The sequence below is a fragment of the Copadichromis virginalis genome, linkage group LG5 (genome assembly GCF_057382275.1).
Source record: "Copadichromis virginalis isolate Kocher_CV1m ecotype Utaka linkage group LG5, C_Virginalis_male_GT1.1, whole genome shotgun sequence".
In the NCBI taxonomy this organism is placed as follows: domain Eukaryota; kingdom Metazoa; phylum Chordata; class Actinopteri; order Cichliformes; family Cichlidae; genus Copadichromis; species Copadichromis virginalis.
Genome location: NC_140622.1, coordinates 18,777,956 through 19,009,715, shown reverse-complemented (window position 1 = coordinate 19,009,715; position 231,760 = coordinate 18,777,956). Strand labels below are relative to the sequence as shown.

At 39.9% G+C, this 231,760-nt stretch overlaps 23 protein-coding genes, 1 long non-coding RNA gene and 1 other non-coding gene across 49 annotated transcripts in view; 14 read left to right on the top strand and 11 right to left on the bottom strand.

Annotated features, from left to right (window-relative positions):
• The first annotated feature begins 4,969 nt into the window (after positions 1-4,969).
• On the top strand, positions 4,970-25,257 carry inavab (innate immunity activator b). Of its 8 annotated transcripts, none has more exons than XM_085456424.1 (11): positions 4,970-5,267; positions 11,429-11,529; positions 13,834-13,911; positions 18,252-18,385; positions 20,311-20,433; positions 20,521-20,752; positions 20,838-20,891; positions 21,135-21,435; positions 22,092-22,247; positions 22,414-23,113; positions 23,416-25,257. In XM_085456424.1, the coding sequence occupies exons 3-11, from the start codon at positions 13,857-13,859 to the stop codon at positions 23,506-23,508; spliced, it is 1,848 nt and encodes a 615-aa protein (XP_085312550.1). In that variant the 5' UTR covers positions 4,970-5,267; positions 11,429-11,529; positions 13,834-13,856; the 3' UTR covers positions 23,509-25,257. The 8 variants fall into 8 exon arrangements, with proteins under 8 accessions (XP_085312550.1, XP_085312549.1, XP_085312545.1 ...); XM_085456423.1 differs by having other exon boundaries at positions 13,829-13,911; XM_085456419.1 differs by lacking the exon at positions 11,429-11,529 and having other exon boundaries at positions 22,095-22,247.
• Positions 25,258-26,981: 1,724 nt separating this feature from the next.
• adipor1a (adiponectin receptor 1a) lies at positions 26,982-33,850 on the top strand. Its single transcript, XM_085456417.1, has 8 exons — positions 26,982-27,054; positions 28,880-29,095; positions 29,177-29,290; positions 29,756-29,927; positions 30,034-30,220; positions 31,511-31,698; positions 31,849-32,042; positions 32,260-33,850. The coding sequence occupies exons 2-8, from the start codon at positions 28,949-28,951 to the stop codon at positions 32,386-32,388; spliced, it is 1,131 nt and encodes a 376-aa protein (XP_085312543.1). The 5' UTR covers positions 26,982-27,054; positions 28,880-28,948; the 3' UTR covers positions 32,389-33,850.
• A 2,486-nt stretch (positions 33,851-36,336) lies between these two features.
• On the top strand, positions 36,337-40,153 carry rabif (RAB interacting factor). Its single transcript, XM_085456416.1, has 3 exons — positions 36,337-36,453; positions 36,812-37,054; positions 39,670-40,153. Exons 2-3 carry the CDS (start codon positions 36,917-36,919, stop codon positions 39,916-39,918), a joined length of 387 nt encoding a protein of 128 aa, XP_085312542.1. The 5' UTR covers positions 36,337-36,453; positions 36,812-36,916; the 3' UTR covers positions 39,919-40,153.
• A 5,864-nt stretch (positions 40,154-46,017) lies between these two features.
• Positions 46,018-64,268, top strand: kdm5ba (lysine demethylase 5Ba). The gene is made up of 27 exons (XM_085456415.1): positions 46,018-46,663; positions 50,665-50,742; positions 51,105-51,227; positions 52,082-52,252; positions 53,475-53,600; positions 54,271-54,364; positions 54,491-54,597; positions 54,710-54,868; positions 55,007-55,126; positions 56,224-56,382; positions 56,712-56,893; positions 57,176-57,338; positions 57,519-57,638; positions 57,818-58,012; positions 58,252-58,433; positions 58,794-58,918; positions 59,019-59,169; positions 59,496-59,616; positions 59,811-60,166; positions 60,610-60,748; positions 60,831-61,010; positions 61,157-61,315; positions 61,786-62,205; positions 62,369-62,459; positions 62,550-62,734; positions 62,822-63,085; positions 63,204-64,268. Exons 1-27 carry the CDS (start codon positions 46,511-46,513, stop codon positions 63,339-63,341), a joined length of 4,461 nt encoding a protein of 1,486 aa, XP_085312541.1. The 5' UTR covers positions 46,018-46,510; the 3' UTR covers positions 63,342-64,268.
• A 2,296-nt stretch (positions 64,269-66,564) lies between these two features.
• On the top strand, positions 66,565-73,213 carry nelfcd (negative elongation factor complex member C/D). Its single transcript, XM_085456413.1, has 15 exons — positions 66,565-66,779; positions 68,300-68,412; positions 68,497-68,606; positions 68,707-68,816; positions 68,905-69,012; positions 69,892-70,044; positions 70,184-70,314; positions 70,435-70,600; positions 70,691-70,825; positions 70,908-71,047; positions 71,799-71,913; positions 71,999-72,094; positions 72,199-72,339; positions 72,625-72,754; positions 72,870-73,213. The coding sequence occupies exons 1-15, from the start codon at positions 66,723-66,725 to the stop codon at positions 72,902-72,904; spliced, it is 1,740 nt and encodes a 579-aa protein (XP_085312539.1). The 5' UTR covers positions 66,565-66,722; the 3' UTR covers positions 72,905-73,213.
• A 1,540-nt stretch (positions 73,214-74,753) lies between these two features.
• On the bottom strand, positions 74,754-83,577 carry LOC146709468 (cathepsin Z-like). The gene is made up of 6 exons (XM_085456414.1): positions 83,293-83,577; positions 81,546-81,709; positions 81,226-81,405; positions 80,666-80,816; positions 78,622-78,784; positions 74,754-78,426 (listed from the first exon to the last, which is right to left on the bottom strand). The coding sequence occupies exons 1-6, from the start codon at positions 83,418-83,420 to the stop codon at positions 78,301-78,303; spliced, it is 912 nt and encodes a 303-aa protein (XP_085312540.1). The 5' UTR covers positions 83,421-83,577; the 3' UTR covers positions 74,754-78,300.
• Positions 83,578-84,257: 680 nt separating this feature from the next.
• LOC146709467 (cathepsin Z-like) lies at positions 84,258-88,748 on the bottom strand. Its single transcript, XM_085456412.1, has 6 exons — positions 88,571-88,748; positions 87,377-87,540; positions 87,057-87,236; positions 86,195-86,345; positions 85,233-85,395; positions 84,258-85,037 (listed from the first exon to the last, which is right to left on the bottom strand). Exons 1-6 carry the CDS (start codon positions 88,696-88,698, stop codon positions 84,912-84,914), a joined length of 912 nt encoding a protein of 303 aa, XP_085312538.1. The 5' UTR covers positions 88,699-88,748; the 3' UTR covers positions 84,258-84,911.
• Positions 88,749-90,898: 2,150 nt separating this feature from the next.
• Positions 90,899-99,778, bottom strand: npepl1 (aminopeptidase like 1). Its single transcript, XM_085456411.1, has 12 exons — positions 99,562-99,778; positions 98,246-98,431; positions 97,873-98,043; positions 97,672-97,761; positions 97,219-97,300; positions 96,458-96,600; positions 95,789-95,866; positions 95,387-95,487; positions 95,042-95,165; positions 94,756-94,932; positions 93,828-93,938; positions 90,899-91,886 (listed from the first exon to the last, which is right to left on the bottom strand). The coding sequence occupies exons 1-12, from the start codon at positions 99,709-99,711 to the stop codon at positions 91,728-91,730; spliced, it is 1,572 nt and encodes a 523-aa protein (XP_085312537.1). The 5' UTR covers positions 99,712-99,778; the 3' UTR covers positions 90,899-91,727.
• A 723-nt stretch (positions 99,779-100,501) lies between these two features.
• Positions 100,502-115,925, bottom strand: ankrd52b (ankyrin repeat domain 52b). Its single transcript, XM_085456410.1, has 28 exons — positions 115,776-115,925; positions 114,646-114,729; positions 114,445-114,523; positions 114,227-114,297; positions 113,935-114,135; positions 113,568-113,655; positions 112,796-112,938; positions 111,222-111,434; positions 111,050-111,128; positions 110,823-110,937; positions 110,584-110,666; positions 110,370-110,481; positions 109,886-109,954; positions 109,671-109,811; positions 109,132-109,188; positions 108,725-108,836; positions 108,559-108,630; positions 108,256-108,457; positions 107,977-108,064; positions 105,254-105,371; positions 104,906-105,125; positions 104,630-104,717; positions 104,448-104,531; positions 103,920-104,065; positions 103,602-103,684; positions 103,195-103,277; positions 102,626-102,717; positions 100,502-102,524 (listed from the first exon to the last, which is right to left on the bottom strand). The coding sequence occupies exons 1-28, from the start codon at positions 115,800-115,802 to the stop codon at positions 102,334-102,336; spliced, it is 3,141 nt and encodes a 1,046-aa protein (XP_085312536.1). The 5' UTR covers positions 115,803-115,925; the 3' UTR covers positions 100,502-102,333.
• A 428-nt stretch (positions 115,926-116,353) lies between these two features.
• slc11a2 (solute carrier family 11 member 2) lies at positions 116,354-133,733 on the top strand. Of its 3 annotated transcripts, none has more exons than XM_085456407.1 (17): positions 116,354-116,507; positions 120,825-120,909; positions 122,781-122,917; positions 123,035-123,154; positions 123,884-124,003; positions 124,091-124,197; positions 124,275-124,345; positions 124,428-124,495; positions 124,576-124,731; positions 124,892-125,050; positions 125,169-125,255; positions 125,702-125,821; positions 125,926-126,075; positions 126,176-126,249; positions 126,957-127,110; positions 128,034-128,087; positions 131,346-133,733. In XM_085456407.1, the coding sequence occupies exons 2-17, from the start codon at positions 120,876-120,878 to the stop codon at positions 131,421-131,423; spliced, it is 1,689 nt and encodes a 562-aa protein (XP_085312533.1). In that variant the 5' UTR covers positions 116,354-116,507; positions 120,825-120,875; the 3' UTR covers positions 131,424-133,733. The 3 variants fall into 3 exon arrangements, with proteins under 3 accessions (XP_085312533.1, XP_085312532.1, XP_085312534.1); XM_085456406.1 differs by having other exon boundaries at positions 116,354-116,511; XM_085456408.1 differs by lacking the exons at positions 116,354-116,507; positions 120,825-120,909 and adding an exon at positions 121,749-121,824.
• A 708-nt stretch (positions 133,734-134,441) lies between these two features.
• On the top strand, positions 134,442-136,893 carry LOC146709463 (uncharacterized). Its single transcript, XM_085458037.1, has 2 exons — positions 134,442-134,579; positions 135,329-136,893. The coding sequence occupies exons 1-2, from the start codon at positions 134,458-134,460 to the stop codon at positions 136,557-136,559; spliced, it is 1,353 nt and encodes a 450-aa protein (XP_085314163.1). The 5' UTR covers positions 134,442-134,457; the 3' UTR covers positions 136,560-136,893.
• Positions 136,894-139,140: 2,247 nt separating this feature from the next.
• cnpy2 (canopy FGF signaling regulator 2) lies at positions 139,141-142,083 on the top strand. 2 transcript variants are annotated; one of them, XM_085456405.1, is made up of 6 exons: positions 139,141-139,243; positions 139,420-139,526; positions 139,628-139,743; positions 139,953-140,150; positions 140,250-140,346; positions 140,457-142,083. In XM_085456405.1, exons 2-6 carry the CDS (start codon positions 139,427-139,429, stop codon positions 140,498-140,500), a joined length of 555 nt encoding a protein of 184 aa, XP_085312531.1. In that variant the 5' UTR covers positions 139,141-139,243; positions 139,420-139,426; the 3' UTR covers positions 140,501-142,083. The 2 variants fall into 2 exon arrangements, with proteins under 2 accessions (XP_085312531.1, XP_085312530.1); XM_085456404.1 differs by lacking the exon at positions 139,141-139,243 and having other exon boundaries at positions 139,253-139,526.
• A 1,014-nt stretch (positions 142,084-143,097) lies between these two features.
• Positions 143,098-147,672, bottom strand: LOC146709461 (uncharacterized). Its single transcript, XM_085458036.1, has 2 exons — positions 147,572-147,672; positions 143,098-147,232 (listed from the first exon to the last, which is right to left on the bottom strand). The coding sequence occupies exons 1-2, from the start codon at positions 147,655-147,657 to the stop codon at positions 143,098-143,100; spliced, it is 4,221 nt and encodes a 1,406-aa protein (XP_085314162.1). The 5' UTR covers positions 147,658-147,672.
• Positions 147,673-150,013: 2,341 nt separating this feature from the next.
• Positions 150,014-152,371, bottom strand: LOC146709459 (EEF1A lysine methyltransferase 3-like). The gene is made up of 3 exons (XM_085456403.1): positions 152,135-152,371; positions 151,924-152,035; positions 150,014-150,621 (listed from the first exon to the last, which is right to left on the bottom strand). The coding sequence occupies exons 1-3, from the start codon at positions 152,294-152,296 to the stop codon at positions 150,224-150,226; spliced, it is 672 nt and encodes a 223-aa protein (XP_085312529.1). The 5' UTR covers positions 152,297-152,371; the 3' UTR covers positions 150,014-150,223.
• Positions 151,583-151,655, bottom strand: trnaf-gaa (transfer RNA phenylalanine (anticodon GAA)). The gene has a single exon. It is a non-coding gene; the product is annotated as a tRNA-Phe (tRNA).
• Positions 152,029-155,427, top strand: LOC146709458 (uncharacterized). Its single transcript, XR_014920445.1, has 2 exons — positions 152,029-152,326; positions 153,045-155,427. It is a non-coding gene; the product is annotated as an uncharacterized LOC146709458 (long non-coding RNA).
• Positions 154,457-164,240, bottom strand: stx16 (syntaxin 16). Of its 4 annotated transcripts, none has more exons than XM_085456398.1 (9): positions 163,749-164,240; positions 159,814-159,825; positions 159,614-159,721; positions 159,383-159,523; positions 159,011-159,173; positions 158,809-158,897; positions 157,689-157,832; positions 157,290-157,370; positions 154,457-155,735 (listed from the first exon to the last, which is right to left on the bottom strand). In XM_085456398.1, the coding sequence occupies exons 1-9, from the start codon at positions 163,872-163,874 to the stop codon at positions 155,634-155,636; spliced, it is 966 nt and encodes a 321-aa protein (XP_085312524.1). In that variant the 5' UTR covers positions 163,875-164,240; the 3' UTR covers positions 154,457-155,633. The 4 variants fall into 4 exon arrangements, with proteins under 4 accessions (XP_085312524.1, XP_085312527.1, XP_085312525.1 ...); XM_085456401.1 differs by having other exon boundaries at positions 163,794-164,239; XM_085456399.1 differs by lacking the exon at positions 159,814-159,825 and having other exon boundaries at positions 163,749-164,239.
• Positions 164,241-166,279: 2,039 nt separating this feature from the next.
• On the top strand, positions 166,280-176,227 carry dgkab (diacylglycerol kinase, alpha b). The gene is made up of 24 exons (XM_085456397.1): positions 166,280-166,660; positions 167,361-167,446; positions 168,710-168,786; positions 169,080-169,224; positions 169,617-169,691; positions 169,846-169,895; positions 170,224-170,298; positions 170,455-170,571; positions 170,678-170,795; positions 170,975-171,063; positions 171,987-172,097; positions 172,405-172,503; positions 172,589-172,639; positions 172,786-172,859; positions 173,005-173,079; positions 173,179-173,264; positions 173,346-173,435; positions 173,522-173,682; positions 173,797-173,861; positions 173,999-174,089; positions 174,194-174,374; positions 174,490-174,610; positions 174,720-174,780; positions 175,726-176,227. The coding sequence occupies exons 1-24, from the start codon at positions 166,584-166,586 to the stop codon at positions 175,804-175,806; spliced, it is 2,256 nt and encodes a 751-aa protein (XP_085312523.1). The 5' UTR covers positions 166,280-166,583; the 3' UTR covers positions 175,807-176,227.
• Positions 176,228-179,643: 3,416 nt separating this feature from the next.
• On the top strand, positions 179,644-185,605 carry LOC146709455 (putative nuclear hormone receptor HR38). Its single transcript, XM_085456396.1, has 7 exons — positions 179,644-179,827; positions 181,206-182,047; positions 182,684-182,813; positions 183,055-183,218; positions 183,355-183,557; positions 183,670-183,848; positions 183,943-185,605. The coding sequence occupies exons 2-7, from the start codon at positions 181,208-181,210 to the stop codon at positions 184,203-184,205; spliced, it is 1,779 nt and encodes a 592-aa protein (XP_085312522.1). The 5' UTR covers positions 179,644-179,827; positions 181,206-181,207; the 3' UTR covers positions 184,206-185,605.
• An 11,049-nt stretch (positions 185,606-196,654) lies between these two features.
• LOC146709454 (uncharacterized) lies at positions 196,655-200,877 on the top strand. 3 transcript variants are annotated; one of them, XM_085456395.1, is made up of 5 exons: positions 196,655-196,732; positions 197,396-197,487; positions 198,483-198,649; positions 198,859-199,100; positions 199,189-200,877. In XM_085456395.1, the coding sequence occupies exons 3-5, from the start codon at positions 198,538-198,540 to the stop codon at positions 199,363-199,365; spliced, it is 531 nt and encodes a 176-aa protein (XP_085312521.1). In that variant the 5' UTR covers positions 196,655-196,732; positions 197,396-197,487; positions 198,483-198,537; the 3' UTR covers positions 199,366-200,877. The 3 variants fall into 3 exon arrangements, with proteins under 3 accessions (XP_085312521.1, XP_085312519.1, XP_085312520.1); XM_085456393.1 differs by having other exon boundaries at positions 198,733-199,100; XM_085456394.1 differs by having other exon boundaries at positions 197,370-197,487; positions 198,733-199,100.
• Positions 200,878-202,839: 1,962 nt separating this feature from the next.
• nab2 (NGFI-A binding protein 2 (EGR1 binding protein 2)) lies at positions 202,840-211,011 on the bottom strand. 7 transcript variants are annotated; one of them, XM_085456390.1, is made up of 8 exons: positions 210,921-211,011; positions 209,675-209,779; positions 208,487-209,446; positions 208,209-208,342; positions 207,387-207,438; positions 207,190-207,304; positions 206,831-207,028; positions 202,840-204,427 (listed from the first exon to the last, which is right to left on the bottom strand). In XM_085456390.1, the coding sequence occupies exons 3-8, from the start codon at positions 209,396-209,398 to the stop codon at positions 204,330-204,332; spliced, it is 1,509 nt and encodes a 502-aa protein (XP_085312516.1). In that variant the 5' UTR covers positions 209,399-209,446; positions 209,675-209,779; positions 210,921-211,011; the 3' UTR covers positions 202,840-204,329. The 7 variants fall into 7 exon arrangements, with proteins under 7 accessions (XP_085312516.1, XP_085312514.1, XP_085312511.1 ...); XM_085456388.1 differs by lacking the exon at positions 210,921-211,011 and adding an exon at positions 209,971-210,866; XM_085456385.1 differs by lacking the exon at positions 210,921-211,011 and adding an exon at positions 209,979-210,866.
• A 97-nt stretch (positions 211,012-211,108) lies between these two features.
• Positions 211,109-216,126, top strand: dnajc14 (DnaJ (Hsp40) homolog, subfamily C, member 14). Of its 2 annotated transcripts, XM_085456382.1 has the most exons (8): positions 211,109-211,199; positions 212,262-213,626; positions 213,733-213,839; positions 214,080-214,199; positions 214,319-214,479; positions 214,664-214,766; positions 215,487-215,774; positions 215,873-216,126. In XM_085456382.1, the coding sequence occupies exons 2-8, from the start codon at positions 212,460-212,462 to the stop codon at positions 215,952-215,954; spliced, it is 2,028 nt and encodes a 675-aa protein (XP_085312508.1). In that variant the 5' UTR covers positions 211,109-211,199; positions 212,262-212,459; the 3' UTR covers positions 215,955-216,126. The 2 variants fall into 2 exon arrangements, with proteins under 2 accessions (XP_085312508.1, XP_085312509.1); XM_085456383.1 differs by having other exon boundaries at positions 211,110-211,199; positions 215,487-215,940.
• A 2,056-nt stretch (positions 216,127-218,182) lies between these two features.
• Positions 218,183-224,887, bottom strand: inpp1 (inositol polyphosphate-1-phosphatase). Its single transcript, XM_085456392.1, has 6 exons — positions 224,686-224,887; positions 223,778-223,983; positions 223,638-223,698; positions 222,762-222,962; positions 222,480-222,654; positions 218,183-220,389 (listed from the first exon to the last, which is right to left on the bottom strand). The coding sequence occupies exons 2-6, from the start codon at positions 223,979-223,981 to the stop codon at positions 219,897-219,899; spliced, it is 1,134 nt and encodes a 377-aa protein (XP_085312518.1). The 5' UTR covers positions 223,982-223,983; positions 224,686-224,887; the 3' UTR covers positions 218,183-219,896.
• Positions 224,888-226,759: 1,872 nt separating this feature from the next.
• On the top strand, positions 226,760-228,883 carry LOC146709450 (protein S100-B-like). Its single transcript, XM_085456381.1, has 3 exons — positions 226,760-226,913; positions 227,108-227,251; positions 227,666-228,883. Exons 1-3 carry the CDS (start codon positions 226,908-226,910, stop codon positions 227,813-227,815), a joined length of 300 nt encoding a protein of 99 aa, XP_085312507.1. The 5' UTR covers positions 226,760-226,907; the 3' UTR covers positions 227,816-228,883.
• Positions 228,390-231,760, bottom strand: part of LOC146709449 (peroxisomal succinyl-coenzyme A thioesterase-like) — a 5,874-nt gene continuing 2,503 nt past the window's right edge. For 2 of the 3 annotated variants that reach the window (XM_085456379.1, XM_085456378.1), the window contains 3 exons: positions 230,264-230,357; positions 230,066-230,146; positions 228,390-229,844 (listed from right to left, as the gene is read on the bottom strand). In XM_085456379.1, coding sequence (XP_085312505.1) covers positions 229,521-229,844; positions 230,066-230,146; positions 230,264-230,357 — 499 coding nt within the window. In that variant the 3' untranslated portion in view covers positions 228,390-229,520. The remainder of the gene's footprint in view (positions 229,845-230,065; positions 230,147-230,263; positions 230,358-231,760) is intronic. The other variant, XM_085456380.1, reaches the window with a different exon arrangement.

Sequence of the window (231,760 nt, the reverse complement as noted above, 5' to 3'; positions counted from 1 at the left end):
TTTTTTTCTTTCTTTTTTTGTTTTTGCCCCACTTCAAGCAGTACTGCAAAATAACGGTGAGCAGCTAAAAAATGTTTACACCCCCTTTCGACCACAAACACATACAACATTTGCAATGAGATCATGCCAGCATTGTAAGCCTCAGATGAGACGACTGGCTGTGGTTTTTATAATCTCATAAACGAAGCCTGCATGAGCAACATTTGATAAACAAGGCGTCTCAAATAAACACTGAAAGATTTAAAATCATGCACCTGCACAGATATGCCTTTGAGACTTTCCTGTAAGGAACCCTGATTAAGATTTAGCAACTTTCTTTCCTTTGCTAACAGGAATAGATCATTTGGCTTGTACTGAAAGTTTTCATAATAATTCTACATGAACTGTGTTTCTGAATAATGTGTATACTATGTTTTTAAAGATAGCTGCTGTTAGAATAAAAAAAGAAAAGAAAAACAAAGGGTAGATGTTTCAGATTTTTTCTGTCTACCTGAAAAATGAAACAACACCTCAACTGATGTGGTTACATGTTGTTGATTACAAGAAGCAAGGAAGTGCTGAGGAAAAAAGAAAAAAAAGACAGACAGACGTTGTTTACTATTAAAAACTGGCTATATCCTCTTTCAATAACACATCCAGATGAAAACATCATCTGCTTTACACTGACTTACAACTCAGGATTTTATTATGATTATGTCACTCAGTGTTCAGGGCACATAATGGCTTGATGTTTGGGATTAAAAACCACCTGCAAAATCTGAACAAAAACTTAAAAAAAAACTATAAAAAATCGACTGGTTACATCAGTTAATATTCAGAATTATGTTATTTAGCAGCGCAGTGGTTAGCACTGTCACCACGAAGCAAGAAGGTCCTGGTTTTGAAACCACTCACTTGTGTAGTTTGCATGTTCTTCCCACGCCTGAGTGGGTGCTCTGTTGAAACTCCAGCTTCTTCACAATACAAAGACACACACGTTAGTTTACCTGATGATTCTAAACTGGCTACAAGTGTGAGTGTTTCTGTGCGATGACCCGACAATAGACTGATGGCCTGTCCAGCATGTACTGCCTCTTGATCTGTGACACTGATGACCCTGAATTTAAAATGTAGTGGATATTCAGCTGGAGATTTTTATTGTGGTTGTCCTAAACTGTCATGGTCCGGGGTCGGTGACCCAGCGCTTTTAGTTTATTATCATTTTCTAGTTTATGATGATGATGATGATTATTATTGTTTGAGTTCTATGTATTATATTTGGTCTGCCTTTGAGTCTGCGTCTGTGTCTCTGTCTGTCTATGGTGTCAACCCGTCTATTTGTGAAGCTGTCTGTTTAGTTCTGTGTCTTGTTTGGTTCCCCGTGTTTGAGTTTCCTGCTTTATTGTGAAGGTCTCTGTCTGATGTGAATGTGTTCAGTTTACGTTTCCCCTGTCCCGTCAGCTCCGATTCCTCCCAGCTGTGTTGCCCTCCTGTCTCTCATCCCCTGATTACTGGTGTGTGTATTTAAGCCCTGTGTGTTCTCCTGCCTGTTACTCGGTGTCAGTCTGTGTTACTCGGTGTCCTGCTCGACGTCTGCCTCTCTGCCTCTCTGCCTCTCTGCCTCTCTGCCTCTCTGCCTCTCTGCCTCTCTGCCTCTCTGCCTCTCTGCCTCTCTGCCTCTCTGCCTCTCTGCCTCTCTGCCTCTCTGCCTCTCTGCCTCTCTGCCTCTCTGCCTCTCTGCCTCTCTGCCTCTCTGCCTCTCATCCCTTTGTCGTATGCTCCCAGGTCTGTTATTTTAGTTCTCCCAGTTTAGATGTTTTCAGTTATTTGTCATGCCCCCAGTGCTTGTTTGCCACTACACCTTGTAAATAAACTTCACTAGCGTTTTCATCCACTGCTTGCATCTTGGGTCCTCCTTCCTCCACACCACACGGCTCGCCTTCCCAGCCGTGACAGTAACATTTATTAGACTTACCGGAAAATTGTCTTCTTCGAATCATTCCTTTTTTTAAATAAACCTCATTTGTTGGCCTTTGTTAGTTTTGAAACCTGCTACGCAGGCATAATATTTTCTCCTACACGGAGGGACTCATAAGAGGAAATATGTCATGAGTGTAATGTAGAGTGATAAGAAAAAGAAAGCTTTCACAGGACTCTATGCGGTCTATACAGTACAGGACTCTGTGAAAATCGACGTTGCCTTATCATACAGTAATAACTTGACGCAACGTGAAGTTTCTGTATGACTTGAACAGTCTCTCACATCATTGTGAAGGAATTTTGTTCCACTATTCTTTGAACGTTGCTTCAGTTCCTTGAGGTTTGTGGGTATTTTTCTATGCACAACTCTCTTAACACACCACAGCATCTAAACAGGCTTGAGGTCTCGACTTTGAATGGGCAACTCCAACATCTTCTTTTCCGCAATTCTGTTGTAGATTTGCTTGTAGCACAAAGCTGTAGCTGTTGCACAGCTCACATTGGATTCTAGAATACTTTGGTATGCAGAGAAGTCCACGCTTTACTCAATGATTGCAAGCTGCCAAGGTGCTGTGGTTGCAAACAAGCCTAAATCATCACCCCACCACCATTGTGCTTGACACTTGGTATGAGGTGTTTGTGCTTATGTGCTTTTGCTCTCCCCAAATGTACCACTTTGCATTATGGCCAAACATCTCCAGCTTGTTTGTGGATCCAGATGAAACTTTGCAAACGTAAGACATGCTGCCAGGTTGTGTTTTTTTTTTTCTTCCAAACAAACCATATTTGTTCAGTCTCATTTTCTTATCAACATGCTGAGTCCTGCAGTGTCTTAGAAATAACTCTTGCGTTTTTGCAATTTCTCTGAGTATTTCAAGGTGTCATCTTCCAGTGAATTTGCTCAACATCTATTCCTGGAAAGACTGTGGCATTGCGTTAACACAAGCCTGAATGCTTCAGGCCAGCAAACTGACAGAACTTCTGCAGTTATAGAGGTGGTCACACTTACTGTTGATCAATGAATGAAGTGCATTTAATTAGCAGCGGCCACTTACCTTCTTAACCCTAGAACACTATCACTATAAATAGTAACACAATCACTAATGCCAGGTGATTTTTACCCGATATAATATGACCAATAAAAAGTACTTGTCATCAAAATATATCAAAATATGACAACACATGACAAGTTAGAGTTGTCTTCTTTTACTTTCAACTGTACCATGTCTAACAAAATGAAAAAGTGTCATGGGTGGACCCTAAAATAATGCTCCAAAATTACAGAAAGATTAGGAATTCAAGAATAAAAAAAAAATTCCTAAAAAAAATAATGAGACTGGAAAGTTGGTCTTTGGTCCACCCATTAGTGGGGATATTTGAGACTTCCCTGGTGAAGGCACAGTCTCTTTGACACGCTAACACCTGTGGGAGAGAGAAATCATGTAAATGTATTTGCTCGGGTGAAAATCACCCAGCGATAGTGTTCTATCGTAAGTACACTCTCTTAAATGAGAGCGTACTTAGTTTTTCACAGGACTGCATTGTTTACAGGGAACTCAGAGTAAGGTGCGGGTGACCTCTAGTGGACGTTTCGATAGAATTCTAATGTATGTGTATCCTACCTCTTATTAGTCATCCTAATAAAGATTCACAGTGAGAGTTTTGTTGTTGTTTGGTTTTTGCTTTTTGCTTTTGTTTCTTTGTTTGTGACTTTAAAAAAAATATTTTGATGACCAATACATGATTCTTTATGAGGACTCATGCATTGGTCATCTGTAGCTCACTACCCGTAAGTGGTGCTGCCTTCACAATCCTATCTAACATTCGGAATTTCTTACATCCGAGTGGCTGACACAGCGTGTAGGCCCTTTATTTTTATTTTATTTTAGAACATGTAAATACTGTGTTTCAAAGAAACATTTTGCATCATCTTAAAATTTTTATTATATATTTCTTATCTTCTGTCCCTTTAAGTGGACATCAGGTCTTGGTTGATCACTGGATGAAAAAAGGCAGAAGAATGTTTTATTTTAGTATCGTATAAGTTTGGGCTCTGGCGTTGTGAGATTTGGTTTCTCAGCTGCCGCACAGGACACTAACCTGTGAAGGGAATCCGTATATGTGAGCCTTGTTTCATTATATTTGAGAGAGTTCTCACTTTCCAGATGACACTACATTCATTTGATTTTTGTTGTTGTTGTTGTTGTTGTTGTTGTTGTTGTTGTTGTTGTTGTTGTTGTTGTTGTTGTTGTTGTTGTTTTGGGGGGGGAGGGGGGGAGGCGTTACTTAACTTTCCTTGCAGCCACAAAATATGGAAGCTGTAATTTCCATCATTTTGAAAAACTCTGTGTGCTATATTAGCCCAGTCCCTACACATTTGGCATCAATAGGAAGCCCAGGATGTCCCCGTGACAACACAGCAGGAGTCATGTAAACTGCAGAAGTGTTGCTGGACATCTCAGACTTAATTAACTGCTGGTGAAGGATTGCTCAACACTGCGGCTTTTTTTTCTTGCTATATTGTTTCATGTAAGAAACACCAAACCAGCAGGGCTGAAACCACGAGTAGTTCGTGGCTCGAAAACAACACGTAAATGTATGTGAATCATTGGTAACCATATTACCAATGATTTCCGGTATTTGCCAAAAAGCCATTGTCTGTATTTAAAGTGGTATAAATAACTTGTTTGGCAATAATATGTAAAACAAATGTTAAACGTATCCATCATGAATGATATCGAATCATCTTGAGCCACAAACAACATTTCTGTTGCAAGGTAGAAGCCGAAATCAGTTTTTGGCAAAGTGACTGTAATATATCCTTTATTTAAAAGCCACGTAGTAAATCCTGTTTATTTAGTCTATTTACCAATATAAGTAAAGACATTGCATATAAAAAAAACACAAATGGAAACACTGGAAATCAGTTTTTAGAAGATGATCACTTTTTGGCACAACGCGGTTACCATGGTATTTACTTGTTGTTGGCTCGTGTGCTAACTGTTTCCGACGGTACCTGAAGGCAGCTCGGCGTTCCTTTGCCTCAGTGAGCGCTCGGTGTATGCTTTCCAACAAAGTTAGCGGTTTGAGAACTCAGCTTCAGCTTAATGGTTGTTTTCCTGTTAATTCAAGCGGCTAGACTACACTGACGTAACGCTGGGACTCGATTCTGTTTTCTTCCACTCCTTTTTTTTTCACTGTAGCTAAAGTAAACTTCCAGCTCAAATCTGGGAGGCTGCGAGCCAATGGAGCGCAGATTGTATGGATGTAGATGAGGCATGCTGCTAGCAGGCTAACTAGCTACGAAGGTAAGAGCAAGAAAGCTAAGAATTATTATCTTACTTTAACTAGTTTTGTGAAGCATGTTGTTTATTTAGAACTGCTGAACCTAACTTAATGCTGGGTAACAGTGAGCCGAGGGTGAAAGTATTTTTGGGGAAGAGCTGACCACTGAAGCGAAGAAGTTCCTAAACTTTGAGAAACTCTAAAGATGAGGCCCAGCAAACTCAGTGCATCTGACTGAGCGAGTGGATGATACAGTCACACTCTCCTTTCTCAGTTAGATTTACTTTTATTTGTTTTTGTATTCAGTGTGTGTGTGTGTGTGTGTGTGTGTGTGTGTGTGTGTGTGTGTGTATAAACCAGTGATCCTGAAACACTAAGTATCACGGAGTCTGTTTATCTTCTTTTTTAAAATGTGAATTATTTTTTTATGTGATACTTATTTACTTTAAAAAGCTGTTTAAAAAAATATTGGTGTGTCAATTGTTTGCAAACGAGAAGTCAAGCTTGAAGGTGAACCATAAACTGTCTACAGATCCCTGACTGTACACAGAAGTTGTCGGATTGCAACATCCTCTTTGACTGGAAGAGTAAACATGTCTGATCATAAAATGCAAGCCTAATGAAGTACTTTTGCAAGCTTTTTGAAATGTGCACACAGTTTACAGAATTGTTAATACTAGGCATACTCCCAAGTTTGATGCTATTATGCTCCGATCCATGCAAAGGTTATCTCCTGTGCAGTCGTCCCATTGGTTAGTTTCTCATTTCACTTGATTGAAATTTTACCGCAGTCACACATTCCTCAGCATTGACCCAAGGGCAAAAGACAGAAGTGGCTTAACCCCTACTACTTCACTGACCCTCCAGTGCAGCAGTAATTACAAACTCATGCTGTGCCGCCCAGCATTGTTTAAACCCACATAAAACCTTAAAGTTTCCTGATGTGTCAGTCACCCCTAGTTGAGTGTTAGAGAATGAGTGTAAAATTTACTAAATGTGTGAGGCCATAAAAAACGTGTTTGGTATTTGGTGTAAATATAATATAACACTGGGATTTAAGAGATAAAGAAAACTGAAACAGAATATACTGTCATGGTAAAACCACCTTTACCAGAAGAAACACCTTTAATAGTGATAACTTGAAGTAACTTCAGGTTTCTGTATGACTCGCACCATTGAGGTTAGCAATGATCCATTTATATACAGCTCTCTTGTATCCCGCCACAGCGGTTCAATTGAGTTGAAGTCTGGACTTTGACTTTCACAAACACCTCCACAAACACCTCCACTAGACATTAGCTGTCAAGCACAGTGGCGGAGGGGTGATGATTTGGGCTTGTTTTGCCAAATAACTCCAAATAATCAAGGCGTCTAGCAGTCACCAAGTTGACCATGAACTCCTCTCTATACCAAAGTATTCTAGAGTAAATTATGAGCCCACCTGTCTGACAGCTGAAGCATGGTGAGCATTGCAGCAACACAGCAGCAAATCTATGTTAGAATGTTTGAAAAAGAAAAGAATCAAGGTTTTGCAGTGGTCCAATCAAAGTCCAGACTTCAAACCAATTTAATTAATCTAGCAGGACCTGGAGTGAGGAGAGCTGTACATAAGTGTGGGGGGGGGACTCAATGAACGGAAGCCACGTTGTAAAGATTGCAAAGAAAAGTGGGCTAAAATTCCTCCGCAACGATGTGAGAGACTGATAGTCATAAAGAAACTAAAAGTAATTTCAGGTTACTGCTACTAAAGGTGCTTCTGCCAGCTACTGAATCGTGGGTTGAACTTCGTTTTTCCACACATTGCTTCTCAATTTTGATTTGGTTTTTGTTAAATAAATAATGACACTGTGTAATATGTCATTTGTTGCTGGTTGTTTTTACCTGCTAAGGGTATACGTTTTTCCCTCTTTAACCATAACTGTATACTCATCTTTTTAATTGTAGTTTTTAATGTGTTAGGCTTGTTCCCTCTCGGCCACAATTTTAATGCTTGGTTTGCATGTGATAAACAAATTGTTCAGTGATCAAATCAGGGACTTTTCTTCTGCCAAAGTGTGCATGTAGTGTTTTGTTTAGGGTTTTTTTTTTTGTTTTTTTTTTTCTCACATGTACATTAGTTTGTTGGAGTTTGAACCAACATGAAGCTTAAGTTGGCTGCAGGCAGTGAGAAGTGTGAAGGTTTGAAACAGGATTCTCTTCCTGTGCGTTTTATTTTTTTGATTTTCTTTTTTTTTTAGGGTTTGTGGTTTATTAGTGCAGCTTAAAAAGTGTTTCACTGGCACACATTTGTCTTAAGTTTTAAAGTATTGAGGACTGGCACTTAATAATTCTGCATTGGCAGCGGCGGTCTAGCCCATGCACTTATAAAAAGGACTCAAGAATATTTAAAGAATTTGTTTTGCCAGCTGCTATGTTTCCTTTACAAAGCCTGCTCTCTGTCTCTCTGGGACTTCTGGTTTATATAAACTACCCATGATGACATCCACCAACTGGCTACCATAACTCTGGATGCTGTGTGTTTGGTATCTTTGTGGGAAACAGTTTTACTAGTCATCACATCAAGCATGATGGACTTAAACACACTGTTGGTGGACAGCTGCGATGTGACTAATGCGCTTCTGACTGTGAAATGTTACACTATAATTGCATCTTTGACTAGTTGTTAAAATGTGGCTAAACATTTCTCATTTACAGCTTTCTCTCAGTTCCTCTTAACTGTAGTTTCCCAGATCAGTGCGGGGTATTATATGGGCTCAGACGGTCTTGGAAAACCTGTGAGAATCCTAGAATTTAACAGTAGCGTTTTACACGAGTACTTAAAAAAATATGAATTAATTTCTTGTATATGATTTGATGCTGTTTTGTTGTTGTTTTGTTTTTGTATAATGTGCTGCTGTATTGTACTAACAGGCGCTGGTAATAGGTAGGGATGCTTCATCACTACTAATTTGATCATTATTCTCATGGCATTATTTACTCATTAACTATGGATGCATTCATTTAACTTTATAACTGATCTTTGATTTTCCTTGAGCCTTAAATATTGTGTATTTTCAGTTGTTAAGTGAGTAAATCTTAACTAAACATGCAATAGGGAAAAAGCCATTTCTATAAAGAAATGAGGTGCACACATATAAAGTAAAAGATGGGCGTACCCACTGTAGGTTTGACCAAAAAAAAAAAAAAATCTAAAGCCTCATATTAATAGATACTAAAATTAATATCCAATTAAGATCGCCATTTGCAGCTGTACAATTTCACCTCACTGCTGCTGGATGACAGACACAGGAATTTCAGTGATCAGTAAAGCTTCTGTTTCAACAACAGTGAAGTATTAAACTGTTATTAGAAATGTTAACCTGGCCTGTGCACACTTTATCCATTTAACTGTTAGCAATTGCCCGATAGCGACATTATCATCATGTTGTCATTGGGAACCTGGAGGGTTGCTTGCTGTGCAGAGCAGCGAGGAAATCAAAGTAGAAATAAAGAGTGAAATCCAGAGCAGAACAGCAGAATCAGACAGGTTTCATGCCTGAAGAGCGGAGCTGAGGATGTAAAAAGATGCAGACTGAGACAGAGCAATGTGAACGGTGGATGACAGGCTGCAGGCACATGTGGACAAGATGATTAACTTTGACTTTTTTTCCTTTACAATAATTTATTAAAATGTTTGTTATTTTGTTGTAGCCAGCTGTGAGGTCAGTTTTAAAATGCAGGCAGTGGCCGGTGGTTCAGTCTTTCACAGTGAACATAACACAACTAACACCACACTTTAAATGTTAGGTGTTGTGTTGTTTTCTGTACCTTTTTTTTCTAAGTAGGTTCTAAAATATATTTAACTTCATGATCTCTAATGAAGTTTTCCAATTTTAAAATGTAATCTTAAATACTAATTTTGTTCAATCTAACTTATAATTTGGATAATTAAACATTAAAAAATGAACACTTTCTAAATATCAGTTCATTCCTTCTGTTTTTGCTTAAGGGGAACAAAATCTTTGTCGTGATATTGAAAATGCTGTTGAGTGTCGAGTGTTTTCCTGTGTATCGGTATCGAGTTTGTAATTCTAGTATTGTGAAAACGCTAACCCTCTATGACATCAACCAGTGGTTTCTGAAGCCCTGTTTTAAAGCCTCGAGATGATGATGTCACTATTTTGGTGTTTTGAAAGCCGATTCGATGAGAAACCACACACTTATTGGCTTCTCAGTAAGTAAATAGCCAGGGGGTTATTTATCCAAACTAAACTTCGTGCTTTATTCAGTATGACATGAAATTAGTGACTTAACCCATAAACTCATATGTTTACTGATGTTGGGGTGATGTTTTCCCATAGATGTCTATAGGAGTCAAGGTCACTGGTGGAAGTTAAAATGAATACATATTTAAGGGAATTCCATGTTGCCTTTACTTTGCAGACCTGGAAGCTATGCCCATGTTTAATACTGTTTATGAGTGCGCTTTGAAAAAGACAAAATCTCAGCTGACTGAAGTAGGTGGTAAGCACTGTTCCCAACTACAACCTTTATTTGCATTATTATTAGGTCAAACTAATGCATCTAATATAGCTTAATATAGTCATACAACTAATACATCTAGTGCTATAATAAACCATAAAAAAGGCTGTTGAACTCATATTTATTTAGCCTTAAAATAAATGGGATGGGCAAACTGTCAGAAAGACCTGTCTGATCAGTTGAGCCACATGAGAAACTAGATTTCCTGAAATTCCCATTTAGAAAACATTTGAAGTCTATTAGGCTGCATTACCTAATAGGCTTAAACCTTTTGATACTGCAGAAGAATTGTGTTTTAAAAATCATTTAGCTTTTGTTTTTGAAGGAGACACCAAATATCGTCTGTTTGTGTATGCAGTTTTCCACGTGAAAGGATAATTACCACTTATTTCTTAAACAGAAATCTATGCATTTTCCTGTTATTTCTGATCATTTGATATACAAAAATGTAGGTTATACTTGATTAAATGAATCCTAAATGAGCAAAAGCATTTAAATGGGAGGAGGGTATTTTTCCTGGTTCTGAGGTGCTCAGAAATCTTCAGTGCAGAAAAACCCACCTAGTCAAAGGCAAACTTGAAAGTCTGACATGGCTTAGTATCTGTGAAATGTGTTGAGTAGTGCTCACAGTGTGAAGTCTTAAGTGTAGAAGTCACTGAACCAAAACCTTGCTGCTTTCTCGGTGCCATGTCATTTAAGATCTGATCCCCGAGTGTCTGGGAATTGCTGGACCTTTTTGCGGGTGTCTGAGCACCAACATTCCTGGAAAGCCAAACTGAATATTGAGATTCAGAATGAATGTGAACCATGCAAAGCAGGTGCTCTGTAAATCACGTGAACTATGCCAGTACCATTTGTTTCCCTCTTTTCAGTGCAGGAGGAAAGAGGTGGATGCAAAAAAGCCTCTGTATGGGTAGACCGGAAGTAGGTAGACAGGTGGGGGAAGTTTAAGGGGACACACGAAAATCTATGCTAGTAAAGTTTTAAATTCATGATTGCGTGTTGTTGTTGTTTTTCTCTGCTTTTAATCAACCAGGAGATGGCAGTAAACATGCACTGACTCTGGTGTTCTCATCTTTGGTCTGTACTACCTCAAACTCTCACAGTTATTAGGAATAGTTTATAATGATCATAGTGAGAAAATAGAAGCCCAACTCTGTGAGCGAGTCATTTAAATGCAGTTATGAAGTCATAGAGTCATTTAAACCAGATATGAGCTCTGTCCCACAAACAAATTTCCAGCCCTTAAACAAATCACAGTGAACCAGGATCTTTGACTGCTGCAATCCAGCTGCTGATAAGGATAAACTTACTAATAAATAATGAGCTCATGATTAATCTCTTGAATGACTTTGGTGCTAATTAATCTTTTGGTCTATAAAATGTGAGAACAGAAATTTGCAATTTTTTGAGCATGAAAATAGTATGTTTTTACTTTTTTGTTTTGGCTAATAACAAAAAAAGTCTACCGTCTATTTTTTTTTTTTTTAACAATTTGTTTATCAATGAATTAAAGTGTTATTGTCAGGGGGCCAATCGATATTGCATTTGTCATGAGACGCACGTTTCAGTCAAAGATGGCCCCACCCATCTGTAAGTGGACTGATAAGAGCATGAAGTGACTTGTAATTTCTCGGTGTGTTGGTCATTGTTGTTGACACAGTTTCAAGCTCACACAGGAGTCGAGTTATGTGATACCATCTCAAGTGTTCAGCCCTCGCTGTCCGAGGCCACACCTCTTCAGCAAGCAGCGCTTTCTTAGCGGTGAGTCTCTCGCTCCTGCCCAGATTCTGTGCGGCTCAGGTTTTGTGTATCGCCGTTCAAGTTGGGAATTCTGTTGGACACTTTTCACTGGTTGGATTTTTGAGTTTTCCATGAAGTAAAGTAAGTTTGTTTGTTTTTTGTTTTTTTGTCCTAATGACATTCTTCATAAAACCTACAAACGTCCATGTGCGTTAACTTGGATTAATGTAGAATATCTGTAATTGTACTATTAATGTGAATGCTTATACACAATGAAATTCTTTTACTGAAACTGTTAATTAGTTGTCCTCAAGGATGTAAAGTTGTTCAAAAAATATTACAAACAAGAAAAATGTGTTTTACCGGCAGGTAAATCACACCAAACCAAATGCCTACCTGTAAACACTTGACAAGTTTCAGTTCGCTTGCAACTGAGAATGCAACTTCATCCATGCGTGGAGGATAGATGAGTGCAGATTATTTCCTGGGGATTTTAACTTGACTTCAACTTGCCAAGTGGGAAACGGAAAACTCAAAAATGCTCCAAGGCATATAACTGGACTCCCCAGATTTTAATGTAAAGGATATGCTTTGGTGTATTGTTGGAAATGAAAATCAACGTTGAATAATCATACCGTTGATTAAAATGTCTCAGAATAAAGCAGACTAATTGTTTCAGTAACTGAATTGTTTGTACTGACATTATTTGGGCTAATAGAATTAGTGGTGGCTGTTAAGGCTTCATTGAAAGAACATTGATTGATCAGTCCAGTGGTTCTGAAAGGGGCGTCTTTGGCATACTTTGCTATAAATCTTAAAGTTTTGCTGCATCATTTAAGTCCATTTCCACAGATTTGGACCATTAATGTGTATAAAATGAGAATGCTGTGTTCGTTGCTCCCTCCTTGGTTATCTCTGGGCTAGAAACTGATAAGATTGTGACACATCGCTTTAGTCTCGTTCACTTCTCTCAGGGTTGTAACGAGCTGTTCCTGCTGCTGTGCAGCGTTGTTTATTAGTCAAACAGCTAAATCAGTGTTAGGATTATGGAGATATCCTTGGCAAATCTTCTTCCCAGTAAGGGGTCTGTTTTGAGGCCCAATTAGAAGTGGGTTTATTTATCATTTTGACTTGCATGTACTTTAACAGTATGCAAGTGTAGTTAAAAACAAAAAACTGTTGTGTACTGTGTATGATTATGTTGGTCCAGACAGTCGCATGAAATTTGGTGGCACTCCTGACCTATGGATTTTAAAGATTGTGTCGGTGTATCTGCCAAAGATGTGTGGCTGCGTCTATTTATTTATTTATTTTAATTGCTTGGTTTGAGATGTCAGTGCTCAGTGATGAGGTGGCTTTTTACTGTTTTGCTGTAACTGTGCAAAAACACCTGGCAGTTATCTGTGATTCAGAGGTGTGGAGGTAACAGTCACAGGTTTGTGGATGTATGTCATGGTTATGTCATTTTTAGAATAGGATAAGATAATGGGATACTTTTATTTTTATTTAATTATTTTTGAAGATCTCTGCATGTTTCCTGGTGTTTACCCAATAGATCGACTAACATTAAACTGGTTCTTGTATGACATAGCTGACTTTACCTTGGGTAGTTGTTCCTTTGCTTTCTAGTCTTAGCTGAAGTTAACCAAGCCTGTGTGCTGGAATGCAACCACAGTGGCATTCCTCTGTTCACTCAGTTAATTATTAAACTTCCCAGTTTTTATTTGCCACCAGATGGATTTATAACTCATGCATTGTGAGCCAGCTATGACACGGAGTGAGTTAGTGGCAATCATGACATCAGAGCTTAACAAACAGGCCGTCACAGGAAACACCCTAGACTTGACAACACATATGTGTACTCATGCTACACAAACGTGTGCTGTGGAAGACTGTGACTACACCTGTCTAAGAGTTCAAAGAGGCAAGTCACACCTGAATCACTTAAGTAACAGGTCACAGATTACGTAATGGGCGGTCTTTGCGAAGCTTGTGTGTTAATGATGTTTTCCTTGGTTTTAGGTTTTTTGTTTGTTTTTAATTACGCTATTGGTTTTATTTGAAGCATAATGTCTAGTTATTTAGGATTATTCTCAGTTTTTTCTCCTTGCTGTTGGATTATCTTAGGTCGCAGGCTTTGTGAATAAACTCCCAAATTCTGTATCAAATTTGCCAACACTTGCTTTGTCCAATTCAGGGCTATGACACTAAAAAGAAAAAGAAAAAAAGAGGCTGTCACTTTAAATTAAATGAAAATGAAATTCTTACTTACGTAACAGAAGGACATGGTATGTGACATTATCTTTTGCCTCCACTGAAGAACAGGAACAGGAAGACCATCTACTGACATGGAGGGGAACGGGGAGATCAGCGACACTGACAGCGGCATCATTCTTCATTCAGGTAAAAACAAACAAAAAATCAGTGTTTCAGCATTTATTTATTTTTAAATGTCATAGCACGCTTAGTAAAAAAAACTATGCACTCTAATCATTGCACATTGCAATATGATCATTACATTTGATATAGAGTTGAGATTTCAAACTGTTCCCCTGAGTCTGTGTCAGTATAGAACAGCTACAGGCAGGAGGAACAAACTGGGCAACTTTAACAACCTCAAATGCTTTCATTAATGTGAAAGTAGGAAGTAGAGTTAAGTGCTAGACAGAGATGACAGTTGTAACTCAGCATGAAAAAGCCATGTGAAAGACCACTTTTAATTTCTTCACCTTTTTTTTTGTTTCCTCGCATTTCAAAACAACTAACATACAAAGAAACTAATTTCAGTAATGACTCTTTGTTGTTCTGTCTTTTAGTTTTTCACTTGTTTTTTTTTTTTTTTTTTTTACTTGAAGATGTCAAACCGTGTCCATTCTTTGAAATATTGTGGTTTAGTAACAATGCGAATACTTAAAACTATACAAAACTGTCAGTCAATTACAATCCACACAGCTTTATTTCCACAGGCTGAAGACTGAAAAGTCATCGGCCTCACTAACTGACTAACTAGTCCAGGGGTGTCAAACTCAAATACACAGTGGGCCAAAACTCAAAACTGGAACAAAGTCGCGGGCTAACGTTAATATTTATTGAAATATATTTATTCCTCCAGATATAAGAATGAATCTTTTCTTATGGACTCAAACACGTTTTGCTGAAAAACTGAATATGGAACAAGCAAAGCTTAATACTAAACAATATATATATATATATATATATTAGCTGTATAATACCAGTAGGCCAGCTCTAATAGTAATTTGGTTTGGCTTCACGGGCCAAATGTAATTAGGCTGCGGGCAGTTTGCTGGGCGAGGACCTGTAACACAAGAGTGCTTCGTTTGCAATTTATACGGCAGTAAACTACTTTTTTTTGGGGGGGGGGGTGTATTGAGAAATGCAAAAAGAATCATCTGATTTCAAAGGTAATGGACCTTTGCAGTAAGATGGAGTAAACTTTGTTTGACATACGGTACAAGGTCAGGATCTATGTCAATCTATGTCCATGCAAACTCCATGAATCCCCTCTTTTTAACGGTGTGTTTCGATCATTACCAGTGAACGGATGCAGAATTAAAGCACTTTGGAAGATTCTTTTGATACACCCTGTATTGCAGACAGTTAAAATAAGATCAACACTGTAACTACTGGAAAGTACGGTTGTTCTTGATTGCATCATTGCAATGATTCTCATCTGCGTCTTTGCTTGGTTTTTCCCATGCAGTGTGTCAATTATCAAAATGGTAATAGACTATTTCGACTTGAAACAGGCGTTGAAACCCACATCTGACCTGTAAAGCATAAAGTCATTTTTCCCAGTAAAGCCTTGCTTTTGCCGTAAACGAGTGCTGAAACTGAGCAAACACATCAAACCAGATAAATTTATTACAGCACATGCTTTCAAGTCACTCTTAGTAAAACCTAAAGTATATTGTATTTTTAAGCAACAGTGTCGATGATTTCTTGAGATCACTGCTGACTTAGCAAAACAGTATCCTTTTAGAAAATAACAGAATTCATCCAAACATGGACTTATACCCTGGTAGCAGAAAAATCAGTTATGTTCTCGATAAAATAATCTCCACTAACTTTTCACTTTTAAGAAGTCATTCCTTCCCATTCAAGGTCAGGTAGATGTTATCTACCAAGTTAAACAAACAACAGGATGAAATCAGTGCAGCAGAGACCATAGTTTTCATTCTTCCCATTCATGGAAACCTTTTGCTGCCTACAACCTACACAATGCAACTGCTGCTGACACTTGGGTCAGAAATTTGGACGGTATGCTTGTAGTAGCCATTGTATTCAGAGATGTAAACAGAGATGAGGAATAGCTAAAAGAGGTTATGTCTGCCTAACTCTATAACCACTTTTTTGTTTTATTTACACATGAAAGCATCTTATTTCAGTTGTTACAGTTCCATAACTTTAGGGTCAATTCAAACAACTTTGTGAGTTTTGAAATATGAGTAATGCCCCTTAGGAGGACATAATGATATGTAAAAACATTTTCACTTGTCAAGATCTAATAATATCTTGTAACAGTGAGTAAATAGACATTTTTGTTATTGAACAACTTTAATAAATATCCAGCTACAGCTTTCATGAATTTGGTGCAGTAGGAATGAAGTCCAACAATGCAGCGCACATACTGATCATAGCAGAGCAGGGCGAGTTGCTTGTTGGTCACAAATGCAGGGTGGAAGAGGTTAAACAATTTGCCTGCCCAAAGGCGCAACTGGGCATTTTAAGTTCAGCCCTGGTAAACATGCGGGTCTTTGTATTCTGTCATTTTTGGGGGAAGGATTGCCACAGTTTACTTCAGGGTGTCAGTAAAGTTGCCTCTCCACTTTGGTTATCTTCCTCACAGTATCATATAATTAACGGCAAACATTAGCTGTTTTGTTTTTGCACACACATTAGTTTCTGCTGATTTGCTGTGGCCCCTCTGAAATTCCTCACGCCCTAATTGAGCCGCATGATCTTTGTTCTATACAATGAAAAAATGTCACACCAGAAAGAATAGGGTGATTATGACTGTGAGGAAGAGGAATTTCTCAGCCTATTGTAGTGCTGTCACTCTTTTTTTCTTTTTTTTTTCTCCTGTCGCGCCTCATATGTTTGTCAGTACCTGCAGGGATTCTGTTAATAATCTCTGAAGGTATGTGGTGCTTAATGGATGATGCCTGAAACCACTCCCATAAGCCGGAGACCTAATGGCATTAGTCACCAAGGCTACAGACAGCACCAGTCGAACGCTCGCGTTGTTTATAGTTACAGAGAAGCTGACGGTTATTTTTCTTCAGTGTTACTAATTAAAACAGCAGATAAAACAAAGGATTCGTTCTTCTGTCCACTGTTATTGTTGCTTTTAGTTTCAGTGGCCTCCATTGTTAATCTGCTTCAATGATATGACTGAATAGATTTACAGACATAAAAGTATACATCATAAACAACCCTTTTATATACACACCAGGAAAAAAACTAGATTTAAACGGCACAGTACAGATAAAATATGTGAGTACAATTGAATTTGTATCTCCATAGTAGTCTGACTTCTCTGTAAGTATGACATTGAATGATTTTTAGTGTCTTTAATCAGTTTCTTGTTTTTGTGGTGAATTTCTTTTAAGATCCAGGCATTTTTGTGCACACAGAGTTGTCACTTTAGCACAACACATTTCAGAAGCAAAATGAGGATGGTGCTGAAACCACACATCTGCAACACAATGTCAACAGAAACTGGGCATGTTAAGCTTCACAAAGGCGGGAGTTGTTGCAGGACTCTTCTTTGGAATCGAATCAAATTTGTCTTGGTTCAGCCAATGAACCAGCAACGTGTATGTGCTTTGGTATCTTTAAGAAGAGCTGACTGTTTTTTGTATTTACCTTTATGAGTGATGTCAAATATCAGGTGAAAATAATTAAATATTGTGTGTTTTAGACGATTCACTGCTTTTCATCTATTTTCCTTTAGTTTATTTGGACAGGTTTATTTGAGTTCTTTAGCCATCCATCCATCCATCCATTCATTTTCTGCTGTTATTCCGTTTTGGGGTCACAGGCCCACCACATTTTATGAAATTAAATTCAAGATGTTTTAAAAGTTGGAGGCTGACTCATCAGGCTGTGAATCTTATGGCTGTCCCTGTTTGACCTCCATTGGAGTTGGACAGTAGCATGCTTAGATGTTTCTTTAGCTCTGAAGTTTACTATTCCTCTCCCTGCATATGTGTGTAATTATTGTACATGTTGTGTAACCGCTGTTAAGATTTCAAATCTCGGTCTAAGATTTCAAATCTCATTTTTCTCGGGTGTTCTTGGTAGTGTTTCTGTCATCTTGCTGATACACAATGACAATCATCACTGAGTTTCTGCTTAAGTTACAGTTGTCACAGGTGCTTTTAATTACTTTTTTTTCTTTTGGATTTAAGTGTCATTGGAGATTTAAGCTTTTGCTTTACCTTGTAAAGTCTTAACCATCAAGTAACTGACAGAAAATTATTTTTCTTTGAAAGTGGAGTGTTTATTGAACCTTTTAACACATTTTTCTAAAAAAAAAGAAAAAAAGAAATTAAATATATCTCAGATTTTTCTGGGGGGGAAAAATCACATCGATGATGCTGAGGTCCCAAAAATACATGCATTAAATATAATATATTTTGTATTTATTATGTATTTAAATAAAGAAATACATGAATGTCACATCATCTCAGATTTGTTCATATGCTCCTTTGCTATTGCAGGGTCTGACAGCCCAACAACCCACACAAAGGATGTGACCACACACACACGGGCCATAAAGATCAAACACCAGGAGCTCCAAGAGAAGTTAGAGATGTGCATACATGAGCTGAGGAAACTGTGCATCCGAGAAGCTGTAAGTAACGCTTACTCCACTGGTCATCCACAGATCAACCGTTTAAAACCTGGCGAGGCTGCATATCACAATGAAACATGTCACAGAACAAATGAGTCACATCTAATTCATCTCTTCATTAAAGTCTTAATGGTTTAAGTAGATCTACACAAAGTAAAGACAATTGTTAGGAAATTAAGCAAGCTGTCACAAGTACAGCTTTTGCTCACACTGGAAGCACACTGCAGATGATTCAGCCTCCGTTTATGAAGGATTAAAGTGGTGGGGCAGTTTTCTTGTTATGTTTTCGTGTTAAGTGACCTGCAGGAGGGACATTTCGTGTTTGTTTAATGACAATATTGGTAGCACAAGTGGATGCACAAATATGTATGAATGCAAAGTGACTGAGGATGGGACGCTAATGCGAAATCACAGGACAGTCATAGGTTGCAGTTTTTACATGCTCCATTTCCAAATCAACCCTTCCATCCTTTTTAATCACTTATCTAATACATGGTTGCAGATGAGCTGGAACTGATCAACAATCACCTCTGGTTTTAAAACCAGAGCGACGGGCAGTTAGGAGACCCTGGTTAGAGGATCACAGCTAGTTTTTGTTAGCAGCCTAGCTGCTATATTTTGCACCAGTTGGAAATAATCTATGAAGGACTGAGAGATGCAAAATTGAAAAGTGAATTGCAATAATCAAGGCAGGAGAATATTAAAGTGTGAACTAAAAGTTCCAGGAGATTGAATGACAGTAAAGGTTTGATTTTTTTTTTTTTTTTTTTTTTTGTGAGTTGAAGTAAACAAGATCTGGTACACTCTGGTCAGGTCTCCAGTCCATCACAGAGAATTTTCAAATCACAGGAAAAGATATGAAATTTTAGCCGATTTCAAAAGTGAGTCATTCAAAATAGTTCAGTGCCGCAGTGAGACTGAGACGTCATCTCAGCTATTCTCTCTTTTCCTTTTAGGCCATTTAAAAGGAATAAGGCCAACACCAATTCTAACTAATGCATTTTCATGGTTATCTCCGTTATCCATCGTACCTGTTCTGTTATCCCATTTCCTTTCAGATAGACCGTGGAGAGAAATCAGTCCATGTAATGTGGCTGTAGTGTATGAATGCATTATAGCTGTTAAAGACTTTTAAGCAGTTTCAGCCTCAGTTTGGATCCAGCATGAGACTTTTTTTCACGTCGTTATTTTTCATGTTAAGTCTTTTCTCTTTTCTATGAAATGAAATCTAGAAATTTCCCAACTGGACACACAGATTCAGGCATGTTCATGACGTGCATGGGTGCTCCGGGGTAAAATCCCAGGCCAGATCATTCTTTCCTGCTGACACTTGGGCAAGGCAGTCCTGTTGGGACATGCTCTAGGCGAACTAATGAGAGTCATGATACCTCTCCCAGAACTCGGTGACAAAAGAATAAGTAAGCTCATTGGCTACACGTGAGATTTTGTCTGTCTGTAAAGGCGGTTGACTTTGAGTAACTCAAAGTACGAGCCTCTTTTGTCTGATCTTTAATGAAATCGGAAACAGTGCTTTGCTTTTCTCTGGGTTCAGTGAAGACACGGGTACTTAATACAGTGGGAAAGTGAAACCCAAAGAATGTGTTGTGAAAGAAAATCTCTGCAAATGCAAAATTGTGCAACCACGTCTCTGCACCTATAAGTCTGAACATGTAAAGAGATAAGAGGTAGATACTTGTACACCATTTCAGAACTACAACATGGAGATGGTTGAGTAAACTGAATGGGGAAAAAAAACTGCCAGGAACAAAACTGAAGAGATTTATCGGTGTTGATTTTTAAAAGAAGCCTTGTTTTGATTGACCATTTAACCAAGCTTCTGTGTATCCTTATAAAAATAAACTTTCATTCATGCTGAGATGTTGCTTTAGGGACATTTGGATTTTAATTAGTTACATATTGTTTAGGAGCTGACGGGCCGGCTGTCAGAAGATTATCCTCTGCAGCCAGGAGAGAAGGCCCCGCAGGTTCACCGCCGCGTTGGAGCTGCGTTTAAACTTGACGAACTCAAAATCCCTCGAGGAGCAGAGGTATAAGCCAAATTTGGAGACTGCACAATGGAATAGTGTCCTCTTGTTGTTGTCTGTCTCTCTGCTAAACTGCCGTAACCTTTGCAGGATTCAAAATTGAGTTCAGTCGACGCTTCTCTAGCGCTTCAGATGAAGATATATGAAGCTGCACGGAAGCTCTGTGAAGAGGAAAACTTGAGCAAGTCTGTGAGGAAGAGCCGCCTGCAGCAGTGCAAAAGAGAGGAGAAGAAACTCGAGCATCTACAAGAGACGGCCTTCAGCCTTCGACTGGAGCATGGCCGATCATCACCACTCCCTGCCCTCAGTGTTACGCAACAAGGTAAGGTGACAATTCAAATCATAACGGCTCTTCATAGAAATGTTTAATTTTAATACTGAGTGTCTTTCGGTTTTGTTTTTTTTAGATCTTGGCACATCTGATGACAGCTCTCTATCTGATTCTGTTGTGCAAGATGAAGGTAAGGTTTTTGCTTATTTCTTTGAAAGCACTTTTTTCCTTCTTTCATTTTCTTTGGTTTAAAACCCTCACAGAGTTTATTAGATGACTAGTTAACCACAGAAACTTCACGAGAATTCAAATGTTTCCTAAATAGTGTCATTCACAAAGGTAGAGAGTCTGTGGTGACAATAAATGTTATCCATGCAAAATTCTTTACCATGCGCATCATTTGTGGGGGGGGGTTTGTTCTGTTTTTTCCTAGAAGTCACAAGTCAGTCTTCACAGCCTTCTTCAGGACTCCCTTATCCAGCAGAGACGGATCCTCCCCAGCTGCTCCCTCTGTCCACGCAGTCTTGCGTGGATGGCGCCTACATTTCTCCATGTGTGACTCCGCAGTCCCTGCAGCTGAACCTGAGTCACTCTCCCCATCCAAGCGTTGACTTGAGCTTTACCTCGAGGCCAGCGTATGACCTTCCTCCCATCGAGCACTCCCCATGGACCGAGTCAAGTCTTGACCAGCCCTACCAGAAGAGCAAGAAGTCGCACTCGTCCGTCAAGATGAGGTAACCCAGGCTATCCATTATAACTCCTTTCCTGTTTATCAAGTTGTGAGGATTGGAATTGGAAACACAAATTATGATTTGTGATGTTATGTAAACGAACGTTGGATTCTTTGGAAGGAATCCAGTTGGATTTTTTCCAAAGAACCCGACGACCAAATGAGATTTAAAAAAACAAAAAAACATCCTTTCACTTCTAAAATCTAAAAGGAAACTGTTAATTAACACGTTAACAGTGTAAGAAATTCCTTTACTTCAAAACAGGTCATCTTCATCTACTTTAGAGAAGCCATTTTTAAAAAGTAACCTTGTTTTCACTACAACCATTAATGCTCTGAATTAAATAGAACATGTCAATACTGCCATTTGTTTTTGCAGCAGTCAGTGTGCAGAGCCAACTGTAACTCTTTACATAATTATATATAGAAACTCCTGCCCCTGATAATGTGTATTCTTCTATTTGTTTTCATTTCTAAAAGGAACAATTGCTGTTTGCCACAGTATTAAATCACTCAATGTTTGACATGTCAAAATGCATTTATCAAAGTGTGTGTGCGTGTATATGTCCACACTGTCCACCCTTCATGTAGTACCCACATTAACCATTCATAAGATATATTGTTATATTAATTAATTACTCTCCTATGTTGTGTGTTCAGCAGCCCAGCCAAACCTGAGTCTTTGCCACCCTTGGAAGCTTGTTTAGCACAGTTGGCTCTGCCTGTTCAACTTTCCCATCTAAAGCTGAGTCGCACCCAGTCAAACAGTACACCCTCCACCCCAGAGATGCGAGTGCACAGACAGCTCTCCCTCAGGTAGCTATACCTCACACACATCTGCATGTTGAAATTGCACCCTGTGTGGTGCTCCTTTACAGAATGGATTATTTAAGAATATAGTTAAAGTTATTTAAGCCTCACGCAGTTTCTTTGCAAAGTAGCTTTGTTATTGTGTTTGTTATAATTATTGTGGTTTGCACAGGCTGTCCTCTCCTGACTCTGCATTTGAAAAGGAGCGCGGTCGCCCCCGAGGCCCGAGGAGGCGACTGACCGAATACTCAATAACTTTACCAGAGACTCCATCTCCTACACTGAACTACAGAAGCCATGCTAGCTCTGAGGACAGCAACTCTGAAAACTCGTTTCCTTCTTACAATAGCTCCCCGTGTCGGGAATTGACCGGTGATTTGCCCAAACAATTTCCATCTGCATTCCTGCTCCCCAGCCCAGTTGGCAGCTATGGACCTCAAGCTTTCCCGCATGCTGGCTTTTACCGTAATCCCCGGCAGCAGCCCAGTCCTGGTATTCCAAAAGCCTATTACAATGAAGAACTGATCTACAATGAGATGGATATACCACGGAGCTATTTCCCCCAGCAAGCTCCTTGTTCCTCGAATAGATATGATTATAGATATAAAGACACTGCAGTACCTCACCAGCGAGTACAGAGGCCTTTTGCTCCTGATATTAGAATCACCCCGCCAGCAAATTGGGACCATCCACACTGCCACGCTAATGGTCTCCCACGACAAGCAGTGAACGAACAGCTAAAGTCGTGGCACAGACGCAGTCAGCAAAGAGCGCCCAGGTCTCGTTCCCTTGACAGACAGGGAGCAGTGCGGATGAAAAACGTGTTTGTCGGAGAGTCGCCCTGCTACCAAACTCAGCAGTACCATGAGCAGGTAAATGAGCTAAGCTTATTCTTGTTTTCAAAGCATTTCATTCTGCTTTCTTTAATAGAGTCATAAGTAGGTGAGAAATTGAACAATACGTAAATGCTGATATGATACAGACAAAATGTTTGCATTGTGATGATCTGACACAGTAACACTGTTCACCTGTCTCAGTTTTTAAATGCTGGCAGCTGTTTGAAGTGAAAGTGAACAATTACTTTGTGTTGCTGCGACAGGGAGAATACGCTGCTTTTCACTGCTGTACGTACGTCTCAAAATGTTCATCTTTTCTTTCTGTTGATCATTTCCAGGTTATTCAGAGAGGAACTCTCCACAGAGCTGTAGAGGGTGCTCAAGGCCGCTGGTTTGGAGAGGACGCCTCTCACTTTTACAGCCAAGTATAAAGAGAAGAAACTTGGATGCCAAACTTAACTCTGTTAATGTAAAGGCAGCATATTTTCCCATTATACCAAAGTGAGATAGAAAATTGATATAGAGGAATTTTTTATTTCTAAAAGGACTTCTCATGAAAGTTTTTGTTATCCTGGAGTAAAAAATTGGAGCGTCTTACAAAACAATGTTACATGGCACAGCACTAACTATAGTTTCCAGGTTACCATAAATCAGACATCCTCAGAAATGTGAGTGCAGTGTTTGTTTGATTTTCTTTGTTTTTTGGCCATTTTAATATTTATAGGTTAAGCATTGATCTGAATGCCAGTGAATTACTATTAATGAAGCAGCCAGCTAAATTTAGGTCAATCCATTGATTAAACCTTGCAGGTTTCTTATCATTCCTTCACATCTGAAGCAATCGAACAAAATGAAAAATGGAGGAAGAGATGACATGAGATCCTACAAAGAATCAGCTACCAAAATGTGCATAGTGTAGTCAGATGTAAAGTTGTATTAGAAATGAATCTGGGATGAATTGATAATGCCAGATTGGTATTGAACTACCTTAGGTACTTTAGATCCACACTAACATGTTTTTGTTTTAAAACACAATGGATGTGCGTCCTGCATCTATAACATGCAGAATTAAACAGGGTTAAAAAAATAATGCTTTATGGTGCCTTAAATGCAGTAATGTGGACATGATGTATAAATGTATTTAAAACAAGAAAATACACGTGTTAGCACGGCCTTAATGTAACATAGATGTGGTTATCTCTAGCTTAAAACAAACCAAATAATTAATCATTTTGAGAAATGTACCCCCAGACAGAGAAACTAAGTTTCTGCTGTTTGCTAGTTGGAAAACTAATATACTCATTTTCATTCTACCTGTATGAAGGAAAGGAGTCTACCGTCAAAATAATGTAAATTAGCAACACATCCTTTAATTGTGTGTTTGGGTTGTTGTTGTTTTTTTTTTTTATCATGATGCCTGAGATTAATGAAGTCACAGTTTTACTGAACTTGTGCTGCTTTATTTCAAGATCCCAGGTTTGACCTCTTTATCACATACTTATGCAGGCAAATTTGTCTCAGTGTTATACTTGTTACAACTGGCACAGCTACAGAAACATTTGACTTGAATTAACAGACTTAATCAGCTAGTTGAAACTAGACACTAACTCATCCATGTGGGATGGTGGCAAATTGAGCAGAGGCTTGAGGCTTGGCAGCTATTAGTGTGCCAAATTGTAATGTTTTGAACTTATCCGTGCCTTTACCTGCGTCTGAGAGAGCAGCTCACTAACCTTTCTGTTAGCAGCAGTAATAGTTTGACACTGAGGTAGACACAAACACTCCAAGCCCACCACTCTCAACCAAACAAACTTCAAATAATAGATATTTGAGAATCCGAGTCATGTAGAGCGAATTCAGCTACAGATACACACTGACTGGTCTCTCACAGTAATCTATTTATCTTAATTTATTGTGATTTGCACCACTGGACCTGTGAAAAGTCAGACTTGAAATTAAATAAAATATGGACCAGAGTTTGCAAAACGAATCAGGTGTCTAGTTTACAAAAAGAAAAACAGACCACAATCATGTTACCCTTTGTGTCTCTTTTTTTACTGTCTTTTTTATTTATCATTTACAGTAGTTTAAGTGGAGTTATTGTGTTATGTTTCTGTTTTAAAAAGAAATCTGTGAAAGTGTTTTCCCTGTGGAGATAAATAAAGATTATTGTTTGAGTATTGTTGAGTTTAATTAGCTTATATTGTGTGTTGTGACGGAATCTTTGTAATACAAATACTTCCTGAAGACATTCTGACATGTCAAGGTAGAAAAAAAATGATGTAAATGTACGCAATTATGGCCATATCGTTGCTTGAATTATTAATTTTCAAGATGCTGGCTCACTATCACACTCTCTGGTCGTCCTCGGACACAACTGATCATGTGCCTTTTGTGCCATTTACCTTTGAAAGAGCAAGGATGGCATACGATCATACAAAATATGACTGAGAAATAAGAAGAGGAGCTAACAAAATATTAATTATGAAGTTAAGTGTTTTGGTTTTACATTTAGAGTAAATGTGCTGATGCTAGAATTTTTATATAAACTTCACAAATACAGAAAACGATGTGAGATGAAGTAACACACTACTTAGTCATTTATGATTAAAGACATCCTCATTAATGTGAGTGGAATGTTTTTGTTTTTCTTTGTTTTTTGGACACTTTAATATTTACAGGTTAAGCATTGATCTGAATACCAGTTACTATTAATTACTATTAACATTAATTATTATTAACATTGAAGGGAGAAACCCAATTTGATAAACTGTAAATAGAAAATTTTGCATTAATATTTGAGACATTACCCATAACAGCAGGTGTTTTATATCTGAGATGGTAAAAAAAAAATATTACCATGTATATTCTTAGTGTTTCCAAAAAGCTGCACAAGTCTACTTTTAATCCCTCTGTCATAAAAGGCTGATGGGTTATTATCATCACCGCCTGGCAGGCGGCGTGGACACCCACATTTGTGGACATGATAACTGGTAAACGAGGCAACGTTAGGATTTTTAAATTGCTACTGTAGATGCAATAACTGAAAATTACAATTTTGGTTAATTGAAATAAAAATAGATACTGACCAATATTGTACACACAAATTATACAGAAATGTCCTTATATTTAGTGTTTGACACAACACTTCAAAAAGTGTTGTACAAACAATAATAAAATCCTTCCAAAGTGGAATAATTATAAAGAGTTAAATTATTGCTGAAACGAATAAATGGCTAAACTCAAAACAAAAGCTAATTAGAAGAAACGAAAGTGTAATAGTTATACACGATAGTAAATTAATTTTGATATCATTTAGATTTAAGATTAAGATTATTTATTTGTAATTTTTAAAAAATGCAACAAAATCACGTTTGGTGACTGTCAACGGACGACGTGGGATAAAATTAGATTTTAAAAAAGACAAGTATAAAAAATTGCAATAAAAGAGCTATATGCAACAACAGGAGCATATAAAAACATTTTCTTGACTGTTATGGCAGCAGACCGCATCAGGACATCGGGACTTATTTTGTGCAAAAATATCGACAAGTCGATGAACATCATTTACAGATATATTGGGTAAATGCCCAAGACATCTACAGAAATGTAAATCGCCAATGCAAAGATTCCAACACTACGCATTCGCCTATGTATCATATCAGTCCTACCAGTTATTGTGTAATGGGCTGGGGGTCTGCACTATTGTCTGTTTTACATTTGTAAACATTTACATTTAAAAACAATATTTTTACATTGTTTAAGTCATTTTGGAATTGCACTGACTAAAATTAATAATTTAAAAACCTTTTCTGACTTCATGAAGACGTCTGACTTGTTCTCGACATTCGAATGGATGCTTTTATTTTGGAAGGAGAACTGGATTCGGCTTACAAAAGAGATTTCAACTTCCGGAAAGAATTGTGTTTCTCGTCGGTAAATAATTCACCTTCCTGGTTTGAAGGCTACCCTGCCAGGTAACTTTTCTGCTTTAAATGAACTTGTCATAAAGAATCTTGGGACAGTAAAGCTTCTAAATAATACTTCAGACTGATGAATTCGTAAATACTTTTATTATTAAGTTAATTCTCTGAAAATTGTCCCCTCCTCAGCGACAGCTCGGCGCTAGCATAAAGGAAACGTTAGCAACCTGATATTATAGCACCTCAGACCAGCTCATTATAAGCGTTGTCGGAGAAGGTTACAATTAATGCTTTACTCTTTAAAAAGTGTAAGAAAGCGTACTGATACTGAGAATTTGTATCAAATCCTCTGTATTTTGGTGTTGTTTACATTTTGTTGTCCCTGTTTCGTCTGACGCTGTGCTAACGTTAATCAACATCCGTCTGGGAGCCTGGGCTAAACAGTAAAATGGTTAAATGTGTTATGTATGCAGTCAGTATTAGGGTTACATAAATCGTTATCCTGTCTGAAATAAGAATTGCCGTCGTGCTGTACTTGTCCGGAGACGTACAGCTAAACAAGTTTAGCTACTTCTTTTGTTTCCTTGTTGTTATTTTTTTGGTCAGTAACACAGGGGTTTCATGCGAAGCTCACATTAATGTCCTTTGTTTTCTTAGAAGTACTAGACGTATTAATTTCTTCGTGAGTGCTAATTATTGAGCTGTTGAAGCCCTATGAAATGACAAGTAGATGGGTTTATGGCATAGATGAGTTATTGAGAACCTCTTAAGAGGTTTCATTTAGAGTGAAAGTAGGAAATCAGCAGCATTTATCTGTAATAAAGTGATTTTTTTCTAACCAGTTTTGTTAAGCGGGGCTCATTTCCTGAAGCACAGGACATTTTGTTTATCAGAAGTGCAGAAATAACCGTTAAACTTTAATCAAAAAACAAGGCATCACAGACAGATTGCGTTCATTGTTCACTTTGTTTTTCTACAAAGGCTTATTCTCAGTTAGGCATAAACCTGAAGCAAGGCAATGCAGACTATTTATACTAAATGTTTTATAGTAATATAATATAAAAACTTACTAATAGTGACACAGTAACATGGAAAGAGAAACTTCACTTACAAATGAGGTCAATTGAAGCAAATTGGACTGATGGCTTTATTTTACTGCAGGCACACAAAAAAAGAAAAGTGTTTAACATCAGCGTCAGCGTTCATAGGATATACCCTTCATTTGATAAATGTAAACTTAACATGTTACATTCAAATCCTGCTTATTTAAATATGTAGGTTAAAGTCAGTCACCTCTTTTCTCCTTACTGGCAGGCTCTGCTTTTGTGTTCTCAGTTACTTAAAGCTGATCCCCTTTCAGACCAGGTTTTAGGTGACATCCGTGGTCTAGAGCTCCATATTAGTTGACATACTTGTCAGGTTCTAAATACAAAACACAACATATCCTGATTTTCTTTGTTTAGTTCTTTTAAATATTCCGAATTCAAGTCGTGGACAAAGCAGTTCATTTTTATTTCTTCCGGTTGTGCTCTGGGTGCTTCGAAATGAGTCTTTTATCCTGTACAACAGAGATATCAGCCAATAATACTGTTGGCCTCTTGCCTCCACAGTTATCATCTCATAATTAATTCTAGCTCATTTGCATTGTGAGGCATTTTTGTCTGTAGATAACGTAATATCAGTCTTATCATAGATATTCGTTATTTAATTGTGGTTGTTTTTACTTTTCTTTTATTAGTTTATTATTTTTGTTGCAGTCTTTAGTTGTGTAGTTTTAATCACTGAGTGTTTCGAGGACTGAAGAGAACTGGAGTCAGACTACATGAAGGTGTTGACATACTTAGATTGTAAAGCTGATTGCAATTCTGGTGCCCCCCAGGAGGAAATTCAAGTATACCATCTGAAGCAGAATACATCGACTGTGAGTGGATCATCAGGCAGTCTCCCTATGTCAGGCCGAAACGGGTCTGCCAGTGATGCAGACTGCCGGATCTCTGAGGACTGCCAGGTCCCAGATGTTGAGCTGATGGAGCTGGGGCCATTGCTGGAAGAGGGAGGGGCGCGGCAGGGAGTATCCAAAAGTGTCCATTCTGAGGTAGGACTGTTTCAGAATAAGCAACAAAGAAAGAAGCTGTTATTTCTCTGTAACTTCAGTAGTGTCATAACCTCTTTAAAGGGAGCCGCAATGCTTGCTGATGAGGAAGAGGAGGATGATGAGGTGGGTGAGGTTCTGACCTTACCGCTACAGGCTCACCATGCTATGGAGAAGATGGAGGAGTTTGTACATAAGGTAAAACAAAAAAACCAAAATTGTCTTTTAATGCTTAAACAGAACTCGTTGAGGGAAAAAGACTAATGAATTGGCTTATTAAGAATATGTCAGTGTTCTTAATAAATCACAAGAAACTGTGTTCATTAAGTAAGTAGTCCACACAAGAGCAATGATGAGCACTTCTTTTTTTGTACTGAAAAATGTCTTTCATATCTAGGTCACAGTTCTGTAACAACACATTTACAGAGTTTTTGTTTTTTTTTGTTTTTTAATAATATTGGTCTGTTTAATTTTGCCTTCAAACTCTCAGACATGTTTCCATATTTGGTTTTTGGTTTTTTGTTTTTAATTCATACACAATCTTTAACATGCTGAATATAACTCCTGTATTGTTTTTCATTTTTCTGTGTGTTTTATTTGAAGACCCTCACAATAAACTCAGAATTTATGCCTCTCTGAGCAAAAGTTATTCTTGTTTCTCAGGTCTGGGAGGGGCGCTGGAGAGTAATCCCTTTTCATGTCCTGCCAGAGTGGCTGAAGGACAATGATTACCTCCTGCACGGACATCGACCACCCATGCCATCCTTCCGGGCCTGTTTCGGAAGCATCTTCAGAATTCACACTGAAACAGGAAACATCTGGACTCACCTGTTAGGTGAGCGTTACAAACTGATTAGCAGCAGATAAAAATTTTCATTATGGTCAAAAATATTTTCATCTGAGTCATTCTGCATATTTCCCGCCTGTTTTGTCTTTCTCAGGGCTGATCTTATTCCTATGTCTGGGCACATTAACCATGCTGCGGCCCAACATGTATTTTATGGCCCCACTGCAAGAGAAGGTTGTGTTTGGGATGTTCTTCCTGGGTGCTGTGCTTTGCCTCAGCTTCTCCTGGCTTTTTCATACGGTCTACTGCCACTCTGAGAAAGTGTCTCGCACATTCTCCAAGTAAGGCCTCACACTGTCAAATGGTGCTTTGCACATCATGAACGATTAATTTCTGTCAGACTAAATAAAATTTCATTTGTTTATGGAGGCTGTTAAAGTTCAGTCGCATCTTCAAATCACACATGCAACTCGTACTTGTCGCCTTGAGTGTTGTGTAATATTGATTAAATATTTATAACGCTATGCTAAATCCTCTATAGTTTTTGTTTAATCATCAAGTGACTTTAGTATTTATTTTAAAACATGTTTCTGTTTGGATGTTTAACTGATATATATACACACACACACACACACACACACACACATATTACTGTAAGAACAGGGGGAGCTAGTTATTTGATGCCAACCCTTTTTGTCCATGTTCCAAGGGTCATTTAACAAGAACCTGACCCCAGAGTTTGTCAGTGCTTTTATTGATCTGTGGTTAAAGATGCAGAGTATTTATTGTGGCAGACTTGAAGCATCACTATACTTAATATACCCACAGCTCATGTTTACATGGCAGTTATCATATTTCAACAATATGTTTTGAATAGACCTGGAAACAAAGTTCTGTTGTTTTCCTTTTTCAGAAACATGAAAAAGTTTTTAGTTTTTGCTTCTTCTAGATTATGGGTGTTGCAGCTTAAGGCCTGGGGCCCAGAATCAGTCCGCAAAAGACCCCAATCTAGCCCACCTGATGGCTTTGAAAAATGTGAAGCACAGAATGCATTTTAGACTTTTAACTGTATTTTCACAGGTTTTACATCCTTTCCTACTGATAAAGACCTCCACTATATCCATTCATACTACACCAAAGTAACTAAGTAATAGATAAACAATTAAATGACAGAAAGTTCCTGTTTTTTCACTGTCTACTAACAAAATGTATGATTTTGTTTGAGGATTTGTTTGGGGATTTTTTGTTTTTTGTTTTTTTACATTGGGTTCACCGTAAAAGGAAAAAAAGAGGACATTCTCTCAGTTAACAAAAATTATCTGTTTTATTATTGCAGGACAGTCTGCACAGTGAGCTAACAGAACTTCTTCTGTAATTTTACAGATTTATTTGTTACAATTTAAGACCAAAGCAGCATTTCGTTCTCATCTAGAAAAACTTAGAGGCATTTCTGAACTTGCACTTTTTTTTAATATTAAAATATTTCAAAACTTTCTAAACCGACAGAAAGAGGAGTGAAACTGGTGCGTTCCACTTAAGATCAAAGTGGGCTGTATGTGGTCGGCAGTGTAAAATGAGTTTGATATTTCTGTTGTAGGTCTTCTATACAAACACTCATTTTCTCTCCTCAGGCTTGACTACTCGGGGATCGCCCTCCTAATCATGGGCTCCTTCGTGCCCTGGCTGTACTACTCATTCTATTGTTCCCCTCAGCCTCGCCTTATCTACCTCACCATTGTATGTATCCTCGGCATTGCCGCCATCATTGTCGCCCAGTGGGACCGATTCTCTACACCTCGGCACAGACCTACAAGAGCAGGTGGGCGCCAGTAAAAGAACATACACACTGTTTACACTTGCAGCAGTTTGTTTTGGTTGCAGTTTTATCACACCTCCATTTATTCCTCTTCTGAGCAGTGGGGATATTTTCAGGAAACTAATAACACGTAACTGCAATCCATGTTTCTAGGCGTCTTCATGGGTCTCGGACTAAGTGGCATTGTTCCCACCATGCACTTCACCATTGAGGAGGGCTTTGTTAAGGCAACCACAGTCGGCCAGATGGGTTGGTTCTACCTGATGGGGGCCATGTATATCACTGGCGCTGGTCTGTACGCAGCCAGGATCCCTGAACGCTTTTTCCCTGGCAAGTGCGACATCTGGGTAAGTTTTTCCTCCCTCAAACATGCACGCAGTCAGTAGTGGTCTGAGCAAGTTCAAAGCTCAGTATTTACAGTCTATTGTAGGTTTAGAAGGGAGTGAGTGACTAAAGGAACAGTTATACTCAGCAGTAGCCTCTGGATGTATCTTTGGTAGTTTGTTTAAATACCAAGCAAATGATAATAAATGCTGCTAATATGCACATCTTTCTTTCTGTCAGTTCCATTCTCATCAGATTTTTCATGTTCTGGTCGTGGCAGCAGCGTTCATCCATTTCTATGGCGTTTCCAACCTGCAGGAGTTCCGATACGGCCTCGAGGGAGGATGCACAGATGACTCTCTGCTCTGAGAGGCTTGACTGTGACTTAAACTTTTCTCTATAGCCCCCTCTTTCTCTCTCTCACACACACACACAAACACAAAATGCTGCTGGAATTCAAAACAGTCACTTATTCCTCCTTCTATACTTCTGATGTTTTTTAACATCTTGTTTGGGTTTTTTGTGATCTTTCTGCTTTGGCTCCTTTTTGCTTCAATAAAGTAGCATTAACTAGCCAATGTACCATGGTGGAAACAGGCGCTACTTGTTAATAAAATTGTTATTAAGCTTAAAATCTGCATTTTCAGCTAAGATAAAGGTGGGATTTTAGCCCAAAAAAAGTCATGTATTCCTGAAACTGCAGCTTACTAGTACCCCAGCCACTTTGTCATTTATCACCAATTTGTGCTGTAGAAGAAGGCACATACTGTAAACCATTCCTTTCCTATTTTCCATGGAAGCTAGTAGATGAATGTGCTGTCCAGCAAGAGTTTGGTGTAGAGCAACTGAAGACAGCTTAGCTGGTTGGGAGCATCTAGTTTTCGGCATGGTTGTCAGCACTTGTTTTTTGTTTTTGTTTGTCTGTTTTGGTGTGTGTACCGGCACATATTCATTTATCTGTTACATAAGCCCACTCAGCAATAAACCACAAGTTTATCTGAAAGCCCGGTCAAAGCTTAAGTGTTACGTTCTTGTGTGGTTTTAGGGTGACTTTGAACCATATGCCTGGAGGAGGAAAACTGCCTCTTGGCTAACTCCAGCTCATCCACAGCTCATTTGTTCATGTGGAGACTCCCTGCTCAGCAAACGGATAAATAATTTTTGAATAAAGCTTAGAGCTTAGGCCCCATAAATAAGAGCTACGCACAGTAAGTGTCTGAATAACACATGGATTAAAGCTAATCAGATCCACACAGGGTTGGATGTTTCTTTTCTGCTTCTGTTGCGTCGTTTAAATCAAGAAAAATCCCAAATGGATCATTTTCAAATCATTTAATGGCACAGAAAAGCCCTAAGAGTTTGTAGCTGCTGTATAAAAATAAATCAGCTTAGTTCAGGTTAAACTAAGATGCTTGAAACATTGAGGTGACAAGAACTACCCAGTCATTATTTATCAGTCACCCAGCACTTCATGGATTAATTTCTAGAGTTAGTTCCTGGGCTACGCACAATGTACAGATATGGATTGGTTCAATTGCGTTTTTGTCAGAGGTTTTTCTTTTGTGCTAGATCTCAAATGAAATGAGAGGTATAAATATCAAATACACCTTAGCGTACATTATTAAATTAAAAAACTTAGAATCCATATGAGGAAACATGCTCTGTATAAAGTTTTAGTATTCCTGTGCCTTAGGCCAATGGAAATGTTTTTAAATAAAATGGCCTATCTTAAGAGTCAAGGGAGTATCAAGGATTTCCAGATGTTGATTTTTCTTGTTTTTCCTTGCCATATATATATATATATATATATATATATATATATATATATATATATATATATATATATATATATATATAAAAAAATAACAATTTTTGTTTTTCTTCTTCTCCCAATCGAATCATTACTGGATTTGCATTACACTTACACTTCCATTGATAGGTTGTATGAACTTCAATTTAAGACTCCTTTTTCTAGATGAACTTATTCAAGCTTTATTACAAAGACTAAAACAATGTGTATTCTTGACTTTGTGTAATGTCCTGTGTAGAAAGTGATAAATCATACATTTCACAGAAATGTAAACCTAAATATTTATTAATGGTAATCTTGGAAAATTATTGTAATAAATTCTTTTCCACACGTGAAAATGTGGTGTCCAGTTTTCTCCAGTGTACATTTTAAAGGTTCAGGGACTACAAGCAGCTGATTACATTAACATACATTCAGCAGGTTCAGCATCAGTCACAGGAATGTATGACTTGAAAATTCAAATGACACATCACCAGTTTAAAAAATGAAGACAAACGCATTCATGGTCTACTTCTTCTCAGTTATGTCGAGAATATAATCTGTACCATGTTTCAGTGCTTTCCTTTGTGGTTTGATGTTTGTTCAAACATAATTTGATTGTATCATGTCGTCAGTGGTACAAATTAAATGTAAACTGCTGTGTTAGCAAAACTGCACTCCTGAACACACTTAATATTTTTAATTCACAAATGAAGCCTCAAACTTACTGAAGGTGATAAATGTTTAGCTATAAAGTATATGCAGTTTGACATGTTTTGTTTTGTTTTTTGGGGGGGGGGGTGCGGGTGCGATATTGTACTACGCAGGAGCCTAAAATATTAGTTCTTTTTCTCAGGTCAGCTGCATGTCAGCAGGGATACTTAGTAGACGTAATTTGTTTACTTTATAGTACTCCTACAAATATTTTATATGTAACCCTCTTTTTTATTTTATCCATCATTTGCTAGCTATAATTATACTGCAGCACTGACTCAAAGAAAAATACACCTGTAATAACAGAATATTATTTTTGTGTTCTGATTGTATTTTTTAAACCCTGTGGCTTGACTAGTTCAGTTTCTTTTTACAATGTTAACATTTCATGACAATTTTAAACTGCATTTCAAAACACAAGTCAAAACTCCATTGGGATTCCTAAGGTAAATTTGAGAGCCAAAGGATTTTATCCTCATCTGATCTTATAAAATTTATTTCATAAGGATTGTCATTTGATTCAGCATATATGAGTGCATCTTATCCCATAGTTTTTTTTTTTAAAGTTATAGTACTAAGTACTACATAAGATCTACAAAAGTACTACATGAGATGGTAATAATGTGGTAACAAAAAGCATTCATGTTAAGGAGCAGCATGAAACTGCATGTACATCATCGTGACTTAGCTAAAAATAGGCAATATTGCAAAGAGAATTCGAATCATTTGAAGATATTGATCATTAGCTGTGATATTATACACCAGAGAAATGATTGCAGAAAGAGAAGGTGGAGGTGGTTGAAGTCAGTGTCTATTGAGGTTCAGTGTTAAGGTATTCGTAAAGTAGCTCCATCTCAGTCTGTTTGTCCTACCACAGGGCAACACACATGGTGAGAGGGATTTCAGGCAATTGAATTATTTATACAGGAAATTACCTCTGACGGCTCACTTGCAAGATCGCGGCCCACACATTGGAAACAAGGTTATTATAGTTAACTAAAATAAAAACTAAGTGAAATGATTTGGGGAACTTTTGGGGAAAACTAACTTGGGCAAGCAGATACTTGTTAATTTGTTATGATAACTGATGAGGCTTTATTATAATACCTGTACTGATTTTCCTAATATTCAATACTCAAGTAGGCTCTGGTATACATATGAAGGAGTATCATTTTGAAAATAAAGTCAAAATGTGGAGATTACAGTTTTTGTTTTAAGACAAACTGCCACGGCTGTTATACCCTCTACAAAATGCCTTGTGTAGATGGGATAGTGAAATCTTACTTCGGATTCGGTTTTAGTTACAAGGAAATTGTGGCGGTAAGTATAAAGAAACTGAAGAGAGAAAGCAGAAAGCTGCATCTGGTGGCCGGATTTATAGAAAATGAAATGGCTGGCAATGGTCAGATGCAAGGATAGCCATAATCCACCCGCTTTGGACTCGATGATCACGTCCTGTATGTTGTAACACAGGACACGATAAGACAACTTGTCATTTTGTTTCACTAACTCATCTACACGTTTTGTAGAGGGCATAGGAGCCGTGGCAGCTGTTTGGCTTAAAATGACAAATGGAATCTCTACAGTTCGTGTTTGTTTGTTTGCTATTTCGAGTTTAATCTCAAAATCTTGACTTTAATATTTAAAATGGACACTATTTTTTAATGTGGTCCTAATACTTCTTCGTACGGAAAGTAACCTAAACTAAGCTGATTTTGTTTGTTTGTTTGTTTGCTTGGTTGGTTGGTTAGGTAAACAGTGAAGAAAAAAACAACGTAAAATAAAATCTAACTGGGAACCAAGTCACAGCTCCGTGTTTCAACACGGGAGCATTTACTGGTTGGCACACAGAGACCCAGATTGTTTGCCTAGCTTGGGCTAGCTTGCTTGTCTCATGCAGTTTTGTTCAGAGCATCTTCTGCAGCATATAGGTACGCGTTATTTGACTTAATTTAAAATGCATGTGTCTAAAACATATGTCTCTGCTCTGTAGCTTTATGTCTGTCAGTGTCAGATCCGGAGTTAGCGCACATGAAGATACAGGTCATCCCGTTGGACTGCATTAGGTTAAAATTATCTTTTTAAATGTATTTTTTAAGCTGTGGTTTAGGAATATGTGTGACCTGTATTTGGAACGTAAAGAAAAATGAATTAGGATTAGGGACTTCCGCACGCTCGTAATTCCGGTGCACCCTTTCTGTTCGTTCCCTCCCTTTATTCTTTTTTTTTTTTTTTTTTTTTTTGTTTAAGATCGCACTTTAGTTAACATCATCTCCTTAACCGTTACAGTTAACGGAGATCTCTTGGACCAGCCTGGTTTTCTTGGTGGAAGTCTCCCCTGAGCCTCTTTGTGCTCGTTCGTCCGAGTAAACCTGCTCTTCTTTGGGGATCGACATGGATCAGGAATCGAAAGAAAGCACGGACCGATCCAGCCTGGTTTCTGATGACGGCAAAAACAGCAAGTCTGTGCTGTGTCAACGCTGCGGGTCCAAGGTGCTCTGCCCCGGTACGGCCGTGTTAGCGGAGAAGGAGGTATGGCGCATGCATTCAGTCTCTTTTGACATTGATCGTTTTAATATCAGTGAGTTCCTGTGTGCTTCAAAGGATAATAACGCCAAACCAAAGTGCTGCTGAAACAAACCAATCAGAGGCAGATATGCACTCACTGGTCATTTTATTAGGTACAACTTGCTAGGACCAGGTTCGACCAGTTTTTGTCTTTAGGACTGCATTAATTCTTTGTGGCAGAGATTCAACAAGGTGGAAAAATTCCTCATGAGATTTGGGTCCATATTGACATGAAAACATCACACAGTTGCTGCAGATTTGTTGGCTGCAGATCCATGATGTGACTCCTGTTCCACCACATCCCAAAGGTGCTTTTTGGGAGATCCAATGACAGTGGAGATGATTTGAGTACAGCAAATTCATTTTTATGTTTAAGAAATCAGTTTGAGTTCATTTGAGCTGTTACATTGAGTGTTATCCTGCTGTAAGCCACAATCAGAAGATCGGTAGGTGTTGTGCGTTCAGATTCTCTTCTGCATTCTTATGCTCAGTTTAAACTTCAGCAGGTTGTCTGCTGCCAGGTACATGTGATTGGTTGATTAGCTATTTGTATTGATGAGCGATTGAACAGATGTACCTAATAAAAAATGACCAATGATTGTAAACACCAAAGTCATTACGGTACTGTAGTTCTTGCTAATTTTAGACCTGTTTCCAAGCTTCCGTTTCTGTCAAAATTTTTAGAAAGGATTGTATTTGAGCAGCTACAAACCTTTCTAAATAGTCATAATATTTTTGAGAAGTTCCAGTCGGGCTTCAAAACCCACCACAGCACAGAAACTGCCCTCCTAAAAATACTTAATGATATTTTATTAATCACTGACTCAGGAGACCCAGCTGTGCTCCTGCTCCTAGACTTAACTGCAGCCTTTGATACTGTTGACCACATCATTCTGAACTCCCGTTTGGAGCAATGTGGTATCAAAGGTATCCCCTTGGAATGGTTTAGGCCGTACCTCTCCGAGAGGACTTTTTCCGTGAGCCTTGATGATTTTATTTCTTCTCCAGCTCCTTTTACTTGTGGTGTCCCGCAGGGTTCCGTATTAGGCCCAATTCTTTTTTTCAATCTACATGTTGCCCATAGGCCTAATCTTTAGGAAGCATAACATTTGCTTTCACTCATATGCCGACGACACCCAGATTTATCTTCGGTTTAATAGAAACACCTCCACGCCCATGGAATCGCTAGTCAAATGTCTTGACGAAGTTAAAACCTGGATAGCCTCAAATTTTCTTACCTTCAATGAGGATAAAACTGAGGTAATTATTTTTGGACCGAGCTGTTATTTCAATGCCCCAGATCTGGACTTATGCAACCTAACATGTGCTGTTAAAACACATGTAAAAACCCTGGGGGTTTTCTTGGATAGCAAACTTACATTTGAGAAACAAATTAATTCAGTTGTCCAGCGGTCCTTTTTTAAATTAAGGCTCCTATCCAAAGTGAGATCTTTTTTTATCTTTTAGAAATTTGGAACGAGCAATTCATGCGTTTGTTTTATCTCAACTGGATTACTGCAATTCACTATATGTGGGTGTCAGTCAGTCCAGCTTGGCCCGGCTCCAACTTGTACAGAATGCTGCAGCTCGCCTTTTGACTCGTGTGAAGAAACACCAACATATTACTCCGGTGCTTGCTTCCCTTCATTGGCTTCCAGTGCGTTTTAGAATTAAATTCAAAATCTTACTTTTGACTTATAAAGTGCTAATTGGCCAGGCACCAGACTATTTGTCTGACCTATTGCAGCTTTATACGCCCTCTAGAGCCCTTCGATCAAGCGATCACCTGCTCCTTACCTTACATAAGTCTAGGATGGTTCATAGAGGAGATCGGGTATTTGCGGTTGTGGCACCGAAAATGTGGAATGATCTACCTCTCCACATTATAAAGGCCCCAACTGTTACTTTTTAAATCGCATCTTAAAACATATTTTTTTACTCTGACTTTCGAAACTGCATGAGAGTTACCAATTCTTTTATCTTAATTTTCCTTTAATTTTCTTACCTGTCGTTGTTGTCAATGTCATTGTTTACCTGTTACTCTGTACAGCACTTTGGTCAGCTCCCTGTTGTTATTAAACGTGCTTTATAAATAAATAAATTAATGAAATTACTGATTCTTCAGGGTGCTTTTCAGTAAATATACTGCAGGTGCTGCTACTGAATTAAGAAAGGAAACAGATGTATTCTTTAGGCCTTAGTTACTAAAGACAGACTTGGCTCTGCAGATGTGTGAGCAAAAGGCACATGGATATTTAGGATATGCTGACTCTTTGAAGAGCAGAATACAACTGCAGGTGCTGGAGGTTTTTATTAAAAAATTTTCATACTCGGCTAATTCTATGCAAAGAAAAACATCCTATTTACGCTGAAATGCAAAGTAGAAAATAAGGGATTTAACTCTGTTTCTTCAAGATGAGCTGTATTTGTGCTCAACAGATGAGAGAAACTTAAATCTGAGCTGGAGGCTGACACAAACCCCTTCATGCTTACCCTGTTTCACTCCTAATTTTGTGCTGTTTCACAAGTTTTTTTGTTTTGTTTTTTAAATCATCTGTTCCTGTGTTTTCTGCCACCAGCTGTTCCTGCCATCCATGCGGAAAAAGAGTGGCCTCAGCAGCACAGAGGCCTCAGTGGACGGTGACACACTGACTGCCCACTGGTTCGTGGATGACATGTACACTTTTGAGAATGTAGGCTTCACTAACGACGTGGGGAGGATCAAGTACCTCATCTGTGCAGACTGCGAGATTGGACCAATCGGCTGGCACTGTTTGGATGACAAGAAAAGTTTCTACATTGCTTTGGACAGGGTGAACCACGCATAGTTTGAGTGCATATGTAAGTGAGTGCACGAGAACTTGAAAATCATGTGTTGGCAGGCAGAGCATCGGTTCATGGATTTACTCCCAGAGGTGACCCCAACTTCATCCACCACACATGCTTACAGATACTGGTGTGTATGTCTTTAACGGTGACAGGACTGTGTTGTGTTCATTCTCATGTTTCATGTTGACAAGTTTCACCATCTTGTTCTAATAAAAAAGGTTTTTAGGAAATTGATGTTGAATGCAGTCTTTTGCAGCTTCCTCCTGAAAGAAAATTTGGTTTCATCCTTTATTTTAGCATATTCTTTTATAATCAGTTAAAAGATGCCAGTTGAACACTGAAACATTATGGAGCACAAAAATGCAGGTAATCACTCAGTTTATCCTATGACAGTCCTGGGAAAAGTACACTGATGATTCAGTAGCTTGTAGAAGCACCTTTAGCAGCAACAACTTTAAGGAATCTTTTTCGGTCTGACTTTGTCAGTGTCTCACATCGAGGAATTTTGTCCCAATCTTCTTTATAGTGTTAATTCAGTTCATTGTGGTTTACAGGCATTCATTCATGCACAGCTCTCACAGTTCCCATCACAGCATTTAATCAGGTTGAGTTCTGGACTGACTGGACAATCGCAATACCTTGATTCTTTTCTTTTCTTTTTCAGCCATTCTGCTGTAAATTTGCTGTTGTGCTATTGCTCATTGTCGTGTTGCCCCAGTGTCGGCCAAGCTTGAGAATACTTTGGTATACAAAGGAGTTCATGGTCGACTACAAGATGCCTGAGTCCTGTGGTTACAAATCAAGCCCAAATCATGATCCTTCCACCACCATGTCTAACAGTTGATATGAGCTACTTGTGCTGATAGGCTGTGCTTTTGTTTTCTCCAGATGTGGTGCTGGTCATTATGGTCAAATATCTCCACTTTGGTCTTGTCTGTCTAAAGGACATTGTTCACAAATTCTTATGATTTGCTCAGATGAAACTTTGCGAACCTAAGCTGTGCTGCCATGTTTTTGTAGAGAGAATAGGCTCTCACATGGAAGGCCTTTCAAACAAGCCACACTTGCTCAGGCTTTTTCTAATTGTACTATCATGAACCTTAACATTTAACATGATAACTGAGGCCTGTAATGTCTGAGATGTAGCTTTTGGAATTTTAGTTTCTCAGTCTTGACTGAATGCTCCAGAATAGCAAACTGCCAAAACTTCTGCTTTTAAATAAGTGCACACACATTTATTTGGCAGCACCTGACAAATATTTACTCTCTTAACCCTAGAACACTATCGCCGGGTGATTTTCACCCGAGCAAATGTATTTACATAATTTTCAATATGTTGCGTTTGTCTGAGTGTGGTGGGTCTCTGGGTAGCTTCAGCATTGTCTTTGACGTCTTTGAAGGCGTGGGTGTTTCCCTACCCCAAATCCCGCTTTTTCCTACAGGCATGTGTTCGGGTGAATTTCACCCGGCAATAGTGATAGAGGGTAAAGTAGGTTTTGGGTGGATTTCACCCGGTGATAGTGTTAGTGTATAAAATCAGGTGATCTTGCCGCATTTCAAGGGTGACAACATTCAGGCTCACCATATTTACTGTCCCTCTTCAACTACAGCTGTCACCCTGTTGCAGGTTTAGTGTCTTTGGCATCTCAGCTAGTGAGTAACACAGAGGTAAGGTTTGTTTAACTTGGCAATTGTTAGCTGATTAGATTTCTTTTTCTTTTCTTTTTTTTAATCTAAAAGCTATGTTATGTAGCTAGCTGTGGCATGACCTTAGTGGGAACAATAAAAGCAAACAAAAGGCAGATCCCACAAGTGATGAAAGTTAAAGAAAATCACGCGCCAGGCTCCAGTGCATTTCCCTTTACCAAAGAACTAACCTTGGTGTCCTTCCTCCCTGACAAAGCTTCAAAAAAGAAGGTTGTACTGCTCCTGTCATCCATGCATACACAACCAAGCATAGGACCCACTCGTAGGCCCGAAGTGATTGAATTTGACAACAAAACAAAGGGAGGTGTCGATACTTTTGACCAGATGTGCGCTCACTATGGTTGTGGAAGAAAAACCAAGAGATGGCCCCTTTGCGTGTTCTATGGCATGATCAATGCTGATGTGATAAACTCATGGATCATTCACAATGAGAATGCAATGAAAACCAAATGCAGAGGAGGCCTTATATGCAGGCTTTGGCATTGGCACTCATCAAACCATGGGCAGAGCAGAGGCTCCCCTCTTCAAATCTGTCACGTCAACTCAGAGTCCTGATCTGTAGCGTGCTCGACATCCCTACCCCTGGCACTCTTGAAGGTGAGGCACGACCAGTGGCAGCAGAAAGCAGTGGTCCCTTAGTGAGGTGTGCCCCACAGGCTTGGACAGGAAGACGCGATACAGGTGCCATGTCTGCCGTCGACCGGTGTGTCCACGCCATTACTACCCTGTGTGTACTGACTGCATGTAAGGAATAGGTAAGTAAGAGTGGTCCTGGAATTTGCATGTTATCCTTATTTAGTGCAGTGGTTATGAATAAATATCAACAAGTGGTGATTTCCAAGGGAATTCATATGGTAAAAACAAATATTTTAGTCAACTGGTCATTTTTACCCACTCAAAAAATGCCATTTTTTGTTTCTCTCTCCTGCAGCTGTTCGCGTGTCAAGGAGACTGTGCCTTCACCAGGGAAGACTCAAATATCCCAGGAATGGGTGGACCAAAGACCAAGTTTCCAGCATCATTATATTTTTGTTTAGGATTTGTTTTGTTCTCCAACTGCTAATTTTCCAGAAATTTTGGAGCATTTTTTAGGGTCCCCCCATGAAACTTTTTTTTCCATTTTGTTAGATATGGCACAGCTGAAAATAAAAGAAAACCCCTCTAATTTGTCATGTGTTGTCATATATTTTATATATTTTGATGACAAGTACTTTTTGTTGGGTATATTATATTGGGTAAAAATCACCCGGCGTTAGTGATGGTGTTACTATTTTTAGCGATAGTGTTCTAGGGTTAATACATCTGGAAACTGTAAGAGTGTACTTTGCTTTTCATAAGTCAACACAAAGTGCTGCAAATACATTTTTTCCATCACATGACTGCATGTAGGTTTTAGTGTATTTCACAGTTTTGGACTTCTGGTCCCAAAAACAAGTAAAACTGGAAATGCTAAGTTACTTGCCATCTGAAATTCAGTTTTGTACATTATTCATTTAAATCCACAAACGAGGTGTTAATATGTGAGCAAGTCTGCATTATCGATATGGTGTTGGAAGCATTTATTACATTTGCATCCAGTCTGATCCTCCTTGCAAAGCAAAGTTTTAAGTTGTAGATTTTATAGTTCTGAATATAATTTTGTTCAACCCAACTGTCTCCAGTTTCTCTGTAATAATTTATGTTCTGTGGTTCACGCTATGAGAGGTCTACTGTTCATCACTAAGGGTCCTGATTTTATAGCTGCCAGCACATTTTCTTTGTGATGTGGTTCCAGATGCTCACACCTAGTAAGATGAGTCCCACCATGTGAGTTTCAGGGGTGGTATTAGTTGAAATAGCTTGTGTGGTGGATGTGGGTTTGTGAAGAATGAAAAGATTTGTGTTCTGAAGACTACCGCTGTATAAATTATGTATTACTATGTCATTATGAGTTCAAAGGTACCAGAATGACGTAAAGTTCTTCACTTGCTTGGGACAGAAGGGAAGAAAATATCCAGTGCTAACAGCAGTTTTTATTAAGAGTGAGCATACATTAAAAAACACCTGCCAGTTTACCGTCCAACAGGAAGTTTAGGCGAAACAGAAAACAGGGACATTCAAATCAGCTCTATACAGTGCTGAGAAAAACAGTATTTGCCTGCTTCCTGAGTTCTTATTCTTTTTTGCGTATTTGTCACACATGTTTCAGATCATCAAACAAATTTTAATATGAGAGAAAAATAACCGAAATAAAGGCAAAGTCCAGTTTTTAAAATATTTTATTCATTAAGGGGGAAAAGCTATTCAAACATGCCTGGTCCTGTGTGGAAAAGGAACTGCCCCTCTTGTTAAATCATGAATTAACAGTTAATAACCACAATTTTTAGAAAACAGTTCATTTTCACTAGCCTCACCCATGCCTGACTACTCCCTGAAATCGCTTAAATAGAACCTGTCTGACAGAGTGAAGTAGGCTAAATTATCTCAAACAGCAACGAATCATTCCACGATCTAAAGAAGCAACTGAGAAACTAAGTCAGTGACATCTCAGTCTGGAAAGGGTTATAAAGCAATTTCCTAAGGCTTTGGAACTCCAGTGAACTACAATGAAAGCCATTATCCACAAACAGAAGAAAACTTGGGACACTGTTGAACCTTTCCAGGGGTGACCGGCCTACCAAAATTACTCCAAGAGCGCATTAATGACTTCTCCAGGAAGTCACAAGAGAACCCAGAACAACATTTAAAGAACCGCAGGCTTCACTTCCCTCAGCTTTGGTCAGAGTTCATGATTCAACAATAAGAAAGAGACTGGTCAAAAATGGCATCCTCCATTTTTTTTTTTTTTTTTCCTTTTTCAAACACTGCTGAAAATAAACAGGACAAAGTCTTGTCTCATATTTGCCAAAATACCAAGACTTTTGGGATAATATTCTGTGGACTGATGGTTTGAGTCCTGTTACATCTGGTGTAAAACTAACATAGCATTTCATAACAACAGTCAAACATGGTGGTGGTACCGTGACTTAACGGCCTGTTTAAGATCATGACAAAGCATTTCAATCGGCTTCAAGACCTCTTTAACTACCCCAAAACCTTTTTTTTGGGGGGGGGGGTAGTCAAAGAGGTCCAATTCAGAGGTGGACTCGCTGGTGTGTTTCGGATGATTGTCCTGTTGAGTAACTTGAGTTAGTTCGAGTTTCAGGGCTTGACATTCTCCTTTGGGTACAGAGCTTAACCCTTTTGACTGCCTCACCAAGAAAAATACAATGAAAAAATTATTTGTTCATATTTTCTATTCCTTTAGGTCAGGGTTGTCAAACTCAAATACACAGTGGGCCAAAATTCAAATCTGGAACAAAGTCGCAGGCTAACATTAATATTTATTGAAAAAAAAATCTTCCTCCAGATATGAGAATGAATCTCTTCTGATGGACTCGAACACGTTTTGCTGAAAAACTGAATATGGAACAAGCAAAGCTTAATACTAAACAATATATATATTAGCTGTATAATACCAGTAGGCCAGCTCTAATAGTCATTTGGTATGGCTTCGCGGGCCAAATGTAATTAGGCTGCGGGCCAAATTTGGCCCGCGGGCCAGAGTTTGATACCTATGCTTTAGGTCAATAATGATCACAAAAATACAATGAAAAAATTATTTGTTCATATTTTTTTAATCCTGGAAAACCTTCCAATGTGGCTGAAAAGAAGAGTGAGACAAAATGAAAGATTATTGCCAAACCCAATTATTGGGTTTAGAGAGCAATTACTTTTCCACATAGTCCCCCAAGTTAAGATAGCCTTTCTCTCTTAATAAATGAAACAATCATTTAAAAACTACATTTTGTATTTACACAGGTTATCTTTGACTATCACTAAGATTTGTTTTTGTTGATCTGAAGCATGCAAGTGTGACAAATATGCCAAAAACTGAAGAAAAAAAAAACTTTGTTGTTATTGTTTTTTGGGTGGTGGTGGTCAGTTTTTGGCACAAAGAGTAGCCTTTCAGAGCCAAAGGCTACTCTTTGTGAAGTTAGATGTTTAAAGCAATTGTAGCACACCCAACAAGCTATCGATAGCATAAAAATAATATATCGTATAATTATTATTGTTATTATAAATTTGGCGTCAAACAAATGAAAATGTTTATTTTAAAAACACAAACGGCTGAACTATCAACATATGACTCCTCTCTGCCAATCAACGAGCTTCTCTAGACCATTTAAAAACAAAGTGCCGGTCAGCGCGCAAAGATCTTCAAGGTGAGTTCGATTAGTAAGCACCGGGTAATGTCTGCTAGTCTTTCGCCTTAGCCGGGCGGAGTGAGGCTTCTATCTTTATTTGAGAAGGGGAGAACAGGAGCATTGTCTCACCACAGGGTGAGATAACCAAACGCACCAAACAAGGGAGCAATCATCTGTGAGGAAACCACTGAGCCAATAAGCTATATAGTCCTAAACTGTTCGCTACTAAAGTATTAACTACAGTGTATTTTTAAAAACGCTGTGAAAACTGAAATAAAGTTAATCCATCTTACCACAGATTTGCAGCCATGTAAGTCCTTTGTGTTACGAAAGCACACCTTAAATTGGTGTAATAAAATGTCAGTTTAGACACAGTCCGTTTTTTACTTCTATCTCGGTAGCAAAAGTGCATGTTTGCGCACGAAAACGGCGCAAAAATGACGTTAGCCTAAATAATTCGTGGGTGTCTATTTGTCGAAGCGGACGTGTACTTCCCCTCGCTGTCAGAGCTCGTCTCCAACTAGATAATTCGTCTTTGAGTTCAATGAGTGGAGAGTGGACATGAACTGAAAGACTGGACATCAAAGCAAGCACAGACGGCTTGGAACCCCCCTTTTTTTAAAAATATTTCAGCTGGAGTCATAACGAAGATGCAACGATGACTCAGCCGCAGGTGAATGAGTTCATTCCTCCTCCCGAGTGCCCTGTTTTTGAGCCCAGCTGGGAGGAATTTGCCGACCCTTTTGCGTACATCAACAAAATACGACCAATTGCAGAGAAAACTGGTATCTGCAAGATCCGACCACCGCCGGTGAGTAATTCTTTTATTTTTTACAATTATTCGTGGTGTTTGCACGGTGTGCTGGCCTCTGCCGCTGTGGCTAATTTAGAAGGCAAAGTTGTGTTTTTAAGACAGGTTTCAACATGGCGGATTGCGCCTGCGAGTAAGAATAGTGAGCTAGCCCGAGCTGGACTGTGTTGTGTTTGTAACGGCAATGGGAAGCTCTCAGACACATGCCATTCAAGAGGAAACCTGTGTCCTGGTCGGGCTTAGTCGTAAAAACAAACCAGCCTGGATTCATGATAGAGGGTCGCCCAACTTAAAGAGCGCTATAAAAAAATAATTCAAACGCAAAAGTTTGCCTGTACGCAAAATATGATGCAAATTGTTTACGTTAGCGCAGAATGAAGTGCTTCCTGGAGTCTGCGCACGGAAATGGCTCGCCTAGACTTGACCTACTAATAATTTAACAACCATTTCTGCGCACTTGGTTAAATGTAAAGTCCAAGTATCTGAGCAGGATTTGACGGATTTAGACAGGGTGAATTAACCTGACTAGCATCAGTCGGGGCCCGTTTAAAGCCGCAGTTTTCTGACATCTCACGCTGGCTAACGTACGTGCTCGGTGGCCAACTGTTTATGGAGAAAAGGGTCGTAGAAACACGGCACTCAGTGGGGGGACACTGTTTCTCTCTTTCATCGTAGTTTTATCAACTTTATCCACTCAAATTACGGTTATTCTCGACTGCTACTAGCGTTAGTTTATTAACCAGATAGTTTTATACTTGCTGGCTAATCTTTATTTCGCTATTATGGAAGCAAATCCAGGGCTATTTTTTAATAATAATTCTAATTGGACGATTAGCCTGGCGTAATCTACACCTCTCTAACGTCTCAGGGGTCAAATATCAAAGTCTGTAAGGAAATACTGACAATAAAATGGCTTTCCCCCCCCTTAAATATCTTAGAGCTAACATAATGCAAAAATAATGTCCCATTGACCTTATTTCTGAGACATGTGACAGTAGTGGGCATATATTTTATTCAAGGGTGTGTCCATGCGTTAAAAGGGTAGATTGAACTGATTTTTTTTCTTTCTTTTTTTTTTTTTTTTTAAATATGCCTGACGTAATTTTTTCCAGGTATTCTCTATGTCAACTTAAAAAGATAAAATATATATTTATTTTTTGCAAGGTCCTTGACATGGGTGGAAATGTTTTAACATGTGTGCATGCGTCTAAAGCAGAAATCAGGAAGCATGAAAAAAAAAAAGCTTATTTTGCACACTTTAACCCGTTGGGTATGAGTACAAGGGATTGAATTGTCATCAAAAGCGGATGGGTGGGGTGACTGCTTTCAGTGTTTGCTGGGTAAATGGCTGAAATGCACAGCTCATGTAAACAAAAGAAGCCAGTGGGATAAATGTGAGCAAAGATTAGCTGCTGATAGTAGTTGGATTGATATTCGAGATCTATTTGTGCTGTCTAAACTATGATTTACATTTCACAATTATAAGTCAGCACCAGCAGTTTATTCTGGAATGTTTTGATCAAAATGTGGCTCAGGCAGACCAATAAATAATCTTAAATCCTTGAAGTGATGGAAACTGGGCTCTTGAGCTGGGTTTTCTACCAGGACAAATTTATAAGTTTGTAATTTTAATGTGGTTTTTTTTTTTTTTTTTTTTTTTTTTTTTAAACTGTTATTAATGTCTATTTGTGAAGAGAGAGATCCTGGAGTTTTATTTTTTGTCTGCAAATTGTGTGTGCAAATGGTGTATACAATCCAGAGATTATAGATTGGCTCTTATTTGAGAGCCCTGTTTCTTTGTTTCATTATTCTCTTTTAACCCTTTCCCATGTACAAACGGTTCAGACAATGTTTGAAAAAGGAAGTAAACACTGCACCACAACCTGTTTTCGATCAGTGATTTTTATTTGGTGCACGGTATACAGGTAGAGTTTCCTTCAGGGTTTTACATGGATCACATTTTGACTATAGAGGTTAGCGCACATGCAGATGATTTTCGGGGACATTGCCAGGCCTGTTTGTGGTTAATTTCTCACAATTGTATTTGTCATTTTGGATTGAGATTGGAGGGCCTGAGTCATGTAGAGACCAGAATTTGTGCTTGCAGTCTTAACTACCATGGTCAGACTTGTGGAGGATGGTCAGTAAAACAGAGCACATTTCTATTTGTTTTCAAAAATGATTGTTTTGCTTTGGTCCCACAACATTTGTTAGACTAATCCAACAATAAGGTGGTGTTAATGCAGCTGTTGTTATCTCTTCTCTGGCCTTCATTTCAGCATTTCACTCATTGTCCAGGCCCAGTAAATCTTGACTGTGACATTTTAAAGAGCCTCTGGTAACGCTGCACACAGTAGGCAGTCAGCCTTAACAGTAAATGTTTGTGTTCATTTTTAAGAAATGTTGCAATAGTTGAAGATTGAAACACATCAGGAGCGTTAGACTAATTTGCAGGTCTCATTATCAGCCTGTATATGTAAATTTGCCACATTTCCTTCTCATTACAGTACTGTTTCAGTTGGTTTGGCATGTAAATGTAGTCGTCTTAAAAGAGAAAACGGACCTGTTTTGTTTTTTGTTTTTTTAAGTAAAAATGGCTCCCCTTTTTGTATACTTATCACAGGTTAGGATGTTATCACAAATGACTAAAAGTTACAAAATCATAATCTATTGATATTGGATCCTACAGTGCAAACATTGCTGTTTACAGCATCTGTTCATCTATTTTCCATCAGTATTAATAATATTTAGACGATTCAAAAAATGCTAACAATGCCATTGAAACATTAAAGAAAATGTAACCTGCATGTTTTGTTTAGTTTTGAATAACAATGATAATTTTCTACCCGAATGCTTCATGTTCTGACTCTAAGAATCCCACAGACTGAACATTTTGGCCTTTTTGACTCCAGAATAGACAAAACAGTACATTGGAAGACGTCACTTTAGGCACAGAAAGTTTAATGGATACATGTTCACAATGTGGAAACTCTATCGACTAAACATTAGTCAATAATAAAAGGCACAATGCAACAACAAATAACTGAGAGAAGCTGTGGCTGCAGATTTATTGGGAGGTTTCTGTATAGTTGTTTTTATGAGTGCTTGTTATGCTATAGAAGAACAAATGTGAAACCTGAAAAGCTTATCTCCACAATAAACTTTTTTTTTCTTTTTTTTTGTTTGTTTACTGTTCTTTGTTCTTAGGAAACAGTTGAGACTGTCCTTTAACTGTATGACAGCATTTACCATTATCGGTTTGATAATATGTGAGAATAACACAGTTATAATAACACTGTTTTGTATCACACATTGAACTGTACAAAATTGAGATCATTTTCCTGAATCTTGAACTTGCACTTACAACTAGTCGTACAGGAAGTTGTGCAGTATAGCATGGTTAGTGTTTTAGTTTGTAAGACAGTTGTTTTGCTCAGTTGCTTCGCATGCGGTTAGACATCGAAGTGAAGTTTGTGTTTTTAAGTGAAAGTGGGGACAGGTTCTGTTAAATAATAGCTAATTAGCAGAAATAAAGAGAACCTATGTTTGACAAATTTACTACCTTTTTGTCATATTTACACTCATTATATTTAATAGCATTAAAATGTTGACTTTTCTGAAACAATGGCTTACTGTTTCTCATTATGCAATTGTCTTTGCCTCATTCTTATGTGCCAAGCTGCAGTACTCGCATCTTATTTTCAGGTATTGAAATTGAAGTATTTACATGGAGCTCAGATGGGTATAAAGCCTGAAAGACTAAAGCCTAATTAATTTGGTAACATCAGCTTTTTCCTCTATGTTGGTTCATTTGAGTGTAATGATGATGATTACTGCAAGTAGACTTGGAATCTTGCTGTATATGATGATACCGCTGAAACTGAAAAATGTGCAAACAAAAGCATGTTTCAGTGAGTCTAATCGTCACAGCTTTAGTCTAATCTTGCTTAAAATGGTCTGTCTTTTTATTTTGTTTTTTGTTTTTCCTTTACTCATTTCAGGATTGGCAGCCACCGTTTGCTTGTGATGTCGACAGACTTAAATTCACACCGCGAATACAACGGCTCAATGAGCTTGAGGTACATTTGTCATCTTTATATATTTACAAAATCCAGTTTTGCTCATCTCTTGTATTCAGGTATTGCCTCACTCGCTGTGCTTTTGTTCATTGTCCTTCAAAAAAAAAAAAATGGCAGCATCGTCAAAATATCTGATTCACTATCATGTCATGGTGAGCCGTGAAAAGACTGCAGACATATTTCCCTCTTTTAAAAAATGTTAATACTAGTAGGAGAGAATCAAAAAGATAGTAACTCAGTCATTTTATTTCTTTATTTTTTGTACTCTTCTTTTTGGAGCACTTAGTACTTCTCAGGTTATTTTCTTACAACTCCAATGCTTATTGTTTGAGGAGCTAAACAATTTTTCTTTTTTCCTTAAGGCTCAGACCAGAGTTAAACTCAACTTCCTGGATCAAATAGCAAAATTCTGGGAGCTACAAGGATGCAAACTGAAAATTCCACAAGTGGAAAGAAAGATTCTGGATCTGTACCAACTGAATAAGGTGTGAAAATCCCCACTAGTGCTACAGTTATGAATCTAAGAGGGTGATCATGAATACGTTACAACTGAATTACAATTGATTTTTATGACTTGTGAATCAGCAGATGGGTGACAAATTAAAGGAAAAACCTGAACATTTAAGTACTACAGTGAGGAGCTGTGAGGCTAAGTATAAGAGGAGGGGGGGATCATTTAGCTCAGTGGCCTCAAACTAGGGTTTGTGAGCCACAGATTGGGTAATTACATTAACACGTTATGGTACCTGGCATGTAGTGGCACGTAAATGCATCATCTGCAGTTGAGCTAATTAGCACAATGGAAAAATATTTAAGTCAGTTCACATTACTAAGTAATACAAAAGCCAAACCAGCTAAAATTAGAAAGTATGACAACATTTACCTCGATCTTGGCTTTATCGAGAATGGCAATGGAAGACCAAAATGTGTTGTTTGTCTTCGAGTGTTAGTAAATGAAGCCAGCCAACCTAAAGCGGCATCTCATCACAAAGCACCCAGAGTTTTATCAGCATGAGGATTTTAAAGGGGTTCTTAAAATTTTTTTACATCCCTATAAGGGTGCTTAGTTAATCTGATTTAACTAAGATTGTTTGGTTTCACTTGTCCTGGTGAAAGTAACACCCTCAATAGTGGCTTAGACTCCAATCTGAGCTGGGAAAAACCTGCACCCCAGCTGGGAGCAGAGACTTGGAAAATGATTTTCCTACTAAGACAATTCATCTCCATTATTTATTTTTTTATTTTTTTTAATTTGTCACTTGTCAGTACAACAACTTTCTACACCAGTGAACTTGCCTTACTTGATATTTAATTTATTATTTCACTTATTTCACGCAAGTTGGTGAACGAAGAGGGTGGTTTTGATGCAGTCTGCAGAGAACGCCGCTGGACTAAGATTTCCGTCAAGATGGGCTTTGCTCCAGGAAAGGCTATTGGCTCCCATCTGCGGGCACACTATGAGCGAATCCTCTACCCATATAACCTTTTCCAGACTGGAGCCAATCTCCCTGTACGTACTCTCACCTGTTTTCTTTTTACAGAGTAACAGTAGGCAGTCTGGTTCACAGCTGGCTGGATGTTTATTGGAAGACTCTGCAATCCATTAGTTTCTTCCAAGATGTACACAGGAGATGAACTCAGGAGCAATGACCGGGGACTGCTTGTTTGCAGGCTAAATGCACATGAAATTATTGGTTGGAGTATAATGACAGAAAAATAATTATTTTAATGGAATAAATGTGGAATATGATGGAAACAACAGCCTGGTCTTAAGCACTTTAGTGTCTTATTGAGTCTTCTCACCCACAGTGATACTGTGCACAGTTATCAAAGAGTAACGGGGGGTTTATTTTGTGATTTTTATTTTTTTATTTTTTTAATTAATTAATTTATTTTGTGCTTCAGAGGTTAGATCAACCAGAAGCCTGTAGTACAAAGCAGGCATGTGAAAGTAACTCCAGGGTTAACCCTGGGTTTTCAAAATTGCAATAGCAGTTCAATTCTTGCTGGAGTACATCTCCATGGTAACTTATACTGCAGACCTAACTGCCTCCTGAGTAAGCTATGTTCTAGTTTAGAGGTCAGCAGGTGTGAAATCTACACTTAGTGACTGATCAAATCTCTGGAAAATGGCGTCACAATTCCCAGAAGATTCCACACGGAATCAGTGTGGATGGTCTAAAGAACAGGGCACCTATTTGTGCTTGTTGACCTTATATAAAATTTGCAAGTAGAGTAATTCTACATGTGAACGATGTCTCTATATTTAATCCTTACACTCATATTGTCAAATACCACTGCAGCTGATGGATTGAAAAGGAAAACTATCATAAGCACATCTAAACATTAATTTAATGGAACAACAATTATATTAACTATCAGACACTCCCACGTCTTAATAATACAGCTGTGATACTAAGAAGGTTGTTAACTTGCAGTGTCAGCATTTTTGCCAGCTTTCCTTCCTGGTTTTAAATAGGCTAAACTTTATTAATGTAGTAGACCTTTTCCAGTCTCACTGGCCAAAGAGCTTTTCGGTGCTTATCCTGTTACAGACATTCGTACCACTTATTTGTAATATACTTTAAGCTTGTTTTATGTGTTAATTCTCCATATTTTTCTAATAGATTTAGCTTTCTTTGTAAAGCCAGCCATTCAGTTTTTAATCTTTTTTTGGGGGGGGGCAGGGGGTTCTGTGTGTTTAATTTGGTGTCATTCACTTCTTCCTACAGGCAGCCACCTTGACCAATGACACTAAAGATAAGGAGTACACCCCTCACGACCTGCCGCAGCGCCAATCTGTCCAGCCCCAGGAGACCTGCAGCATTGCTCGCCGAGCCAAACGAATGAGATCTGAGGTGAGTCTGTCATCTTTGACATTTCCCTCTGAATCATAACTTCTTTGTGTTATGGATTTTACTCTGAAATTCTTAAAACTCTATTTAATTGTTAGGCTTTGATTAACTCATTTTCACCTATAAGGTCAGGTCAATAATTGTTACTGGCTGCTGGCAGTAGAGTTCGTTCTCCAGATTTGTGGTTACTTTAAACAACGATGGCCTCCTTTAACCATCTGATCTCCAGCGAAGCTAATTGATGCCTTTGAAGCAGGCAAAGGCTATAAAAAGGTAGTTTACACTGACTGTAATGGAGGATAAAGGAACTGTGAAAGTTGCAGCAAAACAGCAGGAACCAGAAAACCACATGTCTGCTGGGCATTTAGGCAAAACACAACTCCCTGTTGACTGCAGAAGAACTGCAGGAAGGCTTAGCTGACGCATGAGTAGTGGGCACTGTTCCAGTGTGCAGCATTCTTAATGACTCTGCTGCATGCGTTTTTTTTGGGTTTTTTTTTATTTATTATTAATTTTTTAAAAATAAAGTGTTGTGCATTTGTCTTGACAGGCTTTTGTTTCAGCTCTAAAACAAGATGTTTCTATGTCTTGTCATTATGACAGCATTTTACTAGTTATATTCCCACATTAGTTTTGAAAGTACAGCTGACTCTGTTTCTGACTCTTGCTGCAGAGGGGCTATGTCAAAAGTGAACCCAGAGAAGTTCGTGAGACTCGTCCCAACCTGAGGAGGAGGATGGGAACATTTGTTGCCAAGCCAGAACCTGGTAAGAAAAAATAAACCTGACCTGTACTGATATATTTATAAATAGAAATAATTGGTTTGTGTAATGGGTCTGAGTGTTATTGGGGACTCCTGAAGCCTCCAATCAATCTTCGTCCTTGTCTTTCAGTGAGAATGGCAGTCACTGAGGTGAAAAAGGAGCCCATTGATCACAAGGATACAACTGAATATGAAGAAACTGTATTAGATAAAATTATCAAACCTCCAGTGAATAAAGTAAATGTTTCCCTATGTACTAAATTTATTGGCCAACTACTTTTTGTTACATGATTCAAACATGGATCTATTTTGTACACAGTACATCCTCATAAGTGTTCTGTCTCATCAGGTGGACCACTACATGTGTCTGGTGTGTGGCAGTGGAAGCGCTGAGGACCGCCTGCTATTATGCGACGGCTGCGATGACAGCTATCACATCTTCTGTCTCATCCCTCCGCTCCACGATGTTCCCAGAGGCGACTGGAGATGCCCCAGGTGCCTGGTTGAGGTGAGCTATACCTCCTGCCCCCTCAGGAAGCTCAAGTCACCGTGAACTGGAGTGTAGTCTCCCATCTGACATGTACAATTATAGTATAATCCCAAGTGGCTTGTTTTAACTTCATATACAATCTTTTGGTTTTGACAGGAATGTGGCAAACCAGCTGTTGCATTTGGCTTTGAGCAGGCCAGCAGGAGCTACACCCTCCAAACTTTTGGAGACATGGCTGACTCCTTCAAGTCTGATTATTTCAATATGCCAGTTCATGTGAGTTTTCATCACACATACACTGAGTAGCCTTTAGTCTGTTTTGTTGATACTTGCAGTTCATTTTAGTCAAAAGTAAAGTCTTTAAGTTCCAGTTTCTTGTTTCTGTTTATTGATGTCAGCAGCTTAATAGTTTAGAAATGTAAGCGTGAAGGTTCTCTATATACAACAAAAACGGGCTAAATGGACACTCTCTGAATAATTCCTCTTTTTCAAACCATTCTCTATAAACAGAGGTGGTTTTGTGGGGAAGATTTCAGCACATGAAATCCTCAAACCAGTCAGACTGGCACCTACAACCACACATGTTCAGTGTCATTTAAATCACCTTTCTTCCTCATTTGCAATACTCATTTGTGATAGCTGCTGCCATGTGATTGGCTAATTAGACACCTGCATTAATAAGCAGTTGACCAGACCTATCTAATGAATTGGCCAATGACTTTATGCTATAATAATGTCTTTTAACCAACGATCAACATAAATGAGAATTTCATCATATTTTTCAGCTCAAACATATGAGCACTAATATGAAACACATACTAGATTAAGTTATTACTAAGTACAATTATGATAAGTTGGGGAAGTGGAAGGAATTTATTTAAATTTATTTCACTATTCAGAAATTTTAAACACACACATACAGGCCATGATAGAAATAGAATAACAACAATCAGAAGTGAAAACAAAACAAATTGAGAAATTCTTTAATATGCTCCAGTTTGCTGCTTTTTTTTTTTTTTTTTTTTAACCACGTTGTAAGCAACTTTGAGTATTTCTTACATTTCTTACCAGAAGTGATGTAAATCTAGTTTTCCCACAACTTTATTTATTTATGCTATTGAATGTCCTCCAAATGTGACAGCTTGCACAATCAAAACAGAGGCTGCACTGGCTCTTACTAACTGCTCTGTGCGCAACACCATAACAATGTACAAAATGAAAGTATTCCAGTGCACGAAAGTGCCGTTTTCATCATAAACCAGTTTTTTTTTGGTTTTTTTAAAAAAAACAAGGAAAACGGCACTGGATTCCATTATGATTATAAATGCTTTAATATAAATCCTTCATTTATTTTTTTTCTTAATTCTATTAAGATGGTGCCTACTGAGCTGGTGGAGAAGGAGTTCTGGCGTCTAGTGAGTACCATCGAGGAGGATGTGACTGTGGAGTATGGAGCAGACATCGCCTCCAAGGAGTTTGGGAGTGGTTTTCCCGTGAGAAACGGCCATTTTGAAGTTTCTCCTGAGGATGAGGTACAAATTGTCTGTCATGGGAATGTATTGTGCCTTCTCTCTGTGAAAATGCTTTGTCTCCTTTTGTTTTCTTTAAAGCATTAAATATCAATAAACAATAGAAAAAAATATATAGTTGTCTATATAAGACTAATATTTTTATGTATATTAATGTTTTTAATTTCTCAAAGCATGGTAACTTTTACAGCTGAATTATCACCAAAAGTGGTGTTAGATTTCTGGCAGGCAACAGTAAAAATAAGCGTGACTGATGTTTGCAGTCGCATATTAAAAGTTTTCTGGGCTATATCTGAGTGAGTGGAGTATTTAGACCTGTGTCTTACCCGCAGCATTACCTGACCAGCGGCTGGAACTTGAACAATATGCCAGTCCTCGATGCCTCGGTGCTGACTCACATTACAGCCGACATCTGTGGCATGAAGTTACCCTGGCTGTACGTGGGCATGTGTTTTTCCTCTTTCTGCTGGCACATCGAGGACCACTGGAGCTACTCCATAAACTATCTTCACTGGTACAGTGGACTTTTTAACTCTATTGTGTAACTGTGATGATGATGATTTTTAATTTGGGAGTTTGGATTTTTTTATTTTTTTTTTTAAACTCTAAAAGCAGTTTTGTGTGTGTGTACATTAGAAACGCATCTCATCTGAACTTCAAAATCAAGGAAAAACCAAACGGACAGGAGCGTGTCACTCCATTGTGAAACTTATTTATAATGCATAAAACTGTGTTACATGCGGGGTTACCGTGATTGGGGTTTTTTTGTTACTAAGAGGTTTGTCCACATGTGCAGGGGTGAGCCTAAGACGTGGTATGGGGCTCCTGGTTATGCTGCAGAGCACCTCGAAGCGGTCATGAAGAAACTAGCTCCTGAGCTGTTTGAGTCTCAGCCAGACCTCCTCCATCAGCTGGTCACCATCATGAATCCCAACACGCTGATGAACAACGGCGTCCCGGTAAATAAAAACAGTGAAGACAAATTTGCGCATACATGATTTTCTCACACAATTATGGAAATCAAATTAAAAAGATTTAAATGTCAACATTGTTTAAACTGTTTTACTCATTTGTTTTGAGATTGAATTCATTTTAAAACGACTTCATGGAACATTTCTTTCTTGTATTTTCACCTGTAGATTTATCGCACCAACCAGTGTGCAGGTGAGTTCGTCATCACTTTCCCCAGAGCTTACCACAGTGGATTCAACCAGGGTTTCAACTTTGCTGAAGCGGTCAACTTCTGCACAATGGACTGGGTAAGAAATGTTTTATTATGTATCACATAATACTATACTTAGTTTTCAGTTTGTTTCACTAAGCTTAATCCAGGATTAGACCCTAAACAGAAGCTTGTTGTTACTAATATTACTGTTTTGGCGCCACATGATTGACTCATTCCTCTTGAACACCCCTTGATCTCCATGTTTTCTGATAGATGCCCTTTGGCCGTGGCTGTGTGGCTCACTATCGTCAGCTGAACAGATACTGCGTCTTCTCCCACGATGAGATGGTTTGCAACATGGCCATTAAAGCTGACACGATAGATGTCAACCTGGCCGCCACTCTGCATGAGGATATGGTTATCATGATCCAACAGGAGAAGGAACTACGAGAGAAAATCACTAAAAAGGTGAGGAGCTTCATCCTCAGTATCCAGTGTTTTTAAACATGCACATTACAACCATCAAAAAAGAAGCACAAAATAACAGATTTCATCTATCAGACTGAAATAAGGGAGAACTTAAAATTTTTAAAGATGTTTGTCACAATATAAGTTTCCACTCGAGAGATCTTGTTTTTTAGGTACACATGTCACATTTGGCTCCTCTGTCTCTTGTGCTGCTCTAACGACTGAATCTGTATCCCCAGGGTGTGATGCAGTCTCGACAGGTTGATTATGAGGTGCTCCCAGACGAGGCGCGGCAGTGTTTCAAGTGTCTGACCACCTGTTACCTGTCTGGCATCACCTGTGCCTGCAGTCCTGACAAGATGGTTTGCCTGTACCACACCCAGAACCTCTGCTCTTGTCCTCCTATCAACCTCACACTTCAGTAAGTAATTAATCAGAGGAACACTGCATACTCATTTTCATATTCATTTCTCTTCTCATGTACTGTCACAGCTGTGTGGCCTACTTTAAATGTTACGTGAGGTAAAAGTTGGAGCAAATTTTCCCTGAAAGCAAAAACATAAAAAATTAAGCACTGTTTCACAAAAAAAGTAACTTATACTTTCACCAACTACTAGTCAACCTACAAATATTAAGCTGTGCAAGGCCAGCCTGCCTTTTTTATAAAGACAAGGTTTGGAGCTTGCAATGTTTGGCAGAGGCGATTATGACTTTCTGCTGAAAACTGACATGGCAGTTATCAGTTTATTCACCAAGTTTTGTTTTTCTTTTTTTCGTCCAGTTACAAGTTTACACTGGATGAGTTGTACCCATTGATGGCATCTGTGAAGCTGCGTGCCAATTCATATAAAGACTGGGTGTCTAATGTCCAGGACATTGTGGAAAACAAAGGAACCAAGAAAAAAGGTGCCACCACAGTGATGCACTTTCTGTAATCTCAGCGAGTTACTCAAATGTTAACGTGTAGTTTGGACTCTTCTAACGAACTCTTGTTTTTCCTGGTTAGGGTTGGAGGATCTTCACATCCTGGTAGAGCAAGCGGAAACAAAGGCGTTTCCTCAAAGCAGCCTCCTGGATCAGCTGCGTACAATTGCCTCAGAGGCCGATAAAGTTTCTGTGACGGCACAGCAGCTTCTCAACGGGAAGAGGCAGACGAGGTACTGAAATCTGATTTGAAATGTTCCACGCTGCTTGTGGCTCCATCTTTAGTTCTGTGAAACGGCCATGTTGATTCAGTTTCATATAAGGTCACACAAGATATTACACAATTATGTCATGTTCTTGTTATTTTCTGGAACAACCCGTTTTGTGGGACAGATTTCCAATTTGTGCTAGTGTGAGCTTACTCACATTTATGCAAATTGCTGTTGTTGAGCTTATCTGCTCGGCCGTTTTCTTTATTTTTTTTCTTCTTTTTTTTTCTTTTTTTTTTGCCAGTCAAAGTGCTAAGTGGTGTGTAAATCAGTTTTAATCTGTGTTTCAGGTACCGCTCTGGGGGAGGCAAGTCCCAAAGCCAGAATGAGTTAACTGTGGAGGAGCTGAGGTCATTTGTCAAACAACTGGACAGCCTGCCATGTAACATCCGACAGGCTCCTTTACTGAAGGTTTGTTTATTTAAAAAGTAAATACAATTTTTAATTGTATAAATTTAATTATTCCAAGCTATTAGTCTCTTGAGAAAATTGCTTCAACTTCAGTCCTTATGTGTCCAAGGTTTGGCAGTATCTCTAGACTTTAGATTTGTAAGGTGTGGCCGAGGTAATATTGCAACGTCATACCTGTTGGATGTGATCTACAGGATCTTTTGACTCGGGTGGATGACTTCCAGCAGCGCAGTGAATGCCTCCTTTCTGATGAGTCACCCAGCGCGCTGGAGCTGCAGGACCTGCTGGATGTGAGTCTGGGCCTGGACGTGGAACTGCCGCAGCTACCCCTTCTCAGAGAGAGACTGGAGCAGGCTCGATGGTTGGAGACCGTTCAGCAAGCCAGCAGTCGGCCGGACAGCTTGTGTCTGGACACGATGAGGAGGCTGATAGACCAGGGTGTGGGCCTGGCCCCTCACAGCTCTGTGGAGAGGGCCATGGCTCGTCTGCAGGAGTTGCTGACAGTGTCAGAGCAGTGGGAGGAGCGAGTGCTCAGTCTCCTGGAGGCCAGGTGAGATATGACGGTTCACATCTTCTTTCATGCTCACATCATGATGACAGAAGGCAGAAATGAAGAAAATCCAAGGTTATTACAACTAATGAACTCTATGAAAATGCAGTAAAATTCACATTTTGTGTTGTGTGAAAGTGTAAAACCAGCTGAAAACTTCAGACGGAGTGAAATGTGCCACATCTGTAGAGCTGGGTCGTGGTGGATAAAAGTGGATTATGGTGCTGTGACAGGCAGGCGAACATTTTTCTTGTAAAACAAAGGGGGGCCTAGCAAAAAAAGTTTGGGAACCACTGGCTTAACCCATTAATAGATAAACATAAACCAAATACTACAAATGAGCTTATGGTCTTTCATTTTTAGAAATGTCTATTTTATTTCTTTATCACTTGTATAAAACCTAAACATCTACACTGTTTTCTAACCCTGACGCCTCTTCACAGGCCATATCAGGGCATAGAAACCCTTGTAGCTGCTCTGCAGGAAGTAGAAAACATCCCTGCTTATCTGCCCAACTGTCTGCAGCTGAAGGATGTCGTCACCAAGGCCAAAAAATGGCTCCATGAAGCTGAAACACTGCAGGTAAAAATCATACTTTATGCTTTCAGCACTTTAGTTTGAGTAATGGGTGAAACTGAATTATTAATCTTGTCTGTGCTTACAGCTTGGGGGACGTATTCCTGTGCTCGACATTCTCTCTGAGCTGGTTCTCAGAGCAGAGGGCATCCCAGTGAAGCTCGACCCGCTCAGTCGACTGGAGGCCCTTGTCAGTGATGTCAAGAGCTGGAAGGAGACGGCCGCAAAGACATTCCTATTGAAAAACTCCCCTTTCTCACTTCTAGAGGTAAATGCGTATGCAAATGTGGCTGACCAATTTAATCATTATGCATCAGTATGAAAATTTAGTGCCAGATATCACAAAACTACAAGTGTGGCAAATTACCTGAACTTGAAAAGCGCCTCTAATAGAATTTGTCATCATGTTTTCAGGTCCTCTGCCCAAGGTGTGACATCGGATCTGCACATCAGAAGTCAAAATCTAAAAAAGTGAAAGAAGCTCCACAGATCATTAAAAAGACTTTAACAAAACTGGACTCTTTGTGTGATGTAGAGAGAGCTCTCTCTGAGAGTAAGGACTCTGCCTCTGCTGTAAGTATGGCTGCATCAAATTTTCTTTTTCTCTGGTAACTTTTTCAGTATAGTTAGGACTAAAAACCAGCTCTTGTATAGTTTCCTTTACTCCAGAATCCTTCTTTGTTAAGAAGTGCTGTTTTTTGTTTTTGGTTTTTTTTGTATTCTTTTTAACTTATAAACAGATAAAAACTCTGTCAGTAAATATTGTCTATGAATGCCATTTCAACCATTTAACCTAGTATTAGAAGCAGTGACTCTGACTCTATCTTGGTCACCTTTAGTAGGTTAACCTAGCATTAAACGAGGTTTAGTAGGCACAAATCTGTGTAACGATGAGTGGAGGGTTCCTCAGAAAATGAATGGGGGGGGAAAAATATGATTTCCTTTATTAGAAGTCTCATCAGGGAAAGTTCATATATTAATAGAGACATTGGCATTAGGCTTCAGATTAGTTTTTAATTTCATCTAATTTTCTCTCCTCACAGATGACCACTCTCGCCGAGGTCCGACAGAGGGAGATGGAGATCTTACTGTCTTTGAGGTCTTCAAACGAGTCAAAGCTCCTTCCTGCTGAAAGCTGTTGTGCACTTAGTGTTTGTGTTTGCCAAAAGGCTCCCTCAGGAGCCATGATGCAGTGCGAGCTCTGTCGAGACATTTTCCACTGCGGGTGTGTTACAACAACCGCAGAACTTGAGTACGGTCAGGCCTGGCTGTGCCCGCTGTGCCAGCGGTCGAGAAAACCACCTCTGGACAAAGTCCTGCCCCTGCTGGCCTCCCTTCAGAGGATTCGGGTCCGCCTGCCAGAGGGCGACGCTCTGCGGTTCCTCATCGAGAGGACTGTGAGATGGCAGCACAGAGTCCAGCAAGCCTGCGCAGATGGAGTACTTGAGAACGTGTCAAAGATGGTCAGTGTCTTTTATTTTGTAAACATTGTTGTTGATTTAAGTTAAGCGTTTGTGGTCTGAATTATTGTGATTCACCATCAGGAGTCCCGTTTTCTAGACACCATCATGGAAACACTAGACACTGAGCATTTACAGTCACTGATGGCGTTTTTAATTGTTTCAGGTGAGAGTTGGACCTAGAGTCTCTTCACATTTGCCTCAGGAAAAAAATGGGTCAGCTTTTTATACAGAGCACAAGTCTGTTCCGCTCCACGGTAAGTGTCAAAGCTTTTTCATTTAAGCACTCTGTGCAGTTTCACTTTTCAGAGCAACTCTGATGCTCATTTTGTTTTAATTTTTCACAGGACTTAGTCCTGAGCTGGAGGAGCTGATGGTGGAGGGATTCCTGCTGCAGGTCACTCTGCCTGAGACGGAGCAGCTGTACAGATATCTACTCTACAAACTGGTCCCCCTGCCCTCACAGAGCCCTCCCTGTGGGAACAGCACAGAACAGGACCAGAAGTCTCCAAAAGGGAGCCCTCAACACAAGGTAACAGCTCCTACTAAGTGTCACACCAAATGCATTATGCCATAATGCTCTTGTTTATTAAGTCCACTTTCCGTATGTTGTGCTTAGAATGGCGTGTCGAGCCTGAAAAAGGAGGCCGTGAACAGTCAGAGCAAGCGGACCAAGCGACGTAAGGACAGCTCCGATTCTCAGCACAGCGAGAAGGCCAAGAAGTGTCGCAAGAAAAAGCCCAAGAGAAGCAAAGAAAGGACCGAAGAATCGAAGAGAAACGGTTCGCCCACGCACACGTCATCTGACCCTGCTCTTTCAGATTCAGAAGAGGACTACTCGCTGTGTGCTGCACCGTGGTGCAGAGAGCCAGAGGGTGATGAGGTGAGTTTCATTAGTCTGCTGCATTTACGCCAACTTATGTAAATACTTATGTGCCTGTATAGCTGAAGTTTAAGTGTACAAAGTGAAAATTTATTGTATCTCGTCTTGTCATTTTTAGGTAAACTGGGTCCAGTGTGACGGCAACTGCAATCAATGGTTTCACCAGATCTGCGTCGGCCTGTCTGCTGAGCGTGCGGAGAAGGAGGATTATGTTTGCATAAGCTGCACACAGCCAGAATACAGCAGAGCAGAATAAAGACCAAAAAGTCATGTTGAAGGATGAGCAGATTTACTGCAGATGCTGCAGCACTTAAGTGCACACCTGAACTCTGTGTGTCCTGCGGCTTCTCCCCTTTACCTTCTGGCTTGCCCTCAGTGAACATGGTGCTACTTCTTTTTCCCCAGAGTTACTAAAGACTTCTGTCACTGTTTTGTTTTGTTTGTCACATGGCTGGATTTTCAGCCAGTCAACTAATCCTTTCTGAAACTTTCCAAGACTCGATGCAGATGTGGTAACGTGTTTCAAGAACCAACAGCGCAGGGATTTTTCAACCAAAAAATGTCAGTTTGGCATTTTAGAACAGTTTGTTTTTCTTTTACATGCATCTGAACAATGTGAAACTTATCTTTTTTTTCTTGTAGATTAAATATTATTTATCTAAGCAATAGCTGAACAGATTAATTGAAGGTTCAGTTTTCACCTGAGCTATATTTGTGCGTAGAAAAACTTTGATAAAATGCCTTCCTAAAGCAAAAACCCTGAAGAATTCACTTTATGACCCTATGATACACAGTTCACTTCAAATTTGTGTACACGTCAAAACCGAAATGGATCAACGATCCTTTCACAAACCACTGACTTTGATATAAAGTCAGGTTTTCCTTCTGTGATGTCTGCAGAGGAAAGTAAAAGTCCTGGATCCCATATTCCTGCTGTTGGGTGAGACTCAATTAAAGCCACAAAGTAAGAATGAACTGTCCGACATCAAAGGAATGTACATGTTGTTTTTTGGGTGGATTTTCCCTTTATGGCTGAGGCTGATATATGTGTTGGACTTAGATTTAACACAGACTGTGTGATTTATTTTGCCACGGGTATATGACCTTTTTCCTGCTCCTTTGGGTAAATAATATAATTCATATGTTGCAGTTTGCATTATAAAATAAAACGTTTGTTCCTGTACGGCTGGACTCCTCAGTACTCGGCGTTGAATACCATGAAAGTTAGTTTGTGGATTTTCAGCTGTTTTTTGTTTGTTTTTTAAAGTGTGTGTGTGTGTGTGTGTGTGTGTGTTCAGTGATCCTCAAGTCGACAGGAAATTAACACAGGTCACAGGTAAACTGATCGCTTCAGAAACAGAGTCACTTCAACCTGTTGGGGAGACTTCAGAATTTATTTCGTCTCCTTTGCTTAATAACTGTGAGCTTGTAGCATACTTCATTCAATAGAAAACACAAACTTGAGTGGGGGGGGGGGCATTTATTTGTGATTGTTTAACAGACACAGGTATTCATTGCCACTAATATAATTCCTCACATGTAAATTCAATTAACTGCAGAAAGAGCTCAGCATACACACACTATCACAGGCTCCAGTGTCTGCTGGCAAGCCAAAAATGAAATTCACTTGTTCTTTCTCAAGCACAACTTTTGACATACTATTCTTTTAAAACCCAATAAAGGGTTGTTTAGTTGGCTATCCTGTTTATTTGAACCGTTCGTAATTTAAAAGTCTATACTGTACTCTGTGGCTCATATGTTTAGATACACTAACTTTGTAAAAATTTATATATAGCCCTAATTTGTGGTCAACGCTAACGTACAGGGAACAGTATGCCACAAGATACAGGTAAGAAGGCTGCTGACCAAAGAGGAGAGGAGTTGTGCATGAGTCCGATGGCTGAGCCAACAGGTATACATCACGGGTGGTCTTACTGAACATTATGTGGATGGAGTCTCCACCAGATTTATTAATTCTATTGAATGAATTATAATAATAAAAAGAGTGATCTATGCACGTTTTCAGCAGAGTCTGAACCAATCTTTCAGAATTAAAAACAAAGTACTAATTTCTGCAATGTAGTATATGACCAATAGAGGGCGTCAAAGTAAAGGCATAAATTACATCGTCCATTTCCCAACTCTCTGTGAATGGTACTCATGGCCTTTCATCAGTGGGCCTTGATCAGTGGTTGTTGATCAATGGTCATGAGAATTTGCATAGTTAGGATGAAGGAACTGACCTCACAAGGATGTTAAACTCGTTTTTTTTTTAGTTTTTTTTTTTTTTTATCAAGGGCCACATACAGCCCACTTTGATCTTAAACCGGCCAGACCACTGAAACCCTCCTTTCTATTGTTGTAAAGACGATTACCTGCACATTTAACCCCTGAAATAGTTTAATATAAGAAAAAGAAGTACTATTCTGACAGTATATCCTACATTTTCCACATGATATAGAAATTCTGCTGGAGGAAATGAAAGAAATCTTTCAGTGCTACACTTTGGGCTTAAATTTTAAGAAATGTGTAAAATTACAGAAGAAATTCTGGTAACTCAGCCCAGACAGTCTGTGTTCTTCTCTAAAGTAGACAAGGCAGGACGTGGATACTCTCAGTTTTGACAGACTCACTTAGTGCACACTTAAAATAGTTTAGGCCTCTGTAATGCATGCATGCAAATCTAAAGAAACTATTTTCACATCCTGTAAAGCTTTACCATCTGCACCTTCTGTAACATATTTTCACTAATCTAAGAGATCATTTTTGTTGGTCTAATGCTATTTTACTCGACAGTCCTGCTGTCGGTTATAATGTGCACAATGTAATATGTGGACTTTTAGTGCCTTCAGAAATGCCTTAAACAGTTGTGCTAATTATATGAACTACTTAGTTTATATTAGTAAGAAGTAAATAGTAAACATTCCTCTGGTTTTTACAAAGGTCTACCTGAAGATAAATTGGTCACATGCAGTACTATGCAAATATTTTAATCACTCCTCATTTCTTTATATTTTGTTTACAAGAAGCCAGAGTTTCTATTGTTTTATTTCTTTTAAGTGCTCTTGAGCAATACTTCGCAAAGCTTTCTGAATGTCTTCTTTTTACCTGACCATTTTCAAAGGAATGGGTTTTTTTTTGTTTGTTAAACCACTTAACCCTGAACCATGCACTTCAAGAAGGCTGCAGAACTATTCCTAAAGACTACTTAAAAAATTATGAGAAAGCTTGCCTAAGACATCTGAGATTCCAGTGATTGTACCAAATAGTGGCTTTCGAGTTCATTAGCATTGCAAAAACTCAGTTTTTCCCTTATATGTTGTTATTTCCATTTATGTTTTTAAAGTTTAAATAAATCACTGCACCCTTTTCCAGTTTTCCTTGCAAAAGTTTACCATTTTAAGTACTAAACAAAGGAAACTCCAATCGGTTTGAGCCTGAAAGTCTAAACTCAGGGAGAAATCCCACGAATGGGGCGTGGCCTACAGCCTCGCCATTTTCCTCCTGTGTTGTTGTTAGCTTGCTGGCTAAGCTGACTGTCAGCCCGGTTTCTGCAGTTAAACGAGTCAGTGCATGATTTAAATACAACAGGTGTGTTATTGCAGCGGTTACCAACGTCCCTGCTTTCCCCGTGACCATGGACGAGGAATATTACAGCGGTTCCGGAGACTGGGAAGGCACGGAGGGTAGCATGGTGAGATCGCGACTTGTTGCTGTTTTGCTCTCGGTTAGCTAGCCAGCATTAGCATCGCTGGAGTCACAGCAGCTGATGATTAATTGTCAGACCCTCGTTATCTTTAATAGAAGAGCTGATGTGCTGAGACAAGTGCTTCCGGTACTCTAAAGATGCATTGTATAGTCTAAACTCTGGCTTTGTTAGCCAGCTGCAGGCTAACTAACGACACAGCTGCTTCATGTTCATGTTACAAACTGGTGATCAACTCGCTATAGGTTCAAGTTTGTTTTATTTCTGACTAAAATATCTGATAAAATAAATTGATAAAACATATTTTATCTCTGATTTGGAACAACAGAAAACAGAATCGACTGTTTTGATAGTGTTCACACAGTCGTGGTTACAAAGGAGAAATCGCACCTGTGTCAATTCTAAGGTTTTGTAAATCAGGACATGATAAAAATTGACCCACTTTGGGCCAAGCTTTAGCTGTTGGACCATTTGACTCTAGAACACTTTGGTATACCGAGGAGCTCATAGTTGACTCAATGTTTACAAGACGCTCAGGTCCTGTGGCTGCAAAACGAGTCCAAATCATCAGCCCTCCACCACGAACTTTAACCTTTAACATGATAACTGAAGTCTGTAGAGTCTGAGATGTAGTTCTTGGGTTTTTGCAGTTTTTCTGAGCATGGCATGCTCTGACTTTGAGGTGAATTTGATGGGATGGGTTCTCTGGGGAACAGAGACACCTGAATGCTCCAGAGCAGCAAACTGCCAGTTAGGGCTGCCACGATTGGTCGACTAGTCACGATTACGTCAACTATCAAGATCGTCGACGACTGATTTAATAGTCGATGCTTGTTTGAAGCTTTGTAAGATCCCAAAAGACGCAAGAATAAGTAGTAGAATTTAAGAGTGTAATAACGGACTGAAATAGAAGATGGTAGCACTGCATGTACAAGGATGCCAGCTGCCATTAAACCCTGAAGAAGAAGAAGAAGCTGTGTGTGTAATCAACATCGTGAGTGAAGTATTGTGATAACGCATCGTGCAGTGTCTGGTGATTGTCACTTCTAGGAACGGATGGTTTTTATTATGTCCTCATATATAAACTATGACTGTAGAAGTTAAGTTTGCCTTCAATATGGCACCTTGTTCCGTTTTTAGTGTGCATGTTTTTCAAACAGTAGTAAATCAGGATAAGGTGATAGTCACATAGACCTGTATTCAACTAGAAGAGACAAGAAAATAAGCTCAAATTGTTAGAGCTGTGTGTTTTAAGCGAAACTTCTGCTTAGTTACTGAACTGAAGCACAAACCTGATGTCTACATATCCGTGTCTTTTAACTTGGATGATTATTAGGAAACCTGCTCAGAGTCTAATAATAACATCTTGTATAGCACCTGTCGATTCTCCTCTACCTTGTAGCTACACCATAATATGTCACTATATGCAAATGAGAACCAGAGTATTACTTATTATTCCCAAGATAGATGAATCACTTTAGAAGCATCTGCATCACTGTGTATTTCAGGAGGATGGTTACGGTGAAGGAGAAAATGATGGGAAAATCCAGGAAGCTTGCCTGGAGAAATTCTCCAGCAGGGATTACATCATGGAGCCTGCTATCTTCAGCACCCTCAAAACGTAAGTGTCTGCACTCTCATGTAAATGTAATATAAGTTTTGTTAAAAAGACATTTATTGATTAACAACCATGTTGTTTCTGCAGGTATTTTCAAGCAGGTGGCTCTCCAGAACATGTCATCCAGCTTCTCTCTGAAAATTACTCTGCCGTGGCTCAGACTGTTAATCTGCTGGCTGAGTGGCTCATCCAGATGGGTACCTGTCAGACTACTCGTCTTACTGTTGTTGTGTCAGAAAGCTATTTTTAGTTTGTCTTACTGATGGCTTTTCATTAATGTGTAATGTAATTATTCAGGTGTGGAGCCTGCACAGGTCCAAGAACGAGTAGAAAATCACCTCAAGAGTCTTCTGATAAAACACTTTGACCCCCAGAAAGCTGATTCCATCTTCACCGTTGAGGGAGAGGTGAGATCTCTAAACACCCGGGGTAATTACATATATGACAAATGAAAGTGGTGAGAAACCTTGAGAAACCAGTCTCCTGCCCTTTTAGACTCCTGCTTGGCTTGAGCAGATGATAGCGCACACAACGTGGAGAGATCTCTTCTATAAGCTGGCGGAGGCTCACCCAGATTGCCTGATGCTCAACTTCACTGTAAAGGTATAGTAGTAGCTGTGGAAACAGTAAGAGCAGCAGGTGCTGAAGATTAGGACATGAACACAAACTAACCAATAGAAAGAGTCAAGTTAAAGATTTTAACTTTAAATTTGTTTCTGATGTTCTGTCATTGTGGTTTACACTCATTGGACACATTATTAGGGACACTTTGCTTGGAGCAGAACTGCCTTAATTCTTCATGCTGGGAAAATTCCTCAGATTTTGGTCCACATTGATCCTGTGCAACGTTCAAAGTCACTTATATCAACTTTCTTTCTCATTCTGATGCTCGTTTAATCTTCAGCAGGTTGCCTTGATCATGTCTACACACACTGATCTGCCATGTGACTGATATGATTTGTATGACCGATTTAAGAATCAGATATTCAGAGACATTTGCATCTAATTTTTTTCAGACACATGAAACACAGACAGATTTATCTGTGTTTTATTTTTTATGTGTAGTTTTTTTTATTTATTTGTATATGCTCTGTCCAACTCTTCTTAGATCAGTTAGATTTTGTTTTAGTGAGATCCCATGTAAGTATTGGCAGCAGGGAAGTTGCAGAGGGCCCTCTGGTGGACAAACTATGCAACAGTTAATGCCAATACCAATAGATCAGCAGAAAAGGTAATGTAGGCCTGCCAGTAAATCAGTCTGGCTCTGCATGGGTTTGACTCATTAGTTATTTTTGTTAATGTGCAGCTAAACAGGTGCACATAAAAACATGGTCAGTAAGTGTATTGTTGTAATTGTAATTCACACGATTATGAAAATTCACCTTAATAGAATCATTTTTCTTATTTTTTTGATACATTTTTGCAGCTTGATGACTTGGACTGTCACTGCTTCTTTTCAGTATTGTGTTTGTGTTTGTTTAGCTCATTTCAGATGCAGGTTACCAGGGCGAGATCACCAGCGTGTCCACAGCCTGCCAACAGCTGGAAGTTTTCTCTCGGGTGTTGAGAACATCTTTGGCCACGCTGCTAGACGGAGGAGAAGAAAACCTGGAGAAGAACCTGCCCGAATTTGCTGTGAGGATTACTTTGCGTGTCTGTTCTGTCAACCATCAAAGATCTGTAAAATATGTATCTTTTTGTCTCTATGTGCCACTTTTTTAAAAGTGCTGTAAGTAATGGTCTCTGATGAGCTGCGCCCGACTCTTTCCAACAGAAAATGGTGTGTCACGGCGAGCACACCTACCTCTTTGCCCAGGCAATGATGTCCATCCTTGCTCAGGAGGAACAGGGAGGTTCAGCTGTCCGCAGGATCGGCCAGGAGGTGCAAAAGTCTGCACATGAGAGGTAACGTTGTCAACGGATGTGGTCAAAGTGATCAAGCGAATGTGATTAACTGTGAGATTAGAGTTTTGTGGATGAGCTTGAGTAATAAAAACGATGCAATAAAGGTGGTTTATATTGCAGAGGTCACGATGCCAGTCAGATAACCCTTGCGCTTGGTACAGCGGCAGCCTACCCTCGAGCCTGCCAGGCTCTCGGCGCCATGTTGTCCAAAGGAGCCCTGAATCCTGCTGATATAACAGTTCTGTTCAAGATGTTTAGCAGCATGGACCCTCCTCCTGTCGAACTGGTGAGTTCAGAACATTCTTCCTGCTGTTTATGTCCAGTGTTTACTAACTAAAGCACTCTGAATTTAAGCACTTGTCTGTCTTGTCTTTAGATCAGAGTGCCAGCCTTTCTCGACCTGTTTATGCAGTCGCTTTTCAAGCCTGGATCGAAGATCAACCAAGACCATAAACACAAATACATCCACATTTTAGCCTATGCTGCCAGTGTGGTGGAGACCTGGAAAAAGGTACAAAAAACAATGATGCTGTGTGCATTGTTAATTTAAATCATATAATAATGAAAATATGCTTATTTTATCCCAATTCCAGAACAAGCGAGTGAACATTAATAAAGATGAGCTGAAGTCAACCTCTAAGGCTATTGAGACCGTGCACAACCTGTGCTGCAATGAGAACAAAGGAGCCACAGAGCTGATTGCTGAGCTCGGCACTTTGTACCAGTGCATCAGGTGAGTGTTTGACAAGAGCTTTCAAATATGAAATATTGGTTAGTTGGTTTCATCGTATCTAATGCGACTCTTCTATCATCTAACACACTAATCTTAACCCCATCATGCAGTGAATCTTTGTAAAGGAGTGTAAGGGTTATTGAGACATGTTGCAATGGTTGTTAAGCACCGTTTACCAGGAAAAGATGCACTTTTAATCAGTGAAAATGAACAAGGTTATTTATTAGAATACAGCTCTTTCAGTGCTCACTGCACCATCGTAGTTACTTTCACCTCTGTTTTTCTTTCTGAAGCAACAAATCTAGTGATGTTACCAGACTGTGCAGTTAATTTTGATATTTTCATAGGCACTGAAAACAGTTCAATATTTTGAAGCAGAACCCGTACAGTCGGATTTGTGTGTCATAATGTTTTCATTGTTGTAGAGTAAGGTCTGTAGTAAGAGTAGGAAGTATATTGTGTTAAAGAAGAAACAAAGGGGAAACTTGAAGCAACAGCATTTTTAATATGTTGATCTTCAGTTAATCATTCAAAGCCTGAATACAGCCCAGCTCGAGCTGATGGGCTTCCAAGATTTACCAGAAGAAATGTGCAAATGAAAAATCTATTTACATGTATGATTATTTAGTTTTATACCATTAGACTCTATTGTGTGTATATACGGTACAGAAGGGTTCAAATATTGGTACTTAAAGTAAAACCGGAGTTTGAGAGCCAGACTTCCACACTGACTGACTGTCTGTGTGTTCAGGTTTCCAGTGGTTGCTATGGGAGTTCTGAAGTGGGTGGACTGGACGGTGTCCGAGCCGCGGTACTTCCAGCTGCAAACAGACCACACCCCCGTCCATTTAGCTTTACTGGATGAGGTGCGACACTGCTGCAAGATGAAAGATTAAATTGTGTTTAATTTGCGGAGCTTAAAGTTCAAACATTAAAATTTTCTCTGCACAGATCTGTACATGTCACCAGCTGCTGCACCCGCAGGTCCTCCAGCTGCTCATCAAGCTCTTTGAGACCGAGCACTCTCAGCTGGACGTCATGGAGCAGGTGGGCGTTGTGTGCCTCGCATGCTTTTAATTCCAGCTTGTTAACAGACGCCTGTGTGTTGTAGCTCTGAGCTGACAGCGTGTTTGTTTTATTTCCCCCTCCAGTTGGAGTTGAAGAAGACTCTGCTGGACCGAATGGTTCACCTGCTGAGTCGTGGCTACGTGCTGCCCGTCGTCAGCTACATCCGCAAATGTCTGGAGAAACTCAACACAGATATCTCCCTCATTAGATATTTTGTCACTGAGGTAACAGCTGCTTATGGAAATCTGGTTTATGTGTGCACTCTTTCCTGTCAGGTCTGTTCTCCTGTTGTTTGTTCAATTTCAGCTTTGCACAGATTAATGTTCACCGTTTCCATTCCTGTTATTGGATAGTGACGTCTTTACCCGAGTAGTTGGTATATTTGATCTAGAATCTTCATAAAACACCTGAAGTTGATGCTCTATAATTGGTAAATGTGGAAATAAGACACTGTTTCAGTACATCAGACCTTTGTGAACAGAGCTCAGTGTGAGATATTTCTCTTAAAGGTGCTGGATGTGATCGCTCCTCCCTATACGTCGGACTTTGTTCAACTCTTCTTGCCGATCCTTGAGAACGACAGCATCGCAGGAACGATCCGCACAGATGGAGAACACGACGCTGTTGCTGAGTTTATCGGTAAGTGGCGAGAAAGGAAAGTTTATAGAAAGTCTATTATTCCTTTAATAAATAAAAGGAAGTCTTTGGGCTCTCATCCGTCTGAAGCACTAACGTGTGGGTGATTGTTTTTCAGCCCACTGCAAGTCAAACTTCATCATGATCAACTGATGTGGAATTGACACCCAAAAAGGGAGACGTAAAGGAGGTGGAAGATCTGTTATCTGATAAGCAGGTGCTTGTGGCTGAAGCACATAGCTTGGAGGTGGATTTTTCATTTTGGCAAAGTGAAGTGGAAATTAGTTTCTGTTAAGGAAACATGAAAGCAGATGTGACTGTCGCTGAGCTGGCTGAGTGGTGTGAAAGTAATGACCCAGATTTATCTGACGATGCAGCTGAACGTTGCTTTTTTTACCTGTATATTTGATTTTCTATATTTTATGTTGGTCTGAGCTCTTTTAAAATAAACTTTAAAATGTTGCTTGTTTCTGTTTTTGTTTTTCATACAGTCTCAGACTGCGTAAATATAATCAGCTCCCTCTCGTGCATTTTATTTGCATGAGAGTTTGTTTTAATATGGAGATCTGTAAACCTCAAAAGCCGCATATTTAATTGAAGCAGGTGATTACACACCACTTTTATTTGAAGTTTTTGTTTTCGGTTTGTTTCCAGGCTGACTTTGACGATTTCAGGTTAGTTCTTATAATTTTCATAGTTTTCTTTCGTCTTTTAATGATACAAGATATTTCTCAGATGCAGATTTAAGAAATTTAAAATACTAATTGCAAGGCAAACAGTACTGGAGGTAGTGAACTCACAATCTCAAAAATACATCACCAAAGCCTTTGAAGCTGGTTGTGTAAGACATTTAAATACATTGTTTTATTTTTCCCATTCGGTGTATTGTGACCTCTCCCTCTTTTTAAAGCTAGGGGTCATTAGCATCAGTGGTCCCCTGCTAAGTCCTAGTGAACCAATGACTGTTTAACGATGCAAATTAGACCTCTTTAAAACATATTGTTTAGTTCAACCTTTCTTTTCTTTTGTGTATGCTGACAGCCTTTCTGCACTCCTTACTGTCTTAAGAATTGTAAAAATGTCACTTCTGTAGTTATCTAAATACTTACCATTGGCTAACAATGACAAATGGTAGAGGAAGTGTTCCTTTAGGAGAAGCAGCACCTGTGTAGTCAGGTGTATTGAAACACCTGACTACACCAGCAGACAGGCAATCACCACTGAGAGAGGATCTGTATCTGTTAATCTTTATCACTAAAAATGTGTTCACAAATGAACATGGGTTCAAAGAGAAGCAACATCTTCCCTGCTGGCGTGTAAGAATGTTGCTCTTCAGATGGCTTGAAGGAAACTGCAACTTCCTGATAAAGGCCATCACCGGGCTGTGCATTTCACCTGCACAGGCTCTTGATTTACAGTTGGTATGTAGTTCATTCTTTGCAGGTCTGTCACATTAATAGAAAATGCAAGATCTGCTTTTCAGTCTGAATTTTCCACTCACTTTAATTTCTGCTCTCAGGTCCTACACTCTCTCTAGCTTTACCCAGGCCGAGCCACCTGACAGTTTTTCCTTCCCACTGTCGCCACGTGCTTCCTCATAAGGAATCACCCGATTGTTTGGCTTTCTCTGTAAACGAGAAAACTCAATCAGGTGATGGTATAAAGGGCCGTGAGGCGACAGTGATTCGATACTATACAAATAAAATGGAACTGATTTGAATTAACTAATAGAAAACTTGTTTTTACCTTTCTGTGCCTTTTCTCCTTTTGTGTATCTGCTGGTATGAAGACTACTTATTTTGCAAAAAGCTTCTTTCAGTAAACTTCAGAAGCCTCTGAAATGTACTGGGCAAACTGCATCTTCCAAAGATCATCACTGTGTATTGGAGGAAATCATCTCCACCTGACTGACATCAATTAATGACGTGTGTATTAAAGTAAAGACAGTGGATGGTAAAATAGAAAAGCCTGAGAGGTTTCTATGAAACATTCTAACTCAAAGGACAGATGAAGTGTTTATTGGTACAGTTTGAAAACAAATTGTCACAATGAAATATTTTGGGTACAAAGTGTTCATCATAAAACAAATTACATGAAGTCGAATGTGGTTTCAAATCCATTAGACCCTTATAGAGACATGATACAATTCTATCAATAGTTTCTGAGTTATAGCTTTTTATAAACAGTTCCATCAAGCGTGTGTTTATCATTGTTACGTTTCTCATCTTCGTGTCGGCATAGTGCCTTAACTGCAGATATCGATAGAGGTCTTCTTTTTCTAATGAAAATGTTTTTCTAAGCATGTCAAAGCTGAACAATTTTCCATCCTTCATTATACTGCACAGGGCTGTTATGCCCTTACCTGTCCAGTCCTTGAATCTAGAATCCAGTTCATTAGGTTTGAACTCTGAGTCGTAAGCACACCATTTAAGAACTGTAATATTGGTCTCGAGTTTATATTCCTTTATAATAGTTCTCCATGTTTTAAGGGTCCTTTTCACCCACATGTTATCAGTATTTTTTATATAGGTTTGTAAGTTATTGTCAGCTAGAGTTGCCTGAATAGGTATAGACAGCATTTGTTCCTCAATGGTTTTCCATTGGGCAGTGTATGATTGGTTACACCAGCATATTATTGCTCTCATCTGCGCTGCAAAATAATAATATCTGAGGTCAGGGAGGCCCCATCCTCCCTTTTGCTTAGCCAGCTGTAGTGTTTTAAGGCGAACCCTTGGTCTTTTACCTTGCCATATATATCTAGATAACATTTTATCCCACTCATTAAATTGACTTTGGTTAATCTCTATTGGTAGGGTTTGAAATAGATACAAAAATCTTGGCAATACATTCATTTTAATAGAATCAATTCTTGAATTAAAACTAAAGAAAGGAATTAAATTCCATCTTACTATATCTTCCTTTATTTTTTTGTATAAGGGTAGGTAGTTCTGTTCGAATAGTTTTGTAAGGTCTTTCGGTAAATTTATGCCTAAATATTTAAAACACTCCGTTTGCCATACCAGAGAGTAGCTACATTTTATTTCTTCTGGTGGGCTGTAGTTATATGAGAGTAGCTGGGTTTTACCTATATTAATTTTATAGCCTGATAATTGGCCGTATTGTTCAAATGACTGCATCAGCTTGGGTAAAGAATATGTTGGGTGTCCAAGGTAAATCAAAATGTCATCCGCGTAGCAAGCCAGTTTATATTGTGTCCCTTTGATAAAAATTCCCTTAATGTCCTTATTTTGCCTGATGGATTGAGCTAGTGGTTCCAAGTATAGTGCAAAAAGTAACGGTGACCATGCACAGCCCTGTCTAGTGCCCCTTTTTAGGGTAAAACTGTTGGATAGACATCCATTAATTTTGATCCTGGCTGTAGGATTATCATATAATGCTTGTATCGTTTTAATAATCATATCATGAAAGCCAAATTTATATAGTACCCTGTAGAGGAACTTCCAATTGACAGAGTCAAAGGCTTTTTCAGCGTCTACACTCATCACAATTGCTTTGATTTTGTGTTTTTGTATATGGTCCATAATGTGTAGTGTCTTTCGTATATTGTCCTGTGTTTGGCGTTGATGTATGAAACCTGTTTGATCATTACATATCAGTGTTGGTAGGAACTCTTCTAGCCGTTTGGCCATGATAGATGTGAAAAGTTTATAGTCCACGTTAAGAACAGAGATTGGCCTGAAAGATCCACATTCCATTTTATCTTTGCCTTCTTTTGGTATAACTGAAATAATTGCCTCCTTCCAACTGGGGGGCATTTGTGCCTTTTTCAAAACCCAATTCAATGTAGGCAGTAAGACAGGTATCAGTTCCTTTTTAAATTCTTTATACCACTCTGCCGTGTAACCATCTGGTCCTGGTGATTTACTTAATTTAAGCCTATTAAGCTTTTAATTCTTCCTCAGTTATATTCATTGTCATTGCTTGATTTTGTTCTTCATCTAGAGTGGGTAAGTCTAGAGAGTTCAGAAAGCTATCCATCTGAGCTTCAGTCCCGCCCAGGGCTTCAGAGTATAGGGTTTTATAAAAGAACAAAATGGGAGAAGGAAGGAGGGATAAAAATATTAGAGGAAGAATGGACGGCAATATGGAGATATCAGTGGATGTGTACCAGCTCACAAAAGTGGAGGGAATTTGGCTGGAAGTGCCTAATTAGATACTTTATAACACCTTCTCAGAAGTCTCATTATGATGATAACCCCCCTGCTTGTTGGAGGAACTGTGGAAATCAAAGTGCAAATCATTACCATATTTTCTGGGACTGCTCAATCTTGAGGGATTATTGGAGAGAAATACATAATGCCTTACAGGATATCTTTAAATGTGAAATATCTCTCAAGAGTAAGACTATGTTCTTTGGATATATACCTCAGGAATGGCCTAAATATGATAAACATTTAATAAATATTTTATTGGTGGCCTGTAAAAAGAATATCACCAGAAAATGGTTATCCCCAGAGAGCCCAAACATAAGTACATGGATGGAAATCACAATGGAAATTTATAACATGGAAAAGATAACAGCTTCTGTTAACCACAAGCTGGAGAAATTTACATCATATTGGGAAAACTGGGTTAAATATATCACGCCTCATAGGCCAGATTTTACTATTACAAACCAATAATTATGATGTATGTATATATATTTATAGGATCACCCCATACCAACACATCCGTGTTTTTTTTTGTTTTTTGTTTCTTTTTTTTGTTTTGTTTTGTTGTTTTTTTTCTCTTTTCTTAGGTTTGTTAGTTTTGTTTTTTGTTTTTTGATTTTCGGATTATGTGATGGTTTCAATTACTTCTATCGTTGTAAGTATTCTTCCCTTATGACTTGGATGTAAATTAAAATACTATTTCAGTATTTAAGGCAGATAACCTAAGTATGAAGAATGCTTACATGATGTACATACTGTGAATGCCTGCTTTTGAAACCTTAATAAAAATATGAATTAAAAAAATAATAATAAAACAAATTACAAGAATCTATATTTGACTCAAACTGCACACAAAGGCACACAAAGTATGTTTATTTCAGTTTTTGCATTCATCCCTGTGTAGTGCAACATTGTCAGTAGCAGTAACGCCACACACTGCAAACATTCGGCATCAGAGCAGTGCAGCAGAAAGTGTGATAGTTGTGTTCTTTGGCTGAATCACTGTGAATTTACAAATTAAAACTAAAAGCTTTCCTATGCTGTCTCAATACTGTAGGTTACAAAAAACCCTCTTTATTTACTGTGATGACTGTTGCATGGCCTGAATTTTTCTGCAGCACAAAAACTTGCATCATTCTTCTTTCTGATAAAACCCTTTAAAAGTTTAAATCTGTAAAACAGCCTGCACACCTCTCTGTGGTAATCAGACAGTTTGAATCGGCATAAACAGTTTGATATTCAGCTGGAAGACCCTGATAATGATTTAGGTTTAAAAAAAGAAAAACCTGAACTTATTCCCTTCTTAACATTAAAACACAAAAAGCTTTTCTTTGGAAGGCATCGGAGTGTCTGCCCACAATCTGACACTGGGCTCCTCTAGAGGTAGTCCTTGGGTACGATTGGGTCTCCGTACATGCAGTCCTCCTCTACTGCCAGGTTGTACTTACTGCCACTTCCTCCCTTGTAGGCACTGGTCACGATCCTGAGCCAGCCCTTTTCACCCTGAAGGCAAAAATAAAGAAGCCAAGACTTAAATAAGAAAGTCATTCTTTTAAGAAATCAGATACAGGATTTCTTTCTCAAATGAAATAATATTCTTGTATTTGTGACCGCGAAAATGCATTTGATTTGATAAAACCAGCTGCAAATTAAACAGCAACGAGAGGACATTTCATTAGCTATCTGGCATCGACTCACCCATGGCTCTCCCCAGGAGTTGCGTACGATCCAGTATTCGACATCGTCTTCCACTCCCCATCCTGCCACTGACACGATGTGGTTGATGAAGGCCTCCTCCTGGTACTCAGAGTAGAGACCTCCAGTGTACGCATCCAGCTTATCTGTGGCCATAATCCCGCAGCTAAGAAATTAAAAATCATTAAATACCACAGGTTACTTCCTCTTTCTGCTTAAAAGTTGCAGCAGTCACTGATGAGTTTAATGCTCTGCTGCACTGACAACATTTCAGCAGCAGATGATCGGATGCTGAAATGATGAAGCCTAGAGAAGCTACTTTAAACCACAGATCTTCTTGACTGCAGATTTAATTTAATGAACATTTATTTCCAAGACAGAAACATGATTCAAAGAAACTACAAAAGCTGCTCAACCCACCACCTTCTAAACAGAGTCAAAATGGGTCAGGGTTGTCAAACTGCCAGGGACAGACAAATACACTTTACTGACATCACACTATAATGATTGTAGCTTATGTATGTACAGTACTTTCCCCATCACCCCCTAGACGAGCAGACCGACCTTGATGAAACTATATCTATATTTCGCATTCAACTATTTTATGCGATTCCCACAATCGTATATATTGGTACATTTGCTAGTAATAAATAATACAAGGCCCACTCTTACAATCAAACCTTCAACAAAAACTCAACTAGCTGCCATCACACAATTCAGTAAGTGAAGCACAAATATATACTTTGCTCACAAAAATCCTTGTGTAAAAGCGAAACACTATGCCTTTCATTGGGTTTTTACACATTTCCAAAAATCTCAACATGACAACTCAATGACTGGGAAATGTCAATAAAATTGGATGCTTATTAAAACCTAAGAACTACAAATACTCTCATCTGTCATTGCAATCACTTTATAATCTGCAAATAATGAGGATTTGCCCTCTGAGGTTTAAGTTTGACATGTGCCTATAATGCCACAAATGACAATTCACTTTCACTGCAATTGAAGGCGGTATATAAAACTACACTTCTGTCCTACTGAAGCTCAACCCAGAGACAAACGGTTTCAGTATAATCTTTATGTAGCTCCAACAGCTTCACACCTCAGATTTCAACTAACAGAAACGAGACAAGAGGAAGTAGGAGTATTCTAGCTGCACCATATTTAGTACCCGATCACACTACAAACTCTCGTGCATCATGTGCTTATTGTCATCACATTCATATACTGTATTTTTAACAAAATGTGAGTACATTTTGTTGAGTGGAAACTGAGTGGATAATGGAACCAAACCTTGAAAGGGAGAAATGTCACATGAGTCATACTTTTGATTCTTTTAAAAATCTGCGGGTGGATCGATCCAAATATAAATTTTTATAGATACCGGTGCTAGTGTTGCTATCAGATCAATACTTGTGTGTTATGATCCATTCAATATGTAGCCCGCTTCATTGTTTTAAATATATATATTTTTGGGAATTGAAAAAATGATACCTCAAACATGTACTTTGTCTCGACTGTCACGTCTATTTATTTATAGCCTGTACCACATTTAAACAAATGAAAGTTGGCCCAAAGAACAAATTAATTATTAAATCAGCGATTTCATGTTTACAGAATTTGTATATCGATGACAATTTTTCTCATAAATCATGACACACTGCTCTCCCCTACATAAGCTGCCTTTATAGTTTGAAAGAATCGGTAACAGTAGTGGCAATACTACACTTCTAGTTACTTGGTATTGGACAGATACCAAAATTTGTAGTACTGCATAGCTTTTTTCAAATCTACATTGTTATAAATATTTTAAAATTCACTTTGCTAGAACAAAATTATTTTTTAGAGATTTCTTTTTGCCTTTTTAGCAATTATTAGAAAGGAAAGTATGGAACGACAGGAAAAGGTTTAGGGTGGAAATCAGGATTCTAACTAGTGTCCTATGTTGGTTTGGGATATCTGCTTTATTATTAAGATTGAATTATCAAGTAAAACAAAGCAACCAGAATGGACTATTTTATAAACGTATGAAAAAGCTGCAAACCTGATCGGCCCATGCGCGTAAATCTCTGCCATCATCTTCTCTCTCCCACTGACGGATCCGTAATCTCCCACCTTCCACAGAGTGTAGTTACTCACAATATTGCACACTCCAAAAGTGGTGCAGGTGCCACATTGGTTGAATTTATTGCAATCTTTAGAGAGAGAGAAACAGAACATACATGGCTCAGCCTCACAGGGACATGCAGCAGCCAGCCAGGGGAACATTTTGACCTTAAAAACACAAATGTATTTTCTTCTAACAAATTCTGATGAAGTCCTTTAAATGTATTTACTAATCTTAGTTGTTGCATATTTGAAAGAGTCTGTCTACTCTTGCACATGTGGTGAAATACAGTAAATCCTGTGCATTTTAGCCTACACTGTGTAAAAACCTTTTAACGTCAATAATCATATTCCCCTAGGTTATCAGAACAGCATTCATCTATCTTGCAGGAGTGTCCTGAGCCAAAACAGGGCCTCTTAGATTAGCACTGAGTAAACATATGATGTTGAAGCATATGATCATCACTCTGGTCACTGTGTACACTGTGAAAGTCTTACCCTGGTCTTTAGCCTGGTAGTTATTACAGGTCTCATCTGGGATCCCGTGATTGTTAGCATATTCCCAAACCCCAGTGTGGTCTCCTCCGTGGCACGAGCCGGCATTACCGCAGTCGATCACATTCTGGACAGACAGGTAGGCAGATGGCCACGCTCCTTTCCGCTTAATGTTGATTCGATCTGATTTAATGCAAATAAGAAATAAGTAGCAGCCATTACTTTCTGTTCATCAATGTCCCTTCTATTGAAAGAAGAAGTGAAAGCACACCTGTGTCATAGTCATGTACAATGTGACATAGTTAAGCTTTGCTGAGTCATACCTGCCATCGCACTGGTGCTGCCATGTGCCCAGCAGGACCCACAGTACTGGGGAATGTGCTGGTTGCGAGTAGTGCTGACGTAGTTGGTGCCATTGATGTTCCTCCAGTCCCACGACTTCGGCAGATCAGAAATGTTCAAATACTCGTGAGGACGAGGTGCGGTCCTGTGAACATACGTGTCATTGCACAGTTACTGGATCAGTCTGATGTTTAAGTTTGATGTCCCCGCTACAACATATAAAGTCTGTTTGAAAATCTTCTTGCTCTTCTGTTTCAGTTCCTCTCTTTAAAAAATAACTTTTAAAGTCTTGATACAAGATGCAAAATAATTGTCCTTCTCACTAGTCTGATGTGCAAAACCTCACATTACAGCTGCAGTATTGAGAAGAATACACAGATATCGTGTGCTCTGTCAGTCCATACCATATAGATTACACATATTACTGGTATTACACAAATGTAATACCGGTAACATACAAAATGAGCCACCCCTCATTTCTTTAGATTTTGCTCAGAAAATGGGAAATTGGTGCAGTACTTTATTGAAATACAGTATATTAAGCAAAAACAGGGTTTGCACAGTTCTAACTTATCTTTCGGGTCTTGTGTCTCAGGTCTTTTTTTCACTATTTCTTAAGGACATTGTTTATCTGCTGCAGAGAGTTTTTTAAGCCCTGCAACATTTTCATTGTTCCTCTATTTTTCCAGTTTCCTTAATTTTTAAGGACACATTACACTACATGCATATGCCAACTTTCCAGCCAATAGCACAGCTTGTTGAAAAAAAAAAATACTATTTTATATCTCTCACTGTGTGTTTCATAGATTTAACAGAAGAAATTGGAACAAATAATTGTACTTATGCTAGGAAAAATGGTTCTTTTTTTGTAGACACAACACTGGTTAATCCCTTGGTCAGGTCAGATACAATGACTAGACTAAAAAGGAGAGAAAAAACAGACAATGTCCAAAGAAAAACCGTGAAAGACCTTTAGAGAGCCTGAAGAACTACTTTAAAGATCACATTAAAAAAATTACAAGGCAAGTCTGGCTCCTTGGAAGCAAAATATAAAGACACGAGGGGAAGTTTGAGAGTTTGCAAAGCACTGCAAATCCTTCTTTAACATACCGAATATCTATTTTTGCACTGGTTTCAGAAATATGGCACAAATCAGTTCAAGTTCAAACTAAATAGCTCTCAATTTTATTGTTTTTATTTCACATAGAAGCGCAGATTGCACATAAAGACGCCTTGTATTTAATATTTGTTCTGACGGAGATTTGGGAACGACACGTTGTTATTTCTGAACTCCTGGCTGTTTAGCAGCTGTTTTTGAATCTAAATGAGTCTTTGGGGGCTGATGGTTGAGCTGCAGGGAACTTCCGCAAAAACGGATCCGCCAAATCCCGTGACTTGTACCGACCGAGAAAACAGGTTTTTTTCTTTTGTTACACATTCCAAAAACAAAGCAAATAAAACAAGGGATTTAAACGGTCTGATTTTGACTTCCAGTACATCTGTGTACGGCTTATTTAATTCTTTTATATTGAATTATTTATTCATATAAATCTATTAAAGAATAAATAACTTCTTAGTTAAGGTTATTTACAATAGCCAGTTTAGCTAACAGACGGCTGTCGCGAGCCTCGGTTAGTTACTTAGATACTTAAACCCGCTTCTCTTTATAGTTTAAACTACTTGCTATGCTTTATGTAAAAAAGCGACATAAGCTTTTGTTGAACTTACCGCAGTCCAAAGCCGCCTCTCTTCGGTGAGGGGACATAGCACGGCTCCTTCTGCTTAAAAAATACTCCAGCCGACACCTCAGACAGCACGGCCGAAAACAGCACAAGAACCGCGGCTTTGAGAGCCATCTCTGACACCGAGCAGTGCTTTAGTTACGGGACCAGGAGATACTCACTTCTAGAGTTTTAGTCCGCTGCATAAATAACCTGAGAGTGAGTTGGGTGGATGCATGCAGTAAAGATTAACCGGTGCCGATACTAGTCACATGACCCCAACTACGAAAGCCCACGTGCTTTACAAGGAAATCACAAGTCATGTTGTGGCATGTGTGAGAATGCTCTTAGTGTCGCACTGTCTGTGAAGCTCAGTTTTAATAATGTTGTAATGACAGTGAAAAACTATCCTAAACTACAAGAGAAGAATTATTAAGCAATGTGACAAGATAAGATGAAATTAAACATATAAGATTCGTTTTTACAATTCTTAAGACAGTAAGGAGTGCAGAAAGGCTGTCAGCATACACAAAAGAATAAAAGAAAGCTAGAACTAAACAATATGTTTTAAAGAGGTAAACTCCAGAAGCCTCTGAAATGTACTGGGCAAACTGCATCTTCCAAAGATCATCACTGTGTATTGGAGGAAATCATCGGGTAGCATAAATATAGTCTGGTTAGCTAACGGGGCCAAAGGTCATCACTAGATTCTGTTTCCTACCTGAGATGCTCTGCCAGCATCTTCATTTGCAGCTTTCTTGAGTGTCTTTCTAACTTATGTCAAAAGCACGCTCTGCTGGGTGAGATCAGGTGATTGTATTGTTATGGAATAATAAAAGATCGCCATGAAACTGACTGTCAGTTCATCTTCACCTGACTGACGTCAATTAATGACGTGTGTATTAAAGTAAAGACAGTGGATGGTAAAATAGAAAAGCCTGAGAGGTTTCTATAAAACATTCTAACTCAAAGGACAGATGAAGTGTTTATTGGTACAGTTTGAAAACAAATTGTCACAATGAAATATTTTGGGTTCAAAGTGTTCATCATAAAACAAATGGCAAATTACAAGAATCTATATTTGACTCAAACTGCACACAAAGGCACACAAAGTATGTTTATTTCAGTTTTTGCATTCATCCCTGTGTAGTGCAACATTGTCAGTAGCAGTAACGCCACACACTGCAAACATTTGGCGTCAGAGCAGTGCAGCAGAAAGTGTGATAGTTGTGTTCTTTGGCTGAATCACTGTGAATTTACAAATTAAAACTAAAAGCTTTCCTATGCTGTCTCAATACTGTAGGTTACAAAAAACCCTCTTTATTTACTGTGATGACTGTTGCATGGCCTGAATTTTTCTGCAGCACAAAAACTTGCATCATTCTTCTTTCTGATAAAACCCTTTAAAAGTTTAAATCTGTAAAACAGCCTGCACACCTCTCTGTGGTAATCAGACAGTTTGAATCGGCATAAACAGTTTGATATTCAGCTGGAAGACCCTGATAATGATTTAGGTTTAAAAAAAAAAGAAAAACCTGAACTTATTCCCTTCTTAACATTAAAACACAAAAAGCTTTTCTTTGGAAGGCATCGGAGTGTCTGCCGACAATCTGACACTGGGCTCCTCTAGAGGTAGTCCTTGGGTACGATTGGGTCTCCGTACATGCAGTCCTCCTCTACTGCCAGGTTGTACTTACTGCCACTTCCTCCCTTGTAGGCACTGGTCACGATCCTGAGCCAGCCCTTTTCACCCTGAAGGCAAAAATAAAGAAGCCAAGACTTAAATAAGAAAGTAATTCTTTTAAGAAATCAGATACAGGATTTCTTTCTCAAATGAAATAATATTCTTGTATTTGTGACCGCGAAAATGCATTTGATTTGATAAAACCGGCTGCAAATTAAACAGCAACGAGAGGACATTTCATTAGCTATCTGGCATCGACTCACCCATGGCTCTCCCCAGGAGTTGCGTACGATCCAGTATTCGACATCGTCTTCCACTCCCCATCCTGCCACTGACACGATGTGGTTGATGAAGGCCTCCTCCTGGTACTCAGAGTAGAGACCTCCAGTGTACGCATCCAGCTTATCTGTGGCCATAATCCCGCAGCTAAGAAATTAAAAATCATTAAATACCACAGGTTACTTCCTCTTTCTGCTTAAAAGTTGCAGCAGTCACTGATGAGTTTAATGCTCTGCTGCACTGACAACATTTCAGCAGCAGATGATCGGATGCTGAAATGATGAAGCCTAGAGAAGCTACTTTAAACCACAGATCTTCTTGACTGCAGATTTAATTTAATGAACATTTATTTCCAAGACAGAAACATGATTCAAAGAAACTACAAAAGCTGCTCAACCCACCACCTTCTAAACAGAGTCAAAATGGGTCATACTTTTGATTCTTTTAAAAATCTGCGGGTGGATCAATCCAAATATTAATTTTTATAGATACCGGTGCTAGTGTTGCTATCACATCAATACTTGTGTGTTATGATCCATTCAATATGTAGCCCGCTTCATTGTTTTAAATATATATATTTTTGGGAATTGAAAAAATTATACCTCAAACATGTACTTTTTGTGTTGACTGTCAGGTCTACTTATTTATAGCCTGTACCACATTTAAACAAATGAAAGTTGGCCCAGAGAACTAATTAATTATTAAATCAGTGATTTCATGTTTACAGAATTTGTATATCGATGACAATTTTTCTCATAAATCATGACACACTGCTCTCCCCTACATAAGTATGGAATGACAGGAAAAGGTTTAGGGTGGAAATCAGGATTCTAACTAGTGTCCTATGTTGGTTTGGGATATCTGCTTTATTATTAAGATTGAATTATCAAGTAAAACAAAGCAACCAGAATGGACTATTTTATAAACGTATGAAAAAGTTGCAAACCTGATCGGCCCATGCGCGTAAATCTCTGCCATCATCTTCTCTCTCCCACTGACGGATCCGTAATCTCCCACCTTCCACAGAGTGTAGTTACTCACAATATTGCACACTCCAAAAGTGGTGCAGGTGCCACATTGGTTGAATTTATTGCAATCTTTAGAGAGCGAGAAACAGAACATACATGGCTCAGCCTCACAGGGACATGCAGCAGCCAGCCAGGGGAACATTTTGACCTTAAAAACACAAATGTATTTTCTTCTAACAAATTCTGATGAAGTCCTTTAACCTCCTAAGACCCAAACTCTTTCACGGCATGCTTTTTTAATTTCTCTTTGATATTTGGGCCGATTGGGACCTGATGAATGTAAAAACAAAGAATTACCAGATCTTTTTTTAACTAATTTTTGTTTCTAAGAAAAATGAAAGCCACATATGAGGATATTCGTTTAAAATTTCGATAGAACAGTGGCAGCATAATGTCCTCGTAAGTGGATATCAGGCCCTTGTAGAGCAAAATTGAGTATTTTGGTCTAAATAACCCAAAATTTGATGTCCACATATGTGGACGCCAGGTCCTAGGAGGTTAAATATATTTACTAATCTTAGTTGTTGCATATTTGAAAGAGTCTGTCTACTCTTGCACATGTGGTGAAATACAGTAAATCCTGTGCATTTTAGCCTACACTGTGTAAAAACCTTTTAACGTCAATAATCATATTCCCCTAGGTTATCAGAACAGCATTCATCTATCTTGCAGGAGTGTCCTGAGCCAAAACAGGGCCTCTTAGATTAGCACTGAGTAAACATATGATGTTGAAGCATATGATCATCACTCTGGTCACTGTGTACACTGTGAAAGTCTTACCCTGGTCTTTAGCCTGGTAGTTATTACAGGTCTCATCTGGGATCCCGTGATTGTTAGCATATTCCCAAACCCCAGTGTGGTCTCCTCCGTGGCACGAGCCGGCATCACCGCAGTCGATCACATTCTGGACAGACAGGTAGGCAGATGGCCACGCTCCTTTCCGCTTAATGTTGATTCGATCTGATTTAATGCAAATAAGAAATAAGTAGCAGCCATTACTTTCTGTTCATCAATGTCCCTTCTATGGAAAGAAGAAGTGAAAGCACACCTGTGTCATAGTCATGTACAATGTGACATAGTTAAGCTTTGCTGAGTCATACCTGTCATCGCACTGGTGCTGCCATGTGCCCAGCAGGACCCACAGTACTGGGGAATGTGCTGGTTGCGAGTAGTGCTGACGTAGTTGGTGCCATTGATGTTCCTCCAGTCCCACGACTTCGGCAGATCAGAAATCTTCAAATACTCGTGAGGACGAGGTGCGGTCCTGTGAACATACGTGTCATTGCACACAGTTACTGGATCAGTCTGATGTTTAAGTTTGATGTCCCCGCTACAACATATAAAGTCTGTTTGAAAATCTTCTTGCTCTTCTGTTTCAGTTCCTCTCTTTAAAAAATAACTTTTAAAGTCTTGATACAAGATGCAAAAGAATTGTCCTTCTCACTAGTCTGATGTGCAAAACCTCACATTACAGCTGCAGTATTGAGAAGAATACACAGATATCGTGTGCTCTGTCAGTCCATACCATATAGATTACACATATTACTGGTATTACACAAATGTAATACCAGTAACATACAAAATGAGTCTTGAGCCACCCCTCATTTCTTTAGATTTTGCTCAGAAAATGGGAAATTGGTGCAGTACTTTATTGAAATACAGTATATTAAGCAAAAACAGGGTTTGCACAGTTCTAACTTATCTTTCGGGTCTTGTGTCTCAGGTCTTTTTTTCACTATTTTAAGGACATTGTTTATCTGCTGCAGAAAGTTTTTTAAGCCCTGCAACATTTTCATTGTTCCTCTATTTTTCCAGTTTCCTTAATTTTTAAGGACACATTACACTACATGCTGTCATATGCCAACTTTCCAGCCAATAGCACAGCTTGTTGAAAAAAAAAAATACTATTTTATATCTCTCACTGTGTGTTTCATAGATTTAACAGAAGAAATTGGAACAAATAATTGTACTTATGCTAGGAAAAATGGTTCTTTTTTTGTAGACACAACACTGGTTAATCCCTTGGTCAGGTCAGATACAATGACTAGACTAAAAAGGAGAGAAAAAACAGACAATGTCCAAAGAAAAACCGTGAAAGACCTTCAGAGAGCCTGAAGAACTACTTTAAAGATCACATTAAAAAAATTACAAGGCAAGTCTGGCTCCTTGGAAGCAAAATATAAAGACACGAGGGGAAGTTTGAGAGTTTGCAAAGCACTGCAAATCCTTCTTTAACATACTGAATATCTATTTTTGCACTGGTTTCAAGCGACATAAGCCTTTGTTGAACTTACCGCAGTCCAAAGCCGCCTCTCTTCGGTGAGGGGACATAGCACGGCTCCTTCTGCTTAAAAAATACTCCAGCCGACACCTCAGACAGCACGGCCGAAAACAGCACAAGAACCGCGGCTTTGAGAGCCATCTCTGACACCGAGCAGTGCTTTAGTTACGGGACCAGGAGATACTCACTTCTAGAGTATCTATCCTAAATTGCAAGAGAGTAATTATTAAGCAATGTCACAAGATAAGATGAAATTAAACATAAAAGATTCGTTATGTGCTGCTGTTTTGTATGCACATTTCTAGTGTATTACTGTCAGTGAATACTTTATTAGGTACAACTCCTGGTTGGTTGGAACCTTAGTTGTCATTTGAGTACAGTGACCTCGCTGTCATGTTCAAGAAACCATGATGATCAGAGTGTTATAACATGGTTTATTATAAGATGGGTACACTTTGGTCATTACATAGCTGACAAGGTCAGCAATAGGCTGTGGTGTTGAAACAAAGCTGAGTTGGTATTAAGGAGCCCAAAGTGTGTGCCAAAATGTAATCCCCGCACCATTACACCACCACCGCCCTGAACTGTTTTGGCAGGATGGATCTGAATGTCGCAAGAGAAATCAAGGCTCATCATTCAAAAGTTCATCTTTCACATCTTTTATGATCCAATTTTGGTGAGCCCATGTGATTTGCACCGTTTCCTGTTCTTAGCTGACAGGAATCACATCTGGTGTGGTCTTCTTCTGCTTCAATGTTCCATGTGTTGTGTATTCAGAGATGCTCTTCTGCTTATCTTGATTATATTATAATGAGTTACTGTTACCTTCCTATCTGTTTGAAGCCGTCTAGGGATCCTCCTCTGATCTCTGACACCAACGAGACATTTTTGCTCAGAGAACAGCCACCCCCTGGATCTTTGATTCTTTGTTTATTCTTCTTGTGCAGGAAAATCCTAGTAGTTCAGCAGCTTTTGGAATAGGCCACCCAGCAACATCAACCATGCCACATTCAATCTCACTTAAATAACTTTCCTTCCTCTTTCTGATGCTCAGTTTGTCTGTTTGTCAGCTCATATGAGCTGTTCGCACTAAAGTAAAAAGCACCATCACTTCATGTGCGGATACCCTTTCGGCGCCAGCTGCGGTCGCAAGGCTGGCACGGAACAAAAACTCCCTGATAACGACTGTGTTTAGTCTGTTCCTTCCCATTCCATGCAAGGCCACCTGGGTTGGCTGGAAGACTGTTTACTTAGCCTAGCAGGGTGAAGGACACTGTCTCAGCTGAACTCTGGACACGCACACACTCATCCAACCTCCCTTTCCAAACGCCTTCAATGCTTGTTCCCTCCTGGGAACACGGCGGGTCTGAGCCCACGCTGGAATGGTAGCGCTGGGCAGGACGGCTGCTGTGTTTGATTACTCCTCACCCCCCACCCGACCTTGTGGCTTGTCATGTGTTCCATAAGGTTGTGCTGTGGACATTTATGTGCTTTTTTGTGCAGAGGAGTTTTTTTGTTCTCTGTTCTCATGCTGTCCAGCATGAGTAGAGGTCTCTTTTTTTCCTCTTGTACTTTCCCATTGTAGTGTATATTTCAGTGTTTTTTTTCTGTAACGCTACCGATCTCCGACCTGTATCCCCATGTGATGTCTGTGTTGTGTGTGTAAGGTCGGGGGGGTGGGGTGGGGGTGTCCTATTTCACTGCAGGGCAACCTGCACGTGGCGAATAAAGCCTTGATTGATTGATTGATTTATTGAGCTTTAGTCATACCAAGGTTTAAGCCTAAAAACACCCTATTTTTTGTGACATTATCCAATACAAGAGGTTATTACTCACACACACACCACAAATCTTTAGACACAGAGGGATGTTTTAACCTGGAGATGATTAGGACAATGCTTAATCATCTCCTACTTAATCAAACTACAATGAAATCAGCGTGGTTAATTAAAAAGCTGTAATCTGATGAGAAATTGGTAACAGTAGAGAGTAGATTTGCCTCAGAAGTGTTCTTATGAAGCCTTGTGATGACTATTGCTGTGAGTAACATACACACACACATATATATACACATATAGATAAAATAGAGTTGCACTGAATACTTTTTTTTTTTAGGTGTTTGGCTATTTTGAAATTTTAATGACAGGGAAAGATGATAACTGGGGATCTGCTACAAGACACCAGCACAGCAAACCGCACTACAAATAAAAGCACTTGGCATGCCAAGTTGGATAGACATTGCTGAAGTCATGTGAGGGGATAAGATCATTTTGTTTGTTTTATTTAAACAAACAAGCCTTCAGCTTATTAATTCTGTAGTGACTGAATCTACATACACAGATGACAGATGGCACCACCTTTATTGAAGGACAACACGATTGTCATACGAATAGAAGAAGAAAAAACAAACTTGTTTGTGCTGGAAACGAACACTTCAACTTACAGTTAACGTCTGGCCTGTGTGTTTTATGCTGACAAAGCATGTCAGCAGTCATGTGACAGAGTGAAACTGTTAAAAAGTGCAGTGAGCACTCATTTTGGTCCAGAGATTAGGCAGTCCAAAGATACAAAGCGTTAACAAAGTGCAGTTGTTACAAAAGATAACACGTCTATCTTCACTGATCTTGAGCCAGTGATTTTCAGAACGTCTAAGTACAACATGTATGGCGTTATTCTCTGTTTGCATAAAGCATGAAATTACAAAAATTTCTGCTGATGAAATGGACACTGGAAAGCAACATTTGAGGTATGGGGTAAAAAAAAATTCAACTGCATTAATTGTAGAATCTGGTAAAAACACAAGAAAAAAAAAAGGAAGAATGAATCAATAATTAATTTAACTCGAAGTTTGCTTACATTTTAATATAACCAATGAGAACTGAATAATGAAGAAGCTATTGAGGCAATCAGTGCGGCAAGTGCCACGTAACGAGCACAAATGAGGGCCTGTGCTTGATCACAATCATTTATACCACATCTGATTGACTCATTTTTATCTGGTTTATTCGGTCAAGTCAAACACAGAACACAGACTCTAAAACATTTTATCTCTAAATTGGACAAGCACTTGCTTAAACAGTTTGAGTGTGTGGTGGCACAGGAGCAGTCGGGGGAGTGAACCGTGGTGTGTTTTTTTTTTTATTTTATTCCCCCCCCCCCCCTTTCCCTCATTAGACCAATCTTCGCCGTTTGCAGTCGCGCTCCATGTGGTCTTCGGACGCGTTGGTGGTTGCACCCAGAGGAGAAACTTGGTTCAGCATGGAGTCATCGGATGCCTGACCAAACAGGGCCATGAGCAGAGCAACACCAAAACCTGTGGCACGCTCTCCCTGCAAGAGAGAAGAAAAGCTCTTAAAAACCAATAACCTTATCCTCCACTTTCCATTCAGTTATTGCTGCCATAATCTCTTGTTGGAAACCTGATTCAGCATAAAAGTTGCCACAACAAAGCTGTTTAAACCAATTTCTAACACAAGACAACCACAAATATGGAGATTTATTAGAGAGAAAGCCTGCGTAAGGACTGTTGTTTATGAACTGAATCACAAGACCATGACAGAGCATCAGGAAACCACCTGCAGGAAAGTTATAAAACCAGTTTATTTTAAAGGTCGACCAGTCACAGGCAGTAAGGTCAGCTGATCTTGTTTTGTTCAAACACAATGGGAAGTTTCGCAGTGATTGAGGAAGCATACGCCAGAAAGCAGCTCCTCTAGTCTCTGTGTAGCAAGGAAATCAGACAAGTGTATGCACATCCCTGATAGAAAGAACGTCACGGCATTTACTGGCAACCACTTTATTCCTGTTCTACACGTTCGTTTTTATGCACTTCCGAATACGCTCTAAACCTAAACACCACTGGATTGACACAGCTGGACAGTTTGGTCAAATAACGGTAAAGTCTCATTTTAAATCAGTGCTAATTCTCCTTTCAGCTTTACTCACACAGTCTTTGCAGATTGTGTTTTATAAGCTCAGTCAAAGGTTTCCTTAATGTTTAGCTCAGAGGTGAGGCTTTACAGTGGTGTTTGGTGCCAACTTCCTCAAACATTCAGCAAAGCCCTTTACTTCTTAAGAGTCTTCACTCAATATTTACTTGACTTGGCTGGGAAAAATTACTAAAAATTAAAATTAATTAAAAAATTACTGGCTGGGAATCCATAAAACTTTGTGTGAGGTTTTTAAGATAAAATTTGACATCAATTTTGTAAATTTGTACTTGGGCTTGGTTGCTGGCTCGGTCCGGGGAGGGGACACAAAACTCTTACAAGCGCTATTAGCAGCCAGCAAAAAATCAATAACCAGAAAGTGGTTAAATCCAACTCCGCCAACGCTTGAGGATTGGTTTAATGTGGTTTTCGAAATATTTAAAATGGAAAGATTGACATTCTTTTTAAAAATTCAGAAAGACAAATTCTACAAAATATGGAATAAATGGATTAGCTTTGTGTCCCCCATCCGCCCTGAATTTAGGTAAGACCAGCCCTGAATTGGTGTATCTTGGTGTATCTCCCATGTATCGAACAATGTCAGGTTGACCCTCAACTTCATAATATGTACCTAATGTAGTTTTTGTAAATAAGTTAAACATGCTGCATTATGTAACACATTGTCAAGCCAATGAGTTAATTTTATTTTTTTGCTATCAGAATGTAAAACAAAAGGACTAAGAAAAAGGGTTTTGCTTTTTTCTTTTCCTTTTCTCTTTTTTTGACTAAATAATGTCAATGCACTTTATTGTAACAAGTCCCTTTTTTTTTTCCCTTTCTTCAATAAGAATATAATTAAAAGACAAAAAAAAAAAAAAAAAAGGACTTGGCACAAATTTGTAGGTGTGATTAAAGCCAGTACTCTGAACAACTTCAGTGATGCACTACAATTTCCAACTTGAACCTGAAGCAAAAAACACGCTGCACTCCATCTGAAGCAGGAAACTGGAAATTCAGAATCGAAATTTCCTCCTCAGAAAGTCAGAAAATCCCCACCAACCCTGACTTCACAATCCAATAAACGTAAACAGTAGTAAAACTGAAAACCCTGCACTGTATTATCACTGTTGTGGATTGGTGACTCACTAAATAAGCCATACGAAAAGCAGCAAACAGACTCTATCCATGTGCGTGCTGCAGCGGTGTTTTAAGTGCACCGCACTGTATTGCTGGTGATGTATGAACATGAACAACATAATGATTTATTTTAGTTAACAAAAATGTGTTCATAGGCTTGCTTTTTAAAAATCACATCCACACAGTGAAGCATGGGATACTCACAGCATGAACAGGAGCGGCAATGTCAACATGGACCCAGACACCGGGCCAATCGAAGCCCAGGTGAGATGCAATAAAGAGGCCAGCACAGGAGCTCTGCGCGTTCTCCCGATCCTGTCAATGCAAAACACACACGCACCTCAGCAACCAAGCCTGAATAAATTATAACAGCCATTGAAAAAAATACTAATGCTGTCAGTGTTAATTTTGTTAAAATGACATTAACGCCATAACCGCATTAACGCGGGAAATCTCCGTTAGTGAGTTATCACGGATCGCCCTAAGCTTGGATATTTTGGAAAATCGTCACACTTGTTATCGTCAGACTCGTCGATAACAAGTCTGCACAAAATTCACAAAACCATACAACTCATAAAATCTTCTGTTTCTTTTCTTCTCTTTAGCAGAGATCAGTGGTTTTATGTGCTGTAAAAACTTAAAAATGGTGAGGTCACATCTCTTCATCCAACCGTGTCAGGTCACTTTCTGGAAGCACATCTCCCAGATTTTGTCAATATTAAAGGACTTAATGGGGGGCAAAGATAGCTCAGTAGGTAAAGTGGTTGCCCCATGATCGGCTCACTGAAGGCTACCTGGAGGTACCCCTGAGCACTGGGCGCTGCACTGGTGGCTGCCCACTGCTTCACTGGGTGAATGGGTTAAATGCAGAGGAGTAATTTCCCTACGGGACTAACACATACACACACATTATACATTAAGTAAGGAATATATAATGATTTACACAACAATAAAATAAAAATTTCATTGTAATTTATACTGTGCAAAATTCCTGAGCCACCCATGTGATAGTACCAAGATGAACGAGCTAAACTGAGCTTGTTTGAAGTAGGTGGTGAAATCCCTGTATTTTAAATTCTTCCGTGTCTGATATGGATTGTGTCTTGCCACGCGTGTGGATTTTGCCACTTACTGCCACAGAGTTCTTCATGTCAGCCATAGCAGAGGTGAACTCGCTGAAGTGCAGCTCGGGGCAGTAGACCAGAGGGTGAGCGAGATCCCCGCTGCTGCGGCCCGCACGCACAACTGCAGCTTCCCACTGCTCACTGTTTGTCATCACAGCTGCGTGGTGCTTTCCTGTGGAGATTCCCTGAGCAACAGAAACAAAGAGACTTCAGCTATGAAGCAGCACCTGCCTCACAGTACAGAATGTGTTGATCTGGGCACCTGCAGTGGTTGGTTTAGTGAGAGTCACCCACCTGTGCACCTGTCAGTGTAGCCATATCCAGAATAATATCAGCAGCCAGGTCTTTGCTGGCATACACTACTCCATCAGCCAGCACCAGCCTGCCCTCTGCATCAGTGTTGTTGATTTCCACTGACCTTTAAAGGGAGAATGGACATTTTATACCACTGCCCACATTCATTCCTCTCGAGTTAGCGTGGAAAATGATATCGGACGCAGTTTATGTGCAGTCACACCTTGATGGCAGAGAGACATTGAATACAAACCACACAGGTAATTTGATACCAAGTGTGTCAAATCAATTTCCAAGCAAATGATATATTACTACTTAAAAATAAATAAATAAAAAAAGTCTCACTTTCCAGAATAGAGAATGTGGATATCATCAGGTCGCGTGGCTGCGGGTCCAACTGAGTTCTCTGCGAGGCAAAACACTGCATGGAGATTATCCTTAAAGCCCTGAAACAAACAGAAGACAGAGGCTGGTATAAAGTGCTGCACCTAAAACTTCCTTGTAACTGCCAATGTTGCTAGCAGATTGTCACAGTTGCACATACTTTATATGAAAAAATAATAATAATAATAATAATAAAAAAAATACAAGCAGCCAAAACAATCAAAAAGAGGTTTTTAGTGCAGCAGCCTCTTTACGACTGGCTTCATTTAGCAACAGCCAGCAACTACTTCCCAATTAGTCATTTGAGACTGAGGCCTAAATGACAGCCGTGAGAGCTGATGTGGGATCCTTCTGTCACCTCACCTGTTTAATGGTGGCCTTGAATGCTCCCAGAACGGCAGCAGCTCCACCACAATCTCTTTTCATCCCTGGCATTGTGGTCTAGAAGAAGGAAAAACCACAACTTATTTACATGTAATGGATCTCTTCTGCAGTGAGCAGGACAGCAACCCAGTTGTCTATAAATTCATTTACAGTAAGAAAAGCTTTTTGGCTGAACTAGTGAATATAAAAGGTGCTGCTTGCTAACAGATTACAGAGAATAGGCTTAGAGTTTATTTAAAAGATCAGCGTGGAGGTTTCCAGGATCATCCAGACTGCCCAGACAGTGGATGAGCTTACTGAAAGTTGTCAAACTTAAGAGATTACAGCAGACAGAGACTTTGGAGGTGCAACATGGTCCACAAGATCACAGTGAAGATTAATGTTTGGGGTACACACAACAAATTCTGTGCTAACACACCATGACTCAGTGCACTGTTAAGGTGAAATACATGAGTTAAGCCAAATATTGTTGCATTTTTCCACTTGATTAACATAATTTTCTATTCCTGTTAAATTATATTTCTATACACAGACAACTCATCTATCAGCTATCCCAGTAACACTGTAAAATATACTCAAGTGAGGCATGCAGGTCTGTTTTTCTAAATAGATGATTAGTTATCATCTCCACAGGAAACAGAAGCATACCTTTCCCTTAATGCTAAGTCCACCAGTGTCATACACAATTCCTTTGCCCACCCATGCAATTGTTTGGGTAGCGCCTTGAGGAGTGTGACTAAGTACCGCTAACGCAGGAGGGTGCTCTGCTGCCTTTCCAACACCATAAATACCTGAGAGGGTGAAGAAAGAAAAGCATTTTCAGTGATCTGAAATGTTCAGACTTTTACACAATTAAGCTTTGACTTACAGGCACAGTTTTCTATAGGTGCCCATTTTAGTCCTTAAAGAATAAGTCAATTTTTCATTGAGTGCATTTTTGCTACTACAGCCTGCCACTGATTTGTCCTTTTAGGATCATATTTTAGCTAGCACTTCATTACGGCCTCTTATACGCAACACTAAAACACTAAAACAATATATAGCCTAGCTTCAAAATATTCTACTAGGGATCAGTCCCAAAAATCCATCACTCTGGTGTCCCTAGGGAAATCTCAACCAAGTATTTCCTGTATATATGCATGTTTAGTATTTGAGGTGTAAAAAGAAATGTATTAGATTTTTTTTCTAAATTCTCTCCATGCTTTAAAGCTTGTTGGCGTCTTCAGTTGAAACCAGACACAGTGAACAGCACAGCTGACTTTCTTGTTTACCATTTCTTTCCATTAGAGTTGCACCATGAGTCTCTCTAGCTAAAGCACACTCAACAAAAAAGTTTGACATAGCAATTCTGGAGAACTGTGACAATTCAAGCTAAAAATAAAGCACACAGGCATGCGCAGAGGTCGTACCTCCAAACCCTTTTTGTTTCAGTTCCTCTCCACGAATGATAACTGGAGTGATTCCAAGTTCATTCCCCACAGCCCTGATTTCCTGAAACAGAAATTTATGGCTGTGATGAAAAACTGCAGTAGAAATATTAAAACTAGTTTTAACAGATTTCAACCCTCCTTACTTCTAAATTAAAAATTAAAAAGTATTAAAGTGTACATAAAAAAGTATTGTCGATATGTAAGTGATGCAATGGGTTTGCGAAATTAACTCCTGATATTGTAAACAAATATCTTAAGATATTCACTTTCTGTTACTAACATCAATAAATAGACGACAGTTTGACTTAACTTTATAGCCTAATGTGAGAATGGGCAAACTGAAATGAGGACACAGAAGCTTAACAGGTAACGTTTTCATGGAAACGTGTTACAGGTTAACAAAGTTTATGCAAATCAGAAACTTTCACTTACATCTAAGAAGTGATCTGTGTTCATCTCATTGCATGGAGTGTCCACAATGCGAGCGCTCAGTCGAACTCCATCAGCAGCGTTAGAAAGACACTGAACATGGGATGAAAAACAAAGGCCATTAAGTGATGGCAGACCACCCACACACACAAAAAAGGCAATTATGAGCAGCACTAACAATTAAAACCCAAAACTTTAAAGTACCTCAAGCTCTGCAGCCTCCAGAGGATTGGCATCTTGCCCAACAATCACAAACTCCACAGTCACATGCTTCTTCTCAGTTCTGCGTGAGGATGCGGAGCGGCGAGAGAAGATGGGGAAGGCCCGGGCCATAGCACAGCAGGATGCAAACACATCTGAACGCTCACACACCATCTGGAGAGCAGATGTGTTAGCCACTTCGTGAAGCAAACAACCTCACCACTGGATGACCCAGATTTGAGTGCCATGGGACTCCCAGAAGTCCCATGGCACAGAAAGCGGGCATCTATAAAGAACAGATTTGTTCTGTAGCTTAAAGTAACCTCTGACTTCCCCGAAGAACAAACAGGAAACAATTCTGATTGAAAATACTGACCACAATGCAGCGGTTATTCCCTCCGGGAAGGCAGGAACGGACCAGGCGGGACACAAAGTGGGCAGAAGACGGGCTGTTGTGCCTGCTGACCCTTGAGGGAATGGCGGCCACTGTGGCATAGTTGAGGTACAGGGGGCAGCTGTCCGTGGGGTTTGGGTTTAAAGCACTCAGAGCTGCCTGCCAGATCTGAGAAAACATGAGGAAAAATTGACATTTCTGACTCACCACAAAGATGTTAAAGCTTTGAAAAACATTTTTTGTTAAATCCTCTAATTCTTTTACTCTTTGTAAACTAAGTACAAGCAGTCTGGGAAATCAACAATCTCTGATGATGTAATAATAATCCACTATTAATATTAAATATGTTATTCCAGATGTTTATGACAGGAATCTACAAAGCGGTTTTGGGAATGTTTTGGAAAGACTATAACCAGTCAGCAGTATGTACACAGTGCTTCCACCAGATTAAAATAAGAGGCAAGTGAACCAGTAGGTGATGGGAATTTGAGATACTGGGTTTGAAAAATTCCTAGTGTCACAATGTTTCCAGATGCTTTCACACTTATCACCTTAGAAGGTACATACACATGCTCAGAATAATCAGAGCGCTTCATGGAGCAGGCCAACAGTGTCTCAGCAAATCATTGTACACAAACAGTCCGACGCTGATTGGAAAACTGTCACACTCAATGACTCTGAGCGTATTAGTCTGCCCACCAAATCCACCACCAGTGATCTAATCACTCACCAGGAGCACGTTGGACAAACTCCATCGACAGTATGTCGATTATGTTGAAAATAAGTTTACACATATGCGATATGCTGCAGTAGTACGGCATTAGTTATCTGGATACTGAAGACTGGGACTTTAACCTCGTCAATGCTCCAGTTGCAAAATCCTATTCGGAGACAGGTTAATGACCACTGTCTGGGTTTAAGTACTGCTTTTCTAACCTACAATCATCCAGGAGTTATGTGACAGCCGGGCAACCGTGGAAGTAAGCAAAATACGAATTACTGGTGTTGTGAGATTTACTTCTACGGTCATACTAATAATAATAATTGTGATTATGACAATAATAATGATAATGGAAAAAAAAACCCTAAAACAAATAAGACCGCAAACATCTCTTGACTATTGTAGCTCTTAGCTTACTAAGTAGCCTACACTGACACCGTTATAGCTTTGCCCTTTGGACTCTTTTTCGCTAGCTGTGTCATGAAATAACTTAGCTGTGCTAGCTTTTGCTAACTTTTGCTTAGCGTGACGCTAACATTAGCCGGTACCGAGCTTTTGTTATCATTTATAAGATTACCTCTTTGCTAACGACCGGCTGGAGTTTTCCTTTGATCTGGCTCCAGCTGACCTGCTGCAGGTTGGTGTGCTGCCCGATGATCAGGACAGGGCGACTCTGTGGCTCTGAATCACCGGCAGAAACCTTAAACTCCAGCACCACATTCGCCATTTTGGTGACTGAAGGTGCTCAAGTGGACGGCGACGGACACCCCGGACCGGCGACGGCAGCCGGGTGAGGACAGGCTTTAGTGACGTGCTGCGATTTTTATCGACCTCCAGGCACCAGGTGGAACACTATAAGAGCAGACTGTAGTGATTTACACCAAAGTTAATGTAGTAGTAATAATAACAAAAGCTAAACCAAAACGATTTTTCTTTGAACAATTTAGTCCTATAAAATAAAATAAATAATCCAGGAAATGAAGGAAGCGTGTTTCCCCCACTTTTGTTTTTTTTTGGCCATCCACAGGTCAAAATTTTATTTGAGTTACCTCAAAATGTCCCACTAGGTATCATAACATTTCGACTTAATCACAAATTTCAAATTTTGGCTCTAAATACAAGATTCATGGAGACCATTTAGAGGGTTGGTGTGAGAGAGGAATAGTGTAACACACAGCTCCAGATTAGCTAAAGATCAGGCTATAACAAATAAACAAAACTAAAAGTAATATTTAATACAATAAAAGGGTAACAAGCAAATTCATTCAAGAAACTAACTGAACTGAAAACCAAAATTAAAAAGATTTTCATATAAATCTAATCTGATGTATTCAAAGTTTCGTTGACAAAAATGAATCGAGCCAGCACAAAAATCTGTTTCCTTACACAGCGGGCATCATCTCTAAGGAAGAACACAAGGGTGCAGACAAGACGATGAGCCCAGATCGGTGCTTCTGTTTATCAAACTCTAATAAGATTTTGAAATAATAAAATAAAGACAGCAAGACTTCTTCAGATGGTGGTGATTCATTTATTCCGGCCTATTATGAATGCCAGCCACAACCAAACCACACTTTCAAGCTGTGACATCCTCAAATTTGAGTAACTTGTACGGAAGACACAGTTTGCTCACATGAAACGCTGCAACAGGGAAATTCCTGAAGTTATTCACAACATTTCATTACACATTGTGTTTAGAAATGCCTAACAGATTTTTTTCTCCCTATTTTTTTCTCCAAACACAACACCATAACCCTAGGAAGGATGCCCTCATTAAATTGTAAACTTTGATGTCAGAGTGCAAATAGTTTAAAGGCATTTTAAGAAAACACAGCGGCTATAACTAGGAAGAAAATATCTTTTGGATAAATGGCATCAGCTGAGCTGCAGGTCTGGCCTTTGACTTCGACTTAAAAAAAAAAAGGCAAACATTTGATGCACAACACTATTTATAAAAAGTTTGATCTTTAAAGAGAGAGGCAGTGAGGCTTGTTTGTAGCAGCACAGATAATTTTATGTATCTAAATTAATTTGTCGTCACCAATTTTCTTTATAACAATGACAAAAGTTTGCAAATGTTTAACAGGAACAGATCAACGCTAGCTCCTGAACACGTGCTGTGACTCTGGGTTTCTTCCCCACTGAGATCTTGTATAGAAAAAAACAAAACCCCTTATAACTCACCTAACTGTTCATGCTTTACTGATTAAATCAAACACGAATTTTGATAATACAGCATGTCATTAAAACAAACAAAAAAACAAGCTGGGTATCTGTTAATTCCAACTTCTCAAATGTGTGTGTTTGTGATAGATTATAATCATCTTTGGGTCTTTAAACGTTTATGAGAAAAAATAATTCAAAGATGCTTTGGGACTCGAAATTAATTCAACAATTACCATTTCTACTCGACATTTAAAGCCTTGTGAAATTTTTTAAATGTATTTAAAGTGTTCACAGCAACTAATGCGTTGATTATTTATTTGACATTTCTCTGTCTGGATTATTGAACTGATATACTTTACTCATAGTTTATACGAGTATGTAACATCCAGTCTGAGCAGTGCTTGTTATTGCACCGGGATTACAGTACACACTGACCTGAGGTTAATCCAATAATTTGGGATTTTCAAGGTTAACTTCATTTTAAGAGTGCTATATACACTAAAGTTGTTAAATTCTCATTTAAACTATAAACATGCTTATGGCTGGTAGGCTAACTGAAGTTTTAAATCATGATAATATCAGAATAATAGGTGGCTTTTTATCAGTGTAGTGTTTGCTACACCGTGCGTAGGATAAGAAAATAGTGCTATTAATTGCATAAAAGGTTTACAGCACCTGTTAGATATATTAAAATATTTATATTTAGAAGCAGCATCTAGTAATATGAAAACTAAGCCAAACACACACGCACACACACAGACACTAAACACCTGAGCATCTGTGCACTCGTATCAACTGAAGACAAACATGGAGTTTTGAGATTATGTTGCTTAAATAAAAGTAAATACTGATAGTGGATGAGGTTCAGGTGGGGAGGCTTGTGTTGTGTGCTTATTTTAAACCTTCCATTCATATCTAAAGATTAGTACTTCATTAAAATAACTACACTCTTAATAGAGAGAATAATGTGAAAGCTAATATTAGAGTAAGACTAGGTTTTATGCTACTGGCGAGCAAGCATATGCTGTCATGTATAGAAATGCCATGACACGAGAGACAAAAAGCTATGCATGACCACAGGTGTTCATGGTGACTTTGGGTTACGCTGGGATGAAGCTGCATTTTTGTCACAAAAGTGGCTTACAGGCTAACACTGACTGACAGTGTGAATTTGGTCCTGTGCTCAGGCATGGCACAGGTTTCCACTGGCCCCGCAGGAGGCAGCGATAGTGCAGTTCTTCAGGATGGGGCTGAAGTGGGAGGCTGTGTTAGGACCAGCCTCTCTGGGAGGGAAAGGCTTCATGGTGGAAAGGATGAGGGCCAGACACTCTGCTACGTTTTTGTTCGGGGCACAGGCCAGAGCTGGCGTGTGGCCTGCAGAGGATAAAAAGGCAAATCAGTAACCCACACAATCCTCCGCAGGTTGAACATACCTGCTTTGGTATTCTTATCACAGAAATATAATCCCAACCTACCTTCCTCATCTACAGCCATGACTGCTGCTCCTCTGCTCAGTAACACCTGCACAACAGTCGCCAGACCTTTCCTTGCTGCAATGTGAAGCGGCCTGCATGAGAATAAAAGGTCTGACTACAGTGCACTGAGGACAGATTAAACTACAGTGAGATTTATGTTTTTCAGAACAGACATTCAGATTTGTCACATTTTCTCTTTGTCTGCAGAACAAGGCATGACATCGTGTTAACACACAACTGAATGCTCCAGACTGGCAAAACTGCCAAAACCTTCCCTTTTATAGAGCTGCTCATGCTTGCTGAGAAGCAGTTAATCAATTTTATTTGATTAGCAGCACCTGGAAGCAGTAAGAGTGCACTTTGCTGCTTGAAGACCTGCTAAGGATAAGACTATTTTTTTATTTTGTCAGGGAAGGTGTATTTTCTTTTTACCATGATTATATGTTTCTAGGCTTCCAGTGTGGCCAGCCAATAATACTTGGACAACAAACAGAAACCAGAAACCTTCTTGTGTCTCTGCAGATAACTGTTTATGGAGATCAGCTGACTGCTACGTCAAGACAACTCACATTTGGAGAGCGTTGTTTCTTGCATTTATGAGTGAGGAATCGGTGATCTCTCCCAGGATTAACAAGGCACACATCTCATGACCCTGCAGAATAAAGCATGTTAATGTTGTTAAAACCATCCGCTTTATTCACTGAAATTCAAAACAAGTACTTAGTATTATGAGCCATGCATATGCAGGTTTCATATAAGAAAAACTACTATTAGAATTAGTTCAAATTAAATCAGAATTATACTCCAGACAGGCCGACAAACAACAGTTATGATACATATTAAACTTGATTTTCATGCATTACATTTCTAATCACCTTCTGTGACGGATGTTAAACTGATCTCCTGCTACACTCATGCAACTATTTGTGTGACACTGCATGCATTTAGTGCACCCATTTGTTTGTGTGTATGGGACCTTGCTGCAGGCTAAGTGAAGGGCTGTGTTGTTATTGAAATCCACCAGGGTCAGGTCTGGGGTCGCCTTGTTCAGCAAGAACTCTGAAATACAGGAAGTAAACATCAACAAACCCAGACTACTACACCTCAAGCTGTTGGTTGGTGTTTTCACATGACAGTGCAACAGTGGAACAAAGTGGTTTATTAAAAGAAACCATCACTGAGGGATGTGAGAAAAGAAGCTCTCCAGCTCTAAATAGTCTAGATAGTTTTTAAAGGTTTCCAGGTGCAGAAAGAAACAAAAACATTTCAAAGGACTTCCTTGTTTCACACATACCAACAGCTCTGGTCTGTCCACAGGCAGCAGCAACCATCAGAGCAGAGCATCCACAGTGGTCCACAGCATTAACCTGTGCTCCCTGGGCCAGAACCAGCTGCAGCCCAGCAACGTTCCCTGAATATGCAGCAGCATGCAGTGGGGTCCTGAACTCAAGCAAGGAACACATCAAAATACTAGATGAGCAGAAATGTTCACAGCCCACGAAGGAGAAAACACTGTCCAGTTTGGGAAAGGTGATGCAAAAAAATCCATTAAAACCGAATCATACAAAATAACTTGTAGCTTTAGTAGTAGCCCGAGTAGAGCCTGTTTATGTAATATAGAGAAAAAATAAATAAATCACACTGTACATTTCAAATTAGGCCACTTTTAAATGAGTAGCAATCATAAAAAATAATATGAGCAGTGTATTATGACTGCTGGGAAATGTATGCCACATGTAAAATAAACCTAAAACTATTACATTAACTTTACTGACACCTGCTGGCTGTGTTGTATGAAACCGTCTGAATGAAAGTTACCTACCTTCCTTTGGCGTCACTAATGCTGACAATTTGAGGGCCAAAAGTCTTCACTAGAAGGTCTGCTGCAGCTTCGTGCCCTTTAACTCTGCATGTGGCAAACAGAGGTGTTTAAAATGTGAAGAACTACACTAAATTTATTTAAGCTGACTTCTAAAAAGCATGTGTGCGCACATAATAACTCACAGAGCACAGTGCAATGGGGTGAAGAGACTTCCTTCCTGGATGCTAAAAAGTTTGTTTTCAAGTAAAATGCATAAACATCCGTCATGACCTAAGAAAGGTTGGAAACAAATAGAGACATAATTGATGTTTACATTTTTATTTAAATGACTTAATGCACAATAAAACGCAGTGTCTCATGATACACAAAAATGATGTATGAACAGGCAGGTCTATTGTGTTAAAACGGCTTAATTATAAACTGCTCATTTGACATGAAGTGCTGCTCTGATGTCTCACCATGGTAGGCAGCCCAGTGAGTGGGTGTGTAGCCTTTGTAGTCCAGCATGGAGTCCAGAGGGTCAGCTTTCTTTGCAGCCTTTAGCAAAGAGCGGAGCAGCTCCGTGTGACCACAGGATGCTGCGAGGTGCAGCGGGGTCCTCCCCCTAGAGTCTCGGCACAGAGCAGAAGCTCCATGTTCCAGCAGAGCAGACACACACTCCTCACTGCCCATTATGACCTGCAGGATGAGTACACAAGATATCATGTGACAGGAGGCACGAGGGTGGTGGTAAAGGTATAATCTTCTATTTGCAATAATTATTGAGTGCAATGAAAAGAAGTGACGTGCGACATGCACACACTCACAGCTCGGTGTAAAGCAGTGAAGCCTTGTTTGTCTGCAGCATCAGGCTTTGCATTTTTCTCCAGCAGTATGTGGACACAGTCGGTGTGGCAACCGAGAGCTGCCAGCATGAGAGCCGTCCTGTACAACAAGCAGAATTCAGTTGTAGGCATGATTCTGTCACTTCAACTATCTGCTGATTTAGGCTACGTTCACACTGCAGGCGAAAGCGCATCAAATCCCATTTTTTTGACCCTATGCGACCCAAATCCGATCATGGTATGACAGTGTGAACGGCACAAATCCGATATTTTCAAATCTGATCTGGGTCACTTTCGTATGTGGTACTGAATCCGATACATATCCGATGTTTTAGAAAGCGACTGCTGTTTGAATGGTCAATTCGCATTAAATCCGTCTTTTACGTCACTGACACAAGACAAGGCGCCAATTATCAGCTCCGGAGAAGCGCCCGAGAAGACATCGTGAACGCTTCCTGGCCATCCAGTGTAGATGTCAGTGAAACTGTTGGGAAGACAACGTTGGAGAAACATGAACATTTTATTTATACTGTATAATCTGCAGATTCTGACAGAAATCTGCAACTATCCTTTGAAACACCGCTCCTCTAAAACAGCAATAAGGATAATTATTAGGTTATTTACATTATTATGTAAATAACAAAATAACTTAAAGCAAAAATTGGGAAACGTCAAGTCCGAAGTCTTTATATTAACGGCCATGAGTCAAACAATATAGTTTGCTCTGGGTCTAAACAGAGCGCGTTGTGTGTGACGTCTTCTTTTGCGCATGCGGCCACTTTGAGGGTTCACACTAGAGCGCGTTTGCTGTCGCATTTTATTTGTAGTGTGAACAAGCAGACAAAAATATCGTATTTGATCAAAAAATTGGAATTGAGCATTGAGACCTGCAGTGTGAACGCAGCCTAAGACTCATGTGGTGAATCTTTGTAGAACCTAAGAGGCTGTTTTATAATCAGTGCCAGCCCAATAAAAACTAACACAATACTGGGACTATTTTCTCCTCACAGGTCTTCACTCCTTGTGGGGATCAATGTTCCCTCTAAGCTGCGCACGTGCGCAATTGCGCACTGCTGGCACGGTCTCTGCGCACAGAAAATCTGCGTTGCGCACAAAAAAAAATCTAACCTGAAATGAAATTAATACTTTAACAATTCTGTTTTGCAGTGTTAGTCAGTGAGTGACTGGCTGCTCCAGTATGGGATTACAACGATACCACCTTATCCCATAGTCCAGCCAATAACGCGATTCACATTCGTATATACGCAGCTAATCAACGTCGTTGACAGGCTATGACAGCGTCCTTATGTGCCGACACCGGTGTTTTAGCTAGCAAAGCGGCTGATGAGGAGTGAAGCCACGTTAATGACGTGTACAACCATTGGAGATGTGAGCAGGACTGACAGAACAATTGACGGAAAAAGTGTGGACTTTATACCAGTTTTTAAATTGTGTTGATAGGCCACGTAAAACCAGAGTTATGATAAATATTATCTGCAATGTTTGGTTTTCTTCCTGAATACTATCGTTGTTTATATTTACTGCGGGAAGAAACAGTAAAAACGGCATCTTATAAGGAAAATGCTTGAAAGCGCTCTCCGCCTGTGAGCGAAAACAACGCCAGAAAAACAACAGAACAATGAGGCGACTGCTGAGTGCTACAGGTGTTACAGAAGTGATACATCTCCTGTTGTCAGGCCTGCAGGTATCAGCCTGTTGTTCTCCTTTTTATTATAGTGGATAGAAATAATTTTTTGGAGTGGCACAAATCATTTGTGTGGCATCAGATTTGATGCAGAACAGCTGATTGTTCTGTAAATAGTTTGAAATGTTTATTTAAAAAAAAAAAAAGCCTTGGCAGCATTTTTAGGTAAACAGCTGCAAAAAAAACTTTGTTGTTTGCAAAACTCAGTAACTTTTTTGAAGCAGTAACTATATAATTAATTGCCCAACATTGGTCATTATATACTATATTTTGCAGACAGAGTTACAGGACTCTCTTTCAGACCACAGACTCATACTCATAATACAAGTCAGAGCTTTATAAAAATTAAAAAAAAGAAAGAAAGTTGTGTTTCAAGTTATTTTCGCTCATATGGTGTCTGAGCGAACACACTCAGACACATTGTGTTCCCGTGGTTTTTTGTTTTTTCAACGAAAGCTAATCATATTTGACACTCGAGTTTTTCACTTCTTTTTACATTCCCTCACATATGTTCCAGTAGTTTTTGCAAAAAAGTAGCCAGAAATGCACAGGAGGAATCGACGGTAAGAAACAGGCCAATCACAATAGCCTCAGACTGCATGACACGATGACTTTTGCTTCAGCTTTTCACAGAAGCATAAATCCCTCATGGTTATTTGCATCCTTTTGCGGTTTCTCGTAGATGTTCAATACTTAATTGTTTATCTTCTTATTTTATTTTACTACCTTAAAAGACAATTTATTATCAACATACACAACCGTTGCTTTAATGCCTGACAAAATCTGTTCCTTTCTGCGCTTACCTTGTTATCACGCAATCAGTATCAGTTTAATGAAAATTTAATCTGGTTGGACCATGACACACACTGCTGAAGACTATTTACTTTATAAGTGTCATGTCACAATAAATAATTAAAATCGCCCACAAATAACCATGTTTACGTGACTAATAAATAAATAAATACACCGAACACAAATTAAAAGATGCAAAGTGACTCACTGTCCCTGTGTGTCTGGGCTGTCAATGATGTCAGCACTTTGTTCCATGTTAACTAACAGGAGGATACAGTCCACTTGGCCCTCAGCAGCTGCTCGAGCAGAAGGGACACAAAGATAAAAACATAAGTTTAAAAGAAAAAACAAATCTTAACCAAAAAGCTGCATTGTTTACTTTCAGAACAAAATCAACCCAAATCCATCAATGGGGCACTAAAAAATACAAGATAAACACACTTAAGCATTATTGTATGGGCACAAATATGTACTGAGATGCACACACCTGCAGTGTGAAGAGCTGTCCACTTGTGCTTGTGCTCCTTCAGTGTGTAGGAGGCTTGATGTTTCAACAGTACTTCTACACATGGGGAGAAGCCCTTCTGAGCAGCGAGGTGGAGGGCAGTTTGGCCTTCAATGTCCCGCACATCCAGACTCACTAATGTCTCACAAAGCAAACGCAGAGCTTCACAGTGGCCAAAATATGCCTGCAGTGACAAAATGCATGAAGACAATACAGTTGAAAGCATGTAAACTAGCAGGACCTCTGCTAGTTGCATAATTTTCAAGGTTTTTACTTTATACTCACAGCTAAGTGCAAAGGGCTGACTGGAACATTACTTTCAGCCTCCTCAAGACAGTTGAAAGAAATTTCCAAGAGCTGGAAAAGTAACAGAATTCCAAATAGGTCCAGATTGCAGTCAGTTAAAAAGAAAATGTATGAACTAAATGAAAAATGAGAAGACACCACTGACCAGCTCTAAATGCTGTTTGTTCCCATAAGCAGCTGCATAGTGAACGGCACTGTATCCCTTGCTGTTCTTCAGAGTTGGGTTCGCCCCGTTGTCAAGCAAGTAGTCTAAACACCTGAACGAAACAAGTTCACAGTCTCAACACTTAAACTTTACAAGAGTTTAATGTACGTTAATGTACAAGTCTGTGTCTTTATGAACTAACGTCAAGTTCCATTAAAGTCATTTTTCTGTCCTCTGATTTTGTTCCTATCAACTCTTTAAATAATTCCTGATAAAGAACATTACTAAAAGTTACCCAAACTACCTCCAATTGTCTGTGTAATTTTAATTTAAAATGATAATTACTCTAGATTCTGCATGGTAAAGCACAAACAGTATAATATATAAATGTGACGTATATGACTTACAGAGAGGCTTCATGTTGCTTTTCCACGTTGACGTCTGAGTCAGAGTTTGGACCCCCTCTGTGGAAAAAAAGATGAGCACTTTTTAAGCTACTTCAACAAAGTGCTGGAAACATTCCTCATATTGGTCCATAACAGCATCACACAGTTGCTGCTGATTTGTCGCCTGCACATCCACAGTGAGCATCTCTCGTTCCACCACACTCCAAAGGTGCTTTACTGGAAGTCGTCTGAGTGCAGTGAACTCATTGTCATGTTCAGGAAACCAGATTTCAAGCTTTGTCACAGATTGTTTTATCTTGCTGGAAGGAGCCATCAGAAGATGAGTATAATGTAAACATCGTCAGGAGCTATACTCATGTAGGCTGTGGTGTTTAAAAAATGTTAATTGGTGCAAAATGGTCCAAAGCGAGTCAAGAAAATTCTGCCACACGTTACACCACCATCAGCAGCCTGAACGATTTATACAAGGTAGGATGGATCCATGCTTTCATGTTGTTGAGTGAAATGTGCAAATTTAAAATGTCAGTAAAGACTCTTACCCAGAGAAGGTGTGTGAAGCAGCAGCATAGTGCAGGGGGTTGCAGCCCGTCAGATCCAGCTCATTGACATCTGCACCAGCTCTCACCAGGGAGATGGTGCACTGGCTGTTCCCATTTGCTGCAGCGTAGTGCAGAGGAGATCTGCAAAGCAAAACAGGACACATCAGGTAACACCAAAGTTCAGTTCTTACCTCCAGCCATTCAGGACTGCTTACCTTCCCAAATTGTCTTTTATATCCAGCTCAGCACCGCTGCTTAACAGCAAATTAACACACTCGACATTCCTGCAAAATAAAAAAAATAAAGACTTCAACTGAGAACCAAGTGTCTCACAAGTGCAGTGCATAGCTCACAAATATTTCTGAAGTTTATCATTTAAGCTCATTTTCTGTTGATTTATTTCTGCCTCAAACCTTATGACTCGGAAAACAACACAACAAATAATTGGCATTACGATCTTTACAATAGTTTTACCCTCCTTTGACATTCGTAGTGTATCGCCGACTGACCTCTGTGTTGTGGCTGAACAACACAGAAAATTCACAACATTACTATGTTCTGAAATTTACACAGCTACTGATGACTAATAATACTTGTCATACATGGATGCACTTATAATTCAGACTTCTATTTACAAGTGCACGAGGACAAAATTGTGCCAGCTATTAAAAGCATTTACTTAGAGTCTGCACCACTCACCCTCCAGATGCAGCTGCATGCAGGCACGTCCTTCCATGATCATCTAACATGTTTATGTCGAACCCCACACTTTGGTCATTCGTCAGCATTGGCGCCATGTTGTAAAACTGGCCTGAACAAAGACGAACAACAGAAACGAGCTGGTGTTAGTAATTAAAATGTAACAAGAAAGAAATGTGATTCTGAAACGGGGTGACTCAAAACAGATTCTCACCGTTAGACAGTAACTTGCGACAACAGTCTGGAAAGCCGTAGAGCGCCGCCAAATGCAGTGGAAGCATCCCATTAATTCCTTGTCTGCAGAGATGATGACATTGTTACGTTTGGTAAGTATGTGCCAAGTTGGAAAGCTACTTGACAGCGACAGAGTCACTGCAAGGGGGTTGCGAGGAGGCAAGGATGTCATAATTTTGAATACATTTTATACAACTGATCAATGACTCACAGACCTACCTGCCTTTATCAGCACCGTTTGTCAGCAGAGTACTGACCAGCAGCTCCTGACCATGTCTGGCAGCAACATGAAGAGGAGCGTTTCCATTACTGTCAACACAATCGATCTCTCCCCCTGTGTAAGTGGGAGGGAAAAAAAATGCGTGGATAGGTGTCTCTCGAGCTTAGATATTTTAAGAACCCTTTTCATTATCAGTCACATTACACCAAATTTTGCACTTTGTTACCATTTTGGATGAGAATCTGCGAGCCAGTGAAGCGTCCGTGCATTGCAGCCATATGTAAAGGGCTCATGTCTTTCTTATTCTGTTTATTAGACAAAAAGAAAACATTCAGTCTTCCAGCCAATTATCCCCTCAACCAATAGATGATTATTTTCTTATTTATCATCCTTTTAACCTGTACGCTGACATCAGCACCATTGTTGACTAGGAGCTCAAGACACAACACCCCGCTGGAGGAGGCAGCTGCCAGATGTAATGGTGTGTTGCCGTTGTAGTTGGGTTGGTTGATGCTGGCGCCACTGTTCACCAGTTCAGTGGCCACAGTGTCTTGCCCTGTGTGACAGGCCATGTGGAGCGCTGTGTTCCCAAAAATGTTGGGCTCATCAATCTGGAAGCAGATATCAAAATATATAGACAAATACATAAACCAATGGAGTATAAAACAGTTTGCTGTAAATAACAAGAGCCATATGCCCAAGAAATACTGCAGATTATATCAGTGGGCGGCTGACGTAGATCATTATATGTGAGGTTTTAAAAAAGAAATAAAAAATGTAAAGAAGTATTTGCCCCCTTCCAGATTTCATATTTCAGATCATCAAAAAATGTAATATTAGACAGATAACCTGAGTAAATACAAACTGCAGTCTTTAAATTATGATTTAATTTATTAAGCGGAAAAGGTATCCAAATCTACTTGGCCCTGTGTGAAAAACACTATTATAGCCATTTATAAATGGCTAAAAATGGAAATGTTAACTCTTTCCAGACTTGTCATCAGTTGTTGAGTTTCTTTAGCTCGCTGCATGATGCCTTTCTTTTTGAGATCTTTTAGCCTGTTTCACTTTGTGAGACAGGTTCCATTTAAGTGACTTGATTCAGTGGGTCTGGCACTAATTAGGTCTGGGTGCAGTAATGAACTTGAACTCAGCTTTCCAAAAAAACATGATTATTCAGTTATTTCATAGTGCAACAAGGGCGGGCATTAACTTTTTCAAACAGGGCCAGGTAGGTTTGAATAGTTTTTTGTTTCTTCATAAATGAAATCATTATTTAAAAACTACATTTTGTATTTACCTTGGTTATTTCTGTTTAATTCTGTCTAATTAAAAAATTTGATGATCTGAAACATGTAAGTGTGACATATGTGCAAAGAAAAAAAAAGGAAATCAGGAAGGGGGCAAGTACTGAATTTATGCATCTATTTTGGATTCACTCACAATGCAGCAGCATAAGTGTTGGTACAGCCTGGAAAACAACATAAAGCCAATCCTGGAGCTCCACACAACACAAGTTATTTATGCCTCACCTTTTATCAAACCATTTATTACCACTGACTGTCTGGTTTGGGGTTTAAAATTGAGCAGAAAGTGTCTCAATATCTTAATTCTGAAAAAGAAACTCAGCAGAAAGCTTAAACATATTTAAAACTTTTTGTCCTGCACATAATAAACCAAACATTAAAAAAATACCAACTATATCCTCCTGAGATCCAGCTTATTCTTTTATTCCTCTGTAATGGAAATTTGTTTTGATTATCTTTTGATTTATTTAAGCTAACCTACTAAGTCCTGATGTGCTGAACAGAGGACATCCTGGGCTTTTCATTGACATCTCATGGCCTCTTTTAGCGCCAAAGAAGCAGCAAATCACAACAAAAAGTTAAACTGAAAGATACTTTTTTGTCTTCGGTTCTTCGGAAGATATATTGTGGGAAAAGCAATGTATCCCAACCACAGTAGACTTTACCTCCACCCCCAGTCTCAGCAGATATTTGACTACGTCTAAATGTCCGCCGGCAGCTGCAACGTGGAGTGGAGTGTAACCACGCTTGTCTTTGCACATCACATCTCCACTGTGAGACAACAGCAGCTTCACAACCTCCAAATGTCCTTAGAAAAAAAAAGAAAAAAACAAGAGCGAGAGATTCATATTTACTACAAATATTTGTGACGCTAGTACATCTCAACACTTGCTAGTTACACAGCTGGATTAAACGGCACACAGTCTGGCCAACAGCTGGTCTCATTTGAATACACTGGTTATGTGTTTGGTAGCATTTGAATGCATGTGTGTTATCTTGTCTATAAACAAGAAAAGTTTTGAATGAATTCTGATAAAACTTCAAGGTCAACTGAATAATTTACTGGTCGAAAGTTGACAGAAAGACTTGTAACTTAGAAACTATGATTGTTACAAGTGTGGTGTGTATTGTCAACATATAGAAACTACTGTATAAAGATTTAAAATATCTCACATTTAAACCTCTGACCTCTCCTTTCTGTTAAAGGACTCTTGCACACTTACAATTGTGTTTTCAGCCAAGCACAAAACATACACTGGTGATGACAACAGAAAGTGTTATTTTATCCCAAAAGCATCCCACTGTTAAGGTCAAGGCCAATCCCTTCCAGTTTGTACATACTGTTAGTTACTAGAAGACTTCTGTTATTCTTTAAAACTCATAAAAGAAAATTACATTCAAGATACATTTGTGTCTGTTAGGAGCGTCTCTACTCACCGAGGGATGCAGCCCAGTGGACTGCTTGCCTTTCCTTCTTGTCCTTGGCACATGCATTTGCACCTTTACGCAGGAACACGTTCACCATCTGTTAAAGGCACAATATCAGGATGTAGCCACTTCATCTATGTAAACTCATCTATGCTGATGAATACAACCTAACAGGTAATTTTTTTTAAACGTGCTGCAACAATTACCCAAACCCCAGAAACGTATCATTCACTTTCCTAATGGAAATCAATGTAAAATGTTATATATAATAATATAAAATATCATAAATGTTACCTATTAAAAAACACCAAATAAAAAGATAGCTTTTAATAGTTTTAAAATAGTTAAACGTCAGTAAGAAGACTCTTCAGCTTACCTCCCCATGACCACTGTGCGCTGCATGATGTAGCGGTGTCCTTCCTGCCTTGTCAGTTACATCCAGGCTGCAAACATGTGGTATCAGGGCTTTGGCACAACCTGTAGCCCAGTTTGCAGCTGCCATGTGCAGGGGTGTATGCCAGAACTTGTCCCGTGCATTAACCTCTACTTTGTGTTTCAGCAATAGCTCCACAGCCCTCTGACAGGAAAAACAAAATAAAAGGATAAGTCTAACATTAAGAGCTAACTGTCACTGACTTTTTAAAATCCATTTGACAATAGTAATTTACTTCATTTCTTGAGGCAGCTGCTCGGTGTAAAGGAGTCAGCAACCCCTGGTCCTTGGCGTTGACATTTGCACCTGTAAGAGAGCACAAAAAAGCAAAACTAGGTTTTATTGCTTGTGCAGTTTTGAGGTATTACAGTTCTTTTGCATACGACTAATTTATATCAGTCATTACAACAAATATTTTGTTCTTACAACCACACAATTTTTTTTGTCTTTTACCTGAACTAATAAGTAGGTCCATAACAATGACATCGCCCATATAAGCAGCAGCATGTAGTGGTGTGCTTTGTTCTTGGTCCTGAGATTTAAAAAAATATATAAAATTATAGTCTAAATACAAATTTAATGTGCAATCGCAAGTAGCCTTCAGCATGTTGTAATTTGTAACACAACTCCTGAATTAAAACTGAGTAACACTACCAGTGAGTTGACATCTTCTTTGTGGTTCAGTAAAAATGTCACATCTTCTGTGTTCCGGCTGAATATGGCCTGGACCAATGGGGACTGAAAGAAAAATTAGTACAGGTAAATCAAACAACTTTTTTGTAGACATATACATATAGGACCAATTCAACATGAAAATCAAAAACTACAGGGACATAAATACATACATGCACAACCTCTTTCATCAAAGCTATATTTTTAACGCTAAAATATAAGTAATGTGGTTACCCACAAAGTTTCAAATTTACTTTTTTACAAAAAAGCTGAAAAAATTGTAAAGCACATCATTAGTTTTTGATTAAGATACCAAATTAAAGTTATTTAATTTAATTATTAATTAAGTTATTCCAAAATGGAAAAATTTGTTTTACTTGTTGAATGACCTATCTGGCTTCTCAGATAAATGTGCAGGCTCAAATTTAGGTAGAAAAATGTGAATTCAGTTTATCTGCCTAATGACCAACTACATAATTATTTTGACAGATTTCTAAAACTATATCTGTGTTTTCTTGTTTTTATGACAGTTGGTGTAATAAATTTGTTATGCACTGTACAGGAAAGATTACAATGACTCAGTTGACTTTCGTAAAAAGTATAATTAGACTTATGAAGCCTGCTTCAAAGACAACCGAAGAAAAAACAACAAGCATTTTAATTTGTCACATGTCACTAAAGAAAAAGAAACTGAACTGTCTCAAGCACGTCCACCCACACATCCATTTTCTTCCTACTGGGAATATTCAGAATGCAGTGGCACATAATTAAGTGTGGACTAATCAAATCTAACCACTGTACAAACGACAAATATATGTGAAATGTATATTTACAATAATTTTTGTGGGTTTTCAACTGTATTTACAGGAATACCAATGATCATAATGATACAGTTTCTAAGTACATTGCAAAATTAATGCATTAGACATCTAACTCTACAGAAACTCCAGCTTAAACTACATGTATCTTTACGGGGTGAGGAGTCTGTGACATTAGCCATCCTTGCAGAAAACTTTGCTCGTCACGCCGCTAACATGACTAGCCAGCTGATTGCAGTTGTGAGAACCGACAGGTTATTTAATGTTAAGTTCAGAAAAAGCTGTATTTACTACCTGGTCCTTGATATTTCTTAACTCCATATCCCAACCACCCGTGAAGCCCCTTCACTGATACTTGGTGTGAACTTGACTACATTGCAATCAATAAGTAGCAGCTAATTTAGCTTTAGCTTAGATAGCAGCTGGGATTGTGTACAGCAAAGCTCCCAGAACATCGCGAGAAAAGTTAAAGAAACGTGATTTAAGTGTTTTTTTTTCTTTGGCTGTCTTTGACGTAATGTTAATAGTAGTAATGTTAGTAATGTAAATTTTGGTCAGATATTTGTTCTCGTATTTTTTTATAAACATAAAAAATACGATGTATTTATGTAATTTTAGTTTAAGCTAAATATGCAATATGCTATTAGCTTGTTTCTAAAATCCTGGGGAAATATTTTGCCTTTAACGCAACTACATTTATTTTACTCATTAGACAGTCCCTATTTTTTTTTTTTTACTACAGATAATCATTTTACTTACTGATAACTTTTTAAACCTGCCAGGTTTCGCTCAGGGCAAAAAAAAAAAAAAAAAAAGAGTAAAATCTAGATGACGTCACTACTTACAACATTTGCGCACATGCGCAGTGTGACTATAGCCTGCTGTTAACATGGGAAGATACTTTGCCGGATTTTAGCTTGGTAACGTGCTCAGCTACTCTCAAGATCTAAACACATGGAACAACTTTACAACCAGCCTTAATTTTCACGGTCAAAACGCTGATTTTTTTTGACCCGCACAGCACACGTAGGTACGTTTCGTTTTTGTACTTGGTTGAAGTAACATTGGCCTAGCCATGCAGCTAATATATCATGGAAACTTGTTAGCTTGGTGGCTCATAACAGTAGTACAGTACTGTAGATTTATATGTTAGCGGATTTGTCGGGAGGATAGATGCCTGAACTTGTTCTGGAGTTCTGGGTAGTGTTAGGCAGTCATGTTTCTCTCTTTTTTTAATAGCTTCCAGGTTCACCTTGATGCAACATAGTTTATATTTAGTGTGGCTCACTGGCATGAGTATCAGGTGGACAGTACTATGGTGATATAAATTTTGTAGCTAGGAAAAAGCAAACAAAAATAAAATAGCAAATAGTGAGTAGAATAAAATAATTGAACTGATGAGAAATATTAGTAGATAAAGAGAGGGAGACTGACTGACTGAATGAATGAATGGCTCATTACTGCACTTGAAGGTGAAAACAAGGTGCTAACAGGATAATTACCAACCAATATCCGTAAAATCAAGTGAAAGCAGCATCCCTAATTAATATAGTCACTGGGTGACAGTTAGTGGAGTTACCCCGTTAATAAGGATCATTGTATAACCCCAAAGTGTCTTAAATGAAGAAGGATCATCATCTCTTCTTACGACTTTTAAAATGACAAAAGATTCCATAATAACCTAATAAATGCAGTAAAAACACACACTAAATTACCCCTGTTTTAAAGTTTAAGCTTAGTATCTTAATTTTAGTTGATCTTCAATCCAAACTAGGGCTGCCACGATTTGTCGACTAGTCACGATTACGTCGACTATCAAAATCGTCGACGACTGATTTAATAGTCGACGTGTCGTTTGAAGCTTTGTAAGATCGCAAAAGACGCAGGAACAATAGCAGGATTTAAGAGTGTAATAACGGACTGAAACAGAAGATGGCAGCACAGCATGTACAAGGATGCCAGCTGCCGTTAAACCCCGAAGAAGAAGAAGCAGCTGTGTCCCAGAATTCATAGCGCGGCCCAGCTTAGTTTCCAACAATGGCGGTAGCTAGTTAGTTTTAATATTACTCTTATTATTCTTTCTGGGTCACAAAATAAACGTTTAACATATTTTCAGGCGAGAATGTAGCTGTGTAAACCTCAAATATCTGCTCAGTTTATCAGGACACCACATATTTTCAAAAGCGCTCCGACGTTTTCGGAGACGTCTGTTACCCACTAGCTCGATAGCTAGCCGGGGGCTAGGTCACTAGCGCCGTGAGAACACCGGACTCCCGGCAAATTGTTTTCAAACCCACTGCCGTCTTTCGCGACTCAGGTTAAATATATATGAGTCACTTAGATAAATTAAAAATGTTATTGTTTGGCTTTTTTTTAGTATTTTATTTGTTCCTGAGTAAATCGGTTTGGCTGAGATTAAAGTTATAGTTTTTACACAGCTGAATAAACGTCAAGCAGACAGCTGATTATCAGAAGTGTGAGATGCTGGAGAATATACTCCGGTGTCCTGTTATATTTTAGATAGCAAGGAGTTTATTAAACTTTACCGAAACAATCTGCAAAATTCATTAAAATTGAATAAACTATCATCTTGTCTTTATTTTTAGTTAGCACCTTAAAAGCTTAAAGCTGTAAGCTAATGATAGTTATATAAGAGCAGATGCTGCTGGTGCAATAAGCTGTAGTTTTACATCCAGTGGATGATGATCTGATTAGTCGACTAATCGCATAAATAATCGGTGACTAGTCGACTATCAAAATAATCGTTTGTGGCAGCCCTAATCCAAACTCAAACTGGGCTTTTCTAAAGTAAGGATCACTGGCTCAGTTAATACTGCACGTGAAGTGTGTGCGTTTCCTTGATAGACCGGGTTTTTGCAGTAGTTTATCCTGGTTGAAGAGTTTAGCTCTCATTCGACCAGACAGACCTGTGTGCTGGCATTGGATTTGGATATATATTTGGATTTTATATTTTGGGAACAGTTTTGGTTCTGCTTATTTTTCATATTTTTTTTAAATTGTCATGCGACAGAGAGGTTGGTGTATCATGATCATTCTTTTTTTGTTCTTTTGTTTGTTAGTTTTTTGCTTATTGTGGCTTATTTATGTAAGATCTTTTTCAACATAGGGCGTAAAAGTCCTTGAGGGCTGTGACATTAGAGACCAGTTTCTGTTTGGGAGTTGTCTTGTATGTAGTGATAGGAAAAGCTGCATCTTGCAGATTAGATTCATTAATGTTCATTGGGCTAAGTTAACAAATAGCTGACTAAGCAATGTGAATTTTTACTACTCCAACAATTTTTTCTTTTTCAAAATTAATTTAGATGAAGAAAGTAAATCCAACTTTACAAGGTGTTCAAATTTTAATGTTTGACAGAACTGATGAAATAAGTTGACGTCTTTGCAAATGTCACACTGGTGACATTAATAAGTCATATTTATATTAAATGCAGAATCACGTGATTATGATTGAAATCAACTCACTACTGCTGGAAAGCTGATTTTCTTTCATCACCGTTTAAATGTGTAACTGAAAGAGTTACACAATCTATGATTCTAATCAAGGTCACGCTGGGACTAGTACAGCACACATCCACACCGGAATGTGAGGCGTAGGGCAGATAGCTTTATTTAGTTTACTTTTTTTGCTGTGTCTGTCCCTTTTTGCAAAGCTGCTTCTAGCAGTGAGCGTAATAATAAAGTTGTTGACGTGTAGCAGTCTGGTGTCACACATGACTGTCAATGCGCAAACTGAGATCTTGGCAATAAACAGTGGACCTGAGTGCGTCAGTGCAGAAAAAAATAAGAAAACAAAAAGTATACACACACACACACACGTGCACGTGGAAGTGACAGGACAGTTAACTGAAATTTCTCTTACTGCTGTTTATGTGGAGAAACAGAACCTTTGCTTTAAGACATGATGGCGTGAGATCAATTTTATGTTTAAAAACTTGTGCAATGAGTGATGGGAGAGGGGAGTCACATGGTCATTAAGCTCAGGACAATGCATGAGTGAGAGTGAGGGTGGTCTCTGTTAAGGGACTTGCTGTGCTTTTGTAAGTCCAGAAAGTGATCCCTATGTCAATAGCATGACTTTGATCGTGAATTGTTTATTAGCAATTGCTTGTTCATATTTCATGGTTATGATAACTACACAATAATGCCACTCTGCATAGTTGCAAAGGTATTTGAAACCTTATTTTCAGTTTCTCCAGTTGTGGCTTCTGGCTTTGACCACAGGAGAGCACATGAGGCCGGAGAGGCTGAAAATGAAAGTGTTTTGTGGCCCAGAAATCAGCAACTTAAATCCTGATGGTTAGATCTAGACAATTACAAGCTTCATTTAAAAAGTTCATTATGTATTTATTTATTTTTTGATTTCTTCATTCATTTTGTGCAGTTTCACAAAGGTGTGAAGAGGTGCAAAAACAAGTAAAAATAAAAATATTTAGCAGTCTGTCTCCAGCTGTATGGCATGTCAACAGGAACGAGAAGGATCGTGGACAGCTTGATGTGGAAATCTGATAATTTTTCCTCCCAGGGATACAATCATAAAAAAAAACTTGCTGCTCTAAATGAACTTTTTAAACAGAAAACAGGTGGAAACTAAAGGCTTGAGGTAAAAATTTGATCGTTTTAATAGCTTCAGTAGAAATGTCAAATCACATTGTCCAAATAAATACATTAAAAAATATTTTTGAATTTATTTAGTTTATGCATTCCCTTTTACGTTTTGTTTTGTTTCTTAGCTTTCTGCCACATCTTTAAGACTGTTAATTTAAATACTGCTGCTGAGGAAACATGTCGTCTTATAATGCGCATTAATCAGGTCACATGATCAGGTGAAAGAAGTGGCACTGGAAACTTTGGTGGTTGGAAAAGCTGCCGAATCTTCACCATCTGCTCCTTGTCACATGGTCCTGCTGTGTGTCATGTGCTTTCCGTGGCCCTTTTCTCCCTCTTTGTCAAACATCACGGTGTTATAAAAGTTATTTTGCAAGACTGAGGTTTCACATTTCATTCCTCAGTTTCCGTTACGAGCAGCACAGAGTGTGTGGTAGAAGTGAAACTTGGCTGACAGTGGTCAGCTCAGTGTTTCCTGTTAGACGATCCCATTAATGTAGTGTCCTTTGACTTGCTTTTAATGTTGCTTAGTCATTGTTATGACCTTCAACGTTCAGTGTTTTTCAATTTGTTTTCTTAAAGAGGAACAGAAATTGCTGTACAGTCATGTCTCGTGTTAAATAGTTTGTTCTTCCTTTTGAAAAATGTGTTTTGTTATAAAATTTTTCTTTACTCATGTTTTAATTCTCAGATTATGCAACTGTTGTCTTTTTGCAGGGAGGCTGATATTCATCCCTCATCTTCCCAGGGATCCCTCAGCCTGCCCTGATGAAGCCCAAGCAAGACGGAGACCTCCTGGAAGGTACACGTTTAAGATGACTGAAACATGACCCTTAAAATACAGACCCACTCAACATGTTGTCCAATATTAAACACTTTGGACATTTGGCTGTGGCTGGAGGCATATTCTGAGTCACAGGGAGCTTAATATTCAGATTATAATCAGCAAAAAATCTGAACGAGAATAAATCAGAAGAAGAATTGTAAATGACCCCGATTACTTCCTGGCTGACTACTTAATGCACACCTGTGGTGATATCTTGTCTTCCCAAAAAATAGCTTCCTCCCAGCTGAAATGATTCTCTGCGAAGAGATTTAAGAGCAGCACAACAAAACCTGAACAGACTGCAGATATTCATGTTCAGAAATCTGAACCAACAGGTGTCAAAAAACTGACAAGAAAGCAATTTAAGAAGTCAAATGCATTTTTCCGTGTAATCCCCACTCTGTATTATAATTACGCCAATTATGACCGGTAACATGAGCCAGTGAGTACACTGATAGCTGCTGCAACAGTGTTTTCCTTTACGACTTTAAATTATTTATCTTAAAAAGATAAACATGGTCCATCTTTTTAAAAGGCACACAGTGTGTTTACTGTGATAAACAGTAAAAACTCTGACGCTAATAAAACTTTGTCGCTAACTCAGATTCTTTGAAAAACTGTCTGTGCTTTTTTCCCCATGTGTGAGAAAGGGCGGGTTTTGTAATGTATTGACTTCCTCGAGCACATAGTGCGTGCGCCATATTTACTTCTCTCTCTGTGTGGGTCATTTTTAGAAAGGCGGGGTCACAGTGTCCTCGTAACAGCTCATGTCTAAAAAAAAAATGATGATAAAGGCAACGTCATATAAAAGCTAATACTTAGGCAACTGTGGACTTTAGGACCTTAGTGAGTTGGAGATGGAAGGGGCAAGACATGAAAAGTCCAAACTCAGTGAGTAGCAGTTCTCTGCATTTACATGCACTTTGGACAAACTATTATAGATCTGTTGCTTTATTTTAATCTTGGAGTTGTTTTTTAGTTCTTTTGTTTTCTGGTGTTTTCATGTAGTTCTTTTCTTTTTTGCTGGAGTTTCTGAGGTTAACATGCAAACAATGTGGAGCTAATTACAGGTTACTGCTCAGCGAGTAAAGGCTTGTAATTTAAAGTCTTAGACCAAAGTGCTTGTGTTGCATGTAGATTAGAAGCAATGAGTTTTGTTTGCCTTTTTCCAGAGGGTGTACTCGTGCTGTTAGAAAGCCCCTGGATCCCAGACAAGTGTTAGATTGTGTGTCTCAAACGTTTTTCCAAGTGCAGTTAGACTGACAGAGTCAATATTTGATTATTTCAAGTATTTTAAGCAAGCTGCAAAACCTGCCAAAAAAACCCTTCCCTTAATTGTCAGAATTTTATGCTTTATGTGTGAATTAGTGAAATTAGCTGAGATTTTTTTCTATCATAGTGATTATGCCACATCCATAAATCAGAGTTTCACAATAACTATACAGAGTTTAAAACGGCGCTTACGTCCAGATATAATAATGCGTCGCACTGGCACAAACTGGGTTCTGGCTTAATTTTTCTCAATGCGTAAAATATAGGGAGGAGAACATTTAAATCAAGCAAGTGTTCAGAAAACAGCGCAACCTTTTCAAATTAACTGCAAAATTAACCACGCCTATGACCGCCATTTGGGGATTGTGCTCACACGCTATTTTGCCCTCTTTAGTAAATCTGGCCCTCACAGTTGTTTTTTTTAACTACATCTCCATTGCTGCAATGTGTTTGGTCAACAGAAAACACGGGAGGATGTTGATAATGAATGAAAAGACGTGTGTAACGCTACCTAAGGGTACTCTGTGTGATGACTAATGAGAGTCCCTCTGTTTGTCCTGCTGTGCTTTCATCAGAGGACTCCCCTCAGGAGAATGGAGTCCACACAAACCAGTACAGCTCCATCTCCCCTCCTGCTTCACCTGTGGCCCAGGATGAACCCTTCTCCACATACTTTGAAGAGAGGGTGCCCATTCCAGACAGTGAAAACCAGGTACCACTGCCATCACAAATAGTGTGTTTCATTTAGACACACAGGAAAAATATTTTATTTGTAAGTATATGTTTTGCATATTATTTGATTCAAAAGGAAAATTCTGTTTCTGTTCAGTTGTTCAGTTTCCGTAAGCTCTGGGCTTTCACTGGACCGGGGTTTTTGATGAGCATTGCTTATCTGGATCCGGGGAACATCGAATCAGACCTGCAGTCTGGAGCTGCAGCTGGCTTTAAGGTGAATGAAAACGTTAATCCACCCAGAAAAATAAACTGTGGGTGTAGTTTTGCAGGCAGTGGAGGTAGATTTAGGAAAATAACAACTATACTTCGAATGTTTCAGGATTCAATCCTTTCACTTTATATTTCAGGAAGTAATTCTGTCTTCAGATACTTTCAGATACTTTTTCTTTTAAAAATATTACTGCCTTTTTTCTTCTTCTTCTTTTTTTTTTTTTTTAAGAAACCAGGGTCATATTTTGTCTCTAGCTCAGTACTTCACTTGTATAATAAGCTGCATGATTGCTCTGTTGTCTGCATCTATGATAACTCCCTTTTATTAATAAATAAATAAATATGCTGTGTTGCAGATAAAATGCTAATTTGAAATCTTAGTTTTAACTCTTTACCCCTTGAAAACTGATTAGAAGTAACTCTCGAGGCTTTTTTTAATCTGATCTGAAGGGTTTATGTCATATTTCAGGCCTGCTTATAAAACAAAATGACTGGGTTTGCATCCGACATGAGGGAGGGTGATCTCTGCCCTTGCAGCTAAATCTTTGTTCATTATTTATTGAAGTGTTCAATCTCGTCATTAAGGGTACAGGGGAGGTTGTCAAAGGTCATTTTTATGTTGGAAAGTCTTAATGCATCTCACTGTATTGAGCAAACATGAACTCATACAAGAAATCTAGGGGTCTGTGCAGATGTGGCCACATGTGCTGATTTCGTGCTTCGCCTTCTTCAGCTCCTATGGGTTCTCCTTGTATCCACTATCATCGGGCTGCTGTTGCAGAGGCTGGCTGCTCGCCTCGGGGTGGTCACAGGGATGCACCTGGCTGAAGTCTGCAACCGCCAGTATTCCACCGTGAGCACCCCCCTCCACCCTCAAGACACACCTGAGTCACATCTTTCTTGTCTTTCATTATTTATAATACATTCTATTTAATTTCAGGTTCCTCGCATCATCCTCTGGCTGATGGTGGAACTGGCCATTATTGGCTCAGACATGCAGGAGGTCATTGGCTGTGCCATAGCTCTCAACCTCCTTTCTGTGGGCAGGTAACGTCTTTGACACTTGTATTGGAAAAGTTTATATGATTTTGCAGATTTACAAAAAAGGATTCTTTCTCGCTCAGGATCCCACTGTGGGGAGGAGTTCTCATCACCATCACAGACACATTCGTGTTCCTCTTTTTAGACAAATATGGTATGTGATTTGTTGATGCAGATATGCAACTGATGCAACCAGATTGGAACCCAAGTGATTACATATGTTTATATCTCTGCAGGACTGAGGAAACTTGAAGCTTTCTTTGGCTTTCTGATCACTATAATGGCTCTTAGTTTTGGTTATGAGGTACGTTTTGGTCACCTGAAGCATTTGTCACCCAGTGTGTGGCTGCATCACAGGGTTGATTTTGTGTTTTCTCCCTGTAGTATGTGCTGGTAAAACCGGACCAGGGGGAGTTGCTGAAGGGTATGTTTGTACCCTACTGTGCCGGCTGTGGGCCTGTGCAGCTGGAGCAGGCAGTGGGAATTGTAGGTGCTGTCATCATGCCCCACAACATCTACCTGCATTCAGCCTTGGTCAAGGTTAGAAACATCAATGTACTGTTGTGTGTAGACTAAGAGAAATTAGATTTTCCTAAATGAATGTGAAAACTGTTTCATGAATAACCTTATGAGTGGGAAAAAAAACATTTTAAAGTAACGTTTTTAAGCTTATTGTTTTTTATCTCCCCTCCTTATTCAGTCTCGGGAAGTCGACCGCAAAAATAAAAAGGAAGTCAAGGAAGCCAACAAGTACTTCTTCATTGAGTCGGCTATCGCCCTCTTTGTCTCCTTCCTCATCAATGTGTTTGTCGTCGCAGTCTTTGCTCAGGCCTTCTACAGTAAATCCAACATGGACGTGGTGAGTGTCCATGGCGCCATACTGAGGACTGTTGAAAGCGTGTGTGGGTCATTTTGAGATACAGTAAATTATAAGTGAAACAGTGGTGATCAAGTTGTTGCTGACTGTGTTCCTGCAGAATGCAATGTGCAATAAAACTGGCAGCCCTCACACAGATCTCTTCCCTCTTAACAACAACACACTCGAAGTGGACATTTACAAAGGGGTAAGTCCACAGTCTGTAAGTCTCTGCAGTTCTGATGAGCAGGTTGCATAATGTCTCATTTTGGAGCTACTAAAATAATACAGAATAACATCAGAGTAGAAAGGGAAGGAGCATCTAGCAGTTTATGGCTTGATTATCTAATTTTTTTTAATTAAAAAAAAACAAATGTTTTCCCCTTGTGTGACATTAAGACAGTGTAAACATATCATAGAGGTATTTTCACAAAATGGCTCCTTGGGTGTTTAGGTGTGTTTCTAGAGTTGAATCAAAGTGTTTTTACTCTTTACTTTCCTATTAATAATATCTAAAAAGGCTAATTTACACATTGTGTGAGTACCAATTTATTTTACCATTCATCACTTTGAAATGGCTGTTTGTCCTAGATTAGACTTTACCCAGATGAACATGTATGTTGACACTTAACTTTGTGTGATACATGTGTTCAGGGGATCGTCCTGGGGTGTTTCTTTGGACCAGCAGCTCTCTACATCTGGGCTATCGGTATTCTGGCAGCTGGACAGAGCTCCACCATGACGGGCACGTACTCTGGACAGTTTGTGATGGAGGTAGGAACACATGTTGGCACAGTGTATTTTACTTAGATACCACTTTCCTCTGTTTAAAAAAGGAAACAGCTCTGCACTGATGTTTCTGCTTTCGTGTTTTTAAGGGTTTCCTGAACCTGCGGTGGTCTCGTTTTGCACGGGTGCTGCTGACCCGCTCCATCGCCATCACGCCTACACTGCTGGTCGCCATTTTCCAGGATGTTCACCATTTGACTGGGATGAATGACTTTCTGAATGTGCTGCAGAGCCTGCAGGTCAGCACGAGTATCTTCCCCTCAGTGCAGTTTGTACTGAAACATTTTTGATGTTCTTTTTGTGTTCTTGTTAAAAATATTCACTCTTCTCATCCTTCAGCTTCCATTTGCTTTGATCCCAATTCTGACCTTCACAAGTCTGAAATCCATAATGAACGACTTTGCTAACGGATTGTAAGTGAAATAAATGTTTTAATAGTTTTTATTCTCTTCTTTATTAAGTACAAACTGTATGCATTTTACTCATAACTGACAGGATAATTATCTCAAGAAGCAAGCTTTTCTTGGCCCTTCATGTAGTTGAAGTCTGTGTACGATCAATGAATTTAACACAAATGAAAACATTAGCAGCACAGTCCAAAGCATCTCTTCCCGTAGCCTCAGAGTTTAGGGAAATAATGATGGACTGAGGCCAAGGAACAACTGATTTAGCGAAGTCCATTGTTTGACCCTGTTTGGTCTTTATCCAAATATAAAACCAAGCAACACAAAGTCCGGACCCCCAACTGTATTCTCTGGATGTTTTACTCAGGTCAGCATAAAAGGACTGGACTGACTCAGGTGTAGACGTGGTGTCATGTGACATACAGTCGACTCTGCTCAGAGTTGTCATTGTGACTGTTTACTTATCTAATGCACAGACGGGTCATTTATTAAATCAACCATATATTTATATTTAAGCTGTCTAAAATGGAGTTGCGCAAAATAGGAATTTATGCAGCAGTGTGACTAACTAACAGAAGTGAGTCTGTGTGTTTCTGGGAAAAAAATGTGTTTCTGGTCAATTTGCAGTGTTAGGAAGTACCGGTATTTTGAGGACTCTGTTAGTTTAGAAAGCACAGGATTTCCCAATTGTCTAATCCAAAGTCTGTTTCCTCTAGGGGGTGGAAGATTTCGGGAGGTATCCTCATCCTGGGCGTTTGTGCAATCAACATATATTTTGTGATTGTTTATGTGACGGCCCTGAACAGCGTGGTGCTCTATGTTTTAGCTGCTCTCCTCTCTGTAGCCTATCTGGCCTTTGTGGCATACCTGGTGAGTTATGATTGCTGTTTCATGTCTAAATTGTTGTCTGTTGATGCCTGTAGTCTAATCTCATGTTGATAGGACTGCAGAGCATGTTTTCACACATCTTATTTTCTAATAACCAGAATTAGTCCTGGGTGGTATAACCAAAAGTCTGTCCATCCATCTATTTTCTGCCATTGATCTGGGTTCTGTTCATGGGAACCCAGATCGCCAGACCTCTCTCTCTCCAGCTCCTCTGAGTGAGACCGAGGTGTTTCAAAGCCAGCTGAGAGAAGTAATCTCTCCACTATGTCTCGGGTCTGCCCCATAATCTCGTCCCACATGCCCGAAAAGCATTACCCAGGAGGTATCCCCGTGAGATGTCCAAGCCCCCCTTCAATTGGCTTCTTTTGATGGGTGCCACAATCATTTCTTAAAAGATTTCTGCCTTTTTCATTTTGTATTACAGAATTATCTTAAATTTTATGCATTTCTTTTATTTTTATTTTTTACTGGTGTTTTTTTTTTTTAGTAGGTTTACAGTGACATGCTTCTATTGGGATTATAGATCAGAAAACATTTGAATGTCATCAGAAAAATAAAGTAAAGAATGGTAAAAAAAAAATCTATTTTAAAACACCGTGTGTGCCCACAGCACAGAAGCAACATGACAAGAAATGAAGCAAGATGAGTCTAAACTTCATAAAACCCTAAATTCCAAAAGTTGAGATCACAGTTGTTATACTGGCAAATACAATATTACACTAAATCTTTCTGGCTGTGTATTGATGGCTGGAAAAAGCAAGATAACCCACCCAGCAGTAATCAGAACATATCGGTAGCAAATGAATAATATTTTTTTCAAAAATTTGAATGCTTCACTTTCTAGACATTGAAAAGGTGCACACACACAAAGTCTGTAATGTCCTCTCGCTTCTTCCTCCTTGCAGGCTTGGCACTGTCTGGTTGCCCTGGGCGTCTCCTGCCTGGACTGTTGTAGCAGGGTAAGCAATCGGCCCGCTGTGCTCATAGAGGAGCAGTCAGAGTACGACTCCTAAAGCTGAACACGACTGTAACCAACAGCATGTCTCTTTACTCTGGGCGCCCCGTACACAGCCGGGACTCTTTAGGATCTTGAAAGCACATTTGACTTTTATTTTTTAAAGGGCTGGATATCTTGGGGTTTTTTTTAAGATATCTGTCTGGGAGCCTTTTTTTAGGCTCTCAGACATTCATATGACACCAGCACAGGATGTTATCTTCCAGCATTTGATACTTCAGCCAAGTAGAAATGTGATGATTTTTAAACTCTAATTTAACCTATGATTTGTCCTGCTCTTAATCACCCTAATCCTCCCAGTGTGAAGCCACACTGCACATTTTATGATTCCCACTCAGTCTACCTCAATATCCTTTATTTTATTTTTTTAATCTCAGAGTCAGCTCTCTTCAAGTGTGACTCATTAGCTTAAAAAACAAGTCTAATACTGCTAGATAATGTCTAAAAATAATATTATGACACATGAGAGTCAAATGTCCAATAGATATCCAGCCCTTATATTACAGGGGGTTTTTTTGTTTTCAGCATTCTTGTCTAGCATATCGAAGAATTTACAGTGGCATTTTTGAGCATCATGCACATCTTTCACTTGTTGCTTCTTGTGTTTGGAGTCCGAGCTTAGAGTGCACGTGTAGTTAATGCACAAGTCTGTAAAAATACATTTTAAATCAGAGCCAGAAAACAGAAATCTGACTTGAATGGAGGAAAGTCTGAAAGTCACCTTATCATTTCCAAAATTGGTGTGTGTCTGGCCCCTGAAAGCTGCTTTAATAATGTTTTTAATGCACAAATGATCGATGAAATTAATTCCTGAGTGCACATTAGTGACCCAGGCAAGCAGGTGAAGCTTTGTGTGACTGCAGCATCATCCACCGAGCCTCTGTTAGCGCCTCTGTAGTTTATGATGCCAGAGACTCAGGTTGAAGTGAGCCCATCAGTGAAATCATACTTGTGTTTTTAGCAGTGTGCAGAAGCGTCCTTTGCTTTCAAGCCTTTATTGCATGTGCAAAAATAATGATTTTGTGCATTCTTTTTATTTTTGTTTGTTTTCTGCGATACCAAGTTAACCTCAGTACTATATTTGTTATTTTTTGTTGAACTTCAGGTATACAATAGTAAGATGTGTATAACTGATGGGGAAGGTGGATTTATGTGCATGTGCTCTAGTACAACACTGTAATCATTTAAAGTTGTTAGGACTGTGTTTGAGTAGCAGCCATGACAAAGGATGTTGTGTTTATGTATTAAAATCCATAACCACAAGTTTGTGTGTGCGGTACAGTGTGTAGAGCACACAAGTCATTTATGAACAAAGTTTAGAAATCTCACAGCTCATATTAAAATGCAGATTCACTCATGTGTATACATTATACAGTTTCCCAAGCTAATGACTCCACTCTGAGACCTCCTAATGTTTTACTGTGAAGTTAAGTAGTCACATGATAGCGTGATTATCAAGTGGGGAATAAAATAGTTTGTTTTTGTTGCCTTATTTATTTTCTGTCCTGGCTTTGTTAGTCAGACCAGTTTGCAGGACAGTTGTATACCCTGTTTTTATAGAAAAACAACAGACACGTTTTTAATAAAGCAATAAAAGATTATTCAGGTGAGGAAAGGTGGATTTAATTTTTTTTTATAATTGTTTATGTTTCGGCTGTCACCATTTGTCAGTTCAGTTTCAGCTGTGACTGATGTTAGCCTTCACACAGCCCTCACTCAGCTGCTCTTTGTCCCGGTAGCATGCTCAATATCAGTAAAGTGACGATGATTAGACTGTGAATGAGTTTTAGCAGCCAACACTGACGAGCCTCTTCTTCCAGTTTTACAACAAAGAAGATTAAAATTGCTGTGACATTGCACAATATAATAAACTGTATTAAAGCTCCTGACTTGGCAATATCCAAGTAGCATGTACATACTGACCAATAAGATGAGAGTACGATGAGCTGTGTGGGGCACTGTAAACACAGTAAAGGCCTCGAGTTTTTTTCAGATGTTTTTGTGTTAAAATTCTCTCTCTGGCGTGGTGGTTCAACATTTCTGCTCTTGTATAAAGTTCTCAAAAGCTTTTCTAAGATTTCTAAAGCTGTTCTTAGACGTGATAGAAATATGTTTCAGGTGAACGTGAGTTTGTCTTATATAAATAACTTCTCTGGCAATAAAACAAACATGACAGACGAACATTTGAACTGTTACAGAGAAAACTGTGTCTACTCTCAAATTATATCATGTGGTTCTCTGGTCATTTCTGTTTTCTTCCCTCTTTTGGAGGTTGAATGAAAAGCTGTTATTTTTCTGCTGCTGGATGAAGCCGCTGTGTCTCCGAAATAAATTCACATTATGGATATAAGGACATTTGTTTGCGTCTTCTGTGTGAAAGTCCTAACATGGACTCAGGATTACTGTGTTTTTAACTTTTAAGTAGCTGAGTAAATGATAATCTTAAAGCCCATCTTTGTTTTTTAAAAGATAACTCTCCTCACTGTAAAACCCCAAACAGTAGAGTAAAGGTGTTAAACTGATGTGTTTAGAATAGTTAGCTAAATTACAAAAATCTTCATTTCTCCTTACTGGTGCTGTTTGAGGGTGTAGCACCTCCTAGTAGGCTATAGAAATGTTCTTTTTCAGGACTTTCCAGGATTAAATGAGGAAAGTCTGACCCAAGGTGAGCACATTTTAATGAATCTGCAGTCATAAAACAATCAATATCAAATCCTGAACTGATTTAACTCTATTAATCACCAATTACAGTGCATTGTTGATTGCAATGATTTAGTTTAAAACTCAGACATTTCATCCTGTTTGTAAGTAAAGAACCAACACCTGGCAATCCATATTCTCCAGATTTATGGTCGAACTAAAAAAGAGTGAATAATACGTATGTAGAGTAACATAAAAAGGATTTGGTAACACAGATGGTTTCCCGAGTCATCAGAAGAAGAGTGTGTGTGTGTGTGTGTGTGTGTGTGTGTGTGTGCGCGCGCTTAGTTTACTATATTTTTATTTAAGCCGATGCTGACTCTCCACTGATTTCTCTAAATGTTAACATATTTTAAGAGCTTACATTTTCTATGAAAACCAAAACAAGTTCTGGCAAAATCAAATAAAAATGCTTAACAATTAAATCATGCTCAGCTGATTTGTCTTCAGTGTGTGACTGTTCCTCTGAGTAATGAGAGCTCCATGTCCTCTTCTCTTCCAGATGCAGCTGGGTGTGTCGCGTCACACAGACATGTACTTACTGAACGATATGGACTCTAATGCATTGGTGGACAGATGAAGGACACTCAGAGCAGGTGCTTGACTGTGGTGTAGACACCGTTAGATGACCCGACTGAAGCGTGGGACCACTGAAACTTGGCTAGTATGTGTTAGTCTTCACCCCCTCGGTGCCTGAGGTGTTTTTAAAGTGTCCTTACAGAACGCCCACGGATGATCGTGACGTTTTCATTCACAAATATCTCCGGCAGCTTCGGCTCTTGCAGAAGAATAATGTTTAAGAAAGCAGTGTTTAATTAGAAGATGTGTTTAAACAGTTGCTGTGGCTGTAACTATATAAGGTTAGACGCTACAGCCATGAAGCAGACAAAATAAACTGACAGCGCGTGATGTTGAATTGCCCGAGTCGTAATTCAGAGAAATAGTGCGCTCGAGGCTGCACGCTATTCCACATGAAGGTGCTCGTGGTTTTTGTTTTAATTACCCGTTTAACTTGTTCCTGTTTTGCCTCACATGATCTTAAAAAGAGATCTCATTGGATCTTTTAGATATCCTCACATAGTCACAACAAGAAGGCAGAAAACCAATCACACTCGAGCGCTGTAGGGTTAATTTATATGATGTTAAAGTCAAAAGCTGCTGCATTATGGGTTTTTTATTTGTTCAAGACAAAGAGATTCCTGCAATAATGAGATTCAGTTAGATGTTAATATTAGACCAATATTAGACCAATAAATTGATAGAATATATTGAATATGTACATAACCCTTGTTGATCTTATTTATGTGTCATTAGTCAACATTTTTCCCCATGTTTAAGTCTCTTTTAATATATTGCATATAAAAGAGGTGACAGTTTTATGTCACTCTCATTCGACAGCTGCTTCGTCGTTGAGATGAATCCCTCCAAACTTTCTTTTTAAAATTAATTAATTTTTTTAAGTATTAAGTATTCAAGATCTCCTTACTGCAGTGGGATTTAATAAGTGTCCAAAAATATTTTTTTTAAAAGATGCAGACTTTAAATTAAATATTAATGTGTCCAGTTTTAGCACATTTACATTCCCATTAAATGCATCTATGAATTTTCTGTCATAGCAGTGGTTCAATATGATTGATCAGTGCAGAGATCAGAGTCCAGTCAGCTCAGTGTTTCTCTTTTGTTAATTAATTTTTGTGTTATTCATTCTTCCCTTTTATTGTTCTTAGTTTTTCTTCAAAGTTAATCTTATGGTCAGTTTATTCCAGTATTTTATTTATGCTATTTGTTTTAAATGCTTTTTTTTTTAGCTTTGGCTTTTGAGAGTGTTAGAGCTGCCTTTTTTTTCTTTTTTTTTTGATTATGCCAAATGTGTGCAGAGGTGTGATGTTCACTGTGTTATCTACAGAGAAACAAAGCGATTGTTTAATTCTGAAATCTTACTGGGAGAGTAAAATTGGCAGCTGAGGGGAGCCGGTGGAAAATGGTGTATCTCCAAGCCATCAACTCTGGTATTTCTTGTTGCTGAAAGCTGGTTTTCAAGTCCTGGTGGAGTTTGTTTCCAATATCAGAGAAGACAGTGCCTAACATCAGAGAGCTTATATGAGAAATTGTGATCAACTGTGAAACACAGATGCTTGTTCGTTTGCTCCACAACAGTGAAGATGTAGTATAGAGAAAGCACTGGTCAAGACAACGGGGAACTGGAGAAAATAATAAAATGAAACTATAAGCAAATCTGAAATAGGACACTTGAGAAGCAGTTTAATGAACCGAACCTTTCCACTGACCAAATATGAACTGTAGGTTATATTTACTGTGCAGATGACCACAGTGCCTCATGTTTTTACCACTGTGCCTCATTTAGGGCATCCTGAGCACAAAAAGAACAAATCAGCACTTGATTGCAAAAGAAGCGTATAATTGAAAGAATGGAAATTACACTTTAAGCTGTTTGTTTGAGGGTTTATTTAATTTGGAGGACCATTAATGGGTTAAATGCTAGAAACGTGTGTGGTCTTTTATGCAAATGTCACTGAACATATCTCCATGTTGAGTTGTATTTGTTAGAATAAGATGTACGTCTCTCTATGCCACCTTGGCAGTGTTACGAGGTTTTCTCTGATTGGTGCATCACGTTTCACGTTGTAAACATGATTTGAATTCAGAAACACCTGCCGAAGACCATTTTTAGGTTTCATGTCTAGACAGAAAACTGATGCTGTATTATATTGTGATTTTTTTCTGGAACTCTAAAACTGTTAAGTGTGGCACAGTATTGGAACGTCTATCTAAAGGGCCACAGTTTAAATTACCTGCTGTCTGTATGTTTTTTGTTTTTGTTTGTTAGTTTGAATGGTGCTCTTGGTAAATAAAAATAGACTTTATTTCAGTTTCTGTCTTTCCTTTGTTAAATTCATACTTGGACTGAATGTTGAACAACTTCTTACTCTTTATCCCTCATAACGTTTTCTCTGTATCGTTCTTCCTGGTGTTGGACTTTTTTTTAGCATCTAAGTAACAAATATGAAATTAGTTCATGTTGACAGTCACAGAATGTAAATGTGACCATCAATCAGAGCATTCAGAGATATTGCGAAATTGAAAGATTTAATAATCACCTAGGAAAGGAAGAGAAAGTTATTAGATTTGTGAACGTGTTTCCAGTATGTTCCGAGAGTAACTTATAACTTATTACAAGTAAAAAATTGAAGTGTTTATTGATTTTTATTTTATTTTTAAATCTTTTACATAGTTTGCTGTCTGACAAGAAAAAAAACTAACATTAGTATCAGTTGCTCATTATTCTGGTGGTCTGCATTTGGTTTTATAGGAAAAGAGGAAGAAAAAACAAATAAAATCAGTGCTTTTGTTCAGTCTTACTGTCCAAAACCACCAGCCAGTTGTTTAAGGACAAATTTAATGTGTGAGAAAAAGAAGTGCAAGTCTCAGGTTTTTTTTTGCATGATAAAGAAATGTTGCTGCATTACATAAATAAAAATGTACCAGCATGAATAAATTAATGTTTAATATTACAGATTATTAAAATTAAATAAAAATCTATCGTTAAGTGATGACGTAATTTCCGTTTCCGGATCCAAACACCCGTGTTCAACATGCCGCAGTGCTGTGTTCCTTTTTGTTTTAACTATTCTGGATCAAAAAAAAACACGAATTTGTCATTTCACCGCTTTCCTTGTGACGAGAAAGAGAAGCAGAAATGGCTGCACGCGATAAGGTACGTTACAATTCCAAAGTGAATGAATAAACTTGTAAGATGAACGCAAGTGTGGTCTTACTTTAGTTAGCTAATATAGCTAGCGTTGAACAACTAAAACCCGCTAATAAAAAAACCATCCTACTTTGGCACACCGTCCTACCGTACAGTTTATGAACATTTCTGCTCTCACACAATAATTCCAGCAATTATGAAATTAATTTTACCCGTCAAATTATACTTCTAGCTCATATTCACAAACAGGACTGTTTGCCACTTAATTTTGTGTTGTGCGCATGCGCAGAAACAACCGGTAGGACGGATTCCCAGAACATCCTGGCTTCTACGAATTTTACATAGGCTATGGATTTTATCATGTTTTCTTATTACGAAGATATCAACGCGGTTTGGATGTCATTTTTATTTCTCTAAGCAAAGATTGAAAGCTATGGGTCAATTTGCCATAACTACACAGCTTTCTACTCTTGGAGGATTAAAAATGACACATGAAAAGCGATCATGTCTTCATAGTAAGAACACCCACTAAAATCCATAGCCTACGTGAGAGTTAATGACCAAAACAGAGACTTAACTACCAAATGGTTAGCTATATGTGTCAGCATTTATCTTTCTGGTAAGCTTAAAAGCCAATAATACACACAAAAAAAGTTGTGTAAGATTATACTAATTACGGTCACTGTTAAACATAAGTAACAAAGGGCTACCATGTGATGAATAATTTCTCTCTCCCTTTTTAAACACTTCTACAGCCGTCTTAACTTCACCCCAAACTGCAACTCAAGAGTCTGCAGCTGGCATTTCCCTGAAGGAAAAGCTGCGGGGCCAACAAGATTTGCATGGAACGAGGAGTCTTTTCACTTCTCAGATGAAGAAAAACACCCTGTGCATAAAAAGAAAAAAGAACAGGTCCCAGCTAGTGGTGAAAATGAGTGTGAAAGATCAGATGAGCTACATCACTCCAACAATGCAGATACACAGACAGCTACTGCAAGCTCCTCAAGTTCTTCCAACAGTCTTGTGGTGCTTGAGATTGAGAATGATATGCTAAGACAAGAGAATGAAAAGCTAAAAAAACAATTGGAGAAACAGAAGCAGACGTTCTCATTCAGTCAAATATCTGACAATCCTGAAAGAGTCCAGTACTATACTGGATTGCCCGATACTGCTACTGTCCTGTTTTTAGAATCCCTTCTTTCCAAATTTGAGCTCAAATATCATTCTGGTTGGACTGTCCAAATGTTGCCCATAGTGGACCAGTTATTACTAACCCTAATGAAGCTCAAACTTGATTGTGGCCATGTAGACCTTGCAACAAGGTTTACCTGCAGCACAGCCACAGTAACTAACATTTTCACAACAATTGTTAGTGCACTGCACGACATTTTGTATGTTGGCATGTTGGAAAAAAACATTGCCTCGAGAGCCAAGAATCAGACATCGCTGCCGGATTGCTTCCAGCCATTTCCTAACTGCAGGATTGTGCTTGACTGCACAGAAGTTTCTGTTTCTGGCAGAGAGAGTCGTGACACACAAAGTTGTTTGTATAGCCAACGCAAAGGACGGATCATACTCAAGGCTCTAATTGGTGTGGCTCCAAATGGTGTAATAACCTTTGCAAGCAACTTGTACAGTGGAAAAACCTCAGATAAGGCGATAACAGCTGACTGTGGAGTACTGCGACATTTACAACCAGGTGACATGGTCATTGCAGGTAAGGACTTCACAATTCAGGACATCCTCCCAGAGGGGGTCTCGCTGAACATTCCGTCTGTCAGCGGACAGTTCGCACAGCAGGAAGTGAACAATAACAGGCTGATCTCCTCTGCAAGAGCACATGTAGCACATTCCATTCAAAGACTGAAACGTTTCTCAATTTTGAATCTCGTCCCACATCAGTACAAAAAAAATATTAATAAGATACTGAAAGTATGTGTGTGTCTTACAAATTTACAGACACCCGTTATCCATGAAACTGAATGAATTAGACCAGTGAAAGTGCAGAGGCAAAATTACATGGTGTCACTGTCTAACTACTTGTGGACCCGACAGTACAACTGTTGAATATGTTTATTCTTATTGTTTGTACCTTTTTAAGTATTTTGGATTGTTTTGTGGATATAGTCAGGATGTTACATCATTTTTAGTTGCATAGTTTAAAGTTGAAAATTCTCAGTTGTAATTGGTAAAATGTTTAATTTTACTCTAAGTGGTTTTTGTTTCATCAGTGGCTTGTTATATTGTTCATTTCATTCCAGCTTCCTGATTACTGCCTAGTTGTTTTGCTGAACATTTTCATTAAAAATAAGGAATACAAGATAAATGTGTTACTCTTTATTTTCAGAAACAGTTTTTGTACAAAACATTTTCTTGTTAAAATCAAAACTTAATTTTAATAATTTATCTGAATATAATTACAAATGTACAATTTACAAATATTTATAATTTATTTAAAAATGAACTGAAAACTGCTGGACCGATGCATCGCTTGTGCAGATATGAATTCATAGCTGCGATAGACGGTTGGGTAAAAGAACATTTCTAAAGTTTCAGTGTTAACAGCCCAAGTTTGTTCTCTATCAACAGGCAAGATTACAAAGTCACATGGAGTCCAACCAATAAAGTGACAGCTGTTGGTCCCCTGTGAGATGTAGATAGTTGTGATGCTTTTTTAATACCAGGGAACCACTTGCCTCATCCAGCTGTAGGAAAAAGTCCTTCCTTTCTACAGCCTGCAAGACAGTTTTGGTTCTGGCTGACCATGGGCATTTCACCTCAATTGTGCAGTCATCAGAGATTGTCCCATCTGGAGAACTGCCAAGCAGGCCACTGTTGGTTAAAAACAGTCCCCTCTCAACAACTGCACCAGTACAGTCAGTGTACAGCTGCCTTTGGGGATGAGACTATTACTTAGTTATAAATGCATTATTAGAAGCACAGACCCCTTTTTACTGACAGCCTACTTTAGATCCTTCTGTCAGGTTGTACTGGCCAAGCAGAGTCTTAAATAAGGAATGGTATGAGCTCTGCTGGACTACACCTAAGTTGCTGGCCATGATTCTCTTCTTGCGATATGCTGCCCTTTCATTAAGAAATACAAATTAAGAGAGATGGTTCACTCAAATTTCTTGCTTAACACCTAACAGAATTAATTTCAAGGCCCCCCCCCCCCCCTTTTTTTTTTTTTTTTTTTTAAACCACAATACGTTCTCTGTTTGCCCAACTGTTGCTTCCTCAACCTGTTTCTTCTCTTACGCAGTCACAGTGAGTTATGCCAGTACATAGCAAGCCTTGTCTTCTGCTTGGCAAAACTCAGGTTCCTCAGCAATCCATCAAATGTCTTGGCTGGTAAAGTCTAGATTTAAAGCAAAAGGAAAAACAAATACAATGTGAAAAGTTTTTAATGGGACCAAGAATGTTTGACCACAGAGTAGAAAAAGTAGAGTATACAAAATACATATAAAATTAAAGTGGGGATAGTGAAGACAGACAGTCTGATGTCTGTAGTTTACAAGAGTTTACATACACGTATAATTTATACTATGTATTAAGGTAAATATCAAATTACCTTATGGCCTTCTGGACTTATTTAGGAGTATTCACTTAAAGCACACGTTTGACATTTTTTGATGAAGACTACATGTGTGTCTCAATATAAAACACAATGCTTTACATAAAATTAAGAGAATAATTACAACAAAGACAGAATTTTAAATAATGACCGACCTTGTGTAGTTGATGGCGTCATCTCAGCAATTTCTTTTGCTTTCACACATGTTCCACCTAAATCAACATTGCGATATAATGGCACTTATCTTTGCCAATCAGACACTCACGGGAGCTGAACCTCACTGACTGACCCTCAACATGCACCCATATTGAAAGCAAATTAATGCTTACCCCAAACATTCTAACAAACACCAGAAGTGCTGCTGTGTGTACCAGTACCCCTGTAGCTAGCCAATGGGCAGGAAGATAATCTCAACTAGGCTAACATAACTAACTCTCCAAAATCTCCCTGTTTTGTAGATTTCCATCTTGGTTTACTTCCACTGTTATAGCAGTGCTGTATGCATGCGTGTTTTATGAAATGCATCAGCCAGTACAGGACATATCATGTTTAATCATCCGTTAGCTAGCTTACTCCTAACCCATCGTTGTTTATTCAAGAGCATTTGGACCCGGAAATGTCAGCTATGTCACCCGTAACATCAGACTTAACAAGCAGATTGTAACCAGTAAAAAAAAAAAAAAAATAGGAATTTTATTGGGTTTTAATTGTTATTGTTTATCTATTAATTAAATACTTTGGCATAGTATGTATGGCATTGATGGAAGTCAAAACAGCAGGACAAGCTGTAAAACTTCTGAAAACATAGTTAAATGTCAAAAATATAACACTTCCTTCATATATTCCAAAAACCTCCAGATAGGAGTCTACCGGGCCGATTTTGGGCCCCGGGCCTTATGTTTGACACTCTTGCTCCAACACAAATGACCCTGGCTGCAGAGTAGGGAGCCAGCAGGGATCTTCCCGCCCACGTGGGGGCGCTGCACGAGCTGTCTCACGCTCCACGTACCCGGTTGCTACGTCACCACATTTCACCGAATACGATGCAACAGCGTGGAAAAGCGTAAAGGTGTTCTCCTGGCGGCCCACAGAAACAGTAAGTTGAATGAAAAGTGGAATAAAGTGCATCTCTGCGTCAGTATTAGTAACCCGGCTGCTGAGCTGCAGAGGGTTTTATAGCAAACGGTGGCTGAGAGCCTTCCGGCCGACTTACTTGAATGTTTTTGTTTTTTTGTTTGTTTTCCTGTGTGATGCTAAAATGTGCGCGTTTAGAGGCAAAATGAGGGAAGCTGCTCTCCTGCTCACACACTGCCTGCTTGTGTGTCTCCTCCTGAGCTCCAGCCAGGCGGCCAGACAAGGACAGGACCTCAGATGTGGAGGTGAGTAACCGATTTGACGCGCAGCCTCGGCCGCACGCACAAAGAAAAGTCCTAATGTAATCGGTGTCTGACCTCTGCTGCACCTCCCCTCCCCTCCTCAGCCTGCAGGGCTCTGGTAGACGAGATGGAGTGGGCCATTTCCCAGATAGACCCGAAGAAAATGATCCAGACGGGATCTTTCAGGATCAATCCAGATGGGAGTCAGTCCATCAGAGAGGTGAGGCTGCAGTAGCATAGCCACGTTGTAGTCTGGGTTCAGCCCCCACTGTAGACTGCATCATAAGTACACAGTGTTGACCACAAAACAGGGCCATACTTTTATAGAAAGCATTGCCTGCCTCTGAAGGTCATTATCTCATTTTAAAGATATCAGTTAGTTTCAGTGGGTTGGCAATAAAAAGAACTTCTGAACTCTGACACCACCAGGTTCCTCTGGCACGCTCAGAAGGAAACCTCCTGGAGCTCATGGAGAGCATATGCGAGAGGATGGGGGACTACGGCGAGCGCACGGATCCCTCCACAAACAGGAAATCGTACGTCAGGATCAAGTCTCGGAGCGGCGAGGCCATGGACCTGTCGGAGGCCTCGCTGGATTCAAGGGTTACAGCCAGCATGAAGTTTGCGGTGAGTATAGTTTTTCCCGCTTAGACCTCCAGCACACCCCAAGGAGGAGCACAAAAAAAAGGATGTGGTTTAAGTGTGTATTTTTCCTTTTTTGTTCAGTGTGAAACAATAGTGGAACAGCACGAGGATGAAATCATCGAATTCTTCGCTCACGAAACGGACAACGTTAAAGACAAACTGTGCAGCAAAAGGACAGGTAGGTTGAGGCCAAATGCATCAAAATGCAAACATTTCTTTCTGTTCTGATGTTCCCCATGCGTTCAGCTGTTAATTCACCGTGTTGTTTCTGTGCTGTGTGTCCCGCAGACCTCTGTGACCACGCTCTAAAAATGACCCATGATGAGCTTTGATATCCTCTCACCATAGCGACTGTCTCTCCTCAGCTCAAATGGAGACTTCTGGGTGCTGTAGTGTTTTCTATTGCCACTTATCACCTGTTTGTGTCAGGGCAGTGGGACAATCTGTATAAAAATCCTTATGATAAGAAATAAAAACAAAAAGCATTACTCCTGTGATCATGGACACTTTGAGGACTACTCTGCTACTCTTTTTTTTTTTTTTTTTTTTTTTTTTTTCCCCTTTTGGGGAGTAATAACTCATTTTATGTGACACTGTAAGTTATTAAAAAGGCTATTATTGGTCTCTGGATATAAACTGTGAAACTGTAAAAATGAATTTGGACTTTATGCGGAGGCTAAATTTGGTTGGGTGGTCCTTCGAGCCCTCATTCACGCATGATGGAAAAATTCCTGAGGTCGAATCAAAGTGATGCTGAAAGAAGTTGGCCTGCTCTAGAATTACACCGCTATATAATGATAAGTGTGACTTTCAAGTTCAAGCTTTAGAAGAGTTTTTTCATGCTCGTCAGTATTTATTTAACTGCCCATGATCACAGGATTAACTGATACCAGCTTGATTCTCCTTCTTATATTTCCCCATGAGATACTCGTTCAGGTAAAACGAAAAGTTGAGGGCCTCGGTTTTAAAAGTACATCGTGTAAAAATAACTTCAGATAGGGTTTCAGTGTAGTTCGAACGATAACGTGCCTTCATCACCAAACAAAATTTCCCAGGTAGTTTACCCCCTCCAACAGCAGCGACGTGCTCTCAGCAGTATGCTTTATTTATCCTAAATAAATTTGGCTAAAAGACTCATGTTCCTAAACTGTTGGATTATAACCAGAAATGTCTTCAGGTGTTAAAGTGCTTAGTACACAACATTTGCACAATTAGTATCCACATTCCTGTGCATTAATTTACTGTTTAACCTCCAGTGACTTTAAAACACTCCTACTGCTAAATAAACTGCCTGCATCTTCTCAAGTTAAACCTCTCACATGCTGCTGACAGAGCACAACAATTATCCTCACATGTTGGAGCCTAAACTCGCGCACACAAAACTTCTTTGCTCATTATTTCACATTACCTCAGAGTTAAACACTACCGAAACCAGCTGCGATTTACTTGAGCTCGAGAATCGAGATTGTAGCAAAGTTTAGATTTCCTGGCTTTGTAATAAAACTGACCTCCTGCGTAACCCCACCAGAGTGTGCTGTAGGCAGCAGTGCGAGCACACCAGTACAGCCACAGTAGAAAGATCAGGAAGTATTTTTGGTGTTATTGTGTGAAAATGAATTTTCCGTTTTGTGATCATTCTCCTGAGATGTCTTTTTAATATAAAATTTGTACATTTTCTGACTCTGCTTTGTCTTCAGTCAATGGAAATGTTTGTTTTTGTTTGTTTTTCTTAATAACATCAGCACTACTCGATCCTTCCAACATCTACTTTGTTTCAAGGATGATCTTATCCTTAATTTTCTCTTGAATTTTGATGATAATCATCTGTTTGACTCCATATAATCCACATACAGTTTGAGCTTAAATAGTGTTGAAATTTGGGAACACACAATTAACCATAAAAGCAGTTCCTGAACTATTTGTCTTTTTTGTTTTTGTTTTAAAAGCAGCTATTATTATTTAAAGTTTTGATGCCTATAATTACAAAAAACCCACACAGACACACTTTTAAATGTAGTTTCAGTGACTGCCAGTCTAAAACCTGTTTGTCTTTATCAGGTTCTAACTACATCAGAGATTTGTGTCTCCTCCCGGGATCAGCACTTGCTAACATGTATGTTAACTATTACACAAAATGTAAAACGAATATTTAACAATTAGTGGTTAAAAATGGCTCCGGTAAATATCCTTGGAATATAAACCTGAATAAAGATCATGAAAGATTTTTTGACCTGGGGAAAAAAGTAATCAGTCGATCCATTTAGCAGCTGTTTCAGAAATTTTATTCATATCACACAATCATACTTCACAAGTTTGTCTAGTTGCAGTAAACGTGCAAAGGTTTGAATTTATTTATGATTTTGTAACTCTAGAAAAGTATTTTTTTTTTCATCCCATTTCAGGAAGGAAAAGTTCTTCTCCTCTTCGCTGTCTTCCATTAAAGATCTGCGAAATCTTTAAAGGAAACAATCTGAACATGTTAGTTTTTTATGCACTCCAGTGTCTATTTACATTCAATACACACCTCTGTTATGACTCTATTATTACCATAAAACCACTCCTTTTAAATCACCAAATATTACCGTCTTTGCTTATGACTATTTTCATTATCTCACAACTGCACAAAGCCATGGAAATAGAAACAGACAAGGAAAAGTACAATAAAATGTACTAATCGTTTAAAGGTAAACTGTAGTAAAATAGCCTAAATAAAGAGCTTTTAAATATTATTGTCAAATAGAGAAGTCTCTGTAACAGTGGTCCTTTTTGCTCCTCAGACATCCAAGCTAAAATCTCCAAGCTGATGTCGAAATAAAGAAAAAAACCCATCTGTTTCTGAAAATATGTGCTGTGAAGTGCCATGGAAATACGGATTCATGTTTGAGTGTTTAACGCACTGGACCAGCTCTTTGATTACCGTACTGTCATGTCAGAGCTCTATAACCTCACACTCGACCTCCTTTTCCATGATCTCTGGTGCACACTCCGAACTCAAAAAAGGCTCATTTATGTCTGCCTCATCTTCCTCCTCCTCTTCTCCTCCCTCAGCCTCGACGTTTACTTCACTAGAGTAATGCAGCTCTGCTTCAGCTGTCTTAAACACCTCGCTCTCCTTCTCGGTTCTTTGCTCCATCTCTGCGTCACGTGCTGCTTCCTCCGCCTCGTTCTCATCTGCTCCAATAACAGTGTCTCCAGAGCCGTGGCTGCTGGTGCTGCTGCAGGACAGTGTGTCTTCCTCTATGTCTCCTCGTACCTCTTTGTGATCATGCTGGATGTCTCCCACCTCTGCACACTCCTCTGAAACCTGTTGCTCGACTTCATCAAAAGCAGTCTTTTCAGAGGTCGTGTCTGCTGCCACATTGTGGGATCCTAAGTTCTCTGGATCCCACAACTCGGTCACCTCTTCCTCTTCATTCTCGGAGTCAGGTGCTGTGTGCTTTCTAATGCGATTTACCACATCCCACAGCGATTTTGGATACTGTAACGCTTGTTTGTGTGCCTCAGATTGGAGAAAGTCAGGGGATAGAGTAAAACTTTCCTCTTCGTAAGGAGGAGTAGAGCTGGGAGGCAGTACAGGGGGTGATTCAGAGAAAGAGGAGGGTGAAGCCTCTGGGGAAACTGGAGGAGGGAGAGTTTCGGGGATGGCACCAGTAGCTGCAGTGTCAGGATGTAAGGGTGAAGTATCCAAAAGACAAACACACTCGCACTCAAACGTTGACTGATGAGGAGAGGGAAGCTGAGGGAGGAAGAGCTCATCTAAAGGTAACAGAGACACCTCACAGTCTGCAGCCAAGGGAGGAGAAGAATTAGACAGATCAGTCTGTGGGTCAACATCCTGCAAAATTTCAATCTGTGTTTCACTTTGAGAGTCTGAAGAGTTGTTTTTGCACAATATCTGTTCCCTAATCTCTACAGTAAGTTCATCTGAGTTTGTCTGTAACTCATTTTCAGTCATGTGACTCTCTTTTATACAAAAAACATCCTCATCTTGGCCACAATCAAGTTGTTGAAGGACTTCGGCCTCTGTTTGACCTGCATTTTCCTCACATTCTTCATCTACTTCAGACGACTCTGCTGGAAGGCCTGCTTCAGGTTGTTCTTCACTCACATGACTCTCCTTTAAGCACAAAACACCCTCCGTTTGGACACTTTCAAGATTTTGCTGCAAACTGTTGATGTCGTTTTCTTCCAAAGGCTTGATCAACTCCTCGTCAGCTCGATTATTTTGTTGCTCATCATTGACGCAGGCATCATCATCCAGTTGACCACATTCATGCTGTTCCTGTGACATCAGCACCTCCGGCTCATTAATGAGGTCACTTTGAGTTACATGTAATGTTTGTGCCTCTTCCTCCTCTGGGCGAGATGTTTCTACAGCTGGTTGATCAGTTAAAACAAGAGGAGGAAGAAGACACTGGGAATCTGCGTGGGAACTGGATAGTGAGGAAGACTCACCATCCAGTGAAAAAGATGGCAGCTGTTGCAAAGGAGAAGGGGATGAAGTTGCAGGAGGAAGTGCAATATCTGCAGTATTAAGAGCAGCCAACTCAGGATCAGGCTCTGCCTCTGCGTTTGACTCTGAGATATTTGAGGGAGAATGATGATCAGAAGGTATTAGTGAAAGAAGGTCAGAGGGTTTAGGAGGCTGAGTCTCACGATCGTCTTCCCGACCATGTTCACTTGTACCCTTTTCATCAGTGGATTCAAGCAGGGCATCCTCAGTCTTTTCAGTTTCACTTAAAGTTTTGTTGCCTGTTTCGAGCGGGACATCTGTGTCACTCCTTTCATGCCTGTCTGATGCTTGGTCCTGAGATCCCATAAAGTCACCACCATCTTCACTTGCTACCTGATCTCTGGAGTCACTGTGGTCGTTTAAAGTTACGCTGTCCTTGGTTTGGTGATCCTCCAAGGGATTCTGGTACGGTTCGTCCTCTGCTGCGTCCTCTGGAGTTTGTTTAAAAGCGTCTTCAGTATCTGTTTTAAGTGGAGAAGGCTCACCCCCCTCATCCTGGTCCTCTGCAGACGACTTGACCAATGGCATGCCAGTTTCAGGTTCAGTGATGCAGTCGTGTAGAGGGATCCCTAGTATACGTTCTGCACGCGCCTCTAAGGTTTCTCTTTCAGAAACATGAGATGACAGTAAGCAAGGCAAAGAGATTAAACTTTCTTGTTTGCCTTCCTCTTCCTCCAAAAGTGTTGAGTCCACATCGGTCTCGGGTTTTTCAATCTTGCAGGAGGAGGCTTCTTCTGTGCTTTCATCAGTTGTGACATCTTGATTTAGCTGAAAGTTTAGTTCAGGAGAAATATTCACTTGAGCATCGAGCTGACTCTCTTCAGCGAGTGCTGCAGTGCTTAAAAAGTGAACCCGCTCTTTTGTAGGCGAAGGAATCTGTTCCATTTTCACAACAACGCAGGTTGTGTCGACAACCAGCATGCTTTTAATGTCCTCAGCATTCTCCTGGTTGTCCAGCTGCATTACTTCAGTATCTACTGGAGGACTGCTTACATTAACACAATCGTCTGACAGTTTATCCTCACGGTTTCCTTTCAAACAGCATGTGGGGGGACTCTCAGTTTCAGCTTTGCTTGTGAAACTAGGCTCCCTCCATGAAGGATATTTTATTGACACCGGCTGCACTGACTGACCTCCCTGTCTGCAGACATCATTTGCATTTTCTTTTTGGGGGGGAACAACATCGGCCTGTGCTTTCTTTGCTTGATTATTTTCAACCATGTCCTTCTCTGTGCAGGGTGGCGTCTCCCTCTGTTTCCTTCCAGCACCGTTGTCTGACTGCTCTGTGAGAGTTGGCGATTTGAAGTCCACTTCGTCTGGAAGTTTTTGAGTAGCCTCAGTCGTGGCTCCCAGAAGTTTAGAAGCCTCTCTTACGTCTGTGTGTTCAATGTTCATTTTGGAGGTGCAAACGGGCAGAGATGGGGTCTCGGTGGGGCCGGCTATTCGAGAAACCAAACAGAATATTGTCATCCCTCCTGTCTTTTTGCTTAGCCTGAATTTCCTTCCTTCTATGACCTTTGAGGAGGTTTCCCTGTTTATTTCTGAATTCTGAAACACTTGTGGATGTTGCAGATGCAGTGTGCCATCATCCTGTATGAGTGTCTGCTGGACACTGATGGGGCAAACCGCCTGTAAAGCATCTGCTTCAAATCTTTGGCGTTTCAATCCTTCAAACTTTGGGCAGGTTTTACTTTCACACAAATTTGTCAGTTCTTCTTTTTCTCCCTTGCTCTTATCTTGCAGCTCTGCAGACACATGCTGCTTTCTGCGTGTGGGCTGCGAGTAGCAGTGTTGCTTCTTGGTGTCCTGCTCCCAGACCGTGTCACTGCTGTGTGTCACAGGTGAAGGTTTATGTGGGCTGTTGTAGGGAGGAGGAGCAATATAGCCAGGAGGTTGGTTATATATCTTCCTTTGGTAGCTTGCATTTTCCTTCATGTCCAGCACGTTGCTTGCGTCAGGAGCAGGAGCTTGTGATGGATAGTAGGTGGGAGTTTGCTGTCTGCCTCCTCTGTCCCACATTCCAGGTTGTTTGACATGTTGGGGATCCAAACCTATCCTGGTGCTCTCCACCAGCCCCTGAGAGGCTCCCCTTAATTCTGCTTCTATACGCCTTCTTCTTGGCAGGGAGTGACTGTAGCGAGCCGCCCAGGCCTCCAGCTCTCGATAGCTGCTGTCGCTCCTCTTGGTAGAAACTTCTCTGTTGTAGCGGACAGGGCTACAGGTGTCCCACCTCCTCTGCCACCCCTCCCTTAGAAATCCTCTCTCATGATCCCTCACGGGTCGATGGGTTGCTTTCCACTCTCTGTCTCTGGCTTCTTGGAGCTGGTACTCTCCCAGATCTTGGTGGTGCTGAGTGTGGCGTCGCAGAATGAAAGGGAAATGGGAAGAAGGAGGAGGGGCACTGAGCTCTGGGTCTGTCCAGTTGGTGTACTCTTGTAGAGCTCCTGCTGATCTTGATCCTGGTACAGTCCAGTATGTGGACTCCCTGCTTTGATCCTGCTGCTCACCATAGTACAGTGGATAATGGGTTGGCTGATGTCTGTCGTGATAGCTGGGAGTAGAATAGTAGAGAAATGATAGCAAAATTTAGCAAGATTACATAATTTCACAGACCATTTTAAATTAGTCTACATGGTTACATTTAATAGATAACACAAAACGTTCTGCAGGATTATGTGGAACAATATTCCCATCTTTTCAGAGCTTTTTGCAGAGTGTCAGAGGTAGTGGAGAGCTGGATAATCTTGGAGAGAGCAGGCAAAGCAAATACTTTGTGTCAGCCGGAAGTTAACTATCATTTTTGTGCACCTCAAATGTAAACTTGCCAAACAAGCAGTGATAAATGCAAAGATTATACTGGCCCAAGCAATTTTCATAGCATCCAACTCACTTCTGTGTATAGTTTCTCCCAGGAATGGTACCATATTTGGAGTACAGATTGGACTGCCCCTGATTCTCAGGCCAGAACTCCATCATTTGGTCTCATCCACAGATCTGAAGCATGAAACTTAAAAAACAAAAAACAACTTAAAAATGCATTTACTTAGATCGCCTTAAATGAAAGGATTAAAAGCATGTAAACACGTACCTCCAGCTACTGTTTTGAAATTCTTGTCCTGGCTGCTCATGAGTGACACAAGGTCTAATGAAGTCCAAACAGGACAACTTGTTTTAAGAGGACAGTGGTTTCCAGCACCCCCTCCCACTCTTCTACCACACACACACACACACACACACACACACACACACACACACACACACACACACACACACACACACACACACACACACACACACACACACACACACACACCATTGCCACTGAAAGCCCGTCCTCTTTTCATCCAGCCAACACACAGTTTAAATACCACTGAGGAAGTTTTTAATCAGCTGCTTTAGAAGAACTAGAATCTCTGGCTCAATCATTTTCTCTCTAAACTCACTCAAATTTAAAGGGAAGGCAAAGTGTGCGTCACAATTTTCAAAAGTGTCTTTAATTAACATGTATTTGGGTGTAAAGCTTGTAAAATTTAATGCTATTGCTTCTCAAATTGAATACAAGCATCAGGTTAAAATACTTTTAATATTATTTTACCTTATTAACAGTGACTGACTGACAACAGCCAGTGCTGACATATAGTGGCTTCATCTACTTTTAATGAAAAATGAGGTGGACAATAAAGTTCCCATGGACTAATTCAGATCTTATGCAGATCGCACATTTTCTTATGTGTCTCTACATCATCACTTCCTTGCAGCACGCAGGTTTCTTGCAACAGTCAATATCAACCAAACCCAGCTATGTGCACAGTCGCGTGGGAGGTGCTGGGGCGTGAGGGCGAGCAGACTCTGCATGGAGATAGGGATCTGTTGTTTTGTCGGCTGAATTGTGGCACAGAGAGGGACGGGCAGCCGTTCGGCCGTCTCCCTTTTATTGAAACTCTCCAGCGTAACAAACAGGCTTTCCTTTCCTGAACAGAAAATCTGTACATCAGCAGAGTGCAGCAGAGAGGGGATGAAAGACGGGCAGACAGCAGGCTGCGGGAAGGGCGGGCTTTAACAGAATAGCTTGGAGTGAGATTTATTTTGGATTCAATAAAACCAATGTTCTATTTATTGTCAACAATCATATGTCACATGGTGAATGTTTCCATGCCCAGTTAAGACCTTCTTTATTGCAACAAAATTATACAGAAAACATGTTAATAGTAATTAAAATGACAGTAAGATACCAACAACATCCTGTCCATCCCTTCATGACAGTGTACCCATCATGCGTTATGTCACAAAACTCAAATAATCTCAAACTGGTTTCCTTAACATGATAAACAATTCAATGTATTCAAATAACTGCCAAGGTCTCCAGACCTCAATCTAATAGAGAGGCTTTCGGATGTGGTGGAATTGGAAATTCACATCATGGAGGCCAACAAATCTGCAGCCACTGTGTGATGCTATCATGTTAATGTGGACCCAAATCTCTGAGGACTGTTTCCAGCACCCTGTTCGTAAAACAAAAGGGGGTCCAAGTCAGTACTAGTAAGATATACCTAATGAAGGGGGAGTGAAAGTAGGTTTTCATGAACAGATGTTGCTTTTGGAGATTTTATGGTATATGAAAGATTTTTTTATCCACTGCACTGGGAGAGAGGGATGTGATAGCTGGTTTAAAGTTTTTTTGACTTTTCTGTTATAACCATACAGAATATTCATGACTAAATCAGCAACTATTAAAATTAAAGGTGTGATAAAAATCTAAACTTAACGACAATTTAACCATTTAATACATACATTCAAACTTTTAATTACCAAAATGTCTCAAGGAAAGAATTACTCTGGCAGAAGATATTAATTCATGTCAAAATCAATAATAGTAAGCACTCTATAAACAAACATGGTTTTCAGGGCTTTTAAATCTGTGACTGTTTTCAAGGTAAAGATGCTGCTGTGCACCCTGTACTGACAACATGAGAGATCAAAGTGTTTTCCAACCAGAGGATAATCAGAAATATTGAAAACAAATACGAATTTTTGAAAAAACAGTTCTGGAAACGCTCATCTTGGTGATGCGTGACGCCTGCAGTGGGTAAAGGTTAAAAAGAAGAACTGTAACTTTAGACCTGATCTTCATCTCACGGTAAACATGGTGAAAACACTTTAGTCTAATGACTGAATTTCCAATCAGACAAAACTCAAGGCTGATTTATATAAAATCATGCTGTTTTGTCTTATAAAATGCATTCATAGTGTGTGTATGTTTGTGCTTGTATGTCATTAAAGTTCTGAAGTTCATTTTCTTCCCAAATCTCAAAAATCACAGGACACATTCTGAATACATTCACTTTTAATTAAATACAAATGACATGTGTAACTGTTTAGAGATAAATAAAAATAATATGATTACATTTAAATTCATTTAAAATAGCTTTAGCTTTTATAGGTTCTACAGTTAGTGGGATGTGAAACTCAAAATAATTTAAATAACAGACAAACTCATAATTTTATTTATTTATAAAAAAGCAGTAGGCCGTCCCTCCTGTCGTCACTGGCCTGTTCTTAAAGACGCCCTGTAGATATTATTGTTTTGTTTGTCGTCTCGGTGCACAAGCTCCACATTGAATCTGCTCGGTAGATGCTTCTCATAGAAAGCTGCCGTTTCGTGCTCATCTCGCATTTTGGATGAGAGATACGCTGCGGCTCCTTTACCACACAGGTGAGCTAGTGTCTCCACTAGCGGGAGGTATGTCTCTGGCAGGTAAATGATATCAGCACAGAGCACCAAGTCCCAGTCAGAGGAGAAGTTCATGTGATCCTCACCCCAGGACAGAGGGAGGACAGTGGGAGGGAGAGAAGGCCACCCGCTGGAAGGCTTGTTAGCAGAGACATTAGCATCAAGCTGTGGAAGAGCCAAAGGAAGGTCTGTGAGAGTCACCTCTGCTCCTGAAAGAAGAGGGATGAAAGCCTGATCCCACATGCTGCTGATCAAAGTCTTAAATTAAGATCAGAAGAAATTAAAAACATGAGCATGTGAAATAACAGACATGGAACAAACAACAAACTAATTGTTTGTTTTCTGTAGTCAGTTTTCTGACTACAAATTAAAAGCTACTGATGTGTAGCTGTAATCAAAACACTGCCTGCCCCCCAAAAGAGTAATGACTTGGATTTAACTAAGCTAAGAGATAGATAAGGAGCCTTCCTTTGGAGCATTATTTCTGTGATTAATATGGGCTTGCAAGAGGGTATTTAACCTTAACTGATAAGTGGGTTCTGAGTTTAAATAGAGATCACTTACACATTTGGTGAAATTTCATAACTATGTTTAATAGTTAAAGTAAAAGCATTTCTATCCGCACAATGGAGCAACTGAAAAGGGTCATGTGGTCTGATGAGTCCAGATTTGATGGCTGCAACATAATAAGAAGACAGGTGGATAAGGTGGTGCATCAACAGGCCTAGTGTCTACTGTACCAGCCAGTTTTGACAGTGTTATGATCAGGTGTTTGCTTCACTTGATCAGGATTATATTGAGTGAAAAATTAGATGAGTTGACCAGCTAAATATACTTAATGACCAGGTTTTTTTCTTCAAGGGCAAGGGCATATTCCAAGAAGACTGTATGGGCTCAGACTGTGGAAAAGTGGTGCAGGAAGCAGGAAAGATGTTTTCACAGATTCATTTACCCCTTTCAGAATGCTTTGAATAATAACAACGTGGGCATTAAAGTTAGAGGTGACCCAAAGAAGTACTGTGTGACTTTTTATTTATTGGGCTAGGAGTTTATTTTATTTGTTTTGTTTTAATTTCCCACCAAACAATGCTTTAAAAAAATATTTATTAGAATAGCATTGCCTCTTATTGTCGGTATAGAACGAAACTGAGGGAAAACAACCTTTCACACTGCCGAAACCCGGGATCGAACCAGGGACCTTTAGATCTTCAGTCTAACGCTCTCCCAACTGAGCTATTTCGGCGACAACATCGCTGCAGGCAGGAGTTGTTATGGATTCAATCATGTTTTACACAGCAGAAAACGCTATATCTATTTATATACACAAAAAATAAACACATGAGTAAGTGAACTTGATAGTGAACACCATGTGGTTCAGAAGCAGCTGCACATGTGTGGGGGTATAATGTGACACTGAGCCACAGGAGAATCCCACTCAGAGACACATTAGTTAGTAGTTAGTTTGTATTTAATATTAGTTACACGAGTTATTTTACAAACTCCAAATTTACCCAAGCGAGCTGCCACAATACCGACCACACCGGTGCCTGCTCCGAGCTCTATGAGCCGCTTTCCCCTCAGCTCCACAGACTGATCCTCCAAGTAACGGCATAGGTGTAACGCCTGCGTGTGTACACAGACACACACATAGATTTCATCACTGCACAAAGCCCAGGTTTACGAAGATCATCTAAATAAAGTGAGTGCCTGTCTGCTCCTTACAGCCTCCCAGACCGGTGCAGCCACGCCGAGGTCCGCACCGAACAGCTGTCTGATCTTCACCTCCTCTCCCATCAGCGTGTACACGGACTCCAGAGAAAACGTTTCCGTGAACAGACAGTCATCTACAGGAAACGGGTCGTCTTCGTCCTCGGTGTGAGACATGTTTATTGGCGCTAAAGTCTATTATTGTTGGTAAGAAAACCGGATGTTCTCGATGCGGGAGGGCAGCTGCTTTTAACTTCCGGTCAAGTAATAACGTTATAGCGAATGTTTTGTTTTTGTCATAGACACCATAAAAATGTTGTTAAAATGTTTTAGTATTAATGTTAAATATTTTAAAATAAAATATTTATTTTATTTACTTCTTCTCATTTTTTATTTATCGCAACAGAAAAATAAAAAACATAAAATTCGTAACTTCACAAAAAAAAACCCACAAGAAAACTAAAGTGTTTTTTTCATGTTGTATCAAGCTAGTAGTACTATAGATGTAAGACTACGAGAGGCTTTTACTTTGAAATGTAACACGCATATGCCAAAAGAGGTGCACATCAGAGATTGCGGTCTGAAATGCAGCGGGTATAAAACAATCTTAAATATATTCAAATTATACATTATTTTTGCTTTTAAATAGTGAATTAATACTTATTATTTTATCAGATATTTCATTATTTTCATTTTTATACTTCTACATGTCAGCTTGTTGATATTGTTAAAGGAAAATAAATGTTGTTGACAGTATCATGACTGGATAATACACTACAGGATTGTTTCTTTCTTTGTTAGTTTGTTTCCTTCTCATCACGAAAAATCCTTTGGTCACTGGTCTCTAGTAAAGCTATGGCTGCATCCAGCAGTTATTTATATCATCAATTAATTCTTCTTCTTTCTTTTTTTTTCTCTTTTTAAGGCTCAGCACAGCAGATCATCTGCCTCGATCTGACCCTATCCCTGCCATCCTTCTCTGTCACACCAACCCTCTGCATATCCTTCTTTGCCACATCCACAAATAGTGAATATTCTCTGTGGACTGTCATATCCACTGTATGAAAATCTTAACATCTTATTATATTTTGTTTTATTCAGCCACTATTCCGCATACGTTTATCCAAAACATTTTCTTTCCAAGTATCCAGGATATCAGTACACTGTGCCACGGACATTAAATTAAATACCAGCAAAAACCAGTGTTACCCCCCCCCCAAACAGAACTAGGACATCAGTTTCAAAATCCTGTGTGGTATCTCAAGTTATTGCAGTCACATCTCCAGAAAGCTTGACCCCTGAACTCGAGATCTGAGCGGTTGGTTGAAGTTTTTAACAGAGTTTAGATGTTTTTCAGTCCTGAACATTACATGTGGCTCAAGAATGCAGTTAAAAAAATAATTTGAATATCACAAAATTTCAACCCATTCATGTGTACACTCCAGGAATTTAATAACATCCCACTAAACTGGTTTGTAAATAGAGTGGTGTAGTTTTACTTGTATGCAAATTACCACTGATATATTGCATCTCATCACCTTTTATTGAATATCAAAACCAACAAAAATGTCAACAAGCATAAGCACCATACACTGGTGAAGCGATAAAACTGCAGGGTAGTGTCCCCCCGATCTTCACTGATTATGGAAGTAAGTGTCTTCCTCATGGACAAGCACAAGCTCTGAAAATCATCCTGTGGGACCTCAGCCCACTTATCAGTCAGTGCCACCCGGAGATGCTCCTGAGTCTGTGGAGGAGGATTGTGATGTCTGTCTGTCATGCCATGCTTTCCATGGCGTTTATATCAGGGACTTATTGCCCTGCAACTTATCCATGACACTATACCAGTCAGGTTGTCATGGCATTCTTACAGAAGTCATTTTCTCCAAAGCTGCGGTGCCTTTTTCCAAGGTTGGTTGTGTTTGATAGAGGAATGTTAATTTTGGTTTCTCCCCCAAATTGTGTTTTGAGAGACAAGACTACTCACAGTAATGAGTCGGGGATGACCAAATCCCACATGTTGGGAATTATCCCCAAGCAAACCCTACATGCACATGGGAAAAGCTCTTCCAAAATCAAACTGAAAATAGAGCAGTGCATTATTAAATCCCTTGAGTGGGATTTTGGGCACCTGCAACTCTGGAATTTTAGTGTGAGGTCAAAATTTTCATGGCTTCATTAAATGCGCTAAAGTTTTAAAAAGAAAAAAAAATCGTGTTAGGTAGGTGATTTTTCATGGAACAGATGTTTAAATTAATAGTTTTTAGTGTTTAATGTGACCTTTGTTTGCAGTTAGTACCATTTGTGCAAGACGTGAACACACAGATACGCACCGACTCATGTTCCAGGTTTATTTTTTTAAAAATTAAGCTGCTGTCTCCTCACCCGTTTGGTTTCCAAAATCAATACTTAAGTAAAGTACCACTTGGACTTCTTCTTTTTTACATACAATTTCACATCAATGACAAAGATGATTTTACATGTAAAGTGTAGAGTTGAGTACATATATTTAAAAAAAGCGCTCCATTGTTTCAGCTCATCAGACAGCCAAATGAAATGTAATGTGTAAATCTGAACAAAGAAGAAACGGGGAGAAAAAAAAAAATCACAATGCGGTCTTCAAATGTCTCTTCATTGTGTTGTACTACATCCATTTCCTCAGTGGAGTGATTATTAACTGTTGTGCTCAGACTACACATACACTCTATTCAATTTACAGCAAACCTGACAGAAAACAAAAAAAAATCTCTGGGTTATATGAAGTTACTTGAAAATAAATAATTTGCTTATCATACAAATGACAGTAGTATTACATCCACGACACCCCGACCCATTCCTACCCCTCAGGGCTCAATATGTGCAAACTGCAAGGGTTTCTTAAAAAAAGGTAGCACTTTATGCAAAGACCATGGAGAACAAAAACGAGTGTTTTTAACATGAGCACTTCATTAGAGCGCAGCAAGTGTTCAACAGGTATGAAGTTAAAATGAAGTGGAGGAGATGTATGGCTGCATAAACCCTCCTCAGGCCAACCGTGTGGTAACAAGGACCTTAGTATTATTATTCTAAAGTGAGGAATAAACTGATAAAAAACAGATGGTCCTTTGGTACTGAATGGCTGTTCTGATCTTAAATGGTACTGCCCTCATTTAAAAAAAAAAAAAAAAAGTTCTCAAGTCTTTCACAGTAAAATACTGAGCTGGGATGTAAATATAATGCTAAGATGAAAATGTCCGGTTGAACAAACCTCTGTCAAAGTCACTTAGGAAAAATAGACACTGTTGATTGTTTTGCTTTTTTCATTCAAATCCGTCAAAAATAACAGAAAAAAACAAAACAAAAAAATCTAACTCTCCCATTAAAAAAAACCCCATCTCCACTAACCCACAGTGTCCCCACAAAGATTTCTTCTTAGCATTTCCCGGTTGGTGTGAAAGACGGTAGAATCAAGTCCAAGTCCACACAGTTGCACAACAAACACCCAGACAGAAAACAAAAACGGAGGAATGAGTGATTAGAACTTTGTTCCAAAAAGAATAATAATTAGAACAATGACTATGATGAAAAGGATCAAAATGACCAGCATCTTTCGGTTTTTCTTCTGATACTGTTCTGCCTGAAAAGAAAATAAGAATAATTTTACATAACACCATTCACTTTTAATGAATAAGTACAGATGGGGTCTTTTTACACCACAGGACAGAAAAAACATCTGGTCAACAGGCTCTAAAATTTCCTGAAACATTACATAACAAAACATCCAACAGCTTGTAGAACGACCTTTAGCAGCAACTTGGAAGTAATCGTTTTCTGTATGACTCTATCAGTGTCTCACATAGATGTGGATCAATTTTGCTTCACTTTTCTTTGCAACGTTGTTTCAGTTCTTTGAGATTAGCAAGCCTGTCTCTGCACAGCTCTCTTTCAGTCAGGCTGAGGTCTGGACTGTGATTGTGTCATTGCAATACCTTGATTAGGATCGCTGTCCTGTTGCATAACCCAGTATAGGGCTGTTCGATATAACAATATATAGCGGATGACGACATTTTCATTTTACGCTATCGTTTGTTTCATGGTGTCGCAAAATAAACGTTTACGGCAATATTTTTTCATGGTTTTGATGGTCACTGTAGTGGCTATATTAATTTCTTAAAGTTCTCTCTTTCTCTTATATTTAATATAACCACACTACGGACAGACAAGCGCCTGTTTTTATGCGTTGTCGTTAGCAACAACGACGGTAAAACCATCGCGTGTCCGCTGGTTTAGTTTCCACATAAACCTTTGACAATAAAGCTCAAGATCCTGTTGAGACTTTTCAAAATAAACTGAATCACGTGAAAGAGGATGCAGAGTATTTATGGATGAGAAGCAAAAAAGAGCCGTCAGGTGCTAAAAAATAAACCTTGGACTCACTCGTTAGAACTGTTTTTTTCTCGCAGCACGCCGTGTAATAAATACTCACAAAGAAAACGGCGGCCGTTACAACTTATGTCTAAAAATATATAGTTTCATGCATCAGCTCAAACACTCAACTCCAGGTTGGACGATAGATGTCTTATATCGGGATATGAGATTTTGGTCTCATCGCACAGTCCTAACCCAGTATTAACCATACTTTAGCTGTTGGACAGATGACCTCACATTTGAGTCTAGAATACTTTGGCATACAGAAGAGTTCATGGTCAATTTAGTGCTTGCAAGGTGCCCAAATCCAGGACCTCTTCTCCATCGTGCTGACAGCTGGTATGAAGTGTTTGTGCCGATATGCTGTGTTTGTTTTTTGCCATTATGGTCAAACATCTCCACCTTAGTCTGTCCAAAAGAACACTGACCCTCATTTGCTAACACTGTGTATATCACACGCATGAATGTTTCAGGCACAAAACAATAGATTCATTTTTTTGTACTTTATAAATACATTTAGAAGTGCCTCTGAGCATGTGTATGAACAAATCACAGCTTGGCTTTCATAAGAAATTTAAACAAGTCTTTAAAATAATTTCTACTACTAATACCGCTACAAATAATTATAATACCTATTATTTCACTTTGGTCATTATTTACAGTTTTCATTCCATAAGCCAAAAAATGTTTTGAATTACTTAAAAAAATGAAATTGCCTGAAAAAAAAAAAACAAGACACTAAATAAAGAAATTTAGTGTTTACCTTTTGTAACTGTTTCAATCCGTCTTCTGTTTTAACACAAGCCTGCTCCACATTGAAGTCGATTCTATCAAGAACGGTGCCCTGGAAGGACAAAAAGAGTGTTTTTTTGGTTTAAGGGAAGAAACTCATTATAATTGTAGATCGTGTTTGCAGTTTTGTAGCAAAACTCCTCACAAGTGTTTTTTAAAAATAACATCTTAAGTTATTTTGTTCAAATACTATTTATACAAACAAAAGTAATCTGAAAGCTCCTGCCGAATAGGATCAGAATGAGCTTAACTTAGCTCCTTTTTGTTATTAATGATTGATAAAACTGATCTTTTTTCCATTTTCACATGTGGCTGAAGCCTGTGTGGGCACGTTTTTCCTGTGGTAGCTCAGTGAATTTGCTTCAAATACCTGCTCCACCACCATTCCTGCCAAGTCCCGGAAAATCTCATTCAGATCTGAGATAGACTGCACTATCTGTCGGATCTCCCGCTCTCGTTCTTCAACCATGACTGTGTTCTGCTCCACCATCATCAACTGATCGTCCGTGAACCCCTGAAAAATGACAGATTCAAGAACAAGGCTGAATATACAAATGTTACAGACTAGATGGACAGCGGCAGGGTAATGAGCTGTTTTTGTTTTATTCAGACCAATTTCCATTTCAATAACACAGAAGATTTTACAGTAGTGTGGTGTAGCCAATGTGTTGCATGGCCAACACACAGAGGCTGACAACCATTCCCACTCACATTCACACCTACAGTCAGTTTAGAGTCTCCAATATAACCAACAACATGCGCATCTTTTGTAGAGACTCCACACAGAAATGGGTGACTTTAAACCCAGGACCACCCATTTTATAAACAAAGCATTTATTTAATTCCTCCACTGAGGCCATTTCCTGTCCGTTAAGAAGTACCTAAACTCAATGTAACTATTTTTAGTACAAATTGGGAGTTAAATGTGTAAACATTGGTAGATGTACAGATTATTTTTTTGTTTTTTTAAATCTTAATGGTACTGATAGTCATGGATACTTCTGCTTTTGGTTCACTGTATACACAGAGCAGCTGTGTACACAGTGTCAGCATACATGCATTGTGTTCAGAGATGTAGGCCAACAACCACTGGATTTATCTCAATTACTGTGTTTTGTTTTAAAATATCCTAAAACTCTGAACTGGTGACTTTATCTGAGCCAGAATCAATTTTAGAGCCTTCTTATTGACAAATGCATCAGGCATCCTGCCAGGAAACACCAAAGAAAATAAGGAACAGATAACCCAAAAAATAAAAAAACAACTCAGTCTGGTTTGCTGGACTGAGACGTGCTGATGGGTTTCTTTGATTTACTGCTTATAATGAAGAAACACTGTTAAAAAAGCTGTTTTCTTAAACTGCTCATCATCTGGAAAAGGCGTTTGGTTTGTTTGTTATGATTATTTTGCACCCGTTTTACCGGTGTGTTCCATTTAAACTTAAGAGCAGCTCTCTGTGGACACCCCAGCTCTAAACATGCTGTCCTCACCTTGTCATATAGAGCTAAATCTTCATCCTCTTCCATTAAGGGCCCCGAGTCAAAAAAGTGCTTTGATCTCTCCTCTCGATTCTTCATACCTGTCAGACAAGCCAATGGCACAATGCTTAGACGGCATTAAAACATCATGAGGACAAAAATACTTAATAACAGTTAAAAAACCCAAACATGTAACATGCCATGCAGTCCTTACGTTTTAGATAGCTGGACTGTGTGTGCCTAAAATTGGTTGACAGCTCCTGCAGGCTCTGTGCCAGAGAGGAGACCACGTTTCTCAAGAGTCGCTCCTCCTGCTCTGTGCAGTGACCACAGCGAGACTGCAAACCAGTCACGGCTCGCTGGCATCGATGGAACATCTGCAAAAACAACAACGACTCTACTTGTTTCATTTCTAAATTCACTTCAGGCTCCATACTAGAGCGTGCTCTCACATAAATACTTATGTTCAAATAAAAACAACAGCTAAAACATATCCACGCAGATTTTCAGCTGAAAGAAAAGAATCAGCATTTCAAGTCTAAAAATAGGCAGCATACATATGCACAGTGCTGCTAAATTATCTCACCTGCGTGATCTCCTGAGTTGTGATTTCTATGGCGTGCTCTTCTTCGCTGCTGTCATCCAGTGTGGGACGATTCATGTGCTTGTCATGAAGCAAGGCCAGTTCCTTCATCTTCTGCTGGATCCTTGTGATTTCATACTGGATCTGAAGACAAAATGTATTAATTTATTTGCTGAATTTCACTTTAAAGAGACACTGAAGTAGCTGCAAATTTCTACTACAGTTTCAGTTTACCTCATCTACTCCATCTACCCATTTGGGGGGCAGTTTCTTGGTGACCCCAATCGCGGCTTCGGGATCCAAACTGATCCCTGAAACCAGGGCCATCCGATCATCGGCCAACTTAAAGACACAAGAGGATCCATTAAAACGTTTTACGTGATAGAGGGTGAAGATGACGGTGTTCCGTCTTTTAGTAAGAGAAATGACAGTACCTCATCAAGCTCCTAATATGATTGGCAGATATCAGAGCGGTCCCATCCAACCGAAAACAAGCAAAAGGAGAAAAAAAGGAATAGAAAGTGAGGCCCATGAAATATAAATATCCATCCACTCCCACTGTTAAATTACTTTGAATTAGGAATAATAATCACTGTAAAAGAGGCTGTTGACATTCATTGTACATTCAGTGTACAGTTAAACTAAATATAGAAAAATATCGTCCAGAAACCTTTTCCAAATCATTTTACTTTAAATCAAATGATTACAAGGAGGAAACAGTGTGAGAACAGAGAGAGCAGAAACCTGTGAGTCTAAGAAAAGGAAAATGAGTTTAAGAGTTTTAGATTAAATAGAGTTCATTGTTAGTTGCTTTGTCTTCTTCAGTGATTGATTTGTCAGTAAAAAAGCGAGAGGCGACTTGGTCTGCTGCCTTCTTATTTCAAACCTGAGTGTTCAGCCAGCAGCAAAATGTTCTTCGTTTCTAACAGCTAACGCAATTTTAGACGCAGCTCTAAGCAACTTAATGGTCCTGCTGCAACAAAGCAACTAAAAACCACCTGAGCCAAATATTCTAACAGCTTCAACGTGATGGCTTGATAACGGCCGACTGGTCTAATCAGTTTAGCCCCTCATAATTTTAATGACCAAGCCTGTGAGACATTTAAATCAACTGTGTTTATCCCCTATATTGATGAAGCGTAACACGACGCCAGTGTCAAACAGACGTTTGTTACAGTACAAGAAGGAGACTGAACCTGCACTTCACACTTCTACCTGTATTTTTTAGCCATTTCAGACATAAGATAAAGTGGTTGGAGCAGTTTCATTGAAGAAGAGACTAAACAATTTGAACAGATATTGAGAAGATGCTCATTCGGGCACAAGAGATCGTTTGTAAATCCAGAATTTCGATTCTGTTCCAAGATTTCACTCATTTCTTTACTGTTCTTCACTGGCAGCTAATATCCTGCTAGGTAAAACACTCATTACAACATTTTCACTGTGAATAGTTAACAGGGAACTAAATCTATCTGAGAAGAGATGATGGACACAGAGATAAGGTCAAAAAAAAAGGTGTGCAGGCATGCAGAGGAGGTAGGGTTGGGATGGGAACCGTTCCAGTTGAGAACCACTATCAAATTTTCTATTCCCCTGGAATCTTGTGCCTCAGAGCTTAACAATGCCTTTCATTAATGCTGACATGTTTTTCTGACAGCTGACAGCAAAGTCATTGGGCTGGAGGGTTTCCATTAGTCTGTTTCTACACTGTGTTTGGACTCAAGAGATTTTTCAAGCAGAAAATTAATAAGGAATGAATATATAATAAGAATCAATGATGGAATTGGTATCAAAATTTTTTTATCAGTGTATGACCCAACACATGTGGGGAGTGTAACTATCCAAAGCCAAATTTCTGGGCTCTTTTACACCAGCTGTTCTGTAGATGAAACAAAATGCCAAGAACCGACTGAGTAATCTTTTTTTTTTGTTTTGGTTCTTGGAAGGAAAAATAACAGACAGTGTATGACTAGCTCATGTGCCCTATTAGGCATGAATCACCCTCCCAAAAAATGAAGCCACAGCAATGCTTCTATCTTCCTCACTCTGAGCTTGCTCGCTGTTGATCCTGATCTAAACCCAAACAGGACACTCTTACAGAGAGGTAGTGTTGTTCCAGGAGCCACAGCCATTTAAAGGGCTCCACTCTGTAGATGTGCCTGAAGAAATCACTTGTGTTACTGAGGATACGTCCACACGTACACGGGTATTTTTGAAAACGGAGATTTTCCGTTTTCGTTTTAAAAAACAATCCCATGCACACGTAAACGCAGAAATGAAGAAAAACGCTGCTAGGAACATGCCAAAGCAACAGGTGGCGATATATTCCTAACCGTGTAGAAATGTTGGCCAATCAGAAGTCTAGAAGTCTCGGCGGGAAATAGTAAACAAAGATGGGGCATAGAAGCAGAACCCAGTCGTATGTGTGGAGGGACAGTAGCTGTGTGTGTATATGTAAGCATTTAAACACTGCAGAGAGTACAAGTAACAGTGTTGTAGAAATTCATTTCACCGAAACAATAACGTGGCGCACAGTGTGACGTCAAAAAAGGAGCACACCTTTGACCCCGCGTTTTCTCCGCTGTTTCTGTCCACACATAAATGCAAAAACTGAGTTTTTGAAAATATCCACCCTGGCAGGCGTTTTTTAGAAATCTCCATTTTCAGTGACCGAAAACGCCGTTTACGTGTGGACGAAAGGCGCAAACGCATAGAAAAATCTGCGTTTTCAAAAATACCCGGGTACGTGTGGAGAGATCGGCATTTCCACTTCGCTCAGCGCCATGAGGAGTGGCAGCTAAGTAACAAAGGCCGGTTTTGTTACTAAGAATTTTCCCCAAACAAATGCAGAATGTGTTAACCTTAAAAGTTCATGATCTCTGGGCTTCCAGCGGGAAGAAACTAATCTACACCAGCGTGCAGGTAGCACGATAAAATGTTCACAGCAGAGTGTGAATATTCACGTGTGGCATACACCTGCCCGCCTGAAGAAGCTTCAAAACTGTGTCAGGGAAAGTAATAACTTTTGTACTGTGGTGGAGTTTAACCTAAAAATATAAGTAGGTCATGGCAGGATTTTAATTTCTTTCTTTTTGTTTTTTTCTGCATCAACATTAAATTCAGTGTTTTATCACTGCTAGTAAAAACAAAACAAAACATGCCAGCATTTGATGTTTTAGCTCTCCAGCAATAAGCTCCATGCAGCGACTGCTGTTTTTAGAAAAAAGAAACTAAATCATTATTCAGTGTCACGGAAATCACTATCAGAAAGAACAGCTCTGCTATAGAGGAACATATAAATATATTCTTCTTGTATCGTGATCACTAAAAAGCTCGCTTGTTTTTAATTATATCTGCATTATATAGACAAAAGTATCTGGCCACATTTCTTAATCATTGCTTTTATGTGCTTTGGTCCTGAACTCTTACTCTTAGGGAAATCTGAATGCCCCATCTTATCATTAATTGGAAAAATCCAAGTTGGAAGCTTGGAATTGTGCAGCGTGGTAAAGTTCATTTTCTGTTTCAGTATGATTGTGCCCTAGTGCACAAAGCATGGTTGGATGAGTTTGGTGAGAAAGAACCTCACTCGTCCACCAACACAGAGCACACTGAACAAGAAGAGAGACTGCAAGCAACCAACATCAGCCTCGGACGGCACAAGTGGCCTTCTGTTTAAATGGGCAAAAAAAAAATAAAAAAATCCACGTGTTGAAATGGAAAAGTGTGGCGAACAATTTAGAATGGGGTGTTATAACAGCTACTGTGACATGCGGGTGGCCCAGTACTTCTGTCCATATAATTTAACAATTAAAGGATAGGTAGTATTTCTTAGTGACAAACAGTTTCCAGGAAGCTTTACGAGCATTTTCATTGCCTTTGCTTTTCAAATTACTGTATTTATTTTTAATAACTGCAGAAGAGAATCAGCTAAACTCTAGATCAGTTACAGGTCACGACTCAGTATGATGCGGGCTTTTGAAAGGCCACAGCAGGGTTTTTTTTTTGTTTTTGTTTTTTTACAGTGAGGCACACGAGAGGATGCGAAGAAAATGAAATCAACCATAACCCTCAGTTAACCTTGACCTAAATATATATATATAAAATATATATTCTTGTCATTAAAAAACGGGCGGTTATAGACATTAACTAGCTAAAAGCATGCCTGCAACACTTCTTCATCCTCCATCATCGCCCCACTGAGTCACATCACTGTGAACCACTGAAACACTAACGTCGTGGAGGTCATCCAGGATAATAACTAACAGCAGCTACAGCTATCACACACCTGGATCTAGCTAACAGGGATCGGTGACTGGCTATACGCAAACACACACAGTAAAATGTCAAAACGATGCAGACCACTCACCGCAGCATTGCTACGTGTACTCAGACGGGGGTCGTATGTACTCACTTGCTCAGCCAATATCTGCCGGTTTTGGATTGCATTGTTCCGCATTAACAAGAAGGCATCTGTCAGACGCCTAGTGGCCATGACTGCCTTGCGTGATAATCTAAATTAACAAGGGGGCAGAGTGCGGATCGAAAGATCCTTTATTAAATTGAGCCAACTGCCTCTGACCAGCTGCTAACACGGCGCTAGCTTTAGCTTTGCTTTGCCTGCGATGAATGGTGAGAAAAACTCGCGATGCAGCGCCTACAGCGGGAGACACATGGCCTGAATCATGTTGATCCGCTAAGCCGCTCTAATACTGAGGTAAAGAAAACTAAACATGACCGAGATTTTCTGGTGAAATGTCCGCTTTAGCGTCAGACTGGTAACGTTACTCCGCTTTAGGTAGCTACGGAAGTAGGAGAACGTAAACATCTGCGTGAAGCAATTCTTCTTCTGCTCATTAACTGCGCTATCATCTGTAACGGAAGTGACTCTTCGCCACCTACCGCTTCAGCTGAGAACATCAGACAGAAGCGTTTCCAGGGCGGTACCAGAAGGGCCAAAACCTGTTAGGGAAATTGGAAATAAAAACCAAACAAAAGCTCTTGAAAACTGGTTGTAAATTCAGTGAGTTTACATTAGAATACATAACAGCCTAGTTGTAAGATAGCGGCCTCCTTGAAACACAAGGTTTAACCGTGTTATACCGGGCTCATTGAAGACATAACAAAGAAGAGACAAACAAATTAGAAATTTTTACTAAGCCAATTTATTAATCATAGCCTGAGAGAAGATGAATATAAGAAAGCTAGGTGCTAACCTATAGACTTAAAATAGGAAAAACTATGACACAATGAAAAGAACACCAAGTTAGCTGCCTGAAAGGCACCAGCCTTCCTAGGCGAGGAGAGCCTTCTTGGAAGGAAAACAGCTTATATATGCCATGTTCCAGGCACCTTGGAACTTGAATGTCAGGAATTAATGTCACTCCCAAGTTAGCAGTTTTCAGAAATAGTAAGGAAAAACAGGATTTGTTTTGGTGTTAGCAAGGTAGAGTCATTCAGGTATCAGCAGCATTATACTGCAGCATATACTTGGATAGAGCCAGGACAATGCTCGACATATGACAAATACACAATACTGGCAGTACAGATTAAACGTTTTACAGTTTTACAACTATTTACTTTCATCTTTCATCTTGGATTGTTAAATTAGGCTTGCTAAGGCTGCTCTGACTTTCCAAGTAGGAAATCCAAGTTGTTGGTGTTCAAGCTTTCAAAAATCTAGAAACGTTTTATTTTCTATCCAGAATATAAGCAACATAGAAAATGGGGTGCTACACCTCCTTATCCGGCTTTCAAAAACAAGAATTGGGTGCACAAATTTAAATTTAGTTTGGCTTTTCCCTTATCCACACGTTAGGCAATTTTTTAGGCAGTTTCTAAATGTCTCTAGTAACGTCTTTTTCCCCACATACTCATTTCAAATTGAGCTTTTTTTTTAGACTGAAAAGGAGAAATACTGGAAATGTGCTTATGTGGAGATTTACATATGTTTATGCAGAATAGAGTGTTCTGCATCACGATGCTACCAAGGAATAGATTTTCCTCAGTTTGCAAACCTGAAAAGAACCACGCAACTTTATTTTGTTGGCTTCATGAGGGCACCTGTTTAATTCATCCTGAGGTACCATGAGTGTCTGTACCAACCTTTGAGTCAATCAGAGCAGGACTGATATTTCAGAATGGCTGATAATTGTCAAGTACTCCTTTACAGAGCACATTGTGAAAAACAATAATTTCAGCAGTATCTGCAGTACATGTAGCAGAATAGCATCAACCAATCACATGGTGGTGGAGAGGCATCTTCACTAAATAACTAGCACTGTGAAATTCATTGCTAGAACGTAAAAACAATGCCTCTGTCATCTTTTCAATATAACTTTAACAAACTGTATAAATATAATAAATATAAATATATAAATTTATATACTCACCCATTCACTGCACTACTGCTCTTTTAAACAAATATGTAATCATGCAATCACATGGCAACAACTCAATACACTTAGGTATCCAGACATGGTATGGTCAAAATTTGGTGTAAATAATCTGAAAGCATGGATCCAGCCTTCCTTGTATTATGTATAAGGATTTTATTATTCTCTAAATATTGGCATTGACTCAAAAAACCCACTGGTAACACCAACGAAAAAAGAACACAATTGAAGCCAAGGACATTTAACAGTTAAACAGCTGTCCCCCTCAATAAAAAGATCTCTCGACCCCACCAACGTCTGTCTGTGGCATAATGTATACATGTGAGAGGCAACAGTCACGTTTTGCACCAGAAGTCCCGACTTACGATAAAAAGTCATGTTTTGCACCAGAAGTCATAATTTACGACAAAAAGTCAAAAGAACATTCAGGGTGGAAAACCAGTATACTGTGAAGAGTCCACGCACAAGTGGGACTAAACTAAAAAACGACACGTGAAAGCCGCTTCACCGGTTCGTACTCTGAGTTTTCATTCATTCGCACCTGTTCATGCATTCCGCTACATTCCAGCGTCCAGGCTGAGAGCCGCAGTGTTTAGATAATTGTGTTGACCTGTTGTAAGGGCACAATAGCGCTAACGAGTGTGCGCGCGTGCGCCTTTCTGTGCGTGCACGCGCTAGGCGGTGCCACTATCTGTAATTATGTCGCTAAAAGCTCCTCCTCCGCCCATTCTTAATCCCTTATCCGCTAATACCGCAGTAGACATTCACCCACAACCACCAGCTGCCATCAAACAGCATAGCAGCGGTGTATGCTGCTGGAGAAGCTACGAGAGACTTTATTCGCTTCTATTTCCCCCCATCCTCCGTCCCAGGAGAGAGAGTCAAGGTAAGAAGCCTGTTAGAGTTCACGAGCCCTCCTCCTTCTGTCCGAGCACCTGTGCAGCACTTCGAGAGCCGAACAAGTTAAAATATTATGTAAATGTGTGCCTTTGTGTGTGGTGTGTGTGTGTGTCAGCCAGGCTGACATCCTGGCTTCACATTATAATCCTGTTTGACGGATGCCCCCTTTTAAAAGGGGTCTTAATTGCTGCTTTGCACATTAAACTGATGGGAAGTTAAAAAGTGGTTTTAGCCGGACAGGTACACCTGCACAACCAGAAAATCTACAGGCCAGTGTTACATCTACTCCTCCGCTTCTCTGCTGCTGGCAGTTGATCGTCAGTAGTCACAATCTGGAGCTCTTGATGTTATTACTTGTTACTCCTCAGCTCCATGTTTACAGGATGATACAATCTGATTTTCACTACTCTTTCCTTAAAATCAGCAGTGGTCAGTGAAGCAATGTTGTTTTAATAGCAAGTTTTTAGATTGGTATCCGTTAAGAAAAGTATGCTCTGTTCATTAGTGGCAGTCCCAGGAATGGAGGCAAACCAGTTCTGCTGACACAAAACACAAAACATGACGTAAAACATGTTACATGTATGGCTGCCTCCTAGTTTCTGCAGTCTCCTTGGCCAGGTTAGTGCTTTATCTGGGTGTTATTGACACCTCTGTGAATGTCCAGTCACTGTTCCCTCATTCTTCAGGGAGCAGACCAGGATGGCCTCCTCTGATGATACAGAAGGGTCTCTGACTCCTGTGGATTTTATCCAGCTGCAGCACTACATGGAAGGTAAGTTTCCATTTTCTACATTGTTTTTTAACCTGTAAGTAAAGTAAACTGGAACAATAATCGTAATAATAATAAAGTTGACACGTTTATTACAGATTAAAAATGTATATACAAATCCCTTTACACCAAGCACTTGATGCACACAAGATACACTGTTGTGTTTGTATCAAAGGCATAAAACTAAAGCAATGAGTGATTACTGAGGCCAAAGACGACAGCGTCCAGGACAGAATATAAAAACAATGCGTGCATTAAAACTGTAATTAGAGCCACGCAAGTCTCAAGTGCATTCTCACTAACAAAATGCAGTGTAACTCAATACTCTGGCAAATTTCTCTGTTAAATTAATAAAGCAGCGGTAGCTCAATATGCCATGTATTTCACAGTGTCAGTTTATGACTGTAAATGTATTTTTTAAAAACTCCATCCATGTACACTGAATTCAGGCTTTCACCTTTCTGAGGATGAACTGGCCAGATGTGTTATGATAGCTCCGCTCTCGATCTGTGTAACTGTCTTCCTTCTAATCTAACACTAACACTAACACTCTTCTTGGCTGCACAGACACTGGAAACCACATCACACATTTACAAAAAAGTGTAATTTTTACTTTACTTTACACTTTTGTTTCACTCCTTTTTAATGAATTAAACATTGAGCACTGGATAATGTCAGAATAAATATCGGAAGTCTTCAGAACGATTTATGAAGGCAGTGAAAAAAAAAAGCAAGATAAGTGGAGACGGGAGTGTCGCAGGCAAAGTCCAACAAAAATATGAAAAGTTAACTTTGTAGATCCTAACCTGCAACACATGTGCACTCTGCTCCTGCATGTAGGCGGAAACATTTCAGTTAAAATTGCAGTCGGTATCACTGCCTTACTTTAATGCTACTCATTCAGCAGCCACCCAAAATCACAAGCGGCAACTCCCAAACATAAGTGCATGCTGCCCCTTCGCTGGGGCTGGAGCGAACGCAGAATTACATGCACGTGTTGACAAAAAAGTGTGTGCTAAAGGGCTGAAAATAATCCACTGTCCACTCAAAGGCTTTAGAAGAAATGAAATGGGTCTGTAGGCTTTTAGTGTTTGCACGCTGGATAATGGATGAATGGATAATTACACTTGCTCCTCTCCAGACCTGGGAAAGGTAGTGTGTGCATTACCTCACACTGCAAGGCCCAAACCCAGATTTAATGACTGACAGTCACAGTGTATCCACATCTACAGCTACGTTTTGACCTCTCTGATCTTCTCCCTGCAGAGAGCAATTTGAGGGTGAAAGATGTGATTAAGGAGTTTCATCCAGGCGGTCGATTCTCTCAGCACAGCTTTGGAGAGGTAACTTTTTTAGGCAATCATATACTATATTTCCCGTGTCAAATGTTCCTAATACTCTACTTATTACAAACAAATCAAACATGAATTTATTCATTTGTATTATTAGTTGTAAAAGTTTGCTTTACCTCTATTTTTAACAATGTTCTTGATTAAAAACGCACACGGTCTTTTTAGGAAGCTTTCTACCACTTTTTTTATGACATTTTCTAAAAATCGTAGTCAGACTGTTGCTCTGAATGTAAATGTTTTATCCTTTTGTCTCATTTGGAAATAACTTCAACTTCTCTCTTTAGTGCGTCGATGCCGAGGGCTTCTGTCTCTTTCTCAAGACCTACTTAGAAGTGGACGACTTCCCTGCAGATTTCTGCCAGCGGCTTTTTCGTTATTTCCAAAACGTGGAGCAAAACGGCTCCTTGAAGAGCCCTCAGCCCAAAGAAGGTAAAGACTTTTTATATTCTGACTTTGTTGTCCTTTAACAAAACTGTGCAGCACAGAGTTTGGGGGAAAAATGTTCTTTGCACTCCTATTCAGTCCTGGATGTGGCTGGAAACGCTGCACAAAACTCCCAGAAAACTATCAAAAGAAAGACTGATCTGCTAAGGTAGTATTTTTTCAGTGACCACCTGTTTGTGTGCTTATTATTTTTTTCATATCTTGCTGTCTGGTCACAGTAATGACGCTGAAGGCCGAACTTTGCAGATTAGTGCACCTGGTCCAGCAACAAAACTATGATAAAATACTTACTTTGATATCCCACCAATTTTCATCTGCTGTTTTTTTAAAAAAAACCTCACTAAATCTGAGGACTGTGTTCGTTTCTTGTTTTTCAGGTGGAGTCTTTCTTCGTGATGTGTCCTGTTACTTCTCAGTGTTGGAGAAAGAACAGCCGCGGGAGAAGCTCGAATGTTGGTTTGACTTATCTTTTGATCATATTGGGAGTTTTTATTGTAGTTGCAGCTGCATTTAATCCACATTTATTGCTGAGGTCTTAAAATTGAGGATATGCGACTGTAAAACCCACGGTTAGCTAACTGACTAACTGACTTTGTTTGGTTCTAGTTACATTCAAACTTTACGACAAAGATGGCAACGGACTCCTGGACAGCTCTGTAAGTTACTCAAAATTACTGACAAGGGGATAGATATAGATCTATGTGTATAGTGTAAAAAAACCTGTTGATTCATGTTGAAAAAATTAAGGTACTGAAATTCATCTCTCTAGAGTTAGACTTATATCTGTACATGTGGACTCAGTTTTGGCCAGTTCTTCGCATATATAACTTCTCTGGCTGTAGCATACATAATGTTTTAATTTTGCGATGTTTTAAGTGCATTGCACTTGGCGCCTCGCTGACTGTCTTAGATTACTTTTGCGCGCTAGTTTGGATGGATACAGTTACACCCAATCTCACCAGAACTCTTTTGTCTCTCTTTCAGGAAGTGGATCGTATAATCACTCAAATGATGCGTGCCGCTGATTATCTGGGCTGGGACGTGACTGAACTCAGACCAGTATGAGTCTTTTTTTCTGTTTGTTTCTTCTTCTTATTCTGCATGGCTTTTGAACTTTTTTGTTTACCAGCCCACATAAAGTGTGGCACCTGAAAACACAGGCTGAGGGTGTGACAGAAGATTCGTATAAATTTCTGGTGTTTTGTGATGGAACAGGTGCTCAAAGACATGATGACAGCGATTGATGTGGATGATAGTGGCACCGTCACTCTGGAGGAGTGGCTGAAGGGAGGCATGAACAATGCACCTTTACTTGTTCTGCTGGGGCTGAAGGTGAAAAAAAAAACCATTTTATGCAATCCTTCCTTTCTTTGTTAAACTGCCTTGACTTAACTAAAAGATCTGACCAACTGCTGTTATTTTCTCTTATTCCCAAAAGATGACGGAAAAGGATGGGCAGCACATATGGACGATGAAGCATTTTAACAAGCCAACCTACTGCAGCGTGTGTGAGAGCATGCTGCTCGGCCTTGGGAAGCAAGGACTCAGCTGCAACTGTAAGAGCTCACAACCGCCACCAGGGGGAAGCCAAGCTCCTCTTACACTGTATAAATGAACTGGTGGAGACGTGCATTTTACAGTGACACCTGTACACTCTGCTTTCTATCAGCATCGCTGCAGTTTCTGATATTAAACGTTAAGAACCTTTCTCACCCACTGCATTTTCTCCTTCTAGGCTGCAAGTACATCGTCCACAGCCAGTGTGCCAACAAGAATCCCGAGCCCTGCGCTCGTACCTTTGTCAAATCTAAACAGGAAATTGGTGTAAGGAACACAATGATTGCTTTTAATTTCCCTTTGGTTTATGTATATTTCTGCTTTTAGATATCCGGTTACATTTACAACAGCACTTACGTTTTATGCAAAATGCTATTTTCAGTGCGTTTATGGGGATATAGTCGCATCTTCTCTCTTCACCTGTTCTCTTTTTAAAAACCAAACGGCAATGACCACAAGCACATTAAGAACAGGGAACTTTAGAGTGCATTAGTCAGTAAGTGCAGCCTCTGTTTTTTTCACTGTTTTTAAAAAAAATGAGGATTACTGCCTGCACAATCTGCTCTGTACATCTGTTAAACGTCCCACTTTTGCACAAGCACAGATAGTGGCCTGGTCACTTTCTTTCCTGCAGCAGCAGACACAGTAAAAAAAAAAATCCGTAATGAGCTGCTGTGGGAGGTGGAACTGGTTTGTTTTTATTCGATCTGCCAGTTCAGTTCAATCATGAAGCCATAAATCTGCAGCTATTTTCCACAGCTGCTTAGGAGCAGGGTGTATTCTGTACTGAGTCCTTTAAAGTCAGCTATAACATAATTTTTCCTGCAGCCATGCAGGGATGGGTTGCCACATAAGTCGGCTCGAACAAGCCAGCATGAATGAATGAATGAATATGTGAACATAGCGCTACCCATCCATGCTGTCAAATTAGTTGTTTTTTCCAGATTTCAAAAAAGAAAAAAAGTGATCCCAGTGATTTCTTCTGTGATGTTTATACACTAGATTAAAGCAGGTAGGTTCTTTGGTTCACCCGCATCTGCTGGTTGAACTTATCCACCTTTAAAACTGAGTATTCACTTTCTGTAAATATTCATGACTCACAATGTGAAAACAATACCAGACAACGTTACCGCTGGTGCTAAGTGGCAGTTTGTGCATAATGCCTGTTTCGTGCCTCCTCTGCATCTCAGATACCAGCTCATGACTGGATCAGAGCTGATTGCGGTGCCAGCAAGTGTGATGTCTGCAATAAGAAGATCAAAACTTTGGCCGGGAAGCGCTGCGTGTGGTGCCAGGAGTTGGTGAGTACGTTAGTGAATACAGAGATTGCATGTGATCGGGCCTGCTTAGTATCATATCACTGTGGAATCGGAGGTAGAGTGGGGTCCTCCACCAACTGGGTGGCTACCAGCTGGCTCCTCCAGTCAGTATGTCGAAGTATGATGACTCCATTGGAGTGCGAGAGTGTGTGTGTGCACTCAGGCATGGAAAACGGTGCTTGTATGAATGTGTGTAATTGGCTGAAAAGTATTGCTCTGTCTATATAGCTGAATGAGTAAGAACAGATTACCATTTTTAATTTACTGAGTATTGTTTTGTTTTTTTAAGCGTCACGATGAATGTGTTTTGCGTGGCTTATCGAACTGTGACTGCGGGCCGCTGAAAGCTCATATACTGCCTCCGTGGGCCATTTACGCTGTCTCAAAGGTAAAATGACTCTAAATTACTCTATGAATGTAGATTTTTAGGCCATCTGTCTGTGAGCTGGTCACTAAGTTTTTGTTTCTGGCAGGAGGAGGACACCAGCCTGTTGAATGTCACTCTTGATGGCCACATCCTGCAGGTCTCCCAATATCAAATCTCACTAAATAAACTGAATTTAGAGCCACCAGAGCTATTATATGTATATAAAACATATAACTCAATGTCTGTGTATTTTGCAGATGATTTACATAATCTAATGGATCCTAATCTGTGGGATTTTTTCAGATTGTTCCTGTTCCTCGTACCCACCCTCTGCTGGTGTTTGTAAACCCAAAAAGTGGAGGAAAACAAGGCGAACGGTAGGCAGCACAGTCCTATGGGATCAGAAGTTTCACGCTCCATACTAAAAAATCTGACATTTTGGAGATGCTTGCTTCCATATCAATACATAGGATAATACTGTGTCATTGGCAGTTTATAACAGCTTTTGCTTTGTCTTTGCAGAGTGCTCAGGAAGTTTCAGTACCTGTTGAATCCACGCCAAGTATACAATCTGTCCGATGGAGGCCCTGCTCCAGGGTACAGCAGTGCACATTAAACACATTATAGGACTCTATAGGATTTCAAATGCACATGTCATTTGAGTATATTTATGTTAATGCTGACTCTGTCTTTCAGTCTGCACTTCTTTCGTAATCTGTGCGACTACAGGATCTTGGTGTGTGGAGGAGACGGCACCGTTGGGTGGCTTCTGGATGCTTTAGGTAATGCGTGTCCTGCTGAGTTTCAGACAGCAGGTTGAGCTAACCGTCTGAAGCACTAAATAACATCTCTTGTGATTTTAGACAAAGAAAACCTCCAGGTGAATCCTTCTGTAGCTGTGCTGCCTCTGGGCACTGGGAATGACCTGGCTCGCTGCCTACGCTGGGGAGGAGGTAACAACAATCAAAACAGGAACTTTAATGAAAGTGTCAGATGTCAGTTACATATTTAAGCTGTTTCTATCATAATCCCATGAAAGGATACGACGGGTCAGATTTGAAAGAAATCATGAAAGAGATTGAAGGGAGTGAGTTGGTCCCCATGGACCGCTGGAGTATCCAAGTGATACCGAATGACCCTCATGAGGCAGGAGACCCTGTGCCCAATGAGATCATTAACAACTACTTTTCCATTGGAGTGGTGAGTCACGAACTCTACAGGGAGTTTGTGCATTCATCAGAAAAATGAATGCATTGCATGAAATATGATTCATGATCGTTTTTCATGTGATTGCACTTTCATCCTTGTGTGCAGGATGCTTCTATTGCTCATCGTTTCCACTCCATGAGAGAGAAACATCCCCAGAGGTTCAACAGCAGGTACGAATTTATGTTAGCAGTCTGAACCTTTTCTCATAAGAGGTGTAACAGAGCTCAGTCTACTTCACAAATAAATTCATGGCTTTTTTATTTGTGTGTTTGTTTTTGGTCAAATTCTTGTTCTCTGTCGTTTTAAGAATGAAGAACAAACTTAAGTATTTTGAATTTGCCACTTCGGAGACCCTCTCATCGTCCTGTAAGAGGCTGAAGGACTGTCTAACGATTGAGGTCGGAATTTCTGCCACAGTCAGGCTGTTTTACCAGAACTATGCATATTTGTGAATAATGCTGAAATGTTTTTATTTTGTTTTGTTTTGTATTTGCAACACCAGTGCTGCGGAAAACCTCTGGACCTGACTCGTGTCTCTCTAGAGGGCATAGCTGTCCTCAACATACCCAGCATGCACGGAGGCTCCAACCTCTGGGGTGAGTCTAAGAAGTCTGATGGCGTGGCAGGGCTGGAGCAGAGTGAGGTTATCACTGACCCTGAAGCTCTGAAAATAGTTTCCCAAGGTGAGACTCAGCTGTTTACACTCCTGAATCCTCACATATCATTGTCATAGATTGTAGTCCTGATTTGACATTTACAAACACTGTTAAATTACTCTGCTTTTTAACAACTCCTCAGATATAAGCGATAAACGATTGGAGGTGGTCGGGCTTGAAGGGGTTATAGAGATGGGACAAATCTATACTGGGCTGAAGAGCGCTGGGCACAGACTGGCACAGACCTCCCAGATTACCATTAGGTTGTGAACTTTACCTACTAAACAACAGGAATATTTTTCCGTACCATACAGTGTGTGTACATGTAGTGAAGTATAATTACACATTGCTGTTATTGCTCCCTATGTGCAGGACATCTAAAGCATTTCCAATGCAGATCGATGGTGAGCCCTGGATGCAGCCTCCTTGTACTGTAAGCATTATTAAATAATATGATGAGGGGGAAGAGAAGAGACAACGGCAACATAATGCAATCTAAAACATTTATAAATGTCTTTTGATCAGAAATTGAATCATGTTACTTCTACAGCAAGTATAACCAGAATTGATTGTGATTAATATAACTTAAAAGAGATACTTGAAGCAATTTGGAGGTCAAGTCCAAGTGTCCATCTTTACTGACCAGCAGATATTAACACAAGATCATTGGCTCTCGCTTAGAACTGAGTGGCAGCGCTACTTTCAGACCACCTCACAATTGTTATGTGGGTAAGACAGAAAGAGGCAATCATGTGCAAGTATTATGGGGATGTTCCAAACTGTTTCCTTTTTGGAGACATGTTTTGGATTTTGTGGGCCAATATTTGAAGTGCAATTTGCCCTGTTCACAAAAAGACTGTGTCCCCTTGGGGACAGGGGTGTCCTAGCACAGCTGGATAAGTCTGTAATGAGAGTATTAATGATTGGTTTAGTGACTTCTGCTAAAATGTAGACAGTTAAAGAGCAATGGGAATGGTTTCTGTGCGTTCATATCCAAAGACAAATTAAAAAATAACTTGATATGAGCCACATAGTATCTACTGACAGCTGGGCAAATGAATAGTTACCCAGCAACAACAACAACAACAACAACCTTTATTTATAGAGCACATTAAAAGCCTAAGCATACCAAAGTGCTTTACAGAAAAACAATAAAATAATACAGTTAAGAGCATTAATATCAAATATAATAAGAACAGCAGACAATGTTCACAGTAGAAAGCCACTAATAAAATGGACTGCAGCACATAGATTATAGCAGACCCAGTGCCGCATGATAGAGAACACCAAGAATGAAGGAATAATAAAAAGCAGCAACAAAGAAGGAGCTCTGTGGCTAACCTAAACTAACCTAAATTGCATCTTTTATGAATTTTAGATCCACATAACTCACAAGAACCAAGCTAGCATGCTAATGGCTCCACCTACCAAACCATCCAGCTTCTTTCACCTCAAATAGAGTCGTGGCTCCTACGTCCTCTGGCCCTCTAAGGATCACTGCAGCTCACCAGCGTTGGATTGAGTGTGTAACCGTGTGTTGTCATTGTTTACTTCCTTTGCCCCCAGTTCCTGACATCATTTTAAGATACTGCTTTCATAGAGAGATGCCACACTGACAAACCAATATCAAAAGTGCAAACTTGACAAGTTTGACTGCTGCTTTTGTGTGCCAATTTTCATGCAATGCATTATGTTTCTATAGATAAAGGATCAGAGCACATTGTGTACCTACAGTATAAGCACAAGGAACATGCATGTACTAGCTGTATTTTATGTTGTGATGTTTTGTTGTGCTAAATCATATTTACAGTAGTATCTGTACTTCCTTGTGCAGCTTGTGACAAAAAGCAGTTCACCAAATAAACTGTCCTGTGTGTTGACATGTATTTCATTGCCAGTGTTCATCCAGTTGAGAGACAATAAGATAGATAAGAAGATATTCATGTGAATGTTTTGACTGTTTCTTAAAGAACTGTTGATAGAATAATGCAAGGAACTCTTGATTGAATGTAACTGAATATGTGTTTTTTTGGGGTTTTTTGAGTTATGAAAGTGATAAAGAGAGAGGCATTCAATACAGCCCTCCCATATTTAACGAGTTTAATGGCAGCAGCATTCCACTGTGTCTAATACGCCCGGTGTACATACCTGAAATCATATTTAATGTTAGCTTCTTTACCAATTTTGTCCTGTAACCTCACTTTGTCAATTAAATTCTTTGTGTCAACACTTTTATTAGACTCCTTCACACTGAAAAAGCTTCTCAAACACACAGACATGACTGATGAGGTCATGCTAACATTGGGTGGAAGCTAGCCAAAGTATTCTACTTTGTGATTGAATAAATAAAGTTTAAAGCTAAGATATTGTTTTGGCAATGTGTTTTCAACTTTCAGTAGTCTTGTGTTGGATATTGAGTGTACTTGTTTACACTTGTAATGTGCTTGTACTGGGCTGCAAACACTTTTTCTTTCAAAAATGCCTAAATTCTTCTTGGAACTGATTCAACAAGTTGCTGGAAATATTTCTCAGAGAATTCGGTCCATGCTGACATGATAGCATCACAGTTGCTGCAGATTTATCAGCTGCACATCCATGACATGAGTTTCCCGTTACACCATGTCTCTAAGGTGCTCTACTGAATTTAAATCTGGTGACTGCTGAGACCACATGAGTGAACTCATTGTCATGTTTGGGAAACCGGTTTGTGATTATTTGAACGTTGTGATGAGGGATGTTCACTGTGAAAGATGAATACATTGTGGTTGTAAATGGATTAGCAACAAAACTCAGGTAGGCTGTGGTGTTTAAACGATGTTCAGTTGGTACTAAGAGGTCCAAAGTGTTCCAAGCCACTGGCCACTCTCCTTTGACCTCCGACATCAACAAGGCTTTTTAACCCAGAGGACTGCTGCTCACTGGATACTCATTTTACTCACCAGATGATTGTGTGGGAAAATTCCAGTAAGCAGCAGTTTCTGAAATATTCAGACTGGCACCAACAATATTAAAAGTTGCTCAGTTCTCAGTATGAACTTGAGCAGTATGTCTTGATCATGTCTAAATGCACTGAGTTGCTGCCATCTGATTGGCTGATGAGACATATGTGTGTGGTTGTTTAAGTCTATTCAACAAATACTTTTTGTTTTCTGTCCTTTGGATGTGTGTCTACACTATAATGTCTCCCCATGAAGGTCTTGCAATAATTTTCTGAAGATACAAAAGAAAAATCTCTTTATTCTTATTGTAAATGGGAGGTTAATTGAGATATGGAATCTGCTACCTGTTATTGTTATATTAATTCACACATTTATTTACCTAATAGGCATGACTATGGAGCATTTCCCTTGTACTAAAACAGGTCAGCCTGGAGTGGGGCAGATTTTGCGTTGGCGTGGGAGGAAGAGCACGAGGACTAATCCCAAGGTAGGCTACGTAGGTTTGGTGGAGAAAAAAAAAAGGGCAACAGCGGAAGTTTGGTGTGACCTGTTTGGCATGTTTGGGCAGGAAGCGTCAGGCGCTACCAGAGAGGAAGATAGCGGGTATGAAAGATTAAATAAAAATTTTTTTGCCATTAAGCCATTTTAAAAACATGTTCGCAATTACAAATGATACGAGCAGTAATCTTATATTTAGATATCAAATCCTCTTTGACTTTATTTGAATACACAGAGATGATTTAACGCTGCTGGCTCGCGTTAACAGTTCAACAAAAATTCATCGAAAGCACAGCAGCAGTCACTATTTATCGTATTTATTTTCACAAAATCTGGCAAACGAGAAAAAAAAGTTCATTTTTAATGAAACCTATTAAGCATGCTACGTAAAGGATTCAGAAAACTAACACTGGATGTGATACTCTCCCTTTTTATTCGCGTGTGTGTTTTCCACCGTGAAAGATAAAACACAAACCCCCGTAATTATCTCTGGTAACTGCAGGCAGCATCTACAGCTGCGCCATCGTCAGGTCTCCGGTCTCAGTTGCTTGAACAAGCCCCCTCACTTTCTTTACACAAGCTGGATCATGCCCAAGTATCCCCAGAGAGGGTTCAAGTGTTCAAGAGCGTGCTGGTTTGCAGTGGGCGGGTATTAAGTGATGTTTAAACTAATGCTGACAAATTTACAAAGTAAATGTAAGTTTAAATTGTTGGTTTTGACAATAGTTTATACAGGACTCGGGGTATTTATATTCTTGTAACAGAAGTGCTTAATAAGCACAGACGAAGAGATTTAAAGGTCATTTTTGATCTCAGAAACATCAATTACAAAAACAAATCTAAACAAATTTCTGTTTGAATATTACATATCTGTAGAGTTAACTGACAGCTCCAAAGAAGTTTACAGAGTTAACAGTCAATATGCTTCAGAAGTCACTGACATATTTGGAAATGTGTTTCATAGTCCCGGGTTTGGACATGGAGTTTTGAGTCTTCTGACTGAAGTCTTGCTATTTGATGTTCTGTTTGGTTCCTAATACTTTTTACTTCCTTCTTTATATTTCGAGCCTTTAGCACTTTGTTTCAGTGTATTCCCATTTGTATTCCAGTTATTTATTTTAGTACGTTTGCTTGTATTATTTTTCCTAGCTTGCCCCCCAATGTTCTTGTACGCAACATTTGAATATGTTAGTCATTGTCTCATGTTTTTTATATTTACTTTTCCTTTGTATCCTCATCCCTGATTAGCCTCACCTATCCTTCTTCACCCAGCTGCCACTCAGTCTTATTAATAATTATTATTAATTTTGCATTTGTAATTAAAAATTGTAATGGACCACGCTCTTGAATAATTTCAGCAATTAAAAATGCGAGTAAAAGTATGAAGTAAATATAAAAACATAACAAGTAAAAAGTATATTTCCAGTTAAAACGTTTAAAAGTGCTTGTGATGATTTCCCCCCCAAAGCGTTTAGTTGCGAAACAGTAGAGACTTTCTATTTTCTGAAAAATTGAAAAAAATATGCAGGTGTTTCCCGGTCTGATACCTGATAACACACCCCGCTGGTGTAAACTTGTATAATATCCACATTTCCAGCCAAAAAACGTCTGCGCCTCCAAATTGCGGTTATTTTTAGAATTTTTCATCCAGTAATAGCCCCACGTGAACGCCGCTTTCGTTGCGGTGTATTTTTAGCAGGTACGCTCCCTCGGATCTTGCGTCAATGGAATCCCGTGCGTGCGTCACACGGAAGAACGTCTGCGTCGAGCCCAGAGCTGATTGGCTGCCGACCCGGAACGTTCCACCGCCCCAAAACCATGTTTGGGCACAGGCACGCCTTTTTGTCGATGCAGCCCAAAATAAAACAAGAGTGTAGCGGAGTGGAGCCCGTCTGCCTCGGTCTGACCCGGAGTGTGTTGTGTTGTGAATGTGCCTGAATGAGTGTGTGTGCTGACAGAAGCTAACCGAGGTGACATTTATCTTTTTTTCTCTAATTTGGAATAAATGAAAAACGTCAAATTCGGGATATTTGCATAAACCAGGTGAGTAAAAAGTGGACTTTTAGTGAGTTGTTATTGTTTTTTATTTATTACTGCTGCTGTTAGATGCGCATGTTTGCATCTTTACTTCTAAATAAGTATCTCTGTCATAGCTTAAGCTCATAAGGCAAAATGGTTATCAGTAGCTTGAGGTTTGCATCAGTTTACTTACTAATATAAAAACTAATTTTTTGATGGTGTCATATTTGCTCAAGTTCAACTACCTGCCGGAGGTCATGATTTTAAGTGTCCACTTGATTTGGCTAGACCCTCACTGGTATAAAAGAAGGGATATGAGTGTTATATTTAGCCATAATAAACTTAAACAGTGCAGACTGATATTTTTCTAATTCTTATAATATGATGAAGTGAATTATGGGAGTGTATTTTGATATTAACGTGGACATTTTACGGTATCTGCAAGTACTAATATGACTGCTGTGATTCTACTATTTCCATTTGTTCAAATTTTGTCCTCTGTTGTCAGTATGTGCTTGTGTTAATGGCCTTCATGCTCTATAACACTGTTGGGAAATGAGAAGATTCATAAAATTGTTTGCATTTACATGCTGAAAACTATTTGGGCCCTTCGGCAGTTTTGTTTCCACACGATTCAAATATAGCTGTGCAAATTTAAGTTCAACTTTCAAAGAACATGCTTCAGCTTCTGTATTGAGAAAAAAAAATAAAAAGCTATAAAATGAAGAAGTAAGGACACTTGTAGATACACGCCCATCCACCCATGCACATAAACAGACTTTGCCACTATTCCCATTTCAGCTGGCAGTCAGCCCACCCCGACATACAATCTGCAACACGCCCCAGTACAGGCGTTGTGATAGAGGGGTTGCCCTCTACTGAAGGAGGTTTTTAGAGCGTTAACAGCCAGTAACACAATATCTGACAATACCTGACTGCTCCGCTGGACCACCCTCTGCATTTTTTTCAAGGGGACGAATAGGCCCCTTGATAAAGTTAGAGGCATGTTGGGGAAATGAGATGGACATTTCAGGTGTTAATGTTGCCCTCTGTTTAGATTGTTATAGAGGAAGCATTAAGAAATGCTGACCATTATATATCCAGTAGCAATATCTAGTTTCTAACACATGTTTAAAGAGTCAGCTCATTACTGGGGCCATTTGTCTCGAGTGATTTAACTCACTTGGTTTTATTTCGAAAAATGATCACAAAGTCATATTTACTGCACTAATTTGAGATGGGAATATCTGACTTAGACTGTGTTGCTTTAAATCTACCTCACAAAGATGCAGTGTTCAGATAGAGAATTTAATAAAGTCGTGTTTGTTACCCAGAAATGAATCAGTATTTATCTTTAAGGATTTATTTTAGTTGTTTTAAATGTTGGTTTTCTCTTTCCTAGCAATGCCCTGTGTACAAACCCAGTATGCATCCCTGCCCCATGACAACTACTTCAGCTCTGAGTTCTTGAATCCTGACCTCAGTGCCACACTGGTGATGGACTTCAGTGGCCAAAAGGACCAGCTGTCCACATCTTCATTGCCCAGCATCAACACTTTGGTTGGAAATGGCTATGTCGGGGAGTTTGATGCATATTCCTGTAAGATTACCACCTCTCCTCCTGCCTCTACGGTTTCATTCAGCCACACAGGAGTAGCTGAAAGCACCAGCTCTCAGATGCACAGCCAGGCCTTCAAGCTGGATGATCTCCAGGTGTATGGCTGCTACCCAGGATCCTTTGCACTCAACTGCCTTGACGAAACGCTGTCGTCATGCAGCTCTGACTACTATGGCAGCCCAGTCTATGCCACTGCTTCTCCTCCAACACCAAGCTTTCAGACAGAGTCTGCACCTGTCTGGGATTCCCCTTTCAGCCCCTACCCCTCAGCCCCCCTGACCTCTGTGGCTGACAAGGCTGCCATAGCTCAGCAGCTTTCCTTTTTCACCTTCAGCTCTGCACCAGAACAACACTCCCCCATGGGGCAGCAGCACCAGGATGCTCAGCCAAGCCAGGAAGACCACTTCTTCCTGTCTCCTCAGCAGCATGTTTCCCCACTTCACTGCCCCCCAGTTTCTCTGGAGCATAGACTTCTAGAAAGCCCCAAGACAGCGGAGGGTGCCATGATGTCTCCTAAAACGCAAAACCCAGGATCCAACGAGAGTCGCTGTGCAGTTTGTGGTGATAACGCTTCCTGCCAGCACTATGGAGTCCGTACCTGTGAGGGATGCAAAGGTTTTTTCAAGGTAAAAAAAAGAAAAGAAGATATTTAGCAGCTTTAAGATTACAGATTTGTTTGACTGAGTACATGATTCATCAAGGAGAATAAACCTGCAGTCATAGCTGATATCTCAGTGTGTGTGTCATGTATGCAACAAGTAACAAAAAAACTGCAGTAATTATGCATGTGTGCACATATGTTTCATATATTTAAGATGATTTAGATTCACTGACAAAGTGAGCAAACCACATCCACCAGAGAGCAGTCATGTTATATTTTTTAAACTGTGCAATCACGGCGATAATTCTTCAGAAATATATTTATAAAGTGAGTTTGTGTGTGCTAACGTAAGACACAAGTGCACAGCTTCAGTATTGGCAAATAATAAAATTATTACATTGTTTTAAAAATATTTTTAGCACTTATACTGAGCAGTAATGTACCAGTTATCACTGTATCTTTGTTTAAGAGAGGCTCACAGTTGATTGAGCAGAAATCCATCAATCTGTTTTCTTAACCACTCATCCAAGTCAGGGTTGCTGGTGATCAGAAATTGATGCTATAAACAAAAATAAGACTTGTGCATTTCAGTCACTTGCAGTCGTATATGTTTGCCACATTATGATTCCATATTAATGTGTTTTCTTTGTGTGTTTGACAGCGAACTGTCCAGAAAAATGCAAAGTATGTGTGCCTTGCCAATAAAGACTGTCCAGTAGACAAGAGGAGGAGAAACCGATGCCAGTTCTGTCGTTTCCAGAAATGTCTTGCAGTGGGAATGGTCAAAGAAGGTAATGCAATGTGATACTCTTTCAAAGCTCGCAGTGGCTAATGCATGACAGCCACAAATCGGGGTTCGTAATGACAGTTTTGCAGCAGCAAAGCCAGGAAGCTCAGAGACATATGTAACCAGAGCTTTACATTGACAGTTGAAGAAAAAGGGAAACGTCAGCTGATACAGCTTTTGTTTTTCAAATGCCGAAAGAGTCATGTAGGAGTCATAAACATGTTCCTCGCCTTGTCCTCTTTTAGTTGTTCGTAGGGACAGCCTTAAAGGTCGCAGAGGTCGCCTGCCCTCCAAGCCCAAGATCCCAGTTGAGGCTTCATCCACGACCCCCAGTGTCAACATCATAGCTTCGCTTGTCAGGGCTCATCTAGACTCAAGCCCAACCATCGGAAAGCTTGACTATTCCAAGGTAACTCAAAACTTGTAGCTAACCCATGTCTTCTTCATCTGAATTTACACTGGTGACAATGTAGAGTCAAACCAACAGCACTAAATAGCCCTCTGAAAATCTCTTTAGCTAACTAACCCTTTTTTCCCCTCCTCAGTACCAGGAGACAGCAGACAGCTCGAAAGAGAAGGAGGATGCTGGTGATATCCAGCAGTTCTATGATTTACTGACTGGTTCCTTGGATGTGATAAGGAAATGGGCTCAAGCCATCCCAGGATTCACGGACTTCTGCACAGAAGACCAGGAGCTGCTCCTCGAATCTGCTTTTGTTGAACTCTTTATCCTCCGCCTGGCTTACAGGTCAGTGTTCTTTCTTCTGCTGTTAAAAAAAAAGTGTGGTTCACTAATATTTTGCTACATTCCTTCACGTTGGTCAATGCTCTCACTGACGTAATGGTTTAAAATAATTCAGGTCAGATCCAGAAAAGAATGAGCTGATCTTCTGCGATGGCGTGGTGCTCCACCGACTACAGTGCGCTCGCAGTTTCGGTGACTGGATCGACTCCATAATGGATTTCTCGCACAGCCTTCGCCGCTTGAACTTAGACGTCTACTTGTTTTCCTGCCTCGCAGCCCTCGTCATCATCACCGGTAAAGAAGCTTTGTCTGCTTTTAGTGAATTTCATCGCATTTCAAGGTTGTCGTTATATTTGGGGTTTCTCATGGAAACTTCTTTTGCCCTTAGATCGTCACGGCCTCAAAGAGCCCAAGCGGGTCGAGGACTTTCAAAGTCACCTCATCGCTTGTCTAAGGGAACACGTGAGTGGAAATGGATCAGAACTGAGCCGGACGCAACCCAACTATCAGTCTCGCCTTCTGGGCAAACTGCCTGAACTGAGGACTCTGTGCACACAAGGCCTGCAGCGCATCTTCTACCTGAAACTGGAGGACCTGGTGCCTCCTCCTCCGATAGTGGAGAAAATCTTTATGGATACGCTGCCGTTTTAAAATGAACAAAAGAGTTCAAAAGCATCAAACGTGAGGTTTTTCACTCCACTCTACTAAACCTCCTTCTAGCATACGGAGGTGTGCTAGCATAGTTAAAGAGACCATTATTTTTTTTATCTTTAAGTGCTATTAAATATAGTACCTGTGTGAATGCTGTAAAAGATTGATATTTCATGACACTGTTTATATATATTTCGTGTGCATTGGTAAAGGTGACTTTTTTGCAGTGCTATTTGTGAATCCTGTCCTGCTATGCAGCCTATAACACATGGATATCATGGTAGATGCCATGCAGTGTTAAATACTCAGAAACACACTAATTTTTTTAAAGCATGTTTTCAGAATTGCTTGATTGGCCCACTCAGAGGCCGAGATTGGAGATGACAGGCAGCTGTGAAAGAGTCCCACTTTTCCACAATAAAATACTTACTTATATCTTTCTATGGAAACTATAGCCGCAGTACTAAACATGCTCATGTGGAAGGTCTTGGACCAAAGTTTACCAAAGTTTTTATTTTGATACTACCAGTTAAAAACCTAATTGCCTTAAGCTGAAGAAAAAAATCTGCCATATCACTTCGCCTGTCACTTTTCAGCACCTTTTAAAGGCTGATTCAGGCGGCTCTCCTGTTAAACTGCATACACCTGTGACGACAGGCTTCTCGGGCTTTATGTAAGAATGAAAATTGACTTGCTAAGTGAAAATACAAAGTGCCTTTTCATAAAACCTCACTCCATCAACCACACTAAGTGAACCTTTATTCCAAACATCACATATAGCAAAGCCCTTTTATCACAGGCATGAGTCACTCTCAGAATTCAAGTGTTAGTGTTGCTAGTGTTAATGCAGTATGTCAAAGAGTGTCCAGTACGTCACACTGTTTAAACTGGAAGGTCATTAAGTTGTGACAGGCTGTTTAAGACATGTAAAATTAAATTGTTCTGTTACAGAGGCACTGAACGTTAGAACCACGGTGGCGCCGTCCAGATCGAGTCTTGTATGATTTGTATAAATTAATGCCAGAAAATTCAAATTCGCAGGCAGACATATTTCTTGTCTTAGGCATCAGATACATTACATGTTGTGGACCTCAATTCTGTGACTGTAAATCTCTCCACCTGTCTTCCATATTTTTCAGAATTGTGCAGTTTTGTTTTGGTTGTTTTTTTATATACATGTTGGATTTATATTTTTTATTTCAAAATGACCGAAAGAAAATTCTTAAGGAATCACGGTGAAACGTGATGACGTGAGCAGCTACGAGCACTTGAGTGTTCAAATGGTATGAAAAGTACTTCTTCTGTATGAGTTTGTGTGCGTGCAAAATAATGCCAGGCCTTTTGTAAAATGGTGCAAAAAAAAAAAAAAAATTAAAAGGCAGCGAATACTTGATATTGAATCTTTTGGAAATCACCTTGAATTGACTTTGTTTAAATGTTAGGAAATAGGTAACTGCACAGATTAGAGTTTCTACAATTATCTAAAAAATGGTTGAAAGATAATTTAGCAGTTTTCACGTTCACCTAAAAAGCAATACATCTGCCGTTTATTCCACGAGAAGCAAATGGGATTGTGTTAAGAAGAGCATGTGATGTTAAAATTTGCCACATCAAAAGTGTGGAGCTACTGTGCTGTGGTGACTTCTTGTGAATAAGGGAGCAGCCAAAAGTAACTTTTAAGCCTAAAGACAGCCCAGGAATAAACAGTTATACTTATTGAAAAGGCTTAAAAATGACCACAAAAATAATTAGGAAGGTAGTTTCTAACAGTTCTTAGCTATTTTTTAAATGATGGGTTTGTTTGTGTCACATGGACTATCAGGATATTGACAGTCAATTATAATTAATTAATAATTGTGGGTTCCTTTCTTTATTCCTCATCATATGCTAAAGTAAGATGAACGAGTAAGAGCTCTATGCTGTGGTGGGTTACACATTTACTTAACAGCAAAAGGTCCCCGGTTTGATCCTGGCAGGAGACATGAATCTCTTAGTGGCTCCATCAGGAAAGGTATCCGGTGTAAAAATCTGCCAAGTCAAATATGCAGAGCTACCTACACTGATGATCCCATGTGACTAAGGGAGCAGCCAAAAATAGCTTTTAGGTTACACTAAGATTGCTAGCATGGTTGAGATCTCTTTCCTTCAATGTACATTGAAAATTTCCACCTTAAAATAGCAACCAAAGGTCATGCAGTAGCTGTGAAACCATAAGCATTGAGGCCCATTAAAGAGACACTTGAGAAAGAGAGGCCCGAACGAGATTTAAAAAATGTAAGCAAAATGCTTTCCTCCCTCACTGAAATGGAAATTAGAACAAATAACAGGGTTATGACTCAAAGGTTCAAAACCTCAAATTTGATGCAGTAAAATTAAGAATTACACATTAGTTCTTGTTGTACCAGTACGTGGCGGCCTCCTCGCTGACTCTGCCAGGTTGCCCTTGTTGCATTTTTAGAACAGCACGGCGGGGACCTCCAGGACTGAATGCTAGCATGCCAACACTGTTGATAAGTTAGCAAGCTGCTGTTAGCATTAACTTCAAAGCATAACTGTGTCTAAATCGAGCCTCTCAGAGCTGTGTATTTAAAAAAAGTATGACAGACATTTAAGTAGATTCAATGTTGTTGTGCTATAAGAACAAAACTGTCTAGTTGGTGGTTTCAGTGCAAGAAACAGCGCTTAGACTTTATTTAAGGCACTGTCCACTGTGCTGCTGCTTGCTACATATTAATGATGTGATGAAAAGTGACTAAACAAAGTCCTTTTCACCAAGTCTATGTTGTTTTGTCATACATGGTGTTAATGTTGGCAGCACCCTTGATGGGAGGAAGACGACACCGCGGCGCTCTCAGCCACAGCGATCTGTAGCCGCGGCTGCATTCAGCCAGTCGACACCTGATCCTACTGTACACCACGTACTGGTCAGCTGGATTTTGGTGTTGGCAGACACAGTGGAAAAAAAGTGACAAGGGAAGAAAAGAGGAGGGGGCAAGAAGTGTTCATTATGTTACAAAATGGCAAACGTGCTGCCCAAGTAGGGTTGCCAACTCCCTGAAAAATAAATAAGGGACACCTCGTGGCCAGGGCCGGGCGACCCAGTTGTCTTCACCCTTCCCAGTGTGGTGAATTTTCTAGCTCTTTTTTTGTGTGTGAAATTATTTTTTTAACCATTTGACTTGAAGTTGATTTAAGTAGATGCATATTCTATTCTTTGTGATATGAACACATGTGAAACAAATGATCATTTAGCCATTTATTTTTAGCTCAAAATGACAACATTAACACAATAAAACAGGTCTCTTTCTTGAACAGAAGCCTGTCATGCTTAACTTTTGAGAATATAAGTAAATCTTTCTTTAAAAGAACTCTGTCCTGCTTAACTTAAAATTATATAAATTAATAGAAAGCAATAGAACGAAAAATATTCTTGTAACAGTGCACATATAGTGCATTTAGTACAGTTGGCTTCAGTTGAGGTATTATTTCAGCTTTTCTAATGCTAATCAGCTGCTCCTGTTTGTAAACCCGCTTGTTCCCATGATTAAGCATCTTAACTCATCATCATTATTCATCTATGTATTACTTTTATGTATTAGTGATCTATTTGTTGTAATCATCTATCCTTGCAGTTGTTTATTACACAAAATAAATTATATTATCACACTTCTGGCCACATAGCGCTGATTTTCACTGCACATGCCCATATTAACGTTTTCCAGCCAGGTGTTTTCCTTTTCCCATTCTTCCCTTTCTCTGAGGGGAACAAACATTGCTGCTCTAATGCTGGGCTCACACTGTGCGGTTTTAGGCCCATTTTGAGACGATTTTTGAGTCGTGCGACTGATTTGGTGATCGGCCCGATTTTGGCCTTCATCATGCATCGTGTAGTATACGTGGGGTAACGAGAAGCGATTAACACCTCACGACCAGCTCCCGATCATCAATCGCTCGTGACGTGTCACCGCAGCCGCTCACACTGCTCACGCGCAAACGTAAACGTTGGTGTAAAAGATGGAGCAGCACGGCTGTGCAGCCTGTGATCTGGACACAAGCAATGGAGGCACAACTTGTAGAACTTTGGAAAGCTCATCCGAGCCTTTTCGACGTGGCATCACAAAATGATCACGACCACAACAACCTGAAAATAGTTGGATTTACATTGCTGTTCAATCACAGCTGCCTGATCAATGTTTTTCATTAGCAATTTAGCAAAGTTGATGGTAGTGGTGTGTCTGTGTGAGTGAAAGACAGAGAGAGAGAGCGACAGATTTTCTGTTATAACCTTCATGTTATGGAGGCACAGTGTGAGCACTCAGGTCGCATCAGAGCATCGGGCGGTATAGTGTGAGACCTGCATCGTGACCTACCAACTTCTAACCCCTGCGAGTCAATCGTGCAGTTTGAAAATCGCACAGTGTCTGTCCAGCTTTAGGTGTACTGTCGTCCGAGACTTGCACCGCAGAGTCGGCGTTTGTTTCCCTGTTGGCCATGCTTCTTGTTGTGGTCATCTGTTGTCTTCCGGTATTTTCTCCGCAAGCGACCTTTCCTCGACCAATGAGATGAGCGGTAATCTGAATTGTCATACTCGAATTGTCATAAGTGTGCTGTCAGCTCATTGGTCACAAAGCAGGAGAGGGGCTGGGAATTATGTTTTCCAACAAAGCGTTAATTCCATAAACATTTATAGACTACTTTTGATTCTCACTGTATTACGGAACAAAGTGCGTCCCTTATTAGCTCAATACGGGACGTGTGCTTTTGTTTCGAAATACAGGACGATTCCGTATTTTAAGGGACGGTTGGCAACCCTATGCCCAAGTCAGGCGTAATGAGAGCAGCAGGCGATTCGTTTCATAAGGAGAACTCAGACAAACGCGGCGGCTCTGAGAGTTCCTTTAACTGTTACGAAAAGTATAATCCTTTTATCTGACTTGATAATCTGTTTTGACTTTCAGTGTTTCTTTTCAGTTTGACTGGTCACATGTCCATGTTGACTCAGGCATGCTGTCCCTTCAGATTACTCTAACCCATGTTGAAAAGATATCCTCCTGTGAATATATCTCAGTGTTTCTTGACACCACCTTTTTCCAAAAGTGGAAAGCTACCCTTTGGAGATGCTATTTGCTCCTTAACTTTTGACCTGACAGACTAAACGCCGCCTTCAGCCTCTGCCTTCTGCCCCTCACACACCCTTGTCATGGTGATTTGCTATATGGGTGCCAAACTCCAAAAACCTTCTTCACTTTTGATTCTGCATCTTCTGCAGACGAAAGGCCTTTTTCTTGATACGTGACATGCGTTATTGTCCAGAATGGTCTTGCATAAGCTTTTTTCATGGCAATTTAATTTTGAGTATATCCATTCAATAACCTGATAGTTACTTTGCAGACATATAACTACTGTATAGCTGTGGCCACATGCTGAAGTTTTCTTTAGATAAATTTGGCCCGTGGCTTATTGTCAGTGGCACAAAGAACTACATTTTGCCATACTACCTTCTGTTTCATACTATGACTAATTTTGCATAATAAAGAAATCAGGTATAGTCTGCTATTTATAATACTTGCCATCTTAGCTCATTATACCATTGCCAATTAGCAAAGTTAGGAAAGACTTAGTTTAAAAGATTTTGGACAGATTAAATTTTTAACTTAAAAATGGAGAGTTAATTTGTATCTATTTTTTTCAGTAGCCATCGTCTCCATATAAGTAATGCACAAAGGCACTGGGAAGTCTCCTGCTGTTCTGGACTTTAGCTTTTGAAAGCTCAACATTAAAGCTTAGGCTGCTGCCAAATACATTTTTGGAGTCAGAAAGGACCGTGTTTAGTCGAGAGAGTAAAGTCTTTCAGTCTTTAAAGAGTCTTTCAGTTTGCTTGGCCACATAACATAAATTTTGTCATCAGATGGTGAGGAAGAGGCTATGTGTGGACACCGTGTGCCTATAAGTCTGTGGAAACTTTAAATTACAATGGACCAACTGTATGTGCAGCATTCAGGTGGATTTCAAATGAGTTTAACAGAAATGACAACTCGTCACTCGACAACTGGCTGCGTACAGCGGAGATGGGGGAGGGTCTGTGCTGGCGGACGTTGGTTACTGGCCTGGTAGCCTGGCTGCCCCTGGGAGGGTCCGGGACGGGCGTGGAGGCTTGGGGGTCTGGGGGTGCTCCGCCCCCCGGTCTGGGGTGCTGGCCGGGCCTTGGGGGCTTGGGTCCTGGCTGTTGTGTTGCCAGAGCAGTGGGCGGGTGGGTGCAGGGGGGCTCAGCCCCAGTGCAGGGGACCTCTGGTGCATCGGCCCTACTAGGGGCTCTCTAACTGGTGGGGAGGTTGTTATATCTTTGCAGGTGGTCTCCTCACTACAGGAGCTCACTCTGCAGGTGGGGGGAGAGATATAGGAGAGGTGGAGAATGAACTCAACCTGGGTGTCTATTGTCTTGTGTAGTTTGGGAGATGATTGGATGATGGGGTGGGTGCAGTTTTCTCTGGGGTGGAGTCGGGTGGGCTGCCCCGGACTCTGTGGGGCTGGGCGGTGCTGCTGCTGCGGGCCCCGGTCCGGATGGGCCTGGGCCCCCTTGCCCTGGTGGGTTCCAGAGTGTGGGGGTGCCTACTGGGGTCAGCGGGGGAGCTGGCCCCAGGGAGGGGCCGCTTGCCCCTCCCTTTCTTCCCTCCCCATCCTCAGCTGCCTCCCTATTCCCGCTCTACCACACCCACCCACACACGCAGGGCTTGGGGTGCAGGTATGTCACCAGGGTGCAGGGGAGGCACTCCCCCTCTGTCCCCTTCTGGCCGCCTGTGCCCCAATTTTATTCTGCAACCTAGACATCCACATTACTCACACTCTCACATAACACATACATATAGGGCCTTGGGGGTGGGCACGTTTTACAGCATCCAGAGGATGATCGGTGTACTCCAACCCACCTCTGGCGCTGGTGCCCTACCCTCAACTTTAAATGCATTTAGACACTAAGGGTTTTCGGGAAGAGCCGTGCTGCTCTCTGAGAGGAAGCTAGTACCATGCTCTCCTGAGTTTTAAATGCACTTTAGAACAGCACACAGCAACACTACATATGAGCGGGTGTAGGGAGGTTTGAGGTCTTCACTCACCCCGGTTCTGTTAGCCGTCAGGGAATACAAGCATGCTGATCCACACAGGTATGCACACAGGTGTACACACGGGTGTTCACAGACGCGGACTACAGCTTTCTTGGCTGCTGCCTCAAAGCACATTGTGCGCTGTCTATCTTGCGTGCGGCACAATATCGTTTATTATTTAGTATCTACTGTTATCCACTGCTAGCTTTATTGTGATGGTGCTGTTTTTTTTTTTATTATTATGTTGCTCTTTGTTGTTTGCTTTCTCTTCTGTTTTTTTTCTCCATACAGGTGATCCAGGTGTTTTGTTTGTTTTTCTTTCTTTTTTTTTCTTTCTTCCCCCCCTTCTCACCGTCTCTTCTCCCCTTTGGTTTTCTTTCTCTCCCTCTCTTTCTTTCATTCTTTCTCCCTGTCCATCCCCCAGTCATGTCTGTCCCGTTTGTAGCAACTGAAAATAAAATAAATTCATAATTATAATAAAGATCAATCAAATGGACCAATATGGCAAGGCCATGATGATCCACTTGGTAAAATAAATCTGCTTGGCAGCTTTCTTGGCCTTAAGACAACAATTCTGATGGCTAAAGATCCAAACGGGACACAAAAAAAAAAGAAAAGAAAAAAAAAAGAAAAAGAAATGACAACTTGTCCTTGGTGTCTACGGCTGTCCTTGTCCATATCAGACTATAACCACTGGTTTATTTATAAGCTAATTGCACCCCCCCCCCCCCCCCCAAATCAGAAATCCATATCCACTCACTGGCAGCTTTGTTATAAATTGCTAGTTTCTGCTTGCCGTCAGAACTGCCTTAATCCTTTGTGACACAGATTCAACAAAGTGCTGAAAACATTCACTAAGACTAAGCTCTGATGATTTTGGTCATGTTCAAGAAGCCACTTTGAGATTATTTGAGTCTGTGACATGGTGTGTTATGCTGCTGGAAGCAGCCATCAATAGATCGGTACACTGTGGTCATAACGGGGTGGACATGGTTGGCAACAATTCTCAAGTAAGCTGTCGTGTTTAAACAATGCTCAGTCAGTATTAAGTGGCTGGAAGTATGTGAAGAACATTTCCCCCAGACCATTACACCACAAGCAACCTGAACGTTTGATACAAGGCAGGATGGATCTATGCTTTTATGCTTTTTACAACAAACTCTGACCTATCTGAATGTTGCAGCAGAATACAAGGTTCGTCAGATGAATCGTCCAACAACCATGCTGCGTTCAAAGTCACTTAAATCACCTTTCTTCCCCATTCTGATGCTCGGTTTGCCTTTTAGCAGGTAGTGTAGACCATATCTATACACCTAAAGGCACTGAGTTGCTGCCATATGATTGGCAGATTAGATCTTTCCATAAACAAGCAGTTGAACAGGTGTACCTAAGGACATGGATCGATACTTGAGCAGTGTTTAGTTTAGTTTATTGTTCTTAGTGACTTACTCTCATGCTGTTTATACAAAATTAGATGTTACTATTCAACTGGTCGTCTGCACTGCTTCAAGGTTTGCTGTTACTCAAACTCAAAGCTGCCTAGCCATTCTCCTCTGACCTCAAGAAGGTGTTTTCACCCCGAGAACTGCCGCTCACTGTCTGTTTTTGGACGATTTTCTGTAAATCGTACAGATGATTGTGTGGGAAAATCCCAGCAGATCAGCAGTTTCTGAAATACTCAGACCAGCCTGTCTGGCACCTATGAGCATTAAAACATGTTTCTTCCTCATTCTGATGCTTCATCGGGTTTTTGACCATGTCTACATGCCTAAATACACTGAGTTGCTGCCATACTAAATAAATTCTAGAATTTCTCTCACCAAAAAGAAATCATAACACAAGCATATTTAATGATCTATATTAGAGGAAACCATATTATTTGTCAGATAAACCATTGAAAAAGCTCCAAAAAGCTTGAATTACTCCTGGAACTGCTGGAAGAAAAAGTCAACGAATGAATCAAATAAAAACAGGAATTAACTTGCATTCTCTTTTTTTAATGTCATTATAAAATCCAGCAGTAACATGACTTGGTTGCATTGCTGTCATAGAGATGTTTGAGAGAGTGAGTGTGTGAGAGAGGGAGACAGCGGCCAGCTGCTAGAGATGATATTGTTCCAGCGGGAGGAAAGCTAATACGTCTGTTTGTGAGGATGCTGCACCTGTCGTTTATTGATGGACTGAGCTGTAAATAACTTTCTATTCAGTGCTCCACGGGGGCCCCTGTGTGCTTCCTTCGGCGTTCTTCCTTTTATTCTATACCTGTTCATGTACACACGCCTACACACAGGTGCACGCGTCACTCGCCACATTTCTGCACATTTTCTAAAGAGTCTCAGAACGGAGCAGAATCTCTTAGTCTTACCTCCGATAGTGACAAAAATAAACACTCCAAGCGAAGATATACATACATGTATATTGTTAAACAGTATCAGGTTGTGTGTGGGTGTGCTGCTGAGTGTGGAAAAGCCTCTCTGGGTGTATTTTTAGCAGACCATTGTTGAGCCCATAGAGACCTCTGTAATTGGATCTGGTCTCCCTCACTAAGAGTGTCCGGTGATAAATGTGGTGGCAGACGTCATTGCTCATGCCATCTCTGTGATAACTGTATGCTCCACATCAACGCTCTAAAGCTCTTAGTCGCGGCTGGATTAAAATCGTAACTGATTGGTGAGCCGGCTGAATTATCATTCTGAAGCATGTGAAAAGAAGAGACGGTGGAAACCTTCTTCCTCTGTGTATTTGTTGCTGTGTCCTTGGGTATTAACTTTGCTGGGTGGCAACTTAATAAAGGTGAAAGACTGATGAGATCCTTGATGGACTTGATATAATAAACTGAAACTAATGTGCTCAATTTTTTTGTTACTATAAAGGAAACTGAAAGCAACACAGAATCATCTTGGTAAAGGTTTAAATGGCCTTTCTGCCTAATCATGAAAGGACAGATTTAGTTTGAATTATTGTTAAATAAAAGAGTTTAAAGGGTAGATGTCTTTCTTTTATGATGGTTGCTGATGATTTGCAATGAGATTTAAGAAAAACTGACTCCATCAGCACCAGCAGAAGCTCTTCAATTACTGCACTGCATTGCCAAAAAGGGGACTGTGATGAAAAACAGGCTGTCAAAAAAAATGTTGTTCTTTCTCACAAAAAGAAGCTTTATGAGAATACGTCAGACTTACTGTACTGTTGGAGACAAATCAATGAATATAAGCACATTACTACTACATTTAAAATAGAGCTATTTTAAATACTTATGCTAATAAATGACGAATAAGATGTGAATGTTGTGGAGAAACACATTTAGCGAAGAAGTGTGTGCCTTTGTGTGTGTATGCGTGTGTCTATGTTGGAAACTTCTCTCTGCTCAGCCGGAGAATATGAGAATGTTACAATTATAAAACAAGATTGACAGGATGGATAGTGTTGCACTAGCAGATGACAGTTCCTGGCTGCCTGCCTGGAAGTTATTCACAGCAAGACACCCCCCCCCCCCCCCCCCCCCACACACACACACACACACACTTCAGAGAGTCCCAACTTGTAGATCAAGTAGTTGTGAAGGAGGAGGAGGTGGTAGAAAATGAAAGGGTGTGGTGTGTGTGTGTCAAGGTCAGAACAAGCACAGTGCAAACCTGAAAACACACACACTCACACAGACAGTTGGGTATACCTGACCAGCATTTAACAACTGCATCAATCAACATTTGGCTGTCTGATGGAAAAGCAGTGCCTAACTGTTAGTCTGTTTTAAAATTATTGATTTATTGGACTGTTTTGAATGCTTTCATATTAATAGCTTCAGAAGTGATGAAGTATCTCATGTGTCCTCAGAAACGCGAAAAGCTGCCAAACATAAATAACGTATAGCCCTTCATACAGTGTAAGTGGAGCCTGGACATTCTTCACATTTGCACAGTGTGCTTCTCACTGCCCAGCACTGTCATCTTTTTATTTATTTATTTATTTTGGCCTGAAAACTGCTGCTGGAGTAATTTTCTTTCCTGGATCATTTATTTTTATGCAAACAACAAATTTCCATGACTGGTTAGTGTTCCAGTGAGTACGACGAGCTCTTTTACCATTTTAGTCGTGCAGTGATCGATAGCCATGCATCACTTTTTAACCATCTCAGACACTACACCCAGACTGGAAATGGGGAAAAATAACAGCCTGTATCCAAAAGCATTTCCTTTTTAAAGTGAAATATGAAATCAAGATTTTTGTGGGGAAAGTTAGGGCATCTAAAGTGGTCTTAGATGACACACAGCAAACACTAGATAAGCTGGGCAAATGCAAAATAAAAGCTAAAAAAGGGCAACAAAATCTTCCTGGAGCCGAAGTGACATGACAAAGACATGATTCTCATAGCGATGCGAGTCCCTTGGCCCTCACGCAGGGTTACATAAGAAGTCTGAAGTCTGAGTTAGTTGGCACCTCTCTAAGAGCACAAGCTGCTGACCGTAAAGTCGGCTGTCAGGAGCTGACTCTAAGGGCAAGCTCTCGCCGCTCCTCATAACTGGATGGGCAGTAAGGAAGGTAGTCTGCTTCCAGGACTCTGCTGTCTTAATGTGGATCTATTTTTAAATTGATATCAGCCACATTCAACAGATGGCTGAACATCTCAAATGCCAAACACACATGTTCAGAATAGACCTGGAGAAACAGAGACATGACAAAGCTATTACAGAGCTCTCAGCGTAATGCTGGTCCTGAACAGTAATGATGCAGCTCTTATCAGCTGGACAATTTTTTTAAAATTTTGTATTATTGTGATTCAGACTGAAAAAAAAAACTATGCCTTTGGGGTTGTATCAGGAAGGGCATCAAAAATGAACTAAATCAAATATGCAGAGCTACCGGCTGTGGTGACCTCTTGTGAATAAGGAAGCAGCTGAAAGTAGCTTTATTGTTGTTCAGACTGACATTTGTGTTAGGTGAGTTACAACAACGGCTTGCACAAGAATGAACAATATCCAGGAGGAGATGGTGTAATGACCTTGTTGACCCCCTGGACTTAATCTAGTACCAACATCAAGTCAAAATGATAGTTTGCTATTACATAACTGTCGACGAGTAATAATGAAAAATTTCCCCGATGGTTCATTGTTTCGTGTTGTGCAAACTTGTACAGTAAATGTTTTTTTTTTGATAACACAAACTTTAGGAGTATTTCAAAATAAAAGCCGTCCAGAGCGTTTCCATGTCTTTTATTTTGAAGGCAACCTGGTTGGACGCGTCAGGTTGTAGTGGAAGGTTCACGGGCGATTTGCGCAGGTGAGTGCAGTGACGTCATTGCGCAGAGAGAGAGAGAGAGAGAGAGAGAGAGAGAGAGAGAGAGAGAAATGCGGATCTTGCCTACTTCTCCTGACATCAACATTTGTGTGTGAACTTCCTGTCTGGAATGGCCGATCGCTTTATGTGCAAGTAAGGTTCAATTTCAAATGTAATTCATAAACTATCGTTACGTGATTTGCGATTATCGGGGGTTAAAGCGGAATTAGATTTAGACTTGCATGTATTTAGTTTCTATAATCAAGTTACACAATTATAATTCATCCAGTGCAGAAGTTGTTTATAAACATACCTGAAAAACCGACTTCTCAGGGACCTATTGGAAAATGTAAAAAAGAAAACCCTTTTGTTTTATTTTCTCAGTTTTGCTCCAGGCCGGTTATGTTCTCAGTGCTCAAGAAGGAATTGATCAGACAGGTTTTTCTTTTTCAGAGCCAGCCAAACAATCAGCTGATAGCAAAGCTGTTCTCGTGCTTCTTTATGCACAAAATGCAGCTTGTCTCTTTCCTCTTTCCTCAGTCTTTATTTAAAACTACTTTACAGCCACTCATGTAACACTGAAATGTTGAAGTTCCTTATATACCCAGGAGGTTTCACTTCCTCCTTTTTTTTTTAACAGTTACTTCCTTATGTTTAGCAGTTCTCAGGCAATCTATATGTTGTTAGACTTGCTGAGCATAATATACATTAGACTCTTATCATACCTGTGGTGCTGCGTCATCTGTGCTTAGTAAATGGGCTTTGAGGATTGATGTAAATGGTGAGACAGTGTCTGATTCTTTGAACATGAAACAGGGGGCCTGTATCACATGGAAAACTGCCGAGGAAAATCTGGATGTAGCTTTACATAACAACTCCTGAATTGCTAGAAGAGAGACTGCAGAGGGGTAAGCAAACCAATATAATAAGTTGTAAATGCAGTATAACTCTATTAGGAATTATATCACATTGTACACTTCCAGATATCAAGGTTCAGAAAAGATCAGAATTAAGAAGTTACCTTTACTGTTGTGTCTCTTTCTTTCCTGTATTTTGCATGCTGGGTTTAAAAAAGTGAAACAAGTCAAGACATTACTTCAGTGTTCAGCAAATTAACATAAAAATATATAGCATAGAGTTTCCTCCCAGACCTTTTTTTAACCCCTCAGCCATAAAAGGCTGATAGGGTATTGGTGGCATGGACACCCAAGTTTTTGAATATGATAACTTGAGAACAAGGCGACATTTGAACTTGATACCGTAGATGCATCTACAAAAAATTTTGGACGAGTTCAAATCTCAGTGACCTCAACCTCAAGGTCAGAGGTCAAGTTTTCGGAAAATCTCGTGAATGTGAAAACTCAAGAAGGAAGTCACCTAGGATTTTGAAATTGTCTACTAAAAATCTCGGACGAGTTCAAATGTCAGTGACCTCGACCTCAGCTCTCATCTTTTTGTTAGCAGATGACACCTGACCTGTAACCGGACTAATCTCGTCTGTCGCATGCTCGTTTCTTCTTTTTGTTGGAGTGTCATTTTTATCAAACGTTATAACTTCTTTAGAGGTTGACAGGTCAGAGCAAAATTATCTAGTGAATTAGAGCTGCTGCATTTTTTTTCCACATAAGTTTTCAATCCTTCATATATGTATGATTCATGTCATTCCCATTAGCTTCAGCTTTATTTTGTCTTGAGTGCTAATTAGCAATCATCCTAACATTGTAAATCACGGTGATCAGCCTACCCCAACTTTATTATCATAGCAGGTTTTCCTGCTTTGCATCAGCCTTAGATTAGAGTACTTTTACTCAAAGCACTGTGATGTGAAACTCACATGTTTATTTCTGTAGTTTGCATCTCTTCTCAACAGCCTATTTAAGATTTGTATACATGTCCATTACAGCTCAGACTTAACCCTTCTGTGCAATTCACTACATGCACTTCCTGGAGCTGGTGAGATGGAGGAAGCTTACAATGAGCTCTACCAGCAGTTTCTTCGCCTGAGGTCACTTTGTCTGAAACAGGCAGCTCTGCTGCAGCAACTCACAACAGCCCTGCAGAAACAGCAAGGTCTGCATATGAAAAAACACTAATGCTCTAAAACAGCTTCTCAGTCGTAATGCTTCAAACCTTAAACAACTATTTTTGTGCAGGTGCATCTATTCCTAATGGAGAATTAAGTAATGTGATGTCCGTTCCTGTTCAGTTTACCCATGAAATCCCTACATATCTCCTTGAGAAACCTCAAACATTAACATCCGTGACACAAATCCCTGCAGCACAGTGTGGCGCTGATTACCATTCAAGAAATACAAAGAGCTTCCCCGATCTCCTTGCTGATGATATGACCAAGCTCTGCGTTGATGTGCCCTCTCAAAGAAAGGAAAGTGTTAAGGCGGAGAACAAATTCCCATTGTTGCTACCACTGGACTCCTTGGCGTGCCATGGAGCCTCTTACAATGAATCCAGAAATTCAAGGCAAAATCATCCTGCTGGAGACAGAACTCTACGCACAATCAGGGTAAAAGACGAGCCACGACTGTAGATATTTACACTGTGACTCTGATTTACTGCGCTCTTCACATACATCTTCTCTGTGGTTCTGTTAGATGCCTGTGATGGACTGCTGCACCCTGATTAATGACTTCCAAGGTGGATCTGGTGGGGCGATGTTGTCGGACGTGGCTCTGCAGTCTCATATTTGTGAGTTTTGCCAGGCAGTTTTCCCTGGACACACAACTACAAGAGGAGAGTTCCTACGGCATCTGAACACTCACGTCACCTAGATTAAATGAAGTTTCCTCTTGACGTATGACTGACAGTATGTGTTAATATGATAGTCTTTGATGGTGCATGCATAAACCAATCAGTCTGATCCCAGGATTGAAACCTGCAGTTTAGCTTTTTGTCTCTGAATGAACTGTGCAGATGCTGATACAGCTTTTCGGTCTCTTTTGTCTAAAATGAAAGGCAGAAATAGACTTTAGAGCTTAAATGATCACAAAGTTCTGGGAATGGGCATATTAAATACATAACTTCATCTGATTTAAATGAGCAAATTTGCCCTGGTTAAACTGCAGTACGCATGATGTTGGTGGTCCACAGAGTGACTTTTTTAAAAAGCAGCTGTGATGGAAGCTGTCTGAAGATGCCCAAGAACTGACCCTGAGGGGGAGATCAGTCAAATTTATATCGGGTTTGCGTTTTGATTTTTATCAGCCTCTTCCTGGAACCTACTATAATAAAACCACCATGACGTCACTCACTCACCCATTCAGTCTGTGGACTGTTGAAGCCTCATTGAGCATTTTGGCTGTCACCATCTGGGATCCCCCAGGTGGGTCTTACTGAAAAACTGAGGACAGTGCACACCAATGATACCGACTTACACAAACCCCGCTTCACTGTCTGTTTTACTCTAAATGAGACCATAAATCATGAAACGAACATAATGTGAGGCAAGTGTTTACCGAAGTCTTAAATCAAGCAACGTGGCAACATTTTCTCAAAAACTTCTATATAATCCCTATTTATCTGTTCAGAGCATTCAGTAGAAGCAGTCTGTAAAGTCCATAGACTTTATCACTCGCTATTAATCATGGGTACATTACACCTAAGCTCTCTGTGTTTCTGACAAGACACCAGTAGCGTCTTTTCTTTAGGCTATGTAGCGTCAAAGTCAATTTAAGGCAGCTGGTCTTCTTGTATTCTGTGATGTTTTAATGCAGCTAGAAAACACAAACTTTTGCCAAATAAAAGAATCCACTGGATTTTATTCTAAATAAATCTAAGTGTTCAGGGGAATAGGACCCAGAAAAAAGATAGAATAGCCCATTTTCAATTAAGGTTTCTCCCAGTCCTAAAAGCTAACCTTTACCAATAAATAAAATAATAAATATATAAAATATATAAAATAATAAAATCATGGGTTCACAAATTCATGTTTATCTACTTTTGTTGGTTATTTAATTTTTGCATTGCTGATGAAGGCACGTATGGAAAATAAAACCCTGTGTTGTTCATGATCTCAAGTAACGGCTAGAAAAAAAGCAAGTAACTCTCCACATGGTGTCATCCTCTTCTAATCTAAAGCAAACCTGTTTAGATGGGTGACTAACCAGCTGATGGTTTATTGTCTGCTGGTTATGTGATGCTAATTTTACATACATCCGTTCTGGATGGAAATGTATTATTTTTTCTTAATTCTTATTCCTAAAAATATGCCACTATTTTAAACAATCTTTTTAAGCCTGGATGTGTAAATGATATCCATTAATAAAAAAGGTACTGATGATTTATATGAAGTTTTCTTGGTTATTCTTTGGAACCACATGTTTATTTGGAACTTTGTGATGTTGCCAAATAAACATGATATGCAGAAATGGCTCATCAGAACTATTCTACTAATCATCACGTCGCAAAAAATGTGAATGCTGATAATGTGAAGTCTTTTAACTTTTAACAGACAATCTGCAATTATTTTATACCTTTAATCGGATCAGCTGTCTGTTGCTAAGCCGAGTAACAGAGGAAAAAAGACAGATCTAAGAATAGCCTAAAGATTTAACTCCCTAATTAATGGTGCTGACAGCTGATTGATGATGCAGCTCCCTTCATCTGTTGCCACATTGACTGTCTCTCATAATCACACACTAACTTGGATGTAATTGCTATCTTTTAAAAAGCTAAATGCATTTTTTTTAACATAAAAAATCACTATTTGCTACTTTAGAAGTGGTCCAAATGGTAGAGGGATTGTAATTCAATAACAAGACTGTAGCTGTGCTTTGAATGTCAGCACTCTAGCATGCTCAGTGTAATCCAAGCCATGTTCATCCTCTGAGTGTGTTACCATGATAATATTTGCTATTTAGCAGTAAACCACAGAGCAGCTGTGGCTGATGGGAATGTCATGAACATAAGTGCTGGATAAACAGATCATTTGATCAGATGGAGGCAATTCATCCTATGAGGAACATGGATGTCTTGAGGTCAATTTCATTACTGTGTAGACATGGATTCACTGGCCACTTCATTAGGTACATCTGATAAACAGCTGGTTAATAGAAATATATAATCATCCAATCATACAGCAGCATTTATGAATGTAGACATGGTCTAAACTTTAAATGAGGAATGGTTTTTAGTCCCAGATAGGTTGGCCTGTGCTGATCTGCTGGGATTTCCCTCCATAACCATGACCTAGGGTCAACAGAAAATCGTTTGCAAAAGAGAAAATATCCATTGAGCAGCATTTCTCTGGTTGAAATGCCTTGTGGATGTCAGAGAAGAATAGAAAAACTGCTTTGAGCTGTCAGGAAGACAACAGTAACTCAAACAACCACTTACTGCAAACCAAAGTATGCAGAAGAGCATCTCTGAATGTGCAACACATCAAACCTTCATAGAGTAAAGCAGCAGCACACAGGAGCAGGTGCTCTTCCTGCTAGCTAAGAACAGGAAACTGAAGCTACAATTCATACAAAGTCACCAAAAGAAGATGGGAAAAATGTGGCCAGGTCTCCAATTCCGCTGCAGCATTCAGATTAATTTAATAAGTCTACCTGAGTACTGTTGCTAACCATTTCCACACCTTTATGACCACAGTGCACCCATTGTCTGATTTCTGCTTCATAAAGAGAAACATGCCATGTCACAAGGCTCGGATCATCTCAAAATAGTTTCTTGAGAATGGCAATGAGTTCCCTGTACTCAAATGACCTCCACTGTGACCAGATGTCAATCTGGTAGAGCACCTTTGGGATGTGGTGGAGCAGGAGCTTCTATTCATGGGTGGGGGGTTTGCAGTAACTGTGCGATGCTCTCATGTCTATTAGCAAGGTGCACCTAATAAACTGACAGGTGAGTATATTTCAGTCTGGATAACCAACTGAATGAGTCCCTGCACAGTAAAGCTCAGTTCAACATATTAAAACTGCAAATTCTTTTGATTTTTGTTACAGCAATGAACCTCAAAATAATTGAAAATAGCGAAGCTGATCCCTCCAGGTGGTCTGATTCTTGTGTCTGTGTGGTCTCTGGTGAAAAACAGCCGCGTGGAGGAGCAGTGTTGACATCACTGGCACAGGTGAGTCATGCCGGCATCGAGGCTTGATGCGGAGCGTCAGTGCAGCTAACAAGACGACAGCAGAGGTGTTGCTGGCTTTGTGACGCAGCTCCCGCAGCCTCTTGCTCAAACAAGAGCTGCCAAGAAACAACTGAGTCTTTGTGGAAAACGATGCAACACACTGTAGCCTTAATCAGTAAAATAACATTTATTGAGATCTAACAAAATAAATAATCTGTTTGCAACAATGAACTGAGGAGGTTACTAATGCTGAAGAGACGAGCAGGTGTAATGATGCACAGCGGCCTCCCTCTACTCTGAGATTAGAATACAAAATCATAAGACTGTTACACATTTTAACACCCTGTGTGGGGCCCAGAGGTTGATTTCGCTTGTACGAGATGCTCAAGCTCCAGTAGATTTCTCTCCGTAAATTCCTGCCTGTGTTTTAATTCTCCTAATGTGAGATTAGGTATGTGCCTCAGATCACAGAAGAACTGACATACGGTTCACCTCGTTAATCTATGACTACAAAAAATATCATCCCAAAGACAAACTGCCATAGTGTGTTTCCAGTACACCTACAAAAAAAATCCAATCCATAAAAAAAATTATAAATCTTACAACTTAGTTTTGAATGTAGGTTTTTCAAAGGCTATACAATGGTGCCTTTAGTGCACGAGATTAAACTGCAGATGACAGAGAGGAGTAGCTGAGCTCAAAGCCGAATTCTTCCCCCCGCTGAAGGAACCTCGAGCGAGACGCTGTAACCAACCCTGAAAGCTGATTTCACAGTCTACACTGCTCCTGTTTCATGCCACGCAGCTTAGAAACAGTGCTCTGTGTACACTTTCACATAACGAAAGAGGACGAAATGTTGCACCATCATCACTTCAACCATGTGTGCAAGAGAAAGTTGTGAGCGAGGTGTGTTTTTATTTTTTGTTTGTTTTTTAAATCTGATGGGATGTAAGCTGATGCAGCAAAAGACAAAAGGCATCTCGTCCTCATAGCTGGGTTTGCCTGCATGCAATCTGGATGAAAACATGTTCCCCCAAAGTCTCTCTTAAAAATATTCTGTCTTTAACACCAGAACATCCGTCTGTTTCCTGAGAGTGAGGAGCTTCAGGGGGGGTTAATCCTACTGCTTTTATGCTCTAACTTGCTGCAAGTGTTATTAAGTACCTCTGCTAAACACAACTACAACGAGTCGCTCAGTGCGGAGGAACTGGAGGATTAGTTTCCAAAGTTGCAGTGCCCCCTGCTGTGGTGAGCCCGTTTTGTCTCAAGCAGGTGGCACATCCAACACACAGCAATGATCACAACAAAGTAATTCAGTTCTTTTTTTGAGCATTTTTTTTCTTATATCAGCTCAAATCTGTGGGACATTTTGTCCATGTGTTAAAAAATAAAACAACAAAAGGAGTCTCTTCCCTGTGTATTCACTGAATATAAAATCAAAAACATTTTCAACTTCATTCACAACCTCAGGATTCAGAAGTCACTGCAGATTTATAATATCAGTTGCTGGTAATTTCTCACATTTCCTGTACTGGCTTGAAGTCAGTAAGAGTCTTCCTCTCCATCAGATGTCAGTGAAGTAAACGTGGCCTGTTTACAAGTCTCTGATTGGAGCTCAGTGGCAGGGCAACGTTTGAGTTCCCTGATAAGCTCCTGAAGGTTTCATTTCCCTCGGTGGTTGGAGTCATCTTTGGTGACACAAGGGCTACTGCTCCTGCACGTTGCTATCGAGCTCTGCCTCTCCACTTTAATGTCATGGTCTGTGGAGAGATGCAAATTTGAAGAGAGGAAAGTACACCAGTCAGCCCCAACATTAAATAACCTCTGACAGGTGAAGTGAATACCAGTGATCACGTCAATACAATCTGGTGATCTGCTGGAAAACTTTTGTGTCTAAGCATTCATGTAGATGCTACTTTGACAAGCACCGACTGACTAAACAGTGATGCAGACCAAGTGTGACACCCCGAACCCAACACGCTGGTCTGATAGCCATACTCCACAGATTCCAATCTAACTGAGCATTCATGGGAAAAACACATGATTCATGGGGGAAACCCACTGGATCCAAACAAACCTGCTGCTTAAGTCACAGCTCTTGACTCCACATGATACTCCTACAGGTTCACACCGTGACGGATCAGGGATGTTTTCCCAGTTTTAATGCCCTTGCTGATCAGCAAGTACATAAAAAGCACAGAGCGTTAAAAACAACTCCAATCCAAAACAGTTGGTTTTTGGAGGATTAGATTTATTCAGATTGCCTGAATTTTCCTGATTGACGTAAAGGTTGAGGCTCGGTTAGAATCAACAGCACATCACTTTAACAAAAGACAGGCAGACGTCACACGGATGAGTATGAGTTAGGACTGCACAGCAATCAAGATTCAACTAGTGATTAAGGGCGTTTAAAAAGCCGTTTGGGGAATTCACCAAGAAGTTCTCCCACATGGAGTGAAGTCATCACGGTTTGTATGACCGAGCAGCTCAATAACAAAATGTCTCCAGAGTTGCACAGACAGAGATAGACTGAGCTGAATTATTATTTTTTGGCTGGTAATAAAGCAGCGATGAAGTCAGCAAATCAAGTGAGCAAGACAGAAAAGACATGAAGAAATAAAAACAGAAGAGGCCGATGATCACCGTGTTTTTGTAGCGAGCCGACGACGTAAACACACTCGTAAATCTATTTCATTTACTTGCTCCTCGGAGTGTGTGTGCATGTCTGCATAAGACATAAACAGCATTATTTTTAATATGAGAGAGAAAAAAAAATCACACCATCAGTAAAACATTGTATCATCGTGAGGATTTAAAAATAAATTATATACATGTAATGGAGTATGTGAACCCATATCCTGACTAGATAAGACGACAGCAAAAGATAAGAAAGCAGAAAGGAGCCAGTGACGTTGAGGGGAAGTGAGAGAAAGTTCTGATTAATGAGCGAAACACAAGAAGGAAACTTGGACGAGTGAGCGAGCGACAGGGAGAGAGAGAGAAAAACGACAAAGTGAGTGAGATCTGTGCCAGAGATGAAACATATGTCATTTTTTTTTTGTTTCCGCAGTCCTTTTGGTAGAGGGAGAAGATGTATAAAAAAGACTGTGCCATTTCCCTGCCCACAGGTTTTTATTTTTGTACACTGTCGCTTGGTGAGTCAATGCAACGCCCCTCCAATTACCTCCCACTCTTTCGCCCCCACGCCCCATCCATCCCGCCCTTCAGCCCACGCACCTAACACACTCTGACGTCAGCAGCTGCTGAGAGTCGGGGGGGGGGGTCCGATTCTGCCGCCTACAGAGTACTTCCTATCCCCCCCCTCCCCTCCCCCCCTCCCCGCCCCCTCATGTCTTTACTGGCTTCCTTCTCCTCGCCTCATCTCTTCAGCTGGCTATCACAGCCCAGAATGACTAACTTGCCCAGATCACTTTTTTTCCCTCCTTCTTTTCTTTTTCTGCGAGAAACTGTGATGCATCAGAAAAAACGCTTCACTAACAGGGTATTAAAGAAGTGCTATAACAGTGTAGCAGCCCCCCCAACCAGCTTCCCCCCTCCGACTCTTTTCCTCTCTATATATCGCTCTCCACCTCCTTCTGTTTCCCCTTCTAACTTCTATCCTCTCTAATTTACAGTCTGCTGAAGTTCAGATGCGCATGGTGGGAGGCACCTCGGAGAGATTGTGACTCACTAGAGTTCAAACTGTAGAGCTTTAAAATATTCATTGTTAGGAGAGGTTACGGAGTCTCTGTCTGTCATTTTCAATTCAACCCCACCACCACCATCATCTTCTGTTTTTTATTTTATTGTCTGTGTACTCACAAGATCAAGCAGGAGTTTGGCATTTTATTTATTTTTTAATTTAATGTTTTGGTTTATACTTAGAGGAACATGTAGATGCCTCTCTCACCTCTCTGTGATGAATATAAATGAGCAAACAGGACAAAAACAAATTCATTGGTGAATGTGCTAACTGGCACCCATACCTTCCTGCTCGCCACATGAGAGTGGATTAATTAAAAAAAAAAAAAAGGAAGAAAGTAAATAAATGTGTCACTCAAAATGTCAATCTCCTCTTTAACTGGTACAAAACTGGGCAAATATCACAAAATTTCCTTTATTCTCTGTGCAGTTTCAAATACATAATACTTGTAGGTCATTACTTGAATTGTCACCTGTGGCGTGAGCTCCGTCTGAACCTAGGCTGATCTTTCCCGCCCGGTCATGTGACACCATGCGAGCCAGTCTCAGCCCTTCGTCCATGAGCGTTTGCTGTATGAGGTGGCGACTCCAGCTGGCGGGGTTGGAGGTTTCAGTGTGAGGACGGGGAGATGGAGACTGGTTGCACTGGGAGCCCATGTCTACCAGAACAGACAGATCTGGGTTTTATTGCTGCCTTTAAAGAGTTTTTATAAAAACAAAAACACTTTGACAGATCAGTGCAAAAACCCCGCAAAACAAACAGGTTTTATTACTTTACAATTTATTTTGCTAACATCAGTCTGATTCTTCTGTTTTTTACCATGTGATACACTGTCCAGGCTTTCTGCAGATAAGCTGTCGTCATCTGCCCTCTGAGTCAAACTCTCGGATCCCTCCACTCCGAGGAGTGATGACACACTCTCGGGCACGACTCCCTAAGATACATCACACAAGCAACACTGTCAGTTCGGTGCTGATGAACCACTTCAGATGACTGCCAGTGCACCCGACACTCACCTCGAGCCTCGCTCTCTTCTGGGGCAAAAGGCTGCTCTCGTCCGGGTTCGTCCTGCAGTGGGGGGGACACAGTGGCGGCAAATGAGTGTGAAAAGCACATGGTTTCACCCCTCACAGAGGTGAGGGTTCTACCCACAGAGAAAGCTAATAAATGATCACTGCAAAATCAAGACAAAGGATTTTTTTCACTGTGAATAAGTAAAAAAAAATTATTTTTATGTGTAAGTAAAAGGTGTCTATTGTTAGATGAGCAGACTGTGAACTTGGTATCTATTTTTCAATCATCAACAATCGAGTATAATAAATTATGATGCTGAAAAACTGAAATATAATTACAAAACTACTCCTGTTTAGTTATGGTTTGTGTACACTGACTCATTCTGTTTGCCCCGCACGAGAAACGTATGTAAATGTTCTGTGCAGGTTAACAAACACAAGTAGTATTTGTGTACTCTTGCAACGGCTCAAAAGTTGGCTCATTTAACTAACAGTACAGAGGTCGGAGTTTGATTCCCACTGAGACGTGAACTAGGTTCACTCTGAAAATGAATCCACTGGTTGGTTGATGACTCACATAAATCACCTGTTGAACATGCTAAACACAAACTATAAAATCATTTCATTCAAGTTTTTTCACATGATGCTCCTGTCTCCTGTCTGAAATAACCATTGTATTCACTGCTGCGAATGATCTGGTCTTTATGGATCTTTCAAGCTACACTCCTGATTCTGTAACAGTTCTTTTTCTTTCTTGGTACACAAGCTCCATTAAAACACAGCAGGCGTGAGGTGTTTTGCTCTTCTCTGCAGGCATCTTCTTACCTTGCATGCTTTAGTGTGGAGGTGTAGGCACATTTTCTCGCCACCTGCCGAGCCAGAGAAAAGAGCTCCACCCGTCTCAGCAAAAGGGCATTGTCACGCATGCAGAACTGGGCTGCAGCTTCATTGATGATCAGCTGAGAAGGAAAAACACTGAGTGAAGAAGGGATGGACACTGATTGACATCTGATTAAAGCTGCACTCTGGTATGAAGTGCAGCTTTAATCAGGTATAAAATGTGTTGCGATGCATTAAAATCTTCTTCGATTTGATGCTTTTACCTCATGATGTGTGAGTTGCTTGCCTTCCCTCCTCTTGGAGTCAAAGCGCCCATAAATAAGACTGTATTTCCGGATCTCCTCTTCCTTGTTCACGTCCTGGGACCCCATTCTGAAGATGTGTCCCACAGTCTTTGCCATCTTCTTATTCATCCTCAGCAAAGTCTTCACCTCTGCAGGATCTGACCTAGGCAGGGTCGTGAGGAGCCTCTCCACAGTCTCCACCACGGCCCTCGCTGTCTCTCCATCCAGCTGTCCTCCGGGCCAGGCAGACGGAGCTGCCGGGGTGAAAGATGCAGAGGGGCTCGGAGATGTGGAAGGACCGGGAGGACATGTTGACAGTAGAGGTGGGCTGGATGGCTCCTCTTCTGTTCCAGGTGCAGAACCCAAAGTGCAGTTCCCATCATGCTCTGGGCTGAGCCAGTGTGGATCCATAGGAGAAAGTTTTTCCCTGTAGTGTGTGTCTGGGGGCTGTGGAGAGGCCTGGGAACAGGGGCTTCTTGGACTCCCGCTGTGCATTGGTGTAAGACACATCCGATCCTCTCTCTCACAGGGGGATCCTGGCTGCCCATTACTCACAGACTTTCTGGGCCCGCCAGCTGATCCACTTGTGCCAGTGCCATCAACTTTAAAGAGCGGGATGCCCCCAAGAGGAACATTAGCAACAGGCTGGCTGAAAAGGGCAGGGTTCGCCGCCCAGTCTCGGAGGGCCTTTTGCAGCCTACGCACATGCAGTGGCTTGGTGGCCATGCCAACTAGTGCCATGATCTCCAGGAACTCCTCCTCCGCTGCCTCGCAGAGCTGCTGGACATCGTCACCACCCTGCTGGATAAAGGTTTCATAGTAGGCCAGCAGGTTGGCCCTCTGGAGGACCCGATACAGCTGCAACTCACCAAGTGTGCGTGGCAGAGACATGGCACACAGCACTGGAAAGTTTAGGCAGGAGAAAGGAAAGACATGAACCTGCAGATGGAGAAATCCTGTACAAGTTAATTATTTAGATAAAGACTTTGGCATCTGGACCACACCTAGTATATACAGAATACAAAATACAAATATAGTCAAATAATAAAAACTGATAAACAGTTAAAAGCAAGTTTAAGCATCCCTTGGGGCAGAATAAGCTCCTATCTACTCATTATATGTTTCATGACTTAATCTTTGAATACACATAAATCGCTTTTTTCTTACCTTCTTTAGGTCAGGTTTACAGATGTGTAAAGAGGAAACCGGCGTGATTTAGCAAGGGTGTCGCTCCAGCCACCGATGTCACGGGTCGGATCTGCCAGAGCAATACTGACAAAAGAAATAAAACTAAAATCTCCTGATCGCAGACAGAACCGCATTCAGACTGCACTAAAGTGAAAACACTCGTTTTTTGGCTCCATTTCAAATAAAGCCATCGACTGGAGGTAATTGTTTACTATCCAGATGTTAAGAGGCGAGCACCCGAAGACGACGCAGTTATTATCCCATTCGTTTCTTACCGTCTTACCTATTGCCGACAGCTTCCTCGGCGCAGATTGGCGTAGTAAATCCCCTTTGCGTATCTTACCTCGTCTGAAATCACTGGCAGAAATCCTCCTCCGGCGCACCGTATTGGTTGCTGGCTGCCTTTTTGCTGTCTGTGTGGGCTGGAGAATGACGGGGGCGGACTGCAGCACGCCATCTGACCGAAAAAGAGCCTTCCTCTCCCGGTAGAGAGGCGGCTTTCAAATTGGAGATGTGGGTGGTGGTGGTGGGGGCTTGAAATTAACCCTCTGCGTCTTCAAGATTAGTCCTTTATGCAGAAGCTTTAGGGGGTTCCCACCGTTTTACTATGTCAGAGACTCCCAAAACAAGCAGCCAGCTATACACTATGCAAACCTCTATAGATAATAAACTGACGTGACAGATGTGGATTTTTACTGAAGACCAGTTCTGTTATTTCCCCCCATTTTATGTAGGAGGTGGTAGAGTGGGTGAAGCTCCAGCAGTTTTTAAATGCTAGAATTGCATTTTGTTTTGTTTTGTTTGAAAGAGTAAAGGACCAAGTCACCAAACCGTGGCTTTAAATTCACTAACAGTATCTCCAAAGAAGTTCAAAGTCCAACACCAGCATCTCCAATCCTTTTTTTGCCACATTTTATGTGATTGTTCTATTGTACAGTGATGGCCTGTAAGATATGTATTGCGTGCCTATCCATTTCCAGTTTTAAGTGGCCTTTAGGTACATCTACACCACGCACTTTAGAAATAAGGGATTTATTCATATGTTACAAATAACAACCCAATTACCCTTTTAGTGTGAGCAAAAGATGGAGTCTGAAAAAATAAGCCAGACCGAAGCATCGTGGTCATTAAGCGTGGGCTTCTAACAAATCTTAGTATTAAGGAAAATGTGTTATCCATTTCCCCCCGAATTTGATTAGCAGGCTACTATGAACTAAAAACTCACGTAAAAACACCTCGGCGTGGGGTTGCTGGGTTTCTTAGCCCGAATTTCTAAAGTTAGCCGCTTACGGTCAGCTTTTCCCGAAACATTAGATGGCAGCAGAGTCCCGCTGTTGTGTTTTAACCGCGCGCAAACCGCGAAGAGGGAGCTGGAGGCGGAAGAGGAAGTAGAAATAAAGTGGGAAAAGGAGCCGCAGAAGAAGAAGAAGTGGCTTAAAAAAAACAAAACAACACCGACACTTGGATGTCTGTTAACAAACAAGGTTATACAGTTATCCGAGAGGTATATATGACATTTCATTTGTTTTAATACAAAACGCAGAATTATTTGCCTTCTTTGTTGCACTGGACGTCCCGGTTTTTAAACACGTCTTTGCGTTAGTAGCCAAACCAATCACACAGGAAGGGGAAACAGGCGTTTATATTTCAGTTAGTCCTGCTAGTAGCTAATAGTTCACTGCTGGCTCGCTAAAAGCATAAACAGTCGCCTGTTTTGTCTTCGTTTGTGGCCTTATTTAGTCGAAATGTTGCCAGGTTAACTATCCAGAGGCAAGCTAATTTTAGCCCCCGTAGCGCCTGTCTGTCATCCTGCTTGGCTGCTTCCTCATGCTAACACCAGGGCTGCCTGCTAACATTGTCCGCCTTTTAAAACATCTGGTGATTTGAACACAGTTAACATGTTAAGGGTCTGACTGACTTCTTTATACTTTTTTATTTACTGTGAAAGGTTAAAAGGTTGTTTATTAAAGGTCGGGTTTTACACACACTGCGTTCTTGTTTGGCTAACTGGATTAGCAAACAACAAAGCAGGGTAACTGCATGTAGTCTGTGTTTTCACATCTGTGTAAATACGCGTAAAAGTAGCTTCAAAGAGGGTATTTGTAACTACTTGATACTTATACAGTTGTACCGATGAAGTCGTGCAGCTACATTGCTCACTGACTACGTAACTCGTTAATTTATAGTTACCCCCTTTTGTTTCTTTTAAAACTTATAGTTTAGCAGTTATCATGCGCTCTGGTGTCAAAGCATTTGTCTTAAAGTAATGCTCTTACTTTTCAGTTGTCTGGAACGTCTAAGGATATTTCCTGCATTTAACCCAACACATTAAAAAAAATCACTTGGAAACAAAGTTAGAGAGACAAAGTGGAGATGTGCAGAGGACGGAAAGTGGATGTTAGGGATTCTAGGGATAGTGTGAGCTAGAGAGACATGGTTTATGGCTATATATTAAATCAGAAAGCCAAAAATAACAGGAACAAGGATTCACTTATATTAAGTAGGGTGACACAGATTTGTTGTGATATCAAAACCTGGAGATTGATTCATATCTGTTGCTTTTCAGGAGCTCCAGTGCATCATGTGAGTTGTGCAAAAGCCTTTTGATACGTACAAGTGGCTGCTGATGCGGTGCACCTGAACTTGACCCACGGGAACCCCCAGTCTCGCTTTTTTATGAGAGCCTGGGGAAAATGTGGCCTCAAATTCTGGATTTAGTGAAAGTCAGATTTTACAGCGCTTCAGTCAAATTGCTGTAAGGAACATGGAAAGAGAAGCGTCTAAGAAAGAGATGGATGTTGTGGACACTGACGAGGAGTTCCCTGATGGTGTTTCGGCCTCAGTGACCAGTTCAAGTCAGTGTGAGGTTGAGGATGAGTGCGAGCAGGAGGACAAAATAGCCTATCTCAAATCTCAGGAAACCCCAAACCCAGCCACTCTACAAGACGTTGGGGCTGGTGAAGCAGAGGCCAAAGATGATATTGAGGAGGTTTCAGAAGAGTTTGAGCATGACAAGACTACAGAAAATGAGAACTCACAGGTTATAAACCAAGAAGAGGATGATGCCGCAAAGGAGCAGCACATGAATGGGGAGTCTGGTTGGAGGAACATAGGAAGTGGAAGGAAGTGCAAACTGAGGAGCAGTGGGTCAGTTTTAGAGCAGATTCAGAGAGGCAATGTTATGTCAAGTGGCGGTCGGCACAAGCAGACCCGCAGACGTAACCACCACCACTATCAGCAGAACCGGGGCCGGCGGAGGACAGGAAACCAGCTCATCTTAGCGTTTAAGGAGATGCTGTCAGAGTGCCTGAGCTTCTGGTGCATCTCCTGCATCCACATGATGATTGAGATTATTGTCACTTTAACTCACAACTGTGGAGTTGGAGTGGAGACTGGAGTTGTAAAACTTTACAACCTTGGGCAGCAGCTCCTTGTGAAGATCACTGATGTTCCTGCAATGAAGGCAGATGCGATCCGGATTCTGAAGTGGGCAAAGTGCAAAGGAGCTTGTGTGGTGGATAAAACTGTTAGGTCAGTAAAGTGGATAAAGACAGTTGCCTTATCTTGTTTCACATTTTTCTGTGCTTTGGCTATTCTGGGATTGCAGTGGGCCAAGGGGGTTTTCCTTCGTATTGGTGGGGATAGGGGAAAGCACTATTGGACGGCTTTTCAGGAGACACGCATTTGGAAAAGGATAATGTCCTTGCTGGAGAAAGCCCGAAGCCTATTCAGGAGGGATGGTCATGTACCGCCATCCGCACCGGGGTCACCTGGCAGAGCAGGAAGAGCTCAACCGGGCCAGGAGTTGGAGAGACTGCTAGCACTGGTTGAGGTACCAGAGGATGAGCTCGATCCCTTTACAGTTCTCGGTGTTGAGGTGCATGCCACTGACACTGAGCTGAAGAAGGCTTACAGACAGCTGGCTGTCCAGGTGTGAGAATCAGAAATACTTCAATTTTTACTATTACATGGCTGCTGTAGTGACTAATTTTGATTCTTTACTCATGCAACCTTTTCCTCTGTCCGTTCTCTTTCAGGTCCATCCAGACAAGAATAAACACCCACGAGCTGGAGAGGCGTTCAAAGTGCTCAGGGCTGCATGGGATATTGTCAGTAATCCGGAGACACGACGAGAGTACGAGTTGTAAGTGCACGGGGAAAAAAAATCAACAAAGTTACAAAAGAAAGAAATATTTTAATCACAATTATTTATTGTATTTTAAATCATCTTGTCAATTATTTTAATGCAATGATTTTTCTTAAGTTATTTCTGTAAGTTCTTATTGGTAAAACAACAAAACCCACTCAAGTACAGTTTGATAAATAACTGTACATTTCACTCATTATCTCCGATCAACAACTTCTCTTACTCGTTCTCATGCAGGAAGCGCATGGCAGCGACTGAGCTCTCAAAGTCCATGAATGAGTTTCTCACTAAACTGCAGGATGACCTGAAGGAAGCCATGAATACTATGATGTGTACCAAGTGTGAAGGCAAACACAAGTATGGTGTTACACATCCAGCATCGCCATCACATCATACAGCTATAAAACTGTAGCTAATCTTGTGTTGTAGGCTTTCAGCACAGGTGTGTTTTATTTGTTTCCTGTGTGTGTATGAAGGCGCTTCGAGATGGATCGTGAACCCGCTGAGGCCCGGTTCTGTGCTGAATGCAATCGTTGCCATAGCGCCGAGGAAGGGGACCTGTGGGCTGAATCGAGCATGCTGGGCCTACGCATCACATACTTTGCCTGTATGGATGGCAAGGTGTATGATATTACAGGTGAGCATCAGCTGTTGTTTACCTGTCCGGCTCGTTAGTAACAAACCAGTAGTGCATCTCAGAGTTTGTGTTTACCAACAATCTTTGTTGATATTTCGACAGGCTACTGAAAAGGTACGGGTTTTTCTTGCTGATCATTTTACTCTCAGTCATGTGACCTTTTATGATACTATCTTGTTTTCAGAGTGGGCAGGTTGCCAGAGAATTGGAATTTCTCCTGATACACACCGGGTCCCGTATCACATCTCCTTTGGTTCAAAGAACAACAGCAATGCCACACGACACAGGTACATCCCTCTGGGTGAACGTTTGGATACTGTATCTAATATTTATGATGTAAAGCAGACCTTTTCTTGTCAATAGTACCTTGTCACACTCAAGAATTTAAAGCATGCATGGCTATGGGAAGTTTTTTTAGCTCAAACTTGCAATGTACACCTGGTCGTTGGTTCGACTCGAGCTTGGATCATGTTCACAACATAAACGAGCTGATCTGGAGTTCATTTGGAACTACTGACACCACTAAAGTGTCTTTTTGTGGTTGTTTTGGTCTGCACCTGAGTGCGATCTGAACAAACAAACCACACAAAGGCTCAGGTTTATCCCGCTTGTTTTTAAACATCTGCCCTTTGCCAACGGCAGACTGAGAGTTTTCCTTTTAAATGTGCAGAGAGGGGAAAATGCAAACGTTTTGGCACTAGAGAAGAAATTTAAACAAATAAGCTTTAAAATGTCTGACTTTGCTCAAATTAGATTAATGTAAACATGTTTGATATTAGTTCTTTTTATTTCTTTCTTAGTCTGCGATCTGCATTATGTTGGTGTGTATTTTACATGCATCTGGCTGTGTATGACATAGAAGGAGCTCCCCCTTGTGTATTGCGGAAATAACAACGTTTACAATAAAGAAAGCTGTACTATTCATTTCAATTATAGTCAAAAAGGTTCCTCTCCATGCAACGACATTATTTCCCTCGACAAACTTAAATTTCCATCTTATCTTTCAGGACGCCGTCGGAGCAAGCGGCAGGTCCGACCAACCCAGCTGATTTGCAGGACTTCTTCAACCGAATCTTTAAGGGAGGACCTCCTAATGACATGGCTGCCAATGGAAGCTTCTTCCACTCAGGTTCGCCTCATCACCCACCTGGTGCTGGAGCGCCTCCCTTCTCCCCTCCTCCAAGTCAGACAGGTTTTTACATGTCGGGAGGTCACCGGCCCGAGTCCAGCGAGACGTGGGCTGAAAGTGGCAAACCCCCCAGGAGGAGGAAGAAGGTCCGCAAACCCTTCCAGAGGTGAAGTTCGCCGACTTATTAGTGTATGAAAACAGCAACACAGGGATACAAAATATAATGGCCATGTTTGTCTCTCGCCTGCCTGTTGGCATGCCAAGATCTGAACTGGAGAAGATTCAAGGGGGTCAGATCAGCCAGAGCAGAGAGAGACTGGATCACGAAGAGGAGTCTGTCAACTGAATACAAGTATTGAAGGAGGTTCTGAAGGAGGTTGCAGTGATGGTGCTTTACCTCTTAATCCACCTTACTTTTTTTTTTGTTGTTTTTGTCATTTTGGTCTTAAAGACGACTGTAGCCTTGGCATTGAAGTTCTTATCAGGATGCCGTAATTAAACCTTTTTCTTTTTTTTAATCACGTCCTGCCAAATCCTTCACTGCATGATGTTTTCACCTGCATTTTAACACTTCAGTTCTCTCACTTTTGTTAACGTTTTATATAAAGTTAGCTTAAGAAATCGGCTTTTTAGGAGGGTTAAAGCCGGTGTGTACATGCATCACTGTGATCGAAAAATGAAGATACTAATCTGGCCAGCTTCACAGTCTTTAGTGTTATTGATATTAGAGGCATGTGGCTCTACTACTGAAGCTGCACATCGCCCACAATATTTCAGAAAGGAATCTAACCTAACACATCTGAGCTTAATTATTTATAAAATGGGGAGTGGTTTTAACTCACCAAAGCAGCACATTTAAGTATTTCTTTAGTGAGAAGTCATGTTGTTTTATAAGCAGGTCTAAACAACTGCTAATCTGCTTTTCCATTGAAATCAAAGGCCAAGCTGTGGTTCTGTGTCTGATTTGTAAAACAAAAAAACAGAAAGAAAAGACAAAAATATCTTAGCATGATAATTATAGAGATGCACCTCACCCCTTAAAAAGTTTTTTACCCTGAGCTTTCTGAAGTGGTAACGTTGCAATATGCAGATACTGCAGGATGTGTGGAAATGTAGCACAGCCACGTAGATTCACACCATGGTTCACACTGTTTAGACCACTTTCTAAAAATGTGAAAGTAACATCTCAAAGAGGAAATAAAAAATTTGTAATTGACTTTATTAAGCTAATCGCACAACCGAACATTTAACAGCTGCTTGATTCTAAGTAAAAATGGTTCTACTTTTTGTCCATTGCAAAGTCTCTTTTTCCTTCAGCACCGTTGGACCTTATTTTGGCTATAACTGATGTAACACTAGACAATATCTCACTATTGCAAGTAATTACTTTGCCTGGTCTTTCATTCTGGACCTACTTGTTCAGTGGCAGTTTTTGAGCCAGTCGTGCTGTTACAGAGCATCTTATAGCCGCCGCCCAGCTCAGGACACGTCAGATCTGATTCTAGTCCAAAGCGATTGCTCTTATGTCTGCTTGTTTCAGGGTGCGCCGTCATCTCAGCGACTCCTGACGGGTTTTCATAGTTGTGTCGGACGAGGTTCACGTAACCTCTAATCAGACTCTAAACGACTGATGTCCTTTTAATCCCCACGGTATTACTGTGTAAAAACAAGAAGGTGTCAGAAAAATCCCAGTTAGTTGCATTTTGTTGTTTGGTTTGTTGTTGACATGTTTCATGGTCAGAAATAACACTTTAACTTTTGTCAAAGCTTAATGAAAGAAAACCGTTGTTATTGTTTACACCTGACATGAAGATTGTGTAGTGATATGGCAATTGTATGCTATGAGGCATCTGATAAAAGCATTTCTTTTTAACATTGACAGTTGATCACGTCCATTGAGTACGTCCATTGTTGGTGATTTTATTTTTTTCCCTTTGTGTTCATTTGCACACCCACCACTGTAATAACATGAGAGGGATTTTGAACTGTCATCAGTGGTTTAGTCCAGCCAGCAAGGCTCCAGCTGCAGCTGAGTAGGAGGTGTAGCTCACTAAGCTAACAGCTCATCTACAAATCAAGATTTATTATATTATTATTATTTTTGTAGAATCTGAAAGTTAAATGAGTGACATTTGATTGCACATCCGTTACCCTCTTGACAAAGTATGTGAATGCTTTTTGTGATGCAAGGCGTGTGTTCGCCTGGAAGCTTGAAAGAAGTCTGTGTTGCAAATATAGTTTGAGCTCAACCAGGACGATGCGTTTGCCATGTTTACTTCATGTGTCAAATAGTTTTTTTTGTTATATGTATTTGACCAGTTTCCTGGACATGGGAGTAAATGAGTGTCTATCTAAAGTGTCCCTTCCTTTTTCTTGGTCCCAGTTGAAAACAAATCTAGTCCTGGTTAAAGTGAGAAAATAAAAACAGATTCCAGCTGAATTGGGGATTTGCTTCAGTTCCTGTTCAGGAAACTGGATCCACAGCTGTGACCGCTTCATGCTTGATTTGAGAACGTGCTGTGACGTGTGTTAAAGGTAGCAGTTCAAAGTCCAACAAGTTAAAGAGAGAGCCAACACAATGACCTTTTTTAATTATCTTTTCCTTAAAGTTTTTTAACAGAATATGCAGAATTATTGCAAAAAATATCAGACAATCATCAGGGTTTTTTGTAGGGACTACGGAGGCGAGTTCCCTGGCTGGTTTTAAAATATCACTTTTGGGTTTCTTCCCCCCCACTCCCCCTGCCGCTTTCTCTGGTTTCCAAAATAAAGAGGATTTCCTATATGCACAATGTCTGTTCTGTTCCCTGTTTATTAAACTTTAATTACACCTCAGATACAATGCATATCACCGTTATATCACTTTAAACATAAACAAAGTGAGGTTACACGGCTCTGTATGGCAGACATATTGATAAGAATCTGCTGCTTGCAAGCCGGCACAGATCCCGTCTTTCTGACTGGCTTAATATTTAATTTTATTGTAAACCCACACCGAGAAGGACTCTGTGGGTTTTACCTCATATGGCTTTCCCACTCTCTGACCTTTACCCCTGTTATGGCTACGAAAAAGAGGGGCCTTACAAGGAATCATTTCAGAGAGGTGCAGATAACTGCATGCCACTCAACTGTAGTCTGATTCGCTCATTTATAGCCTGTTAGATATGAAATAACGATGAAAGAAGAAAAAAAAAGTAGATCTCACTTGCCTCATTAAAGCAAAGAAAAATCTTGTTTTCAGAAGCGACCCTGCGATTACCATTACCTTTCCTGGAGTGTTCCTCAGCTGCCCAGCAGTGAGCACTCAAGCTCCTCACAACTATATTAAACACTCTAAATGCAAAACTTAATCAATGCATGTCTGAGCTACATCACATTTACAAATATTTAGCCCGGAATGACGCATCAAAACTGATTGTTGCTCATCATCCTCCGTCTATTGCACTCAATGAACCTGAGGGGGCTATTCTAAAGAAAAAAAAATGATAATAACGGGCAGCCCATTCTAGAATATATAAATTCAGTGCATTTCATTAATTGATAATAGTATTACCTTTGTGGTTTTGACATAAAATAACTACCCTACATGGATCTTTTGATAAATTGTCAACTACCTTAATTGCCAGCATGTTATTTTCTTCCATTTACCTGATTGATTCATAAACATCACATTTGTTTTGCTTTCTCCTTTTTCATAACCCAAGTGCCAATTGTCCTGCAAGGATCGTGTCCCTCTTGCTTCTTTCACCCCTGTGTTTATTTTCAGTTCAAAGTTAACAGTCTGAAATAAACCTCGTTTATGTTGTATTCACTGTCAAACAAGCCAAATTAGCTCCTTTCCCTTTAAGCCAACTTTATCCTGATTGGCTGGTCCTCACAAATAGAAGGTTTGAACAGTAGGCAGGTGGAGCTTCTTTATTCTCAAGCACCAGCTTAATCAACCTTTGATGACATCATAAAGATGCCTGGAAACTAAATGTTTGGAGCTTTTAATCCAAACTTTATTTTCCTTTACAAAAGTTGGAATCAGTCTCAGCTCCATCTTTGACTGAAATTCAAACATTTGCAAATATAATTAGGCTCAAAGCTGATTGTCACTTTGCGATATATATACACACACACACACACACACACGACTGCATAAGCATCTGGTTAAGAAGAAGACTGTATCATTTATGAATTAAATATTTCAACCTCTACACCCATAATTTTCCTTGCCTAATATCGAAAACATGATCATGTGTATAAATGCTTCAGATCGTGCCGGCTACATCTGCTCTTCCATCATCTACAGCTTGCCCTTCAGAGCTGCGATGACAGTGTTGAGCTTTGAACAGTCTCGATAAGCCACCAGGCCGCCACGGTTAGCCCAGCGGTCAGCTCCTTTGCACTCAGTGTCAGGCTCATGATAGGTCAGTTCTGCTGTGTGATCCTGTCCTTCAATGGTCATCTGTAGACGCTTAGTCAAGTCCACCACCCCCCCACCGAGTGCTCGGAGCAGGGCGTGAGGAGCGCAGGAGTCCCACTTAAAGGTGCTTCCCTCTGAGAGGATGTAAACATCAGCCAGGCCCTCAATGACACACAGGATCTTGTAGCCGGCTCCAGAGGCGTACATCAGCTTGTCAGAGCTGCAGAGCAAGGCTAGCACACCTTTTACCACCTGCTTCTCACTGGAGCTCAGCACCACAGACAGCCCTCGATCCTCTCCATCTTTCGGCTGGGACACAGAGCAGATGTTAATGCCGTCCCAGGACACGCCCCAGAAATGCCTTCCCTTCCACCTGCAGAGAATCGGGAGTAAAGTGAGAATATCTTACTTTGAGGCTCAGAAGCTTCATCATGTCACACCATCACCTAAACACAGTGTGAAGTTTCCTGTGACATGCATGGCATCTGCTCAAACCCGTCAATCTGTTAATATTTAGCTGCAGTAGGGTGAGGTTAATATGAAATGTGTAGTTTTTCTGTAATCGTCTAATCTGCTGAAGAAAGTAAAAGGTAAATGTAGAAAACAACCTTCATAGAGAGGGATGGAAATGTAGGGAAGATTATGCTTATGTGGGATAGAATAAAAATGTTTAAACCTCAAACTATGCAGGTTACAGGACGGCATTTCCTGTGCATTCTGTGTGCACAGGAAACTAAAGACTCATGCATTTCCCCGTTTCTACCATCATTCTACGTGAATTTTATTTTGTTGAATCGAATTCCTCTGAATTCTGCATCATGCAAGCTTTGGTGAAATTTAAAGAGGTGAGCTTTCTACAGCAATACAGCTGCTGTAGCAGGGGGAATTATAGAGATCAAATTAATTTATTGTAAGAGCCCGTAAAGATACTTTTTTTTTTCTTAACTTGGGCGTTTTAATATTTACTGGCTTTTCACCTCCAGAGGTTGTTGCATAGATAATATAAAGTCCAGCAAAATGTAGCAACTTAATGTTTAACCCTGCCAAAGTGGAGATAGAAGAAGAAACATTGCTGTGACTCGAGTAATATAGTATACGTGGTGAAGTGCCAGGAGGATTGTCGACTAAGTGGATGGCACAACACGGGAGAGCTGTGTTGTGCCATCCACTTAGTCCAATCCTACCTAATCAGGCCTGAACTCGGCAGTCTATTTACACCTACAGTCCAGAGACCACTCTTTAAATGATGAGGAAGTGCACATCGCAGACAGGGAGGAACGCTGGTTTGAGCACGGAGTCAAGGAGGCCATTTATGGGTAAAGAGAACGACCATCACCAGCAACCAAAAACAACATTAACTTCCTTACCAGGGTGTGTGAGCATGCATCGCTTTTTAGTGATTACTCACTAGGGATGAGTATCGAAAACCGGTTCTTGTTGAGAACCGGTTCCCACTGTTTCAATTCCTTGGAATTGTTTGCCATTTTTGCAAACGATTCCTTTATCGATTCCAGTCGCCCCGAATGACGTCACCACGTTGTGGAGCGTCATTTACCTGGCAGGAAACATGGCGGCTCAAACGCTCAAAAGTTTGGTTATACTTATCGAGAACAGATGACAACAGGGCAACTTGCAATACTTGCAAAGTAGACATTTCATTTAAGGGAGGAACCACTACAAATATGCAAAAGCATTTGCTCACAAAACACGTGATGACCTTAAATGAATGTCGTGTTTTTAATTCCGCTCCGGACTCGTGAATCTCAACCCAGCAGCAGCGGTAACGTTTGCACGTCCTCTCCCGTTAATGCGGCAGGTAAATAATCAACTAACAGTGCATATTATGTTAGCGCGATCTGCCTTATTACAAAACCTGCTATTACTGTGCATTTAGGTGACCATGATGAGAGAGACAGAGTCTGGCTCAGATGCTGGCAGTTCTCGCTGCAGTCTACCGGTAGCGTCTCCTTTCAGGCCAGGATAGACGAATGTCACCGAGCAGTGACTAAGTTTGTGGTCAAAGGCTTGCACCCATTTGCAGCAGATGCCCCGATTATCGGTAAGTGAATGTGTTTAATTGTAGGCAGGGACATTACTGGATATTCTTGTGTAATTGCTACAGAATAATTTATGTTATACTTTGATATTGCTACAGAAGAATATTTATTTTATTATTTTACATTTACAATTTTTTTCTTGGGGACCCTGTGACACCCCATTGAAGAGCCGTAGCCTGTGGATCTCTTAAGATCTCACTGTTGGGTTTGTAAGGCCATGTTACTCAATTTCTATCTTGTTCAAAGAGAAGATATAAAACAAAGTTCTAAGCTAATCGACCTTAGTGTTCTCCTTTTTAAAAAAAAGAATCAATAAGAGAATCGATAAAGAATCGAATCGTTAAACAGAATCGAAAATGGAATCAGAATCGTGAAAATCTTATCAATACCCATCCCTATTACTCACCCCCCGCCTGCTGGATCTTTGTGGTGAAACGGCTGATTGATGACGCCCATGATGGGCTCGCCTGTGCTCCGCAGGTAAACGCCGATGAGAACCAACGCACAGTGCAGACCCGATGGAGACAAGCGGCCTTCCTCCAGCTCCTTCTCTCGGCCCTGTATGTACTGGCTGGTAGCATCTAGAGTATTTAAAAAAAAAAAAAAAAAAAAAAAAAAGCACAATAAAGACAAACTGAGCTCCGACATGAATGCTGAATGGGATTGTGGTAAGAGGTGAGCTCTTCACCTATGGGATCGATCCAGATGCCGAGCTCAGAGGGGCTGAGGGAAACAGTCAGGCCATCAGTGTTTGCCTCGACGGTCGCCGGGTCTTGGTGGATGGCTTTAGCCAGCAGAGAAGCTGCTGTGTGGTCACCGTCAAGCACGGTGGCCAGCAACGCCGCCGTCTCCTCCGCTGTGCTACAAACCGTGACTATCACACTCTCTCCTGGTGGCAGAGACAGAGACTTTGATTACTTTACAACAAACCACTTCAAATGTTTCTAATGTGCAAGGTGCAGCCATGGTAAATATTTAGACAGCAACATATTAATGTCTTCACTATGTACTCATAGATTAAAGTAAAGATCATTTGCCAAGTGTATATTTAGCTCCTCTAGATTTTAATATGAAGGTAGGCTGATTATCATCATGGTTATTATTACACAGCACATCTTAATGCTGGATGTTATATTTATGAATCTGCACTCCTGAGACAAAAGCACAGCTGGGGCTCCCCCAGAATAATCCTGAGGCACACCTGACAAACTCATACACAGGACTCATTAGAGTGCATGGAGGATTCAAGGTGTGCACATCTGTAACAGCACAGCATTGGATCAGATTGTCCTGAAGTAGACACTGTTGCTCTTAAAATGCTTTTTAGAAACAAATATTATTATTTTTTAACAACTTGTAGACATCAGTGGTTCCAATTTTGGGAATTTTAAGGTGCCCAGCCCAGCTTTAAGTAACTGTATCTAATGTAGGGAAGGAGTTCTAGATCTGGCAGGTGAAAAGAGGCATTAGTGATGCTCAAATTAGACTACAAAAGTGCCCTAGAGCAAAAGCTGTTGTTCTTGGCCCAGGGTGTAGTGTGTTATGTATAATATTAAGAAATTACCAAGCCCGTTTTCAAACTTGTTAGACTCCTCGCCATGAATGAATTCAGCCATGTCAGGGAACTGGACAAAAGAAAAATGACACAATTACAATGCAACATGCGGTCTGATCTTGGCCGGCTTCACAAAGACTTGTCCTTACCTGAGCGCCAACATCATGCCGGATCATCTCCTGAATCACCACATCGGCGAGCGTCTTGAAGTCTTGGACGAACTTCTTGTTCTTGTCATCTCCGGTCTTTTCTTGCACAAGGAGCTGGAAGAGGGGAGCCTCCTGCCTGCAGACCCGAGCCACGTTAGCAGCCTTTTCAGCCACCTTGAGCAGCAGCCTCAGCAGATCAGCCATGCCTGAACAGAGAAAGAAGAGCAGAGAGTTCAGTGAAACCGACCAAAAGAAGGAAAGTGTGTGTACGAGTGTGGGAGAGAAAAAGAGATGAGGGCGGTCACAGCTTGCACACTAGGCTAATTATAGACTCAAAATGAAAACAGGGCACTTCTGAAAGAAGTGAGTGTGAGAGAGTGATGTGACTATGCAGCAAGTTTCAGGGATAATAAGGCCAAATCTGCAGATTACGACTTCGAAAGTATGAAACACTTAATAAAAAACAACAACAACAAAAAACAAAAACACCACCACCACAAAAAAAAAAAAAAAAAAAAAAAAAAAAAATCAACAGTCACCATCTTAGTCACAGTCTTAGGAGGGAAATACCAAAAAGCAGCAATTAGGTCTGCATTAATCACTACTCAGTGCCAATAAGACACCTTTGAATGCTATTAGTAATCTTAAACAGCAAGACAGCCTCTTTTCCGGATATGGGGAAAAAAAGCATCAGTTTAAGCTCAATTATATAAATATTTACAAATAAATATAATTGTACAGAGCTCTCCGATAAACCGCTGCCAAAAAGGTCAGCTGAGGTTTAACGAGGTATTTACGAGCAAAGGAATACGAATGCGAAGAAAAACTAGAGTGGAATAAATGAAAGCCTACTAAACACCAGGTTAAAAACTGCCTCTTTTCCTCTCGTGTGTCCCTCTTCTCATTACCTGTGGGGTTTTTTTTGTTAGTGCTCCAGTCACCAAACGAGGATGTTTCCAGGAGACAAGAAGCAAAAACGAAAAAAAAAAAAGGCGTGGACTTGGTGTAAATTACGGTTTTAAAGCTCTTAATTAACCCGTAGAACTGCCTGCTCTGGCTTCTTTACGTCAGTGCGAGTTTCCGATCGAAGAAGGGCGGACGGCACCCTCACATCTAGGCTGACAAATACAAGGTTCAGACATGCGCGCAGCTACGTGACGCACGGCGTGTAGGGTTTTCAAGGAGCGGACAACAAGTTGGGGGGGGGAGCGGTGCGTTCAAGTGCAAATGTAAAACTCGAGATCATATTTCGGGAATCATAAATGCATGTCAAAACCGCAAACCAGAGTTCTACAAAGAAAATGTAATACTGTATAAATCAAAAATACGATGGATGAGCAACCTACGCTCTGACCAAGTGCTGAACAAAGAAATAAAATGAAAATAAATAAATAATGTATAATAAATCGATTTCAAATTCCAATACAAAATAAAAGTATCAATGCAATACAAGCCACAAATAAATACGAGTAAAACTAAAAAACAAAAATCTGAAATCAACACCTCAAACCGGGTCAATTTTTACAATTTAAAACTGATTCTTTCGTTTCATCCCTTGATTTTCGTCTTTTTTATTCTGGAATGACACATAAGTGAGGGTTAAGTGGCTTAAGAAAAAACAAAACAAAACAAAGAGTCCTCTGACAGTGGTCGGAAAAATCAGCCAGCGTGCAAAGACTTCGAAAGGCCTCCAGAAAACTTGAAGAATTATTGCTCAAGACCAATTTAAAAAACTGCTCCGTGGAAGCAAAATATAAAGAAATGAGGAATGACTCAAGAATTGTTCACAGCACTGTAAGTTGTCCTTTGTGTATTTTTGGACAAGTATTGTTGAAAAAGAGGTACTCAATTTGCATGTGATAGGTATTGATAATGGAGCTTTATTTAAACATCTTCTTGAGGACGTTCTTGTTTTTTTTAATGATATTTCTTAAATAATGTGAAACGAGGTTATGTTGAATCCAGGTCATTAGAAATGAACTGAAACTACACTGTTTATGAACATAAAATGCTTCTGTTTTAAATTAATATTTTTATATTACTGACTAATTCGCTGAGTGTATTCAACATGTGAATAATCTGGACCTTGTTTTTTCTTCCAGGAGGTACAAGGGTGGAAAATCATACTGATATACTAATTATACTAATATACTGATAGGAAAAGCATGTTGTACATTTCCAGACCATATTCGCTACAATATAATGCAATTTATTGATTAAGCCCCAGCAATGCCCCCAGTAATCATGTCTAATTTATAAGAAACTCGCCCCCACCACCCCATCTGCCTTTGTGGAGCACATTAGTTCTCTGTCATGCTTTTTTTTTTATGCTGTATCGTATAGCCATATTCTTACTGTAATGAAATGGATTTCCATTTGAACTCTTTAGAGCTCCTTTAATGGGAAGGCACAGGCAATTCCAGCATCTCTTCCTGTTAAGACCCCAAACACAGTACTGAGTTAAGAATACAACTGAAGCTCTTACTGTACTATCTCCATGTGACACGTATGGCAGTTCACTGGGATCGGTTTTTCACAACTGCTTTAGAGCCTTAAGACAAATGCAAATAGTTGCATCTGTAAATTAGATTACATCACATAAAGCAACTGAATTCTCTCTTTTGCATAAGGACAAAATCTTGCTTGGTGACTAATAATTATTTACTCTTATCAGACACTGTCAGATATTACTGGCCTTCATTTGAGCTCAAAGAAATCTCACTGAGATGCAGATCTGCAGATATTTAACACTTTTAAAGTCTCTTGTAGTTCTTGACTTTCTGTTACTTGTGACCTCATGGTTCTCAGCAAAGTATCCATTATGTGCTCATCTGAGGTTAGCCTTCATTTAAGCCTCATGTTAAGCTAAGTGCTGAAATAAATAAATAAATAAAAATGCATACAGTATATTGCTCACATAAAGACTACTGCACACACACTTTACAGGCAAATGGTTCTTGGTTGAAGCTTTGACCACTAGGATCCATTAGTTGTGCATTACATGGTGAGTGTGAGACGATTGATCAATACAGTTTAGTGTGCGAGGTAATTTGAGCGAGGCAGAGAAGTCGCAGCTCGAAAAGCCTTCAGTCACACTGAAGATCCCTGGAAGACAGAGGAGGTTCTACAGATGGAGGTAAGAAAGACAAAATGCTCCCTATGCAAAACAGATTTTTCTTTAAATGTTGTCCTACAAGATCAGGATACAAATATGCTGTTATTAATGCATGCTTATAGTGTATTTAATGAAGAAAATCCAACAGACGGACAATTAACTTCTTTGTGTGGCGAGACAAAAGAACGGGAACTGATTCAAATTGTTTGTCTCAGGCCACAAAGGATGCTATGTCAGACCTGGAGAGCAGCATGATCACTATTATCCAAACTTTCCACCAATACTCGGGTCAGAAGTGCAATCTGAAGAAAGCAGACCTTAAAGAACTTATCAACAATGAGATGAATAATTTCATAGTGGTAAGATATCTTCTGCAAAGCGGGTGTGTTTATGACAACAATAATAAGCATGCATCAATTTGTTGGCACGCAGCACAGTGTGTATTTAAATAAGAAAAAAACTGCACAGAATTTCACAAACATTATTGATGGATTTAAAATTTATACGAGCAAAGCATGTACAACTAACTAAGGTTGCTTGGGGCTGTAGTGGATTTTTATTTGCTTCCTTTTCAAGCGTTGACACGCTGCACAGCTGAGTCTCAGAGATATTAAAAATATATTAGATAACTAACAATTTTCCTTCTATTCCGGTGTAATTAAGATTTAAGCCTAGTAGAGTTAGTGGTGATGCTACAGATTTATCAGTGTTATTAAATATACTGTCCATTTACTACTAATGATGAACTTTAATGCAATTTTCCTGCTAAACAGAAAATCAAGGAGAAGGACACACTGGATAAACTCTTCGCTGACCTCGACCAGAACGGAGATTTGGAGATCGACTTCAAAGAGTTCATTGCCCTCATCGCCATGGTCACCTCTGCTTGCAATGAACTGTTTATTCCAAAGCAACAGAAATAGTTTGCATGCACATGAATTACTCATTTAAAGAAAGTATGTTTTGTTTTTTGTGAGACTGGGAGACTCTTATTAGTCATGCAGTTTGATACTTTTTGTTAGTATGGAAATGTTTGCTGAATACACTTACCAGTCACTTTATTAGGTACACCTATTCAGCTGCTCATTAACACAAATATTTAATAAGCCAATCACAAGGCAGCAACTCAACAGATTTAAATATGTAGACATTGACCTTTTAAGTTCTGTCAGAGAAGAATGGCCAGATTGATTTGCGCTAACAGGAAGGCAGCAGTAACTCCCTCTTTACAACCAAAGCACAGCATCTCTCAAGGCACAAAATGAAACCTCAAACCTTGAAGCAGATAAACTACAGCAGCAGACGACTACTCCTATCAGCTGAGGCCACAATGGAAGACTGAAAAATGTTGCCTGATCTGATGAGAGTAGATTTCAACTGTGACATTTGGACGGTAGAGTCCGAATGTGATGTAAGCAAGATGAACTTTTAGATCTATGGATCCTGCAGTTCAGGCTGGTGGTGGTGAAATAGTGTGGGGGATATTTTTTGGCACAGTTTTGGCTATTTAGTACCAATTGGGTTTAAACACTACAGCATACCAGTGTATTGTTGCCGAACCTGTCGATCCCTTTATGACTGCTGTGTACCCATCTCCTGATGGCTGCTTGTAGGAGGAAAACAAAATGTCATAAAGCGCAGATTGTCTCAGACTAGAATCTTGAACATGAGTTCAGTGTCCTCAAAAGGCCTCCACAGTCACCCGACCTCAATCCACCTTTGGGATGTGGTGGAACACAAAATTTGCATCATGGATGTGCAGCCAACAAATCTGCAGCAACTGTGTGGCACTATCATATCAAGATCTCTGAGGCATGTTTCCAGCACCTTGTTGAATCTGTTTCAAAGAATTAATGTAGTAATGAAGGCAAAAGAGGGTCCAAACGGACACCACCAATGTATACCTAATAAAATGGCTGGTGAGTTTCTAATATAGCATGTGTGGAATATGTATTTGAGAAACAAAAATATATAAACGTATGATACTTCCACATATTTGTCTGTCATTACTAAACATTTATGCTCATCTGACAGAATCGATAAGCTACAGCAGTACTGAGACATGTTTAACAGATGCTGCTTCACAACATGCCCTCTGAAGCAAGGACGTCTTTTTTTTTGTTTTGATTACACACTCCTCTCTCCCCTTGTGAGGAGTCAAAAAGGTGAGGAAAGGAAACGAGGATACACAAACTGAGAAATAGGAGGAAAGGCCAAGCTGACTGGTTCCATCTTTTAGAAAGACAAATAACAGACGTGTGTGTACATGTAATGCAGTCCAGCTAAGAAAATTAACACCTATACTACTTGTTGAGTAGTATAGGCACAGCTGTACCTGACAGCCCAACATCTGTGGGTCTAAACTGCTGAAAGCTTTCTTTTCCTTTGTACGGTGCAGACTGACTCATACTGAACTGGCTGTTTTGATAGCAACCAAACAGCGACCTCTTGTGGCCCAAATAGTTTTTAAATGAGTTTTATTTATTTATTTATTTTTTAAAACCCAAGTTGCACACCAGTCGTAGGACATCTTTCACAGCTCAAACAAATGCAGGATTTCAGAATCATGTTAACGATGGATTATTGTCCATGTGGAGATTCACCGCCTCAGATGGGTTTCCATAAACTCTAGGATCCTCTTCCAGGAATCTTCTTGAGCAGCAGCGTGGGGTGCGGGGTGACCTCCCCACAGAGTGAATACTGCAGGGAAGAAAAACAAACAAACAAAAAAACCCAAAAACAACCAACTGCAAATTTATTTACCATTATATATTGTATTCTTAATAAAATACAATGAGAGGAAAACTTAAGCTCACATTTCTCTGGTTTGGCTCTCCATAGAGACATTCTTGCACACGGTGCGTAGGGTGGCTCAATCAGGTGACCGGCACCGGGATATGACAAGCGGGTAAACAGCTGGGATTTACCTGCAGACCTCAGGGCCTCCTCAATCTGATGACCAGCGATCAGAGTAAACAATGAAACAGTGTGCAGTCAGTCCACACAGACAATATACAAAACTGCATTCAGGTGACTATAAATGACTGTTGTATTCTTAGAGTGTTTTAATACATTTCAGTAGACATCAAGAGTCTCCAAATAATATATACAGGACAACATAACATTTAAAATGTAATCTGTAATTGTAATTAAAGTAAAATAAGTTAATTTACCACATCTGCATTCTCTGTGCTTGCAGCACACAGATCGTCTTCACCCACTATGTACATGAGAGGACAGGTGATGTTCTTTACCTACAAAAAGAAAATAAGAGAAAACAAAACAAACAAAAAAAAAACAATAAAGAGCAGAGATTACTGAGCTCTATACACATGTGCTTCTCTATGCATGTGTGATGGGCAGAGAAGAACCTTCTGTTTGTTCTCAGCGGGCAGATTATCCGGCAGAGAGACATGTCTGAAACTCACACGGCCTCGATCATCGAGCTCCCAATGTTTCTGGTCACTTAAAGAGCAGAACAGGACAGAGATGGTACTGTTTGTTAACATCTACTCGTGAAAATCTTAAAAACAGCGATTACTATGTCAGCCCTGGAGTAGATGGAGGACCCTGAACTAGATAAAAGTCCAGGTTACAATTATGTTTTTGGACCACAATATACTTTTGTAAGGTACATCACCACACTGGAGTTTAAAGACTCAATATGATTGAAGTTAAGACTTTCAAGTAGAATTCATTAGGTTTTACGAGAGCATTTCATTAATAAAATCAAAACAAATTTACGAGAGAGGTAGCAAAAACCTGCAGCTAAAGTGCATCACAGAATTATTTCCATGGTTAAAAAAAAAGAACTTCACAACACCTAACCAAGTCAAGATCACTCGACAGATACAGTCGTATCACCGTTAATGTGTGCAATCAGCAGATGGCTTTTATGGGTCAAGATTATTCTGTACCAGAATGACTGGGAAAGAAAAGCATGGCAAGGAAAAGGAAAAAGGTCATGAAATTAAGTACAACATATCATCTGTAATTAAATGTTACCCAGGTCTGACACACTCCACACACCCAATAAAGAGTTTGTTGGGTGCTTGTTAGTTTGTTGCCACAGCAAAGCCAAATTAGTTTAACTGATTTCAAATGATTGTCAATAAATACCCCACAAACGTAGCAGAGTAATTTTCCTAATATGAGCCCTTTCCTAACATTTGAGACACAGCGCTGCTATCAAATTCAAGCAGACTTCATATTTTTCTCAGTTTAGAGATTTTCTTTGCTCCATTGTGACTAAAGTAGGAGTTTATGAAATGTGCAAATCATTGCACCAACTGTTTTGGAATTGGGGCTGTATATTGCACTTAAAGCATACTGTAAACACATAATTTCACTGAAACTCAACATAACCTTGCCCCAATCAGGTTCACCATAAGTTACCACCATGATTTATCCAGATTAAAAGAGAGCCACAAAGTACACTATTATAATCAGTCCTTATGTTTAAAATGTGTTAGACTGCCCATCTTAATGTGGGATTTTGTTAAAAATCCACTGGAGAGGTGTACAGAGGCCATGCTATCAAAATAAAAAGCATCACTGTCCAGAAATCAAAACCAACATTAAAATAAGAAATATCTATAAGTACTCTGTACTTATAAGTGACACCAGAAGTGAATGGTTCAAATAGACTGGATCCGGTCCCGTACCAGCAGACTGAGAGACAGCTTCTTCCATCAGGCCATCAGACTGCTGAACACGTCATAGACACCTCAGCTTCACTACTGGAACTTGAACATTATGCACTCCACACTGTATATAAATGCCACTTGTTTTGCACATATTCAACTCTGTATATTTTATATATTTTATTATTATTATTATTATTATTATTATTATTATTATTATTTTTT

What these genes read in the sequence shown, in the direction of transcription:
- rabif (XM_085456416.1), top strand. Translation starts at nt 36,917, where the DNA reads ATGGATCAGGAATCGAAAGAAAGCACGGACCGATCCAGCCTGGTTTCT. An exon ending in CCGTGTTAGCGGAGAAGGAG is followed by an intron (nt 37,055 to 39,669) that starts GTATGGCGCATG and finishes TTCTGCCACCAG; the next exon opens with CTGTTCCTGCCATCCATGCG.
- LOC146709463 (XM_085458037.1), top strand. Translation starts at nt 134,458, where the DNA reads ATGCCGCAGTGCTGTGTTCCTTTTTGTTTTAACTATTCTGGATCAAAA. An exon ending in AAATGGCTGCACGCGATAAG is followed by an intron (nt 134,580 to 135,328) that starts GTACGTTACAAT and finishes ACACTTCTACAG; the next exon opens with CCGTCTTAACTTCACCCCAA.
- nelfcd (XM_085456413.1), top strand. Translation starts at nt 66,723, where the DNA reads ATGGACGAGGAATATTACAGCGGTTCCGGAGACTGGGAAGGCACGGAG. An exon ending in TGGTGGAGACCTGGAAAAAG is followed by an intron (nt 70,826 to 70,907) that starts GTACAAAAAACA and finishes TCCCAATTCCAG; the next exon opens with AACAAGCGAGTGAACATTAA. An exon ending in ATTTAGCTTTACTGGATGAG is followed by an intron (nt 71,914 to 71,998) that starts GTGCGACACTGC and finishes TTCTCTGCACAG; the next exon opens with ATCTGTACATGTCACCAGCT.
- LOC146709454 (XM_085456393.1), top strand. Translation starts at nt 198,538, where the DNA reads ATGGAGGAAGCTTACAATGAGCTCTACCAGCAGTTTCTTCGCCTGAGG. An exon ending in AGCCCTGCAGAAACAGCAAG is followed by an intron (nt 198,650 to 198,732) that starts GTCTGCATATGA and finishes ATTTTTGTGCAG; the next exon opens with GTGCATCTATTCCTAATGGA. An exon ending in GAACTCTACGCACAATCAGG is followed by an intron (nt 199,101 to 199,188) that starts GTAAAAGACGAG and finishes TGGTTCTGTTAG; the next exon opens with ATGCCTGTGATGGACTGCTG.
- npepl1 (XM_085456411.1), bottom strand. Translation starts at nt 99,711, where the DNA reads ATGGCGAATGTGGTGCTGGAGTTTAAGGTTTCTGCCGGTGATTCAGAG. An exon ending in GAAACAAAAAGGGTTTGGAG is followed by an intron (nt 96,601 to 97,218) that starts GTACGACCTCTG and finishes TCACCCTCTCAG; the next exon opens with GTATTTATGGTGTTGGAAAG. An exon ending in TCAAGGCCACCATTAAACAG is followed by an intron (nt 95,488 to 95,788) that starts GTGAGGTGACAG and finishes TGTTTGTTTCAG; the next exon opens with GGCTTTAAGGATAATCTCCA.
- dnajc14 (XM_085456382.1), top strand. Translation starts at nt 212,460, where the DNA reads ATGGAAAGAGAAGCGTCTAAGAAAGAGATGGATGTTGTGGACACTGAC. An exon ending in ACACGACGAGAGTACGAGTT is followed by an intron (nt 213,840 to 214,079) that starts GTAAGTGCACGG and finishes GTTCTCATGCAG; the next exon opens with GAAGCGCATGGCAGCGACTG. An exon ending in AGCAATGCCACACGACACAG is followed by an intron (nt 214,767 to 215,486) that starts GTACATCCCTCT and finishes CTTATCTTTCAG; the next exon opens with GACGCCGTCGGAGCAAGCGG.
- nab2 (XM_085456390.1), bottom strand. Translation starts at nt 209,398, where the DNA reads ATGTCTCTGCCACGCACACTTGGTGAGTTGCAGCTGTATCGGGTCCTC. An exon ending in AGCAACTCACACATCATGAG is followed by an intron (nt 208,343 to 208,486) that starts GTAAAAGCATCA and finishes TTTCCTTCTCAG; the next exon opens with CTGATCATCAATGAAGCTGC. An exon ending in AGAAGAGAGCGAGGCTCGAG is followed by an intron (nt 207,305 to 207,386) that starts GTGAGTGTCGGG and finishes GATGTATCTTAG; the next exon opens with GGAGTCGTGCCCGAGAGTGT.
- slc11a2 (XM_085456407.1), top strand. Translation starts at nt 120,876, where the DNA reads ATGAAGCCCAAGCAAGACGGAGACCTCCTGGAAG. An exon ending in AGACGGAGACCTCCTGGAAG is followed by an intron (nt 120,910 to 122,780) that starts GTACACGTTTAA and finishes TGCTTTCATCAG; the next exon opens with AGGACTCCCCTCAGGAGAAT. An exon ending in AACCTCCTTTCTGTGGGCAG is followed by an intron (nt 124,198 to 124,274) that starts GTAACGTCTTTG and finishes TTTCTCGCTCAG; the next exon opens with GATCCCACTGTGGGGAGGAG.
- LOC146709450 (XM_085456381.1), top strand. An exon ending in AGATGAATAATTTCATAGTG is followed by an intron (nt 227,252 to 227,665) that starts GTAAGATATCTT and finishes CCTGCTAAACAG; the next exon opens with AAAATCAAGGAGAAGGACAC.
- LOC146709459 (XM_085456403.1), bottom strand. Translation starts at nt 152,296, where the DNA reads ATGTCTCACACCGAGGACGAAGACGACCCGTTTCCTGTAGATGACTGT. An exon ending in CTGCACCGGTCTGGGAGGCT is followed by an intron (nt 152,036 to 152,134) that starts GTAAGGAGCAGA and finishes GTACACACGCAG; the next exon opens with GCGTTACACCTATGCCGTTA. An exon ending in TATTGTGGCAGCTCGCTTGG is followed by an intron (nt 150,622 to 151,923) that starts GTAAATTTGGAG and finishes CTCTTCTTTCAG; the next exon opens with GAGCAGAGGTGACTCTCACA.
- kdm5ba (XM_085456415.1), top strand. Translation starts at nt 46,511, where the DNA reads ATGACTCAGCCGCAGGTGAATGAGTTCATTCCTCCTCCCGAGTGCCCT. An exon ending in ACTTCTGCACAATGGACTGG is followed by an intron (nt 57,639 to 57,817) that starts GTAAGAAATGTT and finishes GTTTTCTGATAG; the next exon opens with ATGCCCTTTGGCCGTGGCTG. An exon ending in ATGAAGCTGAAACACTGCAG is followed by an intron (nt 60,749 to 60,830) that starts GTAAAAATCATA and finishes CTGTGCTTACAG; the next exon opens with CTTGGGGGACGTATTCCTGT.
- cnpy2 (XM_085456404.1), top strand. Translation starts at nt 139,253, where the DNA reads ATGAAAAGTGGAATAAAGTGCATCTCTGCGTCAGTATTAGTAACCCGG. An exon ending in CAGCCAGCATGAAGTTTGCG is followed by an intron (nt 140,151 to 140,249) that starts GTGAGTATAGTT and finishes TTTTTTGTTCAG; the next exon opens with TGTGAAACAATAGTGGAACA. An exon ending in ACTGTGCAGCAAAAGGACAG is followed by an intron (nt 140,347 to 140,456) that starts GTAGGTTGAGGC and finishes TGTGTCCCGCAG; the next exon opens with ACCTCTGTGACCACGCTCTA.
- LOC146709461 (XM_085458036.1), bottom strand. Translation starts at nt 147,657, where the DNA reads ATGATGGAGTTCTGGCCTGAGAATCAGGGGCAGTCCAATCTGTACTCC. An exon ending in GGGAGAAACTATACACAGAA is followed by an intron (nt 147,233 to 147,571) that starts GTGAGTTGGATG and finishes TTCTACTCCCAG; the next exon opens with CTATCACGACAGACATCAGC.
- inpp1 (XM_085456392.1), bottom strand. Translation starts at nt 223,981, where the DNA reads ATGGCTGATCTGCTGAGGCTGCTGCTCAAGGTGGCTGAAAAGGCTGCT. An exon ending in GGCATGATGTTGGCGCTCAG is followed by an intron (nt 223,699 to 223,777) that starts GTAAGGACAAGT and finishes TCTTTTGTCCAG; the next exon opens with TTCCCTGACATGGCTGAATT. An exon ending in AAAGATCCAGCAGGCGGGGG is followed by an intron (nt 220,390 to 222,479) that starts GTGAGTAATAGG and finishes GATTCTCTGCAG; the next exon opens with GTGGAAGGGAAGGCATTTCT.
- inavab (XM_085456418.1), top strand. Translation starts at nt 5,231, where the DNA reads ATGAGGCATGCTGCTAGCAGGCTAACTAGCTACGAAG. An exon ending in AAATCCCTCGAGGAGCAGAG is followed by an intron (nt 20,434 to 20,520) that starts GTATAAGCCAAA and finishes TAACCTTTGCAG; the next exon opens with GATTCAAAATTGAGTTCAGT. An exon ending in CACAGACAGCTCTCCCTCAG is followed by an intron (nt 22,248 to 22,413) that starts GTAGCTATACCT and finishes TGGTTTGCACAG; the next exon opens with GCTGTCCTCTCCTGACTCTG.
- ankrd52b (XM_085456410.1), bottom strand. Translation starts at nt 115,802, where the DNA reads ATGGAGTTAAGAAATATCAAGGACCAG. An exon ending in TCAGCCCTTTGCACTTAGCT is followed by an intron (nt 108,458 to 108,558) that starts GTGAGTATAAAG and finishes TTGTCACTGCAG; the next exon opens with GCATATTTTGGCCACTGTGA. An exon ending in TCACTGGGCTGCCTACCATG is followed by an intron (nt 104,718 to 104,905) that starts GTGAGACATCAG and finishes AACCTTTCTTAG; the next exon opens with GTCATGACGGATGTTTATGC.
- LOC146709455 (XM_085456396.1), top strand. Translation starts at nt 181,208, where the DNA reads ATGCCCTGTGTACAAACCCAGTATGCATCCCTGCCCCATGACAACTAC. An exon ending in AGTGGGAATGGTCAAAGAAG is followed by an intron (nt 182,814 to 183,054) that starts GTAATGCAATGT and finishes GTCCTCTTTTAG; the next exon opens with TTGTTCGTAGGGACAGCCTT. An exon ending in AGCCCTCGTCATCATCACCG is followed by an intron (nt 183,849 to 183,942) that starts GTAAAGAAGCTT and finishes TTTTGCCCTTAG; the next exon opens with ATCGTCACGGCCTCAAAGAG.
- dgkab (XM_085456397.1), top strand. Translation starts at nt 166,584, where the DNA reads ATGCTGCTGGAGAAGCTACGAGAGACTTTATTCGCTTCTATTTCCCCC. An exon ending in GAGCCCTCAGCCCAAAGAAG is followed by an intron (nt 169,225 to 169,616) that starts GTAAAGACTTTT and finishes CTTGTTTTTCAG; the next exon opens with GTGGAGTCTTTCTTCGTGAT. An exon ending in GGATGCAGCCTCCTTGTACT is followed by an intron (nt 174,781 to 175,725) that starts GTAAGCATTATT and finishes TATGAATTTTAG; the next exon opens with ATCCACATAACTCACAAGAA.
- adipor1a (XM_085456417.1), top strand. Translation starts at nt 28,949, where the DNA reads ATGTCAGGCCGAAACGGGTCTGCCAGTGATGCAGACTGCCGGATCTCT. An exon ending in CATCTGGACTCACCTGTTAG is followed by an intron (nt 29,928 to 30,033) that starts GTGAGCGTTACA and finishes TGTCTTTCTCAG; the next exon opens with GGCTGATCTTATTCCTATGT. An exon ending in CTGGCAAGTGCGACATCTGG is followed by an intron (nt 32,043 to 32,259) that starts GTAAGTTTTTCC and finishes TCTTTCTGTCAG; the next exon opens with TTCCATTCTCATCAGATTTT.
- stx16 (XM_085456398.1), bottom strand. Translation starts at nt 163,874, where the DNA reads ATGGCCACTAGGCGTCTGACAGATGCCTTCTTGTTAATGCGGAACAAT. An exon ending in GGGTAGATGGAGTAGATGAG is followed by an intron (nt 159,524 to 159,613) that starts GTAAACTGAAAC and finishes TTTTGTCTTCAG; the next exon opens with ATCCAGTATGAAATCACAAG. An exon ending in GATTGAAACAGTTACAAAAG is followed by an intron (nt 155,736 to 157,289) that starts GTAAACACTAAA and finishes TTTTCTTTTCAG; the next exon opens with GCAGAACAGTATCAGAAGAA.
- LOC146709467 (XM_085456412.1), bottom strand. Translation starts at nt 88,698, where the DNA reads ATGGCTCTCAAAGCCGCGGTTCTTGTGCTGTTTTCGGCCGTGCTGTCT. An exon ending in CTACCAGGCTAAAGACCAGG is followed by an intron (nt 86,346 to 87,056) that starts GTAAGACTTTCA and finishes CGCTCTCTAAAG; the next exon opens with ATTGCAATAAATTCAACCAA. An exon ending in ACTCCTGGGGAGAGCCATGG is followed by an intron (nt 85,038 to 85,232) that starts GTGAGTCGATGC and finishes TTTTGCCTTCAG; the next exon opens with GGTGAAAAGGGCTGGCTCAG.
- LOC146709468 (XM_085456414.1), bottom strand. Translation starts at nt 83,420, where the DNA reads ATGGCTCTCAAAGCCGCGGTTCTTGTGCTGTTTTCGGCCGTGCTGTCT. An exon ending in TACGCGCATGGGCCGATCAG is followed by an intron (nt 78,785 to 80,665) that starts GTTTGCAGCTTT and finishes TTAATTTCTTAG; the next exon opens with CTGCGGGATTATGGCCACAG. An exon ending in ACTCCTGGGGAGAGCCATGG is followed by an intron (nt 78,427 to 78,621) that starts GTGAGTCGATGC and finishes TTTTGCCTTCAG; the next exon opens with GGTGAAAAGGGCTGGCTCAG.